Source organism: Nesoenas mayeri (assembly GCF_963082525.1).
Source record: "Nesoenas mayeri genome assembly, chromosome: 2".
In the NCBI taxonomy this organism is placed as follows: Eukaryota; Metazoa; Chordata; class Aves; order Columbiformes; family Columbidae; genus Nesoenas; species Nesoenas mayeri.
Window position 1 is genome coordinate 6,900,071 of NC_137543.1, and position 288,358 is coordinate 7,188,428.

Here is a 288,358-nt window from a genome sequence, read left to right on the forward strand (position 1 = left end):
CTTAAAAAAGAAGATCATCCACCTGAAATTTTGCACTCCATTAAATTAACAGTCGAAGGATGTGTTTTGAACCTGCTGAGTTTACTTCTATAGACAAGGACTGATAACAACAAATACATGTATGAAAACAGACATGTGTCTTTAGCACTTGTCATCTCTGAGGCTCAGGAACTGGAACTGGCAATGGGTGAAGAGGCAACTGGTTGTGTGTGATTTTCAGCAGCCAGTATCTCAGCTCTGCGTTGTCTATCTCCTAATGATGACTGCGTGGGAGGGCCAGGTCAGGAATGGTTTCCACTCCAATGCGTTGATTGTGTGACTGGCAGTGAGCTCAATTAAAGTATAATAATCTGGTAATCTCTATCCTTTTTCCATTCAGGCTGCTGCACGCTGAATAGAGCCAGTGAAAGACTATAGGTTTTGAAAAGTAGGTGAACTCGCTCCTCTTTATCTGGGCGGTTTGTGTCTAGTCAAGTAAAATGACAGGCAGGAGAGACAACTCCCCAAAGCTTTGCTTCCGTGGCTTGCATCATTACTTCTGTCTGTGTTTCAATGCGATAACACTTGCTCTTTATTTTCCTTTCTAGGCTGCGGATTGGATTTCTAGTGAGCTTCTGACCACGAAGGAAAGACAAGCTGATGCGAGAAAGGAGACATGTCCATTACAAGAAGCTGCTGCATGCCCCATCTCCTGGTTCTCCTCACATTTGTGTTCAGCGTGGGGAGAGTTGAGGCACAAAGAGCAGGTACGCGGTGTTCAGCTTACTGCCTCCTGCTAAGTGGCTGCTGGGGCTTTTATGTGGCTGAGGAGCTGTCATTGCTAGGAGGAAAATTATAATTAAAAACCAAACAAACAAGCAAGACATTTACTGCTGAAAAGATACAAAATAGAATTTAGGGATGGAGATAGCTCAGGGATCAAGATTATGATTTGACTGGGGTCTCTGGTTCTGCTGTGGGCTTAGAAAGTTTAGCTCAGGTACCCAAAGCAAGGGGAGGAGCACACAGTTTACTCTGGATATGCTTCATCTACCCTGCCCTGGCGTGGACATCACTTCTATTGCCTTCAGTGGGTTTCGGATTAGACATGATGAATTTTCCTTTTATCTGGGACTTTCCTAGTGAGATAAACAGGGCCAGGGCACTGTTTATACCCTCTCTTGGGTCATACTCTTTAGCTGCTAGCATGGTCCCTGGCACAAAACAGCCTGACCAGGGAAGTGGTTGAGTTACCAACTCTGAAGGTGTTTAAAAGATGTGTAGATGAGGTTCTTTGGGACATGGTTTAGTGCCATTGAGTTAATGGTTGGACTTGATGACCTTGAGAGCCTCTTCCAACCAAAATGATTCTATGGCTCTGATTCTGTGGCTTTTGGCCCATGCTGATGAGCACGCTCCCTGAAATGTCACTGAGTGCATTAGGGGATGGTGAAGCTGAGAGACTCTTCCTATAGTCAGTCTTGACAAGGACACGTTGTTTTTTGGGAGGTAGCAGGAAGGGTTTAGTTGTCTGGCTGTGAATGCTGCTATACCTTAGGGACAGAACATGCTTGTAGTTTATTGGTATAAAAGTGCAAAGGTACTTTGAGATGGATGCTTTCTGTCTCTTTTTCTAGGAAAGATGCTGTTCTGTTGCCTTGTGTATTTTATAAGAAAGAAAAGGATTTTTTAGATCTTCTCTCAGTCTAAGGAATAGCTGCTTTATAGTTTTGTTATGTGATCTATATAAGGCTGTTTTGGGTGAAATTTAACAGGAATAAGTACTTAGTAACAAAACAAAGTGAAAGCTCATCTTTTTGGCTGTCTATAGATCAGTCACAGAAAGGAAATGGTGGTACCATTCATATGTTTATTATGTGCTTACTTTAAATAATTTTGGACTTATGACTTGTTTGTCAACTATTTTTATTAACAGTATTGCAAAACAGTTGACTGAGTGTCTCACTGGATGAATACAGCTCCTGGAATTATGCTTCCTTCCAGAGAGTATTCATATAATTACAAAACTGGAAGTTCGCTTTCTATGAATTATCTCCCATATTCCCTCGACTTGAACTGTTTCTGCCAGTAAACAATATTATTATAGCATTCTTGGAAAGCAATCAATTTTGTCAGCAGTGGACATTACTGTGCTAAAAATGCAAATTAATATTTACTAAAAGCTTTTCTGCAGCACTTCATCTCACTGCTATCAGTTCTGTAAGCAAAGAATCACTGACTCTAAGAAAATGATCCTGAAAGACCATCTTTTTCTTCCCTGCAATACTGCCTGAAATAGGTATCACTTTTTAAACCTTAAACCTCTCTTGTTTTAAGGCTCATTGCCCTTAAACACCAACAGGATTCATTTTATCTATTCTGTTTGGTTTTGAATTGCAGTCATCTTACCTGCTGAGAGTCATTAAAATAAGCAATAGCAAGGTCTCTAGCTTGTGGGTTTTATACTTAAACATTTATATTCTCTGGTTAGTCTCAATTAGTATTCTTTTAGACAGAATAGATTAGTACAATAATGAATTGGGAGGGGCAGAGTGGAGATCTCTTGCTTACACTTTTTTGTTATATATTATATCCTCCACATTCTGCAAAAATCCAGCAGAACTACGCTTGGCAGTCTAGCCAATATACACAGATGTAATGTAACTTACATCCCATAATATAAAAATATATATTCAATCATCTCCATACTCTGATTACCTTTGAGAGAGCTTTTCCAGCCAAAGTTTTCTTGCACTATGGCAAGGGACAAGCATTCCCTGTCTTGCAAAATGCCATCACAGAACATGATCCCACATGGAAAGGTTGTTTCCAACAAGATCCCATATGGATGGGTTATTCCTGCTGTGATCCCAGCCCCATGTGCATAGATTGTTCCCATAGATACTGAAGGAACAGCAGCACCTGGGATGTACCCTGCTGTGGAAGATAACACAGCAACAGGACATGCTCATGTTTCATCATCTCCTACAACACACCAGGTCTGTATTCAGTCACTCTCACAGCCACCATGAAATACCATGAACACTGACCTCAGCATTATAATGCCTTCCTACAATGCTTTTATCCTTATCTGGAGGCAAATCCGCTTCATGTGGCTGAGCTACCCACACTCTCCAGTGCAGTGGGCTGTTCTGGGATTCCTATCCTCTTGAGAGCAAGTGCACAACCTCAAGATGATCAAAAGCACCAGAGCTAAGTAATGAATTGTAAGGTCAAATTTGGTTGTGGGAGAAGACTTTATGACCTTCATGTAGGCTTGAATGCTGGAACTCAGTGAGGTAATACAGCAATGTCATCGTTCTGCCCATCTTTGGGTAGTATGTACTCAGTGCTTGTGAGGCCACACCTCGAGTACTGTGTTCAGTTTTGGGCCCTTCACTGTACAAATATATTTGAAGTGCTGGAATGAGTTCAGAGGAGGGTGACAAGGTCAGTGAAGGGTCTAGAGCACAAGTGTGATGGGAGCAGGTGAAGGACCTGAGGCTGTTTAGCCTGGAGAAAAGGAGGCTGAGGGGAGACCTTCTCACTCTCTACAACTACCTGAAAGGAGGTTGTAGCATGGAGGGGGCTGATCTTCTGAAGAGCAAGTGATAGGACAAGAGGAAATGGCCTGAAGTTGCACCAGGGAAGGTTCAGATTGGGTATTAGGAAACATTTCTTCACAGAAAGGGTTGTCAGGCATTGGAACAGGCTGCCTAGGGAAGTGATGGAGTCACCATCCCTGGACGTGTTTAAAAGGCATTTAGACAACGTTCTTAGGGATATGGTTTAGTGGTAGAGTTAGGTTATGGGTGGACTTGATGATCTTGAGAGTGTCTTCCAAACAAAATGATTCTATGATTCATTTTTCTGTTCACTGTCAAAGAAGTGCTTGACTGGATGAACTGTGTATGTACCTCCATACTCCTTGGTCTGTTCTGGGGGAAAAAAAATCCTAGTCCTCAGCTAACACCCACATTGGATGTATTTACATCAGTGCTTTAGCTCTGGTCAGGAGTGTAGCAAGGACAGACTACTTCCTAAAGGACAGGGAGCCAGGAGCTGGGGGTGTTCCTGTGCTGGAAGGAGAGGCTCTTAGCAGCCACAGCCTGTCCCACCACTTCCAGACAGGGAATGGGGCAAGCTAGGGGATGGCAGACAGGCTCAATGGACAATCCAGATTCCCAGAGAAGCTCATAGAGATGAAACAGGTCCAAGATGAAGCCAGCAAGTCAATCAGCAAGTCAAGGTGTGAATCAGGACTAAAGACAGTATCTGGGGTCGGGCATTCTGCAGGGAAGTCCACAGAAATGAGGCAGCTCTGAGGTATAAGTCACTGGTGGACATTTAGTTGCTGGGATCAGGCTGGAACTAATCTGATTTGAAACCATACAAACTGTGCAGTGGAATGTATCTTTTTAGTGTGTGGAGAACTAAACTGCCCTCAGTGGCATACCTTGGAGTTGTGCATTTTCACAAGCACTCTCAGAATTTCAGACCAAAAGAGGTAGGTTGGTCATTCCAAGTCAATGCTCAGAGGAGGCTACTAACATCGTTGTGGTAAAAAAAGTTGGGAGAATGAGGGTTCTGCAGTGAAACAGGAGTCAACAGAGCAGATTTACTCTCAGTGGATTTGGTTAGATGTGGGATACCAGCTCAGATGGTGGTAAAGCATCAGGGTTTAAAGGCAATTGTTAATAGCTTAGGGGACAGACATAACACCTCCAGTTCAGTGGAACAGTTACTCTGAGAGAAATAAAGTGGCACAAGCACTGGTATGGACCAGCTCTTTGTCTTGTATCGTATGTGTTTTGTTCTCCACATGGTTGGTCAAATTAACATTTTACCATTGTTTCAAACAAGCGGTTGTACTTTGTGGGATGATGTGAGACAAGAACTTCTGGAGAAACAACGGTTGGTGGCTGAGACCATAGACAAACTGTGTAGAGCAGCTTTCAATCTTGAAACTCATAATTTGTTAGGGACTGTGGTCTATAATAGTGAATTAAATAAACATCTGTATATATATAAATTTTGCCTGATTTGGGCATTGTGTTGATAAATCTTTGGCATCTGTGGGACATTTATGATGCTACTGCCTCTTGTCTTGCATATATTCAGAAAGAGCTAGAAAGCATCTCCTGGGAGATCTATGTTCTTGGCAACCAGCTGACATATATATGACCAATCTGGCTTCATAGGGCAAGCAAGCTGCAATTAAAATACATTTGCCTTTTGGATTACACAGACCTCAGATTACAAATATCATGACGAGAGCCAAAAGGTTGTTTGTAGGGCTGAGTTTTTCCCTTACAAAACAACTGCCCTTTGTTGCCAAGAAAGCCATCCCTGTATTCAGTGAGTCATCACATTCAATAGTCAGTGGCAGAGAGCCTCAAAATCAAAATAATCTTGTTATAAACTTGCTTCACCAAGATATCATGCTGAGCAAAATAACTGCTTTTAGCTAAGCGTAAATAAATCATAATGTTAATGCGAGAGGGAACATGAAAGCTTTACTACTCACCATCAGAACTGGCATAGGCAAGGTCAGGGCAGGTCTCTTGATCCGCTAAGGTCATTTTAGAGATTGCCTGAGCAAAAGCACTGCAATGAAGTTTGAGAAAAATAGCTTCATATGCATGCAGATGGTATAGGTGAAAGATTGAGAAGAGGTTGTTAGTACTGCAGGAAGAGAAAGGGTTTGCATTTCAAAGCAGAGTGTGTGCTGATCTCCCATAGATGTCCTGGAACAGATGAAGTGAATTGCAAGGAAGAAAGGCTGAGAATCTTCACTTTCTCTGCAGGACAGGGAGAGGGTTTGCTGCCTCCTCCAAATTGCTCCCTAGGGAACCATGCCTAGAGAATATTCACTGTGTCTGGTACTGTTCTTTCATCTTCCCTTAGCAATATTTTCTGGTACACTTGCAGGTTGCAAGAATGTTCACTATGACCTTGTCTTCATCTTGGATGCCTCCTCCAGTGTCGGGAAAGAAGATTTTGAGAAAGTTCGACAGTGGGTGTCTAATTTGGTGGAAACTTTTGAGATCGGCCCAGACAAAACCCGTGTAGGTGTGGTGCGGTATAGTGATCGTCCAACCACAGAGTTTGACCTCGGAAAGTACAAAACTCGTGAGGAAATCAAAGAGGCTGCAAGAAAAATTAAGTATTATGGGGGTAATACAAACACTGGAGATGCTCTCAGGTATATCAACACTTACAGTTTTTCCAAAGAAGCTGGTGGGAGGCTTAGTGACCGGACTGTTAAAAAAGTGGCTATCCTTCTGACTGATGGAAGAAGCCAGGATTATGTCTTGGATCCAGCCACTGCAGCCCATCAGGCTGGGATTAGGATCTTTGCTGTGGGTGTTGGCGAAGCCTTGAAAGAGGAACTTGATGAGATTGCTTCAGAACCAAAGTCTGCTCATGTGTTTCATGTCTCTGATTACAACGCCATTGACAAAATTCGGGGGAAGCTAAGAAGACGTCTCTGTGAAAGTAAGTAGAGCTCCAAGTCCTTCTACACAGTTACAATAGGTTCAGTTACCATGTACATATGAAAAGCTGTGATTGCTTTCTCTAATGGTTATGATCCTATGCTGATAATTCTTTATTTTAGTGTCTTACACTCCGTTCCATTCTGTAAGAAGTCATTTTACTACGTGGAGCATGATGAAGTGCTTGCTTCTGGGTTCTTCTGTTCATGTCAGCACTCAATATAGGTCAACTTCTAGTGGTCAACTAGGGACCAAAATACAAATTCCCTTTTGGTTCTGATATAGTCCAGTTACTTTATAATAGTTTGGACTACTGAATATGAAATGTGGCATCTTAGTTATACACAGAATTTGGTTCATTTTTTTAATAGGAACTGAGGTTTTCCCTGTTATTTTCTGTCATTATACTGTGAAAAGAGTGTTCTAGATGCTGCTATGAATGATCCTTTAAGAAGCAGAAGGATACTTGTAGTGTTCTACCTTTCAGCATCCCAACTCTACTGACAGCTGGCATTCACTGGTGCTCTGGCTATCAATCACATGAACCTTGGTGATAATTTGAGTGGCTTTTAATGGAGATTGGTGTGTGAAACTCACACTGAGTAAATGAACTTTGGTTGTCAGGTGAAAAGAACTGCAATGGCTTTATGGCTATTATCTCCCAATACTTTAAAGGAAACGGCAATCACACAGCCTTTTCTCTTTCCACCACTGATCTTGGTGATGACATAAACATTACCTGGTTTTGCTGCTTTTCTCTGTGTGTGTTGGGATAACTGTGAGTTCTTTGGGTCAAAATCATGAGACACCACTCTGGTTTCTAGGTCTAAACTTGAGAAACAACAGATGTCTCTGTGATACTATAACACATTGCAGTGTTACAATGACCAGCTCTGCAGGCCAGAAGCTTGTGTTCAAGTAGAATAGAATAGAATAGAATAGAATAGAATAGAATAGAATAGAATAGAGAATAATTTCAGTTGGAAGGCGCCCACAACAAACATCTAGTCCAACTGCCTGACCAATTCAGGGCTGACTAAAAGTTAAAGCATGTTATTAATGACATTGTCCAAGTGCTTCTTAAACACATCCTTCATTCTGAGAGTGACACCAGTCACTCTTCATGGTGCAATAGTGGGTTTGGCTCTAAAAGGGTAAGTGAAGGGGAAGGATTTAATTTTATTAGATACAGGGAACTTTTAAGGGGAAAACAGGCTGCCACAGGTATTGGTTGCATTGTAAGTACAAAGGGAATCAGATCGTTATCAATGAACATTAATAAGGAAGGGAGCAGAGAGGAGGGAATTAGCTGAACAAACACCAAGTAGACGATGTGCACATATCAAGGATCACCCAGGCAGTGATGTAAAGGACATTAACAGTGACAAAGGTGAGTATTCAGGTACATGGGACATAGTGAATGCAAGTGGATTTTGAGAAGTGGATGCAGGGTAGAAAGAGGGGTTATCAAATAAATCAGCAAACACAGGTGCAATGGACTGATTTCCACAGCAACAGAAGTTATAGTAGACAAGTTTTCCATATCTATTTCTGGGTGGTGTTATTATGATCCAGGAACTCTGATGAGATGCCGTAACATCCTTAGATCCTTCATTCCAGACGTGATGGGGGACACCTTCTTCTCAGTGTCTGGCCTAAGTCCTTCTCGCTGCAATTGGTGTCTGGTTTTGTCCTGTTTTCATTGGATATCAAGAAGAGTTAATGCTCTTCCTCTGTACATCAGTCTTTCTGCTTGGAAGGCCATTACGTATCTCCCTAAGTCTTTTATTTCTAGATTTTAAGCAAGAAAAATGCCCTTTGTCACTCTTCTCATATTTATTAATTTAATTTGTTAGTTTGCATGCAAAATATTTCAAATGGACATAATGTTCAGATCATATATAAACAAAGAAGAAACTCTCGGTGTCACTGAAGCAGGCCACTGAAGCAGAGGCAACAGCATCACCATCAGCAGAACTATTAATGTAGAGATCAGGTAACTTTATTTTTTATCTGAATACTTGAGGTGGAACTGTTTTGGGGAGTGAGAGAGGACTGGTGGAAAACAAGACCAAGTGTTTTCTTGTGTGTGTGCCACTTTTAAATTTCATATTAACACAGTAGGAACAGGAAAGGAGATCACTGTAAGGGCTATGCCTTGCACAAATTTAGAAGGTAGAACTTCTAATAGCTGTTGTAATTAGCTTTCTGTGGTTTTAATAATGGCATTGCATAAAACAGGAACGCACAAACGTGGGGGACGTGAAAGGGGCACATACCAGGCTGCTGTTTAGTTTGTGCACATTCTGAGACACAAGCATATATTGCCACAGTCAAGTTAGGGTTTTAAGAGACATAATCCTTTGTGAGCTCCTGAGAGACACATGAACCAAAGAGCAGAAATGGCAGAGAGAAAGATTTTCGTGGTACTGACCAGTGCATGATGAGTCTTCCAGTTCTTATACTGCTGCACTACCAAAAAGTGAACAGTTGTGCAGTGCTACGAATACCAGATTTCATGCCAACAGCTGTTCAGCATCACTTGCCTCAGGTCTCACTGGACGTCTGTCCTAGACTCAGTCATTCCATCTTGCTATATTTGACCGAATTTATCACTGAGAACATGTCATTAAGTGCATTAATAGCATTTTAGCTCTCATTTCATCTTGTGGAAGTAAGCATAGCAGAATCAAAAGATAACATGTCTGCTCAGTGGGATATTGTGGCAGTGGGAGATATTTTCGCCAAACATCTCCATTACATTCTTGACTATAGTTAGCAGGCAAAAATGAGGGATACTTTCACAGGAAAGCAGGAGAGATACATTCTGTTAAAAATTCCAGAGATGCTACATGCTTCTTAAATAGGGTTTCTGCTTATATGCTGTAGAGATAACAACAGGCAGCTGTGGAATATTTAAAAATATACTAGCATCTGCTTATGGTAGGTAAATAGGAGGAATGTGTTTGTCAAAGAGAGCTAATTGCTTTGATTTCAACACAGACTTAATTTAAAGCTGGATTTGGTAAGTTAATGCATGTAAAAAGTTGTCAGCCTGGCTTGAAACTGGTAGCCCTAATTTTTAACACTATCATGTGACATTTAAGCCTCAATGAGGGGAGATGTTTTAATGATCTAAAACACCTGTACCTGCTCAGAGGTAATTGTTTCTTAAAAAACCTGATTGCAGTGCCTTGGATGCTGTAATATTTGAGTTTACCCTGTTGCTAGTAAGCCAGACAGGTGATAAGATAGTTTTCAAAGCTGAGCAAAAACATTCTCCAGAAGCATTCTGGCTCTTTTCTGGTTCCATAAAGCAGAAGTGTGTGACTTGGCACCCTTGGAGTACATGGCATGAATGTGAGATTACTAAGCCTCTGCTCTACTGCAAAAGCCAGATTTCACAGCTTGAAAATAAATTTGGCTTTAGAGGTACAGTCTCTGGTAAGAAGATATATATATATAGATATACTTTTTTTTTTTTTTTTTTTTTTTTTTTCCTACAGCTAGTAATAGGAGAAACACAAGCAGATGTTTTCTAAGGAAGTACTATAGATGAATTGTGCTTGGTATTGGTCTGTGTCCAGTAAGTGACTTTCATGTATAATGTAGCCCTTTCTACAAGCAGTTTTTAGTTGTCTGTCAGCTTGATGAACTCCTTGCCAGGGTGAGTTCCTCTACAAATATGTGGAAGACTAAGCGACTATGTTATATTATGAATTTCAAATGCTTTGCAAACACAAGGAAATCAATCTGAAATGTTTCAATGATTGGTTGGTACCAATGGTTTGTCATTGATTTTAGCTGATATAGTGAGGTCTGTGATAAAATACCAAAAGGAGTCACATATTCTGATGATTCATAACATTTATTTTTCTATTCGTACATGTCTGTGAGTTTTGGTTGTGTATGCAGTGCATAAAAAAGTCTTATGCAACCACTGTTCTGTTTCTGATGCAAAGGACTTCCAGCCTTCCAAGCAACACCTTGAACACCATTCAAAATAATAATCTAAAAGCTTCAAATACATCTCTTTTTTTTTTTTTTTAATTAAGTCAGCTTTGCTCAGGTTCATGATATGTCCACAGAAGAACAACAACGTGTTTCTTCTTGGCATTCAATGTTAAAAGTCTCTTGCACAGAGAGCATGACAAAGGGTTGGCATATGAGCTGCTGAATCTTGACTGACAGCTCCTAAGAGACTTATCAATATAGTCAAATCTCACATGAGTACTGAAATATCTGAACACATCAGCACCTAACAGTATCTGCTTAACTGTTGACTTCCAGTTTATACTTCTCATTGAGCTCTGAGATTTTACTCTAAAAGCATTTATTTCTAGATATCTTTATATTAGACCTAATGGAATAGGAAAGGAGGCACAACTCAAGCTGACAGGAGTGAGAATGCTAAAGTATTTAATGAACTCAATTGTGGTAGTAGTTTTAATTATTTTAGTTTGTTGAGAAGAATTTGTGGTCATGGGAATTTGTAAATTGGTTTTACTTTCATATTTGGAATCTCACTTTATTTGGGTTCTTCAAAAGTTCATCTTAGAGGTAGTTCCAGGTCTTACTTGGTCTTATTACAAGAGCTCTTTCTTGTTCATTGTTAAAATGGCTTATAGAGACATCTTACAAATTCCTGTAATCTGGCAGAACTTGGTACATGCCAGAAATGCATCTATACATTTACTTGGAAAAATCTGTGGCACCCATCTCCATGTTGAACACAGAGAAGATTGAGGTGTTTTGGAGAAATAAGTCATGTCTAACAGACTAGGTAAAGTCTGATTAGCACAATATATTACATGAAGATAATCTAGCTAACTCTTGTGCTTTTAACCCATGTATACACCACAGCTGCCACAGGTAGCGTTCTTAGTGGGATATACCACATTTGGCTGCTTAATAGTACGTCCAGGCTAAGTGCAGCTACTAACATGCACGATTATGATTCTCACTTGAAAACCTAGTCACTTCCAGATGGTTTGGGAAGTCTGCTAAAAGCTCAGCAGATAACTGCTGCTGTTTTAAACATTGCAACTAGGCAGTGACCCAGCTTCTGCCACCTCTAATATCTCCTATTGCTTCTTGATGGTCTTCTCCCCAGCTGCAGTGGTGGCTTTCTAAAGCTCTGTAACATCTCCAACTTGTAGCAATCTCTCATGTCACAGATGACAGGATTGCACGTCCTTTCATCACCACATTTGCTGGCTAACTGCTGTTTCTTGTGAAGGCATGAAAGGCCTGTGACAGAATTTACAACTGTTTTATCTTTGGTTGAAAGCGAAGGAAAAAAAGAACCACTTTTCATGGATGATATGCCGGGAGGACATAAAATATTTGATGGGTTTAATGGTGATGACATTATACAACCTTCTTCTGCCAGTGGGGGGGTTGAAGGACAGCCCGGTATTTTGGATTACGGCTCTAGGAAGCACAGCAAAGAAATTCTTTTTCTCTTACAGCATTTTTTTTTGTTTTCAAATCAAACTCCTAAAACTCTCAGATCTGATTTTCTTCTTGGCCTAGTCATCACCAGCTTGGAGCATGGAAGTTCCAGAGCTGGTGTCTGGCACGCAGAAATCCTTGATCTCAGGGAGGGAGCAGTAGCTGCTGCTCGCTCCTCAGTTCCTCCACAGATCATGCTGAACTGACTGTTTACCCAGATCATGGCTACAGTTCTGTTCTGCCATTGTGAAATCTCCGTATCATTTAAAGAAATTCCTGTTTTCCTTGGGTCTCTGGAATGAATAGGTTTATTCTGAGATTAGCAACAGTGCTGTTTTATGACCAGTTAAAACCAGCACTGCTGCTAAAATAGAAAGTCATAGTATTCCTAACTTCCCTCTCCCATCTGCCAGCACAGGCATTTATGTGTCCCCACCACGAACTACCGCAGGGAGCCAATGAATGATCTTATTTATTTCCCAGATTAGTTTTTACTCAGATTTAGTTCACCGTGCAGCCACATGGACATTTGCTGTCCCAGGGGAGGAACCGGCACAAGGTGAGAACAAATAACAAGGGGCAGGAGGAAGACCTGGGCAGCATCCTTTAATCTAATTCTGGTTCATCTCAGCTTGATGAACATTAGCCAAGGACTTCAGAAAATTGAGGAAAATCCACCATGTGCACCCACTGTGAATGTGAGCCTGTGATCTGCTCTCCTCTGGTTTAAGTGTGCATAAAATGTATTTCTAGGCAGGTTCTTCCATTCAAACTCCAATTCTAGGCTTCAGCACAGCTTGCTTGCCTTGAATAAACAGCATGCTCAACAAAAATATCCCACTGCAGACAGATCTCTTCATGATTCTGTACCATTTCCTTAAATAGGCTTTTCAGAATGCATAATTATTGCTGCTTCACTACTGACTTCTGGTTGCCCAGGGGGCTAATTGGAATGACAGAGCTCTCCCTTCTTGGAAACACACTATGTCTGGTTGGGAGCATCTTGCCAGGGTTGCTGGTAGGTGGGATGAACAAGCTGACCACCACCTTAATTTAGATGCAGACTGTCTGTCCGTCCCTACGGGCAGCACTTTGATATTTCTGTGATCCTTCAAGCAGATACCTTCTTTCCTCTCAAAATGGATGTTACCTCAGTTACAGTTTTGGAAAATGATTTATCAATGTATTTTTCTTCCCTTGTATCTTGGAAAAAGCAATGACTTAGGCATTGCCTTCAGGTGAGGAAGACAATTCAACATTGCAGCAGCTGTGGCCCAATTTTTGCTGAGGCAGCAAAGGTACAAATCCAACAGTCATCCAGACAACAGCATTTTAGAAATCAGTCTGGGACAGAAAATGGTGTTCCTTCTACTCTTTTTTTTTTTTACAGTTGAGAAAAGGAGGCTGTTCCAAACCTGCAGCTTCATTCAGATCGCTTAGAATCTTAATAAGGGGCTTTGAAGACAGGTGTATAATTAAATGAGACCAATTAAACCTCAACTTGCTTATCCCTGGTTTCTTTCTTCAACAGTGATGTACAAATAGTAGCATCATAAACCACAGACAATCACTTTTCATAAAGCAATACATCTCTGGGCTGAAAATGTCTTCTCTGAAATCACAGAATCTAGCTGAATGATAACATCTTCCTAGCTTGTAATAGTTTTTCTTGCATTTCAGACAAGAAATCTGTGTGAACAACGTTTGATTTACAGTAAAACTAATTGTAAAGGCAGAGAGAAGATTAGACTCATGATAAATAAAAGTAACTCCCAGAAATTCAAAAGAAATATTGAGACAATCAGGAAAAATATGGGTCTCAGTGGCAGCAGAAATTATGTCTTATGAAAAAGTAATGTGCCATTTAGCAAACAAAAAGAGGAAAAATATGGTGGCTATGGGAGACATTTCTAAATAGTGTAGGAATTGAACAGAAGTACAGAAATAGGAACAGGCAAGAAACTGGAACATATCGTCATGTGCTGAAAGTTATTGGTAGCTTGTTTTTCAACAACACCTGCAGCCCTCATTGATTTTGCAGGAGCTGTGGGTGCTCAGCACTTTCAAAATTAGGCTGTGGAGCCCAATACTTATCCAGCTGCAATCAGAAGGAGGTTTTCTGCCTGCTCCCATGGAGTCCAAATGATGGGATAAAAGAGAGGGCTCATCCTTGGGGCAGCACTGTCTATCTCAGTGTTTGCTTTCTGATGGAATTATAAAGAATGTTCAAGTAGAAAGAACAACCTCTGAGGCTGGGTAGATGCTCAGCAGGAGGCTGGAGCAAGGCACACAAAAACCTCTAAGGTTTCAGGTTTAGTTACAGGCTTCTCTGTCCAAGGAAAACAGAGAGATGAAGAGAAAACCCTTGCCATGTGTCCTCCACAAAGCTAAAATGTTTTAAACCTCACCAGCTCTTATGCCATCAGGATTTTCTTCCTCCTTCATTAACTGGCCCTAAACTGACATTAAACTGAAAGGCCTGCCGTTTGGTTTTTTTTTAAGCTTTATGTAGCTATTCCCGTAAAAACCTAGTTATATCTTTCAGCACAGGCTGTGAATGGAGCTGGACTATCACCTACCCTAGTTAAGCACACCTGCAAGTTAAAGATTTACTCTTCTCACTCTTGATTTGGCGATGTACTTCAATTTAGGACAGGGAAAACCAAGTCTGGAAAGACACTATGGAGATTAAGTCTCAGTTCTGCCGAAGGAGCTGGTAGAATTTACTGCAAATCACAAGGAAGTGTGAATGTTTGTCAGGGCATGCAAAACCTCATGCAGTGTATCAGAAGTCCCATCATATTATACTTTTCCTGGAATCAGGCTGGTTTCCTGAATCCCGCAGCTTCTTATGAAATTAATGTTTCTGTAAATCTCATATAGCAATGGTGAGCTTGGTCTCCTGGCTTGCATGTTCAAGCCCCAAAGCCTTATGATAAATAACTGCAATGAGAGCTGCAGAATCTAATGAAGGAGCTTGGAGGTACCACAGGGGTGCAGGGTCTTGCAGAAGGGACACAGCCACCACTGGTCACAGGCTGTTTGTGACACTTGGGCAAAAGTTTAGCACAAAATTTATAGCCTGGGTAAATGGCTACTTTCTCATCAAATAGCTTCACTGGAAAATTCGTGACCTTTCACCGTGTTGTATTAAGGTCTTCACATTACCTGAAAGTTAAACTGATTTTGGAAACAATTTCACTGATGGGAGTGAACTGTAAAAACAAAACCATGCTCAGATCTAGATAAGCCATCACATTAACACAAAATGGGCAAGACCACCTATTTTTAAGATCTGGGGTGAAATGGTTCCTTCCAGTTCTGTGTCTTGATGAGCTGTCTTTAGAAGTCCGTGTTGTTTATTCCTGTGCACAGAACAGAAGCAAAGCTCATCACTGAAATATCTAAGGGCTTATTTTGAAGCTGTAGGTAGGTCTCTGATGCATGTGTACATTGTGTGGACTCTCTGAGAAAGAGATCTTCATGTTATTACTGGAATTCAAACTGAAATAGCATAATAATTTCCTTTTTCATCCTTTTCTTCCATTGAAGTTTGTGAAGGTTATCAGCCCTTGCTGTCACCAAGTTTCAGCTTCTCATTTTGTTTTTAAATGAACTGAGCCAACAGGCAAAATTGAATTGTAATGTACTAGTCTGCTGAGAATATTTCTTCCCCAGTGGTAGAGCTGAATCGTGGTTTAGCTGGTGGGCTATTTTTGTTGGTAAATTATAGGGTTAGTGCTTCAATCCCATCAAGTTCCCTAGAAGTTACACCCAAAGCCCAAATTTCTTTTCAAATCAGTAATCTTGTTTACAATGTGAAACAAAAGCAGTGGGAGCATTTCCAACACCTAGGAGGACTGCTTTTTGATAATGGAGTAATTAGGTTTTTTTTTAATGCAAATAAGAGATTGTAACAGGCTCAGCTATATTAGTGTAGTTACAAATGATGGAGAAGAGCTCAGAATTTTGCATAAAATGCCTTTTGACGTACTCTCCATTTTGGGAACGGTGGGTACTACAGCTAATGTTGACCAGAAGTAGGGAGGGTATTTTTCAAGGGAGGTACCTCAATTGGATACTCTGGTTTTTGTCACTTGCTGTCCTAAACTGTTGAAAAGCAGCCTTGTGTGATGTCAAGTTTCAAAACTCTGTTCATTTCATTACAGCTTAGCCAAACTGACTCTAAATGTTGACTACTATAACTTGATCTGTACTCTAGGATATTAAAAATTTTATATATACAATATAGTTGTGTGTCTATAAGACGTATATTCATTTATATATTATATATATATATAAAACTCTGGAAAATAAAACCATCCTTTCAGCCAGGAGCATCAGTCTTTTTTTTTTTTTTTTTCACAGTGAGGTAGATAAAAAGCCATAACACATTAAAGCTGTGGTTAAGATGAAATACAGGGCATTTTTGCTTCAGCGTAACTACACGCAATCAACCCAATCCACCACCTCTGGGTGAGACTTCGTTTAGCTACACTGCAGTAGAAATTACCGTGCTTTGTTCCCCTGGGGTTTTATAGCAGGATGGATAGCATATATTAGTTATCTACTATGAAAACGTCTCAGTTTTGGCAGTGAAAGCATAACATCTCTGTGAGAGGCTGCAGCACTAATATAACACTAGTAGGATGGTGCAAAAGAATTTCAGTCACTAGTGCTAACGCTTTCTGGCAAATGACTAATAGCTTGAAGGTGTTTCTGAGTTTAAAACAGATGTTGGATGAGAATTGAGATCCATAAGCTGAATTAAACAGGATAGTATCTTTATATTCCAGTATTTGCAGTGGGATTCATATCACCTAACTGCACTGGCCTGGAAGTTATTTGTCTAGGTAATTTTGATAGTCAGTAGAAATGAATAAAAACCTCCAGAGAGTGATTCATTCTTTTTGAAGAAGACTACCCAAGACAGGTGGCATGATTCAACCTCTGAGTGCCTTTCCTCTTTGCATTAACTTCTGAAGCAGCTTGGATAGCTTGTTTGCACCAGATTCCTCACTTCGACAGCCAAAAGCAGGAGCTCAATCTTTCCCTGCCACGTTCCGGGAATACAATACTATTTGGCTCCTTATGCCAGTAAATCAGTCCGTTGGGATTTACATTAGTGATGTGTAGATAGGTCATTGTGGTTGCAAGCTCAGATGCATGTGTTGCATTTCTCATCCAGCTACATGACGCTGCAGCATTTGTGCAGTTGCAGGAGAGAATGCCAGTTTAGAGAACTATTGTCAAGTGTTGCCATATGTTTTGGGTCAAACACTGTACTGCAAAATTGTACTTCATTCCTAAGGGACTACTCCTGTGAGAAGAATTGTTTCTTCTCCCTTATCTTGGGCTTTGTCCTAAATGTTGTGATAAATTGACCCTTGAAGTGAAGTGTGTTGTGATACTACCTGCTGCAGTCTGTTGAGTCATTATAGCAAGGAGATAATGCTTTAAAAAACAACTAATGGCTGAAATACAATTAAGAGTAACAGAGAGGGTGACAGCTTTTTTAATTAATGTTGTTGAAAGACACCTTTGCTGCAAATAGCCTTTTTTCTGTTAATTGAAGCATGAAGGTTGCATCCTGACACAGGCCCACAAATCCGCTCTTGCTTAATGATATTTCTGGTTTTCACTGTAACAAAGTCAAACCCCAAAACAAACTGTGCTCTGTTGGAATCAAAATGGGAAGAATGCCAGTTCAGACCAGCTCATGTGTTAACCAGCTCTGCCTTACTAGTCCGGACGATTGTCCTCCCATACAGACAAGCTAAGAATTCACTTGTAGGACCTGGTGGAAAACACTCAGTGAAAAAATTGCTGGTGTGTCTTGTGGATTTGGGGCTATGAATGGGACTAGAAAGCTGGCAAGCTACTTCGAACAAGTGGAGTTCCTAAGTATGGTTTAGGTAACAAAAAAAGTCTTTATTCAAATTTTTGACAAATTCCCTACAGGTGCCATTAGCAGAAGTGTCCATGTGAGCGGTGGCTCTGCAGTAGTCCCTGCTCTGCTGAAAGGCAGCATGGCTTGTTTTAAATATTTTGAATGTCTTATATAAGCATTGCACACATAATAAGGAGCATGATAAAGAGGGGATGTGCTCAGGGCAGACAGTCCCAGGGGACTGAAATGATCAAGACTAGGCTTTGAGTCTCAGATTCCTGAAACACAATCTCAGTGCTCTCTCTACAATTACCTGAAAGGAGGTTGGAGCATGGAGGGTGTTGGTCTATTCTACCAAGTCACAAGCAATAGGACAAGCCTCAAGTTGTTGCAGAGAAGGTTCAGATTTGATGTTAGGAAAAACTTATTCATGGAAATGGTTGTCAGGCATTGGAACAGGCTGCCCAGGGGACTGGTTGAGTCACCATCCCCGGAGGTGTGTAAAAGATGGGTAGATGAAGTTCTTAGGGACATGGTTTAGTGACTGTTAGGTTAATGGTTAGACTTGATGATTTTGAGGGTCTCTTTCAACCAAAATGATTCTATGGCACAACACATTGCAGCACAGGGGTAAGAGAGGTCTGCTTGGCACTTTAAGAAGGAAAGTCCCTTAGGTGTCGTGACTAAGAACCTTGGATATCCATTTTTTTCAATTCCTGGCACTATGTTTGCCTATATATATTGTCAGTGCCCAGCCCCAGGAGTCCTGCTTGAGTGCAAACACTGCACATAATGGTCCTACCCTAGTTCAGTGTGTCAGTAAGCTGCAATCATGATTCCCCTTCCAGAGAAATGACCCCCCTCCTGCAGCTGTGAACCTATTAGTTCAGAGCTTGCTGCTTCAATGAAAAGGCTAACAAAGTATAAAACCAGAAGGAAGTAATCATTATCTTAATCTGTATCACGTAGGCCATGAGACTTACTTGAACTGTGAGTATAGGACATTTCATGTAAAAAGGCAAAATGTCCTAGAATATTTTACTGTGTTAGTTACAAATCAATATATTTAGGGAGGTATTTGTGAACAATTCCTCAAGCTATCAGAGCTTTGTGCTGGAATAGTGTCATGCATGTTGATTTTTAAAATATCTGTTTAAGGACTAGTGTGAAATTTGCAGAGCTACAAATCTTTCAAAAATTCAACATCATTTCCACTAGCTGTTCTTATTTGTGTTAGCAAGCATAGTGGCTGATGCTTGGCTTGTTTACTTATCTGATAAACTGTTCTTTGACTCTATAGTCGTTTTGATAAAATCCTGACAAATTAATTTCCTTGGGCTAATGTTATATTTATAATGTATTTATCACCAACTGAATATTTACATGCTCACAGTTTTATATGACGTGAGATACAGTGAATTCACCCAATATAAGATGATACATAGGAATCTCTAAGTCATGACTGGTTCAGAATCAAGGAGTATTATCATCTATAATTACCAGCTTATACTAGAGTGTGGGATTTTTTTCATTGTAAATCCTTTTGCATGTTATTATCCAGTTAAAAATAGTCCTGAGTACTTGCTGACAGCACAAAAATACAGCATAGGACCACTAAACAAATGGAATTACTGGATGAGGTGCTACACCCTGGCACCACATTCAGCTCTACAAACTATTTTTGATTTGATTACAGTGCTCAGTTAATTTGACTTTGGAGATGGCTATATTCCTATGTTTTAGAGCAGGGGACCTGTAATAAGGAAAAGTCTCATCTTTTTTCTTTGATTTTCATGGGCATGTGCCTTGATCATAAAATGTTATACCCTTCTAGAGTTTCCAAACCCATCTCTTTGTCTGGGGCAAGAAAGTTTTTCTTTTTCATATTCTACTAGAATCTGTTTCCTTTTATTTTAGTGTTCTTTTACAATTAATGGTCTTAGTTTAGATTATAACTAAAGCAGTATGTTTTATTTTGGGACTCTCATCTAGAGCACAGAGTAGTTTAACTCATCTGTGTTTATGCTCAGTAATATCTCACTCCTAATTATTTTCCATGAACTAGTAATGTAGCAATGTAATAATTGTTTAATGAACCAAACATCTGAGAAAGTATTAGACTCTGATTTGCCACAACTTTTTAATTATTTACATCAATTCTGAGTGAGTCCAATGGTTTTCTTAAGCTCACACAGCAGGGCAGTAAAAGACTCCAGAAAAAAAGCCTTGGCTGACCTGGTTTACATGTGGTGCAATTCCCTCAACTAAGGGAAACTCTAGAGATTTTCCATGATGATTTTGGTGCACCCAAGCATAAAGATGATTCGTGCTGGGGCTGAGAGATCCTGGTCTAGCATTTAGCCTCTTCAGTCCTAAAATAAATAAATAAATAAATAAAAAATGTCATGTCCCACTAGCAGGGAAGATATGTGAAATAAATCTAGAAATTATTCTTACAAGGTCGTTTCTCATTCCTGGGTATATGTGGTATGGGGTGGGGTATGTCCTCACATCTCCCTAATGTGCTTCCATGGTCCAGTACTCAACGTGGGCCTGTCATGGCTCTGCAGGTTGCTAGATGGTGTTTCTGCTCATGTCTCTTCTACAGTTGATTGACAGGTGTCACCAGTGTCATGCCACAACAGTGCATTGTGGGTGCAGTTCAGGGGTGGTACAGGGGCACTTGAGGCTGTAATTGTTAAAGGCTGGCCTTTTCATCTTCTGTTCTTTACATTTTCTTCTCAATAATTGTCTTGTTTCACCACAAATGTACAGGAGAAAAAGAGCTTTTCAGGAAAAGTGTTTTCTACCCATAGCTCTATGCTGTGGTGGAATGAGAGGGACAAATGTCAGGAATAGCAGATACATTTGTGCCAATAGGTTCATTGTCACTGAGGTTGGTTTGTCTGTGGTTTCCCCCACCCCTTCATTATAGCATAAGCTTCCAAGAACCTGTTTTCGCCAGAGAACAACGAGACTGAGTTCATCAAGGATGCTCCCCCCTTCACCTGTTCATCCCAGGGACCCACCTCCTGCAACTGAGTGGTTATAAACCGAGCAGGAGATGAATTATTACTCACGTTACTAAGTAGAAGGTGCCAGTTCCTCATCTGATTGTGGATAGGGTCACTGGTTGGGGACTCCACATCTCCCAATGGACTCAAGCATTCTCCACAACCCTACCTTGAAATTAGCTTTCTTTGAAGTACAGGCTCTACCCAGCATCCCTTCTTTTCTCCACTTCTGCACTCAGTTCTTTTTATAGCATCCACTATTTTTTTTTTTTAATCTATATACATGCTTATATATATATATTTAACTGGAAGGGAATCAAGTGATTTTCTTTCAGTAAATGCAAATAAATTTGGGAATAGAAACCACAATGGTGGATAAACATGCTATTCATGCTGGGTGGATCTGTACTCCCACGGGGGGAGTGGAGTGTCCTAATTTCAGAATAGTACAGACTGAGTTTCCATTAAATTGGTAGATGTTTAATTATATCATTTTGCCTGGGAAAACGGAGAATGCAGATGTGTCTGCAATGTGTCTATAATTGTATAGTCATTTCTGTATTTTTGGAGGGAGTTTGGTGTATTTTTCTTGTTTTTTGTTGTTTTTTTGTTTGTTTGATATTTTGGTTTGTTGTTTTTGTTGTTGTTGTTTTGTTAGTTTGTTTTGTTTTTTGTTTTTTATACATTCTGAATGATGTTCGTGGGATTAGTAGGAACTATGAAAAAGCAGCTGAAGTCAGTAAATAGAAACCAGTATATGGGTGTTTTCCTGCTCTTAGGTTGACTTTTTCATGTCACTTTCTGACTGAAATGTCACGCTGGATGCCAAGTTTGATTCTCCCTATACTTTGGGGTTTATAGCTTAGGTGGAACTGTGCTAAGGTGACAGTGTGAAGAAGTGTTTGATGTTATCTTTCACCTAAGAAAAAATGTAACACAGGGCATTTAAGCTTCCCTGCGGGATACACTCATTCTGCTATGGCAGCTCTTTTCAATGAAGGTGAAGCATAAAAAGATGAAATACAACTGTAGGAGATGGATACTCTGTCAGTCAAAATGGTCCAGCTCAGGAAGTGATTCTAGTAAGGTACAGCCTGGCAACATGGATTCAAAAGCAATTGCATTTAGCAGTTTATCTACATGTATTAAGTACTTAATGTAAATAATGTAAATAATAGATTTGATCTACACATGCTTTGTGTTTGCCTGGGCAGATACTTTGTGATGAAAACTTGGACTTGCTCAGTATTTGTGCAAGATGACAAGAGAGTCATGGCGCTGTGGACTTGTTACTGGTGCTGCTTCCAACATAACCCCATTGAAATATGGTCATGTCCTTAGCTGTTGCTTGCACATCCTTCCTTTCAGATCATCAGAAAAGCTGTGCCCATAGTCTAGTCTGATGTCTCTGTTTTCAATGTATGAGTCCAAATTCATTCCTGCTCAGTACTTGCATCAAGTAAGACTTGCTTCTGACCAGGGATGAATCTGACCTTTCATCAGAAGAACTTCACTGCCCAGATATTATACTTCCATTCCCTCTTTATGTTTTCAATGTTGAGTAAAAGGACAGTACAGTCTCTCTGGAGCTTCTCACCTTTATTATGTTTGGAGAAACATGATCTCAGGAATATATTCCGATTAAGAGAATAGACATGGTGGGTTTTTCAGTTATCTTAGTCTAAGGAAACACTTGAAAATATACTTTCACTACAAGGCTGCCCATGTCTTTAGTGTATCACTCTTTGTTTTGGGCTCAATCTGAATCTTACCTTTAAATTACTCTTTTATTTGGAGTTGTAAATGCCCTTGCACTGATCTAGAAAATTCATGCCACATTCAACACCAGTATTGCTAATGGTCAAAACTCCCAGACCACCTGTGGAATAATATATTAGGAGACATGACCATCAGGGCCCATCAGGCCTTTGGAGAAGTACGGAAACATGAAAACAGTGAGCCTATCAGCTATGTTAAAACTTGTTGCTTTACAAACCAGACCATGAACACTTTGAAAAATAGTATGGCACACTGATGGTCTGAATCCCCTCAGCAAGATAAAAGTGGAAACTAAAAGCTACTTCTCATGGGGCGTGTAAGATTATTTTATTTCTAACTCTGAAGATAAATAATCACTGGAACAAGATCACCAAGGTGATGGTAAAGGGTGTTTCTCCATCTTCTTTAAAATGCAGGTTGTTGCCTTTGCAAGAGTTGCATTCCTCAGTTCAGCCTCAGACTGCTGGCTTTATCAGCAGTTTCTTCTGAGAAAGGAGAGATTCATTTCCAAATGAGTAGATATTGCTGTGGGATGTGAGATGTCTGATGCCCTGTGCAAGAGATCTTGATGTTGGTCTTAATTTTCTGTAGCCATAAAATCTCTGAATCTGGCAGAGATAGCTGAAAAAAACCTAAACTGTTTGTAGTGAGATCACCAATATATTTGTCTTATGATTTCTCCCAGCAGAAGAGCTACCAAAGTATCTCTCAGACTGAGCTTTCAGGCCCTTGTGGAAGAGACATTTAAATCTGCAAGTGTCTACATGTGTAGGGTGGTTTGCAGCATCTTGGCCCTGATGTGGGTGGAAGATGGGAAGAAGGAACAAATGGGAAACATGTCCTTTGATTAGAAGGCTAACTGTGCTCTAATGGAGTTGATTAGAGACAAATTGAAGACCTTGTCCATAAGGCAATAGAGTGATTTTCTTGTGTGGTGGCCTGGAAGGCTGCCAAGATGTTTCTCAGTAACTAATTCTGAGCCAGTCATGGGTACAGAAAACACCACCACATATCTAACACTTAGCAGGGAAAGAGGGCATAGGCTCACACTGGTGATCACTGCAGAGAACCAGCTTCCACTTTCTCACCAGGAGTGCTGGGTCCATATCTCACCCTCTGACTTGTCTGCTTCCCATAGATGCACTGGTACAGTGGTAGAACAATGCAAGAGGAGCTGGCTTTGGGACTGATCACTATAAAGTTCTGCTGTGAAGCTAATGATGTGATGGCTAGTGGATGTCTAGGAAAAATGACATCTAAGATGGATCAAGTTTAACTTTGAAAGGACTCAGCCCTGCATCATCTTCTTATATATATATATATATTTTTTCTGTAACTCTATGTGTCATATACAAATATGTTCTAGCCAAAAAAGTGCCTCTGTGTAGGCCTTTGTAGGATGGAGTCACTGTCATCTGGAACACATGCTGCCTGTGTCTCCTCTTGTCTGCCAGGACAGTTACCACTAGTAGCTTAAGGCAACATCCTGGTGAAGCTTAAGCTACCAGTAGTAGCTACCACTAACTAGTATATAAGGATTTAACATTTACTTGTCTCCTTTGTGTTCTGTTGTCATCAGTGCTGGGGTAACTCAATCACATCCCCGCTGGTTCTAGATAGCTCAGAGTGAGCTCTGGGGTTGAGGCAGTCATTTTGAATAAGTCATCCTTCTCTGTGGATGACTATGCTAAGGAGTAATGACGGAGAGCCTGACTCCGCATGTGCACGCACAGTGGAGCAAGGAGAAATGCAACCCAGAGGAATGTGCTGTGTTAACACAGGCCCTTGGAAGCTACAAAACTGCCCGTATGAGGCCTGAGCCCTGGCACTGTCCCACCAAAGCCTATGGGACACTTGGTGGGATGGATTCACTCTGTGCTAATGAGCTCTTTCTAAACAATGACCAGACATGGTTCAGGGGATAACACAATCCCGCGCCAGGAACCTTCCTCTAATAGGCAGCAGGAATGTGGCCTCCTGTTTTTGGGTGGATGGGACCAGGGAGATTAGTTTGGATCTGCCTTCTTACCCTCCTGTTGAAAGAACAAATTTGGATTGTACAGAAATATAGAAGTGTTGAGCACTGTGAAGCAGATGGGACATTTGAGTGTGGAAGCATGGGGCCATACTACACTGTTTTGGGATGTGGCTTCCCTCAGATAGTCCTGAATGTTGTCACCATCTTTCCTTCAGCAGCACAGCTATAAGGTTTGTATTAATAAGTAGTCCTTATGCACAACACATCCTTCATGGTGTCTTCTATGTGAATCTGGGTTTTTGTAGAGTGATGTGTGAAGTTTAATCTGAGATGTTGCTGGGATGAGAAGCCTAGTGAAATACAGAAGCTCTGGATACCTCAGGGCAAAAGCCAAGAGTGTGATGTATTGTATATAAAAATTTCTCACTGTTTCCAAGGGCAAGGTTGTCTTTGACCTCTCCTCATAGAGAACTTGAGGCATGTTGCTTTTCCTTCTACTTTCCTTTACTCCTCAATAATTCTGAGCGAGTCTTATCTAGACAAATTGCCATTCACCTGAATGTCTCCACATCCTCAAATTCAATTTTGGGGGCCAGCAGCCATAACAGGGCACATAGCAGGCCTTAGTCGTTAGGGACAGGGCATAGTTTGTGGTGTCCTATGCTTCGTTTTTGGCTTTGTTTCTTTGCCATCAGCAACTGCAGCAAAAAAAACACAACAAAAAACAAAAACCAAACAAACAAAAAACAACAAAAAAAAAACCAGATACATTCTGCAATCATTTGCATTGATCTAAATCCAGATTAATTTCACTTTAATGAATGAGTAACTAAGCAAGAGTGTTGGCCTATCATCACGCTTAGTACTAATTAGTATTTTTCTTACCAGTACCTGCGGAAAAGCCGATATGTTTTGTATTCTGAGCTCAAAAACAGCCTCTGGTTTGCAGTAATTTTTGTCAGCAGCATGTATGTCATTTGTCTGGGCTTCCACAGCTGCTTAGAAAATCCCGTTGCAGGACAAAACAATTTAGCCAAGCTGCTGGCGCTCAGCAAGTGCGGGGTGCGAAAAGCTCGACTTGCTCTCTGCCACGGGGACTTTCCTGGTATTCATGCTGACCTCTGTTTGCTCGTAGCTGTTTTTCTTGTGATAGACGCCTTCCATGTGAATAAACCAGCTTTTGTGAAACAGCAGCTCGGACCTGTGTGAGTGGCAGCTGTGCTCTGCGGTGAGGGTAGCTTTGCCGTTGTTGGAGGGCTTGGTACTTGCTCTGGGTTATTCAGAGCCTCAATTAAAGAAGGCGAGCTGCGGTTATTAGTTGTGCTCACTGGGGCAGAGCACAATGAGGTCGGCTCGGTGTGCGAAGGAACCCCCTGGATGGTTCAGGCAGCTCAGACCTCCGAAAAGACCCAGGGGGAAATGGGGAGGGGAAGAGGACAAAGCTCCGGGTGCTGATGCCAGGCAGGGACACTCGGACTAAACATGTCACACGCGGTGCTGCTCTCCGGAGGGGATGTGGGGCGATGCGTGGGAATGGTGCCGGTGCCAACAAATCCTGGCAGCAAGGCCTTTGTTCACTGGTGGTATTTGCTGAGCTGATGGATCCTGTATCCATCGCCCTGAAGTAGAAGGTGGCAAAGGGCCAACTGGTCCACACTGGGACTTGTGGGGTGTGCTTTTAAGTTACTAAAAAAATTTTTAGGGAATGGATTTACTTCCTTAGCTATATCCTCTGCATTTCCTTCTTGTGTATGTACTGCATAATTTTTATAACGAACTTATACTTTATACCACTTCATGCTTTTGGCCACTCTAGCTAATGATAATTGTACTGAATATTTATAATCTTATCAGAAAGTGCTAATGAAAAGCTTTAATGTGTCTAGCCATAATCCTGTAGCAGACTTCACCACTGTTCCTTTCTTCACGTACAAAGACCCGGAGCAATAAGTGCCCTGATACACTTCTGCAAGCACAAACCCATTCTCCTGTGATCCTTGTCCAGAAACAATTTCTTTGTTGGGTCAGCACATAAAACATCCACTCCCCAAGGCTGTACCTCTGCAAGCTGGGTCAGTTAAATATGCACAAAGTGTCTCTTTAAAAGGGGAGGAATCCATCCTGCAAAACGCAGCTGGTAACTCCCTTAGGCACTGCAGTCCCTACAATAACATTAGCTCCTCTTCCAGTTCTCCCTCTACATCAGTAACTTATAGCTGCAAGACAAACCTCACTGAATAGGTGACTTCCTTAGTAAGTAAAGCTATGATACTGTTTTCCCATAGTCCATGATGCTGTGATCCAGCCCAGATATCAGCTCTGCATTGATCGGTAGCTGACTCCATAGCTGTCTAACTTCTCTGTAGCATACACCCGCCTTTCCCGTTGTTTCTGGATCTTATGGACAACTGAGAATGACCCTCAAGGAGCTTTCTGCAAGGATACTTTTCTGTAGTGCAGACAAAAAACAAAGCTGGTTGCCCTGTCCTTTGCCAGGTGTTTGTGAGCCCTTTTAGTTGTGCCCTCATCATCTGTAGAGACACATTAACACCTCAGCCAACCTCTGTCCTTGTTCCTCTCTACTTTTATTTCGCTTTGTGCCCTACACATTCTGTATAAATCACAGGAAATAAGCACTAAGCACCTCCAAGAATTACCTTTTTTTCAGATATCAACTCCACTAATAGTACTATGCCTAAATGCTAATGCAGAAAGGGGGAGCAATATCTGAGATAATAGATGTGATAAGAAAAAAAAAAAAATAAAAGCAGCAGAATTTGCCCAGTTCTCAGTGCCTGTGTGGCTTTTTGGTGCAAGGAGAGCGCCTACATTTTAGCACTGTACAAAGGCATAGACTTGTGGGGGTTCAGAGGCTGCATGACCATGTCTACCTGGTGCTGTGTTGGAGCCAACGGAGGTGAGCTGGCCCAAGGGAAGACATGGTGGGTTGTGCTGAAGAGGATCACAGTGGATCTCCTCTCTGGGTAACGCAGACCAAGGATGGGGAGCTTACTATGAAATCCCACTTCACAGCTACATAGCCCTGCCTGATGATTCTCTAAGCCAGCGGTTTCCAGGATATACTCCGCAGAAGTGTCACTTAGAAAAGGAAAAAAAAAGTCCAAAAGGAAGAAAAGCAATTGTTTTTAGGCCTAAATTTGAAATGCAGGTTCCAGGGGTCCTTGAAAAAGAAATAGTGGTGTGCAAATAAAAAACAAACAAAAAAACCCCTGAAAACAAAACAACAAAAAACCCACAACAACCTCTGGGAATTAGTGCTTTAAAATGTGCAGTGACTCTTCAAAGACAGCTTCTGGAGATTGGTTTCACTACAGACCAGTTCTCCTGCTGTGACATTTGAGAGCAAACGTGTTCTTTCCTGAGTCCACAAGAGCTTTTCTGAAACTGCTTTCTTTCAGAGACTGGAGAGGAGCGTGCAAGACGAGCAATTGCTGAAAGTTATCCTTCAGGACTCATCAGAGGCTCTCAAGCTGAAACACTGTACTTCTGCCTGCAATTATTTTATTTCTGACTTAAACATGAATTTCAGATCTCTTCCCTAACTGGCAGCAGATAAAATTATCCACATCCTGCATCACCTAGCCCTATGTGTATAGGCTCGTGGACACTACATTGTGTAGGAAAAGAAACATCTTAGAATTAGCTTGGCACCTCTTAATTAAATACTTGTTGTAGGAAAATATGCTAATTCATTAAGATTGAAGCTTTGTGGGAAAAACAATTTGGACGAGTTTTTAGTGATGGAGAGGGACTGGAAAAACAAGTATTGACATTTTTTAAAATGTCTTTTATTTATTTATTTATTTATTTTCCAAGGGAATATGTTCTGGTTTTAGTTAAAAATGTCAGTTACTTAATATATTTTTAAAAAACAGTTCAGAGTGTGTTCCCCTTCAGACAGTCCACATGCTTGGCTCCCTAGAAGGGAACCATGGGGATGGATACGATTTCACTGAGCTTGTAAGTCCTCTGAAGACACCTATTCTCTCACACTGGTGAACATTTTGTGGCTGTAGAGCTGAATCTTTTACAGCATTAACTCATCTTGGCAGGTCTGTGTGGAGGCTTGGGTTGCATTGCTGGCAGGCTAGCAGAAAAATAGCACATTTTGATTCCAAATAGGTGAATAAGATGGCACAGGTGCATTGCACAGTGGGGCAGCCCTGTATTTTGGCACAGGGCTTGATAAAAGGCAGCGTTTCTGGCACAGATAGGCTCTTAGTGGGGAATGAAGACCTCAGTACCCAGAAGTACCATGATTGTAGCTGCTGATTGATACTCGCCTCCTTTCTGTCTCTTGAATTGTTTTCTCTTTGTACTCTGTGTTGATTTTCTCCCTTTCTCCTTCTTGCAGAGTTGTCTTGTCTGAAGCATCATTTCAGACCTCATTTTTTCTCTTTAAAAATGAGAAAGTGACATTTCTGAGCAGGAAAAACTCTGGAGAGGGAAAGGGAGAAGAATGAATTTGAACTATGTGCACCTGGCTTGAGCAGCAGAGCTCAGGTAGTGCCTGCTTTGATTTATAGCCCCAAACATTTACTTTCCAGGCTCCAGTTGTAGCATCCTTTGTGTAGCAGAGACGGAGGGAGCAGATGCCCTCAAAATCACTTGCCACTCAGTTGCTTTTCTTTCAGCTGCTTTTCGGCATCAGAGGAGGGATTCTTGTAAGCGACCAGGGGACTAATGTGCCCAGATCCCATGCAAACCTCCTTAGAAAGTATGGTCCTGGTGGCATGTGTGGGAACTGGCAGGTGGATAAGGCTGTTCAGATAAAATTAATATTGGACTGAAGTTCTATTTAAAAACATAAGTCAGAAAAGAATCAAGTGCTCTTAGTCTTGCTTTTAAAAATGTGTTTGAGAGCTGTAAAGCCCAAACAGTCCCTTGAAGGTCTGTAAATCTGACAATGCCAAATGTCAGTGCCAATGACACTTTTAAACTCTTTGCATGTAAGGAAGCAGTCACTGGGCTTGATTCTGCCCAGTAACTTCAGTCATTTTGTATAACGTCTTTTTTTCCATCTAGACTAGAGGGCAGAATCAGAGAATGTACTGAGCTCTGAAAGCCGACAGCTTGTGATGGTACCCAATGTGGGACAAGCCCTTGTTCTTCCATGATCAGTCACTTCATCCCTATGCTGTTTCCAGTGACATCCCCAAGGTTTACCCTCATGAAGATTATCAAGGGAATGGTTTGCTCTCAGAAGATCTCTTCTGAAGAGCTTCACCACCAAAGATGTATTAGACTGTTTTTTCTAGTTGGTGATGGGGTCGTGCACATGTCCCCTGCTACCTTCTGCCTGCCTGCGGCCAGTTCAGTGTCTCACCCATGAAAGATCAAATTCAGGTAGTGGGAGGATGTGGACTGAAAACAGGCAAGCTGCTGAGTGTCCTGAGGTGCATCCAGGCCCTTCTGTGAGGACATTAATTTATCCTGGCTTCTTTTAAGAGGAGACTATAGTCACTTATCTTAAAAACTCCTGTTTTGCAATGGTGATGTTACAATTCTTTACAAGACAAAACCCAAACTCTTCACCGGAGTTAAGCCTTGTTTTTATACAGGAATCTCCTTGCTCTGCTGTTGTGATATAATTATACTGCTGCTGTTTAGAGTCCGAAAGCCACTGTTGCAGTAGCCCCCAAAAATACCCACGTGGAAGACGATACTGTTCAATTTGCAGTTGTATAATTATGTCAGAAGAGGAATGTCAGTCAGAGTCCCTCTTAAGCATGTCCTTGAGCTATATTTCTCTCTTGAAAGTTGTTTGAGAACAACTAGTGTATATTTATTGATCAGCTGAAAAGGCATCAGCTTTGAACTGGGTTGCTTCTAATTAGTTCACTTTTGGAACTACTGTGAAGTAACAGAATGCCATACCTGGATTTCTTGTTATTATTCTGGAGAAATCATTATTTTTATAACAATTTAACAAACAGAAGAATGTTTTTAGTCTTCTCAGGATTTGCTTTTTGAAAATCAGCTATAAAACTTAACTTGGCATCTCACTATTTAGACGGTTCTCAGGTTATGAGACTCTATACTCTTGTCTCTTCATTGAGACACATGAGAGGATAATGGTCAGACTGGCTTGTCCTTCCAGCCAGCAGTGGGAACTGATGTTTTCTGCAGATCTGTAGCCGTACCGCTCTGCTGGGCTCATCTGGGGAATGTGCCTTTCATGAATGCCAAGCGCAAGTGAGATTGATGGGGTTTTATAGCAGAAATATTGTAATGTTCCTATTCAGTGAGAGCCAACCTACCGAAGCTTCGCACTGAGTTTATTTTTAATCTCAATTGTTTCAATTACAGGGCTAACACAGAACTGCTGCTTTAAAAACCGAATGCAACAAAAATGCTTTCACTGTTGTGTCAATAGCATTTTACAACATTTGAGTCTATCCTAAAACCAGTCATTGCTATAAGAGAATTAGCGGGGTTTTTTTGCTACTGTTGCTACCTCTCCCTGTTGTGAAATTTGCTGCTGGCAAATTTTCGCTTCCATATTACTTGTTTAATAACACAGGAAAAAAGATAAGAGAGATCCTCTTCTGTTAGTGGAGATGCTTTTCATCTTATTTCTACATTCAACACTTGCACATGTAGTATTGATCCTTATAAGTTTTTAAAGGAGTATAAAGCACAGATGTTTCAGTTCAGCTTTTCTTACAGACCATCGAAGTCTCATTCACTCATTACATTGATGGATATCAGAATTAACCCATAGCTAATGATATAAAATCCAGGAAGAGAAAATCCTTATTTTATGAAACTTCATGAGTGAGAAGGGGAGAGGAAACAGCAAAATTTTTGGATCCTTGGCAGTTCTGCAGCTGTGAGAAAGCCAGCAGATCAGACAATTTCTCTGGACTGCTATCTGTTGCCATCCACATCCCCATCTACATCCCTAGAGATGGACTATGCACTGAGTTCTTCTTTCCTCACTTACAGGATCCTCACTTTGGTAGGTAGTGGAGCTTTATCTGCCCACAGCCAGGTGAATATTACCTATAATCTGTGTTCTCCATCTGGGACACAGGGGCAAGCAGGAAATGTTCTCAGCCTTGCAGCGCCCTGCTCTCTTCAGCCTATGAAATACAGACAGTTAGCTCAGCTAAAACTGCCCTGAGGAGCCCAGTAGCTGGATCAGGAGTGACATAGCCTTTCAGTACTTAAAAGGGGCCTATAAGAAAGATGGGGGCAGACTTCTTAGCAGGGCCTGTTATGATAGGACAAGGGATAATAGTTTTAAACTAAAGGAGGGGAGATTCAGGCTGGAAATGAGGAAGAAATTTTTTTGCAATGAAGGTGGTAAAACACTGTCCCAAGGACCCAGAGAGGTGGTAGAGGCCCCATCCCTGGAGACATCCCAGGTCAGGCTGGATGGGCTCTGAGCAACGTGATCTAGTTGCAGATGAGCTTTGAAGGTCCCTTTCAACCCAAACTGTTCTATGATTCTATGTCCATTTGTGCCCGTAGAGTAACTACTGGTAAGGGTTTGTCTCTGTGGCTGCTGGCTTCTGGAGGCTGTGCTACAACTGAACTCCATACTGTCACCCTGTTGAATGTTTTACAGGTCATGGTCATGAAGCCGTTTTCATGTCAATTTACCTGCTAGTCAATGACCAGCCACTCAGGAGAAACCCTGTGATTCACTGGGATCAAGCACACTCTGCAAGGTGAAGCTTCACCTCTTTCCCAAGATGGGAGAACCAGAGAGAAAAGGGTGGACTCATGTTCCAGAATGGCAATCAGCTCACAGCCTGGGTGGAAAGCGCTGCAGCTGCTAATTGCTTTCCTCAAAACCTTGTGCTATATGCTGACAAGCTCCTTGGCACACAGTCTGTGTATTTGTTTAGGGGCAGACACAAGCGAATTAGCTTGGAAGTGCCGAGGCCTGATGCTATATTCATAGATCCCATAATGCCACTTATTCCCTGTGGGAGCATGTGCAAATTAATTCTGTATGCTACTCACTTAAATGGTGCTAATTACATCAGTCCTCTTAACAATATATGTCTGCTGTCATCCATCCAACAAGTTTCTTGCATTTGTGTGGGTGCATCGGGGAGTGAGAGACCATCAGTGAGTCCTGTAGTGTAGGTATCTCTTGGAAAGATGAGCCTTCACCAAGATTCAGGAGGTTCTCCAAGAAATTTTAAAGGACATCTGAAGAGAGGCTAGAGGTTGGTGTATGGTCTCAACCTGGAGATAGGGCTCTTGAGCTGTTTGGCATTCCCTGTGTTGGTGGGGTTGTGTAGTTGTCACTTCATGTGTGAGTACCTGTAATAGGATGGTTCCCTTTGGAATCAAGATCCAGAGCATGGGACAAACACAAATGAGAAATGAAAAAGACAGTGGACAGTGACAAAAGGAGAAGAGAGAGAAGCTTAGATCCAGGGTGAGAAGGTGGCATAAATGCACAGCACAGCCTGCCACATTATGGGGAAAACAATGTTTTTCACATTTATGTGAACAGTGCCAGTGTGAGTGAGGCAGGACAGGAAGCAAGTGTAGGAAAAGGATTTAATGTCTTTTTTTTTTTTCTTTGCTAGCCTTCAAAAAAACTTTAAGTGTTTTGCAAATTCCAGATCTCCTTGCATTTCCTCTGTCCCCAGTTAAATGGGATACAACATTCTTGGCTGTGTGCTTAGCCTCTTTCCCACTTTCTTGCTTGAACCGAATGCATTTAAAAATTGGTGACCTGTGACCATAAAATGAATTTACCATTTTTCCCAAGAGACTCCTTTTGATCTTTATTACAGAGCTCTTAGCAAAGGATAATATTTATGGGCTATATCTAAACCAGTAACCGTAAACGTGGCCAGAAACATTCCGGGGCAATGTAACGCACTCATCTGCACCGGTGTCTGGCATGTTTTGGCCCAGGCGAGCTAACACTGTCAGAGCATTTCTAGGGCCCAGATGGGTACGTAAAACGTGCCAGGGACTGTTCATGGTCAGCAGGCACCTTATTTTGGAGGCAAAGACCATTTGCTAGCATAGATGTGGGATTGAACATGCTCTGGCCTCAGTGCCCAGCAATGCACCCAACCATGCTTGTTTTAATTGGATGGATGTAACTGTGGTGCCTTTGATAGCTGTCTAACTTGGGAACCATGTGTCCTTAGGTTCCCCCTGTGGCCAGTAAGAAAAGAGTAGCTTTTCAGGGGTAAATCAGGGCATCTAAATTAGGTTTCTGCTCTGAATTGCCCTCTGAAGGAGCCTGTCTTCTCCATTCCTGCAGAAGGAGCCAAAGAAGAATGTCCTCTTGCCTGGGACCTTAAATGTGTATTGCATTAATGCTCCAAAGGCTACTTAACATTGCAGGGCAATAAATGTGTGGTTACTCAAATAATCATGTTTTCTGGCTGCTGTGCTGATTAAAGAGGGGGAAACCCTGCAAATGCAGATTTCTGCACTCCCACTGCAGTCGCTTGCAAACTACTCAGCAGCCAGGGGAGTCTGGAGAGTGATTCAGCTGGGTGTTGGTGCATTTTTAGAATAATGTTTTAGTGGAAAAATGTGACAATGCCACAGCCTCTGGATAGTATGAGAAGCAGGGTGGACTGCAATTGTGTTTGCTCAGCCTATAAGCTGGGACTGTGGTTGCAGAGTGTCTTGGTGTGCAAATATGGGACCCTCATCCAGAAACAGTGTAGGCATTATTTCAAGAGAAAAAGGCAGAAACCACCTTGGCTGCACCGACCACGAACGGGTGATTTTCCTGGCACTGATGGACTTTAAGCTTCACGGCATGAGATATAGTGTGATTTCAGAAAGGAAGTGAAAATTGCATAAGGCATGAAACTGCAAGATGGAATCATATAATTGCTGTGATACTCTGTTTTACCTACATCTTGTTACAAATTATAATGTTCGTATAGAAGCAATTGCAGTATCATTACACTGTCAGTGCCACCACTGTAGTTGAAAGATATGCCAGCTTTTTTCCCTTCTGAATTTGTTTCCAAAGGTGGGTGGCACCTCAAGGATCGGTTCATTTTCTGAGAAATAATACCTGACAATGACATTTGCAAAAACTATTTAGTGAATATGGGCAGAACATGGAGGTATTCTTTTAAAATAAGTAATATTATTTAAAGAGTGGGAATACAAAATCCCAAACTCTTGAATATCGAGATTTTGTAATAGTCAATGCACAATGTTTTATGGAAAACAAACAAAAAAAAAAGAGAATAAAATGAAGGTAGTTCTATATATAGGAATCACTTTAATCATAAACTGACTGCAGGGAGTTAAGTGTGCTGGAGGAACTGCTATACAGCAAAACACTAAAGTAATTGAACAGCAGAGCTAATGGGGTCTGGGAAAGCTTCTCTGAGGAACTGGTTTCATGAAATCTTCTGAAGAAAAATTTATTCACCAGGACCTTCCTCTAAAGTTTAGACTTTGGTGGGAATATTTGCTTTAATGTAGGAAAAGAAAAAAAAGCAATATTGACTATACCAAAAAATGAAGCTTACTCTATGCATGTGCTCCTCCACCCTCACCCCCAAATCCCCCTAATATCTCTTTCTTGCAAGATTATAGCTGTTTAGCTCTGAAAAGCATGTAAGAGTCGGAGATCATCTTTGGACAGTGGCTAAAGAATTCCTGGCAAATATTTTGAAATCTAGTCTAAAGTTTTGGGAGACAGCTTTTAACAAAGCTTGAATTTGCCAAGTTATTTCCTTATCCATGGGTAGAATTTATGGTGGGCTAAGGACCAGCGTCAGGGGATGAGAAAATGCAAATGTTTAGGTTGGGAATATCATGCATTTGAAGATAAAGTGGAGACTTCCCGTTGCAGGGAGAGTAGCTGAATCTCTGGCAATGCACTGGGTGCTGATGAGATTCTGGAATCCTAAAATTCTCAGTTTGGGAAAAAAAAAAAAAAAAAGGAAACATGGTAATAATGTTTGCTTTAACCTTCTCGCGTTTCTGTTCTCACCTCTCTACTTTATTCTTGTGTAACCTGACAGCTGCATGTGTTCAGCATTCATTATACACAAGTTCCTGGAGGAGCCTTTGGCAGCTGAGGGCTTACTTCTTCTTGAAAGACTAAAAATGAATATGAAGAAGCTGTATAAGCAGAGTCCTAAGGACCAAAGGATGGAGCACTGGCAACTGGGGTTTGTGTTTAGCACTTTACAGGGAAGTTTTCTCCAGAGAAAGCCCTAAGAGGTAGTAGGATCACACTGTGACTTTAAGCAAACTTTCCAAGTGTGGGATTAGCCTTCAAAAGGGTGTTTTAGGAAACAGCTACAGAGATTGGGCTCGTGGAGAAGACAGTTCTTCCCATAATTATGCTCTTCCTATGGTACAAATAGAACAGGAGATTCATAAACTCATGGGGTGAGGGAGGACACCAAAGCCCATCAGTGTGGACTCTGCAGGTCCCCCATGTCTTACCTGCCTGTTGGGTCCGAATTACTGCTCGGTCCCCAGGCAGACACACACACAGGCTGGAGGTGCCTTATGTGCTCCTCGTATAAGCTAATCCACAGGTGATGTCAGAAAGGGAAAGGTGCCTTATTGTTTCAATCTCTTTTGCTTCAGTTTCAAGGAAGTTTCACATTTAATGGCCCACTACAGTGCAAAATCTTTTCTCCATTTGTATGTTTATAGACCCTAAATGAATGAACCCTTCTGTGTCAAAATAACCCTTTCCCTCTCCTCCTTCCCATTTCTCTATCTTCTCCCTTTCTCTCTCCCTTTCTCTCTCCCTTTCTCTCTCCCTTTCTCTCTCCCTTTCTCTCTCCCTTTCTCTCTCCCTTTCTCTCTCCCTTTCTCTCTCCCTTTCTCTCTCCCTTTCTCTCTCCCTTTCTCTCTCTCCTTCCCTCCTTCCCTCCTTCCCTCCTTCCCTCCTTCCCTCCTTCCCTCCTTCCCTCCTTCCCTCCTTCCCTCCTTCCCTCCTTCCCTCCTTCCCTCCTTCCCTCCTTCCCTCCTTCCCTCCTTCCCTCCTTCCCTCCTTCCCTCCTTCCCTCCTTCCCTTTTCATCTCCCTCTCCCTCTCCTCCCTTTTTTCCTCTTTTCCCTTTCTCTATTGCTTTCCTTTTTTTCTGTATCTTTTCCTTCACTTGCCTTTGAAATGGCTTGGAAGCAAAGAGACATAAAAGATTGGAACATTCACATCGTTGTTTTCCAGAACTGCAGCCTTATTATTACAGTTTCATGTCAATATGTTATTAATGTTAATTTAATGCTAGTGAAAGTTCCTGATCTGACATGTTCTGAGGACGTTCTCTTACAGTGCATATGCTCTGTAAGATGTACTGTCTCTTTTAACTTTAAAATGTTTGACAGCTTCAGGATTTTTTAGTAGGGAATAGTCTAAAGGATGATGTGTAAAAGAGAGGCTTGAATCACTCATTATCGTCAAACTGATCTCAGTGTGATTTGCTTAGGGAAAAATATATTATTTGTGGTTAGATCACTTTCAGAAAACTACATTGTGCTTTCTTGAACCAAGAAGCTCGAACGTACCAACTTGCCTATTCAGTGATGAGCAGGATTCAGAGCAGGAGGTCAGGGTCATATGAAGCAGGACAGAGAGCCCCATTTCCTCCAGGTTCTTAAGCATTTTTATGATGGGAATTGTCATACTCAACTTTACCTGCTTTAAAGAAACATAACCATTGCAAAGCTCTGTCAATATCTGATGCACATCTCCAAAGGCTGGTGCATCCCATCCTAAAACTAGTGTGCAAGACACTTGTAGACGGTGCTAAAATAGCTCAGATTAGGTAAGAATTTCTCAGTGACCAAGGTGTTGCATCAGTTCTTGGTGTGTTCCCTTTGAAAAGATGTGTTCACAATCGGACTGTGGCTAAGGGCATCTCCTGAAAAGGCATTCTTGCTGGAGAACACAGAGCCCTTTGGGGTAAAGTGTTTCTGTCTATGTTTCTTCTCTAAATCACCACTTCTGGGCTGAAAGTGCACATTGCTGAGTCAGCTGAGCTTCTCATGAACCAACACCCTCAAGTCCTTCTCCTCAGCATTCAGGATAAATATTCCCTAAGCAATATCTCTAGTTCTTGGAAACGAGTGAATGCCTCTTTGAAAGAGATATAGTGTCTATTTCTTTTACAGATTCAGTGATATGAACTACAATACTATTTCACAATATTTTCTGTGTTAGTCATTTTTACTTAAGCAGCTCCTGCAGCAAATGTCTTATTAAATGTCCCTCTGTTCCAGAGGACCTTGTAAAGCTGGAGTGAGGGAGAACAGGGAGCAGTGTGGAAAACAGAGTAGTGGATGTGACTCTTGTCAGTTCTATGTGCCTGTGGTTATCAGTAAAGATCAACTCAGGAGCAAGGCAGGTAAAAAAACTGTTGTCCTCGAGTCAGCACCAATGCTTCTGTAGGCTGAAGTGGATTCTCTGTTTTCTTAGTGATGTGGGAACCACAAACAGTTCTGAACAATTTGGAAATCTGCAAAAAAGCAGGCTACATTAATGAATTAGTTATCCCATATTGAGCAAGTTATCTACTGAGGAGTCCATCTCTAGAGGAAGGAAATGAGGTTTCGGGTGACAACCCTGGATAGACCTTCTGGTTGTACGAAGCGAGTGACTCCAAAACAAAGCCACCAGCCATCCTAACAAAACATAGTCATCTTCAGCAAGTTTAGACTACCAGAGCATAACAATAGTAAAAGAGAAGAAAGATACCTGGGAAAATATATAACTCCCTTGTTCAACACTAGTTATGGGACTTTGAAATGATGATAATGTATCACTATTAAAAAATGAAAAATGATTCATATGTACAGCTATAGACCAGTTTGCCTAATCTCACTGACAAAAAATAATAATTGACGTCGAAGCCAGTGAACAAAGTATTACAGAATGGGAATTATTAGATATTCCTATTCAAGGATTTTAACTATATGAGAAATAGGTAATCTCTAACAAAACGAAATTCTTTCTGTTGAGAGTTACAGTTTCGTTGTTATGGTAACTACCTAGATATAATACATTTGTTCTTAGGCATCATTATTGTCTATTGAATGACATTTGCATTAAAAAGTAACACTCTACAATGGATTAATAGCTGACTGATCTCATGAAGCAGGTGTCAGTGGAAAGTCATCATTTCTAGTGCAAATGTAAAAGGGATATATACCATTTCTGGTGCTATTAAAATCTTCCATGAAGCACATGGACATAAATGCAAAATCTTTGCTGATAAAATTTGGAGTTAAAGCAAAAGATTGACAGGATATTACATAAAGGACAAGGAAGTAATTTTAAACAATATGTATTTAAAAGCGTATATGTCGGGAAGTTGTGCAGACCCTTGATCATGGAATAATAGCATCATTTTGGTTGGAAAAGATCTCCTCTATCATCAAGTCCAAATGATAGAGGAGAACCTACAACACGGTTTCAACTTCTAATGTCAAGGCATAAACAGGTTTGAGTGAAGTATCCTGGCTTTCAAACCAACAGGCATCAGGGAGCACAAGCGACCCTGTGCATCAATCAGTATTGGTTCCTAGTGTGGTAAAAAAAAAAAATAAAATAAAATTGACTACTCGGAATATTATCTATAGAAGTGGCAGCCCTAAAATTGCTCCAAAGTAAGTCTGAAATGTCCTGGGTAACACAAACTTGCATGAGCAACCTCTCTCCGGCTTCCCTCAGTGCTGCGGCAAAGGGGTGGCTAAATGTGTTCAACTGCTTTGGGTTGCTGCATTGACTGTTGAGGCTTCTGGAAATGGCTTTTACAGTCCCCCTTCTTTCCACTGAGCTGAGAGTGCCTCATCTGCAGCTGATAATCCAGATCATAAACTCATTAGCACAGTAAAACAGGAAAAAAAAAATCTGATTACAGTGCTAGGTTTAACCAAACATTATGAATTATTTATTTACTTATTTGTTTTTTTACTGAGAGTCAGGAACCAGGAGGAGAGATATAGAGCCTGCTAGCAATCTCCTGAGAAAAGTAATTTTTATCTCAAGATTTTGTATGAAGCTTCATGCACAATTCAAGGTAGGCCTGCTCTAGAAAGTCTTCAGAGAGCCCTGTGAGATTGTGCCCCGTTGGTGAGGGCATTGCCTGGGCTTGGGTCACCCTCAGCTCCTGACTTCCCATCCCTTAGGGAGCATCTGGCCGTTGTTGCTCCTTGAGAAGCACAACAATTAATGATACTGAAGGAATAACATACTAAACATCAGGTGGAAATGATACTAAATACCATATCACAAAATCACAGAATGGCTGGGGTTGGAAGGAACACCTGGAGATCACAGAATCACAGAATGTTAGGGATTGGAAGGGACCTCAAAAGATCATCTAGTCCAATCCCCCTGCCAGAGCACGAACATCTAGTCCAACCCACCTGCTAAAGCAGGTTCACCAAGGCAGATTGCATAAGCATGCATCCAGATGGGTTTTGAATGTCTCCAGAGAAGGAGACTCACAACCCCTCTGGGCAGCCTGGTCCAGGGCTCTGGCACCTCAAAGGAAAGAAGTTTTTCTTCATGTTTAGATAGAACCTTCTGTGCTTCAGCTTGTGCCCATTGCCCCTCAACCTATTGTTGGACACCACTCAAAAAGAGTCTGGTCTTATCCTCTTGACACCCACACTTGAGATATTTATAAATATTGGTAAGATAAACTCTCAGCTTCTCTTCTCCAGGCTGAACAGCCCCAGCTCTCTCATTCTTTCCTCATAAGAAAGATGCTCCAAACCCCTCATCATCTTTGTAGCTCCTGGACTCCCTCCCGTAATTCCTTGTCCTTCTTAAACAGGGGGGCCCAGAACTGGATGCAGTTCTCCAGATGTGGCCTCACCAGGGCAGAGTAGAGGAGGAGGACAACCTCCCTCAGACTTGCTAGTCACACTTTTCCTAATGCACCCCAGGATACCATTGGCCTTCTTGCTCACAAGGTCACCCTGCTGGCTCATGGTCAACCTGTTGTCCACCAGGACCCTCAAGTCCTTCTCTGCAGAGCTGCTTTCCAGCAGGCCAACCGCTAACCTGGATTGGTGCCTGGGGTTGTTCCTCCTCAGATGCAGGACCCTACACTTGCCCTTGTTGAACTTGATCATGTTCTTCTCTGCCGAGTCCTCCTGCCTGTACAGGTCTCACTGGATGTTAACACAGCCTCCTGGTGTTATCAGCCCTTCCTCCCAGTTTGGTATCATCAACAAACTTGTTGAGGATGCACTTGGTCTCTTCATCCAGGTCACTGATGAATAGGTTAAACAAGACTGGACCCCATACTGACCCCTGAGGAACCACACTAACTACAGGCCTCCAAACAGACTTTACACTATTGATCACAACCCTCTGAGCTCTGCGATCCAGCCAGTTCTCAATCCATCTCACTGTGTACTCATCCAGCCCACACTTCCTGAGCTTATCGATGAGGATGTTGTGAGAGACAGTGTCAAAAGCCTCGCTGAAGTCAAGGTAGACAACATCCACTGCTCTTCCTCATCTACCCAGCCAGTCATACAATCACAGAAGGCTATCAGGTTGGTCAAACATTATTTCCCCTTGGTGAATCCATGTTGACTACTCCTGATAACCTTTTTTTCCTGCACGTGCTTGGAGATGACATCCAGAATGAGCTGTTTCATCAACTTTCCAGGGATGGAGGTGATGCTGATTGGCCTATAGTTTCCTGGGTTGTTCTTCTTGCTCTTTTTGAAGACTTGAGTGTCATTGGCTTTATTCCAGTCCTCAGGCTCCTCTCCTGTTCTCTAGGACCTTTCAAAGATGATGGAGAGTGGCTGAGTGATAACGTCTGCCAGCTCTTTCAGCACACATGGGTGCATCCCATTGAGGCCCCTGGATTTGTGGATGTCCAGTTTACCTAAATGATCTCTAACCTGATCCTCCTCAACCAAAGGAAAGTCTTGCTTTTTCCAGACTTTCTCTCTTACCTCCAAGGTCTGGGTTTCCTCAGTGGGATTCCTCAGGGCTGGTCTTAGCAATAAAGATGAAAGCAAAGAATATGTCAAGATAAGTATTGCAAATGCAGAGGATATGGGCATTTGCATGTGTTCTTCTTGGCTATCTCCACCTGACTGTTCTTTAAATCAAATAAAGGACATAAGTTTGAGGCTGTGCAAGTGGTGAAAAGTCAGGGGCTCATTTTTATATTCTCATTAAATGGATTCCTTGAACTACCTGTCCCCATTGTTAACAAGTATGCAATTACTTATCAATCTGGGAAAACAAAACATGAATAAATGTTATTTCAGAGATATGGCAGGAAAGAAGTGGATAAGTAGACAGTTCTTTGCAGAAAAGCATTTACCTGTGATTGTGTTGACACTAATTGGGAGCATGAGAAACAGCTGACAAGGCTGGGTATTTTAATGACTTTTTTGAAACCTGTGTGTAGGGGTGAATATTCTTCAAAGTTTTAGTGATATTTAACGCTGCTTTCTGATTGAACAGACTCAAGGAGCAGACACAGAAATAGTCATGGTCCTGGAGGAGTGTTAACAGGAGAATCACATGTAATACAGTATGATACAGGAGAGTGGACTTCACCTTTTGTGTCTGACAATGGTCTGTGATGGGACCTTGGTGTGACTAAAGTCACTTCATTTTCTATGCTCTGGATTCCCTTTCCTGTCTTAACACTTCTGGTCTGAGGTTTTTCTGAGTAGGAGCTGCCCTTTCTGAAAAGTTTAGACAACACATCTATGTCAGCTGGGCCTTCAGAAATTCCAACAAATCTGGGAGTGGAATCGTATTTTCAATTTTCTTAAGTTTTTATGTCTTTCATGTAGATTTACAGACTAGTGAAAAACCCAGAGTGATGTCCTAGCTAAGGGAAAGGCTCAAATCGTCTGTTCTGTTTGGTTTCTTGCCTGGTCAGGCAGCAAAAAGTGGTTCAAAACTAGACACAGTGTATTGGGTCCCTTGCTCAGCTTGTGATTAGGGGATAGGGTAGGAGAAGGGTGTTTAAGGCATGCATAGAGAAATAACCAGAGTTATTGCTGTGAGATCCTGTGCAAATGTTGGACAAAACCCAAGAGACCTGCTTTTATTAGTACTGTAGCGTCCAAAATGATGTGTTTACCTGCCATAATTTTATACCGATTCTTCTGCTTTCCAGATGTTCTGTGTCCAAATGTCCACGTGGAAGGAGATCGATTCAAACACACAAATGGAGGGACTGATGAGATTCCAGGTAAAAAGACATTTCTGTTGTATATCTGGGAACTGAAATAGTATAACTGTGCTTTTCTAGTTTGATGTTCTGATTCACTACACCTAGTTGGCATTTTCTTAATCCAACACATATTCAGTGGTAAGAAAGTACATTAGAAACTGCAGGGCTCAAAAAAAGTTATCTGTTGACAGTTGATAGCAAATTAATCATGAGCTTTCTTTTGATATGACAGCAAATTAAAAAGCCAATAGAGCTTAGTGTGGTAGATAGAGGAATGCAATAAGCCTTGGAAATGACTTTTTTTTTTTTTTTTTTATCACTCCACATTCGGTCAGTTTTGATTTCCTTTTATTTAATCTGTGATTGCTGTGGGACCTCCAAGGACAATGGTAATTACCATTGAATAAGTGCTTATATATGTATGTATTTGAAAAAAAAAAAAAAAAAGAAAAGAAAGAAGAAAAAAAAAGAAAATGTAAGAAGTACCAAGAAGAACCATCTTTTCTGAAACGTTGGTGAAAAATCAAGAGGAAACTCAGTCTGATAATACTTCTGCTTTTCTGTGAGTTCTAATGTATCTTTGCAGCCAGCTGAAGGACTTAATCTGTCAGATATCTGAGTGGGCTACACCTCTTTTCTAGCCCCCCGAGACTGTTTGAGCTGTTGACAGAGAAAACCTGCCCATCAAGGCTGTACTGGGAATATCTGTGACTGACCCAAGAACATAAGTCACTGCAGTGGGAGGCTGGAGGCTCTTCTGCACCTCAATTATGAGTAGAAACAGTCAAGGTTTGACAGCTCTGCTACTTGCTCAGAGTTTTGTTTTTTTTTTTTTCCTTTGGGGGATTTTCACTGCCTGCACAAAATATCAGTTCCAACTGCACAGCTTATTTTGGCTGCAGTCTGATTACAACTAAGCTTGTAATAATGCTGGGTGGTAACATATTTTCTGGTCATTAGACCCAAACTTGTAATCCCCAAACACCCATTTTCAGCTGTGGTCTATTGCTAGGTCTCTCATCAACCTGTTCAGACAGTCCTCCCATCACTGGGCTGTATTCAGCAAATAGCCCTACTGATTCTGAATGAAACTATTTGCAGGGGAACCTGCGGCTCAAAATCAATAGGAAGATTGTGTCCCTCCTTAGATGACAACCTGTGATCCTTTCTAGAAGATGTTGCAAATGGCTGTCTTTGTCTCATCTGTGTTTATCTGAGTAGAATTTTAAGTCCTGTGTTAATTAATTGTCTCTATTATTTTATCTGACTTCAAAATATATATTCTGTTGATCAGTGTAAAGCACAAACATCACACTTCAGGTCTGGTGCAAGAGTTTTGAGAAGAGTGAGGTGTAGATATATGCAAATACATATTTATATTTGTATATACTTTAGCACTTATCTTAAGTTTTTGACTTATTTTTCCTTTTAACTTCAAATCCCACTTCCCTCCTAGACAGAAAATCAATATTCACCATTTTAACTTCAAAAATGTCTTTGCAGTCTTAGATCTGTAGAATATTCCAGGTTGGAAGAGACCTATGGAAAACAACTGGTCTAACTGTATGCTTAAAGCAAGGCCTACTTCAAAGGCAGATCCACTTTGAAATTAGAATAGGTTGTTCTGGGCCTTGTACAGTTGAGTTTTGAGTACCTTCAAAGATGTGCTTTCCACAAGTCCTCTGGGTACCTGTTCCAGTTTGGTCACTATCACACTGATTTATTTTTTCTTCCCTAGTACCTGATCGGAATTTCCTTTATTGCAACAAGTCTTCTCCCCTGGTTAAACTGATAGCATATGTCTGAAATTTATTTGACCCAGGAAATCTCTGTTCACTGTAAGGTCTAAACATTCACCATACCACGCAGAGACTAAATAACAATATTTTCTATTATTTAGAATCATAGAATCATTTTCGTTGGAAGAGATCCTCAGGATCATCGAGTCCAACCATTAACTTAAGTCTGGCACTAAACCATGTCCCTAAGAACATCATCGATACATCTGTTAAACCCCTCCAGGGATGGTGACTCCACCACAGACAACTGGCCTCAGCCCAATGACCCAGCTGGTCCAGATCCCCCTGTAGAGCTTTTCTACCCTCCAGCAGATCAACATGCCCACTCAGCTTGGTGTCATCTGCAAACTTACTAAGGGTGCACTTAATCCCCTCATCCAGATCATTGATATAGAGATTAAACAGAACTGGCCTCAATACTGAGGCCTGGGGAACACCACTCATGACCGGCCATCAACTGGATTTGGCTCTGTTTGGCTCTTTGAGCCCGGCCCTCCAGCCAGTTCCTTATCCATCACAGAGAACAACCATCCAGGCCATGAGCTGCAGCTTCTCCAGGAGAATGTTGTGGGAAATGGTGTCAAAGGCCTTACTGAAGTCAAAGTACACAACATCCACCACCTTTCCCTCTTCTACTAGGTGGGTCACCTTGTTGTAGAAGGAGATCAGGTTGGTCAAACAGGACTTGCTTTTCATAAACCCATGTTGACTGGGCCGGATCACTTAGTTTTCTTGTATATGTCATGTGATGTCACTCAGGATGATCTGCTCCATGACCTTCCCTGACACGGGGGTTAAACTGACAGGTCTGTAGTTCCCCAGATCCTCGTTCCATCTCTTCTTGTAGATGGGCTTCGTATTTAGCACCTTTGATTGAAGTGGTGTGCCTTGTCCTTCTTCACCAATATAAGAGTGTTTATAGAAGGCCCCTGACTAGTCTTACGTGGTATGACAATGATTTATTTCTTTTCCTGTTCCTGTTGATTAGGAAAATGTTTGTCTCTTTTCTGGTAGAAGTTGAATGGAAATTCTGGGTTTGCTCAAGATCATTATGCTGCTGGAGATGGGTTATTATACTACTAAAATGCTGTTATACTCCTTAGGTACTCCTTACATACCCTATAGCACCTTTTGAAGACTATGGGACCCTGAATACAAATCCAACAGAAAAATCATTGCCCTCTTCCTATTAAAGTAACTGGAAAATTTCTGTTAGCTTAGTATGCTGTGTTTCCTCATCCAGAAGCATGTGTTTTGCTGTTAGTTGTTGCTGAAAGGCTTTTTCATTCTGTCCTAAAGAGGACTGCATTTCAGTTTTGAGAAGCGGCCTGCCTTCTGCTCCCTCACACTTGTCAGAGCCGTTCAGCTCCGGAATTTTTGCATTTTTACTAGTGACAGCACTGGGGGGGCTGTTCCTCCGCTACCCAGGTCCTTATACGTTCAACGATTTTAAGCTAACACCTGTATTTTGTGCTCCACTGGAAGCCTAATGACAACCAAAAGTGATCCTTGCCCAGCAGGCTCCTAACACAGAACTTCATAGGTACATCTTGTACAAGCTTGTTTCTAGACAGATGCAAAGTGCAGCCCTGTAAAGTGCAAGTTGCAGTAAATTTCGTTTTGGGGACAGGGACTACAGTATTAAAAGGCTTCTCAGATTAAAGACTTCTCCCTTTCTCAGACAGGGGCACAACATCAGAACTGAAAGTAAGAGGGACAAAAGTCTTTCTGGGGATTCTTTTTCTTATATTTTTATACTGTGAAGTACACCAGCAGATGTCACAGGCAATTCCTTTACATAGAACATAACCAATGCCAGCCCTTTCTTGTATATCCTACCTGCATACGAGTTACAGCATGACCTGCTACCTTTAAGCCTGTGTCTGGAGTTAAGTGAATATGACTTGGGTTACTCTAGTAGAGATAAGAAAAAAAGCTAAATATTTTTTGTTGTTGTTCTTTTGCCTTTTGTTTGTTTGCTTCTTTTTTTCTTTAGACAAAGAGAACTAAGCAAATCTGATGTATCTGGACTTCAGCAAGCATTTGTTGAGTACTGTATTGAAAATCATTGCCGCAGTGAAAAAGTATATTGATTAATGAAAGTTATAATATGAGCTAGACATTTGTTAGCAGGAAGATAATGATGACGTTTCTAGGAGGGAGAAGAACAAAGCAGAGGGCAGACAGTGATGGAAGTCCTCAGTTTTAGGTCTAATCCAGATTTAGGTCTGATCTTCTCTGTGAGTTACCACTAGATAGATTGGAATTGGAATATCCTCGAAGGAGGAACTGGTTGGCCTCAAGAAACTGGGAATTTTTCCAACTGACTTGAGACTATTAGTTTAAAAGGCCTGTTATGATACTTATGGATCAATAACAGTACTTTGTGTACACGATGCTGTACAGCTGGGGAAAAGGCAAAGGACAATTTTGGACAAGGTAAAATAGGTCTCGTAGAGATAGGGAAGAATTAATGAGAGTGGACATGGCTTTGGTTACAGCTTATCTGGAAAAGTATGCTTAGACCTCCTTAGCTCAAGAAAGATGGATTCAGGCTTGAGGAGCTACTATTGCATTCAGGAGCCAGAGACAATATTTTCAAACAGGAGATTTAAAAACTGTGTTTGGTTAATCTTGCAGTGTGTAGGTGGAAAGGGGGGCATACTATTTATTTCTGCAAATAAAGGAGGGAAATAGCAGAAGGGAGGTAGGGGAATCACTCAAGCTAACGGACAAAGAGTACAATAACAAATGGGTATCAACTGTTTAAGAGATACATTCAAGACATCAGAAGAAGGTTTCAAATTGGCAGAGATATCAAGCACTGGAACAAATGGTGAACTAGTAGTAATGGAGACAAATTAACAGCGATGGATAATCATGAGTGCTCTCATAGAAGAGGATTGTACTCTGTGAGCCTCTGGTATTATAGCATTTTAATAAAAAAACCACTAGCTGTAGCATTCAGTAAGGGCTACCACAGTGAAACAGGATCATATGAGTTAAGAATATATAGGCAGCTTTACTACTGATGCAAATTCTGGCAGTAAAGTGAAGCAGCATCTGCTTAATGGTTCATAACATGTAAATTGAGAATATAAATGTTGCTGCATTAGAAATCACACACAGACTTTTGAAAGAAAGCAAGAAATCTGGTTAGAGTACCAGGATAAACACTGTTTCTCTTCTAGAAAGTTTGATATCTTGAAGCAATGCTTAATGACTGTTTAAATAAAGTTCTTAAGCATCCTTGTGGGTACCATCTTTGTAGGTTTTCTGTAGGTTTTTTTTTGTTTGCTTGTTTTTTATCAAGTAGAGAAATGAAGACAAAAGAGGGTTTAACACATCTGCCCTGAAGCATTCAAAATAAAACCTCAGTTGTAATGCTTAATACCTCTTATATTGCTGAACTGTCATTTTGGTTCCATCAGCATTTAACAAAGGATAATAGCTTGCTATTAATCATGACCAGGCAGGAAAACACAATGATAACATTTTGTACCCTGAAGGTGTGCTCTTTGTGTATTTTTATGAATCATTATATTGCACCAAAACAATACAGGAAACTTATTGAAAATGAATTATACTTTTCGAGGTTTTAAAACTTCACATTTGAATGATTCGTATTTTAATCTAGACCTGCAGGACATGGGATTTGTTTGCAGAAATCTGGATGATCCCTAGAATTAAAAATGGGCTGAGCTTTAATCCTCAACATTATCTGCCAGAAGAGTTAACACTCTGCAACAGATATCGACTGCTGTTTTCAGGGGCAAACTGCCACAGAAGTAAAGAATGGCCTGAAAAGATTTCCATAAAGTGCTAAGAGAAATTAACCCTAGGGAGTGATACTTCCAACTACTACATCACATTATACATCCCACACTGGATGGTGCTAATGGAGCAAGGAAGGAACATAAAAGCCCTGACTCTTAACTCCTAATTAGTCGTAAAGGCTGTGTGTACCAAGAACAGGCGAAATTTCCTTATGGGTTGTACCACAGGTTGAGCTCAGCCTTGAGAAAACAACTTTCTTCTCCATCTTGGAAACCTCCATGTGCAAATGAGCAAAATTCCAGCATATTTATGACCTCCGTGTTTTTCTGTAGCTCTATAAAGGAAGTCTGAACATTTTACAGTAGAGGCACTGGTTGTAAAACCAGCACCCTACAATTATAGACTGCAGCGGCTGGGTTTAACTGTCAGCATGTCGCCAGAGTCCTGTGGTTTGCAGCACAGGGTTCGCATTCCGGAGATGCCGGTGACTCACCAGCTAATTATAATATCCCTGGGACTATTTACATTTGCCCACTAAAACACGTGGTAGAAGGAGGAAATTGGAGTGTCCAGGCTGTTGAACCTGCAGAATGAGCACATTAGACTGATGTCCTCCAGGGGACAAAAGTGTTTTTGTGGTGCCTGTGTGACTGGCATTTTACCCTCCCTTTGCACTTTATACCTCTCATAGTCTCCTTGGGAAGCCCCTGAGAGGCAAGTGGGAATTCTATGAATAGCTGCAGAGATTTGAAACGAATCACTGTCTTTGGACACTAGGTGCATGGACACGGTGGTCATCAGCAAAGGCTGCATACATGCAGTAAAGGTGAAGCTGGTTATTTGTGCAGACACCAAACACTCTCCATCCTCAGTGTTATAGCTGTGTAGGCAGGACTGGATGCACCTGTGACATGGATAGACATGAGACAGAAGAATGAAGCTTTGCTGTGCCACAGCACTGTCACTTTGCTTTCACATTTTTCAGTGACAAAGACAATGGGGATAGGACCTTCTGGCCATTGTGCACATACGATGGGAAGAATGAGCATATACCATTTTAATAAAGTCCTCCTGACACTTGCAGTTAAATCAGTCTGTCTGATGTGAATGGTCTCTGATGACAAATGTGGCCAGGTTTTGGCGTACCTGTGGGTGTAATCTGATGATCATCAGGCATAAAGCAATCACCACAGTCTCTTAGAGAGCAATCCTTACCTGCTTTTATATTAGGCCTGTACTTACAATTAATGGGATTATTTTTATTTTCATGAATAACATCTTGGTAGGGTTTTCCTATAGCCCAAATGACATCACAAGGAGAACCTAGCAGGTTATATCTTAGCAAGCTGTTTTTCCTCAAACAGCTTTTCTTACTCTAAAAATAATATTAATTTTATGAGCAAGCAGTAAGAATTGTTGCTAGTTATGTTGAACTCTTCAGTCCTGCCACTTGGCTTTCATAAACACTTATCCATTGTCATTTTTCTCAGCTATATGCATAGAGTCCTCCTGGGTGCTACCAACAAAACCTTTATTCAGAGAAATGCAGAGTCCTTCCCTCTCCACTGCTATCCCAAGTGGTGAGTTTGCAGTTATGCCATTTTATGGCTTTCCAGAGGAACACAGAACACCTTAAGGGCTTGAGGAACTCAAAAGAGAACTTCAAAATAGAGGAACTAATTAAAATCAGAACCTAATACAAATAGTCCTGGTAAGTTCAGCTGGTGCAAGCCTATCTGGCATACAAGGACATCAAAGCCATAATGAACGTCTGTTTAATCTTGTAAATCACTGGAGCAGGAAAGGAACTGAAAGAGGGCCTGTGGCACTAAGCCAAACGTCCATCACTGAGAAAATGGAGAATGACTTCAACACAGAAAAGCCTTCAGTAATGAGGCAAAGAGTTCAGTGTCAAACCCAGCTTTCAGTGTTGTTCAATATGCCACTAGCTACTGTCCAAAAACAGAGGCAAATGGACAAGAGAGAATGAGTGAACTGATGTAGATAAACAGAACAATGCATCAAATAAAGCGGTGTGTGATTAACATGAGACCAGGTGTTGAAAGGTGCTGCCTCAGAGGCTACCGCTGTAGACATGTATTTATTTCCTGTTTTTACAGCAGGCTGAGGGTTAGATGGTTAGATTACAAGAGCCTTTTCCACCAGGTGGGGTGACTATAGCTGTGTATTCAATTATTTGTTTGTGGTTTTGACCTGTCTCTCTCTCTGCCTCATGCTGTCCCTTTGGACTAATTTTCTTACTGGTTTTATATCCCTTTTATCTTTCCTGAAGTGTTATCTTTCTGTGTAAGGGTACCAAGTGCTGTATAGTGCATTAATCCCTATATAGGGTTTATTATTGTTATAAAACTCAGACCATCTAAAGCAGGGGTGTAAAACTTATTTTCATATAACTACTGCTACATTTATACAGTCCTAAAATTACATTCTACCCTTTGAAGGCAATAATCAGGCTGATGTGGCTCCTGGTGAAAATGAGTACCACTTAGAAGGTAGTAGGCTTACACCTTCTTAATGCTGGTGTAAGAGCTATTCCTTGTGCTTCAACAGATCCTCATTACTAGCATAAGCTCCTAGCTGCTCTCCTCACTGAAGTCTGGTGGATCTGGTTAGAATAAAGTCAGACCATCATGAAGTGCTCCTTAAGTCGCAGCCATAACATCTATGGCAAGAAAGGGCAATGGGTTAAGAGCAGGAACGTCTTTAAAGCACTCTTGAGACCCTTTAATTTATAGGCTTAAGAAAATTTCATAGTTCCAAAACTCACTTGCAAGCTTCTTGTAAAATATAGCAAATTAATTTTTTTAATGACTTGTATGGCCCCATTAGTCACTACAGTACTGCATGCAGGGCTGGAGAGCAGTCAGTAAATCTCTGTGGTTTGTTCCTTCAGAGGTGCAGTCCTTAATGCTTTGGGAATAAGTCAGATAACCATTACTGGCTGATGATGCTGAATCAAACTGTTGAGCTGAGAGTGTTGGATGTGGGATGAATTATCCATGTAAAAATAAGCTGCTTCTTTTTTCTGTCTTTGCTGGAGAGGTGAACTAAAGGGGACTAAAACAGTGCAAGAAGACAGAATCCTTACCCATTTTAAGTCTTTGGAAATCACTTCTTGCAATAACCACAGACAGCTAAAAAAAAATGTCCAGCAAAAGACTTCCTTTCAAACCCTTTTTATGATCATTCACAATGAGACAGTTCTGAACATTATCCGAGCTGCGGGACTCTGACCTTACCATGAGCAAACAAGTGACACCTGTGTGCCCTACAAGGATGTTGGGTCAATGTGAAGATTCAGTGTCTTGTGGCTTTAACTTTGACCCAAATGTCAAAGTCAGAGATAGGTCACCAACACAAGCAGCTGGTCATTAAGGAAGAGGAAAAGGGCTTCTTTTTCCTCCTGCTAGCAGGCCAGAAAGTTTAGGACACTGAAGGATGGTAGCATTACTGTGCACCTCACCCCATCCTAAATGCTGCTTCTTGTTGCCAAGAGCAACCTATGATTGGAGCAGTGTTATATTGATATGTATGTAAGTAATTTTAATGTGGTGGAAGAGCATTGGAGAGGGAGACTTTAGTGAGCACTTAAAAATATCCATAATTATTCTGGTGCTCTGTCAACTCTTACCAGATTTCCTTTCTTGTGGAGGAAGGAATGGCAGGAACAGCAAAAATGCTGTAGCAGATGATGTCTGCTTTAATAATAACAACAACCCATGGTGAATAAAGAACTAGGTCTCCCTTTCAGGATTTGGACATTTCTATCCCAGCTCTATACTGAGACACATCTTGGCTGTCCAGAAACAGCTGTTTTCAGCCTAAAGTATTGTGAAAGTTAAGGATGCTAAAGGTTTAGACACAGCAGAAGAAAAATCATACCCCCATTTACACTCTGACTTTAGGTAATTAATTGCTGGTTAAACGCACTATTTAAGTTTAGAATATATGATTTTTTTTTTTTTTCCTGATATTTTAAAAGTATATATTGGCACAGAAAGTAACTAAGACAGGTATTAATAACAAAAAGAGGGCTTCTTATAGTGTTAATAGCCTTGCATATAATATAGGAGGAACTGAAAGGATGTAGTGAACATGCAGGCTTTTCCTTGTGACCACAGGCAACACATGAAAGCTTAACTTTCAAGACTGCAGAAACATTAGGCAAGAAAATTGATAAGATCTTGTATTTGCTGAAAGACTCCCAAGTGATACTATCCTTCCTAGGAATTTATACACTCCTCTAGTCTACCATAAAGTTTATTGCTATTGACCTCCCTCTAGTAAAAGTAACAGATGCTGTTTTATCACAGGCAATATAGATTGCTATTTTCAGAAGTGCCAGAGAACCAGTAGCTGATGACAACCTCCCTGACCTTGGCTATTGGTGATAGTCCATCAATATGTTGACAAGGCTGATAATTCAGCTGAGAGTTTAAGAAAGAATAGGGTATGGAGAATTTCCTGCAAAAGCTGCTTTGTTTTATATTAGTGCTTGTGTTTGGAAGTCATCCATAATAAATATATCCTGGACACATCACTTGAGGCACTGATGTCCAGTGCCTTTCGTGATTCCTTTCTGACCTGCTTTCCACATGCCCCTCCAGGTCATTGTCTCACCAGAAAATTTTGCAATTAAAAGTAGCCCAGTGGTGCCCCTTATGAGTGTTATCTTGGGCTCCTGGGGCATGCAAAGCAAGAGGGTTTTCTCAGAAGGTTTCTTCAGTCTAAGAAAGTTAATGGCTCTGTCCTACTTTGAGAAGACTTGACAAATCTGTGCACTGCTGTGTTTTCTGGCTATTAAAACTTCCCTTTGTTGCTCTGTTTTTCTGGATTTGGGTGCTGTTTTAATATGTGATGGTGTCATTTTTGTTTGGTTTTGTTTTGTTTTGTTTTTCCACTAATCATAGAACACAAAATCACAGAATGGCTGGGGCTGGATGGGACCTCTAGAGATCATCTAATCCAACCCACCTGCTAAAGCAGGTTCACCAGAGCAGATCACACAGGAATGTGTCCAGGAAGGTTTGAATGTCTCCAGAGAAGGAGACTCCACAACCTCTCTGGGCGGCCTGGTCCAGGGCTCTGGCAACCTCAAAGTAAAGAATGGAACCTCCTGTGCTTCAGTCTGTGCTCATTGCCCCTCATCCTGTTGCTGGGCACCACTGAAGGAGTCTGATCCATCCTCTTGACACCCTTGAGATATTTATAAACATTTATGAGATCCCCTTTCAGCTCCTTCAGGCTGAACAGCCCCAGCTCTCTCCGTCACTCCTCATAAGAAAGATGCTCCAGACCCCTCATCATCTTCGCAGCTGCTGGACTCCCTCCAGTAATCCCTTATCCTTCTTACACTGGGGAGCCCGGAACTGGACACAGTATTCCAGACAGACAGGAAAATCTCAACATGCACACTAGCTGCCACCTTGCTGTTCATATCAGATCCTTAATAGAGCCAGGCAGAAATCCAACCCATATTCAGGGCAATCAACCATGGCCCCTTTAGTCCGGTCTTGAAAAAATTATCTTGAAACAAATGTCATGGAAGCACTGGACAAGTACAAAGCTTTTTGATCATCCTTTGGCCATGCTTTAGGGTGTGGTTTGGTGCAGAACAGACATCTTTCCTGTAAAAGAGAATCTGGTTGCATTGTCCAGTCCCAAGTTTTGCCTATCTTTTCCCTGTAACTGGCAGATCTGGGTGTGTTTTCTGATTCTGGAAAAACGGGCTGCTTCCTGTAAGGCAGTTATTATTTGCAAGTAAACAGACATTCGGCTGATTTGATCAGCAGAGCAGTGCATAAGAAATTTCTTTTCAAGCCAAGTATGCTGTTAGGAATCTAAGTTTCTCTTTCAGGTCACTATTTTAATTTTAATGGACTAGAGTGTGCTGTTTTTCAGCAGATGTAATCATGTTAGAGGGTTTCAGTGGCCCCATATTGTTTTAGTAGCTATAATGAAGTAGGAGGCTTATGATCAAAGAGCATTATTCATCTTATTAATCACCACATTTATGGCATTACTGATTAAATAGTTTATAAGCTGACTGGGAAACCACACTTGCCCTTGTACACAAAAGAACTCTTTTTAAATCAAAGCAACTGAGAAACAGGAAAGTCCCACCCTTTCATCCTGTCCTCGAGCATGGTGCAGCACCTGGGTAACAGTAGTTTTGTCCTTGCTCATTCAGGCAGGTGTATTCCATCCAATTTCACTTGTGGAGAGGAATGGGAAGCTACGTGTAGGATCTCATTTTCACTATGGCACTGACAGAGTGTTCCCTCCTTGGTGCTGGAAAAAACAATGTAGAGCTCACATTTCTACTGTCACTCCAGCCCAGAAATGCTGTGCAACAGACTAAATGCTTGCGGGAAGATCTAAGTGAGATGTTTCCACTGCAGGTAGCAGCCAGACAGGGCCAGGTGAAAAATCTTGTTCAAGTTTGGAGAAATGATTACAGCATCGCCTGTTTTTTTTAAATTAACATTGTCATTCAAGACTAAATTAAAAGCATCATGCTGTCTCACTTACAATCTCACTTCCAGTCCTAAGGTAAACAAGGGAACATACTCAATCTAAAGTGCTTTCAAGCGCAGAAAGTAAAAATAATAATAATAACAACAAGTATATATATATTCTTGTCCTTCAACTGAAATAATCTTAGAGGTTACTTCAAAGCACAGGTTCATTTGGAAGTTTCTCTAGGTGTCTTCTTTCCAGTCCCTAGGAATCTGTCTTAACTGATTTCTCATCTCAAATGACTATATTTTGGGTTTGCTTGTTTCTTCTCCTGCTTAGAAATATAATGTTACCTCTTTAAGGAGATTTACAATAAATGGTCAGAAGAGCAAACTGAAGATAGGGGTGACCTTATTAATGTTTACAAATATGTAAAGGGTGAGTGTCAGGAGGATGGAGCCAGGCTCTTCTCGATGACAACCAACGGTAGGTCAAGGGGTAATGGGTTCAAACGGGAACACAAGACGTTCCACTTAAATTTGAGAAGAAACTTCTTCTCAGTGAGGGTAACAGAACACTGGATCAGGCTGCCCAGGGAGGTTGTGGAGTCTCCTACTCTGGAGACATTCAAACCCACCTGGACACCTTCCTGTGTAACCTCATCTGGGTGTTCCTGCTGCGGTGGGGGAATTGGACTGGATGAACTTTTGAGGTCCCTTCCAACCCCTGACATTCTGGGATTCTGTGATATTCCTGGTCTGAATTTAAAAATTTGCAACCTTTATTCATTCATGGATGCAAATGAGATGGTGTAAATATAAATTATGTGTCATTAGTTAGGTTTTTTTCCTCTACTTCTGCCTCAGTCAGCGCACAAAATGAATAACATTCCCTATGAATATGGAATGGAATATGGAATATATCTCACCTAACTTCAGCAGTCTGAAAATGTCTGTCTGCATGTGCTCCCTTTCTGCTGAGTGGAAGGAGTTAGACACTGCGAAATAGTGATTTGGCCTGTCTGCAGACAGGCCTGAGACAGATGCAATGAGTCACCTTTCTAGAGACCCCCATATTTCTCCACTGACCCACAAGGGAACCAAAACAACCTGTGTACATCAGATGTCTCCTTTTCAGACAGCTAAAATTACGAGAGATGTATCTAATCCTCAGCACAGTTCTTTCTTTCTTAGTGTATGGCCTGATGCCACATTTTCTGTGAGGCTATTGAAAACTTTCAGCAGCTGAAGTGTCCGTTACCTCATGGGCTTCGATTGGCAGAAGAGTATCTAACAGTGGGGGTTATCTCCCCATCTTGAGACCCTTACTAGGTGTGTTTAGCATGCAACTTGAGCATCCAAAGCTCTTTTTATGTCAACGGAGGAAAACATGCACTTTTGACGTCTGTTTTAGTATGAGATTAATCTTTTCCTAGAAGCACCTGTATTTGACTCTCTCTGTCTAACTGAATGAGAGTCTCTGTTATTACCCTCTCTCAAGCTGACATTTAGCCAGATGAACCCTCTGCGAAGTGCTCTGTAAACATGAATTAGTTTGCTTCATAGCTCCCTCTAAGGAAAGTGGAGGCAATATCTCAGTTTGACACAGAACAAATTAATGGTGTGATTAAAACAAAACCATTTGCTGGTTTTGAGTGTGGACTCTGACACATCTAGGTCTTAACTTTCCCGTGGAGCTACATGACATTTTCAAATTCAAAGAACAACTCTCATTCATTCTTTAATGAAAAATATATCAAGAAATTTGCAATTTTGTGATCTATAGCCTGAATAAGAAAAATCCTATTATAATTTACCTGTGTGCTTCATTCAACCCTGAATGCAAATGAGATAGTCAAAGTTATTAGCATGACTTATATTCATTACTGCAAGTTCTGTTTGCAAAATAGTTTTAATAACCTCGCATATGTTTTATGGTGTTATTTAGGCTCAACAAGCTGTATATTGTTAGGAAATTTCAGAAAAAAAAAAAAAGAGATTGATTAAATCTGATTCTTAGCCTGTTCCACTGGAAAAGCATGCTAGTTGCACACCTTCATAGTTCCTCATGATATGAACATTAGCCTGAGGTGTCAGAGAAAGATGAGAGTGACTTTGGGCCTGAGCTAATGATTGGAAAACTTAGGAAGGAGTTCTTATCACTGTATCTTGCACTAGTGTATTTTGAGCAATGGAGTTTTATGAGCTCCATGAGATGAGCAATACTCCACCACTTGAGAACTCCGGTGACTTGACATTACAATGTCACTTGGGCAGCATTTCAACCTTTACCATTCACAGCTCTGCCGCTGTGAATTGTTAACAATTTCCCTTGCCAGTCAACATGGTCTCTTCTTACAAGAAGCACTAAACAGCCTCCCTCACATTTCTGTGTTTGGCGTGGATGAAGGATATGTATGGCATGGTGAAGTGAGCTGTGGGAGGGTTTAGACAGACGGGCCATACTGTTTTTTATGTGATAGCCAGAAGGGAGCTCTCATGTTCTGGTAGGGTCTATTTGCTACGATTTATAGTTGCAATCATGGCTGATTATAGTATGTCAGAAGGCTGTATCACTAGAGGTGTTGCAGAGGTGATTATAAGGTTGAGCCATGAGGCCCTGGAGCATCTTAACTGCCTTATTTGCCCTTCTGAATGTCCAATAATGGCTGGAAATAGAGTGGACAGGAGGGAAAAGCTGTTGACAGCCAGGAAAGTTACTGTAATAGAAAAGGCCTCAGCTTGGAACCGAGCAACCATTTCTGTCTTTGCAAACAATTATGATTATATTTCCTCAGAAAAAGCTGTTTCTTTTGGAAAAACTGCATGATGGAAGCTTGATGTTTTATTTGCTCTCTGCTGTCACATCTTGATTTTCTTCAGGACCGGCCCACACAGGATTTTTTGCACGTGTTTATTCCTTTAATTTTAAAGAATAATATAATTGGTGGGTGCCTTTTCCTGTTGCAGCTGTTTTCAAATCATGCAGTAGCTTTCAGCCTGTGGATAGTGAAAGGTTCATGAGGGCACTTAAGAAACCCAAGGATCTTAAGGCTTAAGTTCACCACACAAAAATGTTTATCTCTCTTATAAATGTTTTATGAGCTCACTAACTGAACAAAGTTAAAAGCACTGCCAGAGTTTAAAATCAATTCATCAAAATAAGCTACTACAATATCACTAGGTTTGTGTGCTGGAATTACACCCACAGGAGTTTGTTTGTTTAATTATGCATGTGTGAGAGGAAGAAGAGATTAGAATAACCTAAGTAAAGGAAAAACACAGATTTTCTGCTCAGACTCAATCTGGCTTTTACAGTGTTTTTGCTTCTAACTCTACAGTGTGTCTGGTTATGGGAGCAGCTCTTAATTTGGATGCATATCCTGTGGAGCCAGTTTGGAGCTAAAAGCAGGATGGTTGTATTCACATACTACTGCACCTCCAGGAACCAGACACATTCAGGATCATGGTGCAATTGTACCCCGGCTGTGTAGAGACTTCATTTCACAAAAACATGGGTTCATTGTGCCTGGGACCATATTGACTATGGAGCTGTGTAGACCCACGTGTGTGGTTTACGCTTGAGCTAATAAGCCTTGTCAGAACAAAGTCAGAAGCTTTACACAAATGCCTGCAGTCAAGATCAATAGCTCATGATAATGATGAGTTGTCATATTAAAATGATGGGAAAATTTTATGTAGTGAAGTGTCTTGGACTAGTGGTTTTCAATAAAGGCAAGGACCTAATAGAGTGTATTCAGAGGAGGGCCGCAAAAATGATCAGAGGGATGGAACAGCTCTTCTTTGAAAAGGCTGAGAGAGTGGGGGTTGTTCATCCTGGAGTACTGGACTATTCGGGAAACCTTATCGTAGACTTAAAATATAGAAAAGGGCTTATAAAAAAAGATGGCTTATAAAAAAAGGGCTTATAAAAAAACCTTTTACCAAGGCCTGTAGTGACAGGACAAGGGGCAACAGTTTTAAACTGAGAGTAGATTTAGGCTGGAGATAAGGAATAAGAAGTCTATGATGAAGGTAGTGAGATGTTGGAACAGATTGCCCAGAGAAGCTATGGATGTCTCATCATTGGAAGTGTTGAAGATCAGGTTGGATGGGACTTTGAGCAACCTGATCTAGTGAAAGATGCCCCTGTCCGTGGCAGAGGGGTTTCATTAGATGATCTTTGAAGACCCTTTCCAACCCAAACCATCCTATGTTTCTACAGTTCTACGGTTTTATGGTTCTACGGTTCTATGGTTCTATGGTTCTATGAATAAGTGTTTCGGACTGTAGCTATGCATTTTTTCTCCATAGCGATTAACGAATTGTACAACATTTTCAGGATGTTGTGTCAATGCAAACAGTGACTATTGATTTCCAGAGAACTCTGTTTTAATCTCTCCAGGACTTGTCACAGTTTGTGACAAGTTTGATTTTGAGTTTTTGGTCTAAGCAGATTAGACCAGGTCAGAATTTTGTTCTGGCTTTTCCCAGCAAGAGCAAAGTTAATCTCTGAAGTGCTGTGTTTGTGGACTAAGATAAATACCTAAGTACAGCTGAAGATTTGTCCCACTGCCTGATCAATGTCTTGTATTTACACTTCTGTTATGGACAGGATTTGACCTGATGGAATCATTCAGTGTGAAACAGATTTTCGGAATGAAAGAAAATGGAATTCAGAGTGCTTATGTGCGACTTGGAAGCTTCCCTGTTGTTCAGAAAACTGAGTGAGTAGCCTGTTTTTTTCACTTCATTTTCTTCTGAGCCTCTGCTTTACATTACTTGGTTTCTCCAGGTTAACCTTGTAGTAGTTATCTAGTACCTACACATATACTGCTGCTTTGATCATCTCTTTCAGTTCTGCTGGCACAGAATTTATACACCAATCTCTGCACCAACTATCGGCCCCATCCTGGCAGAGTATAAACTGTTTTCAGTCTATCTTGATGATTGTGAGGAGCAGTATCAAGAAATCCACAAAAGAACTTAAAGTTTATTAAATAGCTTCTAAAAGGAATATTTGGTAGCAGTTCCACTGAGATATATATTTGCTAATCACAAGAGACCAGTTCCTAGTAGATATTGTTATCATTTAGCTAATATGGGTTTTGGCCTCCTAAAAGAATGAGCAATTTCTAATCCTGTGTCAACACGGATTCACTCCTTGGAACCTTTTGTGACCTAAGGCTGCCAGTTGTGTCATAGTCTATCAGAGCAGTTTCTCCTTGGGTTGTCACTTGAGTTCCGCTAGCATTAGCCTTGAAAAGAGCGAGTGCATAATTTCACTGAGTAACAATGAGCCATAGATCGAATTGTCATCATTAACATTTTCGCAGTAAATTTCTCTGTGCTGGTTTGAACTCCAACTTGAAAAATCAATAGTAATTATTTTCCTTTCTTATGGATGAGGGTTGTTATTTTTTTTATTCTGTTTTAGCTCCTTTGCTCAGCTCACTGCATCTTTGGGTTTGTCCTGTGATGTACATTTGCTTGATTTCACAATATTTTTTTCATTCTGGAGCCAACCTGGATTTATTTGCCCTTGTCCTCTCTTCCTCTTTCTCCATATTAACACACAGTCTTTTTAAGAAACAAAACAAAACAAAACAAAATACAAATATGATGTACTGAAAGGAAAACTGTTTGCTTTAAAGTCCATAAATGATGTCAAGTCTCAGGGTAAGTAAATTCATGTTCAGGGAGAAAAACAGCCAACAAAAGACACCTTGATCTTGATAAGTAGCATATAGATAACTGGTGTGCGTGGGGAAGGGAATAAACCTATTTTGTTTGGCTCACAGCAGTCTCTGGGTAGAACCTCTTATTGCTGCAGCTTGTAGCAGCTAGTAGTAGTATGCTTTATCACTGTAAAGCATTACTACCAAGACTTCATAGCAAGAAGACCTTGAAGTGAAGAAGTCCAGTTTGCACTTAAGAAACTCTAGGAATGATGACCTACTGTATCTGAGCTCTGGGTGGCAAATAGGACTAGTGCAATCCTAGGGTGTAGAAGCAGGACTGCCAAGTATGAGCTGACTACCTCCACTTCAGGCAACTCAGTCACCACTGCTGGGATGCTGTGGCCAATCCTTGTTTCCATAATTCAGTAGATAGCAATGGAGTGAATGAAAATGTAAATAACTGGGAAACAAGTCTAACAGTGAGAAATTTAAGAAGTGCAGTGTAGTTAGGTAAAATTAAGAAGTTCTTAGCAAATGAGGCTGTCACACTCTACAGGAACCTCTGGAGAACCAGAGCTGTGTAAAAGGTCTTTGGTGCTAAGGGTAATGGCAGACTAAAAGTCAATGGCTATCCATTAATGACACCAAAAACCAGCATGGAAGAAAAGCATGCTTTCAATGATTAATCTAATTAACCACTGGAATATGTTAGCACAGATTACAGACAGCTGGCCATTTGCATTCCTTTTTCAAATTAAGAGTCGAAGTACTTTATTGTTGTTTCTGTTGTTTTTTTTTCCCAGAAAGATTGAGGGAGTGAAGCCTGACCATCCAGCTATGATGATTTTCTGTCTGCTCAGATTTCTTTGTGGAAAAAAAAAAAGTTGTTTCAGGAATATTAGACTGCAGCAAGTGAGATTTAGGATAGACTTCTTTTGTAGCATGTAGGATAGTGAAGCACAGAAAGAAATTATGTAAGGAGGTTGTACCTATTCCATCATTGAGGTTTCTGAAGTACTGAAAAAGAAGCCAAAGAAATATTTGTCAGGGCTGTATGGGTGGAATTGATTCTGCATTGTGACAATCTTTCTATAGCCTTTTATTTTCCTTTTACCTTTTTTTCCCGCCTTGTCATTCTAAGAGCCTCTGGTGATGTGATTCATATGGATATGAACTGACTTTCTCCAGCCTTGTTTCGGACATGACAACCACTAATAGTCAAGGAGTAAACTGAATATTAGCAGTTTTTAGCTGCTCTACAAGTAATCAAATTTCCCCATATCCTTAATTATTCCCTTCCTCACCAAATGCAGGCACCTCAGTGATTGTTGTTACATTCAGTGTCTTTAATGAGAAATAATAATCCTATTTTTCTTCATTGTGTTATTATGTGGGATCTCATGCTTATTGTCGCAGATGTATGGCAAACAAAAGCATGTAAGAAAGAGTCTATATATTGAAAATGTGGAATGGCTAAAGAGTCTTCTGTCTGGTTATTATAATGTTTTCTTTGTAGAAGTTGTGATTCACCTAACCTTGTAGCTGGGTTAATTAACTCTTAGACTAACCTGCAGCACTTGGGGATTCTCTTGTCTTGGAGTTTTATAACAGCATCTTCTGCAATCCATCCTGTTGTCAGAATTATAGACCAAGGAGCTGGCAGAGTGGTCCCTGTAGGTACCAGGCATCCAGCAAAGCTCCATAATATGGATCATCAGTTCAATTCAGCCTTGGCTGAAAGAAGGAAATAAAACATTTCTGAGGACAGCAGTTCCTGCCCTTGGATTCCTAAGTAAAGCTGAGCTTCTAGGTGGAGATCACTTTTTAGTGAGGAAATAAATGAAAACTCATAAACAGAGTTTTTGTTATTTATGTAGTAAAGCAACTCTGTAAAAGATGCAGGGACCAAGGACTCCAGAAGCAGCTTTCACCATAGTTTCAGAACAACAAGAGTGTCTTTAGATTTGCTTTTGGCATGAAGCCTTTCTCTTTTGGGGACTTGCAGCCAGTTCTTTGGCACCTTTAAAAATCAGTTGAGTGTGACAGGTAATAGGTCATTATAGCTTTCTATCAGTTTAAATCTACCTGATGGGCCATTTTTCAGCCTCTGTGTGATGTGGCCAGACTCAAGAAGATATTTAGGTGCCTAACTCCCAGTCATTTCTGTGGGCACTGAGCATCTGAAAATGCTTTCTGAATTTAAGCGGACATGGTAATGCTCCTGTTCCCAGCTCAGACATATCCAGAAAAACTCTCTTAGCAGAGAGGCCAGCAGTTGGCTTTTCCAGATTTGGTTGTAGGTTTTCAGGCTCAAGGCTCAATGTGGTATCTTAGAGGAGTAATTTCAGCCACATGCTCCTATACCTCCCTGCTCAGCAAAGCAGTGATTCCACAGTTACAGCCACTGCCTTTAATTTGTACTTGGAACCAAGCACACTTACATATACAGACCTTAAAAAACATTAGAGAAAGGCAGCATTGAAAGCATGTGCCCTGCTGCTGTTGATATGACAATGGCAAAAGTATGATGGATAATTAAGAGAGCAAAGGAACCCCAGAGCTATAACTCCACTACCTTGTAACACCACTGGGTTAAAAGGAACCATTTATCTACTTGCTTTTCATTCAGTAGGAGGTTGGACTTGGTGGTGGGCTCTACCTTGGAGAGTAGTTCAATAGGGCTGTCTGTGCCTAAAATGCGAATCAGAATCTTAAAGGGCAGGACAGAGAGGGAACTCATTAAACCCATTTATGATGGTAAAGTCGGATGGTGAGAAGTGAGTGAAGGTAAATGCACTAGACGTGTGCTGAAATGATAGAGTTTGGAGAGCTGAGCCATAGGGAAATGTCCCCACTGGCAGAACTCTCATGTAGAAATGTCTGTGTTTTTGTTCAAGAGGATGGAGCAGAAAGCAAGGCCTTTTCAACTGTCAACATTGCCACTTTGCTGAATTTCCTGAAAGGGTGGAGGAAAACAGCCAAAACTGTCAGTGATGTTAAAAGATGAGACATGCATCTTCTTCTCTGACAAACTTGGACACAAGGAGAGTACAAAGCCATTTTGACATGAAATTTGCATTAAGGCATGTCAATGATGGAGACCTGGCAGGCTGCCCTTTTGGGAGGGCTGATGTGGCTTACTCAACTCTTTTGCCAAACATCCTGTAGACTTTCTTGGTGTCTTTCAGTGCCGCAGTCTTGCCAGTTGTATTCTCTATGGCAACTCTGCCACAAGAGTGACAATCAACACACTTATTGTTTTGTAACGAAGGAAGGGAACGTCTGGCTATTTTGTGTGCCATGGGACAAATGGATGCTGGGGTGAGATGGATATGTGACCAGGGAGGGCTAGTTGGTGAATAGCTAGTACCAAGATGTAAGAAAGCGTTGTCTACTCTTCTAAGGAAAGGATTTTGTAAAGGAACTAGTGGGAGCCTGGTTCAGTTTTCTCTTGTTTTGGAAGACTTCCGAGAATGCTTGTGTCCTCAGCTTGAAGACCAGCTTATAATGGTGCATAGACTGTATGGGCATTTTATATAGCAAAAACCACAGTACCGGGTGAAAACACAGTTTTCAGAATTTTTAACTTGGCTGAAAAGATAGTAAATTCAAAGCACAGATTTAAAGATGACTGAATATTTTGGCATTGAGAAAGACTGGTTTTCAACCTTTGCTGTAATTTTAAGGACTATTAAAAGCTATTTTTGTTTGCCTTTTGCTGTACCAGTTTCTGCATAGTAATGGACTGTATCAAATTTTCCTTAAGAGGTCTTCATTGTTTCGCTACTCATTAATTGCTGCCATTGTAGTTTTGTTTTTTTGTTTTATTTTGTTTTGTTTTGTTTTGTTTCTCTTTGCTTTGCTCTGCTTTGTTTTCTAACAGGTGCTTATGCCTGACTGCTCAGATGTCCAGAAGCAATGACATGATATTTAGGAAAGGCCTATTTAGGAACGATCAGAGGAGCAGGCTGTCTTGGACATGAAAAACAATGAAGTTAACTGGGACTCTTTGGATAGGAAAAGAGATGGTTTAGAGGCATTATAAGCAAAGTTTGCAAAATCATGAATGGCATAAAAAGTAGAAAAAATAATAGGCTAATTGTGTTGTCCCTGACAAGAACTGAGCTATGTCCTAAACAAACAGGATGAGGATGTTGTGGATATAATAGTTTTACCTGAGTTCAAGTGGAGACTGGAGAAAGCCATACAAGATAAATCCATAAAAAGTTAATTAATGTAGAAACTGTAGTTGTCTCTGAATTTGACCTCTGAATCCCAAAGAGTTGGAGGTAGGAGGTATATATTTGTTCTGTTTGTTCTCATTCTTAGGCATACAGTAATAACTAGTGACAACAAAATAGTGACACTGAGTTAGTTATTCCCTCTTTCCAGCCCTGCATGCTCATGTTATGGTATTTTCTTATGTTGGGGCTGAGTCAAACAGTGATGGTTTTGGTTACATCAGACTTCATGTGGATCATGGTGTCACATGGAGTAAATTTCTGCCTGATGCATTTGTAATGTGTTTGTAATGTGTGATTTGAGAAGGTTCTTTTGCTCTTCTACACCATCAGCCAAGGAATGCTTGCCTTCAGCAAGCATGAGATATAGTAGCAGTTTTGGGGCAAATATCAAAACATTTGTTGCACAGTGTTGTTTGGTACATTTATGGAGGGTTTCAGGTGTGCCTGCCCATTGTCAGATGTCACAGGCCTCCAGTGCATCTAGAGAAGAACTCAATGATTTACAGATTGCAAGAACTGAAGCATCAGGTGAAAACCAACTGCTTTGACATGATGGATACTAGACTGCAGTTTTTCACTATTTCTTATTTAATTTGAGAGCTTCACCATTGGAACATAAGAGGACTCCTTAAGGACAAAACTACATGGAGGGCACAAGCTCATGTTCATTTCTCTGCAGGCTGCCAAATACAGCAGATTTTGTAGGAACTATAAGATACTTTTGGGAAGCACTGCTGGGACATGCAGAAAGCTTTAGAATTTCTGTTCTTCACTGCTAAGCCTGATACTTTTGCTTTCTTTTCCCCTCCCCTTGCCAGGGATGTATTTCCACAGGGTCTGCCTGACGAATATGCCTTTGTAACTACCTTCAAATTCCGAAAGGCTTCCAGGAAAGAAGACTGGTATATTTGGCAGATTATTGACAAGTATGGCATACCACAGGTACGAGGCCCTTTGCAGCCAGCAAGAACAGCCTTGATTCTCTTTTACTGCATGGATCAGCTTTCTTGCCGCAAACTCCCACTCCTCTTTCCTTGTGGACTAGGAAAAATCCCTTTGCTTGTCTTTAAGTTAATTTTGTTGAAAATCCTTTACCTTTAATTCAAACCCTGGAGGAAGGTTTGCATAGACCTTGGTTCTTGTTAGCATGCAGATAGATGTGTTAGTTGGAAAGTGGGAAGAAAATATACCATGTTTGCTCTTGAAACCACTTTTGAGTTTTTGGTTGTTTTGTTGAGGTGATTCTGTTTAGGGAAAATATTTTGTCTGTTTGGAAAAACATAGACACGCAGATGTGCTACAGAGCAGCATCAAGTTTTTGCACAGATTTCCAGATATAAGCATCATAGTTTGCCTACTTATGACTTGGATGTAATACCTAATGTTGCTCCATAATACTGAGTCCTGGCTGCTGCAGAATTTGATCTACTGCTTTTTGTCAAGTAGTCTCAGGTTCTGAGAAGAAAAATACCACTGGGGTGTAAAAAAGGGCTGTCAGTTCCTATACAGCATGTTCTTAGCAACATGCTGTAGTTTTGGGGTTTTAATGTGCTTGAGAAAGAAGTAATTTGAATGGGCTGTATGTTTTTCTGCTCAGTACAAACATGGTGCTGATAACATTACCCATGACTCTAAACTGGGCTGTTAGCATGAGCTGACAGGTCCAGATAATACAGTATTGCTGCTTTGGGACTGGTATTCAAAAGGATTTGGGGAATGCACAGTGAAAGATAGGTGCAGCTTGAGGACTTAGCTGAGTTTCAGATGATGGGGAAAGGTTACCATGAAAGTTATTATCAGCTGCACTTTGTTAAATGAAATACTGTGCTAACATGTATTCCTGCTCCCTGCAGAGTGAGAATATGCATATCACTCGACATTTCTTGGAGACAGCTGAAAATCTGAACTGCTTAGGCATGGAGAGCAAAAAGCACTCAGAGAGTCTCAGCAATGTTTTCAAAAGTTCCTTACACTGTGGTGCCAGAAGCTTCTTAGATCCTCATGAGCCTTGTTTCATGCAGTCAGTAGCAGTTTGACCAGTACACTGCAGACCTGCTCTGCTCACAGACTGCAGACACCTCTGAGCTAAAGCTGATCTGAGCTGGCATTTCCAGCCAGCACGGTGCTCAGCTGCTTGGAGATGTTGGGTCAGATCTGGAGTCAGCCTCTGGGTCTACATCAGACACAGCTTGCTGCCAATGTGGCCAAGCTCCTTTCCAGCCCTGCAGCTTGCAGACGCACTGTTTGCTCCCCTGGCTCTGCACTTTGTTCCATTCTCTGCTGCTTGCTGGTAGCTGCCTGACTTTGGTAAAAGAGGCAATCAATTTGTAAATGAACTAAACGTATAATGACTTCAGAAGTCTGGTCCATAGCTTGCAACACAGTGTAGGGGGGTGTAGCTGTAGTTTTATGTTCAAAGCATCTGAAATAAGGCAGTGCTACAGCTCAGCAGACTGGTTTTTATATCATGCAATGAGGCATTTGCCCCATGGGACAGTTGAGGACATATGATGGGACTAAAGAACACAGAGCCTGCTGGAAAATAGTGAAGAGCACAGGACAGAGAGATCCAAAACCTATTCAGTTTTGCCCATCTGCCTTTGGGGAGATGTCCAAGCATTGCCTGGGAGGCATCAAGGTGGCGTATGCTGAAACCATGTCAAAGATTGTACTCGCAAGAGAAGGCTTTAGATGGTCATGGGTCTGTAACCAAGCATGTGCTCTGCCCTGTCTTATTTACTAGAACAGGTGTAGGTTCCCTGTCCAACTTCATACCGCACATAAAACTCTGTCCCCTGCTCTTTGTTTGGGCTTCTCACCACATGCTGTACCATCCCTGACTTTGAGGTGTCAGTCATGATGGAAAGCAGGCAAAGGAGGAAGGAGAAGGCTTTGTATTTTATTAGCAAACTACTTCTGTCTTCTTGCAGGTTTCAATCAGACTGGATGGAGAGAACAAAGCTTTGGAGTACAATGCCATTGGGCTCACCAAGGACGCTGTGAGAGTTGTCTTCCGAAATGCACGAGTCGGTGATCTTTTTGACCGTAGCTGGCACAAAATTGCCCTCAGCATTCAGTCAAAGGCTGTCTCGCTTTACATAGACTGCAGATTGGTGCAGATGCTGCCTATTGAAGATAGGGAAAATATTGACATTCAAGGGAAGACTGTGATTGGCAAACGCTTGTACGACAGTGTCCCTATTGATGTAAGTACCGTGTGTGCCAATTAGAGCTGGGGTAATGTTCAACATTGGGTTGCACGGTGCAAATGTTTTTTTTGGGGGTTATGTTGTAATTGACCCTTTTCCTGAAGCAGCATCACATAAATGTTACTTCTCATCATGTACAAGGCTTGCTGTCTTTTTTATGTGAGACTGTCGGTATCTCTGTAATACGGATTAAAAATGAGAAATTCATTTCAACTTTCTGTCTGGTCCCAAAATGTGCCATAGTTAAGATCAGAGACAAAATCATCCACAAATACCATCAAACTGGGTACCGAACTACACATGCAAAGGTCTTTTTCTGTCTGATCTTGGCATTATGAATGTTTCCATCTGTGACAGGAAGAGACAGGGGAAAAAAAAAGCTTGTTAACTCAGAATAGTCATGATATATTCTCAGTTCCTTGGAGAAGATACTTGGTATAAAATGACTCATGCTCCAGTTGAACTGAAGTTGAGACCTGCAGATTGGACCTGAATGTCCAGTAGAAGTGTTAACCCAGTATAATCTGTGTGTGATTGGTGTTTTGAGACATGTGCGATGGATGAAATGCGCATGTTGAAAGTGTTAATAGCATTTCTTATGCAGGGGTAAATGGTCTGAAGATGCAAGGCATAACAGGAAAAAAAAAATATGTCTAGACAAAATTCTAGGAAGGATGGAGGTCATCAGAATATGTCTTCTCAGATAGGAATTTGGCCAGGACATGGGAATTAGTATGCCTCCTTATTTATTTGACAACTTGCACCAGAATTTCAATAGACATATTCAGAGTCTCATTAGTTCAGCACTCTTGGAGCATACTGATATATTGGTCCATTATTGATAGAGAGAGGCATATATTGACTACAGGATCCATAGAATCACTATGAAGTTAGCTCCATCTGTTTTTTGTTTGTATTCATCTGCACTGTTTGTATCCAAGCAAAAGGACACACAGTTTTTAATAATTTACTGTCTCTAAGACTATTGTCTCACTTTGTCTTCTAGTTTGATCTTCAGCGGATGGTTATTTACTGTGATTCTCGGCATGCTGAGCTGGAGACCTGCTGTGACATTCCCTCTGGACCAGTAAGCTTCTTTTTGTCATTTCTTCATTTTCACATGAACACTCCTCATTGAAATCTATTACATAAACCAGGGAATACATGACAGTGTGACATTATCATTTTTTAATGATAGTGAATAAAACCTAACTGTATAATTGGTAATGTAGCAGCACTGGAAGAGGACCACTGCAGAGGGATAGGTAAGAGGAATTTGAAGTTTCCAAGTTGCTCTTTCCTTGTCAAACTGTCAGGGAAAACATAACTCTGAAGTAATGATGGAATAACAGAAAGTCAGCATGAAATATTCAACATGTTTCCCACTGGTTTTATTTGCGAAGAGCTGAAACGGTACCAGTTGCTGCTTATTTTCCTGTGCCCAGCTCTCATTAGAAACTTCCACTCTGCTTTCACTCTTCTCCCCTCGATCCTCGTTAAAGAGATTCATCGTTCATTTTGCCACATTTTCCCCTGTTGCTTGAATGAACGGCTTTTGCGGGATTTTGTTCCTCACTAAGACTCGTTTAGCTGTGCATTATCCAGTAATGCCTATGCGGTTTCTCTAGAGGGAGTGAAAGAATAAGCTTTCTAGCATCAAAAGCTTCGTCATGACCTTGGGTGTTTGGGTGTAGTGCCAGGTGACAGTCCTGACGGAAGCACCTCCCCTGGAAGTGAGACCCACTGTTGGCAACGAACAAGTTGGCCACCTCAAGACTGTCAACTGCTCCTGTCCTGCTGGACGAAAGGTGAGTGTTGAGATGAGCGTGTTTCACCTGAGGCGTGCTGGATAGGTTTGGAAATACGGGTATGACACTGTGGAAGTGAGTTAAAGGGCTGTATTTTTTTGTGAAGCACTTAAAGACCTAGCGGTGGAAAGCACTTTGGAAAAGTGTTTTCTCTTTACCTGATTCAGTGATTTTGACCATGCTGGTAGTCCTAGTAACAACCTTGAAAACAAAGTGGTTATTCTTATCCAGCCCAGTTATGTGCATCCTTCTTCAAATAAAAAGGAAGAGATTCTGGAGGTAAATATAGCCATCTGAAAAAATCTCATAGCTTTTAAAAGCAGTGTGCTTGCTTATGTTGGCTGTGACTGGGACCTCTGAGAAACCAGTTTCATTATCGTTGCTCTGCAGAGCATGTCAATTTTAGTCTGTTTTCCACTAAAACCTAAAAATGCTTTTGTTGTCCCCAGTTGTTGTAAGACTGAGCCCTCTGCTTTGCTATATAATGAAAAGATCAGTCTGACTAATCATGTTTGTTTGTTTTTTTTGTCTTAGGGGGAAAGAGGTCCAATTGGTCCTGAAGGTCCTAAAGGTCAAAAGGTCAGCAATATGTGCTAGCTCATGTGTTTAATAAAAACAACAACAAGTTTCAGAGTAACTTCAGGAGTTGAAGATTTTGAAAAGGATCAGTTTGGCACATGACTGAGTTCAGATAGTTTTGGATGAGCCTGGGACTGCAGGAGACTCTGGCCATCTTGTATCTTTGCTCTAGGCTGGCATTTGAGCTTCTCTGTTCCTGCTTTACATCATTCTTAATATAAGCTTGTTCCACAATCTTTTTCCAGTAGCTTCTAAATTGGTGGTTTTGCAAGTTAGTGTTATTCACCATGTCAGGCACAACTTTTAGATGTCTCCTGGAAAATCATGTGCTGCTTCTGTGCTGTGCCTTGCTTATTGGTACCGTATATCCATAGGCTAGGTAGCAGCCTCCCAGTCACAGTCTATAAAATTTCCTGAGACTAGGCTAAAGGATTAGCTGTAATCTGTTATCCTTAGTAAGACTGTCTGAGTCATGGTATTAAATATAGGCCACTTTCCTTAGTATTCTTCTTCCTAGATAGCAGGATAGGATTGTGGTTGTGATGTCTGCTTCAAATTTCGCAGTGCAACCTCTGTATTACTCTGCATATTCTTGAAGCTTCTTTGATTTACATTTGTGTGAGTTCAACATACACATTTTCCTTCTCTGCTTGGTTACGAATAGAGCTCTGAGACAATCAACTTAGAGTGAGCACTTGTACACAAACAAAACAAAGATACACAACATTGCTGAAGAGGTGAAAGCTGGTGCTGCTGGTGGTTCCCAGTTTCACCACGTGTGTGATTAAAAAGGTTTGGGGAAGAGTATCTGCAAAGCTGCCTGGTGGAAAAAGGACCTGAGGGTGTTGGTCAGCAGCTGAACATGAGCCAATGTGTGCCCAGGTAACCAAGAAAGCCATCAGCATCCTGGCTTTTATCAGCACTAATATGGAAAGCAGGACCAGAGTAGTGACCATCCCCCTGTCCTGGGCACTGGGAGGCCAAACCTTGAATCCTGGGGTCAGTTTTGGGCCCCTCACAACGACAAAGCCCTGGAGGTGCTGGAGCGAGTTGAGAGAAGGGAACAGAGCTGGGGAAGGGGCTGGAGCACAAGTGTGATGGGAGCGGCTGAGGGACCTGGGGGGTTCAGCTAGAGAACAGGAGCTGAGGGGAGACCTTCTGATCTCTGAACTGCCTGAAAGGAGCTTGAAGTATGGAGGGGGTTGGTCTCATCTCCCAAGTAACAAGTGACAGGACGAGAAGAAATGGTCTCAAGTTGCACCAGGGAAGGTTCAGACTGGATATTATGAAAAAATTCTTCTTGGAAATGGTTGTCAGGCATTGGAACAGGCTGCTCAGGGCAGTGGTGGAGTCACCATCCCTGGAAGGGTTTGAAAGACGTGTAGATAAGGTGCTTAGGGACATGGTCTAGTGGTGGACTTTGCAGTGTTAGGCTAATGGTTGGACTTGATGTTCTTAAAGGTCTTTTCCAACCTAAATGTTTCTATGATTCTATTCTATGCTTGGGAACAATTTTTATTGAAACCTATTTCCATCTGAATAACTTCTGCAAATTCAGTCACTGAATTTATACCTGTTGGTGAATAAACTAGGTGCATTCCACTAAAGGTTGCTCATTTATTGAGAAACACTGTGGGAGGGGAAAGGAGAAATCTCTGGCTCTTAGAAGAGACATCAGCAATGTGTTGAGACATCCTCAGCAGTGTGTTGTTGTTTTTTTGGCAAGATTTGGTCTGCTGTACGCAGGGAGAAGTTTTGGGGTATGTTTTCTACTGGCATGAAAGAGCATGGGCTTGTTAATGCTCAGATGTGCCTGACTGAAACTGCAGAAAATGTTTTCTTATGCTTCCACACATATATAAATAGCAACTTTCTATTTTAATATGTGACAGCTTAAATAATGATGGGGCGTTTTGAAGAATGGCAGAGCCATGAAGTTGCAGAAGGACAATGATGGTAATAATAAAAACACCCTGCAGCAACATCCCATTGTCTTTCGCTGCTTTGACAAGGTCTATGTGTTGGTGAGGATGTCTGTACAGTGTAACATCGCATGTTGCTGAGTTGCAGGAGATAGTAGTTGAGTACAAAATAGCATATATCCAAGCACAGCATCAGCAGGTTTTCCTAACAGATCCTGAAATATCTGTCCCACTCGTGCAGGTGGGTTGCTGAAGAGCTCTGCAGTTGTGTGTGGCTTTTCCCTGGCTGCAGTGGTCTGAGATTTGTATACAGCTGAGGCAAGTCACAGTATCAGCGAGCTGGGGATGATGCCATTTAAATCCAGGCTCTGATGATAATTTGGTACAAATGTGATGATTTGAGACAAATGACTTAGCTTCTCTATCTGTTAAATAAGACAAGTAATAGATTTTGCTCCTGACTTGCAAAGAAGTTGTGATTAAATAACATATAACACCCTTGACAGCAGTTCCTGCATTGCTATTGCCAAGGACCAGCTTGTCACAGTCTCTGCTCTATGTGCAGGAACTAATAACTCTCTCCTTCTCTCTCTCTGCAACATTATCGAGCTACCCAGGCTAAAATGCTGGCCATGATGAAGAAAGTGTATGCTCTTTGCAACTCCCCAATATTACCACCTGGTACTTTATTAAAGAAAGACTAAGGCCCCACAAAAATAAAAGTGGCTTCTGCATTATGTGGTTGTAAACGTCTATAATATATTTTAGGATCATTCAACTTGTTTCCTCATTTCTAAGTTGCAAGGGTTATGTTTTAAAGGTTCGTTCTTGTAATGAGGAGGGCTTTAAAGCTTTATTAAGGTAACAAATATCAAAGTTTTATGTTTGTTACCTGAATCCAAGAGCCAGGACTTCAAGAAACACTTAAAAATACATCATAAGATCTCCACTGTATTCTTAATTAAAACAAACTAACAAGCAAGTACAGCATAAGAAAAGACCAGGCATTAATTAACTAACAGCAGGTGAGAGTAAACAAATGAACAAAGAAAGAAATTATCAGAAAAATGTGGAAGCAGAGTGGCATCAGGACTCTAAGTCAAAGTTAATTTTTCTCTATAGACGTCATCACTGCTGAGCATCTTTTATTTGTCATGAATTGCAAAGCTGAAATCTGCCCCTAAATAACTGGAGCCCAAGTGATGTTTAGGTAGGCTGAGGTACTTGAGCATTATCTAAAATTATTTTACAGGCTGATAGTGAGAAATGTCTTGTGTGAGACTATATGTTCATATAAGAATTCAAGAAAGCAGCTGGTTCAGCCGTATCAGAAAAACAACACACAGCTGGTGGGCATCACGTGAGAAATGAGTCCCACCAGGGGATACAGATAGGGAAATAAGTCAGTGTTAAAATAACAAAACAAACCCTTTTCCCCCAAACAGGGTTCTTTCAGGAGGTTCACAAAGGCAGGAGGACTGTTTTTTTCATAAGCCTGTCTTTTTCTGAGGGAAAGAAAGCATGATCCCAACAAATATTTCAGTGTCTGGTACAGCTAAGCATATTTTGGGGGCATAGATCAGGACAAATTGAATGGAGCCACAAAATTAATTCCTATTGCGGTCCATGTGGGAAGATTTTGCGTGTGCTGGGGTCATTTGACTTATTGCTGCTGTGGCACTGGAGGGTCCTACTCTATATCTGAGATTTTTTCAGCTTGATGTCTACACTGAGTCCAAAGTGCCTAAACTCCCTACAAACAAAAGACAATAGGAGGAATAAATAGGAAAGGATGGTGTATTTGTTAGTGATGGATGGGGAGCTCAGCACAGCATATTTCTGGTATGTGCCTTTAGGGTGAGAATCAGGCAGGAGCCAGGTAGAGGTGTGTGGGCAGAGCCTTCTGCTTTCTGGCAGCTCCTGATGCTAGAGGAATGGAACTCTGCTGGCAGAACCTCCTATATCCTTAAACTAGTCTTAGTAACGGGTATATCCTCAGCTAGTCCTTATTCCAGTCCTATGGCTGCAGAGTGGCATGTGAAAAATGTTTTGCAGGTATTTTTTTCCACACTTGTTTTTTGCACTGCTTTTAGTTCTGTTTCTAGTTAATATTTATGAAATGATGCTTGATGAAATTAGATTCTTTATCCCTTTCACCCATGTCCTTTTTAAAAGACAAGTGAAGAAAAAGTTTAGCTTGGTTTTTGATTGAGCATTTTTCTCTTTTCCTCCCTATGTATTTACTTCTCCAGTTTTAATTCCTCTACTCATCATAATCTGTGTATTTTCAACTGTCTTGTTTTTCTGTGTTCCCTTCCCTCTCTTCCATTGAAGCAAGCAGGGAAAGTGACTCCTGTGTGTGTTGCACATTTCTGTGAGGGAAGGGAGGAGTTAGATGATAATGAAAATTTAGTGTGAATGAAAATATGGGGGTTGATTTTTATTTTTTTTTTAAACAGTTCTAAAGTCTTGGACAGGATTAACAGGTTTATTTTTTCCATATTTTAGCTGTGCTCCCTCTAGGTCTTATGTAAACCAGCTTTCCAAGTCCTTTCTGGCTTAATAGAAAATAAGGATTTTTGAAGTACCTCACAAGAGGAAGCTCTCTGCCTTGCCAGTTCACTCCTAAGACTTCCAGCAGTATTTTAATATGAAAAATAGAATATAAAATCAGTCTGAGACTTTGGACATTCAAGTCAGTATAGATGCAATGAAGTACACCCAGTCCTATGGCAGAACCTGAAATCTTGACTGCAGAGACTGGTGGGACCAGAAGTGTCCACAGTCTCAGGCAAACTCTTGTTGCATTACTTCCCAAAAAGTCAAAACGATGGAAAGCCAATCACAAAATACAAACACTAACATGGTGCCCTTCAGAAGTCAGTCCAACAGGGAGCTCTAAGAGGAAATGTCATCTGTTATTTCTATGTCTGAAATGAAAGGAATAAATTAACACAGTGGTATTAACACACCTCCTTTCTTTATCAAGGGAGAAAGTGGCAGCCAAGGGCTTCCTGGACTCAGAGGAGAAAAAGGAGAGTCAGTAAGTAAGAAATATCAGAATGATTTTATGTAAGGAGATGGAAAAACAAGTAGCTGTTTTCTACTTTATGGTGAGAGCTTGCTCTCAAGGTCAAAATGCCCTCTTGAATATGTTACCTTTGTCCCAGGAAAAGCTGGGGGCTTTTTTGGCACCCATCGGTGTGTTTTTGGTGGGAAGGAATGGATAGGTTCACCCCTGAATTCACCTGATAACTGCCTTAGTATTGGCCTTCTAATTAAAATATGTGACTTGAGAGTACTTGATTTTAGCACAGCTGCACATCCAATGGAGACAGCATGAGGCAACTGAACACAAAGAAGATGCAAATATCTCTCAGCTCTTTTAAATTCAGATGACCAAGATACAGCTTTCTCTAGCTGCAATTAATGCAAATGCCAGACTGAGATTTATGCAAGAATATTTTTAACCCTTCATAAAATTAATTCTAATAAGGGTTGTTGGCATCTTTGATCGTGGAAATGTAATATCAGACTCTGTCCAGAATAGAAAATAAGATGTTTTCCTGGCTGCAGTAGAATTTGGGATAGGTTTTCTATTTTAATTTGCCACAGAATTATTTTCAAGGAATTATGCTCAAAAAAACCCCCGTTCCCTATAGTAGTTGTCCTATGACCTGTGTGTCAATATATAGATGTAATATATATGGATGAATAGATAGCTATATAACAAGGAAAACACTAAATAAATAATTATAGTATCATTTGACATCCTTGCTATCAAATGTACCTTTTGCTTTTTTTCTTTTGTTTCTAGGGCAGAGCCTATGGCAGAGGAGAAAAAGGAGAAAAGGTAAGATTTAATCTTTCATTGAACTAATTAAATCAGAGTAACTTGCTGTTGCCTTCTGTAGCTCAGAGGTTGCTATTGGGGCTCACAGGATGCAAGAGATGTGATGTAGTTGGATCTTTGTAGAGAACTTTTATATTACGTTACGCCGCCTTCTGCAGAGAAGCTTTTAAGTGTTCATTCCTTTTTCATTTCTGTTCTTTGAGTTTCCTTTGTGCATTGACCATGCAAAATGCTATCAAATTGAAATCATAATCTTTGCTTTGTGTAAGCAGCGGGGAGTTTGTGGAAGATAATGCAGTAAAGTAACTGACTGGAAGGATGAAAAATAAGGAGAAAGTATAATTTTGACTTTATTGAATTTTCAACAGGATTAAATTTGGGTTATGAGAAGACTGCCACAGTGTTTCTTTTCATTGGATATATTAATAACCAGAGAGACAAAAGCCAGAGTATCTTCTTACTGTAGATATTAGGCAGGACAGGATGTTAAAACTTTGAGGTTAAAACTGAAGATACAGAATAACTACTGAAAATTGCTCAGTTATCTGTCTTGGAAAATAAGTTCAATGGTGATCAACAATGGGAAACAAGAGAAGCATGACTAGACTAATTTGCATTAAAAATTATGATGGTTTCCACGAAATTCTGGCCTCAAACTCCCCATTCCCCCCAGCAAAATGAGGCTGCAGAGCTAGACTGGAGTAAAGTAGATTTTTTCTTGGTACCTTTGTATCATACCTAGTTGTGGGTGTTTTCTTCATCACCAAAATGAAATTTCAAGTTGTGGAGAAAAAAAGAAAAAGATTGTCAGCAGGATATAGGAGATAGATGGAAGTATTAAGAAAGAAGTCATGGTTCATACCAAAAATAAGATTAAGAATCTGTGAGGCTGTTTTCCAGGTGGTCTGTGGCTACCCAATCGCTCAGGGAATTTAAAATAATATTGGGTTGTGGTCTGAAAGGAAGAATGCCAAACTAGCAAGAACATGTCATTTATGGCCATTGCATCTTCTCATTTGTTCTTCCTATGATTATGCTATGTTGATTGCATATAGTGGTAATGTACAATGTGAAATTACAATCTAAATGAGGGTTTCTCATGGCAGGAAATATTATCGAGACAGGCTAGAGACATGGGGGCTATAAAGCACACATTTCTGCATCCATCTTCTTGCAGTCCTCCCACTGACAGCCACTATTTAGCCTTTGAGACTCAGGATTTAGCCTTTGGAAAACAGCTCGTGGCTGGCAGGTGGTGAGAGTCAGCAGTCTGATGGGAAACATGATGTTTACAATGTGAGTTGTGCTGCAGTTGAAGCAAGTTCTTGTTTTCTTGTGTTTTGCTGTCTGCAGAAAAGTATCGGAAAACATCACTCCATCTGTATTATTGTCATGCCTAGAAAAATAGGTCTGCAAGTCTGGATTGGAGGGGAAAAAATAAAAAGACCCAACAGTATATGCAGAACTTCTTTGATTGGGACAGCCAAACAACATTGGCTGGCCCAAATGAATGTGTAGGCACAGAGATGCCTGAGTTTATAGCCAGCTTATTTTGTGTATTTGGTACTCCTGCCAGCCAAGGCAGCTTGTTTTCTTCTCTGGTGGAAGTGTGTTTGGTACCCAGTGTTTGTGCACCATGTCTGCCCAATGGCTGAGTGTCAGTACTGTTGCTGATGGAGAGCAAAGATATATCAGCTACACATTGCTGGCTTGATCAAAAACAGAACCTGGGGCTATATAATAAAATCATAGAGTATCTCAAGTTGGAAGGGATAAGGGAAAATCAAGTCCTTGCAGGATTAACTAAAACTAAATCGTGTGACTAAGAACATCATACAGATGCTCCTTGAACTCTGACAGGCTTGGTGGCATGACCACTTCCCTGGGGAGCCTGTTCCATGACTGACCGCTTTCTCACTGAAGAAATTTTCCCTAATAACACAGAATGGGTTGGGCTGGAAGGGACCTTAAAGATCATCTAATTCCAGGTCCTCTGCTATGGGCAGGGACACTTTCCACTAGACCACATGGCTCAAAGCTCCGTGCAGCCTGTCCAATCTGAACTCCTCTGATGTGACTTTGTTCCATTTCCTTGGGTCCTATCACTGTTCACCAGAGAGAGGAGATCAGCACCTCCTCCTCTGCTGCCCAACTTGAGGAAGTTGTAGATTGTGATGAGGTCCCCCCTCAGACCTCTCCAATCTGGACAAGCCAAGTGCCATCAGCCACTCCTTCTAAGTCTTCGCTTTGAGGCCTCTCACCATCTGGTCGCTCTCCTCTGAACACACTCTAGTAGTTTGATGTCCTTCTTATATTGAGGAGTCCAAAACTGCATGGAGTACTTGAGGTGGGGCCACACCAGTGCAGAGTGGGACAATCACCTTCCTCAGCTGGCTCGAATACTGTGCTTGATGCAGCCCAGGACATGGTTGGCCCTTTCGGATGGCAGGGCATACCATTGCCACCAACCCAGACTCCCAGATCTCTTTCCATGAGGCTGCTCTCCAGCCTCTCATCCCCCAATTTGTACATGTAGCCAGGATTACCCTGTCCCAGGTGGAGAATCCTGCACTTGCTCTTGTTAAATTTCATATAACTGGTGATCACCCAGCTCTCTAGTCTATCCGAATTTCTCTGTAAGGTATTTCTGCCCTTGAAGGTGTCCACAGCTCTTCCTAGTTTAATATAATCAACAAACCTACTTAATGTACATTTGATTCCTGTGTCCAGATCATATATAAAAACATTAAAGAGCATTGGCCCTAAAATTGAGCACTGGGGGACCCCACTGTTGACTGACCAGCAGGCCTGATGTAACCTCATTTACTGTAACCCTTTGAGCTCAAACCCATCAGCCAGCTGCTCACACAACATATTATGGTCTTGTCTAGCTGTGTGCTGGACACTTTATCCAGAAGGGTACTGTGAGAGTCAGTATCAAAACCTTATCCAACCCCCAAATCCAACCACATCTCCTGGCTTGCCTTGGTCAATTAGGTGGATGACCTTGTCATAAAAGTAAATTAAGTTGACTAAGCAGGACTTTCCCTTCATGAAACCCTGCTCTCTGAGACCAATGACTGCATTGTCTCCCAAGTGTTTTTCAATAACTTCCAGATGAGCCTTCTCCATAATTTTATGGGCATGCCTGTAATTAGCAAGGTCTTCCTTCTTGAAAACTGGGACAAATTTGCCAGCTTACAGAGTACTGGGACCTCTCTGGAGTCCCATGAACTTGCTGCCACACTGCATCCTCTTTGTCCAGCCTGGTTACCAGTTCTCCACAGGGGCTTCTTTTATGCTGTAGGGGCTTAGCTGCTGTTGCCCCTGGCCACTCATAGGGCTCCTCAGCTACTGTCAAGCAAGCTGTGGGCTCCTGGCAAGTCTCTCTGCTCCCATGAGGTTCTTCTGATTTGGGAAACTCCGCTGTGCATGATGCTAGAGCTGCTGGCTGTCATGCTGGAAATGGAGCTGAACAGCTTGGTGATTTGTCTTTGTGTATAGTTTGTCCCTAACACAAGAGATCATCTTCAGGATCAGCCTTCATGTGAAAAGGTGAGTTTTCAGCAGCAGAAAGGGATAGGACTATAAGTGGGAGGAATCAGCCATGCAGGTGATCTGCATACACTACTGCATGTGGGGATGGAGTACCATGTCTGTGTCTTGGCATCAGAAGTGCCTCTGAGAGGGAAGTAGCCAGCACCACAGGGAGCTGGGATGCAAGTGCGTGCAATGTTAGTTGCCATCTACAGTCCTGAAATAAAGAAGAGAGCCCATGAAATGAAACCCTTTACAGATAGGAGAACACCTGGAAGGAGAGGATTCACATGGCTCCTGTTTGCCTGCTGCACTGCAATAGCTGCATGAACATGTATTCTTGGTTTTCACTCTGGCTGTGAAATTCTTATGTTTCCTTGATTTTTTTTAATGCGTATGGGCCAGTGCTAGGAAACTGGGTCAGAGATGCTGGACTTCAAACAGCTGTAGTCTGTGCAATCACTGCTGTGGACTCCATAAGGACAAGGCTCACGTCCTAAGTGTTGATAGAATCAAGTTATCTCACCTTTGAAAAGCTGAGATGACAAGATTAAAATCATCCCCTTATTGTAGCATTGCTCTCCAGCTGTGCTAGTGCCAAACACCTGCCCGATCATGTTATTGCCAAGTATCGTGTGTAGGGCAATTATATGAGGTCTGAGACATTTGTCAGAGGGGAAATCCTGGTCTTCTTCACGAGGGCCAGCAGAGACACTGGCTTTGCTTCTCCAGGCCATTACCTCAATTATATCACTAAGTTAAAGTCTAAATGATGCTTGTATTAGAATACATAACATGCTAAGCACATAATTAGTGGTAAACCAAAAGATAATCGTGGCTGTGGCTACAAACCTAATTCTTGTTGACATGAGGTCTTTTGTGACTTTCAAAACCAGGAAATTCACTGTGATGGCTCAAGCAACATTCCAGCACATTCTGCCAATCCTAAATATCTCAGAGGATGATTTTCATGTACAGAAACATGCATGTGCAGACCAAGTAATTTTGGATAGATTAAAAAAAAAAAAAAAAGAAAATAATATAGTTCATCTACAGCTGCTCACGTAAACTTCTCTCAGATGGGTTTCCTGGCTTGGTGTGATTCAGCTGCCATTACTCTATGTTGGTTCTTAAATTTCCACTGTTGACTGTTGTCTTTCAGCATTTGGAGTGTTTAATGCCTGTGGCATTAGATGTAGTCCATCATATTTCTGCTTATAAATAGAATCATAGAATCATTTTGGTTGGAAGAGACTCTCAAGATCATTGAGTCAAACCATAAAACTGTCTCACTTTACTTTTTTGCACACACTTATGTTATTAGACTGATTATTATACCTGGATAAATATTCAACTCTATAACATAATCACCATTTAGACAAGGTTCTTAAGGACATGGTTTAGTGCTAGAGTTAGGTTAGGTTAGGTTATGGTTGGACTTGATGATCCTGAGGGTCTCTTCCAACTGAAACCATTCTATAATTCTATGAAAGTCAATGCTTTGTCTTTATTCTGTAGATTATTCAAATGGGTATTTGCTAGACCAGATGGCCTGGTCCTGCAAGAGTTTTAACATAAATCTTCAAATCTCTGTCAATTCAAGAGAAGTAGATGCAGGGGAGCAGAGAGGGCAGAAGGAACAGCTGTAGAGCATTTTTGAAGATGATTCAAGCAAGACGGAGTTTCAGTGACTCTTGATCAAAGTCAGGGAAATCATGTTTGACAAGGGAGGTTCTGTAGAGTATGAGGTCTGCATTCCTGGGGCACAGCCATCCACATCATAAGCCAGCCTGCCCTTCTAATGCCCCCGTATGAAGTTTAATGTAGAGGCTTTAAGAAAATGTAGACCCTTGTCTTTCAAAATACAAAATATTATGCAATGGTGCTGAGCTACCCCTCTAGCATCCTAAAGGCTGATGGTAGTGACAAGGCTCTGCAGATTGGAAGGTGCTTGGAAAAGTGATGACTTTGGAGAGGATATGATGAAAATCTCTCGAACTCTGAGTGATATGGAGATATCAGTAGGAAATTATTTTTCACTGTCTCTTCTGTTGTAAAAGCTAAGGGGAAGCAAATCAAACTAACTGATGGCAAGTTTAAAATGAACAAAATGAAGTTGCTTTTCCTACAGCAGGTATTGGAGCTCCTCTTTGTGGTCTGCTCTGGAGGTTAAAATTGTGTTCTTAAAAAAAGTACGTATGAGTTAATTAAAGACAGATATCTGTAAACATCTAGTCAGTTCAAGGACATTTTGTCTGCTTCAGGATGTCAGTGAGTCTCTGCAAACTGTGTCTGGTGAAAGCAAGACATTAGGCTGGAGAAGTCTCCCATAAAGCCGCTGTTGCAGATGGTAGAGGGGTTAGTTAGACGTTTGACCTGACTGCTGGTAACTATTCTTAGACTTTTGTATAATTCTTGAATATTCCTAACACCCTCATTGCCCAGGAAGGGATGGAAGTTTCCATAGTTTACACGGGGCTTGGGCTAACACTGTCTATAGCTGTTGAAGAACCATAGGAAATACAAGAGAGGTGTTATGAAACAGTCGGGTCAAGTGATCATTACTGTGATTTTTCAATGGGAAACCAATCTTTCAGAGGCAAAAACTCTAACCAGGAGCACCCACCTTCTGCAAAGGTGGTGGGTGAAGGTTTCATTATGGTTTACACTGGGACTTCCCTCACTAATATGTTTCCAAGAGTATCCAAGCTTTCCCTTTCTGCTTTACCTGTTTTCTTTCATGCTAATAAGCACATATGCAGCAATGAATATGAGAAATAACTTTAGTAGATTACATCTATATTCTCCTAACAATGTTTTTTTCATGATAATGACTTGCTCTGATAAAAATGCAGAAGGATTGTTATAGGATTTCTAACAAGAATGAAACCTCTGAAGTGGCTTGGCTTATTAGAGATGCAGTGACTGCAAGACCAAGCATAGAAAAGAAAAGCAGGCAGATAGTTAAGGCTAGGCTTAAAACTTGGCTCCAACAGATTTGCTGACCTTGAGCAAAGCAGCTTGTCTTTGTTCTTGTAAAATTAAGCTGGAGAACCTCTTTTCCTCCAAGCTTTGTCTATCTTGCCTGCTAGATCCATCAGACAAAGGCATAGCTTTTCCTTCTCTCACTTTTCTTCCAAATTGGAGTCATTGCCATTTTTAGGGCTTCTGGAAAAGCTGTGGAAACCTACCCTGTTACATATAGTCTATCCACACAAAGCCCTGTACTGTCTTTGCCCCACGGCAGCTGAATATAAGAAAGTTCTGAATATAAGAAAGTTCTGATCTGAAAGCCATGCAATATTTTTTACCCCAGTGCTGTACTGTCAGCAAGGTTTACCAAATCAGCACGACTAGAGTGCCTCTGGGTTGGAGCTGGCTAGCAATCAGTAACTTGAGGTACAAGAAAAATGAGTGCCGATCTGCCTGCAAAAGAAGCCTTGGGTATAGCTGGAGTCTGATTTTATATGTAGGTTCAGCAGTATTTTTAAGGGATGCATTTTGGGACCAGAAAGGCTGTGTGGGTGACTTGGTTGCAGATAAGACTCAGGCTGGAAGCGGTATTTTAGACACACAGAACTATGGTAATCATAGAATCATAGAATGGTTTGGGTTGGAAAGGACCTTCAAAGCTCATCTAGCTCTTCACCTAGATCAGGTTGCTCAGAGCCCTGTCCAGCCTGGCCTTGAATGTCTCCAGTGATGGGGCATCTATCACTCTCTGGGCAACCTGAGCCAGTATTTTACCACCCTTATTGTAAAAAAATTTCTTCCTTATGTTTAGCCTGATCTTTCCCTCCTTTACTTTAAAACCATCACCCTTTGTCCTATAGCAACCGGCTCTGCTAAAAAATCTGTACCCATTTTTCTTGTAGGCCCCTTTTAAGAACTGAAAGGCCACAATAAGGTCTTACTGGAGCCTTATCTTCTCCAGGCTGAACAACCCCAACTCTCAGCCTGTCCTCATGGGAGAGGTGTTTGGGAGTCAGGTCCCTGAGTGTCAGGGTGCAGCAAGGATCAGTTGTGCTCTACGGGAGATGGAGCTGGGAGTGATACCATTGCTGGCAAGGCAGGGACCTCACCAGCCAGGGTTTATCCTGGAACACCCCAGAGAGGGAGCATGATGGGTCACTGATGGTAGACAGGTTCACCTGAGGGTCCAGATCACCAGACTGGTCTGAGGTGATGAATCAAGTCTAAGTTCAAGCCAGGAAGGTGATTCTGCAAGTCATGATCAGGATTAGCAGGATACATGTCCAGGATGCTGCAGAGAAGTTCAATGAGGGCCAAAGGTAAGAGTTTAAAACCAGCTTCACTTCAAAGGAGGGTAACAACCATCTGAACTTCTGGAAGCAGGATGTGCTCTCTGAGCACTTACACGATGAGGAGCCTGAGCTTGCATGAACTAAGAATTAGTCCTTATGCCTGCAGCTTCCAAATAAAACTAAGTATCGCTCCAAGAGATAATGTGTGTGTCCTTTTCACTGCTGAAACCTTGAGCCCAGTGCAGGGAAGGTGCTCCAGCAAGGACTTGTTTGGGCTGCTGGGGTGTTCAGACATTGCCAGCAACTCTCAAAATTCTTAAATGCCACCCATGTTGCCCAGGGTTGCCAAGCTGAAGGGTGACTCTGGGGGCCTAGGTAATCACCAGGAGCCTTTGTGCATCAGCATCCAGGAAGGTGGGCAGTGATCGTTCAGCCACCACATCTTGACAGTAACAAGACAGGAAAACATCTCCAAGTTTAGAGATACTATTGAACTTGATATTTGAAATAGAAACAAAAAACCCCTAACTATCCAGTAGTTGATGTTCCTTGGAGACAGTGGCTGTTGAAACATGGCCTCCTAGGGGTTTGGTTCTTAGCACTCAGATCTTAGTTTATTGCAGAACAAAAAATAATGTGAGCATAGCTCAAACTGACCTAGCAATGAAAAGTGAAAGTGCAATATCTGCAGGTATTTTTCTTATTTTTTTTTGTTCTGGGAATCATTTATCTCGGGAACCATTCTCAGGTACTAACTTAATCTGGTTAAGGTCCCTCAGCACTTAAACATCTGATCTCTCAGTCCAGCACTTAAACATCTGTATAATAGCACCTCACCTACTCTAACACGCTGTCATGCAGCTCACTGAAGTCTGTGATTTCTGTGATATCTGTGATTTATTTTATGAATCTTGTGATTAAAAGGCAAGCTGTATTAATGTTAGTGTCTGCTCTACTACTCCGAATATGTTTTGAATCCTCTTGTGTATGTAGGCAATTTTGGTCTGCATGTTGAGTATTTTTGAGTTCTCTTAACTGTAGTTAAAGTAAATTCTGCACAGCTAAATAACCATGGTTTGGAGGAGTTCTTTTTCTTAACAATAATTAGAGGGTTTTAAATAAATTCTGTGGTTTTCTGTGACCCAGAATAACAGCTGCAGATTGTAATAAACAACTCGAAGCCAGATCACATACTAATTGTGCATTGTGACAGCTTAATTCTCAGCAGTGCAAGAATACTAGTAACTTTGTTATTCTTTCTTCCATAAACTTGAAAACATTTATTTATTTTCAGCATTAGCCTCTGGCCAGCAGGTACATTGCTGGTATATAATGACATCTACTGGCAACCAGAAGCTTGCAAAGTCCTCAGCACTTGTTTCTTTAGAGGGTTTCACTGCCAAGATCCGCTGTCAGTGTGGAAAGGAAGAACGGGAGAGAGATTTGCCAACTTTGTGCTTCTTCTAATGAAAGAACTGGGGGTGGGCAAACAGGTTTCCTTGATTCTGTCATTGATAACTGTTTGAAATCAGGATGCTCCTGAGGGTGATTTTGCAGTGGATCATATGGGTTCATCTTAAGTGTTCCCTGCCCCTCTCCCTGCTACACATTTTCAAGTTTATCTAGTTAAGACAGATTTTCCCCTTTCCTCTGATCAAAGCTGTTGCCAGGCTGAGTTTCGTTGTTCATGATTGAGAAGGTGCAAGTGCCTTGTTTATGGGCTATCTGAAGGTGTGGGGTGGCAGCAGACCTTAACTTGCCCAGATACAACCCTGGATATCTTTAATTTCCACTTTTGGATCTCTCAACCTTTATTCTTAAGCATTACCTAGAGATTTTATATCTCCCAAAGCTGACAAGGTCTGTTGTCTCTGGTTCTGACAGAAAGATGGTGATTTGTGTCTCAGAACCTGCTGGATAATGAACAGGAATGCAGTAGCGAGTGCCAGATGATGAAAATCTGGGTTTTTTTCATGGCAAATGTTTATTTTTCCTGGCAAAACAGTGCATGGGCCATTAGTAGTTGGCTTTTTTTTTCAGCAGAATCTTATGCATTTGGTGTTGTAAGCAGGTTTGGGTCTCTGGAGACTCAGTTTCTGTTTCTGATTCTGTATCATTGCATACATAGGAGATTGTGGACTTAGCTTTTCTGATTCTTGTACCTCAATGTTCAAGTAAAATGAGAAGAAAGATCATGTGGTTTTAAAACACTTAAGCATCATCATCATTTTGTGAACAAATATGTCTGGTTGCACCAGAATGATTTTTGATTTTGGCAAATACTTGACTGAGCAGCCTGTTTGACAGTCAGCAGATTGTATCACTGCAAATTATAAGTAGATGGTGATAAGCCTTAAAGTAGGATGTTGTCCCCACTTTCAGCACGGCATTTAAAGAGAGATGTAGAGAGATGTTGCTCATGGCAGAGAGCAATGAGAAGAACGATCAGTGATTTTGCAAATTTAACCATTAGGGAGAGACCAAGGAATGGAGTGTGCAAGAAGGGGAGAAATCATAGACTAGATGATGTGATTAAACTTGAGCAAAAGCTTTCTACATATTTCAGTGAGGCACTGGAATAGATTCTAAAAGGTGAATATGGAATATCAGTAGCAGCAGTTGTTTAAGAGCAAATCGGCACTGGAGTTTGGAGTATCCTGAGGCAGTACCCTTCTGGCCTAATGTGCTCTTCTCAGAGCTACTGAAATGTTTGAAGGATGTGTGGCGGTCTGAAGCATCATTTCCCAAATAACAAGTGATATGATGAGAAGAAATGGCCTCAAGTGGTGCCAAGGGAGGTTTAGGTTGGTTATTAGAAATATTTCTTCATGGAAAGGTTGTCAGGCATTGGAACAGGCTGTCCAAGGAAATGGTGGAGTCACCATCCCTGAAGGGCTTTAAAAGATGCATAGATGAGGTTCTTAGAGATGTGGTTTGGAGGTAGACTTGACAGTGCTAAGATAGCAGTTGGACTTGATGATCGTAAAGGTCTTTTTGAACCAAAATATTCTAAGATCAGGAATTTCCCAGAAGCAGAGGAAAAGGAATTAACAGACTTTTCTCACAAGGGAAAATATTAACCTACTATGTAGCAAGTCACCCACAAGACTAGAACTATTTTCTGCGTGTTATTTACAGATGTAAGGACATCAATTAATCAGTGTCATGATACAAGACTGCTTCAGTGAACACAACCCCTCCAGCACTTAGCAAGCTGTTTGTCTGGTCCTGAGCTGTGGCAGATCCCAGGAAGGAGCATTAACTTGTACTTTGAGACAAGGAAGTTTTCAGAGAAGAGCTGTTTTGTTTTCCACATTTCAAAATATCTGAAAAATGTATCTTTTATTGAGAACCCTCTGGCCCCTAACCACAAAATGAAGAAAAACTGGAATTTCAGTAAATATTGATCCTGCTTCTGTGAATCCAACCCATTGCAGTCCAGTTTATTTCTCAGGTTATTCCTCTTCGTAGTGGGATAGTGGTACCAACTGATTCCAGTTATCATCTTTTTCCTATTCAGTTTGTTCAATCATAAATTGCTCTGCAAACGATTTGATGGTTTCTCAATTTAAAGATTTCATCAGTTGATTGAGCAACTCTTGTAGCTGTTGAACAAAAGTATTTCAAATACTACAGCTTCCCTCTGTTCTCTCTCATTCTCCTTCTGTTGCAGAGGTAGATGGTTTCTTAAAGCAGTCTTGATTATAGATGAACCAGCAGGTCAACATTGTGAAAAGTGTCTCACCACCCCGTTTTTTCAGAAATTCTTTAACTAGGGAGTGTCACGATGGGGATGCAAATAGTAGGAAGCTAATGAACAGAATCTTGGGTGCCAATTACAGCTTTGATTTCTTTATGACATCTCCAGTCTATCCTGAAATCTACAGCGACCTTGATCAGGTTATAGCTGGTTTCCAAATCAATAGGTTCTGATGCATCTTATGTGCTGCAGTGCCAAGTTTGTGGGTGACCATGTGTCAAATTAACTGATACACACCTATTGTTTTGCATATTTTGATGCAAAGGTGTAGCATCAGGTTTCTTCAAAGAAAGATATCTGTTGATATTCCTCAAAAATGATACACTTGCTCTCCCCAGGAGAACATTCAATGACTAGAATCATAGGACGAAGAGTCGGAGCGGCTCTTCTGGTAGGGCTCATAATGTTCATTATAAGACTCAAGGGTTCAGAGGCCCTTGAAAAACAAGGTCTCCTGAATTTCTCCTGGGAAAGTACATTTTGGAGACAATTGACTTCTATGCAATGCATTGAATAAAATCTTTAATGTGTTTGCGGTATAAAAAAATGCCCACAACTATTACTTAATCAGCTGTCTGTGTACTGGACTAGGTCTCCTGATAGACCAGCCAAACCTATGACTTCTACTGGCCCCTGTGAATCATGTTCACATGGGCTTTCTGTTTATTGAATCCGAATGTGATACAGAGCCAGCAGAGATTTTCTTCTTATGTTTGAGTGAACTGAAGTGAACTCCAAGTTGAGATGAATGTCTTATTTCTTGTGGAAGCAGAAGATAGTGCCAGTTTTGATGTCAAATTTGCCAAGATATTAATAGAGTTTTAGCATCATTAAGCTAATAGAATCCTGCATCTGTGCATTGGAGAGCGGCAGTTATTTGTGCTACCTGTCTGGTCAGCAGCTTTTGAAAATGAAGGGGTGACGTATATCCACTGCCTCTCAGTTGATCTGTACATCATCCCTGCCTTTCTATTAAAATCTCTGGCTTACCACTCTAAAAAAAAGACATAAAAATTAGAATATTTTTCAAGGAAAATTTATCTTGTCCAGCTGCTAGTGACAACCTTGTACAATCGCTTACACTTCAACCTCCTCAAGCTGGTAGCTCCTAAGTGGGAAAAAACCAAACAAATAACAAACCAAAACACTAAAAAAGAAAGATACTACATTCTGCCAGTCTCTTGTGGTCTGTTGGAAGTGCTTTCAGTCATTTGAAGACCACACTCAACTTGTGACATCTCTTCTGTCCTCCTCTTTTCTCATCAAACAGTGAAAACAGTTTAGCATCTACCACGGATCAGCAGTATGCCGCTTTCTCATGGTCTTCTAGTTTATTCTTTGTGAAAATCAGGTTTCCAAGCTAAGTGCAGTCCAAAGAGACAGGAGAGAGAAAGAATAAACTTGTGGTTATGGCACTGACCTAGGACACAAGAATGACTTTCCATCCTTGTCCCAGACTCTGTGACCTTCCATATGTCTTCTACTCAGTCGTACATCTGACTCATCACCCTCACGAGATGAAAGCAATATTACAGTTGCTATACCTTTCTTCTCATTTCACAGGGATTCTGTGAAGTTAATTAACAAAGGAGAGAGGGGTGTGTTAATGGTGAAGTGGTAACACTGTGCAGTTCAATTTTGTTTCTGTTTCCATTTCATCTTGCCACTTTTGTTCCATTTCTCTTCAGCTCTTGCTATTTTGTCTCCTGCCTTGGATACAGATGCCCTGGTTCACCCAGCTGTCAATATGTTGACTGTGTGATTCATGGGGTTCTGCTTGGCAGATTTTTGAAGGTCTCCAAATGACACCTTTATTGATGTTTTGTAACAGGGTTAGAAATTTTTATTTCATGTTAGGATTAGAAAAGTGGCACTTTTGTGTTAGATGTAGACCAGTTTGGAAGAAAAAATAAAGAAAATGTACAGATTTGACCTTAGAATGATCTATCTTCTGGCATTTGCTCTGCAAGCTGAAGGAAAACTCCAGTGAATTACTTGAATTTGACAGGCAAATGAGAATCTAGCTGTGTATTTTGGAGTGATTTTCCCCTATTATTTTCTTGTTTAGTTCACTCTCATTTCCTTTAACGCAGGCCACAACCCAGAGTTTGAAGTAAAATATGTGATTATAGGCCACAGCTGTTCTTGAGTTGGAAGAAATATTTGTAAACTTGGCAGCTGCTTGAGGAGCTGCAAGTGGAGGAAAGAAAAGCTGTTAAACTTGTGTAGATTGCTTAAAAGCATTACTGAGGGATTATTCCTTTGTGTGCCTTTGATGTCTCCCTAGGCTCACGTATTATAGTACTGGATTGTTCTGTCTCTGTATCTTTTCATATATCTGTAGATTCCTTCTCTATTTTAGGTCTTTTTTTTCAGAGAAATTCTGATAGGAGGCTGGATATGGCAAAATCCCTGTATTAGTTGTTCCCAGTCCGAGAAAACATATAATCTAACAATTAGGTTATCTGCTCTTAAATTCAATAGTTATCTTCATTCAGCATTCTGAGGATCTACATGTTATGTGGATATAATTTGGTCACAGATCCATGTGCATAATGTTCAGGCAACTATTTGGGATAGTGAGTCTCAATATAACCCCAGTGAGATGAATCATTGGATAATGTGCAACAAATTAAACTAAATGTGCATATGGTGAACAGGTAATGGAATATTTAAAAAAAAACCCAACAAACAAAAAAAAAAAACCCACCCCAACAAACAAAAAACCTTCATGACCATAGAGGGATCACTAACCTAGAGCTGGCATGATCTGGTAAATCTATGTGATGCCGCTGTACTAGGAAGATATCTTTGCTCAAATGTAGACATAGGATAACTATACTGATATACACAAGCTAATTTAAGAACCTATATGGGTGTGCCTATACTTCTCCGGCTCACCTCTCCATTTTCAATGAATGCTGTGCTTGAAGCCAAGGGGTGCATATTTGTTCTTCATCACCCCAGTACTCCATGTGCTCATGTAAGCCATGCTTTGACATCCCCCAAGAAGGACAGAGGTAGTGCTTAGACCTTGCTCTATATCGTTTGATTTGGTTTGAACACCTCCATCAAAAAGCATATACAAGCAAATTTGAAATTCTATCATATTTACTGGATTCTGCCTAAACTTGTTGCTCTAGCATGGCTCAGAAAACCTTTCTAATTTGGTTGCAGAATTTATATCAATTCCTTGAGGAAGGAAAAATGGGGTTTTCACAGGGATTTGTCTAGTACTACATCCTATGAGCTTGCACTATTCAGTATTTTGGGAACCTGTAAAACCAAGCTGTCATATTTGTTAATGCATTTCCTTGCAGGTACAACTAACTACATATACAAGTTTTTGTCCACAAAACTATTGACCAATGAAGCAATAAGTTGCCCTACCTAAAGTGTAAAACTACTCCAGATAATGTAGGCTAAGCCTAAGAGAAGCTGCCTTAGCAGCTATTCTTTGTTCCCTTCCTTATCAGTAGTCTCTTCTGATTTTACTACTTCTTCCCATTTTACCGGTCCTTGTTACTTTCCTATTCTGGTCCAGAAAGGGACAGCCTTCCAAGTTCAGATATCCATAAAGTTGATGTGTGGCAGCAGAAATGCATGGAATAAACAAGATAGGTGTGATTTACATGTCACCACCAGATTCTCATTGTGATGAAGCTGGGAATGCAGCCAGCCGGTGTGTACACAGTATTATTTTTATCTCTTTCAGTGGTATGACCAGGTTTGGCTTTGGTGCAAGGAATGTGATGGGCTTTTCTTTCCCAGCTCTTAATCCCAGCTGCTGGAGCCTCCCCATTTTCCCACTATGGTGCCTGGATCCTTCAGCCCAGTGCACTTATCCTAGAATCGTTTTGGTTGGAAGACACCCTCAAGATCATTGAGTCCTGCAAACTGTGTCTGCCTGGCAGCTATTTCACTGGCCTGTGCTCTCTGCTTCTACTATTTCTTTGTAGTATTTACACACTGTCTGCAATTTTGAACTGATATTTGGAATGTAGTAACTGTCATTTAATGCTTATTCATACATTGTCCTGCGAAGTGACCCAAGCAAGGAACAAATGCAACATTGCTGTAATTCAAATAAATAATTGTAGAATAACAGCTGAAAAGCAAAAAACAGCATTTGTAGAAATATGCAGCTACCTCTGTATGCTCACAGTCTGTGTCAGTAAATCACTTCAGTGCTTGCAGTACCTGCCTGCCCTTTCTTGTTTGGCAGTATCTGCTTCCATGTGACTGTGCTTCACAGCTATATAAAAAAAAAAAGTCCTCTGGTTGCTTTAAATCAGATGGCAGCTTGCCAAATCTGGGCTCTTTTGACAAATATTTTGTCAACGGTGAGCTAATGAATGTGTTTATTCTCTTGCTAACTTTGGTGGAAATGTTCTATCAAAGGCCACTGGCTGTGCAGCAGAGGATAAAACTAAACATAGGCGGCTGGATTTCCAGTGGGTAAGAAAAGGACAGCACACCCCAAAGCCTGAAAAGGGGAAAGTAGTCAGGAAAATCTGCTGCCTTCCTTTTGAGCTCAGTGGCTGAAGCTGTGACCTCCCCAGAAAACGCTCCTCTTGAACAATGTTATTCCAAGCTCCTGTGATTTCTGATTTCCTCTTCATCTAATTTTGTCATTTTCTGATCACAACTTCCCCTGGATTTATAAAGTGGTTTCCAGGAGAGACGTGCTGGCAGAGCCCCTCTATCTGCAAGTGCTAGAAAGAGAGGTGAGCTGCTTTGCTAACCCAACACACCTAACTGGAGGGGTTGAGGGGAGGGATCAGGCACCTTTTGGTTACAGCAGCATTTTCCTAGTGCAATGCTTAAGATTTTATCTGATTCAAAAAATCTGGTGGACAAATGAAGAAGTGATCATTCCACCATGCAGTTCATTAAGTTGGTTGATTAGGAAAAAAAGGTTGCTTAGTGAAGTAAATTGCTCTGGCAACATGACTCCATTCTAGTTATCTGCATCCTCAGTGTGGGTTCTGGTAGCTGGCTGTGAGTTAAGGGTGCGAGCTGTTGATTCCTTTCCTGTCCCTGCCTGTCACCGCTCCTTTGGCACTGTGCAATCACAGCAGCACCGATGCTTTTTTGTTTTCCTGCTCTCTTCCACTCCTGCAGGCTATGCATTTTACTTCAGGAATGTGAGAGTTTTGACACAGGCAAGACAGCCTCTCCTTGTGATTTTACTGAGCTTCAAACACCTCCTGAATTTACCCTTAGCCTGGCAGGTGAGGAACACAAAGCAGCAAGACAGGGCTAATGGGGTGGTCAGTGAAATGAGCAGAAGTAGGACTCCTTTCCATTCCCTATCCTGGTGAAGTTCAGTGGAGGTTCCCCAGGAGGCATTAAATCCATCTAGGTTGCTTCTGCATGGTTTTCTTTTTGAGGAGGAGCTGATAAAGCTGGTGGATACTCAAACATTTCCACTGCAAACTGCTAAAACTCTCTAGCTTTGTTTCCAGTGAAGAGTCAGCTCTCTGATGGACTGTTTGATGTGTGGCAGTGCTGGGCTTTGGTGGCTCACATATTTCTAAAGCACAGCATACCCTCAAAACCCCTGTCCCCTGCTTGGTGACTTTGGAGCAGATCAGCAGGTGGCAGTTCAAGCTGACCAGCTGTTAAAGGAATTCTCTTTTCCCTAGTTTTCTCTAAGCAGAGACTCAGGCATGGACTCCAGAAATTCTTCTCAAATAATATATTTGTAAAGCACAGTGTTGAGAGCAGCTTGAGCTGGGTGGTGCTGGAAGAGGGATCCCAAGCAAAGAAAACCCTTGGTAACTATACCCTTACAATCTAAGCTTCCCATCCCTTGTGTGTCAATTTGGGCCATTTGTAAAATTAGAGTCTGAGGTCTCCCTGTTCTTCATTGGATCTCTTCATTTTCACCATGCAGGCCTTTTCTTGTCTCTATAGGTGGTTGTATGTACTATACCGACCATACTGGATTTCAGTTCTAGGTCCTGTCCAGCGGTTGCTATTTTGCACCTGCAGTTGGGAGGAAAAATAAGTCCTTGGCAATAACCAAAACACTGTTCTGTTTCCCATCTTCTTTTAGGCATGCCATTCTGTTTCTCGATTTATATCTGGGCATACAACTCCTGCTGACAATGAAAAGCTCCCTTATCTTCTTGCTTGAGCAGACCCTGGGCTCTTCTTTGCTTAATGAGGCAGAAAGTTCAAAAGTTCACAGCTTGTGGCCTAAGCAAACTTATGCTAAGTGATTTATGCTAAGCAAATTCTATATAATCAGTTTCTAAACAAGTCCTACAGTTCCTAGCACCAACTGCGTCTGGCATATATGGTCACCAAGTGGGAGAGACTCCACAGTGCTTTCTTGCAAATGTTATAGAATCATAGAATCATTTTGATTGGAAAAGACTCTCAAGACCACCTAGTCTGACCATTAACCCAACATTGTCACTAAACCGTGTCCCTAAGAACCTTATCTATGCACCTTTTAAACTCCTCCAGGGACGGTGACTCAACTACTTCCCTGGGCAGCCTGTTCTAATGCTCAGCAACCCTTTCCATGAAGAATTTTTTCCTAATATCCATTCAGTCTCTTGGCTGTGAGGGTCAACAGATCTGCTCTGGGCTTCAAATCTTTGTGCGCAGCTGCTCGATATCTGTTAAAAGGACAAAATCACACTGATTTGTTTAAATAAAAAATGCAAAAGGAAAAGCTTTTTTCTCTTCCTGGGATGCCATTGGCTTAGGAGGCAAGTTTCCATTCGCATGTGGGAAGAGGAAGTTTTTAACACCAAATTGGATAAACCCTGAGGAACTTGGTCTGAATTCACTGTTGATGGTGCTTTGAGTGGGAGGTTAGGCTAGATACCTTAGAGATCCTGTCCAGCATGAAAGGCTCTATGAACACTGCATCAAACTTATTAACTGATTCTAGCATTAGTTCATTCAGCTGTTCCAAAGAGTTGTTACCTTATGGAGAAAAAAAAAAAAAAAAGGAAAAAGGCAAGAGAAAAAGCTAATTAACTTCATTTTATTTGCATAGAAAAAAAAAGAAATAATTCTTCTACCTATGCTGCACACTTTTCCATGGAACAGCAGTTCCTTCAGGTTATATTGACCTCTTAGAGCAAATGATTTCCTTAAAAATCACATCTGCTATTTGATGGGTTTTCTATCTCATTAGGGAGGTGCATCGCAAATTCTAGACAGAGTGCGTCATGAAGGTTCAGTTAGCAAGAAACGTAATTATAAAAGTATCTAATGACCTTAATTTGCATATACAGTACAGATACTTTCCAGATACTATCTTTTATTAACATTTAAGTGCCAAATATACCTATAAATAAATAAGACTGTATTTTGTCTGACACTGACTGGAACCTTGCCCTGGGAAGACATCCATCTAAGTCTGCTGGGCTACTCATGCAGGAAAAAATGGACACATATAAGACTGAGTGTGGCAGAATTTGGCCTGAATTAATCTCCATATTTAGGTTGTCTGTATGTATATACACAGGCAACTTAGAGATATGTGCACCAACTGCTTAGCAACTTCAATTATCTTTCTACAGGATTCTTCTATGTTATTAGTTTTCTCACAAAAGCTGATGGGGAAAAAGCTCTAAGTTGCTTAGCCCTGCTTTGTGGCATGTCATTTGCCAGCAGTGTTAGCGGCTTTACATCCCACATATGGATGTCCACTGTTTTGGGTGGCAGAGGCACTCGTGTCAACATCTCTTATAAATTCCAGTAAGGCTGGAACCTGGGTGCCATCAGTTGGAGCATGAACATGCAGGACAAGCATTGTTAGGCTGCTGGATCATGACCAAGCATAATCCTGATCCATTCACAGAGCTCTGACTGAAACCTACTCTGAATCTTTAGGGAAGTTCTGTTGACTATGAGAAGTACTTATTGATAAAGTCTAAGTGGAGTGGATTCCAGAGTTATATTTTTCCCAAAAATTTCCACACCACTGGAAATTTGGCTATGACAAATTTCAAGTCCCCGTGCTTTGAAATGTGGCAACAGGAAGTTTCCTTAGTGAATTGTTTTTGTGCTTCAAATACTTCTATTTAACCTGACTAGGTTTCTAGACTTACTCTTGGAAAAAGACTGTTTCTGGATGGTATGTACAAAAAGTGGGGGCAGGAAGAGATCAGCCAGAGGAAGACTCTCGAATGGAAAATTGAAAGTGAACCTGTTCAAATATGAACAGGTTACAGGTGACTGAGAACAACATCATTACAGTGAGGAGGAGAAGTCGACTGCAAATCTCAACAGATGATAACTATGCTGTCTAAAATACACAAATATACCACTGGATGGTATGACATTTCATATGAGCTGTTTTTTCCACTGGTGTTGTAGGGTGACGAAGGGCTCCCTGGCTTTCCTGGACTGAAAGGGGATAAAGGAGAAAAAGTAAGTCCAAGTCTTTATTAATTACATCGCGAAAAGTTTCAGAGTTTATAAAGCTGTTGTGGGATGCTAATGGAAACAGGTCATCTTCTGAGTCTTGTTTTACCTCTGTGTTTTCTTGTTTTGTGTTAGCAGGTGCTAAGGAAAGGAGATTATGGTATTGCATTATTTTTTTGGCAAAGTGCACCTTAAAATCTGTAAACAACTTGATGATGCTCAGCTACACTTGCCAAACATGTGGAGATCTCAAAGGCATGAACTTTGTCTAAACTTCGTAAAACTCTGAAACAGAATTGAAGAGTGAAACAAAATACAAGCTCAGTGCTAATGCCTCCACATACAAAATCAGCAGTTTCTTCAATATGAGACATGAAAGGCCAAATATCATCATGTCCTTTTTTGCACTGAATGTAAATAGACTGAGGTGGCATTTAGCTGCTTACTGTGTCATCATCTTAACAAAAAAATATTCTGCACTAAACTTGCTCTGTTGACTAGTATTTACTTTGGACACATTTGTCAGAAACACCTAAAACATCATTTGCAGGAGGGATTTTAGGAATTTGAATTTTTTCCACCTCTTGTAAAGTAAAAAAATGTTCATGATAGGAAGGCAAGACTGTCTACAAGTAATACACATCAAACCAGCTCAGTTTATCAGAGCCTAGAATGGCAATTTGCTGTGCCCATGTCTGTTTCTCATGTGAGACTTATTTTACAATGCACTCATAAAGAAACTGCTGCAGTGCCTTGAAGTGAAAACACCAAGCTGGTTTCGCACCATGTGCATCAGCTTATCTGTTCTGCATCTATTCTCTTTCCATTCCCTATTTCTTCTTTAAATCGACAGCTGCATGCAGCAAAACTTGCCTTTTCTCTGTGTTTGCTGCAGTTCCTGTTAGCTGTGGTGCTGCCAGCCTCAACATATTTAGTCCCATTCGTCCTGGTGCATAGGAAGGTTTAGAAAGTGGTTCCTGTTTTTTGTTGTTTGTTTGTTTTCTATGGCTTTGCACATTCACAGCTCTGAGACTTGCTTCTTGGTGGCCAGGGCAGTTCCTGGGGGCTGCTTGAGTTTTTCAAGGCTTCTGTTTGTTTCTAGGCTTGTTACTTATGTGCATTATAGCTGTACCTAGAGACTTCTGAGCTTTGAGATAGATGCTGTACAAGCATGGACTTAAAAAAATATATTAAAAACCGAATGAGTATTTAGTGACAAAACAGCAGGTTTTTGAGACAATAGAATGCTGGACAGAGACTGAGGGGTGATGTTATTAAGAGGGCTCAATGGTTACATGTATAGTTAGCTGCAGAGCTTTTACATTAATTTATTCTTAAATTAGTTAAGTGGCCAAGAGTGCCAGAGCCAGCAGCTCATCAATTTGCCATAGTGTGTTAATGTCAGCAGCAGCTCCTTTAGAGACTAAATAATAGATGTCTTCATTGAAATGATTCTCCACATTCCTTGTTCTTGTTTTGATGCCTTACTCATATCCTTGCACTTGCAATGGGTGTTAATACTGTTTTGATGACAATCCTATTTTTGTTACAGGGCTCCCTGGGCTCACCTGGCCCCCCTGGGAAGGATGGAGCAAAAGGAGAAGCCGTAAGTCTTTTTGTTCCTCCCACACAATCCTTGCCTTTCAGTGCAAGGAAGGCAGTGAAAATCAATCTGTATTGAGTGGAACGTGTCTTGGGGATTTGTTTGTCCATTTGAGGAGCGGCAGAAACAAATGGTAGGAGGTTAATAGCCCCAGCACTTTCCCTCGCATGTTTGCAGTGATGGTAAGTGTCGTATGGATTAGCCACTGTAACAGGCTCCCAAAGCAGCTCTGTGAGCATTCATTAAGGAGGGAAAGGTGACAGTCATGGCAGCCTGTGGTTTGGGACACAACGCTGCGGCTTTGTTGGTTAACAGCTGCAGCTGCAGAGCTTGGCCATTTGTTTTGAGTCTGGCAAAGAGTCATCGCCTAGTGGGGCCATCTTGTGCTTCCACAACAGAGAGAAGTGAAAGAAATCGTTGCATCAGTCGCAGAAGCAAAGACCTCAACTCTGCTTGTGCACTGCTAAAAGCTAAGAGCAAAGGAAGAGGTGCAAGGTTAGCTCAAAGAAGGATGAAGCACACCAAATATTGCCTTTAAGAGGATTACATTTGAGGTATAAAACCACAAACACATTTTCCAGAAACTTACATAAGTGTGTTTTATAGATTTCCCTCCTTTCCCCTTGTTTGATCACCATCCCTTTGAATTGTCTTCATCCTGATGGTGGATTATCATATTATTCACTGTCACTTTGTTGCAGTCGGTACCCACTGGCAGGACTTGGGGAAAGGACTCTTTGGAAGGTCAGGCACATGCAAAAGTAGTGGCACACAGCAGACAAGTTCTTTTTTTCCCAACACATCATGTTTATGCTTTGTACCACAGTGTCTCACTTTGGAAAAACTCTGATGATTTCCCATGCAGCTACTAGAACTGATGCAACTTCATCACATCAGATGTGGCTCAGTCTGAGATCAGACAGTAACTTACTTGAACTTGCAGAGTTTCCTACAGGACGTGTTTACTGCACTTAAAGGTCACTATTCAAGAGCAAATGCATTATTCTGTCTCCAAGGAATCCACGTGTGTAGACTGCAGTTGGTGCAAGCTGTTTATAATGTAGGGAACTCATATTTTTGCTATTTAGGTAGTTGAGTTTGAAGAACATAAGATTAGCTGTTTCAGTTTCCAGTTTGTCTCTTTCTGCTTTTATTTTTGCAAGGAAAGCATAAAGCAAACTTTCAGATCTCTGGATAGTGGTACACAGATCTGTAGATACTGGATAGAACTTCAATTTCTAAAAGTGTATGTAGTGACTACTTTGAGCTCTGTTGGCCTTTATGTAATAAAAGATTAACATTTATGTTTGAAATCTCTGCTGCTTGCAGGGTGAACCGGGACAGCCAGGAGCATTTGGACTGCCTGGGCCACCAGGTCCAAAGGTAAGCTTCCGTTTCTTCTTTACATGGACTAACTTTCTATATGTTTTGATTGCTTGAATTACTTTTTGTTTATGAATTTTGATATTCTCACTGGTGAACGATGAAAATCACAATGCTCAGTTTCATCAGGAGTCTGCAGAAGTATTAGCTATTAGGCAAGATGTAAAAAGAAGAAATACTTTTCGTTCAATCAATAGCATAGATAGAGAAGGTGAAGAGAACATGTTTTGGGGCTCATAAGCCTTTCTTCATGTCTTAAGTAGGCCTTTCTGACTCTCACAAAGATGCAGATGAGAATTATTATCCCTACTCTACAACTGGAAAGAAAAATAATCACAGAGAAATCCTAGCATGGATGATTGCCTACTTTGGGAACTTCAGCTTTGCACCATCAGAGGGTGGCAAAGTGATACAGAGCTTCAGCCAATGCTTGTATCACTGGGTTTTCTTCAAACAAGGTGCTTCTGAATGGGGATCTGTTGAAACTTGGCTGAGCATTAGAAATGTGCCTAAATTTTGAAGCCCTTTTCATGAGCAATTCCTTGACCTCTTTTCTAAGTCTCCACTGTCCTTGCCTTATTCCCTGGTTACTGAAAGGATAACTACGCATCTACTGTTTTCAGTCTTGTTGCTGTAACGCAGAAAATAGATGGTGCACTAGATTGACAAGTGTGTTTTCAGGGGCATCACGCACAGCAAGTTCAGGCTGTAAAAGGTGCTGCAAGGTCAACAGACTGATTGCTCAAGCTTATTTTATCCAGTTCTGGATTATTTGAGCAACTCATCTTTCTCATCTTTCTCTCATCATATCTGGTCATGTAAACCTCCCATTGGATTCACTGTTGCCTTTGTCCTCAAACAGGACATAAGCACCTGAACACCTTGCCAGATGTAGTCCTTATTGTCACTTGGCTCTGATGAGAGGACTCTGTGAAGCAGTTCATTTATATAGTTCCTTCTGGGTTCCTCAACTATGGAGAGGTGCTTTTTCCATATGTCTTTTTTTTTTTTTCACAGAGGGAAATGTTCATCATTTTCTAAAGTCTCATCAAGAGAGTATCAAAACTAATGGTGTGTTTGTGGATTAGAGGAAATACCTGGCAATCATTCCATGGTTCTCTGCAGGAACCGTGTTGCTGAAGGCAACACGGAAAGGTTGACTATGGAAGCTGCACGGCAACACGTTCAGCAGGGGACAAATGACAGCTAGAAAGCAGGGCTGGGCTGAGCCAGGTGGAGGCACTCTGGATATTGTTTTGTCCTTCAGCAGGATTTGGGAGTGAATGAAATGGATTGGATTTACCACCCATAAACCCCTGTCAGTGGCATCTCTCTTATTGTATAAATAAATACGTATTTTCTCTCTGTCCTGCACATTTCCCATAGTGGAATTACAAACCAGTAGGCAGTATGATGCTCCTTATGGTGTGAAGCTCCTCACCCTGGCTTTGCAAAGCTTTTACAAGCCAAGCTAAACTGAGGCACCTACATCTACTTCCACAAGGGCTTGAACCTGGAAAATGCTCCCTATCTCCCACCAGGATCATCAGGCTCATACAGTTCAGCCAAGAAATGAGGCAATACTGAATAGAAGTCTGACACTATGGGCTGGACAGGATAAGTGCTGGTGGGGCTGGACCTAAAGACGTCTGACTAGACAGTGCCAAGTGCTCCCGGGGAAGAGGTGAGCTTGGCTAACCCCAGCCTCTCAGCTACGTTGGCTGAATATAAAGCAATCCTGTACTTTCACAGTGGCACTTATTTACTTTAACAGATGTTCTGGCTATATGCAGTGTCCTTGAGCTGGATTCTGGCCTGAGCTATTTTAAGAAACAATCCTGACTTTGCTGACAGGGTTTTAAAATCTAAAACATGAATCCACGCTCTTATACTCCTCGGTGTAAAGCCTAACTACCTTGCTGGTGTGGAACAGGGTGTGTAAAGATGGGTGGATTGGGCAATCAGGAAGGTCACATCTCCAGTTACTGTTGTAATTATTGTATTGTGCCAGATCACTTATTTCTATTTAAAATTATCAGCTCTGGGCTCTGCCTCAGGCATCATGGAGTGCTACTTTGCAGTTTCTCTGGTTGGTTGGGATGCGATTCTTCTAAGTTCAATCCATCTTCATTTGCATCAAACCAGGAAAGTGCAGCTCATGCTCAGCAGCTCTACATGCACCCCAGGAAATTCAACCCCTTCGTTATCTGCTTGGCTGAGGGATTTCTAGTCTTTTGCCTCAGTGGGAATTGCCAGCCTTTTCTTTCTTTTAAGGAACTTTTACATACCTCATTAATTGTGTGAAGCTTCCAGTAGCAGAGATAAAGGTCCTGCAGGCTGCTGGTAATAGGACTTCAATCCACAGAGGAACGGTAATGGATGATGAGCCCATTAGGGTACATGGATGGGTTACAGGAATGAAATGACCTCGGTCTGTCATCTCTGATTTCACTGCTTTTGCTGCTCAGCAAAGTCCCCAGGGGAGATTTTTCCTAGCTCAATGCCTTCATTGTAAAGATTTATGGGGTTTTTGGTGGTTTTTTTGGTTATTGTTTTTTGTTTTTGTTTTAATCAAACTTGGTGTTAAACTTCATTGCTCACCAAGAAGGATGTATGATCTTACTGGTTACAAGTCGGTAGAAGCAATTAAGAGCTCTCAAAGTCAGCCTTGTGCTAATCAGTGTTGGAACTTCTGGTTATAGAAAATGTGATGGTGATCTGAGATGGCAAGAAATATCCTCTGGTCAGTGGAGAAAGCTCCCACATAAATATGTAGAACCTGGCGGGTTAATTTAAAGAAGTGAGTGCAGAGAGAAAAAGCTATAGCACAAGTCACTCGCTGTATATTATAGCAGTGAAACAAAGCTCCAATTTTTGAGACCAGTCCCTTTAGCTTGTAAAATCTTGCAGCAGATATTCAACCTTTTTGTTCTTTGTTTTTCTGTATTTTTATTGAAAGGTTAAAGAGGTTTTGCGTGGCTGTAATTGTTACAGCATCAACATAGCTATAGCATTCCCATCTGAGCTGACAGTTATCTGCACTTGATAGCAAAAACAGAGGGAGGGAGGAAAAAAAAATCAAGCCTTTGAAATAGAAAGTATTAACCGAGAGTTTCATTTTGACAAATTTCCTTCTTGTTCACTTCAACTGCTGAAGGTCTCACGCTTCTCTGGTTTACTAGACATGATGTCAGCTCAGGCCTTGAGTGGGATCAGCAAGTCCTTCTTATCTAGACAAACCCAGTTTCTCTATTTATAACTTTTTCTGAGTGTTATAACCACATTTTATGTAACAGTACTGAGTTGGACTTTGACAATTCGGACAACTTGGAAGAGGCCTTTATTTCTGTATGGCTTTTGCCTAGACTTTAAGAGTAATATTCTTCTGTAAGGTGAAGGCAGAGATTGAGTTCATGCCTGCTGGTCTCCCTCTGCCCTTAGAGGACTTGCACCACTTCCTGACCTTGCAGAGGTCCTCAGGTGTCTGTTGTTGTTGAGATCCCAGAGCCACCTTTGCTTGTGCCTCAGCCCAGCTCTTGTTAATCTGTTTATGAATCTGACCCCCAAGTTTGATATGTGGTTCTCTTCCATAATTTACAGGGGTTCAACCACTTTACAGCTGGGTTGATGAACTGCTCACAAGCTTTAGGGCACAGCTTCATCTGCTTTAGCAAGTCATGTCCTCTCTGGCAGAGGAAGGGGACAGTTTTGGCAATGCATTCCTTAAAGCAGTGGTGAAACAGTAGCCAAGTACAGTCTAGCCAGCCTGCCAGGTCTGTGCTTAATGACTGCTCCAAATGAGATTGTCATTTGGGCTAAGGCAAGTGTAAACAGTGGTGTGACATGACCAGCCTCCTAGGCACATGTACTGGGACAAAAAAGCCTCAGTTCTGCAGTTCTGCTAATAATTCATTGCAAACAGATCTTGCCTTTTTTTTTTTTTTTTTTTTCTCATAAGAAACATCTATTAATATGAAATGTAGCAATGATTTAAAAATATGATCTTGATCTGTTTCGAAGCCTTATCCACTATAGCCACCCAATACAGTAGTTAACCACATGACATGGGAGTGGGGAAAGGGAAGTGAGATAAGTAACAAAATAATCAAACAAGTGATATAAGATACCAAAACCAGTTCTCATGATTGACTTGTCAGGTCCAAACTATCTCCATAGGATGACTCTGAGGGCTGAGCCAGTTCAGCTGAGGATCAAGGCCATTTGAAGACATTGTAAGGCACATAAAATCAGACAGTGAGAGTGCTCTGCATTCAATTTTGCCTTCTCAAGGGAGAGAGTCAGTGTGCAAATAGCTGATGGACTGCTGAAATGTACTTCACCCTCTTGCATTCCTCCCATTTATGTTGAAAATAAACACTGGAGAATATTGTTCTGATCTGTGTCTATTCATTTACTCTTCAAACTATATAACATTTTGAAGTTTGTCATCTATAAATGCTGGGATATAGCCTTTGCTGCAGCATTTAGAGCAGTGTACCCCTGTGCTATGTTCCACCAACGCTGTGTTCAGAGGCCAAGACAGAGCTCTGTCACCTAACACACAACAGGCAGGCAATGACTGACCTTGCCAAAACTTCTGAAATAACCTGTAGAAGAACATGTGCAGGAGAGTTTGCCTTTGCAGGGCAAGACTGAAAGCAGAAGAATAAAACTTGCTAATGTATGAGCACCGGGGGCAGAGGAATGTATTGGGGTGACACTTTGGGTAAACAGCTGGAAAGACAGACACTGCTCTTTATATGAGCACTGACACAGTCAAATAGCCTCAACAGCTCCCTGTGAGCCCAGGATTGCAAGCTACCATTCTAAATAACTGATTTTATTCTTGGTCTTTTATGTGAAAGAGTTTCTGGTGTTTTACTATATCTCAATTTCTTGCCAGGGATCTGAGGGAAAACAGGGTCTTCCAGGAATTAAAGGCTACGTAGGAGCACCGGTAAGTCATGGCTGTTATTAATCTTTTGACACTTTAGAAACTTTCTCCAATTTTTCAGTATGTTCTGTCCACCCATGTTGTTAGATTTTTTAAAATTATTGAGTGTATATGGTATGTCTGACCACTTACTTGTACTGTGTCCAAATAGTGACGTTTTCTTGACTTCACTGAATTCCTTCTGACTTCTTTAAAAGAGAAGAGATCTGTGGCCAGTAGAGAGATGTCAGTAGAAATGACTTGATTACCAAGATAACAGAGTAGAAATGACTTGATTAACAAGATAACAACTAGTGATTTTGCGATGCTCCCACTGTAATGCAGTTGCTTTGATCTGTGTTGATGCACCATTTATATGGTGCTCAAAAACTTCAACATAACTCCAAGAAAAAATACCAACTCTCAGTAAGTTTCCAATCATAGTTTCAAAACTGTCAGGGAATAGCCTTTGGGCTCTGGGCACAAGCCTGCTTGACTGAGTGGACAGCAAGACCAAAATAAGTCAGGTTCTATCAAGTTAGCATCTCTGTCTTGTGATCTTAACTTGGTAATTGTGGAGGCAGCCTCTAAGGTGATGTTGTAAAGGCTGACTGGATTTTTCTGAGGTTTATGACCTGACTGTACATCAGTGCACTTTAGCAGCATAGCAGTCGTGCACATGCACTGAAAGATTTCCCTATACCAGTGAGGACTTGCTTTGTAAAGTGCTACAAAGGGGTCCAATGTGTTCTAAAGAGCTTGAGCACTTTTGTCGTGGCCCAGGTTCATGCTGTTTCCCTGTATGGTCTAAGGTTGAATTGTATTAGACTTGAAGATGATATGGGGGTAAAATAAATATGGGATTGGCTCTACCACGCCATGTAATAGACTCCTGCAATATTAATGAAATAAATTGACAAAGCTATGAGAACGCTTCATTCCTGTTCCTTGAGTCACCTTTCTGTGTGAGAAGCATACCATGCTTGTGGTGCATGGTCTTTGAAGGTCCTACCCTTTTCTGTCATAGGACTGATATTTTGATGTTTGTCTTTGGCTGCTGAGGAGGAGCAAGGCAATAATCATCTATTCAGCCTACATGAGGTTACTAGCCCATTAAAGGAGTCATATTTTTAAACCTCCTGCCATTTGGTCTTTGGAAATAGTAGGGTTATTTCTTTGCATTGTGGGAAGCTGTGCAGGCCCAGTTTGGTTTGTTAGAAATGGACATGGCTGTGCAGAGTTTGCTTACAGTCAGCCATGGCCTTGTATCTGAAGATCCTATAAGCCAAATAAACCCAGACATGCAGCTCTCACGAGCCTGGAAGTAAGCCTCCACTATAGTGTAAAGTAAATTGAAGTTTAAATTCAAATGTATTATTAGAATAAGAAGCATTTTAAGCTTTGGCAGGTTTAGAGAGGTCACTACTGACTGAGCATATTTGTCTGCCTGTAGCCATTAGCTGGTTGCTCAGTTGCTACAATAAAGATAAAATACAAGGTGCTTCCTGTGCCAAGGGGAGATGGAATCTGTTCCTGCCCATTGACTCTACTGCCTGTATCAGTGTTGCTGTCTTTCATCAGACTAAGCCCCAAAAAATGCCTCTGGTGTACCTGGGAGGAGATGAATTATGCAGTCCAGATGAATGTTGGCATTGGATTCACAGCACAAAAATGTGCTTGGACCTCCAGGACAGGGATTATTTGGCATTTGCCAGTTCTCAGAGGTACCTGCTGTCTGCCTAGTTGTCGCATCCAAAACCACCAGGAATGGACATTCTTGCTTGTTTATGCAATAGGTTTTTCCATCAATATTGTCCTCTGCCTAAGTCCTCATTGTTTACGAGCAACGTGAAAAATGCAGAGCACTGGTTGTTTTCCAGACCATCTGCAGCTGTGGTGTGTTCCCTGTCCCTCCACACTATTGTTGGCAGGATGGTCGTGTGTCTGCGGGCAATATGATATTACAGATGTTCTTGGGCCCACAGGTCATTCCTGCTCTGTAAGTCTGCTTAGACCGTGCTTGTGGCCAACTTTGAAGGTTGGTAATATGGAAAATGTCCTTGAGGTTCACTTGAATAGATTGTGCAGACATGCACAGTGGCTTAGAATCATAGAACAGAATCATAGAATCATTTTGGTTGGAAGACACCCTTAAGATCAAGTCCAACCATGTCCTAAATCTAGCACTAAACTGTGTCCCTAAGAACCTCATCTATACATCTTTTAAACCCTTCCAGGGATGGTGACTCCACCACTTCCATGGGCAACCTGTTCCAATGCCTGACAACCTTTTCCATGAAGAAATTTTTCCTAGTATCCAAACTGAACCTTCCCTGATGCAATTTGAAGCCATTTCCTCTGACTAATTAGAGGAGATAACTATGCCTCAACTTGGACTGAGTTTTATAATATCTTTTTTTCTCTTTATTTTTAGGGTCTACAAGGAGAAAGAGGAGAAAAGGGAACACGAGGAGACAAGGTATTCCTGCTGCATGCTAGGAAAAGCCAGGCTGTTATTTGCCTTACGTGGGGTGGGCTTCCAGGCCAGCAGCTCTGGAGGGTAATTGATGATGGATTTTCCTCACCGCACTACATGTCTCAGTGCTATCTGGGAATGACCTCCCAGGGGAACACAGGAGGGCTTTATGGATCTCTGCTGTCTACTAATCACACATTTAGGAACTTCTTGTCTGTGTGTAGCTGGGGATGGCGGAGAGAGAGGAGGAATGGAGTGAAGGTTTGCCACTGGGGAGATCTAGCAGGATGTCCACACTGTGTGCACCCCCTGAGAGTTGTGAATGACCACCGAATGCTGCTGACAGCATCTACATCCAGTATTTTCTCGTCTCACTGCAGCTGCGCAGATGATCCAGCTTCCTATGTGTCTGTCTTCCTCCAACACCATAAGTTCTGGTTTTAATGAGTACCATGTAGTTTCTCTGTTAAAGGCTTCATCCACCTGGTTCTCCTGCCCAGTTCTCTACTCTTGCCTGTCTGGGAATTGCTGTTTTACAGAGCACAGGACACTGGAATTTGAACCATGTTTATGGCTCAACAAAGAGACCAAGTGCCTATTATACCTGGAAAAAACATTTAAAAGGAGAACTGGGCAGACATCAATTATTATTTCAGTTTGTTCATTGTCTTGGGAGAGACCTCAGATATGCATGCAGGCCCTTCTGCTGCAGACCTGCAAGACAGTGCTCAAGGTTCCACAGAGATGCCTCCAAAAATGCATTTTGCTCTCCTTGCCAGAAGAAGCAGATGCTGGTCCACTCCTGCCCTGACAAGCAGCAGGAGATGGGGTGTCACCAGGCCCTCAGTCTGACAGGAGCTGCCCTTTTTCTCCTGTGAACAAAACAGGCAGCAAGGCCTTTCTTGCTAGCTCTGCGTGGCTTTCAGCCCTTATCAATGTCCTGTCTTGCTCTCAAGCTGGTCCTGAGAGAGGAATATCTCAGTGCTGATCTGGCAGCCTTGCCTGTGTTCAAATTATCTTTAGTGATATCTGGCTATGTGTGTGCAAAGGAGGGAGTTACTAGCTTGCAGCACGACCTTGTTCCCATTTCTCACTCTCCATCTCCTTCTGGAGAAGAAACCCAGAGATTTACACCAGGCTACTATGAAAAAATGATCAAACCCTCAGTTTAAGATATTGTGCTTTGCTTTACCATGTGCTAAGGTGTCTGTTCCCTGTGTCCATTTTGTTCTTTATGATGAAGTAGCCACGACCATGTTTCATCTTATCTGTCCTCACTGCTGCAGCAGGAGCAAACGACTGGATAATACTTTATCTTCCTCATGCTTTTTGCCTCAGCCCTTCGCAGGACTGTCTCAGTGTGTTGTGTCTAGCCAGTGCCTCTGCTGCTTTTCTGGAGGCAAAGTTGTCTAATCTGCTGGAATATTTGGCTCCTGGAAGAAAATCCATCTTTCTGACATCACCATGATGGGAGACAAAGCTGGAGCTGTGTGTGGGCAGGCAGCTGACTAAGCTAGAGGAAGATTAAAGTGGGGAAGAAGTGAATTAGGTTCTGTTTCATTAGAAGGATTAGAAGGATATGCACAATTAGAGCTCCTCTTTTTTCTTCCTGGAGCAGCCAGATCTCTGCTGTAACAATTGTACTTTGTTTTTTTCCATGCTGGTCTCAGACTATCCAAACTTTTACCAGTCATTACTAGTGTGAAAACTGTGGGCGTAAATTCAATGGGCCAAATATTTCCTTGTCTGCTCTTCAGTCTGTAACTTGAATACTGACACCTACACAACCTGTGTTTCTTTGTGCCTGAGGGGAAAAGTGTTTATTGTACCAGATGAGAGCACTAGCCCATGTACTGTGTATCAGTCTATTGAATATACACCCTAGTATGTAAAAAGGCTTAATACATCTTGCTTCTGTATTCCAGAACTCCAGATATAAATAGTGAGGTGTCTAAACCCAGTATTATCGATTACATCAGCACTTCAGGGGAGCCTCTGCACAGTGTGAGTGGTGTCTCGTGCCCTTTTGCACCCAATAGGCTCACTGTAGACCCTAGGACAAACTCTGCAGAGATAAGTTTGATGTACTTCTGTACCAACATAAGCCATATGTGATACTTGGCATGTTAATTTAAGCATGTTCAGCATGACATAGGGCATTACTTTTGCTGCATACACATGTACCCATCCACTAGATCCATGTCTGTTGTGTTGGAGAAAAGCTCATCTAAGGAGGCTGAGGTGCTGGTCTGCTGCTGCCAGGTCCCTCTGTGCAGTGTGTTTCACAGAATGTTTGGGGTTGGAAGGGACCTCTGGAGATCATCCAGTCCAACCCACCTCCTAAAGCAGGTTCACCAGAGCAGATCACACAGGAAGGTGTTGAGGTGGGTTTGAATGTCTCCGGAGAAGGAGACTCCACGGCCTCTCTGGGCAGCCTGTTCCAGGCTCTGGCACCTCAAAGGAAAGAAGTTTCTCCTCATATTCAGATGGAACCTCCTGTGCTTCAGTCTGTGCCTGTTGCCCCCTTTTCCTATCATTGGGCATCACTGAAGAGTGTGGTCCCAACCTCTTGACACCCACCCTGGAGATATTTATAAACATTGATGAGATCCCCTCTCAGCTTCTCTTCTCCAGGCTAAACAGACCCAGCTCTCTCAGTCTCTCCTCATAAGAAAGATGCTCCAGACCCCTCATCATCTTTGTAGCCCTGCAGACCATCTTTATTTTGCAGATCATATATTTATTTTGCCATGCAGACCCTTGGGAGATAATTTTTTTCCAACAAATGATCACATTATCTAACTGGTAGAGGTCAGAAAACAGCACTAAAATTTGTGTGGAATTAGGTTATCCCCCTGTTGCTTACAACTCTTCACCATTTTGTTCCACTGGTTAAAAGAAGAAAATCCAGTAGAGCAGAGGGAATGGAAAGGGAGTCTTGAAGTGAAAATTTGGGAATGAAATTTTTATTGTGTTTTTTTAATTTCTTTTGGGCAAACAACAACAAACCTTTCCCTAGTCTTTTTGTAAAGAATAGAAAAGAAAATATAATGACGGAGTTTTCTGGAGAAACAATGGAAAGCACAATTTGTTTGGGTTGTTTTCAAACAACTTGATTGTATATATTTGTATAAATAGTACATTTGGCTTTCCCAGCCCCCATTACTAGCAGTAAGAACATTGACACTTTTCTGTTTTGCCAGCTAAAACAACATGTGTGAAGTACTTGTTGCTGCATGGATGTACATGCTGCTGTATGGATGTTAAAAATTCTCCTGAGAATACACTGTGCATTTTATCAGCAATCCACCAGACTGTAGCTTACTGAAAGTGTCAAATTCAGGATACTCGTAGCTCAGTCAATGCAAAGGAAACCATGAATGTGGAAACTATCACCCCAAAAGCAAGTAAATCTGAACATCTGATGCTGGTTTTCAGCTGCTTTTTGTAGGGTACAGGTCTCTAATTTCATTCCTGGGATGCATAATTTTGAAATACTATTTTTATTACAAGACTGATTGGCTTCCTAAAGGGGGACAAGAAATAAATTGATTTGCAAATCCATTTCTGACTTGCTGAATCAATATAGTTTTCAAAAGCAGCTAATTAAATCCAGTGCCATAAGTGTGGGTTTGCAGATAATAATAAAGGTCTAACAGGGATCCTGTAGGATAGTAATCAGAATTGAAATGTCTGAAACATTTAAATAAATAGAGTAAAACTAATATTTTTCTGTCACTCCTTGTACTTGTAGAATTTGTTTTTTTCATGCTCATTTATGTTAACAGTGGCACTGTGTGTGTATTTAGTAATTTGTATTCAGCTGTGTGTGCAGGATCCAAGCAAAATCAGCCTTTCATTTTACAGAGGTTTCAGTGTTTACACAGTAAAATAAAGTCCCTATTTCAAAGAGTTTTAAACTGAAGAGGCTGAAATGGGCAACGGCCACAATCTGTATGAGAAAAGTAAAGTTCAGCAGGAGTGTGTCATTGGTTTGGTCATCGTCTCTGTCATGGAAGGACCTGGATTAAAATATATGGACTTTTTTAACATTGAGTGTGGAAGTACAAAGCAGAAGACGACATTGAGAAGAGGCAACTGCAGAATGCTTAATATATGTAAGACACAAATTGCACACTTCTACATACTGGCAACAACTGAATCAGGAGCTGTCTTGCAGGAGTGAGTTTGCAGTAAAGCCAACATTATCCTGGGATTTATACAGAAGAATACTCTCTAAACCACAAAATACTCTTTCTGCTCAAAGTTAGCCTCAGCTGTGTCCAGCTTGAGGTACATAGCTACAGTGAAGACATGCAAAAACTGGGCAGTGCACAAATGAGAACAACAGAAAAGATCAAAGATCTGAAAAAGATGCACATGAAAAAAAATTGAAAGTATTGAGGTTGTTTAGTCTATTGAAGTGTGAAGGGGAAGTTTTGTGAGTCTTCAAACACATAAAAGTCCATTGTAAAGGTGAAGGGAGCAGTCTGTTCTCTGTGGGGGGTTATAAAAGACATACTAGTCTGAAATGTAGCAAGAAAAATTCAGGTTTCAGTACAAGAGAAAAAACATATCTCCGGGTATTAAAAGCAGTGGACTAGATTGCCTGTGGACTTTATAGACTGTTAACTCTGAAGACGTATAGGAATGGATTAATTGTTCCTCCAAGTTACAGAAAGTAAAGGTGAAAAATAAAAGAAAGTTTTTGTTAACTGGGTAAAAATGAGCTGTTGTTGGATTGTGGATTCATTGCTTTTGTAAGAGGCTAGTTCAGGCTGATGTTTCCCTGGTGCACATTGTCCAGTTTATAGGAACGCACCTCAGCAGATAGAGGAATGATTTCCACATGGAAAGCTAGCTCACAACCACTTCTTGTGTCTAAATTCACATTCCAAGTATTTGGTGCTATGTTTTGTAGGTAGACAAGTGCCAACAGTTAGCAAAGTTGGAAAGAATGGAAGTTTCCTACTCATTGCATTTGTTTCACCTTGTTACTGGATGGAGACTCCCAGCAACTTGTTGTAGTACAGATGTGGGGACTTCATCCATTTTCTCTACTGCGTTGGATTGAATTTCTCTCCTTATTCCTTACTATTGGAGCAGATGACATGGAGATTTCTTGCAGAATGGTGACTTGAACAGCAGAGATTTGAGTTATAGAGGTTCTTTCTCTTCTTTCTCCAGGGAGAACGAGGCCTAGATGGGTTCCCTGGAAAGCCAGGTGTGGAGGGGAAGCAGGTAAGTTACACACACTCAAAAAATGCTATGTTTTCTTTGGAAGAAGTCAAAGATGATTCAAACTGAGACTTGACTTGGGTGGCTGTTAAGTCATAGCAGGATCCTCCTGCATCAGCAGTTTTTGTACTCGTTATTCTAAGAATCTTTGTTGGCACAGTTTTCTCTTTTGTTTGGTTTTAGAATCAAATTGTAATGCAGTATACATTTGAAGGAAACACCAGTCCTTTAAAGATGATAGGTTAGATATTTGTCTTAATTTTTATTAAAGACATAAGGAAGAACATATAAAAATTCAGTTCTTTAAGTCTGATTTTTATAAACTTTTCTTTTTCCCTCTCACAACATGAAAGGGGGAGAACTGGATTTAATATATTTGGTTTGTTTTCAATAAGAAAGGCTTGGGACTATTTACGTTTGTAAGGCAGGATGAAACCAGAAAATGGTCTAAAAGATCAGTACGTTTCCGCTGATTAGACAGATAACATGTTGTCTGAAACTGCTATCTGTAGATCCCACAAGACAGTTTCATTACTTAGGGTATGATAACTAATAAGAGACATCCTTTACTGCCAAGGATCTTCTGGTCTAAGTATTAAAGGAGAGAATTAGAAGCAGAGGCTAAAAAGTGATTTTCCAAAAGCCATGGAGCTAATCATTGCCACCCTTGAGCCTGAAACCTCCAGCATGCTGCATCTGCATCCCATTCACTTGCCTTTGCTGTTTCCCTCTCTGGAAATAATCATTTGGAGGCACGTTTTTGCAGTTGCAGAGGTGGAGGAGCTGTATGTTGAAACCTTAGAATAGTTCATCTTCAGGTGGTTGATCCTGCTGCTCACACAGACAAAACAGCTGCTGAGGTCTGACCTAAACATGCTTTACCAGCATAGCAGCCACGTGCTGCCCAGATCTCTTGCTCTCACTCTTTTAGCAGCCACAGTTTCAACTTGGTTTTGTTGGGAATTATTTTTGTTTCCATACAGGACATGTTTTTTATATTGAGATGTCAAGGTATAATATCATTAGCATTCTTAAGCTTTGTTAAATCTATACCTTCCTCTCTGTGAGATGATAGAGATTATTCCACTAAGCGTTCTTTTGCTTCTCAATGGGGGATTTGACAGTTAATCATCGCTTTCTTTCTGCTCTGTTCCTCAGTCACTGTTTACCCTATACTGAGAAGAATTTGACCAGTTGGTGTTTATTGATATCCTTTTGACATAGAAGTATTTTCCATCACTAGATGCGGCACTGGAATCACAATGAACTATGTTCACTATGCCCATTACAATGTTTACAAGACTGGTTTATACTTGCAGAAAATGTGGATGAAGTGAGAAATTGCAGAGGGACGTAGTGGACGCTGATTGTTTACTACTTTTAAGGAACTATTTCTCCAAGTGACACCCTATTACAGAAGCTGTGTTTTTCTGAAGCTTTTTTGCCTTTTTCATGTCTAGACACCTAGCAGTGGGCAAATTCTCATGCCTGAATTTTATCCTAAATTTTGTGTTTGACACTGATGTACTCCCTGAACTGCAATCCTTCTGAACCACCTGAAATTGGATTGCTGTTATTGGGGCTGTTGTGGCATCTCCATCGTTATTCCTTTTTCTCTCTATGCAGCAGGACCAAAGCAGTCTTATGTGTCATATTAACTCCTAATACAGTACAATGGGACGTAACTCTTAGTGCTGCTCATACCCAAACCTGCAGCCTCGCGTTTGTCCTGTACGTCAAGGGGAATTGCAATAACCTGTAGTATGTAAAACTAAGATTTTTCTCTCCATTCTACCTTTAATAGGGCCCTGCTGGCAGCCCGGGCCCTCCAGGTGCCAGTGGGATCAAAGGAGAAAAGGTGAGTTGGGATGGGATGCATGGGAGGGTATTGGACACACATTTATTAATTCCTTCTTGTGCCCCCAGTGCTGGAAATATCAGTGCTATTGGCTTAAGATTTCTCTCATTTGTGTATAAGTGAAGCTTATATGCATTTAGATGTTTCTCTTTCTCTGACATTTCTTCAGTCTGAAACAGCTATAAGCGAGAGGTAAATTGGGTCTGGTTATAGCTCCTCTACTCTTGCTTTAATCCTCTTAGTGAGAGTAGAAGGAAGTAGAAAATAGTTCAGCTCAGGAAATCTTCATCACTTAAGAAAGTGAGTAAAAGTGTCAATATGTTTGTGTAGATGCCTGTTTTCTAACCCAGAAGATATCAGTTCAGAAAGTGTCAAAGAAACAAGTTCAGCCCTCCTACCTACAAAATAATTATTCACTGCCCTCAGCAGCAATTTTGACCTCATTATTTTACAGAGTTGTTAGAGTTTCCAGGGCAGCCTTATGTTTATCACTCTGCTAGAGATGACATTGTGGTTTTAGTATTTCCTACCTAGTTCTTTGCCATAAGTGGAAAGGCATGGCCAATTCTGGATTTTCTTTCTCCTTTTCTCCTCTAGATAAGGCAGTGAGCCTTGTCCAAGAATGCGGAGTTCAGAAGCAAATCTATTTCCCCTTACTTTCCCATTTAGATTCAACAGCTTTTTTTGGGGGGTGGGGTGGTGTTCAGAAGCACCTACAAGCAGGGAACATCAACTGTGGTGATAAACAACAAGATAAACTGGTTTACTCCATCACATGCACAACAGAGAGCAGTCTTGAGTTCATATCACTTCATCCATATCCCTGAAGCTATGGATTCCTTTTGAAATGGAACTGTTTGGTGCTCCCACAAGATGTTTACCTCCTTGCTCCATTACATTCAGTGCAACTGATGTGTGTCTCTTCAGTCCTTCTGGCTCTCTTTATAATAAATAACAAATAGTAATTAAAGTTGCCTTAAGAGTAAATAGCATGAAAGATATATGTTGGGTCATTCAGAGGCCTTTATTAACGAGTAATGAATAAATAGACTGTGAAAGGAAGCTATATAATAATTTTTGCATTAGTCTGTATCTAAAGTAAAGGAGAGACCTTCTGAAGGCTTAGTCTTAAAGCATAATAAATAGTGGACACTTCTGGAAAAAAAAAAGTGCTGGAATAAATTGGTAGCCTAGATAGCAATAAATCATCTAAAGAGGGTATAGCATCTCAGTGTCCTGCAAACACTATAGCGTGATTCTACTCTATGAAATGACTTGGGGAAAAAGGTACTATTTCTTACTTCCTTTTCTTTTTCCAAAAATTTTTTGCTCTTTCACAAACAAAAGCATTTTGCCCCTAAATGCCCATCCTGCAGATGGATCTGAGCATCAAACAGGTTTATTTGTCTGGTACATGTATGCCAGTTACGAGATTTTTGAAGCTCAAATTTAGTGTTGTGGTGCACTCAGTGCATCATTCACTCTAAGTCACTAAATGTCATTAAAATCAATGTGTAGCATCACAGTGAAACAGAACATAACCAGTTTCTGCAGGCAGAAAAAACAGAGTTAATTGGAATTATATGTTAATATCTAATAATTATGGGATGGTATTGAAAATAAGAATGTACAACAGCAGCTGGAAAACATGTTCGGAGTTTTGTTTTTGTTTTGTTTTATGCTATATATTGTGTTATGTTGTACTCTGTGCTGTGTTATGCTTTTTCATTTATTTTGCATTTCCCTGCAGGGTGAACCAGGACTTCCAGGATTGCCTGGCTCTCTAGTAAGAATTGTTTTAGCTTTCTCAAACATTGTAGGCATTATTGCATGAGAAGAGAAAGTGAAAACTGTAGGTGCGAGGAATTTGCTAAATGAGAGATGTTCTTAAATGTGTTTTAGTTTTTGTTTTTGTTTTTTTAAAAGTGAAGTTTAAGACAGTGAAGATTTTTGAAGAAGATGAGTGATGGGTTCCAGCAAAGAGATACTCTGCCACAATTGTGGGAACGTTTGGAATGTGAAGATTAGGTGAAGGGGCAATGAAAGCATTGCCTCAGGAGCATCAGAGAAAGCAATACTATGACAGGACTGTGCAGTTTCCAGGACTGTTGTTGAGTCAGTGCCCAGTGGTCTTTTGAAAATAAAGCCGGTGAAAGTTATTAAAGCAAATGAAAGTTCAGAATTGAGTTGAGTTGCTGGGTGCCTTTGTCATGGACTGGATGTGAGAGCTGGGAGGGGAGAAGACAAAGGTAGTTTCTGAGGAGGGGAAATGATCTTTCATTGTATCATATCTGAAAAAGTCCTGGTGAAATATGAGACAACTAAGAGCTCATGGGCTAAAACCAGGAAAGCAGTGATAAAAAAGCAAACCTAGAAGACAGAAGAGGGGAGGTCATAATTCCTGTGGCACTAGATTTACATGCCTTTGTGCGTCCCTTTGCCGTTGGCAGTTCCTTCAGGGACCCCAGAGGTGTCACTAGTAGAGATATAAGGCTGTCCAGAGGTTAGTATTTTCTGTATGAAGAAGTCTTCTCCAAGTGAATGGAAAAAGAAGATTTACCTCAACGTTATGAAGAGGAGAGGATTAGAACTGAGTTTTGCAGGGGCTGGTAACAAAGCACTTTGGGAGTATCCCTTTTACTTTCCAAAAAATAGGATAAAAATTAGGAAACAGCACTCTTGGAAATGGAAATGGAAAGCATCAAAAGACCACGGATAGCAGTAACGTTTAACTGTAGCACTGTGCCAAAGAAGGACACGGTGCTAAAGACAAGTATGAGAAGCTCCCTGGTCATCATGAGGAAGGTAGCAGGCAATTTCCTTACCCAGAATGTGGTAGAAAGCAAAGGAAGGAGAGAAAGGGCTGAAAAAAGAGCCTTTTACTGTCCTGCTTAAATGTGAAATTAGTGACATGGCAGTAGTTGCCAAGAGATTTCAAAAAATATGTATAAAACCTGAAAATGAGCCTAAAGTTCCAGAAGGTAGGTGGAGAAGAGGCTGAGAAGACTGACAGTTGTCACTCACAGCCACGGTGTCTTGCATAGAGGAGCTGAAGAAAGGTCTGAATCATGCACATATTGAAAGTCAGCCTGCTATTTATATGGTGTCTTCTCCATTCCGTATGACTTTGTAATTTAAAATAAGACAAGATCCAGAGGATTTACTAACTTTTTTATACCCATGAGATAATTGATTAAGTTCTCGCTGTTCATACAGCCACACAAATCACTTCTTAGGTAACTGAGAGAGCAAACCTTGTGTCAGTCTGAGCTATTTAAGTAGAAAGCATCCCCCAGGCTGCAGCAGTATTTGGGGAGCTGCAGCACTTGGCTCCAGGGAATGGCAAGGAGACAAAAACATAGTGTGGGAGACCAACATACCCCTGGCACCTCCTCTGTTGTCTTTCCTCTTTTTCTCCTTTATGACTCTGCATTTCCATTGTAGGTGCATACTGAAGGCCTGAAAGGAGAGCAAGTAAGAGAGATTCGATATCTATTCTTCCGTTACAAGGATACTTTTATGTATTTCAATTTCTTGTTAGATTAGACTTTGTTTTCTATACTCTAAATAGGAAAACGTGTTTCTTGATGGCATGACAATGCTTCTATCCACCTTAATTTTGACGCATTTTTTAAAGCAAATAAGAACGGAAAAATAGCAATGTCCTTTTCAGGTGCAGTGAATTTAATATGAATTCACAGAAAGAATTAAAAGTATGAATTGCAGTGTCAGCTATGCAATTCTTTAGGTCCAGGAAAGTGTTAACATGAAAGTCAAACTATATTTGAGTTTCTCTCTGAACTTGGACACTTAAATAAGGGAGAGATACCCGTTGCTTCCATCTGTTAGTCCTACCTATGGATAAAATACATTTAAATGTTGATTTTGTGTTGGTGGATGCATGATTTGTTTTTAACTGTTATTTAATATAATTATATGCATCATCTAATTGTTACTTTAAAACCCTTTACAGCTGTGCTGGCTCAGGGGAAATGCCAGTGGAGGCTGTTCTTGCAAGAATTGCTTTTCTCTACCACCAAACCCCAATCCCTAATGTTTTATTAGAATATCCAGGATAACCCATTGTCTTTGGTAGAGTTAGTGCCTTTGAAAAACAAAAAGCTAGTAATGGATAAATGCCTACTGAGTGTGGGTGGATCAGTCTGTGTGCAGTCTGATGCGTGCAAATAATTCAAGTAGCTGAAGGATTAAGGAGAAAACCAGCTGGTCTCTACACTGGTTCTTTGGGATCTACGAGGAAAGGGGTAGTATAGATCCTGTGCACATTGCCAATATGAGTAATGCGCTCATATAATTTTTCATACAGATACTTTAACATTTAAAAAATAAAACCATTTCTGTAGGGAGAGCCTGGGCCACGAGGACCACAAGGCCAACCTGGACTTCCTGGACCTCCAGTAAGTTGTTTCTCTAACTGCTTGAAAATCCCAGAAACTGAAACTCAGATTAGTGTGAGGAATACATGTAAATCTTGTACATTATTCAGGAACTAAGATCTTAAACAGTGGCCCCAGACTCCTGTTTTCTTCACTGCTGAAAGTGTCCTGCTGTGGATGGCCGCTCTGAACATCTGGAGGCAGTATCCAGGACATGGGCAGTCATCACACAGAGACAGATTTTGCCTCAAGGCTGTTGTCATGAAGAACCTGATTGTTTTCCTATTTCTAATGTCCTAAAGAGCTGTATGGGCATTCAGCACATCTCAGAGAGGCACTCACTAGTAACTTGAAAGCTATCGCATAATGAAGGTCAGAAAACCCTTTCTGTAGAAGGAGTTGGCTTCATGCCACAGGGTCCTGCCTAAAATATTTTGTATATGAAAAGCAAGAGTTAGGTATGTGAGTTTGTACTTCAACACAATTTTTGCAACAATTTAGACATGCCAGCATTCTTACTTCTGACTTAATTTAGCCGCTTCCAGTAATATTTTATAACACAGGTCTGCAGGGTAGCTCAGTTCAGACTGTCATTGCTGCCTCATTTGCAAATACTCTGCATTTTCTCACTTCTGAATTGTTTGTTGTGTCTCACTGTTGATTGGGTTTTGTAAAACTGACGGCATTGTGAAGGTGCATCACTTAGGTAAATCTGGTTTTAATTGTATAATTTAAATATAGTTATGTGCTCTGTGTTTAATCAGGGCATTGTCACTTTTCTCTATCCTGTTTTCTTATTCTTTTCTGCTCACAGGACAACATAATTATCAGGTAAGAGTTGTCTAGGTAGCCATGCAGTAACCATAGCACAATACAGCTAGGGAGTGGTTATATAGTTCATTAATTTTTCTTACTCAGTTAACTTTCTAAAACTTTTCACTTTTAAAGGGAGAGCCTGGTCTGGAAGGAAAACCTGGAGTCCCTGGTTTACCAGGTCAAAGGGTGAGTTTCTGTTTTTATTTAATGTAAATCTCAAGAAGCTGAGAACAGCTTTGCTCAATAAGACTTGACCAACTTTACATATACTTTTCTACTTATTTAAGGATCCTGGTGGCCCCAGTCCTTTTCTCTATTCCTTCTTTATGGTCCAGGGACTTTCAGTACCTCTTTCATTTTATGCAATGCCCTGTGGGACCCTAGGAAAGTTTCCTTTTTGTCGTTTGTGCTCCTGTCTTTTTGTCTGCTCCTTGCTATCAAGAGGGCACTTGTTATGATTCTGAGTATGTAGAGCCACTGGTAAGATGGAGGTGTTCAAAGTTCAGAGAAATGCTGTTGTCTTGGAAGTCAAATAAACGTAAGGACACTTGTAATGCTTATTACTTTCTAATCTGTTTGAAATGTACTGAAACAGAAGTTTGCACAAATGGGAGCTGGTATACCATTCTCTACCAGGAACTTAAATAGTTTAGTTAAAAAAACCCCCCACATATATTGTTTTTTCTCCAACTCAGAGTTATGTTTTGAAATATTCAAGTATCGATAAAAAGAAAATTTCACAGTGGGTCTCATCACACCACATGAATCTGCTCTGAATCTGCCTTTCCTTGCTTCAGCCCATTTGTATGAAGAACATTTCACTAGGCAATAGATAAGGGTGGGACTGAGAGATCTCTTTAACCTTTGTGGAGGCAGCCACTTTGGTCTCAGTACTGCTGTTTGATGGGTTACTTTTTCAGGTAGACACAGAGACTTGACCCATAAATCAAGCTTCATCCATAGATGAGATTGTGGGTGTTGCATGGGAAGATTTGCGCTTGAGTCAACACCAGTGCTGTCAAAGAGTGGGCGTGTAAGAGCTGCTTGTGGGCATGGGAAGGTTGTGGGCAAAGAACAATACAGGGAAGAAATAGATTCCTTGGTCGGTGGTTTTCTACAGACTTTCCATTGAATTGCATGCTGTTAAATTGAGCTGTAAGTACGACTTTTAAGAATCTTCTCCTTCGGAGGATGTGACATTCAGTCTCGTGTTAATGCCACAGTTGAAAAGGGCATTTACTTGCTTTCATGTACTTTTCCAGTCCTCAGAAAATATCACCTAAACACTTTAGCAAATAACTGTGCTGTGCTTCACTTATGAGTTAACAAGTTCTGAATTGTCCTGTTTCCAAAGCCTGCTGTGAAAAATTGTTTCTTGAATAAGATTAATAGAGCATGTTAACTGGGGAAAGGACAGTGATCTGTCAGGATCTGCAACACGACAGAAATTGCTCCTGCTAATGATCATTTGATTAAATATGTCATTTGATCCATAGTGTCTTTGAAAGTTTCCCTAGTCTCTGTTGTGTCTAGCTAGTTAGATTTCTTCTCCTAAGGGTCTTTATTAGTCATCAGGCATCTTAGGTGGATAGATATATTTTTTTTAATTAAAGACCATTATTCAATTAGTGAATACTAGAGATGAATCAAAGTCCTGGATCTACATGGAAAACCCATATGTGAGAGAGATAACAGATTAGCAGATACTACTGATTCACCATTAGTATAGTTCTTGACAAAGCACAAGTATAAATTCAGTCATTGATTACCATCCTATGTAAATTTGTTTGCAGAAAGCATTTATCTAGACAGACTTAGAAGTTAAAATGCCAAGAGCAGAAATCTCCTCAAATATTTGTTTGAGTCTAGGTTTAAATGACTGGATGTGAAGTGAGGGGAGGCTCTAAAGCCGCAACTCAGAGATGTGATGAGCCCTCTTGCACACCCCTGAACAAGAAGAAGGCTCTCTAGCAGTGATCAGGACATCAGTGTGGTCATGATACCTCAGTGTCATTGTGGCTCCAGTCCTGTCTTCTTGTAAGACTGGGCTTGTTGATTGGGTATTAGGAAAAAAATATTCACTAAAAGGATTGTCAGGCATTGGAACAGGCTGCCCAGGGAAGGTGCTGAGTGACCATCCTTGGAGGTATTTAAAAGACATATAGAAATGGCACCAAAGGACATGGTTTAGTGGTGGACTTGACAGTGCTGGGTTTATAGTTGAACTCGATCTTAAGGGTCTTTTTCCAACCTAAATTATTCTATGATTCTATTTGAAGAACTGCACATCTCTTCATTCTGCTCTCCCTGTAAATAGGGATAGGTGTGTAAAGTTGTACAAGGAAACCAAACAGCCAGAGCAGTTGTGAGTATGGATTTGTCTATCACTGAGCACACCTTTGGGTCATGCCAAGTAGTCATCAGTCACAAATGACCCTGCTCTGCAGGGTGACTGTACCTGGCAGGCTGGATTACAAATGTTCTCTTCCTTTGTGAAAAGGAGATTTTAACTGTATGAACCCAAGCTTCTGTGCTCTTTGCACATGAAACCCTGGCCCATTGTATTTAGCACAGACGTAGCCTTCTTCACTGTGGTGAGAACAGAAAAAACAGGCATAGCTGAAGACAAATTTGGGACTACTTTTCAGTATTGTTAGCAAACCTATGCAGAACAGCTGAAAATCACTAACCACCTGTTTGGCTAATTCCTATGCTGTTTTATGCGGAAGGTGTTTCTAGACATGATGCTACAACAACTTATATCTCCTGAAAATTTGGTTCTTGAACTACTTTATAACTATACTACACTGATATCTTGTAATGTAAGGGACAGATTGCAATGCAAAATTGACTTCAGGACCTTCTCAAGTAGTGCACTGCAAAGGGGCTGATGTAAAATGATTACTGTTTTGCAATGTGATTCAACCTCAGTTTTGCTTTATAGTCTTCAACCAAGATGTAAATGAAGTTGGCACATGCACAGAGCCCCTGTCCTAACACAGGACTGCAGATACAACCATTTGTTGGAGTTCTTAGAATCCTCCAGTACTTTAGTTAGCTGTAATGCAACTGGCACAAACTACTAATGGAGTAAAGATGTGTTTGGAACAATTTCATATAGGAATTAATGTCTCATAACAGTCTGCTGGAAGTGAAGGATCCTGAGCTGTGCAAGGACAGAGGCAATGTAGGCTGTTGTTAGAAATACGATGCAACAGCCACCTACACAGTGTGTAGATTTCATAGAAGATGACATATTGTGCCAAACACCCTTGTGACAGTTTGTCTGACAGGTAAAGGGTCATATATTTTTGGAAGATTTCTAGGAAAAGAGAAAGCATTATATTCTTTTAGCCTCAAATCACTTTTTCTGCTGTTGCTGAAGAAATAAAAGAATACACGGAATAGTGCAGTTGCCAATAAAAAGGCATATTCTTTATAGAATCACAATTTGTGTTATAGTAAAGAAAGTGTCAGTTTCATTTCTTAAGATGGCTACTGAAACTTATTTTTTCATTTAAAAGAATTCATTGTACTAGAAAAAAAAACCAAACAAACCAACAGCTTTTATATCACCTGTATCACAGTTCTTGGAGCAGTTGCAGAGTCTTCTACTAATGTGCAGTATAAGTATGGCTGAATAATCAAGTGTCATTAAGAAGTCCTGTCATCAGGGCTTCCGATGACCTAAGGCTTCTTCTGGCCTTTGTATTACCGATGGTTTAAGACTATCTTACAGATTGCTTAAGATCAAGAACCAGGGTTCAGTATTGGGGCCAGTTCTGTTTAATCTCCTTATCAATGATCTGGATGGGGGGATTGAGTGTGCCCTCAGTAAGTTTGCAGATGACACCAAGGTAGGTGGGAGTGTTGATCTGCTGGAGGGCAGGGAGGCCAAACAGAGGAGTCTGTACCAGCTGGATCAATGGACTGAGGCCAATTGTCTGAGGTTCAACAAGGCCAAGTGCCGGGTCCTCACTTGGGTCACAACAACCCCAGGCAGCGCTACAGGCTCGGGGAAGAGCAGCTGGAAAGTGCCTGGAGGAAAAGGACCTGGGGGTGTTGGTGACAGCGGCCGAACATGAGCCAGTCTATGTCCAGGTGGCCAAAAAGGCCACCAGCATCCTGGCTTGTGTCAGAAATAGTGTGGCCAGCAAGACTAGAGAGGGGATTGTTCCACTGTACTTGGCACTGGTGAGGCCTCACCTCTGACAATTCACGTCCGCCCTTTGATCCTGTCTTGGGGCAGGAGATAACAATTCCAACCTGAAACAGGAAAATGGGTTTTGTTCATTTTATTAGTCAGCTGCTTCTCAGTTCCTGGCACCTGACATCTATTTTTTGACAATGATACCCTCATATCAAGAGCACACAGTGGGAAGAAAGAAGCTTTGCTGTTCCCATCTGTCTTGTAAGACCTTTCAGTGATAGACAATACTGTGTCTTTGATTTTACTCAAACTACCTGAAAAAGAAGCAGAACTCTGAGAGTCTCTTTCTGTCTTAGTTTTGTTGTTGCTGATGGGGTTTTTTTTCCCCTTTTTTTTTTTTTTTTTTTTTTCCCCCTCTTCCTATCTTTTTTCTTCTGTGAAATTGAAGGGAATTGAAGTACTTTGATTCTCCTCTTAAGTTTTTTGACACCTGAACTACTGAAATATTTTTCGGAAATAAACCCAACATTTTTTCCTTCATAAACACAAAATGTGTGGATGTCTGACTTGCTTCTGGAAAGCATGTCAGGTTGCAGGCACAAGGACGAGATGCAGCTCCAGCAGTTGCAAAGGGGTGTCTTCTGCATCTTTAATTCAGCTGTCATGTTTCAGCAGGTTTTCATGCTCATATGTCCAGGCCCCCTGAACGTTTATCCCTGAAGTCAGAGCAGCACAAAAAGCTTAACAGACCATTCTTGACTCTTTACAACTAGATTACAAGGCTATGACTCTCAGTAAATGCTACACTTTTGTTTTACAATAGAGCCTAAAGGGTCTTGTTAAAACTGAGGGCTACTGGGTTTAAGGCACACCCTCCACCCAGAAGAAAACTTGCCAATACATGAAAGGTTTTCCCTTTTAGCTGTCATAGGGGAGATAAATTTGTCACCTGCCTGGAGGTCTGCTGAGCTTTTCTTTGTGTGTTTGATGGTGGGACAGAAATACATATATTTGACTTTCCTCTTCTTGATTCAACTCTCTCCTAAGTGGGTTGTTGCATATGATATTCCAGTTCTGGCCAGTCACAACTTGAAATGGGCAGTCAACACTATTTGAATGCTTATTTCTTGGTGTGTGAAGTCCCTTTGATTTGAACCACCAAGGGAAGGAGAAAGTTGATTAGTGTGTTCAGGGAGAGATGTGCAAATAACCCAGGAAACAGAGGAGAATGAGTTTGCCCAGCACACTCTGTAGACTTTTTGGAAAGAGCCAGTCCTAACATACAATTTCTCTCAATGTCCAAAAGTCCCCATAGCCCATATTTTTATTTGTCATTACAGCCCCCGTGATCACTGATTAGCTGTCCAGCCCTGGTGGTGTTTGCATCCTCAACCTAGAGGGAGGTTCTCACTTCACAGAATCACAGGATCACAGAATGGCTGGGATTGGAAGGGACCTCTGGAGATCATCTAGTCCAATCTACCTGCCAAAGCAGGTTCACCAGAGCAGATTGCACAGGAATGTGTCCAGGGGGTTTTGAATGTCTGTAGAGAAGGAGATTGCATAATCTCTCTGGGCAGCCTTTTCTTCTTAATTTATTGTCATTGTCTAATACATACGAAGATTGTAAAAGGCTCTAGTGCCTTCAGGGAGTCCAAACATTGATTAAAAGTGTTAGATTTCTTCTGGGTCCTCTAGTAATGTAGAGTTAAAAAGACAGAGCTGAAAGAGGTAGTCCTAGCACCCCATCTAGCTTACAAAGGAAAGAGTTGGCATTGATGCTAGCAGTCTTTCACAATTAAGAATGCTTCCTATGCACTTGGTACCAAACCCACCTCTGTTCCTGTGCCAAACCTCCTGGAAAACCATGCTATGAAAATATATGGCAATTCTGGCTGTTGGACAGCAAGGTAAGAAAGAGTCCTGCGCTATGATACCTTTCAAAATTTCCCCTCTGGCAGAGTGGAGTCAACATTTTCCCTTGGTTTCTCATCTTCTGTATGGCAAAGGTCTTCCCAATGGATGGTTGTGTTCATATTATCAGTAGTCATGGGTGTTTGGAATGTTCAGACAATGTTGCCTGCCCTTGGAAAGTTCAACAGTGCAAATATAGAAATGTAAGCAGTTAAGAAAAAGAAGGAAAAGGGGATTTATGGTGTTGATTAAATCCAAAGTGAAACTGTAATTTGCAGTGAGGTGAATATATCCATTTCAACTAAACCACACATTTTTAATGGTGCTATTGTTCAAATAGCTGATGAAGGCAAATAACATGTATTTCATATAGTCGAAGAGTACACATTCTTACACACTTAGCTGATTCTTACTGTAAGTAACAGAGCATAATTGCTGGTGTTCTCTGTCATATTATTTGGTGATGTGACATTTCACTGAACTTTGCTCTCATAGGTATAATTTATCCCAGCAAGTATTTCTATACTTTGTAACTGGCTGTAATGTTACGGAGCAAATCTGTTGTAGTTTTATTTTGGCTAACTTCTGAGTGGCCAAAATGTCCCCTTCACAATAGGAAATTACGCTCCCAGACTCTCTGTTGGTATAATTATATACTGCTTTAAGGGGTTTCTCAGGGTTTTGGAAAGCACCAAAGTTTCTCAGTGTTATACCCAAGGAAAGTGTAGGCTCCTTTCACATCTCTCATTGCTGCTACAGATTAATGTGCCTGGCCATCAGTATGGAAACAGAATAACCTGTGTACTTGTCACAGGAGTTATGTTCTTCCTCTCCCTTCTCAGCTTTTGAGATGGGTTTGGGTAGAAGGCGATGCTGCTACATCCATCCTCAGGTTACCCAAATAATATTTTTCAGGTGATACAAGTTTCCAAAATGCAGCAAGTTTAGCAAACTGGAAACAGGTAAAGCCCATAAGCTATAGAGCTGGTAAAGTCTCATTCTATCGACCTCCAAAATAAGGTCTACATATAATACTTGTATCTCTTCACTTGCAAGGTTATAACGCTCATTGGCATTTTATTGGCCTGAATACTAATGTACATATAACCCATTGTGGTTTTGTATAGAGAAAAAACCAGGGTGTATTGACACTCTCTAAGTTGTGATATCTGGGTGACTACTTAGGGAGCTAATTCCATTCTGCTCCTTCAAAGGGTTATCAAAAGTTTTTATATTAATGTCTGCTGCCTTCATTTCTAGCTGGTGTGTTTTGTGGACTCATATTAGAGTGATTTACGAGTTTGGAGGTGAAAGGCTTTGGAAAGTCAGTAGCAGTCTTTGCCCTCATTTCTAATATTTGCTCTTCTGTTGAACATACAGGGCAAAAAGGGAGAACCAGGATTCCCAGGAATCAATGGTCTGATCGGCCCTCAGGTAAGTGATAATTTCTCCATTTTTATGTAATATGTAGAAAAACATATTTTGTGGCAACAGGTTGCTCGGAACAGCAATGCAGCGTGCCGTGAGCTAGTTCTCTTCTCATCTGCACCATCTTTGAAGTAGGTATTTCTCCTTTAATAGCCAAGTTAAATTGTCCTGTTGTGACTGAGAGAAGTCTGCCTGTCTGGCAGCAATCACTTTCACCTTTCACAGTTTTTCAGTATCTTTAAATAGGGGCATAAAGAGATGTTTTGTATATGATCTCCCCACTGTTTGTGCACAGAGCACTATCATTCCGGAGGGAAAGCAGTGATTTGTGTTTTGTAATATTTAGGCCAGTGCCTCAGCTAATTGTTGGCTGTGTGAATTGGCAATTGCAGATATACCTCCTGCAGATACTGTATTGAGGGAAGAAGCAGTTTAAAAGGTATTTGCTATTCAGAAAACACACTTCTTAGAGCACAAGACTCTTTCTGTGGCTTTGATACTCACATTTCTACTTGTTATAGAGGAATAGTTGTTGGCTTATTGAGGAAGGTTGAGACAGGAGCTTAAAACGAAATGTTTATTCTCCCTGTGAGGAAGAATATCTTAAGTTAATGATCCCTTAGCTCTTTTTTTTTTTAAAAGCTTTTGGCAAGATAGTGCTCCAAATTGCACCATTGGTAACATTGTGAGGGCAAAATAGTGCTGTGTATGTCAAAAATTGTCAGAGAGGATTTGGGATGACATTGGATCAGCCCGTTCTGCCCTGTATTGTAATAGCACTGGCACTTGCCTCTGGCTTGGTTTCTTGCTAACTTCGTAGCCAAATTCAGCTGACTCAATTCACTTTGTAGGGTCACTCCTTCAATAAGAAATATATCTGTGGGAATGTCCTTGAACGGGAAAGATGCAACCTCACTTTAAGCTGACCACGCAGGATGAAACCAAGCCTTTCCTTCCTTCACTTTACAATAATAAATTAAGAAACTGGGTCTTTGGCTTTGGGATTTTATTTCAAGAACCAGTTGAGTTTTGGACTGTAATGAAGAGCTCCTGTTACCACAGCTGTTGGTGATGTATTGCAATAAACGGCACACCGCTAGACAGCAGATACGGATTTTTCATTTGTTTCCTCTGGCAAGCTATGCCCTTGTAACCACGAAACACGATCCAGAAATGGGTTTTGTGGCAGAAGTTTTGTAACAGGCCGTTCACATGTCTGTGGAGGCTGTAAAGAGAGACAATCCAGGAGGTTGTGATGCTGTGCAGGTGAGGGCCCTTGTGTCCAGCTGGGAACCTTACCCCACGAAACAACACTTGATATGAGTTAACGTATTTTTAAGACTTTTTCCTTTTGGTAGAGTATCTAGTTTGCATGTATTTCATCAGCAGCCTTCAAGAGGAATGAAGACAGTATTTCTAATGGATTTAAAAGATTTTGGGGTGTGTTTGTTATGGTTTTTTTTTAGTGCGTTTGTTGTTGTTGTTTTGTTTTGTTCTTTTATTTGTTTTCCATTGGATAACATTAAAAGGTCCCCCCTCAAGCCTTCTGAACCATTGGGAGAGGATTTTCCTTTGCTTTTGGAGGAAGGTTTTTCTCCATTCAGTATTTCTGAGATACCCTCACTATCCATCCAAACTTGCTCAGCTCAAGTTCTCTATAAATTTAAAAAATATATATTCATGTGTTAGCGATTTTATAAATGTGTCTGAGAAAATTACTGACAAGGCAGTAAGTAATTTTCCTTTCCACACAGGCTAAATAAAGTTAGCAAAATTTATGTTAATTAAAATCACGTACAGTGCGAGCCTCATTGAGGGATGCTTAAATTGACTCTTCCTCCCACTAACTGTAAGAATGGAAAAAGATAGTTCTCCTATTTCTGCAATAGAACTCTGTTCTGGACATATTACTGCAGATTTCCATATTTCTGTTTGGAGAAAGTGCTTACATTCAGTTTGTGACAAAACTACTTTCCAGCTTAACAGCACTTTTTGTGACATTTGGTTTCTTAAGCACTCTATCAGCATTTTTTTATCTTAATCAGACTATTTCCCTAAGAATATCCAAGAAGAAAAGTGCCTTCCTTATGCTGTAGTTGCATGGATATTCTTCCAAGTCACATATGGAAGTCTGTTTCACCTGTTCCTGTGCTATATCCATAGCGTTGAGGGCCAACTGAGTTATGTTGGCCATATATAAGCTAGATTTGGACTCTAAAATAAGCTGTCTTTCCTCTGCTATTTTAAATTTAAGTGTTGTTTTGTTTTCTGACCTGGTTCCTCCCATCGATACCTGTGTGGGAGAAAGGTAGGAGTAGTTATAAGAGCTGTAGAAGGCACATTGTTGCTGAAAGACATAGAAAGGACCACCTGAAGTTATTGTTGGGCTTTGTCAAGAAAAATAATTGCTGCCATCCTCGGTCTGATTGAGAAGCCACAGAAGGATGAAGAAGCTGTGTGAGGGAACCAGCCTGAGGGCTGCTCTGGAGCAGAGTCAACAGATGCAGTGATGAACTGCAGTCGAGATGATATCAGTCTGATTCTCAAGGACCAATGACTGGCTGTGGTCACTTTTGAGTTATCAATAATTTAAGTGTCAAATCCTGAAGCAGTAGCTAGGAGGCAACTTCTCAACTCGCCTGGGGATGTTTTGTGACAGTAGGATAGCTCCAGTTTTGCCTCTTTCCTTGTACACACCAACTCAAACTAGATTTTTATCCAGAAAAGATTTTTAGATTTTTTTGGTTTTTTTTTTTTCCTTCTAAATTAGCTGTGGTGGTGAACCAGTCCATGTGCTTATTTGCTCTGTGTTGTCCAGTCAGCACCCCCAAAACCAAACATTTATTTTCCAGTGACCTTTAAAAACGGTGCATCTTGCAACATCATTAAGCCATGGAGTAGACACTCTGGGTCTTACTTCCCCTCTGGATATGAATGATTTTCCTGCAGCAAGGACACAGACATCTGAACTCATAATGTGTTTATATTGTTATTATTTATTTGTACTATTTTGGTTTCCAGGAACCGTAATCATGAGCCAAACTTCTATTGCAGCAGGCTGTTCAAATGCAGACTGAAAAATGAGCATTTATGTAAACTGATTTCAGTTGAAATAGTTGGATGAATACCAAGCATGGGAAACAACAAGGCTGTGCATTTCTGCATGTTCACCTGAGATATTGTTGTGCCTGGTCTATCCCACTACCTGTTGATAGGAACAGTTCAGAGAAGGGGACGAAAGCTGTTGATGAAGCACCTTTGAAAATGTTTTTTCTAGGCATTAGGAGAAAGCAGATATGCAGTTAGGTAGCTTATGCCAAGTGAGCCATGAGACTCAACAGAGAGAGGAGTTGACACCCCAGTGCTAACTAAGGGCTCAGACACCCTGAGCTGTATCCCTGAATTACCAGAGCTGAAATTCAGCCCCAAATACAAGGACTTGTTGGACTAAGGATGGGGTTGCATGTGTCTGGGCTCCTGCTCGTGAAGGTCCACTTAATATCATCAGTGGAGCCTGAAGCTCTGCTAAATCAGGTACCTACCAATGGTCCACTGACCCACTCCCTGGATTCTCCAAGCTGAGCAGGTACATACTTTCCATGTGTGAGACAGCAAAACAAGTCAAAACTCTTTGAGTTTTAAGCTAAAATGCCATATCTCACCCTTGCAATACATTTGGGCTGTTACTGAGGTTTGACTTACGCTAGATAACCTGGTGGTGTAACTAAGACCAGTACAAGCTGTACCTTTTGTGGTCTTTGCTGGCAGTGAGTTAATTAGTATAGACTTGTCTATAGCTCAAGCCCAGCTTTTCTTAAGTAATTCAGGAAACAAATTATATCCTCTGAAATGCACGATGTCCTTAATGTCCTTTTTATAATGCAAGTTAAATACAGTGAAATGTAAGAAAAGGACACAGGCCCCAGCTGCAAAGCTCAAATTGAATTCAAACTATGTCAGTGCTGTTTGAAATTGGAAGATATTGCTCAGAGTTATCTTTAACAAGATCTATACCTTTAACAAAAATAAAGAAAAAAAAGTCTACACCAGTGCAGATCACTAATAACACTGAAATGAAAGACCATAAAGGAAGTTTCTTTGTTGTTTTTCTCATTTGCTGCACTGACTCAGTAAACCAACTAAAAGCAAACACATAAGGAAATAAATCTTCCTCTATAGACAGAAGAGATCATGTCTATATCTTACACTTAAAGTAATGAAATTAAAAAAATACTACCTTTCACTGGAAGCAATAAATTCTCGTGGAGAGACTGCTTTGTACAGTCAACTTTGTAAGTCAACTTTATTCAGTACTTTTACAGAGCTGGAAAGACAGTTCAGAGAACTTTTTTCGAAAAACTTTATTTTAAAAAATAATGTTGGTACGACCATTACAATGCCACCTGGTGAAATAACTTGAGACCTCATCTGCTCATGAATTATGACACCATCACCGAACCATGATTAAAGAGTATGCATCATAAGTAAATGCTCACATCCAATGGCTCTTCAGGCTTTTGTTTTTTGGTGTCATCAGCACCAACCTTTTCCTATATCCTCTTATCTTTGTCCTGGTTTGTAAGGCAGGATTTAAGTAAAGAGAACAATATGGTGCTATAATACAGAATTACTGAAAATAATTCACAGTAGTCGTGCTGGTGGATACTGTAGTGCCTGGGGTGCGAAATTAAGAGCAGATTTGAGCACCTGGTACCAGTGACCACTCAGATCCAGCAGAGGAAAAATGGAGAGTCAGAGCAGAAAGTGGCATGGTGAGACACATGGACGGCTCCACAAACCTACCTGTAACAGCGACATTTTTGATGAGAGAGAAGTGGAAATAAAGGGAAGACAGCACAAAGCCAACAGTAGGAGTTTGTGGGAACTTTCTGAGAGATGAAATTGCAGGGACTAATTGGGTTTGAAGGAGAAATGAGCACAGACACTGGTGGGGAAAAGGCTGTCATGCAATTCGCTGTCATTGTGGCAGCAGACAGGATGCTCCTGCATGTTCCAGAGGTTCTTCTCATTCATAAAGCTGGCATGCTGCCTAAAAAGCCCAGACCACAGTCTGTTTTGACATGGGTTAAGGGCTTATCTAAGCCTTTCTCATTGTGCAAGAGAATCCAGTCATTGACATGGAATGATACACAGAAAATATGTCTGTGCAAGCCTTGCCTCCAGAGACAGATATCTGGAAATGCCATCAGACTTCAGTTTCCATCTTGGAATGGGATTTGTTCACCTCCCTCTAAAACACATCCATCCCTTCTTTCATGGAAAAGAGATTTAGGCCGAGCAGCCTACTGATGTAATCACAGCCAAAGGTTTTTGTTCCTTTTCAGAGCTTCCTTAGGGAGTGCAGAACACAAATCTTAATAACTCTATCTTTCCTTTCCCAGCTTGTCTTTCAGCAAGGTACACACTAGAAGAGAACATCCTTTAGTGGATGCTGGAGGACAGACACAGCTGGTCCTCCAATATATAAAGTGTCTTGAGAAGTGTCCCTGCATTACATTGTCTAAGGAATGGAGATGGCTGAAACACGAGCCAGAAAAATCCACACTCTCCCCCAATGTTTATGAAGATGTCCCATTCCACGACACACACACACCTCTACACAGTATTTGGACTTTAATGAACATTTGGAATACTTTCGTTTCAAAACAACAGTTTGGAAATACTTTGGTTTAAACATTTTGATAAAAGAGCCACGTTTTGCATATGTTTTTCAAACTGAGTTGGTGGAGTTCTGCTTTAGAATAAAGTTTTCATATATCAGTTTTTTCCTTCAGCATGTAGGAAGCACACATCAGTCTTCACCAGCCAGAAAAAGAAACATTCCATGATTAATTTTTTGTATAGATCAGAGCTTTAAAGGGACAACACTGGGGACTGGATTTGTGACAGGGTCTCTCATCTGTATAATTCACCAAATGATCACTCAAAAAGGTGATGAGTAAAATTGAGTACTTGAATCTGGATTCAGTTACAAAAGGGAAGCAAATAAACAATGATGTTGAGATTTTGGGGTTAAACATTACAGGCTGTCCTGCTGTAGCTGTTTTATGGATTTTTTTTTGTTTTTTAAATCACAAATAAATGTTGTCAATTTGGTCTTTTCCAAATGTTTATGAAGAATAGTCCTTGCTCTGAAGTACACTCAGGAATCAGGAGAATGGCTACAATAACAGAAATTTATACACAAGTGAAGCTGATTTGCTCTGGACAGTAGCAAAAAGGAGGGCTCTATACAGGAAAATGATATATTTCTGCAGCTTCCTTGTGATTGTGCCATTTTATTTCTCTGTATGCCAGTCACTTTCTATAGCCCAAGTTGCAGAAAGCAAGAAATTCAATACGACAGTAGATATACTGGTGCACACAGTCAGCTGAAGCATCTCCTGGGGATACTGGTGGTCATTATGTAAAACTTTCTACATCCCTCTCAGAGAGGGTTGTATCACAAGAGCTTTCCATTAGTGGCTGTAACATTCATTGAAGCAACATGTGGTGACACTACCTGAGTAAGGCAGTCTTGGGCATGATGTCCCAGATGATGGAGAGCAATGAAACTGAGTTATTCGTGGCAAGTTAGGGTAAGGATCAGTGTGCTTCTATTTCAAGATTTATTGTTGCATACAGTTATTGTGGTCCAGAATATAGAAAGTTTGAGAGAATAATTAGAAATTGTCTTGGCTAGTGAGAGTATCAAGAGTTACTAGGAGAAATGGTTGGGATGAGGAGGATGTAGGACCTTATGTTTCAGGGATTACACCAGTTGCTGACAGATGTTTGAGCGAGACTTTGCTTTTAGGTCAGAAGGTCAGATTAACTGCTGTCTGTGCTGTGTGGGGTAACTTTCATCATACTTGGGGATTCTTTGGCTGAGGCACAGTCCTGGCTGGCATTTTTCACCTCTTGACAGACGCTTCCTGAGGTAGGGCCATGGAGCATATGTGTTTGATGGTGGGAAGTTGTTCAGTTATTGGCAGAGAGGGGGCAAAATTAGGCTATTAGGGAGGAACAAAAGGAATTTGCAACAAGTCTGCAAAGGTAAATTTTACAGTTTCTTTCCTGCACTTACGCATAGTCCACTATGCTGTTGAATCAGTTTGCTGTTGTTTTTCTAAAAGTACCCTTGCCTTCTTTCCTGGTACCTCACTCACTCTTCATGGAAGCCCCTTCTTGGAGCCCATACCTTCTGCAGAGCCTCTCAGCAATGTGATCCTTGTAGAAGTGGAGTAGGGCCAAGCAGAACTTCAAGGTACCTGATGTCTGAGGTCACTCCATCTAGTTGTGCCCACAGTGTAGTATTATTCTCTTGTGCTGGGCTAATTTGGACTGTTCCTTGAATGATGGAAACTTTAGTGAGTGACAGATGGTCTCTGCCAGGTGTCTCCTGATAAGAGCTCCTCGTCTGCAGGACCTTCCTGCAGTAGCAGCTGGACCAGCATCCCCAGAAGCTGATGTGGGGCTCCCCAGGAATTATGTCAGCAGCATCAGTGCATCCCAAGGCACATATTTCTGGGAATTTTTTAGTTATGCTCACATTTGAAGCACTTCACAAATGCTAATGTTGGTGGTGGGATGACTCCATGTCTGGAGTTGCAAGGAAAACAGATCGTGGGAACCAAATGCATCTACAGGTCCCTTTTCTGGTTGCTTTGCACCATCTATTGGTGAGAGGCTATCTTCTCATCTGGCTGAATTTTACAAGTATATTGTAAAAAGACTGCTTATCTTACTGTCTCTCTGTGTCCTCACTTTTCTACACCACTTTCTTCAGCTACATTTTTATTTAAATGTGAGATGCTGATATTGATTCATGACTCATAATACCTTAATCGCAAAAGCTTGCTTTGTGATATTGAATGGTGACACAGGTCTAGCAGGGAAAATGCTGACTGACCATTTACTATCATGCATCAGATGTTCAGTTTCAATTCTTTACACAGGGTTTTTGTGGGGGCAGAGGGGCCTGGTTGTTGTTATTTTATTTTATTTTAATTTTATTTTTATTTTATTTTATTTTATTTTATTTTATTTATTTAAGTACAAACACAGCAGAACTCCCTCAATACTGAAAACTGAAAATGAATGAAATCATCATGTTAGAAAGACAGAGAGAGACAGACAGGGTAAAATTTCAACTTAGTCGTATATCCATTTTTCACACCCATCCTACTGTTTTTTGCTTAGGTCTTGTTCCAAAAAATACACAAACACATGCTTCGTTCTGAGCACAGGAGCAATCCTGTCTTGTCTACAGTGGAAGCTGGAAGTTACAAACACCTATTAGAATCTGTCAAGCATGGAAACAAATCTCACAGCTAGGAAGCCAAATTTAACAATTCGCTCAATACACAGAAATAAATTCCTCTGAAAATTGGATGGCTATTGAGAGAATATTTTCTCTAAGAGAAACAGCTATTGTTGGGAGATGAGTAAGAAAGACTATTAGGACATTTCCAGCTGAATGTGGTCATTAAAGCATTTGTGAGGACCTTTTGATATCAACAAGGTTAATGCAGAGCACTAAAGTGGTGCTGCATTTGGTTTAAAACACCTGATCCACTGCATTCTTTCTCCATCCTCTTGGTTTCCTATTTTTACCTCCACCCCCCAAAAAAAAGCCCAAACCATGAGCCTGTTCCATCAATTAGTTACTTCAGAGATCTTTTTGCAGAGGTAAATTGTTCACTTTGAAACAACATTAATCAAGACCAAATTAAGCTGGATACTACAAGGGATCCTACTGGACAAGCTTTGTGTTGTGTATTATTGTTGATGGCCTTCAGCTCCTCCATCTCTCGTACTGGATTGGAGGATGGAGCTCACCTGGTAGCAACAGTAATTAGCGACTAAGTGGGTGATCCTGTTCTGCTGCTGAGTCTGGTTCCCTTGGAGCTCAGTTTGGCATCTCACATTTTTTTGGTAGAAGTTAATGAAATAAAATTGAGTGCTTTTGCTATTTTGACTGTGTAGGGAAGGACTTGGGGCTTTCAGCCACTAACAGGGAGTTTGATGATAAACTGGTTTTGCTTCCTCTTTTACAGGGACCTCCAGGGCCCCCAGGCATTGCTGGACCCTCAGGACCACCTGGAGCACCAGTAAGAAAACATGCTTGGGTTTTTTTTTTTTATTTTATATAAAGGAGAGGAAAAAGCAGCAGAGAGAAGTTTAGGTCATGAGTTTCAGTGGGAATTGAGTCATGGCCTCTGGCAATATATTTTAACTTATATTTATCACTGAAAAGCTACAGCTGCTCCTAGAGGACAGCTTCTCTGTGCTGAATTTTGGAACCACATTGATACTACCTGAGCATAAGTCAATGTCTGCAAGACACCCCACAGCAGAGACCTGACTGCTGTGGAAGGGAAAATCTCATTTAAACTAAAAGCAGCAACCTCCAGTGAAGTAGCTGCAAAGGACAGAAATTCTGATTTATATATATATTTTTTTTTGTGCTGGTTTCATTTTTCAGGGACTGCCAGGGGAAATTGGAGTTTCTGGTAAAACTGGACCACCGGGACCAGCTGTAAGTGTTGAGGAACTGCTTCCCTTTCCCCCATGTCTTCAGATACTTTAATTCTCAAGTCTTTGACTCCTTTCCCACTGCTTGTCTGCATGCAAGGTTTTAACATGTGCTCCAACATTGTCACCTTTAATGCAAATGTTAATATCTGATGCCTTTTGTGAACAAGGATTTTACCAGATGCAGCTCCATTATTCCTACACACTGGGACCGTGATGTTGTCTTTATATGATACCTTTCAATAGTCATTTTGTATTTGGCAAGATCTTGTTCTTCCAGTCCTGGAGTTTTCTGAATGGGACCAAAGAACTGAAATTAAAATCTCAGATTTCAGAGTATAGCAATTTCTGTTGGCTGTTAAGCCAAGAAAGGTGAATTATGAAATACTTTGTATTAAGAAGTGCCACCTACAGACTGCAGTATTTGGAGTCTGACAAAACTTTTTCTCACCATTTAAAATACATTGCAGGAAGTAATTTGAATTCTTATCCTGCTGAATGATTCTGTCTTTATGTATTGCATAATTTAATTTTAGGAGTCTATGTATTGTGTGAGAAATTACTGATATTTAAAAGGAGAAATAGACATTAGAACCCCTTTATAGGGAGAAATAGGCATTAAAACCCCTTTATAGCTATATATAAAAGAGACTCATAGAGCAAAATGTAATTTTTAAAGTTATCTAAGAAGCCACAGTGCATAGAAGCCCTATATTACTGGTTCTCTGTAACAACACTGACATCCAGTGGTCATTCACCAAAATCGGGATACTGGAAAAAGGGCAGAGAAGAAATAGATCTAGTTTTATTGGAGTCATGGTAAGAAAAGATTCAGAACAAAATGCATGTGATGGTTATTCTCTTCGTTATTCTCTTCTTAAACTTAGGTCAGTGACAAGAGAGATGATCTGAGCATGGTTATGCTGAGCTTGCTGTTAATGATTTAAAGAACAGACACAACTGATTATTTTCTCTTGTTTAGGGGCTGCCTGGCAAAGATGGATTAAATGGGCTTCCTGGTCTTCCGGGTCAAAAGGCAAGTGATGCTATGTACCTGGGTAGCTTATTTAGGTGATCTAGCAGGTGCAGGCAGGAAGGGGAGCAGATGTCCAGAGCCAAACATCACCAATCCCACATCACTCATCCATCAGTGAAGCTCCAGGTCTAAGTCAGCTGGTGGGATTGCACTGTACTGAGTCCTTATGAAGATGGAACTGGTTATAAATATGGCAAGGATGAGAGGAAGTTGTCTTTTCCTCAACCATGGTATCCTATTCAGCAAACACAGTTGAGCATTGCAAATAGAGAAGCATTTGCTGTCAGTCAGGAAAGCCATTGACATTGACAACTCAAGGCATATATCCAAGGCACGAAGAAGAAGAAAAATGAAGTGTGGCAGGCTCCAGAGACAATCCTTTCTTTCCTTCCTGAAGTGCTGCAAAGAAGAAATACCACCCCCCTAAGGCTTCTGTAGGTCTGTGTGGCAGAAAAATGGTTCTTCATTATTTCCTACTCCATATGCCCCATTTGAAAGCTTCCTCAAATGGCAGATTGGGAAGAGTTGTCACCTCTGCTGTGTCCACAGTGGGAGAAGGGAGATGATAGAAGATTTAGAGGTAGGAGACACTCTGATTGAGTTGTCATCTCTATGTAAATAAGAAACAAAGTGCCATATTTTGGCTATGAAAGCCAAACTAGGCTTTGGGGAATCACAGAATCTAAGGATCCTTATTTGAAAAGAAGGAAGCTTTGTTAGAACTCACCGTAACAGCTACAACTATCTCCATATCTTCATCCAGTGATGGATATGTGTTAGAACCAGAACCAATATATTCACTATTAGGTACTACTACTATTCAGTTTGAAACAATATTCATGGTAGTCCACCAAAACCACAAAGATCTGTTGCTTTCCAGAGGGATTTATTAAATGTTCTTTTTCTTGCGTTCCACATCGCCAAATCAGTCTTATGAGACTTTTTCCTTAAAAAATCACAGGATCAATACATGGTGACATTAGAATAAGGACAACAGCTCTTAACCATCTACTGCCATGGATTTTATTGGCAATGGTCTTCCTGCCTCTGATACTTGAGCACTGTCACTCTTACTTATTCCAGCAACTCATTCCATTTATACTTGCCTCTCACCTGAGTGCACTGAGTGCTTGAGCCTAGGTCTAGCAGAGTCCCCAGCTTCCATTTATTGATGAATCAAGGTGAGGAATTTGGAGCCTATAAGAAAGTTCTGAGGCTAAATAAATCATTGGACCTTATCCACAGCCCCTTGTAGTATCTACTGCACTTCCCAGCTATGTAGCGTGTTTCAGCTCCTAATTCAATGCAGTCTCTGCTCTCTGTGATGACACTGCCCACCCTGAAAATCAGTTTCAAAGAATTTATCTAAGAAGCTCGGTGACAAAGGTCCCAATCCCACCATTATTTATTTTTCTTGATAGAAATAAAGTAGAATTTCTAACCACAGACAATTTAAGAAAACTGAATGGAGGTTATGTTGTTCAGGAAATTCACTATGGACATTTTAAATGCAACAGTGTTTGACTTTGTGTTATTCCAGAAATATTCAGGTAGGGTGATTAGTGCTGGAGATATGTTTACAAACACTCTAGAATTGAAAAATATTCCAGGAAACATATCCTCACATGGCTCCATTTATGTCCTCAGGCTGATACTGGGGGTCTGAGTCAAAAATGTTCCTCACAGTTACCTACAAATATGTTTTATTACCAGAGAATTTTGTATATTAACTTGTGTTCCCTGCAGGGTGAACAAGGAGAAAAAGGTGAGGAAGGCTTTCCTGGAAAAGCTGGCCCTAAGGTAAGGAGTTCTATTTCATAATTGTGAGAGCCATTGAGACAGTCAAGGTCTGATTTTGGAATTACACTGAAGTCAGGAGATTAGGATTCCTCTGAAGTTAGAGGCATAAGATGAACAGATGTGGCTCAATGCCTTTCAGAGTTCATGGTACTCCAAAATAATAGCAAGGCCTGTTTGATACTCCTCTTTCAAGTCTACATGGTTAGGGAGATTTGACCTGGCTCTTATGTTGGCTTCTTGTGGGCTGGGTTCCCAAGCCATCAGGAAGGCAATTTTAGTGCCATATGGGAAGCAGGTAGAGGAGCATGTGCCAGGACCATAGGGGACACTCTTTACTAATGAGAAAGTGTTCTTACAAAAGGGTCAGGTGCTTGCAATGTTAAAGTCCTGCTTTTGTTTTTCCAGGGTGAACCAGGGAGCCGTGGCCAACGTGGTGAGCAGGTGAGCAGGAAAGGCGTACCTGTCAGTGTGATAAAAAGTGACCACATGCAATAATGAAGCCATTTGCCAGTAACAAGGTCTGTGCATGTTATTTGCATCTGCAATTGAAGATACAACAGATGAATGGATGAGACTCATGGTTAGACAGAGTCATGCAAAAATTCCAGAATAAAAATATGTTAAAGCCAACTTTTCATCCTGGAAAATTCAATCATCTTGTTACTATATAGGGAACAAAAGGCAGGCAGTGTGGCTTAAGTGTGCTAGTTTTCCCTCACACCTCATATTAACGCAGGGTGCTGGTTCTAGAAGATGAGGAACTTATGACTATTTGATGCAAGGGGTGATACTGTCATTTCTAGGTTGTAAAAGCTTGCTAGGAAATAACCCCAGATGACTGTTAGAAGTTTCACAGTTATCTTAGTCTTTTTGCAGTGGGATTTGGGTTTCAGAAGGCAAATGCTGAACTCAGTGAAGTGTTCTGTGATTTCCTAAAGCACACAGCTGTCTAAAGCCCAGTCAGGACCACTAACCGTAGTTGTTAACATTGTCATTCACACACCAACTTTCAACTGTAGTACGAAAATCTGTAGAAACAGAAGTTTGCATAAAACAGAGTATTTTTGGCATACATTTTCAGATTTTGGGACACAGGGCATACATCAGCAATGGAATAATCTTCCAGCCTCAGTCTTCTCTAATTCCCACCAGTCTCAGTCCAATCTTCTTCTATAACAATCAAATGGGAGAGTGGTCATGACCTCTGATCCCATGTTGTCTTATGCAATAAAGAAGAACATGCATCAACTATTCCACAAATTGGACTTAGAAACAGTAAGGGAAGAAGTTGTCCATTAGGAGCCTCATATAGCAGCTTTCCATAACCTGTGGCAGTGTCTCCATAAGAATTAACTTTTAGGAATTGCTGACCATTTTTCCTATTTGTTGGACTGCTTCCATTATCTACCCCTTGAAGGGAGAAGGTTATGAGTGCAAGGCACAAAGTGAGATTTATTGGGATAAGGCACTTATTAAGTGGCTAACAATTCCATGAGCCCACATGTGGGGACTATTCTGATTCTATTCCAAAATTCATTATAATCTGCCTAAGAGGTATCACTCAGTTCTCAGCAAAATGTTCTTCCCTGGTGTCCCAAGTAAGGGGACATTACCAAGGTTCATGACAGCTGTTCCTCAGGAGCGTTTGCATCAGGCTCTTGGGATGGTTTCTCTACCCTTCCTCAGTGGTTCCTGTCACCCAGTCGTGTCATTTTGCTCTTGCTGGGCAAACAAACTCCCGGGCTATCAATTGCCAGGCAAACGAACTCCTGGGCTTGCAATTGCTGGGCAAACTGGGGCTCAGTGCAAGGAAGGGTCAGATTCCCAACCAAAACACTGCCACTTGGTCTGGATCATCTCCCCACACAAGGCTGTTTTGAACTCTAATACCATCTTCCAAAACATTTGCTTTTCTCTCCACAGAAGGGTGTTCTCCACCTATTTCATATATGCTCCCTTTTCTGTCACCCCAGTCATAAATTAAAATGTTGAATAGTGCTGACCCTTAGAGGACTTCATATATCCTTTGTTTTTGACAAGAAATAGCTAATAATAAGTGCGTGAATGTAGTTTCTTCTGTCAGTTGTGCACCATTCTCCAGAGACTTCTTCTACACCATATTTCAGTAGTTTGCTAATGAGAGCATCATGTTGGCCTGCATCAAATGTTTTACTAATGCCAAGAGACATCACACAAATGCTTCCTTCTTCTCTGCTTAGTTATGGTGTCAAGGGAGGGAACTGGATGTGTTTGACATGATTAGTTTTCAACAAATCCTCATTAGCTCTTTTGTATTATCTTTCTGACCTTGAGCTCATACAAACTCATTGACATTTTGCTTCAGTACCTTCCAGAGGCCAAAATCACACCACATGTTTTTATTTTTTCTCCAAATTGTCCTCTATTCTTGTTTAATGTTAAGTCTTCTTTTTGCTCTCGTGATCTCTGGGATGTCATAGTCAGCCAGGATCCTGCAGTGGCTCTCATAAAGCACCACTCTCTCTTCACCAAATGTCACTTTCTTCAGAATTCTCCAAAGATCACCCTGATGTTCCTAATAATACTTAGTCACCAAAGCATCTTGTTCCACACCTACTTTCTTCTGCAGACTTGTTACATCTATATCATGATAATGTTTTGACTCTTCCTGTACTTCAGAGGTAATCTCCTTAAAGCAGAGAGTATGTCTTCTTAGTTTTGTATTTGTACAACAAATAGTGCATGTCCATGGCTGAGATCCTTTGTGATATTGCATTACAAATGCAGATAGCATAGGATGACAAATTGGGTCGACCTGGAGCTAAATTTGAGATTACTTGATATATTTAGAACAAGGCACATGACACAGAGAAGATAATTACTCCAGTATCAACTATTATAAAGCAGAAACTCAAAGGTAAGATTCAAACAGAAAGAAATACAAACATCCACTGGTGGATCCAGAAAATTCTAGATACACTTATCAGGTAACATCCATTCCAATCAGATAATACAGTGCAGTTTTTGCATTTCCAGACTACACCAGATCATTAAAAATGAAAAGTTAGATTTAATTTTTTTTAGTCACTTTTATTTGCTCATAATTTCCATCATGCCAGTTACCAGCGTAACAGCAAAAGCAAAACGAAACAAAAACAAACCCTCAAAAACAAATAAACAAACAAAACACAACCAAAACAACCAAAACAAAAAAACACAACAGATCTTAGCTGCTGTCACACTGTCACAGAGAGATCCCAAAGTCAGTTTTAGGGGGCAAAACAAGTTCTAAACCAGACTTTATTCTGGCCAGAAAAGTACAGCCAATGAACTGACCAAAATAGGGTTTATACAATTAGTTAGCACTCCAATAACATAAGATAAAGGTTTGGATATCAATCGAGGACATTATTGGGGTGCAGCAAATGAGAATAATGAGGATCCACAGCGTACATGCATGCACTCACAGGGAACAAAGCCAGAGCCCTCTGCCCTGGATACTACACTCGCCTGGTTCAGCAAGGACTACACTGGCCTGGCTAGGCAAGGACTACACTTGCTGGGTCGGCAAGGACTTAAATTATCACTCACTCAAATGAGGAGATGAGGTGCTTCCAATCCCAGAAAGTTTCCTTAGATGGTGTTCCCACCTAAGGGGAGGCCTCCGGCACAGACCCGCTGCTCCGAGAAGGCCACACAAAGAGAATTTTCAGTGGGAACCCTGTTTTATAGTCTCATCAGATCTGGCTGTGGACATTCCAGAAGCTTCTTGGCATCTCTGCTCCCCCCTCCTCTGCTAACGACCCTGTCAACCAACTCCAGGTCCCACAAGAGTCATTAACTGCCCCATTGAAGGAGAGGGGGGTGTGCAACTGCCACAGCTTCTGTTATAAATAAAGATTTTCCATTTTTACAAAACCGATGAATTATTTGATAATCCAAGTAAGGCCATTCTTTCTCAGCAAACTACTATTATATTCTATCCTATGAAAAAACTGGGGCAGACTCTGGCTTACATCATAGACCACGCATATCATAGTGTCATTAGGTATCAAGAAGAAACCATCTGCAGTCATTATGAGTTCTGTACAACTCACAGTCTTAATATCAGACACATGAAGAGATAGACAGCTAAACCAAGGTTTCATTCTTCCCAGCTGACTAGATTAGCCTACCCTGAGGAGCAGACTTGATGCATTTTTAAATAACATGAGTGAAAGAAGACTTTGGACCACCATTCTGCCTTCTCACTTTTCATTACATTTGAGAATAATTTTTTGAGAATTGAGAATAATTTGTTTTATTAATACAATCCATGCTTGATGCCTCTTCCTAGATTTAACACACTTTTTTGTCTTACTTTCAGGGTGAAGCAGGTCTTCCTGGTCCTCAGGGTTTACCTGGATTGAGAGGAGAAAAAGGGGACCAGGTGAGTGACTTTGAGCCGTAGCTTGATTTGGTTTTTTTTGGCCATTTGGTGCCAGGAGGACTTATCTCGAGTGTGATGATGTTCTCTCTTGGTGCAATTGCTGTGGTGAGTGGCTGTTTGGCATCCAGCAAGGTCACCAAGTATCCATTCCATGCCTAGTTGCAACAGAGGTGTTAATGAATGGTGTCTGTCCTAAATGCAGCAAGTTATGACTCATGAAGTAGAAGAGGTAAAGTAGTCTTTAGACCTTACTTTCAGAAATACCTGACTTAAGAACACTAAAAAAATTAATTACAAGAAAAAATTACGTATCCCCCTCGTCACTGAGCCCTGAAGAAGGCTCCAGATAGATGGATCATTTTCCAATGGACCAACTTCCATCCAAGGCCTGGTGTCTACTGCTTCCCCTGCTAGCTTCAGACCTCCAGATCCATTGATGTACTAGGAAATTGTTCGATCAGGAGCCTGAGAGCAAATTTAGTCATGTAAATGAGGTTTGTACTTCTGATAACAGACTTAATCTTTGAATGTGGGCAAGAAGTATCTAAAATCAACCGAGGTCTTACTGTTCAGTTTGCTATATTTTATGTACAGTAGAGCATAGGATATAGAATATATTCTCTATGTAAAATCATAGAAATGTAGGTCAGATAGGTCCTGTTTGAATGAAAGTTCAATACATTTTGCATATGCACTTTGAGGGGTATTCATGTCATCCTTGTTAAGCATCTCCCATTCAGATGACCAGGATACCTGGGCAAAATAGAGAAGCAGGCACCAGATGATTCAGAAATCTTTAACATAAACAAAAATGGTAGTATGAATGTCCACTTTGGGTCTCAACTCTTGTTCTGGTGTCTCTCTTGTCCAACTAGTAAAAATCTGTTTTTTATAACTGCATTGGGCTATAGGACCTTCTATATGCAAGTTGATTTAGGATTGGTGCTTTCCATTCCATGAACTTAATTGCTGTTTTTTGGCTTTTGAAAATAGTGTGGATTTTATGAAGCCATCTCCAAAATGTTACATTTTTAATTGCTTGCATTACATCTCGGAGCACAGGTAAGATCAGCTGAAAGTATAGAATAGTCTAGTGAGACTGAAAACAAATCAAAACATGCATATTTCCTGCTTTCTTTTTACCGCTTTTAGGGAGAAAAAGGAAAAGATGGTCTCCCAGGATTCAAAGGTGAAAGAGGAGAAAAGGTCAGTATTAAATGAACATTCTTTTCCTTAGATAAAAGAAGAAAAGAAACAAAGGCACAGAGACAAGAAATAGATGAGAATATCTGAGAAGATTAGAAACATTAGAAATCTGTTAGCTGAAGCTTACTAAGGAGCAGCAGAGAAAGCTGCATGTGAGACAGAGATAACTATTTCTTGAGCAATGCAAGAAATAGTAAGCAGTTGCTGAAATCTAAGGATGGCTTTTTAAATTTAAATAAACTTTTATTTGTGTTAAAATTGTCTAATCAAAATAAGCCTGGAATTAAATTCAAAATACTTTTTCTGTGCCTGCCTGTGATGTTCTGGAACAATAATTTAAGGAATGGTCTGGGCTTCTGCCACCATAATACTATCAATTTTAGTGAAAATGAGAGAACTAGACAAGGGTGATGTCCACCAAAATTTACGTTCCACCACTGTGACCATGAAGATGAAGAAAAAGCACTGACCTTGCAGATGCCTATGGTTGTATAATCAAAAATTTGCCCTCATTATAGTGGCAATAGACATTTTGGAGTGGGTACCACTTTGTTCTTTTTCCTAGGATACATTGGCCCTCAGTTTAGCAATGACTTTCACCATCTATGGAAGGCAAGAAATGGATTTAGAAACATATATTTTTTATGAAAAACCAATTTTTTTTTTTTCATCTACAAGAGAAGCTCGGGTATAATATATTTTTCGATGAAGAATTTTGGTCAATTTTAACTTAAAATGTAAATTAAACTCCATATCACTCCTACACTGGTTGGGGTGACAGTAGAATTTCGTTAATCTGTGAAGTCAGATCAATGTTAAAGTCATAAAGTGATAAAGATGAAAAAGTGAGGAATCTGTATGCAACAAAGGGAGGACAGCAGGATTTTAGGACAGAGCAATGGGGTAAATTCCACCCATCAGAGAAGTGCTATGGGATTTTCAGTGTCACTGAGCTGACAGGTTGTCATTGGGTTACAGCTCAACTGGTAATGTTGCATCTTCTTGCTGATAATGTTGAGTTTTCTTTGTGCATCTTTTTATATCCTTAGTCATATTTTTCTCCTCTCTCTAGGGTGACACAGGTTCCCCTGGACCACCAGGCTTACCTGGAACAGTAAGTAATTTGTATTCCATGCTGTAACAATATTTAAGCCATCATCACACTTAATCTACACTAATTCCTCAAAAACAAAGCTTTTCAAGATCCCTACCTCTCTGCAGAAACTTTAGGACCCATTTACTCTGAGATTACATCTCTTTCCTTCAGAGAAGCAGTATCAAGGTATATTTGATTTTTTTATTTTGGGGGGAGGTTGTGCCCTCCTCTGCTTCTTTGTAAACATTTTTATATGTCCTTGCCTTGTGGTAGCACTTAAATTGAATTTGTGATTTGTTTAGCAACTCTGAGAGCTCTTTGAAGAAGGTCACAGCTGAAAATGGGGAGTCTGTTCATACAGAATTTCCAGGGTGAACTTGATTTTTCCAGCTGAGATCTCAGGATAAGACTGGCTCTAAACCAAAACCAGTGAACAACAGCTGATCTTCTTGGGAAACAATTCACCTTCTTCCAGGAAGAGCAAAGGGTTCCACTTCTCATTTACATGAACTTACGGGGAGGAAGATTCAGCTCCAGCAATGATGTACCCCCCCAGAGCCTCCATTGCATACAGTTCCATGCTGTGTTTTAAGCCCAGAAAGATCCTCTCATCCCAGAGTTCATTCTGGGTTCAGCACTGGATCTAACACACAAACCAGTCATACATATTTGCATATATCCTTTCTGCTAATTAAAAAAAATGACGTATAAAACAATTTATTCTTTTAAAAATGACCCTTCAAATTACATTTGGGAGCATGAACATAATTACAATGAAGTTCACTACAGGCGATTAAACCAGCATCTATTGAATGTAAACAAATAAACCGCACAGAATCTCATTAAGCAGCTTGGAGTAAGCACTAGGAACAGGTCTGTCACTGTAACAGGAGGGCTGATCCCAGTCACAGATCCTCCAAAAAATGGCAGATACCCACTTTTCATCTTTGCTCACCACCCACAGTCAAGTTATGGAGAAAATTTGATTCAAGGTCTGTTGGTGAAAATCAAGTGCCTAATGACCTTCATGCAGCAATGGAAGAGGTGTTATAATTTATTCCATGCCATTATTTGTGCATCTTTAGTCTGTGGCAAAGGGTGCTTCATGGTATTGAGTAGGGAAGGCTCCATGTGTATCAGACAAGAATGACCCAGTCACAACACCAAGTATAAATCTGTCTTAGTAAAGGCAGAGAAGGCAGCTTACAAACACAGTACAACACAGCTAGATAGAGAGAAAATAAACATGACTGCTCAAGCTTCATGTGTTTGTAGGAGAAATAATTTCTGTTTCAGCTGTAAAAGTGATGATTTTGTCATATCCTCGTTTCATCAAGGACTAAATTTTTCTTTCTAATTTTATCAGTTTTGATAAAAGATGCTGCTTCTCTCTGCAAAACTCTATCATTCTTTTTTGTAGCTAGTCCTTCAGGATGACTATGTGATCCCTAAGACAACCATGTTGAGATGTAAATGTCTTGTACATGATGCAAAGCAAAGAGAGAATACACCAAGTTCAGCCATGAAATCAGGAAATTTAATAATACTAAAGATGGTTCCAAGTGGAAAAGTGAGCTGGAGTAAACTTGAGTGAGCTAACAGTAAACTTTATTGCAAAGTTAAAGGTGGATTTTTCATAGCAATGGAATGTACAGAATGTTTTTGAGTTTATTTGAAATACTGTAGAAAATGTCTGATACTTATGAGCTTGTTTCCAAATAGCCAGATGTTACAATGAGCTGCTCATTTATAAACCTACTGATGAATATATGGAATGTGTAATCTGTAATGACAAAGAAAATACATTAGTTAGTGCACTTCAAGGAAGATAAGTAGCATTTCTTTTAACATTCTGGTTTCTCTTCCAGACAGCCTTCTTCACCCCACACCCCAGGATTCCTGTAAGTAACACCTTTAATAAACACGGCCTCTGGCTTATTGCCTTTTGTATCTGATAGACACATGGCACCTTAGTATTTTCCATGTTATTTAAATGCCTTCAGTAAATAACTTAAGTCTGGTTCTGGGCAACTTCACCACTGTAACCAGCCATGATGAAAAGTCCACAGCTGTCCTGGTATCAGCAGCACCCAAAACAACTGTGGTTGGGACACAACTGTATGCTCTCCCAGACTCTTAAATGAAGCTTAAAATGAAATTTAATTTCCCACTTGCAGCACATAGTGGAAAATATTAATATGTGGCATTATATAGGATCACACCATTATTGTGTGAGTAACCTTGTTAAGGATCAGAAGGCTTTACGGTAAGTATAAATGGCAGAGGCAGGCTGTAAAAGTGCCATTAGAAAAAAATAAGTACATATGCCAGGTTCTTCAGAGGCTGAAGAAAGAAGTAGGAATATGAGGGTAATACTGGGAATAGAGACAAGATTTATTTGGTTCACTTTTCCCCTGGCTTTTAGTTTGCTAGTATATAATATATACTAAGGAAATATACAGAACAATGACATTTTGTATTGTCTTCCTACTCCACAGACACAGAAGGAGTTCTCTCTTTGTTTTTGAACATGTTACTTTCGTAAATGAGCTGCAAGTCAGTAAAAAAATAAAAGGCTTGACGTGTGTTGGCAGGTCAGGTCTCTGGGATTTCTCCATATGCAAGATGAATGTGATGTTACTGTAGCACAGGTCTGCACATAGTGTTACAAGCTTTGAGAGGGGAAGGGGAGGTAAAGAGTTACCCTTGGTTTACAGGTCTACAAATGAAGGTGTCAGAGGGTGTCGATAAGCCTTAGGAGAGTGTCGTGTGTCATGTTATAGAGGATGCAGGACCACATTTGTCATGTACTTTCCAAAAGACAGTATTTGCCATTGCTTTCTATGACTATATGGTGTACAGTAACGGAGAGCAACTTACACAAGCAGACACAAAACAAAGCCTATGTAGGAGGCAGCAGCACCATTACTCTGTTCACTTACTATCAGTTAAAATCAATCTCATTTAAAACACACTTCGGTAATAGTCAGAAATGGAAAATTTCTGACCAAATGAGTCTGAGCTCCCATTTACCCACCACTGCAGCTTCACTGTGTGTTTTGGGTGCAGCCTGTGCTGTGAGCTCTGCAGAAACTCCCTGATGCACCAGAACAGTAGCAGAAGAGGGGTCAGTTCCTTCCATGGGGTGCAGGGAACATTTTCAATTACATTTTTCTTGGAGATGGGGTGCGTGAAAACCAAAGTATATGTTAAATGTGATGGCTGAAAGGAGGCAAAAGCAGCAAAGCAGGAGATGGCTCCTCACTTGGCCTTTTACCTGGGGACAGCTGAGGCCCCACTGCGTTTTCTCTTCTTTAAATAGCACAGAAAAGACTAACACATTAATTGAGGCTACAGGAGGATGCTGCTGAGAGCAAGTCAAAGCAGCTGTAAGCACTGATCTGACTCAGGTTGGTGGCAGCTGTTGGCTGTCACCACATCATTTCTGTCCCTTGAGCTGTAGGAAAGGAATGGGTGGCAGTGGATTAAGTCCAGCTGCTGGGGGCAGAGGTCTCCGCAAGAGGCAGCACTGGCAGGCTGTTAACAGTTTCAGCAGACAGTTGTGGGTCTGGAAAATTTGGAAAGACTTGCAAGCAGATTTGCTGGCGGTTTGACTTAAGAAATGCTGCCTCTACCCATGTTTGTGCCTGTGCAAGGACATTAGACTGTAATTTTGCCTATTTTGCATCAACATGCATGTTACGTGTCAAGTAAAACCTGGGAGAATGGAGAATATTAGAAAAGCTTCCTCCCTTTGGCTGTTGAGTAAGTTCTTCCCTTTTCAATTTTGTTTTACCTGGTAATATGTCCCTTTATTTCCACTTAGTAACACCATCTCTGCCTGCAGATTTATTGCTGTATGTCTGGGTTTTGTTGTTCCACTCTCTCAAAAGGTTTCAGAGCTTTAGATGTCATTAAGCATTAAACGGGGAAAAATTGAATGAAATATAACAAGGGAAAGTGTAGAGTCTTGCATCTGGGTAGGAACAACCCCAGCTTCCATTATAAATTGGGGAATGACCTATTAGAGAGCAGTGTAGGGGAAAGGGACCTGGGGGTCCTGGGGACAGCAGGAGGTCCATGAGCCATCACTGGGCCCTTGTGGCCAGGAAGGCCAGTGGTACCTGGGGTATATTAGAAGGGGGACGGTCAGTAGGTCAGAGAGGTTCTCCTGCCCCTCTGCTCTGCCCTGGGGAGACCACATCTGGAATATTGTGTCCAGTTGTGGCCCCTCAGTTCCAGCAGGACAGGGAACTGCTGGAGAGAGTCCAGCACAGGGCAACAAAGATGCTGAAGGGAGTGGAGCATCTCCCGTGTGAGGAAAGGCTGAGGGAGCTGGGGCTCTGGAGCTGGACAAGAGGACACTGAGGGGTGACCTTATTAATGTTTACAAATATATAAAGGGTGAGTGTCAGGAGAATGAAGCCAGGCTCTTCTCGGTGACAAGCAATGGTAGTACAAGGGGTAATGGGTTCAAATTGGAACACAAGAGATTCCACTTAAATTTGAAAAGAAACTTCTTCATGGTGAGGGTGCCAGAGTCTGGACCAGGCTGCCCAGGGAGGTTGTCGAGTCTCCTTCTCTGGAGACATTCAAACCCGCCTGGACACCTTCCTGTGTAACCTCATCTGGGTGTTCCTGCTCCGGCGGGGGGATTGGACTGGATGAGCTTTTGAGGTCCCTTCCAATCCCTGACCATCTGAGATTCTGTGAAAACATCTTCCAGGTTTGTTGCATAGGACCATTTGCTTAGAAGGTCCCGTTATCTTTCTAAAGGCCACTAGATGGCATAAGGGACTACCTGATTAAAAGTTGATCTAACGAGGTGCTACCTGTAGAATAAAATTCCTCCTATTATTTATCGCAGATGATTATATGTATCCATAATGCATAATAAATACAGATATTAAGTAATATTTATGCAGTTACATTTATTTTGTCTGTTAAAGAATCGTTTGCAAATGGACTTTGAATTCCCAGGTGTTGCAGAAATGATTGGCAAATAGCTGATGCAAATAAATTCAAGCTGATTTGTCTTGGGCTCTGCATTTTGACTGATCAGTATTCCTTGTGTCTGTAGCTTAAATCACTGATGTTCTTACTTTTCCTTGATTGCATAATTGAAACACCTTGTATGATAAACAATGAATAAGTAATGATTGCTGTTGCCTGAATACGTATGTTCATGTAAGTATTCCAATATGAGTATTCATGTACTGCTTGGTTTATTCCAACTATTTCCATAATTGTATGCTGTTCCTTTTCCCTATATAAAAAGCAGAAATATGGACATATTGATTATTGTTCTAGAGCTCAGAACAAGGCTGATGAATTTCTTTCTGAAAGCGTCTTCAATTTACTGTAAGGAGGAAGAACAGGAATAAATTAATCCTATTAGTCAGTGGTGATGGTGCATGAAATAATGTACTGACATTGCAGGAGGGAGGGGAAGTTGCATGGATGTATGGAGATGTTAGCAGAGCTAGAGATCAGGAAAAGCTGCTCAGTACACACCACTGAAGGTGTTGAGATGAGACCCTGAACGCTCCTCTCTTATAAACATAATTGGAATTATCTGCATGTGCGATAATTTCCCCAATTGTAGGGTGACTTTAGGTCTGTGGTTCTACAAAGAGGCAGTGTGGTGGTGCTGGTGTTTTTGCTCTTGGTCATATCATCTGACCTTTCAATACATTAGAGCTGAATTAGTCAATTTTTTGAATGATAAATTCTTTAACTGCTGTTGTCTATGAAGAAAGTCTGTTCATTTTAAAAACTGAACATTTTTGCAATTATTATTATAACAATCCCAAAAGTCTACACAAAGATCTCCAAATCTCACTGTGTGATATTATAATTTTGATTCATTGACCTTAAAATCCTTTGAGGAAGCTACTCTACCTTAGAAATGGATATCTGATTGAAAGAACCCTTTTAGGAAACAGGACTGGTGTGACATGCAGCCACAGAAATAGCTTTTATTTCTCTCTTTGTTGTTGTTTTTCAGGGTGAACCTGGACCAAAAGGGGAGAAAGGAGATCAAGGAACAACTGGAGAACCTGTAAGCACAGCCAAGCGTTGCTTCAGTTGTTTTGAACTTTAGCGGGGACAGGACATGAGAGCTGCCTGTTTTGGAGGGAGAAGGTGGGACAAGATCCTTCTGCAGCTGAGATGCTTCTCTCATCAGAAATGGCCATAGTGGTGCTTGGCTTTATAGTGACTGTAGGGGGAAGCTACATGACTACATGAATTTAAGCACTTAATTTATATCTTTGGGCCTTAGTGTCTGAACAGAGGGCTATGGAGTTTGCTATCCAGAACATGGCTGACAATGAGGCTGTACCTGTTTTATTAAGGGCTTTTGAAGTGATGTGGCCCAGATAAATTGTGAATTTGGCTACTTCATTTGTATTCTGGACCGCTCTTGTTCTGGGTGGAGCCCCTAGGAGAGGCAGAATCCTGTGCAGTCACAGGCCCTGTGAAAAACACCCTTTTGTATCTCAGTGTGAGGAAGGAGAAACATCTGCTCAGGAGAAGAAAGGAACAGTTTCCTTCAGGTTCTTCATATTTCCCTTTGTTTTTTCAGGGATTGCCTGGGGTCCCAGGGGAACAAGGTGTCCCAGGACCTGCAGGAGTACAGGTAAGAGGGCTCAGCCTTGAAGAAAATGTTTGACATGACCAGAGAGTGGTGTTTTCAAGGTCCATATCACTGTAAATAATTCTTCCCCTATACACCAACAGCCCATTTCCCTGTCTTCATTGTTGTAAGTCCAGGGACTTCTGCAGATGTATTTATTTATATTAGACATCAGAAAAACATGAGAAAAATTACAGCAGAAACATGGTATCTCTGCAGGATGATCAGTGTTGTCTGAGAGACTCCTTCCAACTTCAGGATCCTTCAGGAGGGCATCTTGTATTGATGTTACTAAACCACAAGTTGCACGGATAGGTTATGGCAGCACTTTGACAAAACATAGCAGAGCATTCAGATTCAGCCCCAGTCCTTTTTACCTTGAATGCACTATGGCTCACATAAAATGGTTTTATAGTCTCAATTATCTTCTGAAAATTTCTTGGCTCACGTATATTATTTACAGTCATGACCAAGGTACGTTTTCATGTCAACATGGGAGGATGTTCACCCTGCTGTCATCTGTGCTGTGCCCAAACTATTACTTGGGCATCAACAGTTTAAACAGTTTAACCACAGTTTTAGCATTATGAAAAAAATAGTAGTAACATGCAACTTTTAACTGACATCTGCTAAATGAGGGACTATCCAGTGAGTAGACCCTGTCCTGCCAAAATCCTTCAGAAAGGGCTACATGGCAAGTAGGACTGGGACGAACCCTCTGCACTACGATTTATTTTGACCATTTCTATATGACTGCTGTTTGTATTTGAGAACTGCAGGCAAAGTTTCTTCTGTGCAGGGAGACCATCAGAGTTGAGCTGAAAATGAAGTAACTGGTAGGCCTAAGGATAGGAAGGAATTTTCACCCAGATTAATGCCTGCAACCTTCAGCATCTTGTGCTGAGAAACAGCCTCTGAGCTGATCAGTCATTAGTAATTCTTCTTATGTCTCTGGGGTTTATTTTTATATTTCATTTTCTCACTGCACAGAGAACCGGGAGCCATTTCCTCAGCCGTTAAACTGCTCTGTGACTTGACTAACGAAAGCCCTTGCCCAGCGTGCACGTTCAAGCATCTTGAAGTCTTTTTGTCTGGCAGGCAGTCTCGTCCCATCTCTAACCAGCTGGTATCTCTCTTCTTTCCACACAGGGCACAAAGGGACAGAAAGGAGCTCAAGGAGAAGCTGGAGCCCCTGGAGAGCCTGTGAGTAAATGCTTCCCTTGCAGCATTTTTCCCTGAAGGGAGTCTGAATTCAATGCTTTGCAGATTCACAATCCCAGGCTGCTGAGGCTTGTGGCACATCCTAAACTGCAGCTGGAAGAGTCGCTGCTTGTGGGCAAACATGTGCAGCTGCACCAAACAGATCAATGCCCCAGTCAGCCCAGCTCTAAATTGTGCATCTTTTGCTGGCCAAGTCTCTTCTTCTCTAACAAAATTCCCTCTTTTCTGGGTGAGATGCAGGCAGAGCTTGTTACTGCACTGTGATATCAGCCAAGCCCGGGCAGCCACCTGGTGCAGGGAGCTCGCTTCTCATCAGCAGCCTCAATTAGTTTTTGATCATCGTTGGTTTTAGGCTTCTTAGTCAATTCTGTTTTCTTTAATACAGGCTCATCAGCAGAGGAATTGTCACGTAACACTTTTTTGAGGCATGTGTTGTAGGGAGGGCTGCTATTTTCTGACTGTGTGCTAAAGAACAGCAAAGGATCCAAGTCCAAATTTATTATTGTTAGAACATATAAGCCCTTCATGGCTGAATCAAAGGCCACATACTTTCTCTGCAAGAAGAGAAGGAAGACTGAAAAACTATTCAAAATAAAGACTGAGAGAGAGGATGTTTATATCTCAGAGAAGGAGGGAATATGAAATCCAAATTAAGCATCCTAGTAACTAAAATTTCTTCTTCCACCTTTGTGTTCATGGTTTTCTTTCTTGGGCTTGTGCTTAGATGTTGTTCCCAGCCGTGCTTTGACCTTAGACTCTGATCTGCCTGTCCCCAGCTCTCTTTCACTCCTGGCTGAAGGACTCCTCAATCTTTTTGGGAAGAAAAAGAAAAGTTAGGAAATGTCCCCCTTCCACCAAACTCGCCATTGGTTTTATTTCTTTGTATAGCCTGGTGCCTTAGAGGATGTTAATGATATAGAAATGCAGCCATATGCTGGCACCTTTTTTTTTTTCCTATCTTTTCACAGGCTGCCACTGCTCCAAATGTTTCTATTGGCTCATAGACCAGCGACTGTAAATAACACAGAAATGAGGAAACCTTTAATTCCATTTTAGTGAGCCAAAGGCAACAGATAGACACTCACTTTGTGAAGAGCTGTGCTTTGGAAGATTTTAATCATCTCCCAACTGTTTTCATTGTCCTTCTGCAAGATATTACTGCCCAGCGCTTCGAGTAGAAGGGATTTCTCTGTACTCTGCTCCAAGTTAGATAGATTATTTCAGTCTGCTGATGCAGATGTTTTTAGGCAGTCTGTCTCATTTAGCCCTAAATGGATTAGGCATGCTAAAAGAAATCCTTTTTGTTGCAAAGCTCTGATGGTATGTGAACCATGGCCAGTGACGAGTTAAACTCAGAGGTAGCAGCTTCACAGAATCACAGAATGTTAGGGATTGGAAGGGACCTCAAAAGATCATCTAGTCCAATCCCCCGGATATGGTCAAGTATAAAGAAGTATGTCTAAATACTGCCTGGTAACCCAAACCATACATCTCTATGGGGATGTAACTCCCCAAATATATGTCCTCTCATCCCCCATACATTTTCTGGGGACACACATGGGATTTTCCACCCTAAAAAGCTTTTACTTGCAGACAGCAAAGACCTGCAATTCAGAACTATAACACTCTGAATAGTTTGTGCTGTTCGTCTATTTAATGTAAATGAGTGTTTTCAGGTTTTGTTCCCCAGAGTAGAGAAAGGTAGAATTGTCAGTAAAACATATTTTGTTGACCTTGATATTTATTTTATGATAAATCAACATACTTTCCTCTGTTCTTTTGATGTTTCAGGCCTAGACTTTTCTTCGTATATCTCAACTAGATTTAGGATTTATTTTGATGGAAGTAATTTTAAGCTCCCAAAGAGAGTCTTCATTCATTTTGTATTGTTTCATGCTTCTTTTCACAACAAAGTGTTTCACAAAAATGCTATTTTTTGCTTTGTTGAATAACACTGTCTGATACAAACTCCAGCCTCACTTGGAACATCGTGTTCCTATGGTGGTACAAGCTGTGAAATGCATATGCATACACTCTTAATTTTCTTGAAACAGGGTGTGGCTGGACCAGCAGGGCCTCCAGGTCCAAGAGGCTTGCCGGGAAATGTGGTATGTGTGCACCAGTGGATCTGTTTTCCTATCTGTGTCCTGATTTCTTTAATATGTTTAGTTTTCCCTTCCACAATGTTTGCTATCAGGTTCAAGAGGTTGTGTTTCATTACAGTTTTTTAATGGTTGAATTTAAATATCTGGAAGCACCTGAAAATGGTGTATCCATGAAGCATATTCTCATATTCATTTGTAGCAAGAGAGAGGCATAAGGTTTTTCATTCCTCACCAAATTGTCAAAAGCAATTTTTACTGCCAGCTCTTCTAGAGGAAAATTGCAATGTTTATTGTCTCTCTGGTTTTATTTCTATTGCCTCATTCTTATTTGTCATTTCCTTTTGAAAACATGACTTCTTGATATAAGAATTCCATGGTATTCTCCTATTTTTATTATGGGAACATCTAAGTATTTGATCCTACAATCAGGGCTTTGAAAGCAATGCAGTGTCCTCCTTGCCTTGGTAGATGTTCATCACCATTAATATGTTGTGCATGATAGCCCAAAGACTTTTTTGGAAGCAGAAAAAGCTCCAACTCTGCTTCCTGCCCAACCACTGTAATTTTCTTTCTAGTGCCTGGGTTTTAGCTGGGTTTACTCTGAATTAAGTGGAAAACAGCAGATAAATCCCATGTTATAATGTGTTCAGACATGGTGGTTTAGCACATAGGGCTCATTAAGGCAGAGTTTATTACCTGGGCAATCTTAAATTGTCTTTCTACTAATTGTTAAGACACATTTATTTTAATTGTATTAATGTAGCAATTTAATTTCAAACTGAAAGTGATATTGAAAATTAAGACCTTTTCCAATTTCATATTCTTTTAAGCAAACTTCTGTGCCAGTAATACCAATATATTACCTATATAAATTAATACAGTTGGAAATAATTTTTATTGGTGTAAAAAGGAAAATAATTATTACAACCACCCTGTGAAGAGGTCAATCCAATCTTACTGGTGCCAAGACATCATTTCACATCTTAAAGTGGAGTGCCACTTCATAATGGGTTTTGGTGAATTAGAAAATGACGCTATTTAATTCGGAGCTCTAAATCATCTATATTTTGATAAGGAAACCTTTGAGATATGCCAGGACATGAAAATGATTGAAAACTGAGATAGAGGGTAAAATGCACTTAGCTATGTTTTCCAATGTATAGCTTTGGAGAGCAGTAGCCATGAAAAAATAAGATTGTGAGACTTTTGGATTCTTTGATACAGAGGTGATGATTTGAGGCTCGGTTGGTAATGAATTAGGAAATGTTGATGATTTCACAGAACAAATACAATAGTTATTGGTAGAGAGAGGATGCGCAAATCTGGGATTAGCTCAATTTTTGCTTTTGTTGTTCAACTTTTTTTTATATTGAAAAAAAATAAAAAGCCAAAACAACTCCTTTAAGCACTTGGTACACAACTCTTCTGTGGTGTTCTCTGGATTACAGGTTGTCTGCACTGGGAAATTTAAAAATGATACTAATCCTTGAGATAGACTGTACTGAAGCCACTGGTCTATCCATTTGCTTCAGGATCAAATACTGCCTAAAAAAAAATCTTTTAAGCTTTAAAGTTCTTTTCTCTCCAGGGTGTACCTGGAGGCCCCGGACTACCAGGAAAGGAGGGAGAAAAAGGGGAAAAGGTGAGTATGTTCTTTCATTGATTCTTCCCTTTCCCTCTCCCTCTCCTGGCATTTTAAGTAACCTGAGACAGAAGGAGTCTGAACTGGAAAGTTATTTCATAGGATCATGGGTGATTAAGACACATGGGCTCATTAGATCATCTTGTCTGACCTTCTCCATTGCACCTGCTGTAAGATTTTCACCCTGTTGTGGTGTTATAATTTACCTAATACAATCACTGAGATACAACTGGATACAGTGATGTCACTGCAATGATGATTTTCTACTGTCCTCACTGCCTGTTTTAAGTACCCCCTGTTGACTACTGTAAATCCAAAACTGGAAGAAAAACTGGCTTTCATGGCTAGGAAACTGAGATTTCTGCTTTTATGATAATCTGTTGTAATTGGACCATTAGTTCAGCTTTCCAGTGCATTCTTGCTTACATTTTGCCTGCCTTGCCTGATTGTTATGTCTCATCTCATAGCTAGGCTGTGAGCTCTCTGAGGTCAAGGATTTGTACAATAATTTGTTCATGCATTGCACAGTGCCCAGCATGCTGGAGTGCTGATCTTTGCTTCCAGGAGTAGATCCTTCCATCAAATCATTTCAAAGTCTCATTTTACTTTATTTAAGGAAAATTACAAATGCCTTGAGATGACTGAAGGATAAAGGCTCCTCTTTAAAGAGACTTTCCTGTGATACCAAGAGAAATTCAGATGAGAAGGCTAGAAAAAACACATATCTTTCATTCACAATGAAAGACCTGATCCAGGAATGGTCTTTAATATGCTGCTAAGAGTTTTGCTGGATTGTCTCTTACAGGGTGATCCTGGAAAAGAAGGAAAAGTGGGTTTGCCTGGGCCAACTGGTGAGCCAGGTCCTGTTGGAGAGCCGGGTTTGCCTGGTAAGGGTAAAGATGGAGAACCGGTAAGTCCTCCTGGCAAACTCTGCACTTGAGTAGTTCAACGTGAAATAGACAAGCATGACTTCTGCAGAAGAACGGTGGATTTTTGGTAGGTAGGCTGCATTGTCACAAGTGCTTGCAGGCTGTCTACTGAAAACCCAGAAGGCCTGATTGTGCAAAATTCTCCAGATCACAGTGCTGCATCCAAAAAGGCAGAGAGAACTGAAGGTGTATCTCTGAACATTAAACCCCCTTCAGTCCTTTCTGCCTGCTGGCCATCAAAAATGGAGACATCTGCAAGGAGTGACTGTTGTCCTTGTGACCAGCACAAAAATGCTTATATTGACGGTAGTTCCCTATAAGCATTTAATTCTAATCAATTTAGCAAATTATTTAATTTTCTTACATGTTATCACTAAAAGATGAGTTGTAAAGGTCTCTTCTAACTCAAACTATTCTATAATTCTAAGATGGTGGGGATGTTTGCTACCTTGACTGTCTTAAAGTCCAAACTGCTGTTGGGCTGCATGGTAACTGTTTTCTGGTTTTGTTTCTGTTACTTTAGGGGCAAAGGGGCCCACCAGGCTTGCCAGGACCCTTTGGACATAAGGTGAGCATGAGCTTCATTATGGCCTGCTTCTCTCCATCACTGGAACTGGAGAAAAAGATGTGGTGAAAACATGGTCTGTTTTTCACTGGAAAATAGAGTTTGTGAAGGTTTCACTCAAAAATGCACTTCTAGGCTTCTAGGAGGTTCCTTTTTTACTATTCCAATATCTCTGTAGATGTAAATATTGAGATATGAATTAGCTGTATTCACTTTCCACATTGAAAATTTCTTCCAACATTCTGTGAATTCAGCACAGACTAAGGACTATATGCCCACTTTTTCAAGGAAACTGTGACTGGGACCTTTAACCCATACAGCAAGAGAGACATTGCATAGCTAAAAGACAACCTGCTCTGGAGACCACCTGTCAGCCCCTGAAGGAGCAGTCATAGCACTGATTTCCTTCACTTCTCAAGGTGGATATAAATTATTTTCTAACGGAACCAGACAGTCCTGGTTTGTCCTCCTATTTTGTAGTTCAGGCTAAGAATAGCTAATTGGTTAAATTAATGACACTAATGTCGGCTGAAATTAATATTTATTCTCTTATAAATACACAACTAATAGAGAAAGCAATAAAACAGCAAAAACATTTGCTTTTGAGAGCACCTGGATTGTGCTTGAGTCTGCAATCAGGTATGCCAGAATTTCTCCTCTTTGAAATGACTGTGTCCTGAACTGGATTAGGAGAAGACTAGGATGTTTAAACACATTCTTTAAATGATAAATGTAGGAATATAGGCGTATGAGACTAGATACATCTAGATCCCATAGTTTTGAAATAACCAAATTGTCATGAAGTGTTTTCTTTTGGCTTTGCTGCATTCTGTATAAATGCATTGTACTCCCTTGTATATATATTTGACAGTTCAGAACACACACTCAATAATAAAATGATAATTGATATATTAAAAAAAAACAAAAAAACAAAAACCAAACCTAAAATAAATCTCATGAAATATTCTACTTAGTGTCAACACAAGATGGTAAGGATCTTAATTGTGCATGGGAAAATACTATTGAACTTTTCATATTGAAATTATGTTCTTGAATAAAATAACAGATAAGAGATCTGCAGGAGTGTTTGAACTAATCAGAATACACTTTCTCTCACTGTCTTTGCAGGATTTTTTCTTTGTAATATAACATTAGCTGAAGAGAGAAATGGAGAGAAAGAGAGAGAGAGAAAGAAAGAAAAGCGAGTGAGAGAAAGAAAGAAAGGAAGAAAGAAAAAGAAAGAAAGAACAAAAGACAAAGAAAGGAAGGGAAAAAAATTAGGAGATATTGCAGACCAAATTTGGGGTGGACAGAATCCATGGGTAACAATTTTTCTATCATGCTTCTATATAGCTGGACATAGTGTAATAAGAAATAGCATCAATAAGATTCATTGTTACAAGTCTGCTTCCAGTGTGAGACCAAATCTCACAACTGCAATACAATCCATAAAAATCTTGTTTGATTTCTCCCTGTAACAAGGCAACAGACATTAAATTTCAGTCTTTCAGCTGAATTATTTCTCAGCCCTGTCTCTACAGTATCCATTAAACAGTTTCAAGTAGTTTTCTGTGGTCTGCAGGTTTTACTATAGAAAATCCTGTTTTCTAGAAGGGAGATATCTCCTTTTTTAGCACAGTCCTCTAGAGAGAGTGATAGAACTGTTGAATTCGGGTTTTTTTAGAAAAAAATATTCATGCACTTCTGCATGTAGTCCTATGTTGGTAAAGGAAAGGAGAACCTTAAGATGTAACCAAACACCTCTAATTCTTTCTTCCCCAGATAAATAATCTGTATTTAACAATGTTTGCAGGTTAGCCATCTACCACAGAAGCACAAAGAAAAGTGCATTATGGTGCTTAGTGTTTCCCCGAGCCAAGAAGAGTGCCTAATACCCTACAGGCAATTGCAACTGCTGGAAATTCTATGCTGTGCGCTAGAATAAATTAAAGTACTTGTAGAGGCTCTGTTCCCTCTCATTTATGTGATGTGGCACACGTTGACATTGTGTGAGTGCCCACAGAGGTGACCTGGGGCTTGTGTGAAGGAGAGGGACAGTTTTCTTGGCATGATGTGGCAGTACCTGTGCCATTTCCCCACCCTGCCGCATCCTGACACCGTTTTTCTCTGGGCAGGATCAGGTCAGGATGCATCAGTGTGATGTTCTGCTGTAAAACCTGGTTGCATTTTGGCACATTTTCTCAATACTGCACAAATCCTTTAACTTCTTCCTTTGTTTCAGGGGGAGAGGGGACCTCCTGGTCTCCCTGGGCAGCCAGGAGACAGAGGCGTGCCAGGAATCGGGCTGGCTGGACCCCCTGTAAGTAACAGGTCCTGCTGTGACCTGGAATGAAGTGAAAACTTCAGGATGCGAACAGTGTTCCTAGATGTAATTGCTGGAGGACATCTGAGACCTTGCATTATTTTTCAACCCCTTGTACATGCCATGATACTATACAAATCACAGTCATTTTTTTAATGCTCTAGTTATCTGGATATGTTTCCCAATTAGTACAGGAAATTACCTTGACATGATAAGTGGTATTGCTGTGTAATACTAGTTGACAAATCTAGCTTTCTGAGGTGTATCTCCACTTAATATTTGCTTTTACCTTGCTGAATACTATAAATGTCAATGCAGACTGGGTCAGTCATGTTTCGCACTGTGGCTGTGTCATGGCCTTCATGGTCCTTAAAGGGTTATTAATGGTTGAATATGTGCTGGCTATTATTTATTTTGATTTATCTAAGGAGCAGTGATGTTCTTCCGTTTCTTAATGTTCAGTCATTAATATTAAAATTAAATTTGCAAATGAGCATCTGGCTTGTTTGAAAGTCACTGGTCTATGGCTAGTTTTTAATTGCTGATTTTTAGATTCAGTACAGCAGTAGGTGAGTTCACTTCTGCATTCTGATATACACCAGGCAACAAAGTTCTTCACTGAGGCTTTAGTATAGCCATGAATGCAAACTACTAAGAACTTGACTCCAAATGTCACTTGCCTTACACCAGAGGACAACTTTTTTCCTGTGTCATTGCTTGATCAATGTTGGGTTGAGTAGCCACCTACACACCACACAATACCTGATTGATTTGTTTTTATTTATTTAATCTGCTCCACTAAATAGCTTTGTTTGTTTGTTTTTTACTGTTATGATGGTTTTCTCTACTGGAGATTCATTGCAACCTCAGTTCCAGTGCAAAGATTCTGAAATTTGAACAACACTGTGTAATGTTGCACCCATCAGGCTTTCACAAAGCTTGAGTCCCACAGAAAAAAAAAAAAAAAATATAGAAGTCAGGGGGCTACTTCAGTGCATATTACACACTGAATTAAAGGTGTCAGTCTATAGTCTTTTTAGTGATGTAACAAAAGTGTGTACAAAATACTTTTGGCTTCAGAGCTAAAAGCCAGCACCTCTTTTTAATTGGAGTCCTCACCCTGTTTTCTCCTATGCCCTTAACCTCTCTTGGGCTTTGGTCCTGATATAAAAGACATATATAAATGACGATTTATTTATTTATTTATTTTTACTTTGTCTGCTAAAATATTGATTTACTATTTACATAATACTGAGACATAAACTGAATATTATCTGAGTGTGTTCTTTCCCAACTGAACCATAAGCAGAAGGGGGGGATGCTTGGAGAAATGGGGTGAATTCACATGCTTATGCTGAAGTTGCCTAATGGACGTATGTTCTGCATAAGTAGAATTGTTTTGCTCTTGCTCTGCCTTGCCCTTTTCATATTACTTTGGGTTCAGAATTATGTATTTAGCTTTTGCTTGAGCAGAGCATTAAGGCGTCTTGCATGGAGGACTGTATGAGGACTAGTGAATTCATGTGCCTGAAATAGAAATCAAAGGGAGAGGAATCATAGTGTGAGCCAGTTTATTCGAACACAGACCCAGAGATGTGAGTTTGAGCCTTGTTTCGGGTGTGTTTGCAATGCCGGATTGACTCATCCATGCATGGTATGGGTACTTCATGCCTTCTGTAGGGTTCCTATAGATGTGGATACCTTCTAGTGGCTCATTCTACTCAGGTGCACCTTTTAAAGTTGTATTCCAAAATGAACAGAATATGCAAGCCCGCTGGATTTCCTGCTTTGACCTCATTTAAAGAGCACACAGGTCCCATGGGATGCTTTACCTTGTGTTAGAGGTAGCTGAATACAGTGGCCTTCAGGATATGGGGGAATTGTCCTGTCTCAGCCCAACAGATATAAGAGTGCTGTAGTTCTGTCCCCACTTCCAACCGATAATAAGGCTGAGCACATATTTCCAATGATCATATGCATACATATTGCACACACACAAATGCCCGTGCCATGTATACCAATGCAGGGAATAATGCCTCTATCAACATTCAAAAACTTATACAATCATAGAACAGTTTGGATTGGAAGGGATCTTTAAAGGTCATCTTGTCTGACTCCCCTGCAATGAGCAGGGACATCTTCAACTACCTCAGGTTGCTCAGAGCCCCTTTCAGCCTGGCCTTGAATGTCTCCAGGGACAGGGAACTTACCACCTCTCTTGGCAACATGCTCCAGTATTTTACCACTGTCATTGTATAAAAATTATTCTTCATGTCTAGCCTGAATGTCCCTTCTTTTAGTTTAAAACGATTTTGTCCTGTAAACCATTAAAACACTTTGTCCTGTTGTAACGGGACTTTCTAAAAAGTCTGTCCCCATCTTTCTTATAGGCCCCTTTTAAGTAGAGAAAGACCTCAATAAGGTCTCCCTGGAGCCTTCTCTTCTCCAGGCTGAACACCTCCAACTCCCAATGTGTCCTCCCAGCAGAGCTGTTCCAGCCTCAGGTCATTTCTGTGGCTCCTCTGGTGCCTCTCCAGCAGGTCCATGTCTGTCCTGTGCTGAGGACCCCAAAGCTGGACCAGCACTGCAGGGGGGTCTCGCCAGAGTGGAGCAGAGGAGCAAAATCACCTCTCTGACCTGCTGCCCACACTCCTGGTGCTGCAGCCTAGGATACAATTGGCTTCTGGGCTGCAAGCACACATTGCTGGCTCATGTCCAACCCTTCACCCACCAATACCCCCAAGTCCTTCTCTGTAGGGCTGCTCTCTATCCTAAACAGCACTCTTAGAAACATTGTCAAGAATGTCTTGATCCCATTCCTCCTCTCTGGCTGATAAGATTTGAAGAGCACTATTGGAATGTATACATGCGCAGGGCTCAGTCAGAGAAGCATTGTGTTAGCATACAGCTGACCCCTTTGGTATCTTTTTCTCTCAATTTTTTCTCACAATTTTTCCTCCATGATCTACCTCAATTTCTTCCTTATTTTGCCTTTGATCCTTCCCTTAAACCTCCTTTTGTGAGTATTGCACACTCCAACAATGTTTATGTGAGCAGCCGGTCAGACTTACTCCTTTTCTTAACCTTCCTTCTCCAATGTTTGTTACTGTGATGCTCCAGGACAGTCTGATCAGCCAAGGGGGGTGTTAATTTTAAGTGTTTTTATTGCTGTATCTTTTCTGTTTTCAGGGCCCTGTTGGACCCCCAGGAGACAAAGGGTCATTGGTACAGTATGTCTTTCTAACTACACCTGGATTTTATGGGGAGGGGGAAATCACATTAATTGTGTTTCTACCAATGATTTCATGAAGACATGTTTAATTTGTTTTTTCCCAGGGTTGTTAGGGTCACAGGGTGGCTGATCCTCCAAAGAGGACTTCTCTTGTGCATTGATATTGTCTACTATACTAAGTTGATCGAGACTTGGCATGATGACAACTTTTCCTTACCTGTCAATAGTCCTACAAAAGAAAGAATGAGTCACTTGTTTAACCCTTCATTCAAAAAAAGTATTCAAGGCATGTGATTCAATGTGCACTGCTATGCCCTATAGCCAAAGCATTTTTAAGCGTTTTTCTTACTTAAATCTTACAGAAACCTTTGCATTTTAGTAATCACCAAACATGCCTAGTTCCTCAACATGCAGTTTTACAAACATGCAATCTGTTGGTGTGAAACAAATAGCTGTGTACCATGGTTTAGTACATGCTGCCATGAATTTCAAGCATGAGAGCCAGTCCTATCCAGTGTACTAGCTCATACTGAGGAGCTGGACCATTTTTTCTCCTCTTCCATCCTGTGCTCAGTTATATTTTCTCCCTGTTCATAAACTTGCTTCCTGTAAAGAGTCATTATTACCTTTCTAGTCAAGGTATGTGAGGCTTGACTTTACTGATGCACGTAAAGTCCCTTGAGGCACAGAAATTACTGATACTGTGATAATGCAACATGAGAATATATATTTTTTATACTCTCTCATAGTTGTTTAACTGCTAGTTACCCTTTTTCCCCACAATAACTACTGGGTTGAAGATTTATTCTCTTCAGCTAAGAAGCACCTCGTAAGTACTGTTCATGTTGAGTTTGTTTGTTCTCTCTTTTCCAGGGTCCCCGTGGTGTACCTGGTATCCCTGGACCACAGGGCCCTCCTGGCCACGATGTGAGTAAAATAAAAGTGCTCAAGAAATGTCTCAGTGATCAAATCTAATTTCCTCAAACATTGTGCTCATACTCAACCACAGTCATTGAGCATTACTAGGATGGTCCAAGGGAGATGATTTGCAGAAGTGGAACACTGACAAGTCAAAATGTCAGAGAGAAAACAGGCTGAGGAAGGTTGTCTCAAGGAAAGTGGTGGACTCCATCACTGAACCATTTAAAAACTATACTGGAGAAGTAAATTGACAGCATAGACTGGGGAATGATCCCACACTGGAAAAGGATGATTATTAAGTTGTCTAGGAACTTCTTAGAAACTACCGAGGTAAGTAAACTGTAACATTTCTATGAAAACAGGGCCACAGCTGTTAAAAATCTCTTTGTGAGTACATTTTGCTGCTGCTGTGCATGAGAGATGACATTTTAACCTCTTGGTGCACTTTTTTTCACTCCTGCCGTCTCAATGGGTGAGTAATGGAGCTGAGGTATAAAGAAAAACGTGGCAGAATCACAACTGGAAAACTGCCCCCTCCTGCTGCCCGGCTTTGTCGCAGTGTTGAATCAGAAAAAGGAGCATTTGTTTATTTTTTCTCTGCTGATCAGCCAGCTCTGTGATGTGGAGGAAAACCAGCAAGGAGGCTCTGAAGATTTTGAAAGGCTTGAGCTTTGGATTTGTGCCTGTTGAGGGAATGCTGTAGGGAGAGGGTGGTGCCCTTCTATAACTCTCCTTCTCAGCGCTGCTTTGTGATGCTGTCATGTCTGAAAAGGCTACCAGTTTTCACTAATTCCATGGCAAGTGATTTTCAACCCTAATGTGGCTTTATTGACATACATCAACTGGCCTAAAGGGTGTAATTTTCTATGGGTTGGATCTCCTGTCCTCTTACAGTGTTTGGAGAAGAAGGCCTAGTCTTCTTACCATCTGCTTTTTCACAAGACAAATTATTATGGTCAGCCCATGATAGTAGAAATGGTCCTTTCCTCCATCACCCTGTGTCCCTAAGCTGCCACAGATTCAGAATTGTGTCCTGCTGACTGCCTTTAGATCTCCTCACCTTGTTTAGAGATGTTTGAGATTTTTATCATGAGATTTTTAAACAGGAGATACAATAGATGGTTTATTACAACTGTGTTGTGTGATGAGAGTGCCAGAGGAAGCTTTTCTGAGTTTCTTCCTGCCTCTACTCAGATCAGCGTTGAAAGCTCAGCCCTTAGAGAGGCAGTACTTCAGTCTCTACATCTTTCTTTTTCTCTGTGGAAAATTACCCAATCATTCCTTATGGTATAGTACTTGTAAAACATATCCTCTATTACGCTGTTTTAATTGCACTCAATATGTCTTTCAGGAGCTCTCTGTATTCTGATTGATCACCTGTTAAGCAATTCTACCTGTGTTTCAGGAAGTGTAAATGTAACTACAAGACACATTCCAACATTTCTTGGTATAACAGCAGGGATACCTTATTTGACAAGATCATGCATTTGCTGTTTCTTGGTCTCCACTTTCACTTATGACTAGTACAAAGAATTTTTTTGTTCTGCTCTTTCACTCTCATATATCAGTGTAGTATTGCTGTATTCTCTGAAGCATGCCCATTTTTGTACTCTGTCAGGTTTAAATAGTATGTCATCAGTTAGGAAAGCTCTAATTTGAATTGCTAATATGAATTTACCATGCAACTCCCAAGCCATTCAGTGGCAATAGCCTTAATGACTTGCCTCAATATCTTCTTTTTTTGCTGTGGCTATTGCAGATATATTCCATGTTGTGTTTTGTTTTCTTTTGTGTTTTTTCTTTTTTTTTTCCCTAAGACTGAATAATTCTTTTAAATCACATTTTCACACATTAGGTTACTCTCTGCATTATTTTTCCAGTCGCAGACTCGTCAGATGCTCTTGGAAGTGTCTGCTATAAGTTGCTGTATTCCCTGATACTGCAAGTCAGATCTACAGTTGTATTTGGGGAGGTGGAATAGTCAATAGTTCTTTTGGAATAGCTTTGGCCAGAATTATCTCCCACAGGTGAATAGATTTACATGAGTACATTCTAGCTTCTTTCTAGTGCCCTAAAAGCGTGTGCCGTATTTTTTGCAATAGCTCTGCCCAGGGTCACCTTTTGAAACATCTGTTGGCAACTTGATCAAATATCAAGAGTTCTCAGGACAATATCTTGTTTTATTAAAATTCAGGTTTTGAAAATTCTTGCCCAAGTTTACAATACAGTCATGCTTGTTTGACTTTTTTCAGTTCCTCTTAGCAAAAGGCTTGGTGTTTATTTTTCCTCTTGAGTTCACTATGTCCATAACTACAGTTTCCCTTCTGCTGGGAGAAAGCTGGGCATATTGTCTTGTCCCATATACATTATTTTCTTCTCTTTTAACTTGCATTTTTTTATCTGATTAACTAAAGCTCCAATTCTTATAGCCTGAAAAGTGCTTTCCCAAGCCTTTTTTTTTTTGTGGTCTTTGTTTTTCCCTATAGGAGGACTGATTTGTTCCATAACAAGACTATTACATATTGTGCCTGCTTCCATGCCCTCAATCATTTCAAGTATTCCTTGCACTTACTTTTGGAAAAAAAAAAATAACGTAGATCACATTTTAAGCTGGCAGTATTCCTGTACTGTGCATTGAGCATAGCCTTAAGTACCTTCTTTCAGAGAAATTGGCCAGTCTCATATTCTGAGAGTTACAAAAAATATTTCTACGCATTAAGTGATGTCATGTACATGGCTGCCTCCTTGGGCTGCTCCAGATCAGGTCCCTCCTGCCTGGCCTCTGCTGCCCAGGACTCGGGGTCTCTGCCCAGCTGGAACGATGCGGCTGCTGCTTTCCCATTTGCGGGTTCACAGAATCACAGAGTGTCAGGGATTGGAAGGGACCTTGAAAGATCATTCAGTCCAATCCCCCCATGGAGCAGGAACACCCAGATGAGGTTACACAGGAAGGTGTCCAGACGGGTTTGAATGTCTGCAGAGAAGGAGACTCCACAGCCTCCCTGGGCAGCCTGTTCCAGGCTCCGTCACCCTCACTGAGAAGTTTCTTCGCAAATTTAAATGGGACCTCCTGTGTTCCAGTTTATACCCAACCAGTAACAAATGTTCAGCCAGTAACAAAGCTGCATGTGAATCCCAGAGGTACAGACATGGACAACAAAGACACAGAGGATGCTGACATGGCTGATCACACAGATTGTCACACACAAGGTGCTGCCTTCAACAGCACCTGCATACAGGACTCACATATAACATAAGCAGAGAGAACTACGTCCCTTCTCTTCAGCTGGTAGAGACAGGAGGTCACTGGTATTAGCACACACACACACACGCACATCACTCTCTGGCTTCACAAGCACATGCATATTTGCAGATTCTTTGAGTGTTAACACAACCCCTCTGTACTGGCACCTCTTCTCAGATCCCAGACCCCCTTACGTGGCTCATGGGTCCCCTACTTGCCTTCTGGTCCAGCCTGATGTTCGTTGCAAACATGCAACACTCATACACTTGTCTCTTGCACGCTCCATGCTTTCCATGGGCGTACCAGCATGGACCTCCTCACCCACCTGATACCCTGGCCTGGACCCAAGTTCCCCTACTTGCCATCTGGTCCAGGTTGCAGTTTTCTGACCAAAACACACTCCTACACACACATCCCAGGACTGCAGAAGATACAGACACTTGCTCCCATCCCAGCTGGAACCAGGCACATGGGTTGTGACCTATGTTCCTACACAAGCCACTGTCATGGAGCCCCTCACTCCCCTTACTCATGCTGGACCCCAAAATAGGTGTTTTGGGAAACGCACACCATTCCCACTCCAGTGGCTGGAGGTTAAAGACCCCAATACTCACTCCATTAGTTGACAGCAGAGGCTGGGGAGCCTACACCTCCTCTCTGACTCCAGCAGTTTTCACTCACATGCACATCCAGGTCTCACCAGTAGCTGGCACCTGGTCCTTGCAGTGCACATACACATTATGCAGAGAGATAGTTAAGAAAAGGTTTAGTAAGAAGATATAAAATGATAGGACAAACCATGGTGATCAAGTTCAGGGCTCAGCCAGACAAGTGCAGTGACCAGCCCTGTTTTACACAACCAGGCCCTTTTATACCGCTTTCTGTCTGCCCCCCTGTTCCTCTCTGCTCCCCCTTCGCTTCCTGCATGGCCCCTTGTGCATCTCCAAATCTCTATAAATTCCTGCACCCCTCCCAGTTCAGACTCCCCCTGGTTTACAGTCTTATCACTCACAGCGTTCAGGTTGATCATCCTGGAGGTGCTGCCTGTGTTTTTTTGATAGACCATCAAGTAGTGTGAGTGGTGAGGTTTGTTTATTGATAAGTCTGTGTCTTGATGTATTTTGTTTCAGGATTTCCTCCTTTTCCCTTAGTTTCCAAATTGAAAAGGTTCCAGATCAGATAACCTTTGTGGAATAAACCTTCTTGCACTTCCACATGCCTTCATCAATTAGTGTGACTGTCGAGGTTTGGTTCCCATTCCTGCCTCCCTTACTTGTTGTTCAGGTTTGTGTTCCTGTATGTTCTTATTTATGGCTTTTCCTTATTTTCTCTTGTTGGATTTAAAACATCCTTGACCGGATACCCCTAAAGGAGCAGAAACTCTCTGGCCAAATGCCCTTACACCACACATTCTTTGGGAAGCATCCATTCTCTTCTGTCTGCTGGGAGATAAAATGTTTCTGTTCAACATACCTACTTAGTTCCCTTAGATTAGAAAACAATCTGAATGAGACATTATCTTTTCCTACTCTTAGCACTGAGGACACCTATTTAATAAGCTCTTTCTCTATTTTGATTATGATAATTTTAATTAACTTAAACATTGAATTAACCACTTTTTAATTCTATTAATTATTTATGATAAGCAAGTTCCAATATTACATGGAAGTTAATCTTCCCCTGCATTTATTTTTATAATTACAAAAACTTTGTGGATGCATATATTACTGCTTAGGATCTGAAAACCAGAGTTTTCTGTTCTGGGGGTGATTTTCCCATTCAGTTAGAAGGACAGTTCCAATGAGCTTTTGAGTTTGTTTCAGGGTGCATACACCCCAAACCAGAGTACACTTATTAAACCTCCCATTGGCTTTTTTTTTTTTTTTTTTTTCCCTAGGACTTATGTTTAAGCTTATATTTAAGGTTTATGACTAATGTTTGCAGCTTGACCCTTATTGTCAATCTTTTCTAACTCCAGGCTTCTATAGTCCAGCAGTCTTTTTCTGGACCCTGCTCCAGTTGCCTGTTCTCTGATAATGCAACATGTTGAAGTGCCATCATCCTACATTTGGTTTGTTCCTTTCAGCTCAGACAAGCATTCTTCAAAGGCCACTCTCTTTTTTCAGTCTTGTACCATTCAAATTATTAAGTTTTCCTGGGTATGTACTGGTTTTCACATTTGTCAGCCATGACACATAGCTTAATCTCTTATCCTCGCTTATTTGCATCCTGTTAAAAGACATCATACAAAACGGGTCAATCCCTTTTTGTGACAAGGCATGTGGATATCACAGCCATGATTAAATCTTTGCCAGGATTTAAATTTTAGACACTCCCTTCTTGCCTGTCTTTTCTCATAACTAAGAAGTATTTTCCTATATTCTTCTTTAAATGCTCAAATTCCACCTCTGGTACCACATTATGTTTCAGATCCCCAAACAAGAGACTGTCAACAAACCTTGTGGTAGAATAGCTTATTTATAGCTATGTTAATAGTTAGCATTAAAGATATTTCTGCAATCTCTTTTCTGTGTTGCTTTCTGATCCATGATGTTTCTCATGGCTCAAGTCCTTGTTTGCATCACACTCCTTCAAGCAAGTGCTGTGTGAGTCTTCCTGAACAAAGCAGGTCTAGGGATACAAGATCAATATAATCCTTATTTAGACAACCCTCTTCCCACTTGCAGAAGTGGTTGAGAACTACAGTGGAGATGATGCCAAAAGCATGACCTGCTGATTAACATCAGCGAAAGAGAAGAGACTTTGGGAACATCCCACAATCTTCTAACAACCACATTGCTGCTGTTTGGAAGAAGCAAAACTATTAATGGTTATAATATTTCCTTATGTTTACTCAGTTCCCCAGAATGACATCTGAGGGGAATTATGAGCTAAGAATCTCCTTCACACCTTATCTTCTCTTGGTTCTCACCTGAAGAAGGTTTAGTGTCTCAGGAAACAGGGTTTTATCCACATACTTCCGTTTGCTTTGGTTCCACTAGCTCCACTTCAGTTTGTGTCTTAGAAAGTCAAGGTAATTGAAGGATTGGTGTTCACCCAGAAGTGTTTATTATGGATATAAAAAAAAAGAATAATCAATGTATTTTTCCATTTTCTCTCTTCTCTAGCAATAGGTACAGAAGTTAAGTTAGAAGTGAGACACACGGATGAAATTCAAGTTTGCTCTATAGCTATAATTATGGTGTAGCAGGGTACCATGACTTTGCCTGTGTGCACACACAGTGAACTTAAATCATTAGTCCCCAGGTAGCATAGTAACTCCCCATCTGGTTATCTGCATAAATAATATGATGAACTGGTTGACTGGAGACAACGGACCAACCTGAGACAAGGCGGCTGACAGAATGCCTAGTCCCCTTCTTGACAAAGCATTTGACAAATTTTTAAATTAGTTTTCTAGGTGTAAATTTTGGGTCATCTCAGAGAGTGCCCTAGAGAGCCCCTCCTGAGTCTAGGCTGATTGAAATCCACTACTTGTATCTTCAGTGTGTTGATTAACATCCTGGATGGGGAATCTGGCACCATCCCAGGGAACTCCCTGGATGGGTCCTGCTGCAGAATCAACCAAACTGAACACAGGTGCTTTTAAATAGTCAGTGGAAACTATTCCTGCCAATGCAAAAATCGTCAGTAAGACAGTCTTTTGTTTGTGGCTAAGATAGATAAATATTTTGTATGTACTTTAAGATACTCAACAGGGGTACAACATTTATGCTTGAATGATTATTTGGGGGAATATCACCCAGTCCATCTTAATACACTACTCCAAGGATGCTTGCAATGGAGAGGTTTCTGTCATTATGTGGACACTGACCGACTGTTTTTTTAACAAACTAATAACTTACTAATGACATGTAAGAGATGCTCATTCCAGGGAGGTGTGTTTTCCAAACCATGACTTCATGGGCCTTAAATTCTAAGGATGCTGGTAATTTCTATGCCTTCATCTCATGAAAACTGATACCAATACACCCTTACAAACAAACAAACAAAAAGGCTCATTGCTGTTTCAGGTGCAAGGCACCTGTTTGTAAGGCTTACGCAAAGCAAGGTTTTAATTTTTTGTGTTATGTCTTCAGGGATTTGAATCTCTATCCTTCACACTATTGGAGTTCATTGTGTTTCCTGTGACCAGAAGACAAGCTAAAGCAATTTCCATCTTTGCACGACTCTAATGAATTTAATAAGGTCATACAGTAGATAAGTGAGATTTAGGAGTGGTTGAGAGGGAGTCATTAAGAGAAGACCAAAAAATGACAGGGATAACTTTTAAAGTTGCAGGTATGTAAAAGAGTTTACTGTTTGTTACATGCAAGGAACAGTGGTGCTCAGTGACAGAAAGTAAAATGTGTGCTAGTCCAGGGCAGTCAGCAGACCATGGAAGAAACAAGGGGGTTATTGTATGATAATTTAACAGTTTTTTCTTTCTCTTGTTCTGTAGGGTCTGCCTGGAAATCCAGGGGAAAGAGGACCTCCTGGAAAACCAGTATGTAACTTCACTTCTTTGTTACATCTTCATTTTAACTCAGTTTCCACCTGTACAATTCACCTCAGAACTTAAGTGAATTTCCACTGCTGCTCTTCCTAGCCCCCACTAAAGAGTTATGATAGAAATATGAATATAACAATATGAAAATAACTGGATATCCTGTGTGTAAATAAAAGCCAAAATTTTGAAGGCACTGCCCTCAGCAAGACCTCACCTAAGATGTGATGAATTGCATTGATAATGTAGGACAGGACATATATGTGTTTGGCCTAGTGAGCCCTAGGCAGGGCAAGGAAAATCAATGAGAATTCATAAGTCTTTTCAGGAGAATTTAATGTACATTGATGTCTTTTAAAATTACCCGAGACAATGAATTTTCTTGTTCCACAGGGTTCCCCACCCCTGCTGTCTCCAGAGGACATCAATCTCCTAGTAAAGGTAATCAACCTTTGATCATGGAGGGAGTTTATCTGTATATTTTATTCAGACCTGACTAACTTTCTGAGATGGGAAAGTATCTGAGCTACAAGTGCAACAGGTGCCTTTAAACACTCTGTCAGAACTTGAAATTTGCAGGTTTCCTAATTGCACTGATACTGGGACACTAGACCACATGCTGGAGATCAAAATCCAATGCCTTTTGACCATCCACAGCAGTGAAATGACCTGCAAAGATCTTTGTACTATGGTGTATGTTATGAAAGCTCTGAGACTTTTTCAGCTCTTTCTGAGGCATGCATTCCCAAGGAGAAATAAACATTGTCCAGCTGTAACACCTAAACCAGAAAATGGAAAGCATTTAAATAAAATATCTGATATTTTACATGTACCTTCAACAGTGACTGGAGTAGGTTTGTGCTGTGGCTGAAAAGTCAGTTTCCATAGTGTTTCTAAAAGGATGCAGGTGATTAACCCCAGATGTACACCTGTTTCAAAAGTGATGGTCTGTCTGTCTGCTTTTACTTTCCATGTAGTAAGTTGTCTGGGAAATAGCATATAATAGGTGTTGACTGCAAAATCTTTACAGATTTACATGGGCTGAGTTGGGAGATTTTTTCAGAAGTCTTGGGACATGGCAATAAACCCTTTCTTATTGATTAAAAGAAACTAAAAAATTAGCTTTTATTATGAACCTCATTAACAAAAAGACCCATTCAAGATTGCTACTGTGAAATGCCTTCATTGAAGTGCTTTCTTTCTTATGGAGCCAAGTATTTTTCTGAATATTTCACTGCCTGGAATTGCTTGTGATTTCTGATCAGAGCAACAGCAAGAGACTGATTCTTGAGTACAGGGTGTCATTTTGATGTTCTTTTGTTTCCTTCCTTTGATTATGTTATGGCTAAACACACACATATGCCTTACATTTTCTTTATGTTTGGCATTTTTTCACTCCACACTTGGTACAGATCTATATAAAGCAGGACCTTGAAATCCCAGGTGAAATTAAGGCTTTGTTGTTCTTGGTGTTTTTCAAGCACTAGATACATATATAAGCATATAGATAGATAGATAGATAGATAGATAGATAAGCATGTAGGAACTGAGACTTAGAAAGACAATTTACCTCACAATTTTGCAATGGATCATTGGCAGAGTTGGCTATTGGAGCAAGGTCTTCTAACTCTCAGCCTAAAGATTTGTCTGTTGTGCTACGCTGACTCTTACAGGCAGGATTAACTCCCCTTTTGCTGAAGGGACTTTACCTTTGAAATGGAAATGTCATGCCCATGGTATTTCATTTCCTGAGGATAGTAGAAGTGTAAAGACTACTGAGATGATTCTTCAAAGAGTTTTTGAAAGAGGGTGATGGTAATTCTCCAAGACAGAATTTTTCCAGGACACTGTGACATTCACTTGGTCTTCACGAACTCCATTGGATGTTCTCCTTGGCCATGCTAGCTGATGAATACAGTTTCCCTTGAAGAACACCCTTTCTGACATTGTGCTGCACCCAAGTTTTCTCTAGCAATCTGCCCTTTGAGCAGTAACCCAGCTCTTTCAGACCAGTGTATAAACCAGTATTATTGTAGCTTCAAAACAAGGTTGTTCTTTGTGGTCTTGCTTTGCATCTCTCTGAGCTCCACAGTAGGAAGAGCTTTCCCTTTGTTTCTTGACCATGGATGATCAGTTGGGACCTGTCCAACTAGAATTGATAGAAAATACCCCATAGGGGCATGTGTGAGCTCAGCTGCTGACCCTCACTCTGCTCCACACTGCTGTCACTTCAGTTCTGTAAGGCAAACTAACCCAGATCCTCCCCAACCTGGTCAAACTGCAAAGACGTATGCATTATACTGGCACCACACTGTGGCTTTTGTAGTCGGTCTCTGCAAGGTCTGCTAGGCACCTTCAGTCTGTTGCCAATTTTTCTCCATGTTGTCTCCTAGGACGTGTGCACTGAGTGCCCTCCTGGCCCACCAGGATTGCCAGGTATCCCAGGTTTCAAAGGTGATAAAGGTCTCCGAGGACCACCAGGTAGAGATGGCCAGGATGGGAAAATGGTAAGAGAGCTGGGGAAGTGAAAACACCTTGGATGTTGTATAAACTTGTTTTTCTTAGATTATTTTTAGACGGTTGATTTTGTTGTTGTTCTTTTGTTTTGTTTTTCAATCAACAACCTAGTGAATCTGCTTTAGATGTCTGTGGAGTCCACAGACTAAACTTCTGTTTACCTCTACCTCTTCTGCATTGCAGGGAGATGCTGGACCCAGGGGTCCTACAGGCCCACCCGGGCTGGATGGCCCCAAGGTTGGTTGGTTTTCTTCAGTTGTCTAATGAAAAATTGTTTGTGACTACTTAGTACGCAGTCTAAAGCAGGAACTTGGTGTCATCCATCTCTGTGTAAAGGGGTAGTTGGATGGGCTCTGTACTGGCAATGCACGGGCATGCCACATGGGCACAGGACTGCATAGCTCCCCCGTGAACACCGTTTCACTTAAATAATGTCTTCTACTGTCCCTTTGTTCACACCCAGACACACATACACAAGTGGAGGGCCTGATTCTTGATACTGAATTTCATTACATTGGTGTTTTGAGACAGACAAGGACTTGACACTAAGTTTCAGTTCAAATCTGGTAAGGAAGAAATTAAAGCCTCAGTGGTAGACACCCTGCATGTTTCTGTTCTCTTTAGATCCTGTATGCTTGCATCACATAAATTAAGGGTGACACAGTGGGCTGCTGGACTTCATATATATGATCTGCCATGGTGGTTTTATCCACAGACTCTGAGTGTTTCCTGAAACACGCTATAGGAAGAGCTGCTTGTTTCAGCTGTATGCTTCTGTCTAATGGACATATGCAAATATAAAACTTCCAATGTCTGAAGAATTCCAATAATGTCGCATTTCAGGCATTTCCCATGAAGAGGTCTGTCACCCTTCTGCTCACAGTGCCAGTGCCTGGTCACAATCAAAACCTTTTCAACTGCCTAATGTGAAATAAACCAAAACAAATCAATGGAGGGACACAGAAAGTGATTTCATGATGGACCACAGTTTCCTCCAGACTTCCTTGCATTACTGATCTACTGTCTAAAACAGCCACTGCTATTTTAACATCTTCGTATTTGCACTTATTAGGCTGCAGAACAAGCTAGTAGAGATTCATGAATTAATTTTATATCTTGCAATTAAAAGCCTGGTAGGGAGAGCAGCAGAGTCTCAAAAGTAAATACAGGGTTGATCAAAATGAAAGTCTGTTCCAGCGTAAAATTTGCAAAAGAATTAGTAACCCGTAAAGACAAAAACTGGCAGAAAAGCCAAGAAGCCTGAGACATATCAAGTCTACTGCTTTTTTGCATGCCAGGAGAAAGCAGAGATTTGGGATGAAAAATTGAATGTTTAGGTGAAATAACAGGACCAATTTTAAACTGTATATGTGGATAAAATAAAATCAAGAGTTTGATAAATAGTCTAACTTGCATTCAGTAAAAAAGCAGATTCACAGAATTCGCAAATGTTAAAAGACAAAATTGTAAGACCCCTAGGAAGGTGCAAACACAGTCTTTTTGACTCCTTTCTAAATACGTTAGAAGGTCCTTGCAATGAAAGACCCAAAGAGTTCTGCACTTTTGAAGATGTGGTACATTGTCCTTACCAACACTATCTGGACTAGTATTAGGTCTCTTTCCGAAATGGAGCAGTAGAACTGCAGGTCTTTGCACATGAGCAACTTCATGCCTTCTGGCTATAAGAATTAGGCATCTTTAAATTAATTGATAGCAGCCCTCCCTTCCCACTTATTTCTGAGCTCTCAAGGAGTAAACTAGAGTATTATTTCCACAGCCAGCAATTAATTAGAGTTCTATGCATTGTTCATAATTTGTTCTCCATCACCCCAGTGTTTTTCACTGTGTGAGGCTCACCTTACTTTAGGTCTTGATAACATAGATATTTACATTTGAGTTAGATGCCTCTGTTCTGTTCTCACTAGGACAGAAAGAGAGATAGAGAAAGGGGAGGGCATTTTCTGGATATGAATTTTCTGACTGCACCTTAGAAATGCCATTTTTATTGCTCCTGTCCCTGAAGGAAGAGATTACTAGCTCATACTGTGGGTGCCTTTGTTGGGTCAAATGATTCCTTACCAAGATCTGATTTAGTGGAGTTCCTAACAACCTGTCTGCTTTCTAAGGATGTGTAAATCTTCTTCATCTCCATGAGACTACAACATAAAAAAGCACTATGCTGGGTCTGCTCAAAAGCCATTCTTCACATATATTCCTGTCTCCAACATTGGTTATGAAAGTTTAGGGAAGAATTTAAGAGGAGGGCAAGCAGGACTCAGTCCTAATTTAAGGTTTGTGCTCAAATGTCCAAGTGCTATATGAAAAAGGTCAAAAAGCTGATAGGATACTGAATCTAAGTGACTTTCAATGGCTTTTATTTTTTATTATCAGGGTGCTAAAGGAGATCGTGGTATGACTGGGGATGCGGGAGAAAAAGGTGAACAGGTAAAAACAGAGTGTGCTTTCCAACAGTGCCATAGCTGTGATTGTTCCTTCATCAACAACTCCTATGATGTCTGTAGAGCAATACCCTTCTCAGAGGCAGAGGAGAAACATGGGAGCTCTTTATCACTGATAAACCTCAACTGGGCTATGCTAAAGAGTGAAACTGTAGCAGTCCTCCACAGGCTTCCATTTCCAATAAAAACGTTCCTGTATGATCTGTTTCCTCACCGCTAGATTGGATGCATTCAGTTCTCTACATCACCTAACCTTTAGTTATTTCCCCAGATAATGCCAAGAGTTGTTCTGGGACGTCAGGTGTCTCTGGGTTGAAAGAGCCAGTGTTTCAATTTGCCCAGGAAGATGAATGAAAATGGCCTCTTTTAGCAAGGGCTGAGATGCCACAAGACAGAGGAGAGTGATCTAAATTAGAGCAAAGTTTCATAGTTAATTTTGCCAAGGGCTGAGTCAATAGCTTAAGGTGCAAATCAGCACCTCTTCAATGAGATTTGTAGGGTATTTTAAACAGGTTTGGTTTCTGGCCTGATCTCCTGCCTTGTACAATTCCACAGTATTTGTTTTCCTCTTCCATTGGGATAGGCTGAAGTACACATTAGCAAAAGAACACCTTATATTTAACTACATTTATTCCTGAAGTGCATGCTTTGAAACCAAGGTTTTGCTTTAAAAAGCCATGTTTCTTTCTTTCCTTATAAGCAACTCTTTGTGTATTGTCTCATTTTGATGTTACTTTGTAATTTTCTGTCACCAGTTAACTTTTATACAACTAGGCATATGAATAATGCATAAAGTCCCTCTTTTCATTCTGCAGGGCCACCCTGGAATGCCTGGCTTCTCTGGGGCTCCTGGAAACCCTGGCCCACCTGTAAGTTCCTCTTTTGCAAAAATAGTCCCATATTTTCCTTACTAATAAAGGCTGTTGCAAGCTACCTGTGGAAGAAAGGACCGTTCCAGTCTGTCTGTGCATTGCGTTTGCATTTTCCAGTGGGTTCCCCAGTTGTGATAATTGATATTTAATACAGCGGCCACTTTTCACTGATTGCTTCAACTCACTCTGTGTATTGACACTAAGCTTCAGCCGCTCACTTTATACAGGACAATGATGATGAAACTCTTCCACAGAGATTACTTAGTAACATGCATAGGTATTTTCTTATTACGTGGAATAAATGGTCAGTTTAGAACCAGCAGATCTAAGAATATTTTAGTTCTCAACTTTACACAGTGGTATGAGCTTGGATTTTCTCCAGTTTTCAGATCTTGTGGGTTACTTTTGAATTAAGAGGCCTTTTACATGTGTCCCTATCCATCACAGTCCTTCTCATTCCTAGCTTTCATCTTTCCATGGATGCAATAATGCTTCTTTGTTTTTAAAAGGGGGTGACACTGCAGAAGCAGGGATGAAATAACTTGGCTCTTCTGCTTGTGATATCACTGCTTACATCCTCCAAGAATTACGGCTTTTCCTGACTGAAGGACTTTTCTTTCCAAATCACCTTTCTTTGCCCACAGTCATCACTACTCATAGTGCTGCTTATGGTGCAATTTGATTCTGCCATGCTGAGGGTGCACAGTTTTTGTCTCTTCTGGGGATCAGCACAGTTTCTTCAAAGCTGAATTTACTGAGTTGTACTGACTAAATGATAGGAAGTACCAGAAAAGAAGATTAGATTAATATTCTGTTTTCAGATGGTAGCAGTGCCTAAAGCATGCTGAATGCTTTGCCACTGGGACAACACGTGGGCCTGCTTTGTGGGTCATTTGTTGCTCTCGTGAGCATTATTTTAGGAGAAGCTAATAACACAGACACATTTACTGTGTCAGTATTAACCTCATACTGCCACAGCCACAGGGTTATTCCAGTAGGATTAAAACTCCTAAAATTGTCCTGTCAGACCCTCTGAATAGACTCCCAGTCAAAGGCAATGTGCAAAGTGAAACTGAGCCTGTCAAAGGAAAGTAAAATAGAATGTTCTCATATACATATATATATTTATTTTTTTTTCAAATATTGCTGACTTTTTCCTCTGTCTGCATTGACTTGTGGCTCCAGAAGTTTGCCTGCCAAAGAGTGTTCTTCAAACTGCTCCCATAATTTCTGTTCTTCAGAGTTATTTTTGTCACAAGATTGGCTTTCTTTCCTATTTGCCCCCTATTTTCAGAAGGAAGGACCAGGACAAAACACAAATATCTGACTATTTCTGGCTTTGGAGGCTGATTGAATGAAGAGGTTGGCACTGCTTTTCTGTGATGAATGAAGTGATGATGGAATGAATGCTGAACTGAGTGACTGAAGAAAACTTCATTGTTGTCAGCTGTGGTAGGGAGTATGTTGACAAGTGTACAAAACGTGTTAATCACTCACATTGTTTCTGCTTTATTTTGTTTAGGGACCAGATGGGCCACCAGGACCAATGGGACCAGCAGGAAACCCAGGAGAGATAGTAAGCTCTAAGCTGTGTGTTTCACCACCAGCTTCAACTATATTTAGATCTGTGAAATAAAACTGAGCTGGAACCCATGTAGTGCCCTTTGAAACCTCTCCAAAATATTCAGCCTGAATCAGCTCTACACCTGCAAGAAGGACAACCACAAATAACCCCAGATTAAACTATTCTTGCAGGTTTTTTTTACTCACCAAATGAAACTCTGAATTAGCCAGAGCATAAGCCAGTTCATGGGACCTCTAAGGAGGTTTTTGTACCTCTTACCTGTCTGTCCTTGCTGTTAACATCTCTTAGCCTCCAGAACAGGCTAACTGAATCTATTAGGTTGCTTCATGACCCAGGCTAACACTTGAACTGTGTGTGTGGTTTGTCAAAATGAAACCAGCGACCTTTTGAAGGCTGTCACAGCACAGACTGCTCAGATGCCAGGGCCTGAGACCGTTCCCTCACACCACTGAAAATACTATTAATAGTACAGATGTAACCTTCGAGAAGTCCATGAAGAACTTTGCTACTGCTGTTTCATTTGAAGGGTGTTCAGATGCTAATTTATGGTAATGCATCAGAAAACCCTGGAGAGATAGGTAATCTGATTGATGCTAACTTCAGGTTGAAAAGGAAAAAAATGAACCTTCCCTGGGTAATGCATGCTGTTGAGCTGAAACAGTTTAAGACTGTATAATTCTATGCTTAATTTCTAGAGCACTGTTTCCTAATGAGCAAGGTGCCTCTTGCAGATCCATTTCAACCTGAGCTTCACCATAAGTGAACAGTGTTGGTCTTTCTGATGACTGTTAAAAAATCAGTGAGGATTTATTTATTATTGTGAAAAGAAAACCCTCCAGTTTAAACTGTACGTAATTGAAGGAAACCTTGTACCCGGTGTGACACAGGCTATGACACCAGCTTCTCACAGCTGTCTCTTGTCAAACTCTACATTTGATAAATTTTCATCACCACAGTGTTTCTGCTTTCTTTCCAGGGTAAAGATGGCCCTCCAGGTCCACAGGGCCCACCAGGGTTGCCTGGTCTTCCAGTGAGTGCAATTCAGCTTCTTGTAATTCAATACATTAAACTGTTCATAAACACATAGGTGTGTAAAAGAAGTGACATTTTCGAGGTGCTTTGAAAGCTACACATAATCTGTAATTGTATCCACCATGTTGATGCCATGGTACAGGACAGTGTGAATGCTGTATTTGATCACTTGAAAGCTAAGTGTTAATTACCGAGGTGGATCAGATCTGTTGCTTATCTGACTGTCATTGTGCAGAGCACAAAAATCAAGTAGCTCCAGTGTAAGGGCACAAAAATTCATAGACTAGAATACTGTTTTTATCTGAATCCACAGCCAAAATAATTCCTTTGCATTGACCCAAGTTGAGGTGCATCTTGGGCACAGGCTCTTCTCTTCTGGAAAATGCATTAGTACAACATTTTAGGTTTTTTTAATCTGTCATAGAGACAGGACCAGAGCTATTTCTAGTATAAAATAGCCTAGCTAAATGAAGATAATAGTATTGTAATGATTTAAAACAGCTGTTTTTAGAATCTTGTTTTAAGATTAGTTGGAGCGCTCACCTTGCTGAAACTTAGACTTGACATAGTGGACAGGGAGACAGTTTATGCTGTTATAGCGGTGTAGCAAGGAGAGGTTTATGGCTGAGCTGTAGAAATAGGGTAGTTTTTGGAAGGTTAGACCAACTTAAGTATGATATGATGGACTCCATTCTTATACTCTATTTTGCATTTCATTTACAGGGAATTGCTGGGAATGACGGCAAAGATGGCAAGCCAGGATCTCTTGGGGAACCGGTAACGTAATTTAAAATTGTTTTGCTCAGGCAATCAGAGCTTGCACCCACATTTTGGTTTTGGAGCTGCCTATCTATGGACTACTTAGTGGGGGCAGAGAGCATGTTTATACATCTTTTTTTTAACACCAGAAGAACTATATCATCTTGAGCAATTAAGTCACACACTAGCAATCTTGAAAAGAAACTTGGTTCTTTAACTTTTACATCTATCATAAATTCACTAAAACTTAGTGTTTCAACTTTTACAGCAACAGTAAATATTGCAGAGAAAGAAGGTTGTCTTGTAACATTAAACCCAGTCAACCATTTTGTAGGTGGAAGATTATGAGGCACAAAAAGTTTAGAGGAGGTGTCTTTAAAGAAGCCTTTTCTGGATTGCTCTGTGACAGTTTTGTTGTCCAGAATTAGAGGTTAAAACACTGTAAAGGTGCACTAATCCAAAGTTGTAATCTGCCTTTGAAACTCAAAGGCTCCATTCATGATGGAACAGGCAAGGGTATGTATGGGAATGGGTGTCACTACTGTCCTCCTTGTATGCTCAGACTAAAGAAACTCTGGGCAACCACAGTTCTTAGTGTTGTTACATCTAAGGGAGAAGAGTGGTAAGTTTTCAACACCAGAGAGGTGGACCTGAAGCTTTAACTAAAATTAAGATTGTTTCCCACAGGGAAAGCCTGGAGAACCAGGGCTCCCAGGCCAGGAGGGTGCCAGAGGCTTACCGGTAGGTACTGCTGTGAAGGGTTCAATCAAGTCACTCTTCTGTACTGTAGCTGGGAAGCTTTTTTGGGCAGATGAGGTTTTTTTATTGATGCAAACATGTAACCAAAGGGCTGATGTGAATGAGAACAGTCATGGAATTGTGCCTAGATAAAGAAATAATCATCAAAAATCAAACACAGGTGTTTCCAAATCCCTCACACTTGGAAAAGTGTAGGTCCCTTACCTAGAAGATAAGGCACGAAACCTCATGACACCACTTTTACCAGAAGGCATAGTCACAGCTGTAGACCTTGTGTTCTCTTAGGTGTCCTCTGAAAGGACAGGGACAATGAAATTTAGTGTTAAACAGCCTAATGGCTGGCCACACCAGGAATACACACACTACAGTCTTGGTTTTGCAGACAAAGGAGGCATGGAAAGTTCTTTCTGTGAGGTAGCCCTTCCTAAACAGTTCCTGGACCACGGCAGCTCCATGCTGGCCCGTCCCCAGTATTCTAAAGGAAAATTGGGAAGGTTATTAAGTAAACATTCACACTAGAGTTTTCTTAGTGTTTCATGCATCAGGGTGATGTATAGTTACAGTTTTCATCCTCTTTTGTAGGGTTTCAAAGGACAGAGAGGAGATACAGGTCCCCCAGGCCCCCGGGTAAGTAACACGTACCTCATACATGTTCCTTTGGAGAAATATTGTGTGAATTGAAATTTCTGAGCCAATAGGTAAAACTGATGGCAGGTATGTGTTCAACATGGCTGTTTTCCACTACAATTCCATGGGCCATACCCGTGGCATGAAATCACAGCAGCCGTCTTCCTTCCCTCTGCTAAAGTTTTGATTCCAGGTAAGGTGAGGCAGCTGGTAGAGATGAGTCCCCTGATTCTCCCTCTGAGACAGCCCTTTGTGAGGAAGTTTCGAGGATGTCTCCATAACACATTCCTCTGGTACAAATGCTGACATACAAGATGAGTAATCCGACTGCATTTGTTGGACAAGTATCAGCTCTCCTCCAAATATGCTTAAGAAGCGCAAAATAAGTTCAGGAAAAAAACTTACAGAAATGAGAATAGAGATGTCTCTAACCCTTTGACTTAGTTGCCTGTGGATCATAAAACCCAAAACTCAAGTCCTGCATGAAAAGCTGGCCTCCTCTCTGTTCTGAGCAATACCGTCAAAAATATCCATGGTGTAGGAAGTGCAATACAAAACTCAATGTCCTTCTGCCTAATTCTTATTTTTTACAGAAAAATAAAACACTCTGTTTGCAGGAGCTTAGCTGAAAAAATGCAGTGCTGGGGTTCCTCATCTCTTCCCCATTACATTAGTTTCTGTACCATGAATAGGTTGGTGGTTTTCAATGACTGCACTATCAGTAGCAAATACTGCTGGAAAGCAGTGCATTGCCTTGTGCATCACTTACAGAAGATGCTTCTGAATTGTTTTCATAGCCTGCATGTCACATTTGATGAACAAGGCTCTTGTGGGATTTAAAAAAGTTTTCACTCAGCCCAGTACAATACTGTAGAATGCTCATGTCACTTATAGTGGTGTTACTGGTCTGTCTTTGACCTTAGTCTTATATCTCTTTCCTTTTTTTTTGCTGAATTGCAGGGGGAACCAGGTGTGACAGGTCCTGCTGGTCGCGAGGGGCCACCAGGAAAGGATGTAAGTGCAACATTTTGTGCAAAAACTAATGTCCTTCTCCCTGACAAATTAAGATTTTAATATACAGCGACCCTGACCCAAAACAGCTGCAGAAACTGCAATGAAAGGTGAATTACTTCAGGGAATGATTTGTGCAAAGATCATTAGGCTAGGAAAGAATTTGAGAGCCTTTGTCACTGCTCAGCTACTGACACTTAAACATCAGATATATCTTTGGAAGAGCAGAGGAAGCTGCATTGTTTGAATCCCAGGCTGTGCTGCGTACCCATGGACCTGCTGCTTTCTGCCACCCGTTTCCGAGCAGCGCTTCTTTCCACTGGTCCCACTGGGACAGGTTCTGTCACGCTTCTCCTGCGAAAGCTGTACCTTACTGCGTGCATAGCTCCACCAAAATCTGTGAAATACCTATGGAATAAGAAGATGCTGCTCAAAGGAAAGTGAAATGGTACAAACAGATCCTCTGACATTATTAGTGTCAAACGCAGTCACATAACAAAATCCTGGGAAACAGCAGCTGACGTGGGATCCTGCAGCAGCTACTGAGCAAGATACCGAGCGGCTGATGTGTTGTTGTCATGGGACTCGGGGAAGTGGCTTCTCATTTGCAACCCGTTGTATCACTGGAAAACAGTTGTGCTGTAAGTGGTACTCTGCAAAGTAAAATGGAAGACAGACCTAGGGGAACCCCTCAGAGAAGAGAGAAGCATGTCTTAAGCCCCCCTCAAGAGAGTACGAAGTTGTCAGTTCTTGAGAAACACTGGAAAATTTCTGTCCCTAATAAATCCAGCTCTCAGATAACCTGATAATAATGATTTCTGCTTGTAATCAGGCTGCATTTAGTGATAGATGTTTAAAATTCAAAAGGCTGGCCTTCCTCATACATAACTGAAAGGGGGTAGCGACACTTTAATGCTGTTTCTCTCTAATACGTGAACAGCGTAATTTAGTAGGAATGCTTTTAAATGCCTGTTTACTTGCCTTCATGTCAGATCTTTCCTTCTCACCAGGATACTTTTCTTCATTTCAGGGTGATACTGGCCCCATAGGACCACAAGGCCCTCGAGGACTCAGAGGGCTGCCGGTGAGTTTTCTCTCATGATAAACCATTTCTGGAGGTACATTGTATATAGCGGGAATGTCCTGCAGTCCAGAATTCTGGTTTGGAAGAAGAGTCTTAAGATTCAGATGATGTTGATTAAAACACTTTGCCTACCTTGAGAACAACAAATCAGAATGATATTGCTAGAAACTGATGAAAACTTATAATAGTGCAATGGAGTGATGGTTGCTGACTTGCTGGGAGGGATAGTTTAATGGATTCTATCTGGACTGCAGTGTCAGAGGGCTCATATTCCAGTCCTGCCTCTGGCATCTCACTCACTTCTCACACAGCCTCAGTTTTCAAAGGCAGACAGTAATTGTGGCTGCCCAGTTTGAGGTATGGGGGATCCAGTTGTGATACTTTTCATTTTTGTCATGCTGTCTTTATTGTTTTCTGAAAAAAAAACCAACCCACATAGTTTTAGGAAAAAAGTTGTTTAATTGAACACTTATAGAGCTTTATTATACCTTCGGTAGAGAAATGGTGATTTAGTTGACATCTTATAAATTGTCATCTGGGATGGCTGAGAAATTACTTTTCAATGGGTTTTTCAATTCTTTCTTGAAAATCAACCCTTTCAAATTTGAATGCAGGTCTCTGTTGCTGAGCCTAGGCATGTCTTTAATATGTTGCCATGACTGATTTCTTTCCCTTCTCGGAAGACTTGTTAGTGAAATAGTTTCTACAACATGTCCCATAATCAGGGCAAAATACTTATTCAGCCAGCAATGCCAGGAGCTGGAGCAGCAGGTCCCTCTGGGGTGGGAGGTTAGGGGTTTAAATTAGACTGCAAGAACATATGGAGAGCTCCTGTGTCTACCTTGTAATTTACCTCATTATTCCTGTACTGCTGGCATCAATCACCAACATGTCATGCCCCTGCACAGCACTAGCAATGAATGAAAATATTTGAGGAGACAGAATTTATCATAACTCCAGGCCATATTCTTCTTGGAGGAGAGAAACTTGAGGCTTTGTATGTTGGAGGGCGAAGTATCAGTTTCTCTTGTTCTTCCTCTGCTTTGTTTACTTGCTAATAAGGAACATGAGGTATGATTTTGAATATTTGCAGTAAAAGGGATGGTCTTTATGGTTAACTTCGATGCAGGGAAGAAAACATCTCTGCATGGCGAATTGGGAGGAGAGAGAAGCAGGTTGTAGAATTTCATATCACTAAACTTTAGTCACCAAAAAACAGGAATCCAGAGATTATTAAAAAATACATATCTGGCCTCTGGCCCCTGATTCAGATGACAACCCTGCAAAGAGGATGGCAGGGCAGTAATTTGCAGGACCAACCTCAGCTGCTGGAGAGAAGTAGTTTTCTAAAACAGGAAGATGTGAGGATCTGGGGATATCTGTCAGCTAGTGCAGAGCATTTTAATGTTGTTCAGTGAGTTGCCAAGAGGTGCTTCAAACAAGGACTAAAGGGGCTTGTCTGAACACTGGTAACTTGGAGCTACCATAGCAGGTGGCTCCATCCACACAGGAGGATGCTGCATGTGGTAGGGATAACGGTGAAGAAATGAAGGAGGAGAAGGACTGGTCAGGTTCTCTTCAGATTAGAGGATTTGGGTCCACATCTCTCACTTTTGTCCTGTGGTGGTGTCAGCCATGCAATCTGGAATGCAGAAGTTTTGGGGTCAATTGAAAATAAGAGATCCTTACTCTGTAGTCTGCCAGGAGAGGAGGTTTGTCAATGCTAAAGAAATCCTTGCTGGTGCAGCAGTAGGAATATTTAATTGTATTTAATTAATTATATTTAATTAATATTTAATTGTAGTGTATGATACTTCATTAAAGTTTTTCTTTTTGACATAGGGCAAGAATGGATCACCTGGATCTGCAGGAGAACCTGGCCCAGCAGGTAACCCAGTAAGTACCACCAAGGGAAACTCATGCAGCAAGAAGTTATGCAAAGGAGAGGTGATGGATGAAGTATAGATCAAGTGGATTATGTATAGCTGTTTGACATCCTTTATGGTACCACGTCTGAAGATCAGTGATCTGAAAATCACTGGCTGGCCACAACATTGGAGGGAGTTTGGCTGCATTCCTGGAATTGAGCTGCTAGCTGGGTCATCATTTTTCCCAGCAAAAGTTAAGTGTTAACAGAAAAAGGAAATGATTGATTACTCACTATGGAAAAAAAGATTGGCATGCCTCATCTTCACCAGTAGACTTAATTTTGCCAAGCAGAGACTGTGTGGCCATCAGAAAGCTGTCACAGGGAAGGAAAGGGCCTCGGGGAGCTGGCAGACTGCCACTGAGAAACAGCAGCCGCAGAAAAATCCTCCCCAGGCACTTGAGGAAAGAGCAGACAGTGGGCAATAAACCAAGACCACGAAGCAGAATGAAGCGCCCCTGGAGACATCCTATGTAGCAGAATAGCATGGTAATGAAGAGCTGCAAGGAGGACAGTGAGGAGTTTGTTGTTTTGTTTTTCTTTGTAGTATTTTTCAGTGGGTTTTATTTTGTTGTTGTTCTTGGTTTTCTTTTAATTTGTTTGTTGGTTTGTTTTTTGTGGTTTTGTTTGGGGTCTTTTGTTTGTTTTGTTTGGGTTTTTCTGTTGTTGGTTTGTTTTGTTTGTTTGGTTTGGTTTGTTTTTCCTCTATTCTGCAGCTGAAAAATGTTCAGGATTCAGCAAATCCATGCAATAGTGCCTTTGTGTCCAGTAGCATCTATTCCAATTCAGGGCTCTCCCCTCTGTCCACCTAGATGTTACAGCTTGCTGGGCTGTTAGATTCAGATAGAAATCAAGGCACAGCAGGAGAATTTGAAAAATTGCAGCAGGACTGCACTTTTTGTGGCCCTTGCAATGCCATAAAGCAACCCCAGCCTCACCACAGACTTGTGCCCCAAGCAGGTTTTGCTTTGCTGCAGAGATGTCTCATCCTAGGTGGTCTCAGTGAAGCAAACAAGACCTTTCTGCATGGGGAGGAGATAACTCACAGGTTACAGGTGGGGTAGGAGTGGTGCAGTTTCACAGCCTTTCTGAAGCCAAGAATTAGTGCCACTGCTTTTTTCTCCTTGACACAACTACTTCTTACCATCCTGGAACCACTGCCATCACTTCTTACCCCATGGATCCCTGCTGTTGCCTTTTCAACCTTCATTTTTGCTTCTCATCATGCTGACTTCTGTTCCCAATTCCTGTTACTGCTTTTTTTTGCCTTTCTGTGCCTTCACCAGACCACTGTGGCTTTGGGATGCCCTGAGTGCCAAATGATGTTAATTTTTTAATTATTGTGTTATCATATTACCTAGACAGTCATCTAGTGACCCAGGGGCTCACCAGGCAGCTTCATGCACAAACACAGAACTACAGTAATCTCTGCTGCAGAGGATTTACAGTCCAAAAATAACACAGGAGATTGAAAAGTGAGATGAATGAGAGAGAGGAAGCAATGAGACAGTATTGGTCAGCAGAACAGACAGTCATCTCATCAGTTTGCTTCTCTGTCATTAAAATGAATCCTCTCCCTTTCACAAAGGTTATTATGGGAAGTATTTCCTTGTGCTGTACACAAATTCATTTATTTCCAGCCTTGTCTGGAAATGCACTAATTTCCTTCACAATGTGGTGTGACAAGCCAATATATTATATTTCTATTTTGAAAAAGAGGAGAAGAGAGAAAGATTATCATGTCAATAAGGGTTTCTTTTCTACCTTCACCATTGCTGGCCTGTAATCTCAAGGTAAAATGCGCAAGGAGCCTTTTCCTTTTGCATCTGTTTGACAGTGCCCATCCCACTTCACCGTGCTTATTGCTTAAGCCTGCACTCAGCAATCCAGCCCAGCCCCTGAAATCTCCAGTGTTGATTTCATATCCAAAAGCCATGGGCTTTGTGTCTGTCAGGCTTGTTGGTTCTCCCTTTGCACAAGATGGGCTTAAAATGAAGACAAGTTTCACTTTAAGAAGAAAAAGGGATATGTTCTTAATTAGAAGGTAGGGGATAAAGTTCTGAAATAAAGGTTAAAAATAAGAGTAAAAGAAAGAAGTCAGAAGTGTACGTGAAATGGCTTTGTATTATGACCTGCCATCTAAGCTGCCTTGATCTGTAAAAAAGGAATAGTTTGGCAGAATTTAAGGAGAGAGAAGTAAAAGACAGACATTTTTAAAATTGAACCTGGAAATAAAAGCAAAAGAGGAGCTGAGTAGCTGTCTGTTCATTGTATTCTCAGGTTTGAGCAGTGTGACCATCTGTGCCATTTCCCTGTCATCGCACATCACAGCGCTTCCACTCTCCAGCGCCGCCTTGTAAACGATGCAGCACCAGAATAGCCACTGAACGTGACACCTCCTGTCACTTCCATAACTGTCACCTCCTTTTGATGAAAGGACCCCACATAGCTTATTAATAATGCAAAAATGGTGTTTGCAATCTGGTTTTCTAAGTGACTTTGTTCTGTCTTTCATTGTCAGTTTTGCGAGTCCTGCTGCTACAGGGAAATTTCCCAGTTCCAATGTGTCTGTAAATGCATGATCTGGAAAAGAGATGTTGGAAAAGAGCTGCTAGTGTCTATCTCATTTCTGTCCTAAGGGTCCTAAAGGAAATAAAGGAGAAAATGGCAGCCCAGGACTCCCTGGCTTCATAGGACCCCGAGGACCACCTGTAAGTATGTCTGGGGATGGATTAGACCCACTAATTAGCTGCTTTTAAATATCGGGCAGATGCAGATGGGACACGATCATCTTTAATTCGGTAGAAAAAAAAAACATCTGACAGATCCAGAAGCCATACACTTCCAAAGGAAACTATACTGCAAAAATAGCATTATTTGTTGTGGATGAACATCCATAATGTCATTTACTGAGCTGGTACCTGTCAGTCAGCCCTGATAATGTGTGCATTAATTATGCTTGTTCAATAGGTTTTTTTTAATACAGGTATAGGGTATTTAAGTTACTCAGACTATATCTCAGCATGAACCCCAGAAAGGCTAAACAGGGAAATTTTAAATGCTGATAATAGTATAGGTATTTCTGATATATGCTGTTCCAAGGAAAATTCATTTGCTAACAGCAACAGAGGTACATTGCAATTAAAGCATTCATATATCTCCCAAAGTGATCTAAAATAATACCTATACACATGAAAATATCACAGCCTTGAAATCCAATATCTTTAGCCCTTCCAAGGACAGTCAAATATGTTACATTTTCCTAGGAGGATAGAATGGTGGATATTAGGTAAATATTTTTGTTTCTAGGTCTATTGTGACTTAAAATGCAATGGAGATGTTTTCATGGGAGTCTGCAAGAGCTGAATCTTCCACAGGATGATTCTTTGATTTATTTATTTTTCTATTTTACATTATTGGAAAGAGAGTTTCATGATGAAAAGAGGAGAAAGAAATATTTCTCTAGAAAATTAATTGAAAGTAGCAAACGTGGTGGTCATCTAAAACTGAAGTGGCCTTAAGGAATACTTGAGTGAATTTGATGCAGCCTAATTTGAAGCTGATGTGATCACACATCTATGATTAGTTACGTTGCTCATGCACACGTGGACGTACCCTAGTACTGTCTTAGTTGTTATATGTGTTTCCAGTTTGTAGAGAAAAACACTACCTGCATGCACTCATTGTACATATGGTCATGTGCGTGGATTTTAAATGGACTATAAAGAATAATCTTTCCATTCATGATGTGGGAAATTGGGTAGAATTTTAGCAATAACTAGTGTAATGTTTGCTTTGCTTTACCCTTCTACTTCAGGACTAAAGTGACTTTTTTTCACTGAAATGCTAAAATGCAAAGATTGTATTGCCTAATTATCACATTATAAATGCAGAGCATAAAAAAAAAAAAAAAAAAGAAAAGCCTGATAAAGTGCTTGTATAAATCGAGGTTATTTGATATTGGAGATTGGACAAGGTGACCTATAAAGGTCCCTTCCCACCCAAACCATTCTATCATTCTATGATCCCATGATTCTATGATATAGTTCTGAAACACAGGCAAGCTTTCAGACTCAAACTTGATTTATCACTGGCTCTGTATTCATTAGCTCAGCTAGCATAATACAAAAAGGTACATCTACTTACAAAGTTTATTTCCTTTACATCTTTAGACTGTTATGGCTATAACATTGGCACTATTTAAGCTAAACCAGCCCAAGTAAAGTGTATGAAGATTTGTGAAGTGTCTGTAAGAAAAAGAAATAAAATGTATTGAAAGCAGGAACACACTTTCAATGAAACATGTGTCCTGATCTTAGCTGGTTCAGTAGAAATGAACCAGCTAATGAGTTTTATTTTATTTGCAAACCAGCTAATGAGTTTTATTTGCGAACACTTACACAATATGTATCTTCACTAAAAAATGCTTCCTAGATTGTAGAATGTGTCTTTCCAGGAATGAGTTATAGAAATAGGATGAGGACAAATCACCCAAACCCAACAGTGGGTTTGTGGGTTACTTCTATAACTCAAGAAATCTCAGGCTTTAAACAGAAAGCAAGACTTGTGGTTATTCGCTAAGGTCTTTTTTTCAGCTCCTTGCAGTGTGGTGCTAAATTCACTCTTTTATCTCTCAGGGAGAACCAGGAGAGAAGGGTCCTCCTGGAAAGCAGGTAAGTTAAATTCCCAGTTGTTTCAAAGTACGACTGGTGTCTTGGGGAAAGCAAACAAACAAAGAAACATCAACAAAAAGACCAAACAAACAAAAGCAAAACATAAAAGATGCTACCTGGCTTGCAACAAATTGATTTTTTTTTTTTTTTTTTTTGAATTGTTGATATTTGAGAGCAAACAGGGAGCTCTCAGTAATCTGTGGGACTGATACAGAAATAAATTTTCCCCAGTTCACAAGAATCGTTGTAAAGGCATGTGCTTTATTATCGAGTGTTATTATGGATAGCTCTTTTACATTTACCCTTATTTTGTTGCAGGGTACCCCAGGGAAACCAGGTGAAATTGGCTCCAAAGGAGAAAGGGTAGGTTGGAAATTATTAGTTATTTAATTCCATTGAAATAAAGAGCTATTTTCAGTTAGGCGCTGGGGGAAGGGGTCATTCAAGAGTGAAGCATGGGCTGTAGAGATCTGCCGTGCTTCTTACCCTCCCAGCCTTCTCTTTAATCATTCTCTGTCAGTAATAATTTGAGGATCATTTGTAATTCACCAGATGTTGTATTCAGTAACTTTGCCAGCTCAGCTGTTTGTGTTTTGCTGTGCTTGGAAATGAGAAATTTGCCTCTTATTTTGTGATGGTAACTTATGGGGTTTTTTTCCACTTAGGGAGAGCCTGGCATCAAAGGTGAAAAAGGCCCTCAAGGAGAAAAAGGGCCTCCAGGTGATCCCGGGATACCTGGTCATAAAGGCCATCCAGGACTGATGGGTCCCCATGGACCCCCAGGAGACACTGGGCAAGTTGGACCTCCTGGTCCTCCAGGACAACCAGGATTTCCAGGACCAAGGGTAAGACTGCCAGAGAAGGGTTTTGTACAGTAATTTTAGTGCCACAGTGTGTATGATCAGCAAAGTACCTAAGTGAGGCTGGTAGAAACCAGAGCAGGTGTGTGTTATAACGTGGATGAGTGTTTCTATCTCTTGACACATAAAAAGGAGAGGAGGATAGCACATCTCAGGGTTGTGTTGTGGGGGTGTGGATTGAACTTCAGGAGATCTGAACAATCGAGACCTACAGCCAGAGCAGTCAGTTCCTGACCCTTTGCACTGCTAAAAGCCTAAATCAGGTCATGTGACTATGGCCATGGGTCTTGGGTCTGAAAAAGCTTCTTTCTATAAGGATGTTAACGTGCAGCATTTCATGCAGATGTCTTATGCCTTCCACTGCTACTGGTTGTTATGACAAAATGCTGAGCTGTGGAAAGGTCACTGCTCTAATCCTGGAAATCTTGGAGTCAGCTCATCAGAATTAATGAAAACCTATTTTGGTTAATATTGTCCTTTCTTTTTTTTTTTTTTCCTCCCAAATGGGAAATAATCTCTATATTGAGAGCAAATAAGGGTAATGTATGTAGAAGAATGAGAAAAACTGCCCACACTAGTGAAGCTGCTATACACATCCTGAGGATGAATTTGAGATTAATTCAGAGGGGAATAAACAGTGAAATAATCTCTGATGTAAAAGCTGCGTAAATTTTAGACAAAGCATTTCTTTCTGTGTCTCAACAACACAGAGATTTGATGAAATCCAGTGATAATTATGGAGACTTAATGCAACTAATAGCGTTAAAACTTGGAAAGATACTTAGTAAGCCTTCACAGTATGTTCCACAATCATGTTTACTTACTGCGATATTCACTGAGGGTCATCACAAATAGTTAGTACTTAATGACAAAATTGCTTCTTTTGTCTCAAAAAACCACATCTTTTTCTCATGCAAAAATTGTGTTGGGAAGAAGGCAATAAATAGACCAACTCTGTAATTAGCAGCAATGTTACTGCTTAAAATTGAAATGTCTCTTAGCTATTTAATAAAATCTATATTTTCTTAATGAAGAGTAACTTCTCATTCAGAAGACCTCATAAGGTTTCTAAAAACATAGAGGACACAGATTCCACCCTTATAAGTTAAAAAGATAAGTGTGAGAGAAAAGCAACGCTTTCATGAATATAGCTGATACACAAAATAATGCAGTCTTTAGGTTGCCCAGAAGTATTTTCAAAAATGGCAGATATTCAAAGAATAATATTAAACAAAAAACTAAAATGGCTTTTCAAGTGAAAGATTTCAATGATTTACAAAGTAAAACTTTTTATCTTTCTGGTTCAAAATGATTTATCTTTTAAATATACTTACATTTTTTCTTCTGGGTTTATGCAAACACCAGAGTCTAGTTACCCTAAAACCACTGTCTTCTTAAAATATTTTTGGAAAGCCACAACCTAAAAAAATCCTCCTTCCACCTACCAAAAATGCTTTAATAATTTCTTCAGTTGCATCATTCAAACTTGTTGTTCACATCGCTTTGAGTTTTGGCAGCTATTACAGTTGTTCAACAGCAACGTCACACAAAAGAGCTGTGAGAAGAGATAAAAGATGCTGTCCCTTGAAGGCTGGGTAGGGGACAAAGGCCAGGCAGCCACATCCGTGTCTCCCTTCAACTGTGTGAAATCAGGCAGAATTTTGTACTCGCTTGGAAGAATGGGTATCATATGCATAAAATGGCTTCTGTTCCCTGAGATAAGGCCTGTTGGCAGGCTATGTGTCCAGTATGATTGTTTACAACATGTTTAGATTCAGAGAATCATAGAATATCCCGAGTTGGAATGGACCCACAAGGATCATCAAGTCCAACTCCTGTCCTTGCACAGCACAACCGCACAGTTCACACCATGAGTCTGAGGACGTTGTCCGGTCTCTTCTTGAATACTGTCAGGCTTGGGGCCGTGACACCTCCCTGGGGAGCCTGTTCCAGTGTCCAGCACCCTCTGGGTGAAGAACCTTTTCCTAATGTCCAACCTAAACCTCCCCTGGCACATCTTCCTGCCATTCCCTTGGGTTCTGTTGTTGGTCACTAAAGAGAAGCACCTGCTCCTCCTCCTCCCCTTGTGAGAAAGCTCTCCCCTCAGTCTCCTCTTCTCCAGGCTGAACAAATCAAGTGACTTCAGCTGCTCCTCATATGGCTTCCTCTCCAAACCCTTCATCAACTTCATAGTCCTCTTCTGGACACTCTCTAGTAGCTTTATACCTTTTTTTATCCTGTGGTGCTCATACCTGCACCTCCAGGTGAGGCTGCACCTCCAGGTGAGGCCACACCAGTGCAGAGCAGAATGGGACAATCCCTTCCCTGCCCAGCTGGCCATGCTGTGCTAGGTACATCCAGGACATGGGTCCCTCTTGGCTGCCAGTGACACTTTTGGCTCATTAGATACCCACCTTAAGCACTCAAGGGGCACAAATGCTTCTCTCTGCAAGGAGATGTGTGGCGCTGAAGAGGGAGGTTGGCTTTCCACGGTGATCTCGTAGAGCAGAGGGTCTCTTCTGATTTGATTTTATTGCTTCTCCTATGAGTGTACTGGAGGGAGATTTCCTCTGGAAAGGAGACAGGGACAATGTACCAACTATGCCTTCTGACCAGGCTCCCTGCTTACACTGTTGAGCCCATGGCTTGCCAGCCGGTTGGGATGTTTTGTCTCCCTTTTCATTCTCCTTTCAGACAGTCCCTGCAGCCCTGTGTGGGTGATGAAATTCAATCTAACAAACCCTTCGTGGAGGGTTTCATTTGCAGATCCCCTGGCTGTGATTATTATGTCTTGTTATTACTGTGATTATTATTCTCTAGGGGGAACCCCCATCTCTAGAGACTTTGAGAAGGCTCATCCAAGAGGAGTTAGACAAGCAGCTAGATGGTAAGTAATTAGCTCTGGGAAGCCAGTAGATATATCTGAGAGTATGAAATATGCTTTCCGTAGTTGTGGTGGTGTAACTGGCACCTGAACTTCTCCTGTTTACAGAAAGTAATGATGTGACAAGCCTGCCTGGAAAGAGGGGTGTGTAAAATGAAATGTGCTTAGTGAGCTTTACTACTCCCCAGGACTGATGTTCCCAGCAATAGTGCAGGGGCTTTCTCCCTTCTTAAACCCAAGGCCATTGCCTTTGCTAATCACCTCACGGCTTTTTGATAACAAAACAACTTTGCTGCAGATTCATTCCTGCAGATGCCTGGGCTGAGATGGTAGGACAAGAGAAGATTTAAATTAAACCAGATATAAATAGGGGTTCCTGGAAAATAAAGTAGTCAGCGTAGGATGTAAATTTGCTTTTGAGGTCACAGCTGTAAGAGAAATATTCCTGATTTCTGTCTGTGACATTTTGACACTCATCAGTATGAGAAGATGGGGTGGAGTGGCTGTTGACTGCTGCTTCTCTCAAAGTACGTGAATTGCAGACCACTACTGACCTCATCTACAGTGAAATGTTGAGCTGTAGTGCTTCTCATCACACAGCTTTTGGAATAGTAGAAACGAAGCCATGGACGTTTTCCTGAAGCTAAATATCATGGTTCAGTGGAGTGATTTAATTGAAGAATTTTATTTGCACTCTCTCAGAGTTCAAATTCCATGCCGATATAAAAGCATTCAAGACTTTGGATCAATGAAGAGAAAATAGACAACCCTTCTCTCTCCATTCTGTAGAATGTTTTTGTGATGCAAATGGGTGACCCTGAAAAATTGATCTGTGACAATACTTAGGCTTTACTAGGCCACTGTTTCTGGCTCTCCATGTCTTAAAGCACTGATCTTCTAGTCTAACAAACACATTTCCTTCTCTTCACAGCAAAGTTAGCCTATCTCCTGGCTCAAATACAACCTGCACAGGTAAAAGCATCCCATGGCAGACCAGGACCTCCTGGTCCCCCTGGGAAGGAAGGACTTCCAGGAAGAACTGGCCCTCCAGGAGAGCCTGGCCGGCCTGGACAGACTGGGTCTGAAGGGCCACCTGGACCGATTGGTCCCAAAGGTGAGTGAAACTTGGTGTGTTTGGGAAGTTCAATAAAGGGATGTGTCCTCTGCACTTTGACGTCCACTTCTCCTTTTAGTAGCATCTAAGTGGTTCTCAAAATGCACGTGTTAGAAGCAGCCTCAGCCTGTGGAACCAAAAGTGGTGAATGTGACCAGCTGGTGTTTGTCACCTCTATCCAGAACTGGAGTGGAGTGAACTTCCATTCCCACCGAACACCTTATCTTAGAGGACTAGCCACAATTAGGAACTATTTTTAACAAATATATTAGCTTCAGTGTGGATGGAAGATGTATGGCAGTATTCTTTAGTTCTGTACATCATGCTAATCAGTTCATTATTTTTCTTTCCATCTCTACAGGAGAAAGGGGAGCAAAGGGTGAGAAAGGAGACACTGGTGTTGGCCAACGAGGGGAAATAGGTCCTCCAGGAATTCCAGGTGTGTTTATTCAGAACACCCCACAAAACACATCACTTAGAACCACTACAAGGACACAGGTCTCTGCCATGTTAGATAGATGATCAGGATAACACAAATATGGCATACACAATTTATGTAGAAAGTGGCCCAAAGGCAAGAAATATATCTCTGGCATCATATCTGGCTACCTTTGTTTCCTCAGCTTGATTGACAGGTATAATGATCCATCTCAGTAACAGCTAGGTTAACTGACCTTTGGGACAAATCTAAAATGAAGCTTTAATCACTAGGTATATAATGAAGTATCTTATCTGCACTTGCCAGAATGTTGTTGTGACCAAGCTGAACCCAGAGTTCTGAGTAGCTTCAGATGTTATAAAATGTCATATCCATCACCTGTGCCTCAGGCATACAGCTTCTGCTTTACCTTTGCTGACAAAGAAGCAGCAAACTTATTTTGTTTCTAATTTGAAATTAGGAGCCATTGACCAGTTTTGCCTTTAACCTGCTTTGTTAGGGGAGGAAACTGTGGGAAGCTTTCATAAGTCTGTGGGTTGAATTTGGCATACTGGCCCTGCGTTGCCTTAAAATAACCATGCTAACCCGATCTGCTTTGTACAAATGAGCTATTTCCCAAAGTCAGATCATGCCCCAAGCTTTCCCATCCTCACCTCCTACCTATGATGACTATATGTCATTAGTTGGCTTGTGCAGCTGCACAGCTTCAACAACCTGGTGACAGAAGAACAGCAAGAGCACGGTTGTGCAACCCAATGATGCTCTAGGGGCTGAAAATCTTGCATTCCGATGAGATACACTTGCCACATCCCTGCAGACACATGCCAGACAGACCACAGTCTGTGGAAGCTGATGTTTGCACCCAGGTTGTCAGCAAAGCCATCTCCCGTGATGTTGCAACGCCAAGTGCCGAACCCTGGCAATGCCACTCACCAAGGATGTTTTGGTTCTTATTTTAGGCCTCCCAGGGGAGCCTGGCTATGCCAAAGATGGGCTGCCAGGACCACCCGGCCCTCAAGGTGAAGCTGGGCTACCTGGTCTCGCTGGCCCGCAGGGGCCTCCAGGAGCCAATGGACAGTGTGACCTGACTCAGTGTGCTTACTATGCAAGCCTGGCTGCCAGACCCACCAACGTCAAAGGGCCCTAGCACGCAGGGAGTATCCCCAGACTCGTTTTTAAAACTTGAATTCATCACGCCTGCCAAGAGCTCTCAGATGTCTTCAACTGTGTTTCTTTCATGAGAGGCCTTCTAAAGCGAATAAATGCTGCCGGTCGGTCAGATTATTTTTATGAAATATAATTATTATAATTATTATCTTTGATGTGATATGTGAATTTGTTTTTGTTTTCTCTAACATCAGGGCATATTAAAACATTAAAAATAAGTGTTTTTTTCCTCTTTTGAAGAGCATATAATATCAATTAATTGTGTAGCTTTTTATGCATAACCATTCCAATGCCAAAATTTTTGTCTGTTATCCGGTTAATTCTTTCCAAAGCTTTACCCCTCACCCTTGAAGCTGAAATCAAATCCTGCAGCCCAGGGCATTAACTGTGAGACAAAGGCTGATCACAGGATTGTTGGTGCTATCTGCCATCCACACAGAGGGGAGGAAGGCAAAGCCATGCCAAAGATGGAAAGGTCTCCAGTACATTCAACTCACAATGGACAGACAGTTATGAACAGCCAGTGTGTGTTTCCCAGAAGACTCCTGTTAAATTTAACATTCTTCTGCCCATAAGTGAGTCTGTATCCTATTGGACCTACTTTTTATGGGACCATTTGGTATTTTCACAGTAAGGCTTGGAGGAACCACCGAGATGATCTAAACCTCCTCACTTCACCCTGTGCAAGAACTTCAGTGCTCAGGGGGTTTCATTCTACCAGACGGAGCTTTTCTTCCTTCTGTCAGGGAAGATACCTCTGCAAAAACCTTTGATTCTGTCCTCTGTCACCTCAGAGATGTCAAATCCCCTGCTCATTGTCAGCAGACCCATAGATCCCTGCCCTTGCTTCACCCAAAACCAAACCAGAGCAGCACAGAAAATCCCTTGGTATTAAAAATCTCAGGAAGTCAAGTGTGACCTAATGTCATAATTTTGGAGGATCCACTATGACAACAACTTGGAAAGGTTGCATTTTAGAGGGTAGGTGAGAGGTTGTAAGCTGGTCTCTGAGGAGGTTGATCTCTGATGAAAGAGTCAGAGCAAATAAGTGTCCAGAAACCTGGAAGAAATTGTGTTTGAGGGAGAAAGCAAAAAGTCAGACACCGGTCCTTTTCCCCTATCAGCTAACTGCTGAAAACAACCTGAGAATGCAAAAAAGAAGAGGGAATGGAGTCTGAAAAGATCTCCACAACAGGTCATTTGTGAGTTTAACCCTCTGAACAAGACATGTTCACCCACAAAGGTGGTGATGTGAAAGGTGGGCAGGCCTCAGATATATGTTCCAGCCAGCAAAGCAGCTGCATTTGCAAAACTGTTCTGCACAAAGCATTTTGTAGTGAGAGACCAGAGTAATCAACCTGACACAGGCACTAAGTGCTCAATGTGTTTGGAAATCACATCAGGTCTTTTGGAGATGGAAAAGAGACACCCTGCCCTGCTGGCATGTTAACCATATGGCATGGTGCTTCCAAGCTGGCCAAGCCAAGCAGAAGCCACAGCTGTCTATAACCACCCCAGAGTCAGATCATGATGCTAAAGCCTGAAGATAACTGTTTGCCAGCCTTGGAGACTTTTTCTCAACTGGTAGCAAATAAAATTTGCCTCTGTTTTACTGAAACATGAAATTAAAAACATGTTCACATGCCAGGGTTAAACAAAGTCTTTACTGTGTTGCTTTCAGTGGTGCTATTTTGCAAATAAACTCTTTGATTTGATTTTACTGTGTTTCTTGCTATGGAAAGACCAATCAAGGTGAAAAACAGCACAAAGTGAAAAGCTTACTGCTTTTAAGTAACTCTCAGTGGTACATCTGTTACTGTACTGCAGCTTCCAACAGCATACTATATTTCAGTATTAAGCATGTTGATTACATTGTATTTTACAGCACCATTTCTCTGAGGCTGAGTGAGATTTCATCCCTCCGATGGTGAGGTGGAACAGGGTTTCTACTGAAGAGATACCTCCCACCAGGGCACAAGACATCATTTTGAATATATGTGACAGACTTTTTGGAGGTCAAACATAGCACCTGGGCTATGTTAATGTGACATTGAATTCCTGTCATGACGGTGTCTCCTCAGCCTCAGCAGATTGTCTGTCATCATGTGTGTCTACATGTATCATGCATGGCACAGACTTCAGTACATTCTGGTACACCATGGGATGGGTAGATACAGATTGATGTTCTGTTCAACAAATCTGGGAGTCTTTCACCCCAATGAGATCATTGTATCACAGGATAGTTTGTGTTGGAAGGGACCTTTAAAGGTCATCTAGTCCAACCCCTAGTGGGTGAGATGGTGCGGTGGTATCTAGTTGAAGGACATCAAGGGTGTTTTATTTGGATAACCATTTTCATTTGAATGTATGTTGGAGCCACTACCAAGAGTCTGTGTTAGAAACATGAAGGACATGCTTCTATCTTTAGTAGAAATTAAAAGATCTGCATGGGTTAGCCACAGACTATGTTTCTGCAACTCCTCCACCCAGAAAAGGGGACAAAGCTTCGCTCCCTTTGCTACCGCGTATTCCCAAGCATATGGTTGTCTGTTCCTGGAGACACCCAGACTGTCTCTGTGCCCTGAATTCAGTGGGTGCCATTTCCCTGCTTTTTCTTAAATCTCGTTTTCTCTCCAGCCAGTTAAATGACATTTACCAAGCATAATCTGTCGCTAGTGAGAGGAGTACGAGACATGCTGCAGACCTAGATTAAGACCTGTGTTTATAGCCACCCAGTTTCTATGAGTAGCGTCATCAAAGGGAGGTTCCTGTAGCTGCCACCTCTTACAGAAGAAAGCCTTATGTGACTGTGCCTAAAAGTCACCCACAACAAAAGGTAAGAAAGGAGGGTGTACTTGCAGGGTTTCAAAAACTGCAACAGCCTTTGCCTCAGTCTGTTTATGCAGTTTTGCAGTCTCTGGAAAGGTGGCCTGAGGTTACTTTCTAAACAAGGTCTGCTATCTGGGCAGGCAGTAAACCCAGAATTACAGCCCTGGGCATGGTCAGAAGCTGCTTTCCAGAAAATACAGATACCTCTGTGCCTGAGCAGGTGACGGTGTGTGCTGAAAGATGACAAACAGACGTGTATTGTCTGTCCAGCATCTTTCAAGGTGACCATGGAGACAGGAGGTGGCAGGTAGGACAGGGACATTTCTGATGGCCTCTCCTCCAGCCACTCTTGAATAAGGGAACGTGGTAGCTTTTGCATCTCAGTTCTCTGAGTCTGAGATTTAATCACAGCAATACTCTAATGTTTTTGTTGGATTTTGTTTTGGCTGGTCCTGTGTTAGGAAGGGATATACTGCTAAAATTGCATTAGAGAGCCAGACAACATATTACTTACATATTTTAAAGGTGCTTACATATTTAAAAGGTGCTACTATAAATAGGTTTTATGGCATCACTGTGAGTTGTTATTTCTTTCTTTTTAAATCAAGTCTGTATGTGTAAATTATAGCAATTATAACAAACAGACCATTATTCAATTTAAATTTTTGCCTGTCAAATAAATAAATTAAAATCCAAAACAAAACAATAGAATAAATTGGGGAAAACATTTTTTTTTCTGTTAAATTATTTATCAATTTATACTTGTCATCTATACAGTTTTGAATTAGCTGTTTCTTGGAATCTGCAGCAGGGAATGGATTATTTTCCTTCTTTGTGCCACTTGATCTTCTTGGTACAGCTTTGTTTTGCTGTTTTCCTGAATATTGTTTTTCCCACCTTTTATTATTAATATGGGATAAGTAAACTGTGTAAGGCTTGAGTCTATTTTACATATTTATTTCAAAATGAGTTATCAAAGCAAGACTACTCTGTTGTGGACTAAACCAAATATGTGTGCTTTTTTTCCCAGAGTCAATAAAAATGCTATAGCAGCTAAGCTCAGGCTCTGTGCTCAAACCACAGAACTGGCTGGGACACGAGCACAGCTTTTACATTCTGGGCAATCAAAAAAGTATATATAATTAAAATTATTTTTTAAAAAAATGGAGTTTACTGATGGCTCAGTCTTTAAATGTGCAAACTGATCAAGTTCTGCCCTGCTACAGATTGCATTTTGTCAGCTTCTGGAGCAGGATTTGCTGCCTAGGCATGGTTGGGTATCACCATCCAACAATGTTTTGGCACCTCCAGGGGACTGGCAGATGTGATGCAGGACCTAGGGGAGTCTTTCCAGACCTACAGTGGGTCACCCTAGTGGAGATTGTGTACCACATCAAATGATGTAAGATGCTAATGTCTGGGTACCTGAATGCCATGCTCAGGTCTCTCACAGAGGGATTCAGAGTCGAGCTGTGGCACCTGCACTTTGGTGGCTCCGATGTGATCTGTGAAGCCTGGAGATTCAGCTCATCCTAAAGTACCCAGCTGTAGCACTCTGGGCTGTGTCACCTCCATTAACTAGGTCTTAGTGGAAAAAAGACCTGGTAGCTGTCTTTATCTTCCACCGTTACTGACTCATGTTCCCACTGAGTTGGTGTGGGGGTATATGTAACAGGTGATAAGATGTTGCGTGCAATGCGAGTAGCAGCCAGGCAGCTCAGAGAGAGAGGGACAGGCTTATATCATTAACCTGCATTAACCTGTACTGTCCTTGTGTCAGGGAATAACTGGAAAATCTTCTTAAAATGGCTGAACTAACTCAACAGTAACAACACAGACCACAAAAAAGTTCCACTACTACCTATTTCAGCCTCTGCGAGCTGGAGTCCAGAGCTGCTGAGGGTTAAGGTTGCTGCTCCATGGCATGGGAAGGAAGGGGAGCACAGGAATAAAGCCATTCCTGGGGGGAAGGCAGACCCCTGCCCCAGTCTGCAGCACTGTACAGGGGTGGACATCCAACAGGGACCATGAGGAGATGTCCTTGCTGCTGTCTCTTCAAAGCCAGGACTGCTGGAGGAAGATTCTCTGCATCAACCATCCAATTGCCTCCGATGTCCCAATTTCAGCAACTGAGCACCTTAGTGTAATAAGAGTCCATAGGAGTGTGGACTTTTCTTTCAATACCTTTGTAAATGGTAAAGCTGAATTAAGAAATCCTTCTTAGATTCATTGATTTGGTTTAAACCTGGAAGTCACAAACAGAGATATTTGTCTTCTGACTCATGAAGCTGTGGCAGATGCACACCTCCCCCCGCTCCTTCCTTGAATATGGAAGGTGCAGGCACATCCTCCTCTCCCTCAACACATCCTCTCCCCCCCCCACCTCCTGCAATGGGGGTAACAGCTTCTGTTGTTTGAGCCAGAGCCCGTTTGCCAGGGTCGTTAAGGGAGAGGAGGAGGGGGCACAGAGGCGCCAAGGAGCGGCTGGGTGCCCACAGTCAGAGTGGGGGTGCAGAGAAGCTTCTGGAATGCTCACAGTCAGATCTGACTCAGGTAGATAAACAGGACCCCCCTCCCCGCTGAGGCGTGTGCTTGGCCTGTCCTCTTGGAGCTCTGGCCAAATGCTGCTGCCGAGAGCCTTCCCTTTAGGCAGGATGGCTGCCCAAGGTAAACTCCTGGGACTGAGATTGCCTCGCCGAACTGTGTGGGTGAGTGATAAACTTCTTAGTATTTCCTCGCCTAATTAAGGATGATGTTTTTCCTCACTTAGGTGAAGTGAGGATATTCCATGCCTAAATATGAGCATGTGTATTTGTTTCCTGGAGTAAGGGACGGCTTTGGCATGGTTTTTGTGAGCCACATGTATGCAACTGTGTATCTCCATTGTTATTATTTGCTGCACCTCAATAATTTCAACTGATATTCAAACCTGTATTTATGTTATTGGAGTGCTAAAACCCCATTCTTTACCAGTTAATCTGCTGCACCTTTTTGACCAGAATAAAAGTTTGGTTTGGACCACCTTTGGGGTGCCTCCATGACAAACAGGAACAAATGATTAGAAAAACATAAAGACATAATGAACAGGAGACTGGTTTTCAGAGCTGCTTTAAAAAGCAGATTTTTGCTGTACAGGCTAACTTCTGAATAGCTTACGTACCTTTACTCAAGAATATTGATGCTGGCAATATTCTTGTTGGAGTTTGTCTGAACTGAGGATGAGAACATCATGCTGGGTCACTAGCAGGATCATGTGTTGAAAATATGGGCTCTTTATTGTTATTTCATATTTTGGTTCATGAACCTTATGTAGAAAGCACAAGGGAACAATTTAACAGAGGAACATTCATCATACACTGATGTTCCCAATGAGCCAGCCATCAGCATCAGGAAGAAGGATGCCCTGCAGGATGAAGCAGAAAAGAACCTGCCTCCTTGGTAAAAGAAGACCCAGGATCAAACTCCAGGTGTGAAAAAGTGCAACAGGAGAACAGCACCCAACATCACAAAATCCTCTCTCTGACCACAGCTTTGGGTCTGCACGATGTGCTGTCTGAAAGACTCAGGCTTGATTTAAACAGAGAAGCATTTTTAAGCACAAGACAGTACACATGGCAGTTTGGCTTATTTCACAGAACAGATATTTGACAACGTGTTTTTAGAAACAATTTTTCCCCCTTATTAATGTAGGAGATGGTTTTCATACAAGACTGAAATGACTGTCATTGCAATAACTTCTTCAGCCCTTTCTTGATGTGAGTTGAATTTAACTATCAGTCTTGCTTTTATGGTTAACTATGAGGTCTGTAATTTCTGGTAAGCAACTTTGCCCTGCAAGTGAAAATCTCGCTTTTCCTTGGCTGCTGTATTCATCTCTGATGTAAGTATATTTCCAATTTATTGTACTTATTTTTACTTATGAACAACTATTAATCCTTCCCAAGTTGAGCTGAATCTTTTTGCTGTGAGATGTCCATCTTTTCTTGATGAAGTTAGCACAGCCTTCAGAACCCATTGACATTGACAATGGCCCTAAAGAACAAGAGTAACCACTTTCAGTGTCCCCAGGATCTGCTCAAACCATTGCATACTCAGCTGTGACAGACCCAGCCCAATAGCTTGCACAGTCCCTATTGGGAAACCCAGCACTTCTGTCACCAGCCACCACCATCCCAGGAGCTTATAATGCCAAAGCAGCCTGACAACGCTGCTGGATACTAAGCAAATGATAAATTTTTCTCTTATAGATGCTGAAAATTAATCTGGAGGGAATTCAGGGCTTGGTTTCAATAGGGTATGGTATTTGCACTCTGAATCCAAGTCAAGGGTAACAGCTGGTATACAACGTCCCTGAAAATCTGTATTTCAGGATGAAACCTAATTAAAAACTGGCAGAACTAGGAGTATAATTTCAGAGGGTTGAATAATGATCCAGAAATCCTCTTGTCAACATTGTCTGACTAGAGATATCCCAGTACTTGCCACCCATCTGTGTGGCCACACAGTCCCCTGGTGCTCGGACTCAGGGTCCAGCAAACTCAGGACCATCCTGTGCTGAGGAGATCAGAACTTAGCAGGTGGGGAAGTAAAGCTGTTATGGCCCCCCTTCACAAGACCTGACTTGGTAGACCCGCTTAGACCATACCTCTAACACCTTGTCTTCTACCTTTAATAGCCTGTGGGATGCCATGGAGACCTCTTTCCTTGAAAAGCATTTGAAATGGTTGTCCTAAGCATTTTTTAGCTAAAAGCCCTAAGTATAGAGGATGAAGTAAAAGATGTGCACTTTCTAAGCCTGAGGCTTCAAACTTACAATTTTCTCCTTCTAGGAAAATTTCCTGCTCTCTACATTTCATACTATGCCAAGTGGCTTGAGATAAACATGGCATTTCACATGTCTCCTACAAAAGCTACACCACTGAGGAATAAAAATTTGTTTTTAAATATGCCAGGGCAAGTGCAGCACAATAAAGATGGTATCTCTGTGGTGCAGGAGTTCATACACTCAGCAGGAGGGAGAAGGACTTCCAGATTTCAAAACTGATTGTTTATTGTGTTTGCTGAATATTACAGGCACAAACTGATCTGAGAACAGGATGTGTTCATGATTCTCCACTTTCAACCCACCAGATATGAGTCCATCTTCTTCTTGTCCTGTTTACCATGTGTTTTATCTTGTCCCATTTACAGTGTGCTTTATCTACCCAGGCTTGATGCTTCTGCTGCAATCCCTTAGGACTGACTGAAGTGAATTCCTCAGGCAATGGCACCCTTGGGTGCTCCCATAAGAGGAAAGCTACCCTGAAACTAAGATTTGAAGCAATCTGCTGAAAAGCAGAGGCACAGGGCTGCTGTTTCACTTTCTGAACACTGACAGGTATTTACCACCAGCTCACTGGCTGCAACCACGAGAGGCAATGTCATAGCCCAGGAGCTGGGTTTTGTGTACAGTACAGACCTGGAAGTGAAACACCTGATCAAGTGAGAACACCAAGTGTTTACTCAGTAGGATGTATCTGAGCAACTCAAACACTCTGTATATGTGTTGGTAACGTGCCTGGCAGAGAGGAAAGCTAACTGAGGGCCTTGATCTACCAAAAACCTCAGACCTTGCCTGTGGAGTGTGAAACATATCATCAGTGACTGTCTTGGTTCGACCAGGCACAGTTCTCCTGGGGCAATGGATGCAGCCCCCTCTTTTGGATGTGCCTATAGAGGCCCTGATCCACTCTGGAGATACCTTACAGAGCACGATCCAAAGTATGAAGGGAAGAAGAAACTCAAGATCTCAGGCAGAGACCTGGCATCTGTTCCCATGCAGGTCTTCAGCTTGGACCAGCTGCAGGTCCTGGAGATGAGCCCAGAACGAGAGAGCTGCCTGAGGTACCGGATGGAGCTGCTCCCCCAAGAGATCAGCCATCTGAGGAACCTAACCTGCCTCTACGTGGACTCCAACAACTTGAAGAAAATCCCTGCCGAAATTGGCACTTTGAGTCACTTGGAGAGGCTCACTCTGAGCAACAACAGCCTGAGATCACTGCCCCCAGAAATGGGGGCACTTCAGAGGCTGCACAGCCTCCACCTGGCCAACAACAACCTCACTGAGCTGCCTGCACCCCTCTGCCAGCTGAGGAACCTCAACTTTCTGGATGTGAGTGACAACAAAATTGGCACAATCCCCTCCAGCATTCGGCATCTGGAGAAACTGGAAACGTTGCTATTGCTCTTCAACTCACTAGAAAGCCTGCCCAAGGATGTCTGTCTTTTAAGGAATTTGCGCACACTTTGGTTGGGAAATAATCATCTACGATCCCTTCCAGCAACCTTTGGGGAGCTGGTGAACCTGGACTGGGGATACAACTATTGTTCATGCAATTTTGAGGGGAATCCTCTGGAAATTCCTCCTCCTGAAGTCTGCAGCAGAGGCCCTAAAGAGATCAAAAACTATTTCTTGTCATTTCATAGGACTCAAAGAGACTAGACAACTGATGTCAGTGCTCTTGAAGTAACTGAGATGGATTTATTCTGTGCAAATCAGCTGTACAAGGAAATGTGTTTCAGATGGAAAAGTCTGGTGAAATTACTCTGTGGAGCTCAAAAGCTTCATCTCTACTGTAAGGTGATTTCTCTGGCAGTCTTTTCTTTCAACACTAGTATTTAATAGTGGTGTATACCTTTCAAAAAATTATTCAGGGACAAGCAAAATCTTTTTGTCATTTATAGTTGTGTAGACCTATGTCAGGAAATGCTGCAGCCAAACAACCAGACTGAGAAAATGAACAACGGAGTCTGATAGGATAGATTAAGGTAAACAATTACTGGTATGTAAATAGCAATAATCTGTACTGTTTGTTTGCACACTGGGTCAACACTTGAGTCTAGACTTGAAGTAAGTGCAGGCTGAGATTTCTGGAAGTGTTTAGGGTCATACTGACTTCTGGATTTGGTTTTGCTTCAAGCAACCCAAAATCTCATTACTTTCCATGGTATTTTATATCTGACACACAGGTTAAATCAGCTCAGGCTTGTGTTTGGGTCTGGATAAGAACCAACCTGTGTCTGGGTCCCACAATGTATCATGCAAGCGATGTCTCCATTGCTTTGGCAGCATTTCTGGTGTATTTCTGGCAAATTTCTTACTGTGCTTCTCCTGAAGAGCAGTTTCAGTGCAGAGCTGTCACACTCTCTGGAGGTGGCATGGACCTGGAATTGATGTTCCAGTCCATCCAGAGCAGAGCTCAGTGATATCCCTCCATGGATCTTGGTGATGCACAAGGGTAGCCCAGATTTAGAACATGTGACACTAGCAAAAAAAAGTTTACACTTCTAGCAAGGCTGGGAAAGTGCTTATGGGTATTAAAATATGAGTATGAGAACTTCCTGCAAAGGAACATTTCTGAGAATCCCCGTCTGTAATCATAAAAGGCATCATCAGAGCTACATTATGGAAATTTGCTGACACTCCTTTCTGTTTCATTTTGCTCTCTCTTCCCCTTAGCCTGTCATCAGCATTTTGTTCCCATCTCTCCTTAACTTTGCTGTTTGTGGGTATTTTCTCTGTGGCTACTCCCTCTGACATTATCTTTGTGTTTCATTATTTTCTCATCAAAAGCCTCTCATTCCCTTATAAATACTTTTCTTTGCCCCTTGTCTCCTTTGTTTCCTATTTCTCCTTTGGCCAACATACAGAAAACTGCAGCTTTGTGTTTTTCCTGGAAAGAAGAAGGGCTGACTCAGGCCTGCTGGGAGCTGAACATGTTCTTCCAGGGTTGGCAGAGTAAGGGAGAGAAAAAAGGGTTTGAGACATTGACACACAGACCATTAAGTCTCTTGTTCAGTCATTTTCTTCTCCTTGTAGCAGAGATCAGCACAAGGAGAATAAGAGACCTGAATCAGTGATGAAATTTTACTGGGTGACAAAAGCACAACTCTCGATCCTCTTAGCACAAACTGATTTTTAAATGGATTTGCCCATGAGCTTGCCCCTGACCTCCATCAGGCTTCCAAACCAGCTGTCACTTTTTGGTGGTACAGTAACCAGCTTCAGAATAGAAGTAATATATCACATTATGATAATTCAATGCATGGCAACAATGGGCATGAAACAATGTCACACTAGTTTGTTTGGTTTTCCTGCAACTGATTATTTTTAAGGTGTGATATAGGAATTAAAGGAGTAAAGAGATCATGGTGACTTGGCTCTTTCTGTGGCAGCATTGAGAATCAAAAATGAAGAAGCAGGACACTTGGTTGTTTTTCAGAGGAGATTTGCAACATAAGGAACTGTGTGTGAAGTAGGTCCTGAAGCTGATGCTGGATCAGACAGAGGGTATATCAAGGTGGCAAAGTTAAAGATGTTGAAGAACTGGGGTTTTGTTCCTGTTTCTGCCATTGATCCATACTTTGGACTCAAACAGATCTATTGTCTTATACTCCCATTTCTTCCATCTTATTCAATATGTGCAGTCATCCGGCCTTTCTAAAACTTGTTTAGTTAATGCAAATATATACAAGGTTATTCCTCTGTTCTGGGACATGTGCAAGAACAAAAATCTAGTAACTGTGGTCTTTTTTAGAGGTTTGTGCCTAATGCACCAAAGCCTTCCAGGACATCATCTTAGAAAAGTGGTAAAAGGGACAATGTCTCCTGTCCCATGTCAAACTCGTCAGATCTTGTCTGACTGTTTTATGTCTACGTTGCAAAGGGTTTGAGCTGGAGGATCCATATCCAATTTTGGCTATCTTTCCCTTCTGCTTCTTGCCGACTTTAGCTTATTTGGGGAGTTTATTGCATCTCACAGCTTTCACTTTTGGTTTTGGCCGATCAGGTTTCACACGCTTAGTTTAATTTAGCCTCTCTGAAAAACCCACAGGCATAATTTCTGAAGCCTGTTAATAATATATCTGTCATTCCTGGGACTGAATGGAGCTAACAAGGGGTTAAAACCTGTAATATGTAATAAATAGTGACAATACCTTTGCTGCAATTCTTCAGTCTCTTGGGATCAAGAGAAATTATGAGAAATTAATGCAAGTGGGGGCACTTTGACCATACTATCAAGCTGCTAGGGACATTCTGTCCTAACATTGTGCTGTCTGTCACTTCTTCTTCTCCCTTTGTCCTGGCTGATTCCAAAATCCCACTTCTCAAAGTAGAAACCCCCACAGTACATATGTGCTGCAGTATTTTGGCATCTGTGTTAGTGGCATAGCTATGCAGAGCAATAACTAGATCTTGGTGTTGTCATTAAGATGGCATTAAAATCTAATCTCAAACTGCTTATCCTGTATTTGTTATACTATCTGTATTGCTGTTAAGCACCTTCCTTTGCCTGTGTTCATTAAAACTTCTAGTGTTAATATCAGGGAATGGCAAACTGCTAGGATATAGGCCTCTAGTGAAAAGACTTAGATATAATCCATACTCAGGTGATGAGGGAGAGAAGGGAGAGGGGAGAATTGTCAAAGCTGACATTCGGCATTCATGGGATTTGTTCATGTGTTTCCCTTCACCCCATATTGTACTGCAAAGAGACTGGTGTAGGGGAATCGCATTGTCCTCTGGAATTGCATAGGACTTTGAAAACTTTCAGCTCTTGCAGCAGAACAGTAATGAAATGTAAAAGCAGAGAGTGAAAAAAGTTCTAAATAGAAATTCAGAATAATAATATATATAAGGGCAGAGGGCTCTTTAATTTAACATACAAATGCATAACACTTCACAAGCTGGTAGCTCAAGCTGGACAAGTTCTGACTACAGATAAGCTGCATATTTTTAATGCTGGAGAGTTCACATGAGGATATGGCAGTTGCTCCACTACCTGAAGTCTGTGAAATGCACAGTCTAGTGCACCCAAAAGTATGATTGTAACACTCCACCTTGTTTTATGCAGTGTAAGTTACAAAGGATCCTTCTGTCTTTAAAGTATATGGCTAAAATCCATGGCTACCATAAATCTAGAAGATTAGATCCCGGTATTTACTTACTTCTCCCTCAATTTACCTCTGCATGAACTTCAGCTTTTTAATTTTCAATAGCTATGAGCAATGCTTAAAGAACTGAAAGTCACCCAGCCAGGGGCACTGATCAGAGGGCTCTTGTGTTCAGTGGTGGAGTATCTCAGTTAGCAAAACAAAAATCCAGGGGCAGTTGTTGTTCTCCTCATGCCTTTTGGAGATAGTAGCAGATTTCTACACTCAATAATGGAATACTGGTCCTGAATTCACTTTGAATAGAATTTAGCACCCACCAATTTTCCAGGTCTTTGGAAAGTCTTGCAATTGATTAATCAAATATATTGTCTATTAGCAGACATCAAAGGAAGCACAACTTTGCAGACTCCCAGAAAACAAAAGACACTGCAGGTAGTGTCCTACATACAATGCAAATGTATTTGATATCTGAGTGCTAGCTTCTGAACATGCAATTATTGAGGATCTGTTCCCAGAGGTTTTCTATGGGTTCCCTCGTCCAGGAGGGTAAATATCCAAAAGACCATCATCACTGAGAGACACCACTGTTCCTCCTGGTTGGATGGACCCTAATGTGTCCTGCCTTTCTGTCTTTCTCTGTGCTCTGTCACCTCGTCTCAGAACTTGACAGTCTGACCTCAGAAATGCCAATTTTCTGGTGACGCAACACTGAACAAGCTCAAGATGTTCAGGTCTGACATGAATCCATGGGATCAATAGGTTTAAGTATAATTGATTGCATACAATCAGGCACTGTCACAGATGCCAGATTCAATGGAACATACTTCCCTACACATGGGCATTGGCACCACAGCAGAAACAAAGCAATCCATCATAAGCAAGTGCCGTCTTGTTCAGCCCACCAAATTGCAATGAAAGCCTAAGTAATATGTCTAATGAAGATCACTCTAAGCCATACAAATAAAAGTTGTAACTCCCCAGAGTATTCTGCCCATGAACCAAGAGGGAGGTAGTAAATTTATTTAAATAAATGCTACATCCAAGCCTTGGATTTCTTATGTTTGTTAAAGATCTCAGGAGTCATCAAGAAGGTTTTTATTTTTTTATCCTAGGGAAATTATAAAATGTATTGCCATTCTCACTGCTATGCAAACATACTTTCCTTGAACAGTTCAGCCAGCAAGAAAACAGCAAGAGGGGGAGACACTGATGCCATGAGCAAAGCCCAGATGGAATAGCCCACATGGAGTCTTTGTACTGAAGCTTGTTGGGTTTTGCCAGACTTAAGCATCTGACAGAGCCAGCCTAGAGCTCACTGCTGCCAAGACTCACAAAATGATCCCACGTCCAGTCATTTGGTGCATGAACTTTACGAGGAACTTGCATTCAGTGGGATCCAGTGACACATCAAAGGTATTGGCTTGGCCAGAGTCACAAAGTTATATCTAAGAGCAATATTTCCAGTACTCGTGAGAGTCTCTATTGAAAAGTCTAAACTGAAACTTCTTTCCATTCCCTGGAGACTTAGAAAATGGATTATTATATTCCTTTTTGCAACAAGCCTTTTATGTAAATGAAGCTTGTTGAAGAGCATCTTATGAAAATTATTGAAGTTAAGCAAGCACTGAGCCTGTCAGTCTTTCTGCTCATGCCATGTTTTCCACATTTCTGATAGCGCTCATGTCCTCCAGACTATGGCTACACAACTTTACTGAGCAGTCACACTAAAAACTGAATACATGGCATCTGAAATTTTTCTAGTGCCAAAGGAAGGACTACTGAATATATTGAAAGTTATAACCCTGTTTGTTCACTCCTGTATGGTCATGATTTCTCTTTTTTCACAAGCAATTCAGCTTGTCATCTACTGTGATACCACACTTTGCTACAGGGTTGCTATTGGCAAATTTTGTTATTGGTGTATTTGTATAAGCTGAAGTTTGTAACCTTGCACTGGTCCCTGCTGAGTTTCAGCTTCCCCTCTCGCACCCCAGACAGGTTATGCAATTCTTCAAAATCATTCTGAATTCAAATCTTGTCCTTCCATGCTTACAATGCCTCCAAGATTTATGCCTTCTGAAAATTTAATAACCATATTCTCTTTTCTACTGTCTAATTCATTAATGAAAACACATGCTGGGACTGGATACAGAACAGACCTGGCTGAACTCCACTTTCTGCATCCTTCCACTCTGACAAAGCACCGCCAATAATCTTTCTGATATGTTATCAAACCAGCTTTGCACCCAATCAATCATTGTCTCATCCAGACCATGCTGCTGCAGCTTACTTATGAGAATGTCACACGCAACCATTTTGAAAACCTTAGTAATGGTAAAATTTGTGACAGTTACTTTTCCTTTATTCTTAAAGCCTGTTACATTGCTAAAAGTGGAGATTAGATCAGTTCAACACAATTTATTCTTGGCAAATCCACACGGGCTTCTTGTCCTTGCTGCTGCATGAAGCACCTGCTGCTGTGACTTTTTGTCTTCCAGGTGTTTATGAAATGTGTGTTTGTTCCAGAATTTTTGCAAGTCTTGAAGACAGGTGAGGATTGTTTCTCATGTCTCTTCCCCAACAAAAACAAGAAACAAACAAACAAACAAAAAACAAAAAAAAAAAAGAAGAAAAATGAAGTCGTTTAGCTTAGACTATATATATTGCTTATAGCTAGCATGACTTTTCGGTCTTGTGCAAGCCTAGTGCGGTGTGAAGAAGCTGGCTTTAATGAGACAGTGACTTGGTGCTTCAGCCTCAGGAGGAAGATACAGGCCTGGTCAGGGACCAGGACTCCAGTAGAGCTTGTTAGAGCACAAGCACATCAAGGCTGGAAAGATTTGATGGATTCTGTACCATGTCATGGACAGTCCTGATGTGCTATGGATAACCCCATGGTGGTAGTGGAGGGCTACACTCCTCTTGCAGTTTGCAAAATGAAGCTCAGAAACCTGTGGGAAAACATTAACTTCTATTTCCCTTCTTGGTTGCTGTGCAGAGGACTTCAGCCTGGTCATCGTTAAGGAAGAGGCAGTCACAGGGAGGGGGAGAAGACACAGGTCTTGAGCTACCCAACCATTTTGGCACTGTCTTGTCACCTGGGAGCTCTCCCTGGCTGTGTCCTATAATCAAACAGATGTTCTTAATTCTATTTCTCAGGCTCAGAAAGTACAGGAGTCATATGCAATTTCTAAGAAGACAGCAGGAAACTGAGAGTTTTGATCCTGCAAGAACCAGGTTCAGTAGCTCAGAGTGTGTGTTGGTGTTTGTTCCCTGGGCAGCTATTTCAACTAGAGGATATGTACACTCTTCAACTCGTAAAAAGGGTGTTTCAGATCAGCCCAGACATCTGCTTTTGATCTAGATGAAAGGATGATTCCTTTTTGTTCTTAAGACTGCCACTGTCAGTTAGGAGGTTCACCCTTTGAATTGGGTCTGTACATTCACAGAAAGAATAGGAAAAAGAAGTTAGCTCACACAGGCTAAATACCTGCCAGACTGATTGCTTCTGCATAGTTTTCACACATAAGATACTGTAGGTAGTGTGGCACTTCAGCTGTTTCCAAACATCCACACAGCGATAACAGTGTAGTTCTGTGTTTGGTTACTATTTGCAAAGTTTGCTTTTCAGATGTAAAGCAGGCCTTATCCTGACTGAATAACTGTGATTTGTTCCTGGAGCACTAATAAAACTAAATTATCTAGTATTCCTTTTTTAATTAATCAATCAATTAATTAATTAATTAATTTTTTTAATGTGCGGTTCAAACACTTTGGTCATGCCCTTGATTCCCTCTTCTAGTGTTTGGTGGTATCAAGGTTGGCACAAGAGGGAAGAGTTGCACAGCCTATGGTATATGGGACTAAGAGGGAGAGCTCCTCTGTAGACCCTTTTTGACCTAATGTATATCAAAAAGCTACCTGCCATTCCAAGAACATTTGATGACTCTGCTTGTTCTTTCTAGTTCTGTGCTCTTAGTTGTCTCTTTGCTTATTAGATGGCATTTCTTGTTGAGAACACTCTAAACTGATGTTCTGCATATTTAGGCTGTTTCGATTTGAAAAGTTATTTTCCTTTGGCTTTTTGCACTTTTGTTCATACTGTACAAGCTGACACCAGTTCAGCAGAGTTCTGATACATTCTGCACAGTCAAATACATTGGGATATTTTTTTGTTTCCTAGAACATTTTTGATTATATGACTGAATAAAACTAGAAAAGAAAATGAAATAAGTTACATGATGCCGTGGGTATGTGTGCATATGGATATTGCATGCTCTTTTAGCAAAGTCATTAGGCAGATACCCTGAATGGATCCCAGTTCCTTGTCCTGTTTTAATATTCAAAGCACTTCACAGACTCTTCTGAATGTCATTGTGTTCATGCCAGACCTTCAGATGTTTCTTCAGAAAGGAAGGATAACAATGGACTAACAATGTACAGAAAAATCTAGCATTTGCTTCATTTGCCCTAGGTAGATTGTCACTAGAAACATCTTATTTTCAAAATGAAATGTGCTTCAGTTCCACAAGCCCTTCATGCCTCCTCCCCAAAAAAATAAATAAGAACAATGTTTTATTTCAGAAGTATCAAAAGTTTGCCTTTCGCTTTTCTTACTGCAGACAATAGCAACAGATCTGCCTCTTATTTGGTTTTTCTTTCTGTGAACACTGCATGTATCATAAATTGGCAAAATACAGATGATGTTGGAGAAAAACCTGAAGATTTTTTCTTTTTTTAATCTGATCTCCTGGATAAAATGAGGGTGGCTACAGGCAAAAAGTTGACATTTTCAGAGCCAGAGCTGTCGAGCTGCAGAAGCTGGTGAAGACTGACTGCCTCTTATCTCCAGGATGGATTGCACTCATTAGTCTCTGGCACTGATTGCAAAGAGCTCCTTAGGTAAAGGGTCTCAAACTGATTCCCACTGAGGAACTTTTCATGTGACAGTAGTGCTGTGTATTTCCAGCCTTGTTGGTGCTTCTTGGAGTAGGCAGGAGGAGCAGAGGGACTCAGAGCAAAGCCATTTACTCTGCTCCAGAGGGATTCCCTGCAGGCCCAGCTTGCTAAATCTGACAGGTGTTTTCCTGAATATGATGCTCTAAGGTACAAACTTCTCCCTGGGTAGAGTTGCTTATGTATTTCTGAACACACTTGCCAGCAGTCTTCTGTAGGCATCTCCTAACAAATGAGTCCTGGCTTGACCCCACAGAACTGTTACAGTGACATATTTAATACCTGCCACAGAGGAATCAACCATCTCAGCTATGGATCTTCTAAGCTGTTTAGATGAGGTTCTTAAGGACATGGTTTAGTGGCAGAGTTAGGTTGTGGTTGAACTTGATGATCCTGAGGATTTCTTCCAACAGAAATGATTCTATGAATCTATGATCCCTGCTGTTGCCTTGAATCTACAGCGAGAGAGGTCTAAACCAAGCCTTCAAACATCAAGGTCAAATAAAGTTTTAGAGGTGATAAGGTGGTATTAATTACACACTGTGGTGCTCAGTGGCCATTTCTGTATATGATAGATCATGGCTTTGATCCTCTGGTGGGTGAATATGGCTGAACTAGTTGTTCTCTCCTGGCTACACACTTGGGAAAAAAAACAAAACAAAACAAAAAAAAGCAAAACTGGATGATTTATCTTCCTGGAAATGGTGCCTGGAAGCACCATTCTTGTAGCACCAGTCTGTGGTATGCACCCTGAGTATGCAGGTTGAAGCTTACAGATGGATTTGCCTATATCTTTTTGTGAAAGTGAGACTTCCCCACCCTCAAAATACCCAACAGAACTTAAAGCCTCAAAAGCCGGTTTGTTTTACAACAGGAACTAGGGCACTAATAATTTCAAAACCAAGAAATCTCAGAGTGGGAGAGAACAAATGAAAACTGTTTTATAAACACATCTCTGTGCTGGCAATGGTGTCCTTTATTTGAGATTTGTGCCTCTCCAGTAATCTTTCAGTAGCTTCTGGGATTGCAAAGTAACTGCACATGGTACCCTTTGCAGTAGTTTCTTATTCATCCCTTATTAGTCCTGGCTGCTTGTCTCTGGAAGAGCCATGCTGGTTCAGATCAAGGGTTATCCTGGACCATCTGTGCAGTATTCTCTCTCTAATTAGGGCCATTAAAAGTAGCTTGAGGAAAAATAAGAACAAGGAAAAAAACATTTAATACTACCCTCTAACGCTTTGCCAGTTTCTGAGTGTGCAAGGTTCAGGAGAGACCTTAACCCGATGAAGCTTCACTGCTTAGGAGATAATCCTGCAATCTCTCTTTCAAGTACTAGTCCAGTCTGCTTTGAACCCACTCAAGCTTCTTGCATCCACATCATCTTTGGCAAGGAGTCTCCCAGCTCTACAGCCCATTTCATAAAGAATCACCTTATTTTGAGACCTCCACTGGCCTCACTTCATGGTACTCTGGGCAGTCTGTCCACTTTCTTTTTGCTGCTTATAAGGTATGGGGACCTCCTAACTCCTGCCTATGCAGCCTCTCTCCTGTCCATGTTTCTTCTCTACCCATTTCAGAAGTAATCTTGAAAGCTTTTCTCTTCCAGGTGTGTTTAGTTATTCTAAGGAAGGTACATACTTGTTGCTTATTGATGGTTTTGCCTGGCCAGGTGGTTGCATCCCCAGCAAAAGGAAAACAGCCTTCATTCTCGCTACTAACCTGGAGCATTTGAAAGGAAAACACATGAACAACATATGAAACACATATGACTGGTCTCACTGTGTTTTTTATTGTGGTTTAGGGATTTTTTGTTTTTCTTTCCCAGTTCCCTCCACTTCAGTAGTTTTTGTTTCCTCAAAAAATGGCACTTCTTTTTCAATTAAAACAGAACAAGGACTTTTTTTTAGCAAATACTTTAATTAAAACTAAACAGGTTTGGGGCTGTATTGTAATGTCTCTGTGGAGTAAAGAACATTCCACTAACACTAAAAAGAAAAGATGCAGAGTCACCTAGTATGAAAGTGTAAGCCAGATCTATAGTAAAGGCTGCTTTAGTTCCGCTTACTTCTGTACAATTGCAGCAATTTACCGCAGTTGACCTTTAGCATGAGATTTAGAAAGGAAATGTTTGCTATTCTGCTCTGTTTGCAAGAAATCTATGAGGCAGATAAGTAATACTGACTACTTTTCCAGATTGTTTCCGGAATAATTTATTTCATACACAGTCAGAATTCAGAAACTCGATTCTTTGCTCAATGATCTCTTAGGAAGTGAGAGCCTGTCATTGAACATGCTACATCTTGACATCACAAGCCCACATACTCCTGTCTTCAAATTGTTCCTTGAAGTCCTTCAAGAATTATACTGATAATCAGCACAAATCTATTCTTTAGGGGAAGCTTTATGAAGCTTGTTAAAGTACATGGAAGTCTTCCTCTCCTGGAGGCTAGTGTTTTGTCTTTGGTATAACTTAGGAATCAGTTCTAAATTTTACATGAAATTACCTCTACAGGAGTCCCTTCATAAACTCACCATATGTTCTGCAACAAATAAACTGATCTTTTCTGCAGTGTTCACTGGGCAGTGCTGCTGGCTATATGTGAAGTCATCAAATAGTATTTTCTAATGGCTGTTCTGGAACCCAAAATTCTTTCGGTAATGGATAAGAAGAACATTGATTCAATTCTTATCATCTTTGTTTTATTCTAGAACGTCAATACACATAACCAGATATCTGCATACAACCTTCCAGCTCTATTTCTGCTATTTTTTAGACAGAATGGGAATTGCATTTCTAGAGGTTCAAGACATGAGCTTTGCATGTTCATCATTGTATTAGAGTACAATAAAATGTCTACATAAGACAGGTCTTACAGTTTTCCATAAACCATCATATGAATCTCAAATACTGGAAATTTCACTAAGACAGTCCTGCAAAGCTGCATGTGCATTATTTCAAGCAATGTTTCAGAACTAGAGGATGATGATGAAAACAGGGGGGAAAGGATAAATTTTGTTGAAGAACCTTCTCAAAAGTAGCATTTGGGTTTTTAAGAGGCTGAGTTGCATTCATGCAGGTAAGTAGGCAATTCCAGAAGCCAGTCTAAGATACTGGCCATTTTGTATCACCAATACTGATCTTTCCTACCAAATAATATCTCTCATTATTAATTAAGAACTCAGGCTTTCTCTTTAATCCTCCCACTCGCTGTTGAATTATATTTACTGAGTAAATCACAAGTGCATATACTTACTTTTCATTATTGCTTTTAGTCTTGTCTTTAATTCCTATTTTCTTGCCTATTTGACTGCTAGAGTAGTCCATGAGGCCAAATGAAACCATTACTAACCTAGGCAGCAGAGTTTTAAACTGGACTTTGTAGCATCTGTTGAAGCATGATAACTTTTATACATGAATAGCTTGTCAAAAATAGTGTCCAAATTGAAAACTGAGATTTCACAAGACCAGGCATGTTTATGCATCTGTATTTTTTTTTTCCTTGGTGCAACTGAATTTTGTTTAGTTTTTGGTATAAAATATATTGTTGATGCATAAACTTGCTGCAGATAATGATGTTAGAGATAGCAGCAGGGATCAAGAGCTACAGTATTTTGTTTGTGGAGAAGTTTTATAAATGCAAAGTGCCATGAAAATGCAGTGCATGGATACATTATGGCCTCCTTAGCTTTCAGACCTGTCACAAGCTTTCTCCATGCCATGTTAACAGAAGAGAATGAAGATAAAATTATAGTCACTAATAAACTTATTTGGCCCAGACTTCATTCATTCATTCACATGTGGAAAACAAAATGCCTACTAAAGTACTTTTTTCTGCCTTTATCGTGAAATTATTAAAAACCAGGCTGGAATTATCACAACAGTAAGTATCCTAGGCCATTATGTATCTGGTTCAATAGCTGAAGAGATAAGCACACCTCTTGCCTCCAGAAATTAAAATCAGCTTGCTACAAGACTGTGGTTGATGACCATTCACATTCATACTTGTCTGCCTGGGCTAATGGTAATGGATTTGAGAAAACATTAAGTGGAGAAAAGACATCGAATTGTACAGGTGGGATTGCTGTTCAGTCTCTGCTTACTGGCCCGAGGCTTGAAAAGCCATCAGGTAGTGTGGTGAAGAAACAGTCCAGCACAGCAAGTGTCACACGACATTTGTCTTTACTGAGGGAGAGGAGTGACGTGCTGAATCAGAGACAGAGAAAGACAAAGCTGATGTTACACAGACTGCTTGATTTAGCTGCTGCTCACTCACTTATCAAATGTATCTTAGGCTGGACTAGATTCAGTATGCTGGCCCAGTAATGTCTCGTTGTATATAGATTTTTCTGGCTGCTGACTGTTTTTATCAAGATCTCTGGGAAAAAAAAAAAAAAAAAAAAAAAGGGAGTAAAGTCAATAAGATTGTGTGCAAGTTATTGAAGAACTTTAAATCCTTAGACTTAGCATCAGTAGTTTCTATCCATTTTTTATGTAACAGCTGTGGAAGTTGTTCGGGAGCACCAAAAAGTGTTTTCAGAAAAAGATTGTTTTTATTTGGTTGGCAGTCTTCTATTTATAGTTGGCAAATATTTCCACGGTGCAGGTTTATGAGTGCTCTGTAGGCTTTGGTATCATGACTCAAGCTTAAGCCAGTTATAACACTGAAGTAGTTTGTATGTGAAGATTTTTTGCTGGAAGGAGCAATAGAGGATGCAGCAGTTACATTCATCTCAAAAACAGACCTGGCAGCCACAAGATCCAATAATGAAGGAAAAATTATGTAATGCCTTAGAAAGTAAAGCTTAATAACTTGGTTTGCCAATGAATAATAATAATTTAAAACAAAAAAATAGAGAGGTAAGATACCCAAAAGGTCCAAATCCATTTAATGTATTCAATGATAATGATGAGGAAAGAGAGGCCAAGCAGAAAATCAACAGTCTGCACCTCGAACTGTGGGCACTTCCTGACTGTAATCGCTGATGAAGATGCAGCTACCTTTGTGCTTTGCCCTGTGGGATACCTTGAGTACCAAAATATTATTGAACAGATCTGGAGAACAATGACATTACAACATTGTGTGACTCCTTGGATGCCAAGCAATGCTGCGCTTGTGTGCCAGTCAAACTGTTAGAAAAACAAAATACAAAAAGTGAACCTTAAAACTTAAGCAATGTGGAATAATGTGGAACAATATGGATGATATCATTTTTAAAACTAGGATGAGAACAAGAATGTGAGATTTTAATGGTTCTCATTTGGAAATTGTAGGGATTTGCATCCTGTCCTTAATAGTTCAGTGAATATCAGCTTTTCCCGAAGAGGTTAAGCTGCCTTAGCATCTTCTGTCATTTAGATCAGTCCATCATTTACTATATGGGAACTGTCACATTGGATCTTGGGTGTGTTACTGCAGATTGATCCTTTGTACTCCAGGCAAGCACACATTGGGAGTGTAAAGTAAATGCAGGAGGGAATTTGAACGATCTACCACAGAGAGTGTCACTGACATCCAACGGGAGTCTGTACATGTCTGATGTGGATTACAAGATCCTTTCAGAGTAGAGATGATAAGGGAAAATAAGGAGAACCATGGCAGTATTTGAAATGTATATCTTGCACATACCTTGCACTCTAATATGCCCACTTGTTTGGGAAACATAGGGCTGTTTATTCATGTTGAAATTAAACAAATATAGAGGCATAATTGGAGGAAACTGTTTTATGGGCAGATACATAAAACTTGTGGGAGTTCCCCAAGGGCAAAACAAAGTGTACGCCAACCTGTAGAGTATCTGGATACTGCATTTTATTTAAGAGCCAAGGAGATGGGAGTTTTTACCCTACTTGATTATTTGAGACTCACGCACACACTCTGCCATACACTGTTTGTATTCATCAGGATGCGTCTTCCATTCCCTGCAGGCAGATTGTTGCTTGTAAAATAAAGTTGTCTTGGTCTGTGCTCTGCTGATGCTCATAGTTACAACTCTTGAATGTTACTGGTAAGGTCCCTGAGTGTCCCCATGGACTTGATTCTGTTCATCTGCCTCATCTCCTGGAACTCCCCACGCTTTCAGGATCTTTTCGCCATCCGGGACTTTCTCCTTCTTCTTTCCAGGCTCCATGTTTCTCTTCAATATCACTTATTCTTTTCAAGGACACGTGTCTTATCTTCTTTCCAGACCAATATCCCATAGTTTTCCCAGTCTGAAAGGTCTACATACAGAAGCACAGTAAGTGATCAGCTCCTATCTGGTGGTCCTTTTTTCATGTCTGTTTACTGACAGGAGGAATCAGGATGTGTCATTTGTGTTCAGACCAGAAATTATTAAACTTTACAGTCAGCCTCTACCAGCTGCAGCTAGCAAGCAGCAGGCTTCTAGAGTTGAGAAATCCATTTTCAGATATTTCCCTCCAACAAACATGCACTCAATTATCCGAATCTGTTGGCTTTCTCAATTTAAGCTGTTTTTTGCCTACAACAGGATTATAATAATAATAAAAAAAGAAAATATAGATCACTAGATGAGAAGTGTTGTCATTCAGGTTATTTAAGCAGTCTTAAATTGCTGTCTCCAGATGGCATCACTGGATTCAGGTGATACTGTTTTTGAAATTTCTGCCTATGGCTTAATAATGAAGTGCCTCCACTTCTATCCTTTCATCTTGAACCCTGCTTAAATGTTGTACTTTCATAATCAGAGATCATTCAAGAGCAAACAGTCCTTACTCTTCTTACCTCCAGCATCTTTTTTTCCCTTTTTCTCATTTTAGTTATTAAAGAGACAAATTATGACAGCTACTATTTTTCCCAACAAGCTGTGTTTTCAGGTACAGAACTGAGGTCTCTGACCATAGTACACTCGTTGCTGTGACATTGAGCCCAGAGGAGGTCCTGCCACATACCCACTTGGAGGGCAGAAACTGGGGCAAAACCAGAAATATCTGCTGATTTTGACTTTGACTATAAGCTTCTGTAGGCAGGGCAGCACTGTAGGCAGGGCAGCATAGCATCTCTTTGTTTCCGCCTATGGGAGTCTTGAAAATGATTAATTAATAATGGCTTTCAATGTACCGTGTACAAACTTTGGAATTTTTTTAAATGTCAGATCATTGTGATGATTGAGGGTGAGACATTTCTGGCATGGAGTGGTTGGTCTCCCTGCCTTGTCCTCACTCTTCATTAGCAAAGGAGGCCAAACCGTGTAGTGTGAAAGTAAACATTTCAGAGTTCATAGCTCAGCAGCTGGTGAGTCACTCCGGAGCCAAAGGGAATGTCAATAAGAAGAGATGCTCTGTGAGAAGTGATTAGTTTCTGTAGAGAGATTCAATGATTCATTATCAGGGCTTGCTGCATTTTAATTGAAAAGGTTAGAAAACTATGCTTTGACATAGCGATAAGAAAAATAACACATTTTTGTTGAGTGGAAGGTGTTAGCTGAAACATTTACTAAGATCTGCTTGTAGCCATTAGTTGTACATTTCTTTCATGTCTTTTATCTGCATCTGTGCATTGGTATTAAGAAGATGAGCTTTGTGCCAGGATTGCATTGGAAAGCTGTGGAAACAGAACAGTTATCTCTGACCTGAAAAGAAACTATCAGTGTAGAACAAGAAACAAAATCTAGGTATGTACAGGTGATGGAGAAGTATAAGGGGAAAAAATGACAATGTAGATCACAAGGAAATCTTTGAAAGACACAAGGGTTTGAGAAGCAGTCCATTTAGGTGACACAAGGGTAACCAGAGAGGGCATCAGATGAAATAAGTGTCAGTACACTCACTGTAAGAACTGTCTTTTTACTTGTTTAGGGAAGAAAAGTAATTTTGTGCTTTTACCAATAAGAAATAAGAACAGAGAATAGGAGTCTCTTCGAGAAGTCAGTGAAAATGGAGGGGAGGGCAAAGATTTATGTGGTGTTGGTTGAAGGAAAGGTTTTGTTATCGTAAACTGAACTAGTGGAGCCAAACTAGGTTAAGATTATGCAAGACCTGCCCTCATTTCTGTTACTTGTAACTTTGCCAATCTTTAATTATCCTGGCTGTAATTTTTCTTGCTGGGTGTGTGCTTAACACTGAAGGGTGTGTATGTGTCTCTATGTGTTGCACTGTTTCAGTGATTCTGAAGACTGAGATCTGAAGAAATATATATTTTTTTTGCATGTGAAGGAAAAAACACTAGCCTTTTTTAATTTGTCTTCTCAAGAGTCTCTAATGCACAGAGCAGCTGAAAGTCCAGCTGTTGATATCTTATGTTAGAGATGTGTCTTTTGCTGCTAGCTCACAGGTATAGAAGTTTGTAAATCTTCTGAAAAATATAGTAGAAGCAAAAGGTCTCAAGACATGGGTGCTCTAGAGCATGCTCCTGCACTTTACATCATGCCCATATGCAGTGGTATCACCCACACCTTCCACCATTTGTGTAGGATCTTCTCTTCATTGACTTTATATTATCACAAGACCTATGGTCATTCTGAGTGTCAACATGCACATTAGTTATGTGAACGTTCACATAAGTGTTAATATACATAATAGGCTTCAGAGAAACCTAGAGGAGAGCAGAGCTATCCAATGATGAGGAGAGATGAACTTTAGGCTTTATCGGCTGATTAACCAAATCTTTGTTGACTTAATGGGAGCTTGGACACCTACATGTAGACATCTATATGTAGGTACTTGAATTTAGAGTTGAATCCAATCCCTCCCACCTCTAGTAAACTGGAGATAAAAGGTGTTGACAGTAGAGGGTGTTGACAGAGAATGAGTGTTGACAGCCGAAAGCCTATCATTTGTGTTCATACTTGTCTCTTCTGCAGGGACTGTGATTAAATAGAAGAGATTCTGGCTAAAGCTGACAGTGGGGACTTGCAGGCCAGCATACCTGAGAGCAAAGTCCAAGGAACACAGGTACAAGGAGACAGGAAACTGGACTACGAAGAAAAACCTGGGCAAAGAGGGATGGAAAGAAGAGCCAGCTGGAGTGGGCAAGGGACAAAGCAGATTAAAATATATCCAGTAGTGGAGGATTTTTCTTGATTTCAGGGAACTATTTCCTGGATAGGAGGATGTGAACAACTTTTTTCCACAAGAAAAGCAAAATAAGGTTCAAAGTGTGCTCTTGTATAACACACAGCAGAATCAAATTCCTTGGCTTGAGAATATCTGTGTCATAACCTCATTTCTTTAGAAAATAAGGGACAGATGGGGGAGAAAATAACTTTCAGAATTGTGGTGGTTTTCATTAAAATAGAACAAAAAACCACAATCAACAACAACATTAAAAAAAAATCTTGACAAAACATCTTGCTCGCTCTCCTTTGCTACACAACATGCTTGTTGGCTGGTGCTGTCAACTGGCAATGACCTTGTACAGGGATCATTTGAATGAATCTGTGCTAGCTCACATATGCAGCTGAAGTTTGGGTCAGAGGCTGGGAAAAGACACAGAACTGAGCAACTCATCCACTTATCTCTCTATCATGTTTAAACCCAGAGTAAATCTTTAGTGCACCTATATTTCTTTCTAATTCTTTCAAAAAGAAACCAATTAATTTGATTAGCTAGTAATCAAATTACTATCTAACTCTTCCAACATAGCACAGTATAAGTATTTTGCTGAATTACAGCAAATCTCATCTAGCATTTCTGGAAGCCCTGTAGTGCTTACCTGAAGTTTAACTTCAGATTGCTTTGCAGGGTCCTTATATTTCAGTGTTTCAGACTGTCTGTGTTTCATCCTAAATGTAAGACAGTCACTGGGAAGTGTTTCAGCTTCTGTTTATAGACTTGTGTTGTCACATAGATGGATTTTATAATTAGTATTTTGTAATGCCCAGGAGCCCTGGTCATGGATCAAGAACCCTCTTGCATTAGCAGCTGTACAAACACAAACACAATGAACTCTCCATCCTTGCGGATAGCATCTCTTCCCCTTTAATAGAATGTAGTTTTATTGAAGTAAGGTCAAATCTTGTTGTCAGCTACTGTGGTGTATATCTAAGGCCACTTTGTTGTTATTTCAAGGTAAAGCAAGAGCACAGTACAGAGTAAGTTTTTTTCCTTCACACTGAATGTCCTTCACCAGCACAGAAATGCCTCCTACAGCAGAAACATATCACTGAGCTCTGCCATTTAATCCATCAGATGCTGACAGTTAATACAATAAATGCCAGCAGTGCCAACTGGCAGCCTGTTGCTTGGGTGGATTAAACCAATTATTACTGTTCTCTCTCTTTCTGCTTTGTGCTCTGCCCTCACTTCCCAGGTCTTTCTGATTTCATATGTTCTTTTATACAAATGTGACAGATTTATGCTGTCTCTGTGTAAAAGAGAGGTGTAGACCATGCTCAGCATGGTGCAGGCCTTCTACATATGGCTTTTAGTATTGTACAGACTATCCCGGAGCACTGGAATCCTGGTGATTTAACGTAAGCGATACCAGGTCTTCCAGAAACAAGAGCACAAACATTTTCCTGAAAAGCCAGAACATGCATGAATATTCCACCCACATATGTGCTACGTCTCTTTGCCATGCAAATAGTAAATTGGCGCCTTATACCAGACACAGACCTCACAGCAGCATGAGAACCAGCGTTTGACACTTCTGAAAACTCATTATTATTTTTTTTTCACAGCTAAATGATTTTATCAAATAATATCCAGTGGTTAGATCAAGGATTGGAGGCTTGTTTTAGAACTGGCTCTAGGTACCATCAACACTAGAGTATGACCTCAAGGATACATCTTCATTCTAGCTCCTCCTTTTCCTAGACAAAAGTAGAATATCGTATACTGTAATGATGCAATAAGCCCCACTGTGACTTCCTGTCTTCTGAACATATGGCAGAAAAATGGGTGAGGAGTTGCCTAGTTCAGGCTTTACCATCAAGCATTAAGATTTCTCAAGAGGATGTCCTACCTAGAACTGAAATGTGCTTCACATATGCAGTATCTTGTAGTCATGTTAATGTGAGTAAAAATGGAACAACAAAACTTTTATGGCAGAGGACTCAAGATTCATGCTGGACACTAACTTTATAGTTTCTACTTGTCTGCTCTGCATCTTAACACAAGATGACAGAGTATGCAATGTCCTCACTGAGCCCATTAAATTAAGCTGTCATCTATTTAAGTTTATTTTCCAATATACGAACGGTGACAGCTGAGGGCTCGAATTCATGATATTTATAGATGGTAACATATTAAGCTGTTATAAGACTGTGACTTGGGGTTTTGGGCCTGATTTGAAGATCACTGTATGAAACACCTTGGTCTGACACAACCTCTTCTTTCAGAGGGAGATGGTAATATAATCCTACGCCTGGGTTGCATGTAAGATGCAGAACAAAAAAAAGTGGATAAAGAAACTGAGAGCATGTTAAAGTTATGATACCAAGCAAGCTGGGGACCTTCTCACCAGTAGGTTAATGACTTTGACAGCAATTTGCAGCTGTTTGTCAAAATTTAAAGGTGAGATCTCAGCACAGAGCATCTGAAGGATTTCCTCCAGGTACAGTAATCAGGGCATAATTAGAACAATTTACAGAGGAAGCATGTTTTGTTCCCTCCCTGAGAACACCAAGTTCTCTATGTCCTGTGCTACAGCTCAGCTGCATCCATCAATGCAGGGGCCGGGCATCACATTGTTATTTATTTCCTATTTCTGACTAATTATTTAGGGGAGACTTAGGCCTCTACTGCACAAGGAATCACATTTTGGGGAGCAAAAATCTAGGAAACCTGAGAAAAGGAGAGTGGCATCTCTCAGACACTCCTGTTGTCAGGTACTGAGCCTGTCCCTTTGGTCTGCCTCAATGGGTGGGATGGAGCAAGTTTTCTGCCTGTGATGGCTTTAGGCCTTCTTAAACCATCTGAGATCCCTGTTTTCTGTAAATATAAGTAAATAAATGTTTCCAAGGGAAATCTTCATCAACAGTGTTAGTAGCTGAAACTGGAGGACTTCTTCCATTTCACCAAGTATAGCCTCTTAAAACTACTTTGTTTTCTGGCTCTGAAGGTGGTTTTTCACCCTGCTCTCCTTCTCACATGGATCATCATGTCTGAAGATGACTCCTTTTATGTTTTATATATGCCTTTGGTCTCGATATTGAAGGACATGTGTTTATCACTGGTCCAAAGCCTTCATCTTCAAACTGAGGAGGTTTCCATGCTTCCAGCTGTGGAAGGCCAGAGAAACCCTTGGTATTGACTAAGAGGGTGAGAATCACCCTGAGTTTTCATTCACATCATAAGCACCTACTTCCTTGAGGGTATTTTTGAACCTATATAATTCTGTTTATGACATTTACTAAAATCTCTTTGAATACTCAGCAATAAGAGCAGCTCACTCAGTACCAAGAGTAACTCAGGAATGTCTTTGGAAGCCTTTTTGAGGATTAAATGACTTAATGCTTTCAGTGGAAAATCATCCTTTCTATCGAAGCTTTTTCTCATCTCAAATATAAGGCAAATGTATTTTGGAATATATTTCAGGGCAGCCTAGAATAGATTTTTCTTGCCCTTATCTAATTTTCACTTGAAAAATAGTAACAGGTTTTAATTTTCCCTTCACCTCACCTTCCCTTCATTTAAACTGGGTGAGCTAACCCTCTTTATACATCTTTTACATTTCAGCCCTTGCAGGCCTTTTACTACCTGTTCTATGCTGCTTTGTTTCAGGCTATTTTAAAACTTCACAATTTCAATTTCTATGACACTGAGCAAAATACTGGCATGACAGACATCATTAGCAAGATTAGATCAAAACTATCCTTTCATAAGGAGATGTTAGAGACAGAAATATCCAGCTCCCTACATTCTTCAAAATAGGTACCACTTGAAGGTCATAAGAGGAAGGTATGGAAGATGGATTTCTTTCTCTAACATGTTGCTTTTTCAAACACACAGCCTATCAGACATGCTAAACAATGAAGCTGCACAGAACAGTAATGAGTATCTTATTACTAGTTTCACAAGTAGAGACTATGGGCATGCTGTCCGTAAGCCTGGAGATGCTAATGACAGCTGTGAGCAGAATTAAGATGAAGATGGACCATACTCAAACATCAGCTTTCAGCTGAGTGGAACAGCTTAGGTGTTCCTACCTGGCTAGAAATGGGAACCTGTACTGAATAAGACACAATGTGGCAGCCTGATTAAAACATCTGTGTCCATCTGGAGTTGCTCCACTGAATTTAATGTACATCTGATGTGGTTCAACATAGCAGGCAGCTAAACACCACATAGCCATTTGCTCACTCACCCACTCCCAGTAGGGTGAGGGAGAGATTCAGAAAAAAAAAAAAAAATAATTTGTGGGTTGGGATAAAGGCAGTTTAATAGGATAGGAAAGGAAGGGGAAAAATAATAATAGCAATAATTAATATACAAAACAAGTGGTTCACAATGCATTTCCTCACCAACTGTTGACTGATGCCCAGCCAGCTCCTGAACAGTTGACCCCCGGAAAACTTTTCCCCTGGTTTTATATTCAGCATGATATCCTGTGGTATGGAATATCCCTTTGGCCAGTTTAGGTCAGCTGTTCTGGCTGTGTGCCCTTTAAGCTTCTTGTGCCTTGTCAGCCTCCTTGCTGGTGGGGCAGTATGAGAAGCTGAAAAATCCTTGACTTGGTGTAAAAACACTGCTTAGCAACAACTATAATATCAGTGTATAATCAATGTTATTCTCATGCTAAATCCAGGAAGAAAATTAACTCTATCCTAGCTGAAAACAGGACATCTCAAGACTGAAAGCAAAATATCTGAGATAGAATCAATACATGCGTAATACAGCCACTTGTATTCAGATGACTTACTGAAGTATGAACATGGTGTTGCCACTAGAGATGTTACAAACCTTAAAAGGCACAGAGTAATAGTACCAAATTAAAATACAATCGATCATTCACTATCCAGAAACCTCTAACATGTGCTGCCCCACTGTCCTCAAGCAGCACAGGTCTCCTGGAACTAGTTTGTGATACTTCACTATTGTGTAGAGGCCACTCACTCCAGAGCTGACCACACATACCTGTTAGATGAGATCTGATGAGATGACCACCTGTGTAGTGTCACTTATCTTTCTTTTTATAGTCTTTTTGCTTCTATGACTTTTACTGAAGATTTTGTGAAGCAGTATCACAGAAAAGGTCACTCTAGCCTACCACAGGAGGAAGAATTGGCCAATGCAGCACATATTCAAAACTGACATACTTGTCACTCTCAGATCCATCTCCCTTATCTTTAGCCATCTAAAATTCATGAATCTAATCTAAGTTTCTAGAATCTATCAGTAGTTTGCAGAGACAAAGTGATAGCTCCAGAGGATAAAATATCCCATGGTAGGACAGGAGTCTAATACAGGTTGAAAGACTGATTCCCTAGGGCACATGTTTCTTCTGGCTGAGTTTGGATTTTAGAGCCAGCTTCTGAATTAGGTTCAGTTGTTTGTTAGTTTGTTTGTTTGTTTTATTTTTAATACTATCTACAATTTAAGATATTGTGGTGAGGCCTAGCCTACCTTAGCCCACCTGGACTGCTTGGGCAGCAAGAGCTGTCAAGGATGCAGTGGCATTTAAATACCTCTTGGAGAAAGAAGCTGGGATATGAGACTGTAAAGAACCTTCTAAGTGATAGAAACCAATCTGTGCTGTTGGCATCCATATGGAAATATTTCCCATATTGCTTGCTCAAAAGGATGATTTAATATTTCACCACGTTGTCAATAGGAAGACCTCGTCTAATTTTCAACTTCTTTTTCCCTGTATAGAGCTTGCTTCTTCTAGGTTGTGAGCTGAGACTGTTTAGTTGAAGGTGTTTCACAATCTGTCCATCTCTCTGCTCATCCTCCCCTGTGTTTGGCCATTGTAGGACAGTTTTTCTCACTGTTCTCTTAATTAGAGTGGTTGCACTGCCTTCACTTCTGCTTTGAATTTTTTTGTAACATAGAAGGGCAGATTGCTGAAGTATGTAGCACTCAGTGGAAGATATTACCTAGCTCAGTGAATAACGTGGTATCGGAGAGAGTGGGCCTGAGAAAATGGGTATCCAGTTACTCTTTCCCCAGTCCCAACCCCCTGCCAAAAGTTACACACGTATCAAGGAGGATAGTAAGGAAGAAGAATCGGAGAAGAGAGAATAAAAACCCTAGAAAGTAATGATTTTTGCTTTGGCCAGGAAGGCAACTCTGAATAAAATATTTCAAGATTGTCTACGATGGAAAAAGATGCTGTTATTTGAGTTCCAGTCAAAGCTAACCACTATATTTTGTGGTCTTTTGCATTAAGTTTTTGTAAGGAGTTTGTGTTTCTGAGAAGTGATGACAAGATGCAATGCTGCTTGGTCATAGGGCAGTTATAGCATGTCAGCTGTCACGACAAAGGGAATTTATGCTGAAGAGCAGGAAAGGTGATAATTAGGCCTATTTGGGAGGTCTGGGTGAGCATCATGTATCTTTTACACAGGCCACTGGGAAGTTTTTATTAGGAACAGATTTAGCACATGGCTAACCTGAACCATATTTAAACCATGACCACGATCATTCATTAAATTCTATCTCAGTAGGATGCACTGGAGCGAGGAAAATGATCCATGTGCTTTTTCTTCACATTGATTGTTTATATCTGCTTTTTCCATGTAAATTATTGGCCTACAAACAGAAAGTACTAGACATAGAAAGAAATCTCAGCTGTAAATCCAGGCCTTGTGGGGCCATAGCACATTTTTGCTCTGGAAGAATTTATTTCCATTTTAGGTGTAATCATGCAGGAAATGTAACATTAAAAACAACAAATAAAATTCTTATTGATTTTTACAACATTGTAAAGGCATAACAGAAAAGCAAGTAGTTATCCCCGAAGTGCATTTCAAAGAACGTGCACTGCATAGAAAATGGATTTTAAAGCAAAAGTATGGAAAAATGAATTAATTCAAAGTTTGCTCATGATACCTGAAGCAGAAATGCATAAATGTAAAAAGAGAGCAAGGAAATGGTTATGCGGACATTTCATTATAAAAGCTTACTGCAGAGGAAAGGAAACAATCAGAAATGGTTTTAACCACAAAAATAGAGTTTTGTTGTGTATTCATGAATTTTCAGAGGTTTGTATGCTTAAATCTCATTGCCAACTGTAAAAAATAATCACTTTCTTAAAAGTCCAGATTCATACCACTAGGTTTCAGAGATTTAACAGAAACCACTGCACATGTCTGTTTGACAAATATTTCTTCTATAGAAAGGGAAAGCCTTCTTCAAAGGAATTTATCTGATCCTGAGGTCTGAGTCCCTGTCTGGAGGATTCTGGCTCTCCTCAGTGGCTATACAGGCTTCTTAGAGAGAGGATGGATGAATGTTTTTCTACTTGATGGACTGAGGCCGGTCCTTAATGTTACTCTAGATACTGTTTTTTCAGAGTTCACATAGTGATCCTATATATAAGGATATCTGTTTTGAACCAAAAATATGCATCTGATAAAGTAAGTGATGTTTCTTTATTTTAAGTCTTGATATACAGGCAGCTCAAGTAACAAGTATATATATTGTCAGATTCTTAGAATTACATGTTTCCTAATGCAACATATAAAGAAAATAAAACAATTAATTTTGACAGTGAGATTGACTGTCTCTCAGATAAAACATTTTGGTTTGTCTATTGGGCTTGATGCATGGGTGAATTAGACAAGTAGGCATTATGAACTGCCATGTTATTATGACTCTGCAGGTGTCTGTAGGGGTTAAGAACCAGCAGCACTTGGTGAGATTTTGAATGGAAATTTGCAGAGGAATTCCTGACCCAGAGTGAGGGCAACTGGACACAGCACCGGTTAGCATCAGCAGAGTCCCAGTGTGTTCCCAGTAGGCTCTTTGTAGAGCTGGGTCCTTACTCTGGCAGAATTTTGACTTCATGTCAGAGCAAGAGGTGGATGTCATCACTTGAAGAAAAGCTGAGCACAATACTGTGTTTCATTAATGTTCACAAAATCGACTGAGTTGGAAAAGACCTCAGAGATCATCGAGTCCAACCCTTGGTCCAACTCTAGTCTGTTTACTAGATCATGGCACTAAGTGCCATGTCCAATCTCAGTTTAAAAACCTCCAGGGACAGCGAGTCCACCACCTCCCTGGGCAGCTGTTCCAATGTCTGACCACTCTCTCTGTAAAGAATTTCTTTCTAAAAGCCAGCCTAAATTTCCCCTGGCAGAGTTGAAGCCCATGGCCCCTTGTCCTATTGCTGACTGCCTGAGAGAAGAGACCAATCCTCACCTGGCTATAACTTCCCTTCAGGTAGTTATAGAGAATGATGAGGTCATTTGTTAATGTAGCACAGCAGAAATCGATTTTGTTTTGAGGTACTAATGAGTCAGCTAAATGGCATGGGGGTTAAATTATGAAACATCTTAAAGGAGAATGTTTCTGATGTGCAGAAGAAATGAAATGATCAAAGGAAGCTCACTGGGAGCAACATACCCAGCTTAAATAGAGGCGGATGAATGAGCAAAAGGAAAGCTGTGGTAGCCAAAGAGTAGAAAGGACATGAACAAAGGAGAAGGTTTTATCGGAGTGTACAGCTGAAGGAGAGGAAATATCATTTGAGGAGGTTTTGTTAAAGAATATACTCAAAATATATAGAAGGGAGAAATTTCTATCCTGGCTAAAACTAAAAGGCAACAGCCCTAAGTAACAATCAACTGCGTGTAGTTCAGCAGCTGAGGCAGGATGGAAAGGATGATCTGATCAACACAAGATCATGAGTCTAGCTGGGAGAACTCTGTGAAATTAATGTTAATCAGCCTCATGGGATAAAACCTTGATAAAGCATGCTTCCTAACACCATCTCCAGCTTTTCTGGTGCCCAGCTGACAAGTTGCTTTCATTCCCACTTTCACAGGATGGTCACATGAAATAATTAACAAGCCAGTAAACACCATGTCAAATGGGGAGTAGGACAAGCTGCTCTTAGTAAGAGCCATTAGGAATGACAGAACCAGAATTTCAGTCTCCTCAGATATAAGTCAACTAGTACAGAGTCATATTTCTGTTAACAGCTACTTCGAATAAACCATGTAGGTAGAGGGACCAGCTCTGGAAAAGTCATCGATGAACAGAGAAAAGAGGAAAGAAGGATTTTGGTAAGTAAATCTTGTGAAGTGCTTATTTTGGTATGGGTGCTTAGTAAATCTCTGCTCAACTGCCTTACTCTGGAAGTACCAAGGTTGCAGACACTGAAGTAAATTCCTCAGATGCTTATCACTCTGTTCTTGGATGTGTTTAGAAGTTCTTCTGTTTTGGAAGTTCTCTGTTGCTCATATGTGTATCCAGATCAAGAATCTCTTGTGATGATCATTTACTAGACTTGGAGTATCCCTTACAGATCTGGCCTTGAGCAGGGCATAGAAAGATATTATGGCACCCTTTCATCCAACAGATCAGTAGTTAGAGCACTCATGAAGCTTTGGGACATTTGACTCCTTTTTCTACTTAAGGAAACATAGAACCACAAGTCCAAATCTAAGGCAAAGACTTTAAACGCTTGGTTTTAGGATGTTGACAAAAGCACTAGGGAGTACTTCCCTCTAGTTTATTGAAGTGGTTTCACTTTGATTTAAATAGTGATATATTCTATAAGCTAACGGGGAGATAGAGAGTATATGTGACTGTTTTGCTTGATGGTATGTCTCCCTTTAGAATCAATGAAGGGAAAAAACTTTGTCAGTCTTTGCTTCACCCAGCCTCTTGACAAAGGAAATACAAACTAATGAAATGTTGGGGACAGACAAGGAGAAGCTCTGTGTAGTCAATGGGTTCACATAATCTTTTTTTCACTCTTAATGCCCAAATAGTCCAGCTTCAACATGAGATGCACACTAGTTTCAAAACAACTCTTGGAATTTCACAGAACCAAACCCTTTGGGCAGATTGAGAGGAGGAGATACGGATTAAGATCAATACAAGCAGAGCAAGGGAGCTGGTCTTGAGAGTCTACCATGTGAATGTATGTAGTTTATTCATTGAATTTTTGGATGAAAGACACAGCTGTGCCTGCTCTGTGTTTTGTGATGAGCCTGGGTACAGAAAATACAGTTACGGAGTGTTTATATTTCCCTTATGCTTTTCCTATGCAAATTGCTATTTTATGGGTCCTCCCTGGGTTAGATATGATCTAGACCCTCAGCTGCTCTGACCTCTCAGAGCAAAACTATGTACACTGGATAAGCTGTATGCAGCAACTGTCTGCAACAACTACTGGTATTTCTGGTGCATCACGGGTAAAACAGGAGGTAAAGAAGGATTTTGCAGCTCCCAATTTTGAGCGTTCTCATCCTAAAATCTTGTTGACTCACAGCAGTGCATATGTAAACACTGTGCATGCTGATGGGAATTAAATGTATTTTTTTGTCCAACAAAATACAAGAGTGTGCAGTTAGTTGGAAGAAAACATCTGGGCCATTCAGTGCAAACCAACACTCTGTGAATGCCAGGAAAGATCAAATCAGTGTTGCCTTTAACTGAGTCTATAGAAGGTTTGTTGCATATATGTAGTTCTCATGATTCTATGATTCTATATATGTAGTTGCTCTGATACATGCATCTGTAAATACATGTGATTGCATCTGCAAAATAGATCATAGAATCATTCCAGTTGGAAGAGACCCTCAGGATCATCAAGTCCAACCATTAACCTAACTCTAGCACTAAACCATGTCCCTAAGAAGCTCGTCTAAATGCCTTTTAAACAACTCCATGGATGGTGACTCTACTACTGCTCTGGGCACCTTGTTCCAACATTTGACAACATTTCCACGAAGAATTTTTTTCCTAATATCCAATCTAAGCCTCCCCTGGCACAACCATAAAGGTATTAATGCCTGAAGAATTTGTGTGCAAAAAAAAAAAAAGTGATAAGGGATATTTTTGGTACCTTGAGTTCCTGAAGTAGATGGGAATTAGTTTTTGGACAATACAACTGGATGAGCCTAACAGCTTCTTGTTAATTATGAGTCTGGTTAGACATATTTTAGCCATCAAAAGATGAACACAGATCAGCATCTCTGATCTACAGCCAATGAGGTCTCTATCCCAGATACACAAAGAGGTCAATGAATGTAAAGGATCTACTCTTCTCTGAGGGTCATACATCACAACTGCAGGATACATGGAAGCATGCTGGCCTACCTCAGATTTGAAACATTTTTTTCCTCTGAAAAGAAAGTCAAAAGAAATCTGAGTCCCATTCTACAAAGCAAATGCCAAGATGAATTCTATCTACCTTATGGTGAGTGAATCAACTGCAGTGGACATTTTTAAAAAGAAAAAAAATGACAAACAAAAGAAAGCCACTTTGACTTCTGTAGTGTAACATGCTGCAGTGTTACTGATACATGCTTTTAGCTCTCTCTTACTTGCTTTTGCTCTACATTCAAACCCAGTAGATATACGGGAGACTTGACTGAAATCTGATAAAATTAACCAAACAGACCTACCAGCAAAACATGCAACTTTAAAATAAAATTTGATCTTTATAAAGTTTGATATGATAGCAGCTGGAAAGGAATCTTCTTAAAGTTTAAGAACTAGTTAACTGTGTTAAAGTCTGTATATTTCACTTGAGTTTCTGAGTTTTGCAACAACCTAGTTGCACAAATTTTTTCTCCAAGGGGAAATGAGATTTTGCTCTGCCTTTGAGCATATGATTGATTTCTCATCATATTGGAGTTCCTATCAACCTGTGCTAATTGGCACCCTTAAGCAGTAAAATTAAAGAGGGAGGAAACTTATTCCATCATCCCTGGAAGCAGTTTCACCAGAATAATACTGGACCATGCTGGTGAAGCAGTATGGTAAAGGAAGATTTTACCGTGCCTATGCCTTAACTTTTTCGAAGAGATACAAGGTGTGTCCTCAGGAATTCAGTGTATTACAGTTTCTTCTGTCCTAAATTCACTTCAATCTGTTTCAAGGGATTATTGATCTGAATGTTAAAGCCATTAGCCTCAACACTTAACAGAGGGCATGAAGTGCATTTAAGTTAGCATCACTATTTCTGGAGTTCCCATGAATTGATCCAATAAAAGATAAAAGCTCTGCTTTCAGTCATTGGTTTCCACATACCACACTTTATTTAAAAGAAGTTATGTCTCCATGGTAAGCCACTCCGATTTATTTATTTATTTATTTATTTATTTATTTTTAACAAGACAGTAGCAAGCTAATGGCAAACAAGAAAGGTTATAAGTTTTGAAAGAAGCTAAAAATATTAAAAAGGACGAGAGGAGATAATTGGATATCTACTCTGTACTTTGGGATGATAAATAGTCATACACAATTGCTCATGGAAATATGTTTTGAAGTAAAGGGGAGCAATTTGTCCTTCAGCACCTGCAGTTCTCAGATACTCCGGGCAAGGAGAGAATGGTTTAGGGCTGAGAAATTCCAGTTAGCCCAAGAGAAGCAGAGCCCCAACCCCATTCATCTTAAACCATAGGGTAGGATTGAAGTGTCAGAATTAACAATTGGAAGATGTGAATAATCGGCTCTGCAAGCTGGGACTCATCCAGAGCCCTTAATATTTAGAGATTCGCTTAAGCCCTACAGCATGAGATTTAACATCCTTTCTTAATATTTTGATAGGGTGAATTATTTTAATTAAAAATTTTAATCATCAATAAAAATAACTGTGAGTACTCCAGATAGCTAAGTAGATGTTCTATCCCATTTAGAATCCTACCATTTTTTTGGCCTCATCCCCATTCTACAGCAATTAATTACAGTTTAATCACATGGTGAGTTAGAAATGACATTCCTTTGATCTGCCTTTCATTCCTCACCTCCTAATTTCCTTGAACATCTATCTGGGCTCATGAGAAAGAAAGATTCTTCTCCAGAGCACTCATTATCTTGCATTCTTTTACCACATACAGTCCTAGCCATCTGCTTTCTAAAATACATAATTGCAGTTTTTCTAACCTCAGAATTTAGAGTAGTCTACAATGCCCTTTGAAAAATGGGTCACTCTCACTTGGAAAGTCTTTTTTCCATGAACAGCAACTCCTGATACGCTGCATTCAGCAGTGAGCTACTAGTCATATTTGAATGCTACCTTACTTTATTATCTTCATGTTTCCCACTCATCTGGGTCATTTAATTGAAAGGGATATAGGTATGGTGACTTACAGCAACACCGAAGCTGAGATTCTCCCTCAATATAGATGTTGGTTCTCATTGCCTGATTAATCTTGCCTAATCTGTCCACTACAATTTTTCATACCTCAGATTTCTCAAGCACAGAAATTTGAGGGTCCTGATTATCTGTTTATGTGTGTAGTGGCCTTCTCCCCTGACACAAACCTCCATTCCGTAACAGTGCCCCACCAAAAACAAACAACCAAAAAAAATAAAATAATCTTAGGCCAAATTATTTAACTGTTTCCTTTCTTGCTGACTCTGCTCTTATATGACTGGGAAACACTTAACTAAAGCCCATGACCCAGGAATTAATTCAGAGGAAGTGTAAGATTCATCACCTCATTAAAGTTCTTCTTTTACATAGGCGAAGGTTTGAAACTATGTTGGTGTATCCCCAATAAAAAGATGCTCCTCTTAGCTGAAGTGATGAGCTGCTACCAGCTGATTTGAGGCCATTGGATAGTGGAATTATTGTACTCCTGCAACTATGGGATACAGAGAATTAGTGATATGTGATATTATTTCCTCTGAAAGCAGACATGGGTCTGGGCTGTGCCTGCTGAGGGATCAAAAACTTGAGAGTCATGCATGGTTGCTCACAAAAAACATGAAGAGCTCTTCCATCCTCCTTCTGTGTCTCATGTAAGATAAAGACTTCATGCTTCAGCCCTCAATTATGTAGATATGAAGGACAGGATGTGCAGATATGCTAAGGTAATTGGGAGTCTGGGACCTTGCTTAATGAAATTAAGGTAGAGATCACTGCCTATAAATATACTTGGAAGAAAAGAAAGGTAGGACCACAGAGGGAACCAAAGCATTTAAGTTGAATAGTAATAGACTTTAGTAAATAAATGTTGAAGGTTAGAAAGATGTATTTATTTATTTTTTTTTTTAACCAGCGAAAGTCCATATTGATAAACATCTTTGAAATGACCTAGAGGGGATAAAAAGTTAAATTAAATCCAGCAGGGAGATAAAATGAACGGGTTAATCTTGGATGCTCATCCTTCTGCTCCTGAAAGAAAAAAAAACCACAACCCAAACCAATCTTCTATGTGACTTAAAATTGAAAAGTTAGGACAGGGATAATGGGGAGGGGACTGGAACACCTGGAAATTGTTTCAGGAGCAAAAATAGGAAAAAAAAAAAAAAAAAAAGAGAGAGCTACATGTTTAAAAAAAAGTTTGAAATGTGATTCTTTGGAAACCTGACCTGCCTCACAGCAGAGAGCAGAAAGGAAAAGCTCAGCACCTGAAATCAAAAAAATGCAGGAGAAATACAACAAACAGCAAGTCCTTACTTGTGGAACTTGCATAGTTATACACATAGAGGGCAAGAGGGTGCATCGGGAATAGTCACACTGCATGGGAATAGAGCAGCTGATATCATCGGTGTTTGCACATCACCTCATTAACACCAGCAGGTTTTGCCAGGTGCTGTCTTGTTTCAGGGCTGAATGCAGCCCTGTCACCACAGAGTTATTTTTATCCATAAACAGGAGATTTTTGAGTTGGAAAGTACTTAATCTGGCAAAAAATAGCACATTCCTTTGCTTTTAAGAAAGACTCACAGTAGCTCTCTGGACTATATTCAGGTGTAACAAGCAAACCTTATGCTTGTTTTGTTCGCCAGTACAGCTGCACGGGGCATGTTAAAATGCACACAACATTGTGAAACATGCAAAAAACTTGTAGTGTTGTTTGGCTTCTTTTATTTCCAGAGGAATGAATCACTTATAATTCCAGCTTCAGTTGATAGACTCTCAGTTTCTCAAACATCAGTCCTGAAATACAAACTTAAAATGAAATAGTTCTGTTTCAGACAAAGAAAGTGGGGAAAAAAAAATCTCTTGAATGTCATTTTTCCAGGTCTAACTCAGGCTAACAATGGTCAGCTATATGTTATATCAGAATCTCATTATTGCAGAATGTAATTACCTGCATCACTCAAGTAAAATTTTATTCAGCTGTTGTCTCCATCGTTCTCTTGTTGCAAACACCACTGTGTTAAATGCATATGTCTCTAAAGGGGTTGCTTCTCCTTATACCAACACACTTAATTCCAGAAGAAGCAAAACAAAACCAAGCTTCAATATCATACATATAAACTATATGCTTTGACATGAGCCACGACTTGCAGCAAGACAAGCTCAGCTGATGTTGTCAGTGATGCTGTGGGTGTAGATAAATAAGTGTGCACATGTTTGGGATCTTAGTCCTTCCCACCACTTAACATAATCTAAGCTGTGGTGGAGCTTCTTCTGAAAACACGCTGCCTTCTAGGGCACGTATCTTTATTTTTAAAAGACATCATACAGAAGAGCAAGCTCACTGAAACTGGTAAGTTATTTCAACTAAGGATAAAGAGAAAGAAAAACAGATTTAGAAAGAAAGAATGAGTTATTTTTCATTGGAATAGGATAGAGGGGTAAAGTTAGGGTTGGAAATAGATGTTGCAGATCAATATTGTTCTCTGTGCAAGGAGACGTTTCAAATCTCCTAATTGCCTGTCAGTCTTGATGTTAGTTCATTATTGTGCGAAATTTTTGGTTATTTTCTTCCTTTAATCGAAATGCATTGAAGTCTTGTGTTTAAATGAGATGTCAAGATCAGCTGTCAAAAAACAGCAGTAAAGGAGGTGAAATACTGTTTAATCTGTAACTTCATTAATAGTGTTGCATTCCCCTTGCTGATGGCATTCTGTTCTTGCTATCATATTGTTTTAGTTATTCAGTTGAGGCAAAGGTAACAGTTTAAGATATGTACTGATAAAAATGAGGGAAATTATATTGTATGGAGCTTCCAAAAGTTATTTCTCCTGTGCTGCATGTGGAAATTTTGATGCTAGTCTATGAGCTTTCCTTGAGGATCTTGGTAAATTAGTATCTGTAATGAAGCGTAATGTAATAAAAACCTTGTTGAAACAAATTATTCAAACAAAATAAAAAGCGTGATCTGTTTGTTTATTTGCTGATCCTCAGTTTGACTTTCCAGCTCAGTGGCTTGTGTAAAGTTCTCCTGTAAGTTATGGTATTGTACACAGTTGTATTAGGCTAATCATAGAAATGAAATTAGGATTTCTGACTTTTTTTTTTACCTTCTTGGGGTAAACTATCTATATGTCAGCTAGAGAGCTGAGAGCAGCAGAAGCTGTCTCCAGGGAGTAGCTGGGAAAGGAGGAATGCTGTAGTGGTATATTGTTGTGGTGATAGTGACTTTGAGACATGATACAGTCTTCTCCATTTGGGATTGACTGTTTTGGATCACCTAATAGGTTCAGCTGCTCAGCTGAGTTTGACTTGTAGGGATGAGAAAATCTAGAAATGTGATTTTCTTTTAAGAAAAAAAAAATAAAAAAAAAAGAAAGAAAGAAAGAAAGAAGAGCAAGCTGGAAATAATTATTGTTGAGCTCAAATTCTTTGGGAAAGGATGGCCATCGTTGGAGGAGAAAGGGTCTGTAGAGTCTATTTTGAAAGGTTTAAGTGATAGGGGACACTGTGCTCACAAGCGGTTCCTGAATGGTGCAACTACAGTGCACAGTCCTGCTGCAGAAAGTTTTGTGGAACAGCATTGCAGACCAGTTAAAATTGAATTAAATTAGTTGTTCACCAGCTTTTTGAAAACCATCAAGGACAGCTGAAGGAGGGGAAATCCTCCAAGCAGAGTACTAGTTGTCAACATGCTGAGAACTACTGAAGACCCAAGGGAAGACTAAACATACATGGATGTCTGTGGAAGAGTGGGTTGTTTTTTTTGATAGTTGGGTTTTTTTTGTATCTTATTTGAATTTCCTGGAGGGATGCTGGGAGAACCGTCTGGCGTATTGTCCTGGAAGAAAGGCAGGATCATTTTCAGAGGGAATAGCACTTGTGGACACCCACTTTGATTGTTGTACAGGCTGGTTGTCTCGGCAGAGCTCACAAAGCAATGGGATGTGGGCAGAGGGATGAGTGGCATCCACAACAGACCATTAAAATACTGTGTTTTCATTGTGGAAGGGTGTTCCACAAGAGTACATTGAGCAGCGTTGGTCCCAGGGAAAACAGCTGCCTACCTTCCCCTGGAGTAGAATGATTAAACTTTGCATCCTGCTTGACTCACCTGAAGTCTTGGCCTCCATGAAGCTTTTGCATGTCATTTATCCGGCTTGACTGGAATTTAGTGGTTCACTCATTCTGGGTGACCTTCTTTCTGTCATGAACTGAGGTAACTTTTTCCATAGACCCTTAAATGTGGAACTCTGTGGTTTTCTGGACTTGGCAAGATATTGCACACACCCTTCTAATCAAAGGCAATGCCAGGTAGAACTTACCGGAGTGTTAGCAGTGGTTTAAACACAGTGTAATATAATGTGTGAAAGGAGAGACTTCAAAGGACATTTAAACTGATGAGTGTTTTGAATGTTTAGTGATGTTACACTCCACTGAAATTACCAGAGATGAAGGTGTGTGGTAGTTCAGGAAGGCAGCAGGTTCTGCGTGTTTTCCTGGGTGTTTGTGCATTTCCCCTCTCAGATGCCCATTACTGAGGTGGACTGCGGTGTTCTAGCAGTTCTGATATTGCTTTGCTCTTTTTACCTCTCCTCTGGAGATCAGATTTTCCCTGGTAGGTATTTTTTAGATCTGCTTGCCCTCCTGCTGGTATTTACTTAGATTCATTAAGTACTATTTTTGATAGTTAGCTTAATTAAGGACTCCTCAGCTCTGATAAAAGATTGTCTTAAAGCTTATATAATCCCTGTCTGGCTTATTTGTTTGCAGGTTAATTCTCCAACCATGTTAACTTAATAAGATGTCTTTTAGTATTCTGCTCTATCTGTGTTACTGTGATTCTAATGGAAAGCTTTGCTGGGAATCTTGGCCGGCTGGTAGGCAAGGGGATGCCTTTGAGGCCACAATTTTTACGCTTGTTTCAGACTTTCTGCAACTTCACAGCAGCACTGAAATCAGTGGAATGGACCCCCAAATTAGAAAGATCCAGGCTCTTTCTACAGATAGGGTCCAAACTATGCATTTGATTACTTTTTCAAATGGTATTTTTTACTCTGGATACGCACTAGATAAGACTTACAGGATGAAATAATGGTGTCTGAAGATTATTTATTGACTCTGATAGCACCAGATACCAGTTCCTCTCAGGTTCCTAGCTTGGGTGTTAAATGCTCTGGTGTCTGAGTTATTCACACAATGTGACACAAGACCTGTAGGAGACCTGGTGTCTTCTGCAGTAGCAGCTGGAAGCTAGCAGGGAAGCCTGGGGCACCTCAGATGGTATCTGAGATATTATTTAGCTGAATCCCACATGGGTCAGAATCTGTCTGATGTAAAACTATATCCTCTTTTGCCATAGAAGAATCTTGTATTACAGCATATTTTATCTGAATCTGATAGCTTATATTTTATGTAGCATACACTGTGGAGAAAAGTGGTTTTGATGTCTGGCACTGCTTTTGACTGTTACAGTGATTAACAACGAACACAACTCTTCTGGAAACACAAAACTCTATTATGCCACAAGGTTTTAGTACTCTGACTAAAGAGAAATCTGTCAGACGTCCATGTTATTTGATATATCTGTGCATCACATCTTAATTGAAAATAACAGGTAGAAATATAATCAGGGAACACTATGTAAAAATTCCTTTTTTACTGAATATCTGAAGTTTCAGAAAATAAAAGAGAAAAACCCATGGAAAATAAACTGAATAAAGCAAGAGCAGCAGCTGAAATACAGTGCGTTTCTTTGTTGTTGTTTGAAAGACTTCCCTAGGCACTGTACTTTTTGATGTTTTCTTGCATAAGCACCTTGTAACACAAGGCTGGACTGTGTTGTCATGGAGACTTTCAGGGTGCCTCATCATTTTGCTAGAAAAGACAAATTTCAGAGTGGCTGTTGTGTTAATTTAGTCACAGGACCTGACTTCCCACTGGAATTATCTCTTCAGTCCTCATTCTTGTTTACACTAAATCTTTTTTATGCTGTTGCGGAGCGTAGGGGTGGTTGCATGTTCTTTTATGAAGCTGTCTTCATGTGAATTCACAGGGCACAGTGCAAAAAAAAAAAAAAAACTAGTGTGAAGAGGGATTTATGACCAGGCTGAGAAATATGTGCAGAAAGGCTTCAGTTTCATGAAGGGAAGAAATCTGTGCTGCCGTCACCAGAAACCTCATTTACTGTTTGCTCTGTCATGTGGCACTGACTGCCTGGAGAAAAACCTTCTAGTCCTTGTGTATGAGATGTCTAAGATAAAACCTGAATAACACCATTATTTTTCTCTGTCGTGAATCCAGATTCAGATCTGGAGTCCCAGCTGACATGAGAAATGCTGGGTTTGAATGCATTTAGTTGTAAAATGGTTTGTGTGCGTTAGGTTTTCTCTGCTCTCAAAGACTTGCAATACAGAGATGAAGTTGCTTAGCATAGTGCCTAACATTAGGAAAGCTTTAGACCTCGAGAGCCAATGGTTGTAAATGCACACAGGTGCCTATGTGTCCTTCAGATGGGTTTTGCCCCACATTTATGCAGCAAAATGGATCTTACTCCTGCTGTCTGCAGGGTTGTTCTCAGGCAGCTGCCCACTTAAAAGGGTTTAAGAGAAAATCAACACAACTATTGCAAGTAGCTTCCAAACATTATTTTTTTGCTCTGACTTATCTCTCAACTTTTGCCTTGACATCAACCCCTACCTTCTTCTTAGGGAATTCATAAATCCTCCTTCACCTCATCCTCTGCTTTTCCTGCCCCAGCTTTGTGTGCCCTCAGACCTTCATGATGCTCCTGCTGCTCCTTATCTGCTCTGCCTGTCAGTGTCCCTTCTGTGTGACACCAAGGAGGTTACCTGATGCTGCCAGCATCAGGCATTTCTGAAGAATTTACAGGGATGCAAATCTCTGTTTGGGCCCATCCCCAGGAGGTATGTGTAGATGGAGCTGACATATGACACAAAGTACTAGCAAGGCTATTTCAGACAATGTATAAAGAAAATGAACCTATGGCAGGCTGGGTTGCTGTGTCCTCTCTACTGTCCTTCAGATTTATTTCACCTTTGCAGGATATAAAGATTACGTGAAACCTATTTCAGGCTCATGTCCTGAAAGGACTGTTTGTCCCTATGACTCTTTTTTTTTCCCTGCTTGTCCTCAACTAGAGGCAAATAAAAATGTCTTTGTGTGACTGCAAATTGTCAGTGTACATTCTGATAATATCTTTCCATATAAACTGATCTCAGGACTCTGGGATATGACATCCTCCTGTTTCAGGGAGCAAGGGGGTTATGCTTCAGGGTTTAGCTGCTTGGTGAAAAATATGTGGTTTACCTTTCTGAATGATGTTTTCTTCCATGTTAAAAGATTGGGAGGTGTTGAAAAAAACAGAAAAATTGTGACTAATGGTAGATAAAGGTTCTCCAGTGCCCAAAGGGTCTTCCTTTTTTGCTTTCTAAACTTCTTTTTCAAACGTGTCCAAATGATTCAATCTGCCTTTTGACGGCCCAGCACCTCAGATGTACCATCTCCCACCCAATGCACAGATTGTGGGTGCCCCAGTAGCAGAGCAGCAAGGCAGGATGGCAGCAAGGCCACTGCTTGCCCCAGGGTGAATTATGTGGTGGGATTCAGAAGTGTTGCAGGACAAACTGGTCTCTGTTACTTCCATACAGAATGCCCAAACTTGGGAGTGATGAGGCATAACAGCTTTGCAGTATCTACTGTCCATGCTCAAAACACAGTGGCTATGCATGGTGTCCCAGACGCACAGGGGAGGGTTGGTTAGTAGCTAGTGACTGCTGTGGTTGGAGTAACACCCAAAGCTTCACTAGCCAGAGCTTCTGTTGGACATAAGGGCAAATTTGCCTGCTAGAGATATGACACATTTTGTCAGTCTCCATGTAGCTCCTTCTGAGTTTCAACTGAATGTATCAGAAATGCTGAGGAAAACATCTTCCTTAACATATGCATCTAGGAAGACCCTCCCATTCTTGAGTCTTTTAGATCTGGAAAAGTAGACTGAGAATCTCACAAGAACTGACAAATTGCTCTTAAGTCTTCCGGGACCTGCTACTGGTATTCTCACACATAGTTTCCCAAAGGTTTGACACAGCCCCAAATTCCTAGAGAAGCTCACATCCATGGAAAGGAGAGTCATGTCTAAATTGTCAAACTGATTGCTTTTGTAGAGCATCTTGGCTTCTCTTCTAGTTCCAGCTTAAGTCAGTGGATAGCTGTCAATCTACATTTCCTGTAAATAGTTTCCAGAGAATGATGTGTTCTACTGAACAGCCCCATCCAATTCATCTTTATATCAGTGTTTAGTTTCAAGAAATAAAATGAGGTAGGAAGGGAACTATCTGATGTCCATCCTCACCTGTGAGTGTGCTGTAGTCTGCAGTACTGAGACTCCCTACAGAGTATGGGTCCCTGCATTGCTTCTCAAGGGTAACCCAACAGAGAGGTGCTATATGTTCTCTCAGTAGGATGCAATACCTTTCTAAAAGTAGACATTTTATGCCTTTAATTTTTGATGCTTTTCCAGCAGAAAGCATTTCAGTTACTGCTTTGTTGATCAGTGACATGTCTATTAAGGTAATGATTTTCCCATAGCCATTGAAAGAATTAGAATCAAATATGCAGTAACAGAAGAGACCTGTTTATGGTCTCAGTGCAAGATCCTAGGCAGGCTATTTAAAGCCTTTTGATATGATACTGTTGAAAAACATATCCCAATTTTAAATGCCTTGAATTTTAAATGTGTTGTACGTCCTTAGTCCCACTAAAAAGCCTCTAGGTCTCAGGAAAGCTAGACTGGGCTAAGTGCTTGACAATTGTTTTAAGCAATCTTCTGCATTTAGCAAGCCACCATAAATCTTATTTAGAAATGACAACATACACATTTGTAAAATATGGACTTGATAAAGAAGACTGGAGCTTTTAAGAAGTGACAGAACTACTTCTTGTGGTTCTTTACCTGGCTCTTATTGGTGTCTCAAAATGCAGCACATTAGCAAAATTACTTACAGTGCATCCTAGTAATGCAGAGTGCTTATGGAATAGGTAGAGATATTTCATATCCCTTAACAACCTTCTTCTACAAGCAGAGATTAAAACCCCTTAAGATGTATAAAATCCTGCAGTAATCTTTCTTCAAGAGACCTTCAAATCTATTGTATGTAATATTGACTACAATGTCCCAATTGCATTTGCATACAGAGAGCTTGGAAGGGATGGATTGAATGATTTATTTAATTGCCTGTGTTCCTTACCTCAGATAGATGTGTATGTACCGGTTATATTTATCTGGTTGGTGTTCCTTTCCTCTCTGTCCTTTGGACTTGTTGTTCCCTGTGTTGTTACTCAATCAAGGCTTATGGATAAAAGGGATAAATAGAAGAAATTAGTAAGATGCTTAAGTAGTCTGTACCAGCACAGCAGTGTGGTTGATGCCCAAGGACCCCTGAACATCTGACCTTTCTTTTAGATACTGCCGCATGCCTTGTTAGATAGGAAAGCTGAGATGGAGGAAGTAAGACCATGGAAATTAAAGAACTGGCTCACACTTAGGTTTTTATTTATCTTGAAACGGCTTTAGATAACACTTAGCTCATCAATACCTGTGTAAAATGTTATTAATTTGATGCATGCCCCACTTTAGAGCATGTCTACCAGGCAGGGAAGTTCTGTTGCCACATTTTAAAGTTTAGGAGTCATAGCATGCAATGGTGAAGTGACTTGGCTCATATGATTGAAGTCTTGTCTGGTCTGGGCTGAGATTCAGAGCTAGGACTCGAGCAGCAGAAGACTCTCTGCCATCTATGAAACTGCCCGCTCTGTCTTTGTGTCATTGGAATATGACAAACAAAGTTAAAGATGTTTAGAAACCCACTGTGAGCAGACACAAGTCCTGTGTCTCTCTTAAGCCACCCCTGCAAATTAGTGGGTTACCAGAAATCTTCTGAAGCAGAAGAAAAAGGATAGATTCAAGTAGCATGTTAAGAGTTAGCTTTAAACATGAAGATTATGATGAAGGGGACTTGTAGTTGAATCACCACGAGTTTTGATTTTCTTAGCCGGTAGACTGAGACCTCTCTATACAGCATTTGCTTTTAGTGCCTCCTTTCTCTTGCCCAAGGATGCACATATCTCTGTAATTTAGTAAGACAGGTGTTGTGACCATAGATTACCAGAGCCCAGGGCAGTCTGAGAATTGCATGTATTATAATATGCCAGCTTGCAGCTACACAGCCAGCTTGTGTGGGCAAGGGTTTGACCTTACTCCTCTGTTTTGGGATGCAATTTTGGATGCCAAAACAGAACACATTGCACTCAGGCACTGCTGTTGTCCATAGCCTTTTCAGAGGTGGAGAATAATCTTATACCCTTCTGTCCATCTGTGAATGAAGCCAACGGCTAGACACTCTGACTTCTGTCACTTGAAATCCTGGGAAGATTGCCATGAAACACTGTTTCACCTTCCTTTCTGTCCGCCAGCTTTACTGCTGCCTGACATAGCACCGCACACCCAAGGCCCTACAAAGTCAGAGAGTTCTTATGTAGTCAGGATGGAAATTTTCTTATTGTGGTCACAGTTCTGCCCCTAACCTAATGACCAGTTTTTGTGTATCTCTGTATGTATGTAATTTTAAATATCTGATGTCATTATGAAACACTTGCCTGCCAATCTCAGTGGATCATCATGAGGCTTAATTAAATGTTTGCAAAGTATTCTGCCATGCTGAGACACTAGGTGCTACAGAAGAAAAAACATTACAAATAAAAAGTCTATGTAATCTGGGAAACCAGGTGTCTACATTGGGAAAAAAAGTAAGAGTGTCTATTATAGTCACTTTCTAGTGCACTCTGCAAGCACAGAGTAACTCATGAACTTTAAGAGATATTCCTCAAAGACAGATCCTTGGCTGACGTAAGATGATGTCTCATGTAAAACAAGCAAATTGAGAGTGTATAGATAGAGAGCCAGAAAGTGAGATTAACTCTGCTTGATCTTGTTTGTTTGTTTTGAATGCTTACCTTGTTGTAGTCAAGATCTGATCTATTCATTTAACCTCTCTCTGTAGCCAGGGGAGGTAAAGGAGATTTTTTGACATCGTACCTGAACCTGGTTTTGGCTCTTTCTTTGGAACACTATTATAGAATCATAGGTAGTCCAACCCCCGAGCTGTGTCCTAGAATTTTCCCTAAAAAGGTTTAGGCTTTTTGTTATATTGGTATACCTACACTGTATACATCTAAATAGTCTGTGTTTCAAAATGTGAATCCTGTCAGCCAACAGGCTCTAGAATTATTTTGGAAATGAACATTGTCGTAAGGAAATCCTGCATATAGTCATGATGGGTCTATCATTCTGTAGTGTATCTGAAGTGCTACAATAAGTCAAAAATATCTCTGATAAATCTTAAACTTTGGTCTTACTGAGACCGTGAAACTAATCTTATTCTAACCAAAGACTCTGAAAATGATTTTCACAGTAACTGTCCCCCAGAACATGAGTATGCTGTTTGGATAGTGGTGTTTGGTTCTTGTGTGGTGTTTTGGTCGTGTTGTGGTGTGGGTTTTTTTGTTTGTTTGGGGTTTTGTTTTGGTTTTTTTGTTGTGTTTTGTGAGGTTTTTTTTATATCCTTCCCTGGGAAAAGCAACTAGCACTTGTGTCACTAAGTGGCAGCCATAAAGGAAATCAGCTACATTTGTCTTTGCAGTCACTAGAGGGGAGCAATCCTAAAGGTAAAAGATGATGATGTGAATCATCTGCAAGAAGAAAATAAAATCTGCACAGTCTCCAGGCTTCATTTGTACTCCAGCACAATCACAGCTAGTGGGAAAACTCTAGATATTCTAATCTGGAATTAGTACCATATGTGGTACTATTAGTCACAGTGCTATCTGAGAATAGATTACAAACATCACGATAGAACATCAGGGCAGAAAAATTGAGGAAGATTTCAGACATATCTCATGTTCTCTCACTGGGACAGTAGAGCTTGTTTTGATCTTCAACACCTTGGTATGGAAGACAACAGGTTCATATTGCTCAGAAGGAATTAACAGCAACATCAAGTGCATAAAATATTTTCCTGGGAAAATACTCTCATTTTCCTCTACAGGAGAAACTATACGGTGCACGTTTTCAGCAAGATATCGCAGAGCTGGCAGGCAGCAGTGTAGAAGATGAAAGTGATGCTGAAAGACAGAAGTAGTTAGAGCAACGGTGGGAAGAAGTAATGGCTAAATGTTGGGGTCTGTTAGAGGCAATTTGACTTGGACCAGTTGGTAGAGGCAGAAAAACTTCTAAGATCTGACATGTAAGCAGTGATCAATGATGTTGCAGCTCCTGTTTGTCCAGCATAACCTTCCTGAAGGAGACTTGATTTAAATGGGGAAGCTTCCTGATGTTTACTGAAGACTGAGTTTACTGAATTAATTCTGATTTAGTTTAATTAGAATTTTGAAACAACCTGCCATCCTTGTCTCTGTCACTCCTTAACACTTTTATAGGACAGTAAAATTACAAGAGCAATTAATATATACACACTAATGCAGAAGCTGTAAATATTTTCAGTACGGTCAAAGTATCTTAATAAGCACTTACAGCAGCACTCTTAGCTGTTACTCAGATAAAAAGATTATGATTTATTTTAACAGATGTTAAAAGCATTTGTGCTTTTGGAAGCATTTGAAGTCATGGTGATTTGTGCTTCTACCCTGGACTTAATTTTCCTCTTTCTTCACTAGTGTGTGTGGCTAATCCAGTGTACCCAATCATTAAGGCAAGAAATCTTGCAGGTAAAACATAGGCTGGGGTGGGTCAATAGTTCTACTTGTTCCTTCCTGTTTTCTCTTTCTGTTCTACCACTACTATTGCCTTCTGTTCTCCAAGAAGGAGGTGGGACTGGGAATGAGCTGGAAATGGCATCTGTGCTGTGTGCCCTCACACAGCCTCTCACCTCTGCTTGGCCAGTTATCCACTCCACAGTTCATCAGCACAAATTGATCTGAAGTTACTCATACTCTAGTTAATTAGGTGAATTACTGGTAGTTGTAGCTCAGTGCTTTCTGTTCCTCTCCCTTGTTCTCTATTGATTTCCAGTGTCTCCTACGTGTTTTGGAAGTAAGAAGACAGCAAACTGTGAGGACAGTTGACGTTCTGGGGAGAGGACTTAGAAACAGGTCAAGAGATGGACCTGCTGAAGCAGAGATGGTGGGTGGAGTTGAGATGGACAGACCTCAGACTGATGGCAATAGTGGAGTATTCTGAAGGTTTGCTCTTAAAAAAAACTGGGAATCACTCAACTGGTTTGTTTTGGTTTTTTTTTTTCCATCTGGGATGTAGAAATATTTCAGTGGTGTGCACCATGTTTGGTTATAAGACATGGGAAGGCATAGGTAGACTTCTTTTTCTCCTGGTCCAAGTGTTTGCAGTGTTTTGTGACAGATGAAGAAAACCAAATTTTAAAGCTTTTTGACTCCTTCACTTTATTGTTTTGTTTGTTTGGTTTTTTTCTAAATCTTTCTTGTCTCTGTGTTCAAATCAGCCTGCTAATACACTAACTGCGGAAAGTTTTGTAAAGAGATGAATCCTGTAAAAATGCTTCTCGTGGTTTGCTGTGCATCCTGAATTTGGGACTGAACTCCTTAAACCATTTTAAGAGCAACCTGAGAGTTGTTCCTGGGAGTTCATTGAATCTTGAGAGTTCATTAGTAACAGAGATCAACCAGTGAAAGATGAACACAGGCATATTGAAAAGGAATAGAAATCGGTTAAAGCAGAGATACCTATGTTTGTCTGTGGGAAATTTTTTTAGAAGCAGCTGCAATAAAATGCTCTCATTTCAGATCTGTCAATTTGAAGTGCTAAAAATTAATAAAGCTAAATTATAATGGGTTCTTTTTCTATCTCAAATTTGACTTTTTAGGGATTACATTTGAAAGATTCTTTAACAATAAGGATTAAATATGCTACTTGAAAACTGAACTTTACACTTCAGACCTCTGTTTCTGCAGTGAGATAATTTAAGAAAAACAGCAAAGGTTGTCAGGCCTCAAAAGAAAATAGCAAGTGAGTAATGGTAGTGCTGCAAAGTTCTTTTAGATTTTAAGAAAACAATTGCTAAATAAAGCTTAAAAAAGAAAAAAGGCAATGAGACAGTGTCATAAAAGGATTACTTTATTGTGAAGCTTAAGGCTGACTTGCATATTGTGTAAAAGTGCATCAGGTGTCTAGCAATTTAGGTTCTAATCTCTCTATCTTCTGTACCTTGGCAATTTTAATCTGTGGGATTTGGAGTGAACATCTAGGCTCAATCATTACTGATCAGTGGGCTCTGGATCTGCACAATCACAGCACTAACAGTTAGGTAAACACAGGATGCATCAGAGAGATTCTGTAAGCAGAGAGTAGAGGAATGGTTCTCAAAGTAATGGCATATGCAGCCACATGACCTGGAGATCAGCTGGACGGAAGTTCAAAATTGCTTCATAATAATCAACAACACAAACGTTGAGGCTGTGGTGAGTGGAAGGAAGCTCAACCCTCATTTAAAGAGCAATAAGTTACTATAAATTTATCATGGTAGGAAAGCAGGTCAAAAGCTTAAGCCTTGGTTATACATATGGCTATGTGAAAAAGTTACCACGAGGTAGACAGTATTCTACACAAAATTTTTCATTGAGATAAAGGCATCAGTACAGACTTTAATAAAAATTAAAACCAAAAACAAACAAACAAAAAACCACAAAAAAACCACAAACAAGCAAACAAAAACAAAACAAACCGCCCATGCCTGACTTAAACAATAGTGCTTTTTTAATCCTTACAGCTTCATAGTAGTTTGATGTAGTTACCTAATCTGTTCCAGACATCCTTTTATACTAAGTGTCTCAATAATGAAAGCTGATGTTCTCATTCCCATTAACGCTATGAAGATCTAATGCATAATCGATACGATGTACAGTAAAAGAAAACCAATGATTAACCAATATGTTAATCATAAAAAAAATAGCTAGAAATATGGAGATTTTTTTGGCCATTTATTTTGTGTGTTTAAACTCTAATGAATCATGTGAGGTATCTTTCAGAGTTCCTCTAGAGAAAAATGAACAGGGGAGGGGAGAAAAAACAGAATGGCTTGGGAGACTTAATAGCCATTGTCAGTCATTCACAACTCAAATCCAGTCTCATTTATGAGTGAGGAAAAGATTTTATTGTCTTATGTCTGTGAGCAGGAAGGGTGTGGTTCATAGTTCAGTTCCAGAAAGTTATCAGAAAAAGCCCTCAAAATTTCATCCTCTTGTTTTTCTAAATAGTTTTTTGGAAGTTACTGTTTCAGTCACAACAATATTATCATGCAAAGCTCAAAGACTAAGGAAAATGCTGACTAAATGGCTTTTTAAGAGCTTATCTGTCTTAGGAAGTTGCCTGGAATGGTCTTCCTTGTGTATCTTCTTCAGAACAGTGTTTTTGTATTAGTTAACATACGTCTGTTTGGGACCAAACTTGGAGGAGCCTCAAAATGTCACCTGTAGCAGGATGAGCAAGAGTGGTCTGGAAGTGATGTACTGGTTGTCCATATGGGGATTCAACTTGCAACAGATTTCCTGTACAGCCCAGGAGCTGCCCAGGATGAAAGTAGATTGTCTGGGAGAAATTTGCTTTTGCTATAGCAACCACAGGCAGGACACCGTTTTCCATGGCTATTTATCCCACTGCATCTGAAAGCAGGAAGAACATTATTTGTTTCTATTTCCATTGAGCTAAAATTGTTTTTTCTTCATTTGTGTGTGTGTGTGGTTATTTGATATTATTCAGCTGTAGAATGTATCTGTAGTGAAATAACTGCGTTCTTACCCTCATCCTCAGACTAATAGCTTGCAAGTGATAGACCCTATCACCCTAAAGAAGTATCTTTGCAGAGAAAAAACTTGTAAAAGGATTAATATCTCAAATTTGTGCTTGCACAATTCTTCTGTTATGTTGTTCTGGCAGGAATTCCATTTCATCTGTATCTCGACGATCTTGAGAAAGTTAGTTCTGGCTGCACCATGTTCAGTGCTTTGCTACAGGCAATAATCCTGTTATAGCCTGAAATTCAGAATTGTGTCACACACCAGTCAAACATATTCCAAGATCATGGGAGGTCCTGGTCTGTGTGTGGGATAAAAAGTCTCCAACGTGGGATTGTATCATCACATGTTTGTGTTGCAAGAATTTATGCTAGTAATCTTCATGTGCCTTGGCACAAGGCTATATGCAAAGCCAAACCAGTTCTTGACAACTTTAATTTAAAAAAAACCCCAAGAATTAAAAAAGAAAAACAAACCTGGTCTTCACAAACTTACAGGACTAATTAGTAACCTTGATGTAGAACCTCTTCATCTTTTCCATTCTAACTGTAAAATTAGTTTCCTCCTTGAATCAAAGCAAAAATCCTTCTTGTGGGTGAAAAAGCATGAGCTTTGACAGTATGAGAAAATTCATTTCTTATTGCCATCTGCCTCTGGGTTGTTAAAAGGAAGGGGGTTGATGCTGTATGGACTCTGCCTTTGTGATTTAGTTAATCCTGCTGTGATAAAGTCCCACATCTGAAGTAGCGACTGTCAGCAGTTCCTCTGCAATAATGCACATAAAAAGAGAGTGAACAAAAGAAATACAAAGCTAGAAAGCAAAAGAAAATGTAGGTATTTCAGTTGTAATACTGCTTGCCAGCTTCACAATCAAATTAAATTCTGTTCTCATGTTCACTGCTGATTTTTATACCTTCTGTAGAGTTTCATAGGAAGTGCTTTGTGGAAAATCTTATGCACTCAGAAAACAGTTATTGGACTCCTTTCTGTGTTAGGGCCTTCCTTTATGACCTCTGGCTTGTCACCTGAGGCCTCTCCCTGGGCATCCTGACTTAGTTACCATTAACCACAGAATAGATTTCAGCAGCAGATTTGTAACACAGGCTTGGTTATTCAGTCAATAGCAAGCCTGGGTATCCATGGTTAACTGGGACACTGTGAGATACAACTTCGCAGCAGCTGCCAGAGGAGTGATGTAGTGCAGGTTCTTGTCATGTGCGTTTGAAAACATCCCTGCACATTATATTATGTATTTTCTGATTGGTTCCTTTTGTTTGCTACACATTTATTTGAACTATTTAATCTGTCTGCTAAACATTTACTTAAATTCCATATATCAGTTATGCTATGGGTTCGATTTATATTTCATTCTATGCAAGTGTCTTGGGGTAGATCTGGTGTGAGACGTGGTAGATGGCACCATGCTGTCATGTTGCTCAACCTAGTACCTCTCCTATATCCTCCATTCTGTGGTCCAGTTGTGTTGGCTGAGCCCCTTGTTCTTCAGGGTTTTTTGCCTGTGTGCATCACTTCATTCAAGCATTTGGAAGCAGATACTGAATACTCAGTGACGTATTATATAAACCTACTTTGGTAGGTTAACTTTGGCTGGCCACCAGATAACTACTGAGCCTCCCCTCAGCAAAACAGAGGGAGAAAATAAAATGAACTCATGGGTTAAGATAAGGACAAGGAGATCACTCAACAATTACCATCACAGGCAAAAACAGGAAGCTTATATTTAGTTATTGCCAATTAATAATAGGGGGGATAGTGAAAAAATCAAAGCAAAACTCTAAGCACCTTTCCCTTCCCCTCTCTTCTTCTGAGGCTCAACTTCAACTCTTTTACCTCCTCCTCACAACACAGTGCAAGGGGATGGGGAATGGGGTTCTGATCAGTTCGTTACACTTTGTCTCTGTCGGTCCTTCCTCCTCACACTCTTCCCCTGCTCCAGCATATGGACCCTCCCACAGGAGATAGTCCTCTGCAAATTTCTTCAACACAAATAGTTTCCATGGCAGGCAGTTCTTCAAGAACTGCTCCAGTAGGGGTCTTTCAAGAACGACTGCTTCAGTGTTGGCTTCTCTCCATGCGTCACAGGCCTTGCCAAGAAAACCTGTTCCAGTGTGGACACTTTTCCATGAGGTTGCAGGTCTTTCAGGAGCCTGCTTCAGCATGGGCTTTTCATAGGCTGCAGCTTCTTTCAGGACATGTCCATCTGCTCCGCCATGGATGTCCATGGGTGCAGGGGTCATTTGGCTTCGCCATGGTCTGCAGGCAAATCTCTGCTCCAGCACCTGGAGCACCTCCTCCTGTTCCCTTTCATTGACCTTGGTGTCCATAGGGCTGTATCCTCACTCTTCCTTTCCAGCTTCTGCACAACAGTTTTTACCCTTTCTTACATATGTTATCACAGGGGTGTCTCCAGTGTCACTGATGGGCTCAGCTTTGGCCAGCACTGGGTTCGTCCTGGAGCCAGCTGGAACTGGCTCTGACTGACACAGGGGCAACTTCTTGTGTCTTCTCACAGAAGCCATCCCTACCCCTTCCTGCCTCACTTCCCCACAGCAAATATGTGTCTCAGCTGGCTCAAATGCCACCTTAAATAGGGTCAGTGTCATATGTCTTAGAAAATATCTGACCTGCTTTAACCACAGTTTAAAGAACTCAAAGGTAGGAACACACTCAGGAAGAAGGGTTGTCCCTGCTGTACTGACTAAAAAGGTCTAACGTCACAGAGTAGCTCAGAATAGATGATTGCATTGTTCCTCTTGTCTTACCTTGGAAACCACAAATGTCTGCAGTGGGAGGTCTGTGACATTTGCTAAACTTTGTAACTCTCTCTTAGCTTTAGCTTGAGAGCAGCTACTCTGCAATATTTATTAATATTGCCCTTAATTGCCCACAAAAACAAGAGTCTGTGTCAATGGAAATTACATTTTCAGCAGAACAGATTGCAGGTTTCTTTTATTTACTGATGTAAAGGTTAAAAATGCAGTTAGTGTTTGTCCAAGCACACTAAACTTTAAAAGTATATGTGAATATTTGGATGACAGTTGACTTTGGACTCTCTACAGAGCTTGTGTGTCAAGCACTAAAAATGCATGTGTGCCAGCAGGTCTGGATTAGGGGATGATACCTGCAGCAGGAGCCACTTCTCCCTAAGGTGGAAGATATCCGAGCTTGCTGAAAGTGCAGTGCTTTCTTTGGGGAAGAACAGGAGCTGAGAGGTATCCCAAAATGCTGCTTTGCCCCATCAGAAAAACTTTGGCATATGTGCGGAAATATCGCCACTGCCTTTTGCTTTGTAGTGGTCATGGTGACTGTGGATTCACATCTAAAGTGGCTAAAACTGGAGCCCAGAAAGAGCTGAGCACTCTGTGCCTGAAGAAGGCGGCTTCCAAGATGACTGGCCCTTAAAAATTATAGTGTGTTTCCTGAATAAAACACAATATGTAATGAAATAAAAATGAAATAGCAATATATATTTTTAAATTGACACAAGAATTAGCTGAGGGTAGAATTTGTGACTGAGCACTATGATTTAAACCCATCTTCATTTTTTGCTCTCCCTGCTCAAGAGACTGTTTCTACTTTAACCAGAAAGAAAATATCCAACGGTAGTATTTATTTCTTTTGCTAGAAGTAATTTTCTTAATTTATTTTTAACCAGTTGGTACCAGATATTGTCCTTCTGTAAAGATTCTGTGAGGCAATAAATATTTGCCATGTGGACAGCCAACTCGGCCAAGGCTGTTGATTTATTTTAAACAACTGCTCTGATATTTTTTTTTCCTTCAAGATTTACTCTGTAGTAGGAGATGACACTGTTGTCTTGTGTCATTAATTTTCTTCTCTTCCAGTGACACAGCCTGTTAATTACAGAATGGAGATAAATTAGAAGCCCCATGATAATCTATAAATCATGATTTTAAAAGATTCTTTTTCTTTGTTTCCAGCTTTAGCACTTTCATTTCAGTACAAAAATAAAAAGAAATATGGGTGGTATATTTCATAATTTGTGGTAGCCATGTTTCAATACTATTAATTTTACAGTAGTGTTCAAGCCATTTAACACCTCAGCAGCTTTTATTTAGGTATGTGCTTTTTAGATTTTTTCTCACTTTGGGTTTTCTTGCTGTTACTGTATATTTCTTTCATTCAAGCATTTGAAAGCAGATACTGAATACTCAGTGACACATTGTATAAACCTTACCTCAGTTTTCATAATAGCGATTGGTTTTCTGAATCTACTTGATTTGTGCATTTTTTTTTCTTTTTCCTCACATTTTTGAGACACACAACAATGAATTCTATTAGATTTGACCCCAATAGAAAAAATGAAATTCTCCTGCAAGCTGCTTGAGGGTGTCTAGTTGTGTCACAACCGAGGAATATGATTCACTGTTCAGTGATCTTTTGGACTCAGGGAACATCTGCCCCTTTTAAACTATACCTGAATAGTAGCATGAAAGCTGTGATGGAAGGAAGAAATATAGCAGGAGTGATCATTGCTGCCTTAACCCACTCCTCGTTTTGGTTTACTTCAGAGCCAGGATTTTGGTCAGCCTGCTGCTTGATCAGAGCATAGAAAAAGGTGATTGCAAGTAGGAGAAGAAACAGAAAGGAGAAAGCTTCTTGTCCTGCTACAAAACATAGTTGTGTGGACAGTTTTCTGGGTGAACTGTAACTCTCCTTTCCCAGCATACTTGACCTAGGAAACTTCACTGGAACACAGAGAGTCTCCAAGTAGGATGTAGACAACTTGTACACAGCAGTTCTTTACTGGCTAGTACACACAGTAGATAGCCAGGTTTAATGAGCTAGCAGATCAAGAATTAATATGCTCACCACAGTGTTTCTGTTGGCAAGGCACTCATCAATCAGACAAGGAAGGGCTCATCTTCATTGCTCCTTGGAACAGGCTGATTCCTGATGCTGCTGACTTGCCATCTTCTGATTGCCTGCTTTTTTTTTTAATTAGGGTCTTATACCTTTTTCCTGTCAGTATTTTTTGCCTCTTGAATGCTGGAACTGCCAGCTAATACATCTCTGCTCTTATTTTTCTGCCTGTGTTTTCCGGTCTTGCAGAGCTTTAACTCCTGGTTGTCCTCACCATGAGGATATACATGTTCAACACCACCTCTCAACAACAATCTTATTAAAAAAACAGCATCAGGGTTATGCAGCTGTTCTTCACCAAGCTGGGTTTTTGTTCACAAACAGCTGAGTCCTTCAGCCAACTGCAATCAGAGCCATCAGGAAATAACAAAAATACTGGGTAGTTACGATACATAATGGATAAGCCTCTGCTGGATCTATCTCCAGGCTGTAGCAGGTTTTACATTGAAGAATTTAAGAATAGGTTATGAACAGATTTATAGGCTGCAGTTCCTGGAGGTGGGGAAGACAATGTCTGGTCAGTGAAGTCTAATTGATTTTATCTTTTTGTATATATAGACTGCCTCATAGACCATTCCTACCATGATCAATTTGCCAATTTGGTAGGGGACTGATTTAGGGCTGCATCTGTAATACTCTGTGATCCATTTGAGCTTCTTCTGTTCATTTCAGTACTCTTTGGAATCAGACTCGAAGGGGTTCAGAATTAGTTTCCTGCTGAAAAGGTAATGTTCAACTTGCTCCTTTCTCCTATACTGTCCCTCTTCTTGACTACAAGTTAAAATGCTCTTTGCATCACACTTGGAGTAAACACTATGGCTGATAGCTGTGTACATAAATTGCTACTTTGCTGACTTGGATTTCATAGAATCATTGAATGATTTGGGTTGGAAGACACCTTAAATATCATCTAGTTCCAAACCCTTGCCATGGGCAGGGACACTTTCCACTAGACCTCATTGTTCAAAGACCCATCCAACCTGGCCTTGAACACTTCCAGGGATGAGCCTGTTCCAGTCCCTCACCACTCTCATGGTGAAAAATTTATTCCTTATATCTAATCTAGATCTCCTCTTTTTCAATTTAAAGCTATTACCCCTTGTCCTAACATTAGATGTCCTTGTGAAAACTCTCTCTCTAGCTTTCTTTCAATCCCCTTTAGGTACTGGAAGGCTGCTATAAGGTCTCTCAACAGACTTCTCTTTTCTAGGCTGAACAACCCCAGCTCTCTCAGCCTGTCCTCATAGGAGAGGTGGTCTGGTCTCTGAACATCTTTGTGACCATCTTCTGGACTCACTCCAACAGGTCCACATCCCTCTTATGTGGGAGGCCCCAGACCTGAACACAGTACTACAAGTGGGGTTTCACCAGTGCAGAGTAGAGCAGGAAAATCGCCTCCCTTGACCTGCTGGTCACATTTCTTTTGATGCAGCCCAGGGTATGATTGGCTTTCTGGCCTGCAAGACCTCATTCCTGGGTCAAGTTGAGCTTCTCATCAACCAAACCAATACCCCCAAGTCCTTCTCCTCGGGGCTGTTCTCAATTCATTCTCTGCCCAGGCTATATAGTACTTAGGATTGCTCTGATGCATATGCAGGGCCTTGTACTTGGTCTTGTTGAACTCCATGAGGTTTGCATGGGCCCATCTCTCAAGAATGTCAATGATCTTCTGGATGACATCCCTAACTTCTAATGTGTTGACTGCAGCACTCAGCTTGGTGTTGTCAGCAAACTTGCTGAGGGTGCACTCAGTCTCACTGTCCACATAACAAACAGATATGTTAAACAGCGCTAGTCCCAATAATGAACCCAGAGGAACACCACTTGTCACTGGTCTCCACTTGTACATTGAGTCAGACATTTATGCTTAGAGTTATTATAATGATTGTTTAAGATGACAGCTGGTTTGTTCTCTGAAATTATACTGTACAAAACCCAAACAGAGCTTGTGTCCATCTGAAAGCTGATCTCTGATTGTGTGCTTCCCTCCTCTTCCTCTCAGTGTTTTCAGTTTAATGTGTATTAGGTAGGAAGGGGTTCACATTGCAAGGCATTAAGCAACAATGTAGATACACTGTCTGGTAAAAGAGCAGTCAAATTGTAACCTGTTTTGTTTGTTTGTTTGTTTCTTAATGTTATTTCTTTTATTTTTTTTTTTTCTTCATAATCTTGACCTTCTTTTAACTTCATCTCTGGTCTCCAGACCACAAAGTTAACAGCAAGGTACCTCTTGATTCTTGTCTCTTCCTATGACTATTTCAGTCTAGAAAACTATGCCCAGCGTAATGAGATAGATAACAGGATTGCTACAGTGCTCTAACAGTGAAATGATTGGTTTCCACAGAGAAGCTTGTATCAGCTCCAAAGCAGACAATGATATACTTTTTGCAGAGTAGGAAACAGATGTTTCATTACCTGTAATACTTTTTCTGCTTGTCCGAGTTGAACACCAAGTTTTGTGGCTTTGCACCAGTCTGGTTAGTTGACAAGATGCTTAACCCTACCAGGCTGGGCTAAAATTCAACTCTTTTTCATCAATGCCCTGGGTCAAAAAGGGTTTAACAGGAGTGGAAGTGGAATGGGAAGTAGAGTTTCTCTATAGCAGAGTAAGGAGTAGATAATTCAATATACACCCAGGTCATGTTATTTTTCGAAGGAGTCAGGAAGAAGTACTTTCTCACTGAAGCTCTTCCTGACTTTCCTGCTTTCTCTCCTTGTTTGACTCCATACACATCTGAGAACATGTCAGGAGCTCCCTGTAGGCAAGGGGGAGCCTTTCCACAACTAGAAACCTTCTGTGAACCTAATCAAGTTGAGAATTCACCTTTGGGTAATTCAGGGGCTGCGTCACAGGTTCTGCTAGCATGCACAGTGATGGCTGTATTGATACCTTCAGCTGTGTCAAGTTAATTTGACCTTCCATTAGCAAAATCCCTACATATTTCTGAAGGCAGAATGAATGCATGATCCAGCTCCAGTACTGCCTTAAGACCGATGAACAGATGATCTCTGTGTTGCACCTTGGGAAAATGAGAATCTTTGGTTTATATTAACAAAATGCTTGTGGACTGGACAAAAGCAGGCTAAATGAGACTTTTGTAACATGAAAGATACATTTGGAGAGGAGTGAAGGAGGCTATTACTAATGTTGTGCGCCCTGCAAAACCATCCACAGATGGGATATTTTGATGAAGCAGCTGTACCATCCAAATGTAGCTGAAGCAGTTGGTTGGTTCCTACTGAGACCAGAGAGACACTTGGCAGGATTCTAGCAAAATGTTAATGTATTGCGAATGTATCTGCCAGCCAGCCTTTTGAACTGTCACTGTTCTCTACTATACACTGCAGCACGGCAAGGCCAGGGCCACGGGCACTGAATTTCAAGGCATTTTTCAGAGCTGTCCTCTTGGTACTGTCTCAAAACAGATTTCATGCCAGGAGCCAAGTTTTGTTCAAAGGAAACGTCCAACTTCATTACTGTTGGTCTCTTTGCAGCATTACAGGCTAGATGTGCCTGTCCCCGGGTTATTTCTAAGCTATGTTTGTGGAGCAGGCTTACTTATTGGAGAGCAGGGGCATCTGAGGATTTTTATTTACTTATCTATTTATTTATTGTTCAGTTTTAAGCAACCTTTAAATCAGCATGATGTACTTATTGAACAACACTGATTTGGAGGAGAGAAGCATCACAGTGTCAGACAGACCTCACTGGGTTGTGCTGTATATCTATTAAAGGACTTGATCGCAGCAGGAGCTTGGGCATGGAGAATGGATGTGTCTAGGAGGGGTGGAGGGGTCTGTACTTCCTTAAAATAGGCACAGAATTTGATGCAGCTCTGCATGACACTCAAATTAGAATGGTTGTGGGTGTGTGCCTGACAGGTTGTCCCTGCTGAAGATGTTACTGCACCACTGTCACCCACAAAGACTGAAAATAGGTAGAAAACCTGGAGAATAACTGTGTTTTCAAGAGATGGCTAGAACATCTAAAAGGCTAAGAGAAGATGGCTCTGGTCAGATGGTGTTATGTGCTGCAGGCATGCAGATTTGCGGACACTTTTGAAGGGTGATTCTTTTGGTGCTGTGCAGATGTGCATGTAGATGTGTCTCCAGTTGCAGTCTATTGTGTGCTGTAATCCATGCTGTATCCTCCAGTGTTCTGCAAGGTATTTTAACATTTAGTTTGGGTACAAACACTTCCTATAGATCCCGGAAATGAAAATAACCTTGAAACATTGACCCATCTTCTTTTTAGCTGAACTCTCTAAAACAGCTTTGCTGCATGAGGCCATAGATTTTTCTTTTTTTTCTTTTTTTTTAAGTATATATCATGTATAATGACGATAATGATGCTGACTACTGCTTAAACAGGTAAAGGGGGCATGTATTGTTGCAGATATTGCTTCAAAGGTAGGATGTCTGAGGTAAAGTAAATGCTGGACAGAAGAGCAGAGGCTTTGCAATGGTTTAGCAGTTGATTTTTTATAGAATAATTGCTTACCTTTTCTGATAATCAGACTTATACATACGTATTAGAATTGAAATATCCCATGCGTTATTTTATGTCCCTTTTTTATAGACAGTTAAGCTCAGGAAACTGAAATGACATCAATACCAAGACAAACATACCTTCTGTAGTTACCACTGCCAGTATAACTAACCTATTCTTTAATTAATGTTTGAATATAATTAAGCAACAGCAGAATGTAAACTTAATGGTGAATTTATGATAGAAAAACCTTTCACTTCCGCGAAGGACAAGAACAGTGCTAGGAAGAATAAAAATTATGTAAGTCTTCTGAGTTGTTGTGAGTGTATTAGTCTGCATATTGCCTACTATACCTCTATTTCTGAAACAAAACACCAACAGATGGCTTACCTTTGTCACTTAATACACGGAGCATCATTAAATACTTTGATGTAGCTAATACAGAAAATAACTTTATCTTAATAACTCTGTGTTTTCAGAAAGAATCCTTGCAGTGTCACACAGATTACCAGTATGATATGAAATGAAAACAAACAGGCACATAACATGAAAAGTCAGGGTGTGCAGCTTATGAGATATAAGTAGCAATACAGGAAAAATAAAAGCCTGTGTTTTCATTTTAAGAAGAGCCTAGAAAATGTTTAAATGTGAGTTTGTTGCTAATACAGATGAGACACCTCTCTGAAGGTCAAAATACTGGGAATTTTAGGGTGTTTACTTAGAAATATAAACACAGTAATTTAAAAATGAAACATAAGAATCATTTGACACAAAGTCATAAAGTCTGCAGTGTGTCTGGATTTGATTTTCAACTGACTCAGGTTCAGATTATAACATAATAATGTTTATGAAATGTGTGTTTCCATGATTTTTTAAATGTTTTTGATGAAGATAGATAGGTATATGCTGCCAGAAAGTTCCTATGGGAAAGCAAAGAGTGCGATATGCTGAGAATGATTCGGAAAAGAGCAGAGAAGAAAGGCAGGATCAGGTCTGTGGGAGCAAAAGAGATAAATGTGTGATGCAAGCAAAAGAAAGACAATAAAAGTCACTAAAGATTTTGGGTGACCAATATTAAGCTTTGGGCAAGAGAGATGTTTCTTTCTTAAATTATTATTCCAAATATAATGAGAAGAGAATGAAAACCTCAGAAAGAAGCAAAGGCTGCAGTGGTTACAATGACAGAGAAAGTTGGCCAAATGATTGAGATGGGTGGTCCATGTTACTAGATGCTGCAAAAGAAGAAATGGAAGAATTTAAGTATGCCTCAGATACTTATAAAGCAATAGAAAGGGTGTTCCACTGTGGCCGTGGAAGAAAAAGGATAATAAATTAATAGATATTTTTAAGGGAGGAAAAGTTCATTAAGGTGCCAATGTTAATTTCATGCATAGAGCTGCCATTGATTCTGATCAGTCACTGCTGTCTCTAGTTCCTTTCTGTGCTGCAGTACACATCTTATATGGAGATGTCAACTGATGGTGAAAAAAGGATGGAGAAAACAATTGAGAGACCTGATTATTTGTTTTGTTTTGTTAAAATCTTGTTAGAAAATCCTACTGAAAATTGTATTTGTGTTGTCTGACCTTGCCACACAAGGTTGGAAATGAATCTGCCAGACACAAAGGATAAGTGAACATCTTGTTAGAATTGGCTGGTGGACAACCTGCATGGACATGTGAATACAAAATTAGACATAGACAATGAGCTTTTGGGAATTGCCAGGTTTGGAAGACAGAAACAAGTACTGAGTGAGAGTTTATCCTCAAAGTAAAGCCCACACATGTCAAAGGGGTGACCTGGGAATGAGTCCTGGAGAGACATGACCGGTGATGAAGCATTCAAGAAGATCCAAGAGCTACTACGCAAAACAATTGAACGTGGGCTCAATGCAATAGCAGAAAGAAGAGGGGATACTTTGTCACAACAGTCGATTAAGACCACATCCTGTAGCAAATGGATCCATGGTAAAGACACCAAGATGGTTTTCCATGGGAATACAAGAAACTAGACTTGCAAGTGTTCTGCCACCTTGCTAAATAAAACAGGCTAGATGTTGTTGTCCAGCCCAGAGATCAAATGGCGAGTCATTATTTATATCCACACAAGGGAACTGCCTCTCCTTGCCTTCCCTCAGCCCACATTGCCTTCAGGGAATGGTCCCTGACAAGTGCTCTTCTTAAACCTGCCTGAAAGGCTGCTAATTGACATTCTAATTACACCAGAGCAAGAGTGTGCTAACAATTAAAAGCCATGAATGATTGCAGATAAAGTTTGAGTCTGTGCCATGGCCCTGTTTTTATGTATTAACACATCTCTCACCCAAGGAAACAAGGTGACGAGGCCATTAAAAATGAGAAACAGACTGTGCCATCAAAGTTTAATTGAAAGGACAGGGACCCATGAGTTCAAAGTTGGGAGGTGAAAGGTGTGTTCCTTCCCTGCTTGGGAGACAGGCATGCATATGGCAGACATTGAATAAGGAGGTGGGAATTAGGCTGAAAATAAGCCAATCAGAAACCCTGGAGTGACGAGGGGTCAAAAGGGCAAGCCAAAGAGATAGAGATCAAGAGCAAGGGAGACAGCTCTGAGTCAGCAGTCCTGGAAGGAAATCAAATTAATTTCTCTCTAATGGCTTGGGGTCCATTTCTCTGCAGTGCTGGCAGCAGCAATATTTAGTGTTGAAGACGTGGATTTAATTAATGTGCAGCTTATTTCTTTCTCTGGGTCACTCCAAAACATCAAATGGAGGATGGGAATATGTATGATGAGTTGCTTGCAAATTCAAGGAGAGTGAGAGGTGACCATAGGGTTACTGCTGGAGGTGTGGTGTGAAGGAAGCAGAGATTGCCGTCTCTCATCCTCATCTTTTAGCTGAAGTTGAGATCAAAGCCATGAGTGAGACACGGTTGTTTTTTTTCTGAAATTGAAACTCTGGACATTGTGTCCAGGGCAGTCTTTAGGGGACTTTTACAGCAGATCATTAAGCTTGAGACTGGTGCATTTGGCATGGCTGTGTAGGTCACTACAAAATGTGTTTTCCACTCAGATACACTTTCCCGAACCCATGGAAGTCCACTTTCTCAGGAGGTGTTCCCCTAGAGAGTGCTCTGTGACAGCAGAGATCTTACAGGAATGGACTGAAGGGATGTTGGCAGAAAAGGTCTCCTTTTTTTCTGCACGTCTCACCCTTCCCTCTTGATAAAGCTGCCCCAACTGACTTTCATAAACTTGATTTTAAAAAAATAAAAAACTGAAAAGACCCTAGGGGAAAATACTGATATTTGGCTTCGGCAATTATTTATTTGTGGAAGAGACAGATTTTTAGAAAGATATGAAGATTCTTATTTTAATTGATAGATGTATGTCTGTTGAATGGGATTGCAAAGGATTTTAATGGAAAAATTCACTCCTTAGCAAGAGTTGCAGTGTACAGTGAGACTGGAAAAAGCATTTCCATTTGAATGCCATTCACACAGGGTCAAAGTATGACATCCATGACAAGGAAGCTCTGTGGGCAATGCCACATCAGAGAGGCTGAAGCAGAGCTAGCTAGGCTTTCTCAGAAGGGGGTGAACCTTACAAATGTGTTTTTGGCTGATGTAAGATTGGTTGAGGATGGTTTCAGTTGGCATGTGTCACTGAATAGAATAAGATAGCAGCACTGCAGAATGGCTAAATAGGTGGCTGAGAGTAAATTGGTTGAGTAATACCGAGAGTTGGTATGGTTGGTAAAGAGTGGACAATTCAGGATGAAGACTTAAATAACTCTGTAGACAGTCTCAGCAAATATTCCTCTGATTTCTCTGCCTGTTGCTGTCTGCACTCCTAACATGATTTTGCAGCTTATGTCCACTGTTGAACCTGTTCTTGCTTTCTAACCCTTTCATGATGACACCAAACTTTATCCAGGTCCTGCCTACTAGCCCAGATCTATAGGTTCATAATCTACCACGGTTGAAAGGAAGCTTTGTAAAGTCCACCTCCAAGCTCCTGTGTGAGGCTCCAAAGAGTGACAGATCTCTTCTATGGCCAGTAATTTCATAAGGCACTCTCTGCTGTAGGTTGTAGGCATAATAATTAGGTGAAATGAATTCAGCTTGCCTGATTTATAGTAAGAGAGAACAAGAAAGTCTTTTGGCTCCAGCTATGGGGTCATTAGTTTTTTAATCGCCAAGGCAATGCAAGGCTGTCTCGGATAACAGATTTCTTGTTCCCTCTCTCATTCTATTTAGAAATATCTCATTTGCTAAGTGGCTGCCCCACTCTTCTTGAAGCTCAGCCAGAAGACAACAACAGAAAGAGATTATATTAAAGTGTTCATGTTAAAAGAAAGTACTCAGAGCTAAAACCACTGCCAAGAGATTGTTCAAACACAGCTTCAGAGGTTTGATGGCAAATGTGCTTGTTCCCCATCCAGAAAGCAAACATTAAGCAACATAAATGAAACACAAAAATTCTAGTGTCACAACAGAGAATGACAGTTCTCCTGTTTCGTAGCTAGGAATGAACTATGTTCATTTGTGAAGAGTGATCCTTACATTGAGGTTATTCATTTGTATTATGGCTTCTGCTAAGTAAACTCCTCTCCAGGGTTGAAGAATATTTTATATAAAAAGGGAGAGGTATGAATCAGTATTAGTATTGTATTTTGAGGACCCAAAGCTATATGTAAAGCAAGGTCTGTAAGGAGAGGTGGTGTCTCTTAATAGACTTACTAAGACAGACAACATTCCAGACACAGAAAATCTTTTAAAAATGACTAAACATATACATTTCCTAAAGAGCTTCCTGCCTAGCTGTGAGAATACGAGTGGGCAGATAGAGCTGAATGGGACAATGAACTCATTTTAACATAAAGTTGAGACTATTTACAGCTAAGCTAGGACCATTAGGTATGTCTTTAGGTCATCACCCACCCCTTGGAAAAGGGGTTCATGATTTCCTATCAATTGTAATAACATCTACAACACTTGTCTCATTTTGTATTCAACTTTCAGCTCCTGGTATGGTGATGATGGTGGAGAACTGTGAAGTTCTGTCTTCCTGCACTTGCTCTTCCTGCTTTCACTGTTCCCACTTTATCTCATGGCTGCCTAGTTTTCAGCCTCTGAATCTGACCATGAAATCCCTACCAGTGAGCTGTTTGAGAGGAAAATGAGGGATGCAGGGAGCTGTGCTTCTTATGAAAAACTCAGCTGCCTCTCCCATACAAGTGCTGTATTAAGGCTTTGCTAGTAACACTGAAGGAGCTCAATGTATCAATCATCTTTACTCACCTTTAGACTGGACTTGTGTGTTTAGGACCAGTCTGTCCAGACAGGAACTTGTAGTATTCTACCCTTCCCATGATCACTAAGTATTCCATGAAGAAGAAATCCTCCTTCCCACCATCTTATGTCCCTTCTGTATCAGGGTCTGTCCTGTCTCCTGAAAGTCATTTACCTTTCTGTTTTTATTCAGAGTAGCCACTCTTCCCCAAGCCTGTAGCATTGCATGGGCTTGTTGTGACCCAAGTGCAGCATGCAGCAGTTGGTCTCGTTGAACGTCCTACAATTAGCCTCAGCACATCATTCCAGCCAGTCCAGATCTCTGTAGAGCCTTCCTGCTCTCAAGTTTCTTACCTTTTCACAGGCCTGTAGTGGAAAACCAAGGGTTACTGCCTATTTTGCACAAGTTATAAGTCTAAGACTTTTGTGCACGGTTTTTTACAATTAACTTCTTGATATGAATCTAATACTGATTCCATGTGTTGCCACAAACCCATTTTGAAAAAAAAAAAAGTTTTATTAGTGAAGTATAAGTAGGATAAGACAGAAAGAAATTGACTAAACAATCTATTCAAAGGTAATTAGTCACCACTATGGGTCGACCGATGTGTATTCACCTCCCAAACAAAAGATGGCTAACTAACATAAAACCCACTCTTTCTCCCTTTTTTTTGCTGTGTTTTTTTTATGGTATGGAAGATCTCATTGGTTAGTTAAGGTCATATACCTGCTTGTGTCACCTCCTATTGCACACCCTCCAATCTGTTCCTGCAGAGGAGGTGGGCAGAGAGAGAAACAGAGAAAGTCTTGATGCTATGTAAATACTGTTAAGCGATAGCTAAAACATTAATGTGTTACCAGTATTGTTTTGGTTACAAATCTAAAACACAGCACCATACAAGCTGCTAAGAAGAAGGTAAATGTTATGCCAGCCAGGAAAACACATTATTAAAGAATTTATAATCTCTTCATAATAAAGGGACTGATACACAGACAAATAATTTCCCCAGAGACACAGAGTCTGAAAATAAGAAGGAACTGAAATGTTCTTATGAGGTAAACCAAAGGACTTCCAAGCTTGTCCAATTATTTCTGCTATGTTAGGGAAAAGCATCTGATAATTCGTTTAATTTCTGCATTTGATGACAAATATACCCAAGTTAATTGTTTCAATACTTAATTACTTTTTTTTTCGAATACATAAAACATAGTGTATATCTAGCTTGACTTTCTTTAATTTATAATCCTAACTATCCAGATCTTGGCTTTAATTCTGTGCCTGTAGGAAGCTCATCCTTTAAGAGAGCTTTTCTTGATTGTTTGTGAAATGGAGAGAGATATTGACAGCAGCTGGTGGAAGATATTAGGTCTTGTGTTTTCCTGGACACAGGAAGTTTTGTTTTGGAGCTATTGCAAAGATTGTTTCACAGGGGGCAACTTTGGCTTGCCAGAGTATGTGCTCTGGCGTTGACCCAGCCATGCACTGTACAATCTGCTTATGTTTGTTTAACACCTCATTGAGAAAAGTACTGTAAGCCCTAGAAGATCAGATCAGTGAATACTACCACAGAGCAAAAAGGGAAAACTCCGTTTATTCCAAAAGGCATCCTTGCACTATCAGTTGGCTCAGGAGAAATTTCAGGGAAGATTTTCCAGTAGGTGTCATATGGCATTCAACAACCTTGTTTTTTCATTCCATGTGTTGAACTATGGACCATTAACTAGACATTCATAGCCAAACTGCAAGACCAAAAGTCTTCTTGGCCCTGGGTTTGAAGAGGATATCCAAAGGGGAGTAAAAAGTAGTGATTATCCTCATGATGTTTTTCCCTCAGGTATCATCTTTGGAGAATTCCTGAGCCAAAACTAGTTGCTATGGCAACCCAGTGAATTTATTTTCACTGAACTTGTCTCATCTCTACCTTGATACCATGTAGAGTTGTGTGCTCGAAATTACTCATGTCTCTGCAGTGGCTGATGGCCCTGTTTAGACCTGATTCAACACTCTCTCACCAAAAAAATAACCCACCACAGGCCAAAACCCAAAACCAATTCCCCCAAGAAACAACAGACCAAAAATATGAACCCCAAACCCACAGTTCTTTACACATGTAAAGCAAAACGACATTTCCTAACTAAAGTCTGGAAAACCCTAGATTGTTGCAACCGAGGAAGGTTATTTCATAGAAAGAGAAATATGTAGGTGTTTAAAATTAACACTTTAACACCTCTCAGGAGCTGTATATTTAAGGGTTAGGAAGTAATATATTACAAAATATAGAATGTCTATTGATGCTGTATGCCTTATTTTTTTTTTTTTGTTCCCACACTTGTCCCTTGGAAACAAAGGCCAGATGGTGGCCAGGCTGATGGGGTCAAAAAAGAGAGTAGTTAATTTACCTCTCCCCATTGGGTTGCTTTTGAAAATAGTAAGTAGTACAAAATAAAAATCCCCTCATTTCTTTCAGAAAAAGCTCCAGTACCACTCAGACACATGCCAAGAGAGCAATGGTTGGTGAAGCTTTGACCTTTGCCTTTGTATTTAGTGTCTTGTATGGCCGAAGATACCCAGGAAGACAGGATAAAAATGCTTCACTACTGAGGAACTATGACAGTAACAGATTCCTTTTTCTAGAAACAGAGAAGAAATTGTGCCTTTTCTGTCAAGTTTTACTATTTTGATGGTTCCTGAAGAAAGCTGTAGATCTGTGCTAACCTCCCACATATTCTAACTGGGAATGTACCAACAATTCTGATACTTATTGAGCATTAAATAAAACCCACAACCAAACAAAAAATAACCCAAACACAACAACAATGAAATAAAAAAATACCCACAAATACTACTAATTAGAAAATGGCATTGCTAAGTTCTGATCAGTTCCATGCCAATTTTTGGCTGAAAAACTTGATTCCAGTGGAAGACATTATTATATTGGTGAGTCCTCAACTAAAACATCAAGTAATTAAATGGGCTGAAACAACATACGCACCTCTAAAATGCCTCTCTATTTTGTTTCAAAAGCTTAGGAGTTTAAAAATAATTTCACTCAGATTTCAACAGCTGCTTCACTTCTACTCTCTTGAGTGCTTTGCTCTTGCCTCTTGCCAGATTTCTAAAGTTAAGTCTCTGGCACTTGTAATCCCGTGGTACTGTACCAAAACAAAAACAGCTATATAAGCTGGTTTCACTCCATCTTGTGTCTAGGTGTTTTCTGCCTGCTTTGCACCTTTTCCAGCCTTACCATCTCTTTTATACTGTGATGTTAGCATTTGTTTCTCTCTTGTTGTTGTTGTTTTGTTGTTTGTTTGCTTGTGTTTTATTTGCACATTTGGGTATTGATGAGACTTCCTGAGTGAGTTTTGTTTAGGATGACTTTGAAAGGTAATACAGAGAAGAGACCAACAAAGGCAATAATGAAATCTTAGCATACCATTTTGCCACTGTTCTTTATTTATCTGATGCATTCAGGATTCATGGGAACCTTTTTGAGTAATGATACACACACCTGGAAAGAGCAGTAGAGCTCATACCACCTTAGAGGGAAACAGGTATTTACTTTCCTACTCCTGAACTTCCCTCTCTCTCCTCAGTTACATTTAGAGGAAGAAAGTATATTGATAGTTAGTGGTTATTATTAGTGATAGTCGCTGTCTACAGGAAGCTACTGAACATTATGTTTTGTTCTCTTCTGACCTCGGGGGTGTCTACCATATTGAATGAACCAATACATCTCTGCCCATCCATCTAGGTGTCCAATCGCATAGTAAATTTTAATTCCTCTCCTACCTGCTTTACTTAATTGAGGACAGAATTGATAGCAATGACATACCTGTTCATAAAAAGTATTTGATGGAGGTGTTGCTTAATTATAGTTTTCAAACTAGAGGTATGTGAACTATAGCTCTATATTCAGCATACTTTCAGAAGCAGGTTCTGAAATAACTTGCCAGCCTTGACAGTGAGACAAAGGTACTGAGGATGAATTCAATAAGAGCTGATGAGACCTGTAGATATCTAAAGGTTTGTTGGACATCTGGTTCTTCAACATTTTTGAGAGTAATATGCTTTCAGTAAGTGAAATAGTCTGGAATTTATCCTAGCTCTATGAAAGCACAATGAAGACCCTCTATGCAAAAAAAGCTGTAGTCTTTCAAAATAATGAATATGGCTTCTTGCCTTCTCTGGCAGAGACACCAAAAGCAAGCTTCTATTTCTAGCATCTGTATTTACTAAAGACTAGTATGAAGCTGTAATTCCTGAACTGAGAGCTTTCTGTGTTTTTTTTTCTTTGGCTTCCTAGAAGACAGCAAATACTCTCTCACTTTGCCAAGCCTATCCTGCAGGGCTTAGCTCAGGAACTCATTTGCCTATCAGTCACTCAGCCAGCTTTATATTTATATTTTCAATGGAGACTTGATTACACAGATTCAGTGTGGGGTAGATGATGACTGGCTCTCAGTTATATACTTGGAAGGATTCTGTATATGAAAGTATATTTAGTGGGTGAAGAAGTGAAAATGCATGACTTAATTCCATCCTTGTTTGATTCAATGTTTAAGTAAAATGTTAGGAAGTGTTGACTACAGATCAACACAAGCTTTGCTATCCTGGAAAATGTCATGGGGAGAATATTCAGTTAATTTGTCTGCCCCCTTGGACATAAAAGGACTATATAGAAACCCTCTGCTTATTTTAATTCTCCAGTGATCAATGTTCAAAATTATTTCAGAGCAGAAAGTGTGGAATTAGGATTCTGCATCCAGAGTTTGTCTTACCTGGAACAATAGATGTGGTTAGCTTTTCCCAGTGAAATGAAAACCTGACCTCCTGAAGAATGCCTGCAAATGTTTAGACTGAACCAGCGTGCCTGAAAATAGGGGGCCTGGTCATACTTGGAACTAAAACAAGATGATGTGTTATACTACCACACATTCCTTTGTTTTGAACATCGTTCATGATATTTGTGGATTCAACTGCTTGCTTTAGTTCCTCTCTTTTGTTTTCCAAATGGCTAAAAGGGAATTCTCTATAGAGCCACCCTCACTTATTCCAGGACTGCTATTTACCAAGAAATTCAGATGTTTTGAAAAGTCCTGAAAAACAGGAATTTTATTTGGAGGGAAAAACTTCACAGGTAATTGGCAAAGTATGAAGTTTGTCCATAGTCTGTGTAAGATAGACTTGTAAGGGTAAAGACTGTCATGAGAACAAAGTGGATTGCTCTTGTGTTTTCTTTGGCCTAGGAAGGAAGAGAGGTGGGGAGATGTACAGGCTCTGATTTATGAACACTAAGGCTGAAAAAGTTCAAACCAAGCCCTCCCAAAAGGCAGATAGAATACTTTTGCACTTTATTTGTTTTAGAGAATATCTTTCTTTAAGATATCAAGTCTTACATCTAGGATCTGAGTGTCAGTAGTTTCTATGTTTTTTTTTTTTTCTTTTAAACCATGTTTGTGAAGTGCATCATGGCAAAGGACATATTTGAAGGAGAATAATAAGGAAGCCCACTGCCTGTTTCTCAAAGGCTGCCTGAAGCCACTAACATCAGTGCAATAAGAGAAAACACATGAAAACTTTAGTGAGCTGTGGTTGTCACTAGTGCCAAATTATGGATAAAGAGAGGAAAGTAGAAAAAATTAGGTGAAAGGTTAGTATTCGAAGTGCTTTGGTCATGGAGGACAGGTAAAGGGTTATTGGAACAGAAAATAAACCCCCAGCAAGCTAGAAAATAGCCTTGAAACATCATGTTAAATAGACAATGAACAAGGCAAGATTGCATCCATCAAGGCCTGGGAAAAGGCTGTTACTGGTCAGAAAGTGAGATAAGGAGAGCCAGGGGTGGGATTTAGGTATGTGCAGAGATAAAAAAGTTTCTGTGGAATGAAACTGCCAACATACACCCCAAAAGTAAGGACCTGGATGTTTTCATTTAAGTTTAAGATCTTGCTAGATTAAACCTTGTTTTGCTGGCAAAATAATGATTAAAACCATAGTGATCAAGACACTAAGTGACTGGAGGTCAATGTTTTAGGGGGAACGTGTCCACAACTCAGCAGAAGCTCTAGAGCTGTTCATGGTGTGTGTTGTCACTACTATTGATTTAATATTGAATAATGCATATAGAAAACTTTTTTGATTGCTTGTTTTCCAAAAAAAGTATCTTTGGAAGGGAGGTTGAAAACAAAAATGTTCATTAAATGCCATCAAACATGTTTCTGATTAAAAACAGTAAAAACCAAACAAACCCCCAAATCCCTATATAACCAAACACAGCCTTTTACAATAGCTGTTTTTCCTAACAGTTCGCATCAACTTAGTAGATATGTGTGGAGCATGCATTAGGAAAAAAATGTTAGCTTTCATAAAGCATTGCCTAGATGTTACAGAGAATGCAGTATCATCTAATCAATGGAAGCATTTAGTATCTCAGGAAAATAAAGATACCTTTATACCTCCATTTCTATCAGAACAATTGGAACCAGGCTTCATGTTATAGAAGAAAAAATTAAATTTAAAGTGATGGTGGTGGTACTGTAAAGAATTCCATATACTGATCTCATCTACTCACAGAAAACCAAGGTGATCTTCCCAAATATCATTCCTCTGCTAGCTGAAATACCTACGTGAAATACCCATAATGATATTTTGAATGTGTTTTCAGGCAAGACATTATTGCTGTGTTGAGTCCCTTAAGATGGAGCCAAGGGTTGAGACTGCAACTCAAGAAGTGTTTAATAGCTTTTTTTATCACAGCCCATGTGCACTGGCTGGCACAAACTCTCAAATGGATTGTATTCAGGCAACTAACAGGCATAGCCCAGCTAGAACAAGGCGCATTTTGCAATTTAGCTGTGGCCTGATCTGTACTGAGCAGTTTCCTCTGCAGTTGGCAGTGTTAAATGCTCTTTCATTCCCCTGAAAGAGCAGCTTTTCTCTCTCAGATGATCAGGACAATCAGGTTTTTGTATTGGGGAATGTTTACAACCACTTTGTTTTTCTTATCTGTGATGAGTGTTTTATTGACAGTGGTGTGATGAAAACCTCTATTGACTTGTGAAGAAGCAGAGAGATTTTATTGGACAAAGGCAGCCAGTTGCCTATGTAGTGTAAGTTCGCAAAGATACTAGTCCTGGCTCTTCAGGACGAACACATCACACTTAATATGTGGAAAGTCAGTCCTCCAGGTTTCAAACATTTTCAGGAAAACATTTACAGGTTTCTATTTCATAGAATCATTCCAGTTGGAAAAGACTTTCATGATCATCGAGTCCAATCATAACCTAACCTAACTGTGGCACTAATCCATGTCCCTAAGAAACTCATCTAAATGCTTTTTAAACAGCTCCAGGAATTGTCACTCCACCACTTCCCTGGGCAGCCTGTTCCAGTGCCTGGCAACCCTTTCTATGAAGAATTTTTTCCTAAGATCTAATCCAAACCTCCCCTGGTGCAACTTGAGGCCATTTCCTCTTATCCTATCACTTCCTACTTGGGATAAGAGCAATTAGCTTGGTGACCGAAGTTGTTAGTCCAGGCATATCTCCTTCAGAGTAAGGCAAAAGATCTCCATCAACTACACAATAAAAAACAAACAAAACAAAACGTGGCTTTTCTTGTTTCATCTGGGTTTTTTTTTTTATTTTATTAAATTTTTTGCTCTTTTGCTAATTTCAACTGAAATCTGATGGAAGGCTCCTTGAACAACCAAATCTCTGGGAAATGCCAAAAATCTCTGCAGCAGGGCACAAGCAAAAAGTTTCAACCTATGGTCAGCTGAATTTTTCCACATGAGAGATGATAAACCCTCCAAGAGGATTATGAGCCTACCAGAAGGCAATATTAAGGGACAGGAGAGGAGTGGATAGTTTTTGATGTAAGACAGAAGAGCTAAGTTGTAACTATGGAAGTCCCGCTATATAACTGCACAGAATCTTACACTTCTAATCACCAAAAAAGAACCAAGAGAAATTAATTTTCATATGAAAGAAAATGAAAATTTAATCTCTGCTTCTGTCTTTCTCTCTCTTTCTATATATTTATTACTTTTTTTAATCATCCTGGTCAAATGGCAGCTACATTCCTATTGCAAATATGGCCTGCAAGCCAGACTGTCTTTGGAAAGCTACACAGTACCACTGTTATCCTAACCCTTCAGGAACTGCAGAACAAAATTGATCATCATTATGGTCTTGCTAAAATTAAAATATTTGTTCACCCTCTTGTTAGATAATAATACAACAAAACACTTGTGCAAATTCACAGAATTCTAGTTTAAATCCAAGGTCTCCGAAAGTTGCTAATATGGCATGCGATTCTATTAGGATGCTCAGGGCTGGCAGACAATAAATTAACAGAGACAAGGAGAAATCCTTGGGTATCATCAAAGATCATTGGGAATATAAAACATCAATAAAAAATGAGATGAGGGGGAGATAACAGAAAACTCCCTAAGGAGCTTCCGAGGCAACATATTTCATTAACAGATATGAAAATAAAGATGCCACAATGAACTCAAGCAGATATCCAAAGTGGAAGCTTAGCAAAAGCCACATGATATTGTCTGAAGCAAAAGACAGCAACCGCATACCACAGAAATAAAAGCAATAAGTAATCTGCCATATACAGACAGGTAGAACAAAAGCACTTAGGAGAAGTTATAGAAGAGGGACCAGGATATTCTGAAGTAAGCAAGAAACAAGCTCAAAGCCACTTTTCAGCAATGGAAAGATAAACAGAAGTCTAACTTTGTTCCTTTTCACTAGCATCTCATGTAGTTGCTTCTTTGCCTATATTACAGTAGAGTCCAAAGTGACGAGAACCATTCTTCATGCTCTGAGTTCTACTGTCAGTTAAGGAATGATCAGGAACACTTTCCCTCTTTTGGGCCAGAGCTCAATTAATGACAAGATGACCCGCTTAGTAGATGGGGGAAAGGCTGTGGATGTTGTGTACTCAGACTTCAGTAAAGCCTCTGACCCTGTTTCCCATGGTATTCTCCTGAAGAACCTGGCAACTCATGGCTTTGATGGGCGTATTCATCACTGGGTAAAAAAAATGGGTGGAAGGCTGGGCCCAGTGTGTTGTGGTGAATGGAGTCACATCCACTTGGTGGCTGGTCACAAGTGGGGTTCCCCAGGGCTCAGTATTGGGGCCACTTCTCTTTAATATCTTCATCAATGATCTGGATGAGGGGATTGAGTGAACCCTCAGTAAGTTTGCATATGTCACCAAATTGGGTGGGAGCATTGATCTGCTTAAGGATAGGAAGGCTCTACAGAGGCATCTAGACCTGACATTGAGTGCCCTCACCTTCTCCTTGGTGAGTGATTATTTCTTCCAGATAGATCCTTGACTGAGCCCTTGTTGCCACCCCAGGCAAGTGATTATTTCTTCTGGGTACCCTTGAGTGAGAGACGATTCTCTTTGAGTGAGTGTCTGCATGCTGTGGATCATTATTCTTGTGTGGTCTTATGGCAATAATATCCCCAACTGGTATATCTAACCTGCAGTTTGTTAAATGTTCTTGGAGTGGTGACTGATTTTGTATAACTCCCCCACTTGCATTTGTTTCTGTCCTTTGATTTCAGTTCCAAATTACAGAACAGAATCATAGAATGATAGAATTGTTTGGTTGGACCTTTAAGATCATCACTAACCTAACACTGCCAAGTTCACCATGAAACCATCACTGTTTGGAGAGAAAAATGTGATTACTTTTATAATTTAAACTTTTTCAGACAGAGTTCATTGAACCAAAAAGCTCAACTAATTCTGGTTTTGTCATCTACAATTTTAAACAGAAAAACAAAAAATACATTGTGACATATAAGGACTGTGCTGAAGGCTACTGAGAAAAAAGTGCATCTTTACTTGAGGTATGATGTGCAGAACTGATGCTTTATCTCAAAAAAAGATATTTCAGATATTCATGAAATGAATGCAAAGAAGGGTGATAACTCTAAAGGACTCCCAGCAGTGGTCTCCTCTGAAGTAAAGTTATGAAGCTTAACACTATAAAACAACAACAAATTTAATACTCTAGAGAAAGTAGATAAATAGCTTCTGTGTTTTCCATATATCTGAAGGTTTGGACCAAAGCTGTCAATGAAACTAAATAGCAAAAAAGTTCAAATTCAACCAACAAAAATGTTCCTTTCTGCACAGTTTGTGTTAAGATGTGCAAACTCCTGAGAACAGCAGTGAAAGTGAATTAGAAAGGGATTAGCTCTTTGTACATGGATAACAAGAGACTCAGTGATGTTGGCTGTAAATGTTTTGGAGTGGATCATAAATCTTGTGCTGTGACATCCAGAAGACTGATAAAGATCAGGTGAGATGGATCAAATTTCCCCCTTTTGGGTTTTAAGTGTGTCAGCCCTTGAAGCCTCTAATACCAGGGAGATACAACATATTGTAATAAATGGATGATTTCTCTGATCCGGAGTGGTAATCTGGGATACCAGGCAAAAGTGCCTTAGGCTTTTAGCTGAGAGCTTGAATGTGCTTCAGCAAACCATGGGAATTAAATATGTACTTGAAATTAAACAATTTTCTAAATGTGTTGTTGTATAAGAATATGTTTACGGACAAGAAAATCTTCATCTTCATAAAAAGCTACAGGAGAACACTGTACAAATGAACTGAAGTTTTCCACTGAATATTTAAAGTTTTGTGGTTTTGTGGGGTTTTTTTGGTTTTGTTTTTGTTTGTTTTATTTGTTTGTTTTTTGTTTGGTTGGTTTTTTTTTTTAATCCAGCCTGTTTTCAGCCCTAAAACTTTACAGAATATCGCTGGCAGGCCTCAAATTTCTTCTGTTTAGCAAAACATTTTCACTGCTGTAATGGCCTCTCCATCTTAACATCTCTGTTTGCTGTCAGTATGCTTTTTTTGTTGTTGTTATTGGTTTGTTTGCTACAATGCTGCACAAGTTGCTGAGCAGCGTAAGCATATATCTGTACCAAAGCAAAAATTTCAACTGACCTGTGAATACTTGTTGCTCTTTCAAGTTGGAATTAAAAACCTCATATCCCGGTAACCCAATCTAATTTTTTGTGTATGTGTATGTTTGTCTAATTTACTTTAATTAATCCTGACCCACCTCTATTTCTGTGTGCATTGTCTTTATGAAAACATCAATGATCAATGAGAGAGCTCACGTTGCCAATCAACCTAGTGGGCTTCTTGTCCAATGAACCTAATGGGCTCCTTGTGTTTTGTATTTTGTGGATTCTATGGAACAGTAAATAATAGTTTAAACTCTGCACTTGGTTAATATGATTGAGACATAGGGTTTATTTTCCTATTCATACAGCATTTTATGAAACACAGTCACAGGCCAAACAGCGTACAAGTACACCTATATCCTTTCTTTAGGTAAATATAAAGAGGAGGTAAGATATAAGAGGTGTTGTGTTGTTGAAAGTATATTTCTAGATGGACAATGCCTTTCTTTGATATTTTATTGTTTCATTTAAAGTTCAAGTGAATATTGTGGACAAGAAGAATTCCTTGATGTGTTTTGTGAGTGAGGTGTATGCTCCCTTTTAATGGATTCATAAAGGGAATGGTTAGTAGTGTTGTTTCAGCTTTTTCCAACATGTAAATCTTGCTGAATAATTCGATAAAAATAATAGCTACAGAGAATAATAGTTAGGTTTATGTAAGAAAAAGCAGTTTCTTCGGGTAAAAGAACAAGGGCCTTTATTTCTTGCATTGTCCAGGCAAACATCCATCGTATTTCCCTGTTAATGTAACTGCAGGTCACATTTGTTTCATAGAAAGCAAGCAGTGCAATTCCAGTTTGAAGAAGTTAAAGCCAGAATATATCCTTGTACTTTTTACTACAACTGTTAAGTTTCAACCACTTACCCTGTGCTTAGTCTTAAAGGTAGCTGAAATTTCAACTACATTTACACTGGGATATGAGATTTACAGTTGTCTGGCTTTTAGAAAGATGTATCTCTGCCCTGTCTCCAGGTATTAGCCAACTTTTTCCAGCATAGATGACCAGCATGTTTGGAACAACCAATTGAATTTGTCCACCTAGACCACACCAGGTGCTCTGTGCACCCTGTTAAGCATTTAAACACTGATCAAAAACATTTAAAAGAACAAACTATATAACAAGTTTTAAAACTTCTCACTGACAGACCCTGATATAAGTTTGATATTCAAACATGTACCATTTTTAGCTTTTTACTTCAGTGAGACTTCCCTTGTTTATAGTACCTCTTATACTGCCCAGTTTATTTGATTGTTTCGAGTAGTTCACAAATTTTCAAAGTGTAATGTGTTCTTGGACACCTTTTGCTGCTGTGGTTGCTTGCTTAGAGGGTTAGAGGAGGTGAACATAGTCAAATAATTTTTTTGTACCATAATAATTGGATCAATTCTATTTAGTCTGTCTCATCAGAATCCTTTCAACTTGCATTTCGAGGGGTAACAGTCTATAAAAATACCCTTTTGTTCCATTGAAAAGGTTAAATAAATAATGAAATAAATAAGAAATACTGCACTACACTCTAACATTATGCAATCAGCGTGGCTGATGTGATTTATCAGTTATTTACAACTCCTTTTGCTGCCAAAGGAACTGTTCCATAAAAAATATTCCGTAGAGTGGGAAAGACAATTTTTTAAGTAAGTTTTATTTTTGCGACACACATGAACGTAGATTCATTAAATTTGTGGAAAAAGTCTGTCAGTCACAGAAATCTTCCCTTTGCTTCCTCCCATACTTATTTTCCACCAGAACTACCCTCATGGGGACTACGCCCTCCTGCTTCCCTCTGAACCACTAAGCCAGCAGCCCAGAGTTCTATGCCCGCAAGGAACACAACTGTTTTCCTTGCTATAAACTTAATAATTAATATGTACCATTCAGGTCTGTGTTCTGAGTTAAATCGTTCAATAGACTATATATTATTCAACAGGAGAGGCTTAGGATGTTAAATAAGTAGGAATTTAAGATCCATTTAAATGAATGGGGCTGATTACATTACATTTCATTGCTTCATTGTAGGTTCATCATTACTTTTAATTCTTTCATTATTCTAAGTTGAAAGTGAAGCAGTTTGCCATCCAGTACACTTCCACCATTGACCTTCTTTCTTCTAGATAAGTACAAATGTGCAGTTAGTATCTAGCCTGAGTGTGTAATGCATGCAAAATTAATAGATGGGCAAAATTTTACAAAACCAGGACAAATAAATGTGCTGGAATGTTGTGGGTTTTTTTTTTTGTTTTTTGTTTTTTGTTTTTTTCTTCTCCATTTAGTTTCTTACAGAGGTTTAGAGTATTCTTTAGTTAAAAAGGCTGGAGGATTCATACTTGCTGGCACATATTAATTACTTATGCATTCCCAGCTCCCGTTGTTATTTATCTCACAATAACAACAAGGTGTCCCACCAGACTGACTTGTGCAAGCACATACTAAAACTAAGGTATCCTTAGTGAAACATAGAGCTCACAACTGAGTCTAGAGAAAGGCTGAAGAAGAGCAGCACAGATTTTCTGTGTTTTATCTATTGACCAGGGATTTAAGTATGAAAAAAATCTATGGCCAGTTTTACCAGGGTGTTTGGTTGCCTCACTTCCATTTAAATGAAACTGAAAATGAACATGCCAAATTGACAGACAACAAAATGGCTGACAGCGACACCTAAAAGTAATCATACCCTCAAGTTTGCTGGTACCCATTCCAAAATAAATAATTATATTTTTTTTTTTTTAGCACAACCACTGGAATAATTTGATACTTGATAAATAATACTAACCTCCCCATATGAAGTGCAAAACCTAGAGCTGCTATGATATGATTCCTCAGGAAGTAGGAGACATGGCTGTTAGCACTTTTCCTATCTTCATGCAGCAGTAGAAATTCAATCTAACAGATCCTCTCTGAGATGTGAGGAAGATGACAATGTCTAGTGGTTATCAAGAGAAGCAACTTTTTTTTCCTCTCTTCAGTCCATGACAAAACCTATCAATCTTGCCTGGGCAAGACCACTGTTCTTGGACTGTTAGAAATCATCTTGTAATTTTCCAACCTAAGTTTATATCTCTAAATATTGTATATGCAATTGATCTCATGCCAGTATCGAAGTTAGCTAAGTCTTCCACTATCCTGACATTGATCCTTTAAAGTGTGAGTCACCATATTCTCCCTTAGCCTTTGTATTCCTATGCCAAGTCGAGCTTTTTATGTATACTTGTCCTTCAACAATGATCTTAGTTGACCTTTTTTGTTCCTCTTTCTGAAAACAGGTGCTTAAAAATGTGAATACACTTAATACACTTCCAACTTGGGCCACACGAAGCTTTTTTATCACTGTATGGGTAATTCCCTACCCGTACTAAACCAAATTCAGAACACTTTGCCATTGGTACCAGTACTGTGTTGGCTTTGTCCTTGTTGTGAGGAACCTGCTCCTGGGTATGAGCTCTCACATGCACAGAAGGGAAGTTACTTGGAGACTAACAAAGGTGTAGTTTGTTGGACGTGTGGCAGTAAGGGCTGTAGTACATCACAAAGGAAATGAACCTACTTTGGAAACTCAATGGCCCCACTGCAGGACACAGTTGAGCCCCTCAGCCAAACTGGGGGCACTGGGGGGAAAACAGGTTTCCCAAAGCGCCAATGCAGGGGAGGAGAAAGCCAAGGAGGGAGCAGCAGTGGATGGAGCCCAAGGCCAGAGGAGGACTGACCACAAGCCCAATCACACTCCTGTGTCCCTTGGGGAGAGGAATCAGGAGGGAAGGGGTCAAGCTGGGCCTGGGGAAAAGAGAATAGAAGAATGGCAGGTGTTTAATGTTTGTTTCTAACAGAATCTATTTTAATTGTCAATAAACAAACTTAATTTCACCAAGTCCCATTTGCCCATGACAGTAACTGGTAAGTGATCTCCCTGTCTTTGTGTCAACCCATGAGCTTTTTCATCCTATTTCTTCACCCTGACCTGCTGAGGAGTGGGAGTGATTAAGCAGCAGGGTGGGAGTTTGGCCCTTAGCTAAGGCAAACTATCAAGAGAAAAATGCAGGAATAACCATATTATCTGGTTCCTATAAGGATTCTCTGAGTGATTTTTAAAGAATCTCCATGTCCCTTGTGTTTTACCAAGGGGGAAAATGGCATCTGTTGTAGTATCAGTTGATGTGCCTGTTTCATCCTGCTTGAGGGTTTATCATGCTCATGTTTCAGTTCTTCTCCATTTTTGAATGGCTGAGAGAAGCGTCTTGGGTCTTCTTGCTGGCCCATGGAAACATGAAGGCTCTGGGCTGCATGTTTCCATGCTTGTGAGAGCTCGTTCTAAGCGAGAGGTCATGTAAGGTGGACACGTGTATGTACTCAAGTTAGTAAGTCTTTCTGAGAGACCTTGAGATATATTAGTTCAGGCTTTGAGCCACACTAATAAAGCTGCATGTCTATGTCTATACACTCAGCCAGCAGAGTCTGGCTATTTTTGTTTCCTTTGCCTGCATAAATCCACAATATATATTCTGAGTGACCCTGCACTGAAGTTCGTCAGGAAAAATCATGGCTTGAAGAACAGCAGATTTTTAAATTTATTTCAGCATTAAGAAGAAAGAAGCTTCCCAAAGCATCCAGGCATGATCTGCATAGCACTAAATGTTATGTGCATGAGGCACTGCAGTCTGTATTTGCATTAATGCTGAGAGAGCAAAGCTGCACAAGGAAATGTGTTTGTAAATAGCATTGAGATATCCCTCTGAATTACAGCAGCCTGCTAGGTTCCTGGTAGTGAGAAGAGACAGGCTGAGGATGTGCAAAAGAGTTAAGCATGATTGCTTCACCCCAGGTGTGCTCCTGTGAGGCCGTGACTGACTTAAAAAAATATATATATATATTTGCTCAAGCTGTCCTAAGATATAATGTGAATTATTTCAAATGTTTATGGGCTGGTTGCTTCTGGCAGCATGAGGGAAATAAACCCTCTAATGTGCATGAATGTGGATGTCACTTCTTCTGTGCATGTCTCTGCCTCTCTACCAGAGACCACCAATAGCTTGGAGTGATAGAAATGTCACCTTTGTCACCCAAATGCAGGAACTCAGTGTATGAGGTTACACGAGGTGGGACACATAATTGCATATCAGCAATTACAGGGGTGTAAGAAATGAAGAGCCAGACTGAAGTGGGGAAGCATGCAGTGAAATGAGTGCCAAGCAAGTGAATCTCATTTGTAATGTGTAAATAATTAGTTAGTCACTATTACTCAGAGATGTTTGCAGTACCAGTATGTACACAAAAGTATGAAGGATCTTTCTAACTTGCTTTGCACTACAGCTTGGTCAATGTATAGTCTTATTGCCATGAGTTATTGCCCAGCAGCTGCAGGAAACATGTAAGCAACTATCCTTCAACCTGGAAATCTGAACGAAATTCTTTTCTCATGAAGTCTCTTGCTTTGGTTCACAAGGAACACTTGAAATAAAATGCTATGCATAGATTTCTGAAGTTAAAATAAACAATTTTTTTTTTGTGGAATGCAGAAAGAAAGAGTAAAAATTACTGGAATATTTATTTTTGATTCAGTGGCTGAAGGATGAGCGATAAACACGATGGTTTGTTTCTCATCTGCCCTCTAGTGTTCAGGACACCTTATCCTCTGGTGTGTGCTCATGTCCAAGGACGTGAGTGCAGGAAATGAACAGGGGAAGTGCAGAAAAAAAGGAAATGGAATAATGATTGAAATAATGAAAAAACAAAAACAAAAATAAACCAACTTTCTAATGTCGTTCACAGTAAGAGATCAAAGGATTCAGTATATTTCATTGATTTGTCATATCAGAGAAACAGGACAAAAATTGTATTGTGAAACTGATCAACAACTCCAGTCTCAAATTTCCTAGTCTTTTAAATGATTAAGCTGACGAAGTCTTCGCATATCTGTAAAACTATGGAAAGACTGATATGTTCAAACATTATTTTCCTTGTGATTGAAGTAAATTTATTAAACTTTCCCAGAAATACATTTTAGGTACTTAAAAATGTAAATTTATGGTAATTTGGAACTTGAGAAATACAAATATTATAATATTTTAGAAAGAAAAAAAAAAGGTTTTGAAACTTAGTTTATCCTTTAGAATCAGCATTGTATTAGTCATCTTCTCCAAATATTTTTAAAATTTTAAATTAGATTGAAGAGGTTTTGCATTAAAAAGTATTAGCTCATTTTAGAAGCACTGATTGAAACTGTATTTATGCCAAATATGCGCTAAAATGATGCATAATGAGCTTAGTTCTTCAAGATTCAAATTTATGTTTGCATGTGTGTGTACAAAAGCACACACACACATGTAATTTCTTGTCAAGATGTGATTATGGAATAGATCACATTGTGTGTGTATACTTTTGTGTGTAATGTCTGTGTGTATTTATATAAATTCATATATATATTTACAGAGTGTATGTGTGGATATATGTATGAACGTATTTGTATACATTCATTTATTTATATATATGCATGTATGATTCTAGATCATTAAAAGATGAGAAAATAGAAAACTGGGACTTCAGAATTTTTATGTATTCTGAAGGATCTGGAACAAGGTTCTTAGCCTCATACTTTAGAACACTGGCCGAGTTTCCTACTATGGTACTTAAACAATATTTAAGAACTTTGACTCTTAGAGGCCCTGGAGGCAGAGATGAGCAACAGTCTTCATGCTGTCTCAGTGGAGATATTTTGGAGGCTTCAGTGCTCTACCCTTCTTGCCTTCAGGCTGGTCCACCTTCACTGAATGGGCAGAATAATCACCAGATTGGGTAAAGACTGCTTCTGGTGTCCAGGCAAATCTCCTGGAAATTTCAAGCCTGCTCAGGGGGAATTCAGTCTTCTGGCTCCCTAAAGATACGCTCATAGAATCATTTTGGTTGGAAAAGACTCTCAAGATCATCAGATCCAGCCGTTACCCTAACACTAGCACTAAACCATGTCCCTAAGAGCCTAATCTAAACGCCTTTTAAATCCCTCCAGGGATGGTGACTCAACCACTGCCCTGGAGAGCCTGTTCCAAATATCAAAATGTTCCAAATAACACAATATCAGAATGATTGATAGCTTGATTCTGATACATTTCCTAGCTACTGCTGAGAGTAAGCTGGAGATAAGCTCAAATGGGTGTCCTTTGAATGTCTTTCTGGAGATCCAGGTCTCTGCAGAAGAAAGAGCTCTCCTACCCAACCAGACTGAATTATCCCATTCAGATTTTCCTTCCCCAGGACTGCAAGTAAAGTTCCCATAGCAGGGTTAGCCAAAGCACATAGTCCTCTTTCCCAGGGCAGGTTTGACAACTGTCCCATTTCAATTTCTCTATGCCCTGTGCAGAATCACTTCCAACTGCTTGTTGGGTGACAATATCATTATTCTGCACCCACTCTGACCCTGTTTGTTCCTTATGTCACAGCTGTAGCTCAGCAGAGGATTTATGAAAGTTTACCCTGAAGTGAATAATGACGCTATGTAGTTAACAGAACAGAGTAGAACAGAAACTGTCCCACTTTTTGTCTCCATTTTGAACAAAAGTATAGGTGTGAAATATCTGGCCACATAAACGAGACTGCTTTTACCTAGAAGAGAAAGGCAGAGCTGGATTCTGAGGACTTGGATCCTGGAGGAGACTGTGGAGCTCATAGCTAGATAGTCAAGGTTGAAATAAGCTCTCTCAGGGTTCCTGCCACCCTATGACCAAGGACATACAAAGTGCAATATATTGTGATTTCTGTTAGGAGATAGTGCTTGTCATGGGTTTGTGCTGTCACTGCTCAAGTATAAGGACCCTGTTTTGCCCTGTTAAAATCCAAACATTATGTGCTGTTTTGAGCTGTTTATGTAGGTTGCAGGAGATGATGCTAACACCTAATTTAAGCTTAGAAGGCTGTTACCACCCCTTGTCCCATGCATCAGGTCAAACAACGGCATGGGAACTGGACAAAAGAATAGATAAGGGTTCATCACTCCTCAACAGGCAGGCTATGAGAACAGCCTCTATTGCTTTTCACCTTGATCTATCCCACCTTTTCTCTTTCGTATCTTTTTCATATCTGGGTGTTGGCAGGGAACTGGGTTAGGCAGGCTTTCAAGGCAGAAGGAAATATTTACTTTTCACTTTGTGTTGAAAAGATTGAGTCTCTCTCTCTTGCCCCATTTAATTTCAGAGCTGGGTAATGAAGCCAATGCTGTTGCTGTGTTTGTGACTAGAGAAGAAAGGAAAATAAAAAGAATGTGACGTAATGCTCTGATAAATTCAGTTATTATCTTCAGCGTTCTTTAGTTTTCCTTTTTATTGGTTTGACATATACCTGCTGTGCCAATCTGTTAGGCAGAATGTCGTCACAGAGAAGTACGCATGCATACAATCTACTTTTCCTTTCACAGACTGAGTGCAAGTCAGGCTACTAAGGGAAGATTTGCAAAACTGGGAAAGTGACTTCTGCAATGAGCTAGGTCATAGGTATGGCAAAATTCAGGAGGTT

At 40.6% G+C, this 288,358-nt stretch overlaps 1 protein-coding gene across 1 annotated transcript; it reads left to right on the plus strand.

The window, feature by feature from the left end:
* Positions 1–655: 655 nt before the first annotated feature.
* Positions 656–198,418, plus strand: COL22A1 (collagen type XXII alpha 1 chain; the record flags this gene model as incomplete). The annotated part of the gene is made up of 64 exons (XM_080339502.1): positions 656–746; positions 5,911–6,477; positions 42,701–42,775; positions 59,428–59,539; positions 65,556–65,679; positions 67,668–67,943; positions 68,953–69,033; positions 69,641–69,754; positions 70,289–70,333; positions 75,245–75,298; positions 76,073–76,108; positions 96,017–96,070; positions 97,617–97,670; positions 98,997–99,050; positions 103,954–104,007; positions 106,418–106,462; positions 111,647–111,700; positions 113,502–113,555; positions 115,306–115,341; positions 117,000–117,029; positions 117,920–117,973; positions 118,901–118,954; positions 126,213–126,266; positions 135,320–135,373; positions 135,748–135,801; positions 136,780–136,833; positions 138,580–138,633; positions 139,039–139,074; positions 142,979–143,041; positions 144,194–144,247; positions 145,320–145,361; positions 147,212–147,244; positions 151,351–151,404; positions 151,930–151,983; positions 153,130–153,183; positions 155,256–155,309; positions 156,895–156,948; positions 157,754–157,858; positions 158,401–158,445; positions 160,685–160,762; positions 163,955–163,990; positions 164,871–164,924; positions 172,625–172,669; positions 173,063–173,110; positions 175,063–175,176; positions 175,370–175,423; positions 177,578–177,631; positions 178,461–178,514; positions 180,040–180,093; positions 181,079–181,132; positions 181,858–181,911; positions 182,581–182,634; positions 183,235–183,279; positions 184,240–184,293; positions 185,321–185,374; positions 187,217–187,270; positions 189,941–190,012; positions 191,939–191,974; positions 192,293–192,337; positions 192,640–192,819; positions 195,655–195,721; positions 196,650–196,832; positions 197,194–197,271; positions 198,231–198,418. 64 exons carry the CDS (start codon positions 656–658, stop codon positions 198,416–198,418), a joined length of 4,845 nt encoding a protein of 1,614 aa, XP_080195628.1.
* Positions 198,419–288,358: the final 89,940 nt, after the last annotated feature.